The sequence below is a fragment of the Sciurus carolinensis genome, chromosome 14 (genome assembly GCF_902686445.1).
Source record: "Sciurus carolinensis chromosome 14, mSciCar1.2, whole genome shotgun sequence".
NCBI lineage: Eukaryota > Metazoa > Chordata > Mammalia > Rodentia > Sciuridae > Sciurus > Sciurus carolinensis.
In genome coordinates this window covers 22,167,111-22,427,314 of record NC_062226.1, presented here as the reverse complement: position 1 = coordinate 22,427,314, position 260,204 = coordinate 22,167,111, and the positions used below count along the sequence as shown (strand labels likewise).

General features: G+C 37.4%; 3 protein-coding genes across 6 annotated transcripts; 1 reads left to right on the top strand and 2 right to left on the bottom strand.

The window, feature by feature from the left end:
- The first annotated feature begins 8,978 nt into the window (after positions 1-8,978).
- Positions 8,979-10,004, top strand: LOC124964797 (olfactory receptor 2K2). Its single transcript, XM_047525468.1, has one exon. It carries the CDS (start codon positions 9,054-9,056, stop codon positions 10,002-10,004), a length of 951 nt encoding a protein of 316 aa, XP_047381424.1. The 5' UTR covers positions 8,979-9,053.
- Positions 10,005-106,126: 96,122 nt separating this feature from the next.
- LOC124964808 (olfactory receptor 2K2-like) lies at positions 106,127-107,082 on the bottom strand. Its single transcript, XM_047525478.1, is given in 2 exon segments — positions 106,127-106,932; positions 106,935-107,082. Coding segments are annotated over 2 exon segments (948 nt in total). The 5' UTR covers positions 107,077-107,082.
- Positions 107,083-128,177: 21,095 nt separating this feature from the next.
- Ecpas (Ecm29 proteasome adaptor and scaffold) lies at positions 128,178-237,066 on the bottom strand. Of its 4 annotated transcripts, none has more exons than XM_047523952.1 (50): positions 236,842-237,066; positions 229,070-229,173; positions 204,414-204,544; positions 197,588-197,704; positions 195,830-195,948; positions 193,858-194,007; positions 190,195-190,363; positions 187,220-187,359; positions 185,553-185,634; positions 183,454-183,573; positions 176,375-176,460; positions 175,841-175,919; positions 173,897-173,946; positions 172,802-172,868; positions 172,587-172,709; positions 170,332-170,435; positions 168,124-168,247; positions 166,838-166,918; positions 165,494-165,716; positions 164,970-165,061; positions 162,811-162,945; positions 161,846-162,008; positions 161,244-161,416; positions 160,030-160,131; positions 157,018-157,141; positions 154,397-154,542; positions 153,965-154,019; positions 152,870-152,984; positions 152,225-152,293; positions 150,629-150,746; positions 150,185-150,352; positions 148,067-148,146; positions 147,282-147,387; positions 146,115-146,162; positions 145,168-145,289; positions 143,637-143,787; positions 141,765-141,830; positions 140,422-140,511; positions 138,925-138,991; positions 138,267-138,358; positions 138,122-138,188; positions 137,481-137,672; positions 136,481-136,689; positions 135,631-135,674; positions 135,345-135,537; positions 134,340-134,478; positions 132,229-132,334; positions 131,947-132,035; positions 129,740-129,811; positions 128,178-128,463 (listed from the first exon to the last, which is right to left on the bottom strand). In XM_047523952.1, the coding sequence occupies exons 2-50, from the start codon at positions 229,089-229,091 to the stop codon at positions 128,324-128,326; spliced, it is 5,520 nt and encodes a 1,839-aa protein (XP_047379908.1). In that variant the 5' UTR covers positions 229,092-229,173; positions 236,842-237,066; the 3' UTR covers positions 128,178-128,323. The 4 variants fall into 4 exon arrangements, with proteins under 4 accessions (XP_047379908.1, XP_047379907.1, XP_047379909.1 ...); XM_047523951.1 differs by lacking the exon at positions 236,842-237,066 and adding an exon at positions 236,221-236,609; XM_047523953.1 differs by lacking the exon at positions 229,070-229,173.
- Positions 237,067-260,204: the final 23,138 nt, after the last annotated feature.

Below are 260,204 nucleotides of genomic sequence, written 5' to 3'. Positions count from 1 at the left end.
GAGAGTCGTGTGCATTGTAGTCAAGGAAGAGGACTAGACCACAATATCAGAATGCAAGCATGGGAATAATTAGGTGGCAAGAAGGACTTACATTTTGCAGAGTAGCCAGGTTGGAAAGTATGGAAAGCCTGGAAGGAAGAGAACTCTGCTATCAGTGTTTCTGGACAGGCTGATGATAAGCAGCGTGCGGAGGTCAGCATGTTTGTCTCCCACTCCTTCCTCCAGATGTCACCTGCAGCAAAAGATCATGATGAGCCTGGGACAGCATGCCCACTAGAGCCCACAGTAGCCACACAGAACTCTCTTGTTTTCATGTCCTAATCCCAAGGTTATTCCTCAGTCTCAGAATAGGGAGCCAGTTCTGGCTCAGTCTTGGCATTTTTCCTCACTCCTGCCAATCATGTTTTTCGTCTTTCAAGAGGAAGCCTTTTGAGAGGCTGTGTTGATCCCTAATCTTCTCCCATAGTGATAAAGCAAACAGCAGCTGGGATCTGGCTCAAGCTTCACCCAGCAGCCTGAGTTCTCACCAGGCCAAGAGTTCTCTGCGCCAGAGTTTTCTGCTTCATGTACGAATTAATGTTCATTCACAGAGTTCATTCAGAGTTGAGATGTCTCACACGGTCCACCTCGTTTTGCTGCAAGGATTCTCATGCCGCACTCTGTACAGACTAAAACTTCATAAGACATTCTATTGAAACAGCACAATTTCAAAGAAGACAATGTTCTGCACTGTTACATTCTGCCCTAAAGTGAAAATTCAAAGTGTCGTAAACACCGTACTCTTATCATTAAAAGAAAAATCGAGAATGTTTATCACACAGAAAAATATATTTGTCACATCACCCAAAGGTTGGCACAGATGCTGAGAAATTAGAACCCTCATATGCTACTAGTAGGCATGTCGAGCAATACAGCCAATTTGGAAGATATTTTGATCATTTCTCAATGCAATCTAAACACAGAGTTATCAAATAGCAATTCTACCCCCAGGTATAGGCTCAGGAGAAACGGGTACACGAAGGTTCACAGCAACATTATTCATAATAAACACAAAAATTAGAAACAATCCAAATGTTCATCAGCTGACAATTAGATAAATAAAATATGATATATCCATATAGTGGAATACTTATTTGACAATAAAAAGTAACGAAATACTGATACCTGCTACAACACACATGAACCTTGAAAACATTTAAGCTAAGGAAGAGACCAAACACAAAACTAACTTTTTAGTTATCTCAAAAGTCCAGACTAGAAAAATCTATAGGTAAAATTCCAGAATCATATATATTGTACACTTCAAGTGGGTAAAAGTCATGATATATTCATTATATCTCAAAAATATGTTTTCAGAGCTGAAAATATAGCTCAGTAGTAGAACACTTGCTTTGCGTGCATGAGGTCCTGGGTCGAAAACCCAGTACTGCGTAAAAAGAGGAAATGTGTGTGTGTGTGTGTGTGTGTGTGTGTGTTAAAGTATCAAAAGTGAATTCTATAAACTTTATATCATATGTCTATTATCAGGTCAGTGCCCAACAAATATTTACTGAATGAAAAAATAAAAGAATAAGTGTTGATTTTATTTCCTGCTACTTTGCTGAATTCATTTATGAGTTCTAGAAGTTTTCTGGAGGAATTTTTTGGCTCCTCTAAATACAGAATCATGTTGTTGGCAACTAGTGATAGTTTGAGTACTTCTTTTCCTATTCCCTTTCCTATTCCCTTTCCTATTCCTATTTCCTATTCCTATTCCCTATTCTATCTAATTGCTCTGGCAGAGTTTCAAGGACAATATTGAATAGAAGTGGTAAAAGAGGGCATCCCTATCTTGTTCCAGTTTTGAGAGGGAATGCTTTCAGTTTTTCTCCATTGAGAATGATGTTGGCCGTGGGCTTAGCATAGATAGCCTTCACAATGTTGAGGTATGTTCCCATTATCCCTATTTTTCCTAGTGTTTTCAACTTGAAGAGGTGCTGTATTTTATCTAATGCTTTTTCTGCATCTACGGAAATGATACGATTCTTAACTCTGAGTCTATTGATGTGGTGAATTACATTTATTGATTTCTGTATGTTGAACCAACCTTGCATCCCTGGGATGAACCCCACTTGATCATGGTGCACTATCTTTTCAACATGTTTTTGTATGCAATTTGCCAGAATCTTGTTAAGAATTTTTGCATCTATGTTCATCAGGGATATTGGTCTGAAGTTTTCTTTCCTTGATGTGTCTTTGTCTGGTTTTGGTATCATGGTGATACTAGATTCAAAGAATGAGTTTAAAAGGGTTCCCACCCTTTCTATTTCATAGACTACTTTGGGAAGTAATGGAATGAGTTCTTCTTTGAAGGTCTTGTAGAATTTGGCTGAGAATTCATCTGGTCCCGGGCTTTTCTTTGTGGTAGGCTTTTGATGGCATTATCTATTTCATTGCTTGAAATTGATCTGTTTAAATTGTGTATGTCCTCCTGATTCAGTTTGACTAGATCATATGTCTCTAGAAATTGATGAATGTCTTCAAGATTTTCTCTTTTATTAGAGTATAATTTTTCAAAATAGTTTCTAATTATCTTCTGTATTTCAATAGTGTCTGTCCTGATATTTCCTTTTTCAGCATGAATTTTAGTAATTTGGGCTTCTCTCTCCTTCTCTTTGTTAATGTGGCTAGGGCTTATCAATTTTACGTATTTTTTCAAAGAAGCAACTTTTTGTTTTGTCAGCTTTTTCAATTGTTTCTTTTGTTTCAATTTCATTGATTTTAGCTCTGATTTTAATTATTTCCTGTCTTCTACTCCTTTTGGTGTTGATCGGTTCTTCTTTTTCTAGGGCTTTAAAATGTAATGTTAAACCATTTATTTGTTGACTTTTTATTCTTTTAATGAATGGACTCAATGCAATAAACTTTCTCTTAGTACTTTCATAGTGTCCCAGATTTTTATATGTTGTAAAGTGCTCTCATTTACCTCTAAGAATTTTTTATCTCCTCCCTGATAACTTCTGCTATCCATGCATCATTCAATAGTGTATTATTTAGTCTCCAGGTGTTAGATTATCTTCTTTTTTTAAATTTTATCATTGATTTCTAATTTCATTCCATTATGAACTGATAGAATACAAGGTAGTATCTCCATTTTTTGTACTTTCTAAGAGTTTCTTTGTGGCATAACATATGGTCTATTTTAGAGAAGAATTCATGTGCTGCTGATAAGAAAGTGTATTTGCTCATTGATGGATGGAATATTCTATATATATATCTGTTAAGTCTAAGTTATCAATTATGTTATTGATTTCTACATTTTCTTTGTTCAGTTTTTGTTTGGAAGATGTAACTAGGGTGAGAGAGGTGTGTTAAAGTCACCTAGTATTATTGTGTTATGGTCCATTTGATTCCTGAAATTGAGAAGGGTTTGTTTGATGTACATAGATGCTCCATTTTGGGGGACATAAATATTTACAATTGTTATGTCTTGCTGATTTATGTTTCCCTTAAGCAGTATGAAATGTCCTTCCTCATCTCTTCTGACTAACTTTGGCTTGAAGTCCACTTTATCTGATATGAGGATGGACACCCCTGCTTTTTTACTGGGTCCATGTGCATGGTATGTTTTTTCCCATCCTTTCATCTTCAGTCTGTGAATGTCTTTTCCTATGAGATGAGTCTCTTGAGGGCAGCATATTGTTGATCTTTCTTTTAAATCCAATCTGCCTGTCTGTGTCTTTTGATTGATGAATTCAGGACATTAACAATTGGGGTTATTATTGAAATATGATTTGTATTCCTGATCATTTTGGCTTAGTTTTGGTTTTTAACTTGACTTGATTTCTCCTTTGATTGGCTTTTCCTTTAGTTCCTCCATTTGCTGACTTTCATTGTTGGTTTTCATTTCCTCCTCATGGAATATTTTGCTGAGAATTGTCTGTAGTGCAGGCTTTCTATTTATAATTTTTTTTAACTTTTGTTTATCATGGAAGGATTTTACTTTGTTATCAAATCCGAAGGTGAGTTTTGCTGGGTGTAAAATTCTTGGTTGGTATTCATGTTCTTTCAGAGCTTGAAATATGCTGTTCTGGGCCCTCCTAGCTTTTAGAGTCTGGGCTGAGAAATCTGCTGATATCCATATTGGTTTTCCACTATACATAATTTGCTTTTTTTCTCTCATGGCCTTTAAACTTCTATCCTTATTTTGTATTCTGGCCTCAGTGTGAACCTGATGTAATTTTGTACATTTGGTGTCCTCTTATATTTGATTTTCTGTTTCATTCTTCAGGTTTGGGAAATTTTCTGATATTATTTCATTGAATAGATTGTATCCATATCTATAGATTCATTCCTTTGATTTGTATCTGTGCCTTCTGCTATCTTCATTATTCTTAAATTTGGACTTTTCATGTTATCCCACAATTCTTGGAGGTCCTGTTCATGATTTCTTACCATCTTTTCAGTGTGGACAACTTTATTTTCAAGATTAAATATTTTGTCTTTATTGTCTGAGATTCTGTCGTCTAAGTGATCTTGTCTATTGGGGATGATTTCTATTTTAATTTGGTTTATCATTTCCTTCATTTCAAGGATTTCTGTTTGACTTTTTTTTTTTTAGAATCTCTCTTTATTGAAGGAATCTTTTGCTTCCTGCATATGCTCTTTTAATTTTTTATTGAAGCCATATTTAGTTACCTGCAGTTGCTCTCTTATGTCATCCTTTATTTCACAGATCATTTTAATTATGTACATTCTGAACTCCTTCTCTGACATTTCTTCTACTGTGCTCTCGATGGATTCTATTAATATAGTATCTTGGTTTGTTTGGTGTATTTTCTTCCCTTGTATTTTTAATGTTGTTCAGGTGTCTCGCCTCTAGTAGTGTGGATACGAGGTATTACAGTTTCCCCTTCATAAGTTAATAGTGTCCCTGCAGGTTTCCAATACCTAGCCTCTAAGGTGGAGATTAATATTAACAGCACCCAATGCAAATAATATGCAGCCTTTAACTGAATAGCTCCTCTTAGGACGTAAACAGTTTTATCGCAATAAACAGAGATGATGCGTTTGATTATTATCTACAACATAAACAGTAGGTCTGCAGTAAGGTCTACAGTTTCTAAAGGTGGACAAAGAAAGAATGAGGGAGGGGTGTAGGATGTGATGTTCATGAAGTAGGAGGTGAAAATATAGAGATATTAGATCACACGAAGAGAGAAAGAGAAATCAAAAGAAGTTGGTTGTTATCCAGAGTGAAGAGAGGACAATACTCTAAGGAAACATAAATCAGAGGAAAATAGAATGAGCAAAAAAAAGAAAAGAAAAATTAAAAACATGTCAAAAAAAATAAAAGAATTTAAAACAAAACTGTAACATACTATTTAAACCTCCCTGTCCTCAGTAGCCTGATGCATGAAAAGTACTCAATTACAAAAATGTTTGGGATGTGAGAGTGGGAAAGGAAAACAGGAAAAAGAAAATATAAGGGGAAAAAGAGTCTTGAAGTAAAATCAAAAAATGGTTTCTGTTGGAGTTCAATATCGTCTCTGCTTCCCTTCTCATCTGATACGTGGGGTTGTCTGAGGGTTGCTGATAACTCCACCCTCAGGATGGTGAAAGTTACTAAGGTGGGAGGATTAGACTTGGAAGCAGGCTATAGCAATTGCCAGTCCCACTGGAAGACTGCACCCCAGGACTCTCAGAAGAATATTGGGCAGACCAGGACCAGGTTTTGAGAGCTGTGGGCCAGCCACATAGCTGCAAGCACTGGGCTGAGTTGGTTGCTGGGGTGGTTGGTAGACTGGGGAATGAGGAACTGGAGGGCCCTCTTGGTTGCCAAACCAACAGGAACAAGTGATACCTGAATACCATTTTGGGACCAGAGTTGTGGACCAGGCTGATGTTGGGTTCCAGCAAGTGCTGCCTGAGTTGTCTCTGGGATCCCAGTGGGTGCCAGGCTGGTTGACTGGACCAGCTGGGATCAAGATGCCCTCACACTCTCTTCCAACTGACCAACCATTTACAAGGCTCTCTCCTGCCTCTGCAGCAAGATGGTGGCTATTAGCACACTAACAAGGATACCTCAGATGTAACCAAGCCTGCAGGGACGTTGGTGATGTTCTTTCAGGTCTTGGCTCTCATCCCTTGATGGAAGTAATCACATTCCTAGTTGGTGGTGGTGGCAGCAGCTAACCTGTAGGTACTTTGATACCGGGCTTCTAGTCTCTGTCCAGTGTCCCAAGATGCAAGCTGCCCTAACTAAAGATGGCGGTGGTGGTAGCGAAGGTAACACAAGATGGTGGTGGAAGTGTCCCAAGATGGAAGCTACCACTTTCAGAGATGTAGCAGCAAAGGTGGGCTGTGTACTGGTGTTGGCAGCTTGTTTGAAGATGCAGAGCTGTGGCAGGTGGTACTGCGGCAGGTGACTGTCTTCAGGCCCTGTCCTGTGTCCCAAGGTGGAGGCTACCACATGGAGGGGGATATGGAGGCAACTGCTGTGTCCCAAGATGGAGGCTCCATATGTTGGTGGATGCAGAGCCTGTTATCCTATTCTTCATTTTTTACTTTGAATGATGACGGTATCTACAATTTTTTACCTAATCTTTTTTTCTTACTTAGTCTATTGCTGTAAGAACCTTTAATTGTGATTATTTTCTGATTAAGATCATTCTATATCTTTTGGTATCCTGTGGTTAAGAGCTTTCCATTCTTATTCATTTTTTTATATCATAATGAACTTGTGAATTGTAATTTTATTTTATAAATTATAAGCCAATGCTATTATTTTCCTTTTGATGCTCAAAATAATCTTCCCCAGATTTGGCAGTGGAAGTCATCAAGGGGGCATCTCTGACCTTTCTATGTATTCCTATCAGTCTTTGCACACCTCTTGCATTCTGCTAGGATAAAAGGCTCTAAGTTAATCTTGTCCTGCTCCAGTTCTGGTATCAGCTAGTTTTCCAAGCATATGTAATTCCTCCTAGTTGGGAATATTATTGAGAAACTGAGATCCGCGTTCTAAGTGTACCCATGCCTCTGAGGTTTCTTTGCCTTGTGGTCCTCTTAATATCTGTATATTGAAAAAAGTTTTGATCACTTGTTAAAACATTCAGTGATTTATTTGCAGCTTAAAAGAATAAAACATTCTTAATTTCTGAAAACTAAGAAGTAATTTCATTAACTGGAAAATTTAGAATTGCAGGGACATTTTCCCCTGTATTTTTGTTAAGTATTCTATATTATAATCTTTAAAAAATCTTGATATAGCTAGGGACTGATGGAGGAAGGAGGAATGGAAAACCTCCTTTTTAGGAGGTTCTTGCATGTATTTAGGCAGAGCTGTGGTTCACTTTCTATCTGACTCTGTAAAAGTTTTACGTAATTGGATCTATGGGACATTATCCCTGAAGGATCTGAAGTTCTAAACCTCTGCATATGACAGCTGCTGTACTTTAAATTGTTCAGGGAAAACATGTATTCCCTCAAAACAACAAAAGATTTAAATTTACTTAGTATTTCAGTTGCTATCCTTTGATATTTTTAGTTATGGTGGTGGTTGATAATTTCAAAAGAAATGAATTGCATTGTTATTTTACACAGTAACATTCTTAACATGGACGTATTCATTCTTCCTTGCACACAGGTAACGTTATGAAGTATATCATAAAGCAACATTTTATCTGGAGTAGTAAAATGAGATGGTCACAACATTAGCATTTATGCCGGTTTTTAAACATGGAGAACTGGGAGAAGAATGACTGCATTGACTAAAATAGAGACATAAGGAAAGAATGGCACTGATAGTAAAGTGAAGACTGAAAGATTGTGACATGAACCATATGATTGAGGGACTCGTCTATGAAAGAGCAAAAAGAGGACGGCAGTGTGCGTGGCCAGCGTGACCATGGAGGGAGTTTGTAAGAATGTGTATTTGAAAATAGAATGGAGAGAATCAGCAGAGAAGGAAAATGTTTGAAGGTGATAAAGAGCAATATATGTGCAAAAGCAAGGTAAGTTTCTAATAAATTTTTGTCCACAATATGACATGTGAAAACACCCAAAAGTGTCTTATCTAACTAAAGCATCTTGGGCTGGGGGTATAGCTCAGTGCTAGAGTGCTTGCCTAGCACCTGTGAGCCACTGGATTTGATCCTCAGAACCACATTAAATAAGTAAATAAAGGTAATGTGTCCATCTACAACTTTAAAAATTTAAAAATGAAAAAAGATAAACTATAGGAACTTAATCATACTTTTAAAGAAACAGTAATTTTCTAAAGGAGTTTGTTTTCTTCATTTGCTGGATATTCATGGGTCTTGGTGTATAATAAGAATATTACCTGGTTATAATTTCTAGAACTCCTTACATGCTCAAGAGGGTATGGGGCTTGATAATGAATGAATTTGTATATGGATATCAGTGTTAATGAGGGGGGCTATGTTGTGTGACTTATAAACTGTCTCTTAAATACAATCACAATGCTTCAAGCAACGTCATCCTTTCTGAAACAGTATACAGATATCCTAAGCTCCTAGCTGACAGAGTTCACTCAGACCCAGAACTTCATAGGTGTTGGTCTTAAATGCATGTTTTTGTTTCTTTCCACATTCCTCCATTTCTTCCAGGCAAGTCATTGTTGGTTTTTATTGTATGCTATGAGCTTTCTTTCCCTTACTTACCTGGCTCACTTTTCTTATTTGTGCTCAATAATTTATTCAATGCCCATTTTTATTTTTCCTCATTCAGTCACTTTCAAATTGAAAACCTACTGTGCTAAGGACAGGATTATGAGCTGAAATTAAAATATGAAACAGGTTTATGCTTGTTTTCAGATTCACTGTTCTCTAAGTGTTATTGTGTAAGACTCATCTTTTATGTAGATCAAATCGGCTTCCCCTTAGATCAACAGGTACACTGTTTTGTGACTTCTTGCATACATTATGTTTGAAATAGTGAAAAAAAATTTGAGAATGATTTCCTAACTAAAAAAAATTTCATTTTATTAGTTTCTTTATGTTCTCAGATGAAAGGAAGAGAATTATTCTAGAATATCTACAGGTGAGAGAAAGGAAATGCATGGAGAAAATTTCACCCACTGGAGCTTTTTCTTCCTGGAGGGATTTTCCCGGTACCCAAGGTTAGAGATTGTTCTCTTCGTCTTCAGCCTTGTGATGTATGTGATCACCCTCCTGGGTAACAGCTCTCTTATTTCAATCACTCTCCTGGATTCACGCCTTCAAACCCCTATGTACGTGTTCCTTGGAAACCTCTCTTTCATGGACATTTGTTACACATCCGCGTCTATCCCTACGTTGCTGGTGAACCTGCTGTCATCCCGAAAAACCATTATCTTTGCAGGGTGTGCTGTGCAGATGTATCTGGCCCTCGCCATGGGCTCCACAGAGTGTGTGCTTCTGGCCGTGATGGCGTATGACCGGTATGTGGCCATCTGCAACCCGCTGAGATACTCCATCATCATGAACAGGCAGGTCTGCGTGCAGATGGCCACCGTCTCCTGGGTGACAGGCTGTCTGACCGCCCTGCTGGAAACCACCTTCGCCCTGCAGACACCCCTCTGTGGGAATCTCATTGACCACTTCACGTGCGAAATCCTGGCAGTGCTGAAGTTGGCTTGCACAAGTTCACTGCTTGTGGACGTGATCATGCTGGTGGTGAGCATCCTCCTCCTGCCCATCCCGATGCTCTTGATTTGCATCTCCTATGTCTTCATTCTCTCTACTATCCTGAGAATCAGCTCAGCAGAGGGGAGGCACAAAGCCTTTTCCACTTGTGGCGCACATTTGACTGTGGTCATCTTATACTATGGGGCTGCCCTCTCCATGTACCTGAAACCCTCTTCATCGAACTCACAAGAAATAGACAAAATCATCTCACTGCTTTATGGAGTGCTCACCCCTATGTTAAACCCCATCATTTACAGCTTAAGAAACAAGGAAGTCAAGGACGCTATGAAAAAACTGCTGGGCAGAATCCTGTTGCCTCCAACACACGAATCTCTCTGACCAGTTGCCTGTTTCACCAAGGATGCGCCCCGGCAGAACTCACCGGGGAAACTCTAGCCACATACAGCCCCTTAGAGCTTGTCCTTGAGCCTTAGCTTTATGGTTTCATGTGAGCATGTGTGCACAAAGGAATTGCTGATGGGCGAGAGGAGGTTCCTATCTACATTTCTGAATATTTCCTATCCTTGGCGTTTCATGGTTGTGAGAAGTGTGAGTTATCAATGTTTGCACTCGAAAGAAACTTGGATAAATGTAGAGCCAGTGCATGTTAGTGCCTGAGGAAACTTGCATATCTTGTTTGGTTAAATCCTTACAAAAGAATGAATATCAAATAAAAATTGGCATTGATTATGGAAATGAGAAAACAAAATCAAAGATAAATTCAAAGGCATAGCATCACACAACTGCAGAACCGACATGAGCATATCCTGGTGACTTCTTGGCCGGCGCTACATGGTAGAGGCTCCCTAACTACACTTGCCATCTGAAACTTCTGCTTAAAACTACCTTTTCCTATCCAAGGCTCAATGATGCCTGCTTGATTTGCCTGCTGCTCATGTTTCTCTTTTCTTCTTGGTAAGGGGGTTGAACCCAAGAGTACTCAACCACTTGTTTGCATTTTATTTAGTGACAGAGTCTCAGTTACTAGGGCCTCAGTACATTGCTGAGACTGATGTTGAACTCCAGATCCTCCTGCCTCAGTCTCCCAAGCCGCTGGGATTATAGGCATGCCCCACCATGCCCCGCTGATGTTTGCCTTTTTCTAAGCACATGGATACTTGTGCAAATTGTATCTGTCTCTACAACACTATTCTCATATATGAATTAGGTCTTTTTCATTCATATTTGTATTTTTTTCTTCATAGAATAATTGACTTCACAAGGACAAGGATTCCTGGTATTTTGTATCTTTTGTACTTATAGCAATCATTCAGGAAATTAATACATTCATCAGCTTTAAGAAATCACTTTATTGGAGAAGCAAGTACCACTATGAAAATTATGAGTGATATAAATCAGGGAAGTGAGGTATACTTGTTTCATAAATATTAAAATCACCAAGATAATATTTAAGCTAATTCTTTTAAAATCTTTCATTTGTATAAATATTGCTTGCTTACAATGCAGATTTGGGGCCCTACTCCCAGATTCTGATTTAGTAACTCTAGGATGATTCCCCAATAAACTGCAGTTACAATAGAGCCCCAAGAAATTCTGATATTGGTTATGAGATGACCTTCTTGGTTTCTGGCAAAAATCTCTCATTCCAAAAATAAATAATAAATAAATAAATACATAGGTGGATAGTAGGATTTGTTCTCGTTTCTTTTTGTCCCTCATTGTTCTCCTTTTCCCTTCGTTATTTCTGCCTCCATTTGTGCTTCTCAGTCGCCTGCCTCCCACTGTAGAGCAGAGAAGGGAGGAAGGTTTTAAGAGGAGAAACACAAACTCACACGACAAATTTCAAAATCTGAAAGACTTAAAAAGTTTTAGTGTTGGATGTTGGGTTTTGGATTATTTAACCCTGAGTCCATTCCCTTAGCTTTGGACTTCTGCTATGTGTTCATAGGGACACAGCCCACCTAGGAAGAGACTTGAAATAGTCACACAGGAACATTCTAGAGATGGAGGAAGGGGACACATTTCATGCCAGATGTTGCTGTCAACAAGATGTTTGAAAGCAGGGGATGGACACCAGCCCTGAATGATAGCTTTGGAATACCAGGAGAGCTGACAAGGAAACATTTATCCTGAAAGTAACCATCTTTTCCTTAGAATCCCGGATCCTCCCTATCCATCAGCCACAATCATTCCCTGGCAATTTCGGTGTCATGAAGTGGAATTTTGTAATAGGGTTTTATTAGATTGGAGTTGAATTTTATGTAGAGTAGAACTCCATTGTCTGCTCTTTGGAATTTTTTGTGTGCAGTGCCAAATATGACCAGGGATGGCCAGAGCTCTAGGAACTGCCGAGAGCTCCACCCAGAGAGTGGACTCTGTCACCTCTGTCATCACCTGTCTGCTTGCTACAGAGAACAGAGAAATCGGACATGGAACCAAGTGTCTCAGATTGGAACAGAACCAATCTCAGTCAAATGGGTTCCACCCATTAGAACCAGAATGGGACAAAAAACAAACATAAAATAGACCGAAAAGGCCTCTGACATCAGAAGAGGACCCGGGGGGAACCTGGGCCGACATGTCCCCAGCAGCTCTGGCCTAGACAGTAGTTGCAATTACGATTCATAAAGTTTCTGTGAATAACAAACAAATGTATGTCAATACAAAAGCATTGTAGACATTATGTGCAATACGACAGCTAATTACTGGCAGACTGTGCATCGCCTCATCCGGATTAGGCTGCACAGAGGCTCAAGCAAGGGGTCCTTCTCAGGCATTATTAAGAGAGGGGAATATATTCAACGGAGAAGGTGCAAGTACCTCTGAGAGTGAGCGGGTTCCTGCATGATCACATGACCAGCTTATGCTTTAGAAACTCTGATCACCTCATTTCTCTGCCTAAATCCCCTAGCAGTGTCTCAGTGCCCCAGTGCTTACAGTCCTTATGATCCCATGCAAGGACTTTCACAGTTTGCTGACTCACCATTCACATCCTCTGCGTCAGGGACACCTAAATTCTCTTGGTTTCGTGAACGCGCGTCCCCTATCCTGCTTCTTTTACTGAGAGAATTTATAGAGGTTTGTAATTCAGTAACAAATCATGGGTTCACCTGTTTGGTGGTATTTCCCTCACTACTAGAAAGGTCCATTGAGAAAAGAACCACCTCACTTTCACTTGCCACAGTATTCCCAGGATTTAGCACAATGTTGGACACAGAGAAGACATTCAGTGCACACCTTCTGTGAAGGATAAATTGCTCATCGAACATCTGATGAATAAAAATAAGCATAAAATAAGCTTTTGATAGATATTCAATTAGGGACTTGACAGTTTCTCTGTTGAAACTGATTGCTCGTGGTAGTTAGGTGGTAGTGGGGGTGAGCGTGTCTGTAGACCTAAAGAATGGAATTGTGATCATTAGTTCTTGGCATGGAATCCTTAAAGATTAAATCACCTTTACTTTCCCAATAGAAATGCCACATTGTTAAACAAAGGGAAACCCACTAGAAATTATTGTTGTAGGCCTTTGACACTATATTTGGCACAAATTTGGTAGAAAATGATCAAGATGGAGAAATGTCCTCAGAACGAAAGTATAATATAAGTGATTCAAAACTGGTTGGAACTGATGAGCTCTGGGAGAGTGTTCACAATGGAATAAATACATGGTCTGCTTACACACAGGATTCAAGTGTCTCCTGAATGGTTGAGACACAGGTTCCTTAAAGCTTGATTCCTCACCTAAAAAATTTTTACTATGACATGATAGGCTTTTAGCACTCTTATTCTTAGCAGTAGACCTTCTAGACCTATCTAAATTATCTAACTTGAGAACTTACTTCAATGCCCCATCAAAATGCCAATGACATTCTTCCCAGAACTAAGAAAAACAGTACTGAAATTCCTTTGGAAGAATGAAAGACCCAGAATAGCTAAAATAGCAAAAGCAATTCTAAACCACAAAAGCAATGCTGGAGACATCTCAATACCTGATTTCAAATTATACTGCAGAGGTATAGTGCCAAAAACTTCATGTACTGGTATAAAAACAGACACGCAGACCAGTGGTATGGAATAGAAGGCACAGACACAAACCCACTTTTCTACACTCATCGGATCCTTGATAAAGGTGCCAAAAACATACGTTGGAGATAAGACAGACTTTTTAACAAATGGATCTGGCAAAATTTGTTATCCATATGTAGAAAAATGAAACTAGACCCTTATCTCTCACCCTGCTCAAAAATCAACTCAAAACGGATCAACGACCTAGGAATTAGACCAGAAGTTATGCAACTCCTAGAAGAAAATGTACATCAAAACTCCAGCAGAGACACAATGGTCTTCTCAATAGGACCCTTAAAGCTCAGGAAATAATGCCAAGAGTTCACAAATGAAATGATATCAAATTAAAAAGCTTCTGCACAACAAAGGACACAATTAGAAATGTGAAGAGAGAACCTACAGAGTGGGAGAAAATCTTTGCTATCTACTCTTCTGACAGGATTAATATCTAGATTATATAAAGAACTCAAAAAACACCAAAAACAAAAACAAATTACCAAATTAATGTGTGCAGATGAATTCAACAGACACTTCTCAAAAGAAATACAAATGGCCATCGAATGTATGAAAAATGTTCAACATGATTAGCAATTAGAGAAATGCAAACCGAGACTACACTGAGATTTCATCTCACGTCAGTCAGAATGGCAGACATCAAGAATTCTACTGTCATGTACAACTAATTAGAACACATAACATTTCAAAAAGAATACAAACAATAATAAATGCTGGAGAAGATGTGAAGAAAAAGGAACACTTTTATACTGTTGGTGAGATTGTAAATTAGTGCGACCACTATGGAAATCAGTATAGATGTCCTCAAATGACCAGGCTTGGAGGCACCATATGACCCAACTACACCACTCCTTGGTGTTCATTCTAAAGAATTAAAGTCATCATACTACAGTGATACATGTGCACCCACATTTGTAATAGCACAATTCACAATGGCCAAACTGTAGCCCCAGCATAAGGCTCATGGACAGATGAATGGATAAAGACAATGTGGTATATATACACATACACAATGGAATTTTTTTTTTTTTTTTTTTGCCATGCTGGGGATTAAACCCAGCGCCTTGTGCTTTTGAGGCAAATACTCTACCAACTGAGCTATATTCCCAACCCACACAATGGAATTTTATTTGGCTATAAAGAAAGATGAAATTGTGTCATTTGCAGAAAAATGGATGGAACTAGAGACCACTGAGTGAAGTAAGCCAAACTTAGAAGGCTCTCATGTTTTCTCTTATATGTGGAAGCTAGAGAGAAAAAAGGAAAAGAAAGTTCAGGGATCTCATGAAAATCAAAGGGAATTCAGTAAGAGTAAAGGGAGGAAGGAGAAGAGGGAGGGGAGAAATGCTGGAGAGTGATATTGGCCAGATTGTTACATTGTGTGCATGTATGAGTATGTAACAACAAATCCCATCACTGCCTACAAGTATAATGCTCCAGTAAAGCTTATTTCAATGGATCTATGAGAAAGGAGGAGGGTTATTTATGGACAAGTGACCTCAACATGAACAGAAACTCATGGACTCACTTGGGTTAGGAAATCGCCCCTGCCCCTTTTTGATAAGGCGCCATGGAACTAGAAAGTAATCACTGGGCTGATATATGAAGAAAGGAGATGACTGGGGAGGGGTAGAATATCCTAGGGAAAGGGTCAGAGGAGTCTCCTTTTGGCATGTGGAACCAGAAGAAGGCCAGTGTGCTAGAGGCACGGGGATAGAAGGGAGGGTGGCCGGTAACCAGGCTGTTAAGGGGGACAAGACCAGGCCACATAGGCCTTTAAGACAATAAGCACATTGAAGAGCCAGAGAAACAGCTTGAGTAGCATCTTAACAAGATTTTGATAGAAAAGTCCTCTGGCTTTCCTTGATTAAAAGAATTGACTATGAAGTTAGGAGTTGATTACAGAAGGTGGGATTTGATACAGGGTGAGCAAATGAGAGGAACTCACAGTGGTCTAGGTGAGTTGGAAGTATGGACTGGTGTGGTGGCAGTGGAAACATGTAGTAGATAGATCTGAAAGTCTTTGAAAAGTAACATTTTATAAACCAATTTGAATGGAAAAGAATATAAAGCAGACCAAGTGTCTCGTCACCTCAGAGTAGTGTACAGTGGGGAATTTTGCTAACAGTTGCAGGTGTTTCACTAAATGAATTGAAACAAAGAAAACCCCACCCTCACCAAAAGAGAAACATTAACAGTTTAAGAGGTAATGTCTACAGACTGGATAGAGGTAGTGAGAGAGGTGAAGGTGTTAAGGGTGACTCCTAGGTTTCTGGTTTGTAGAAGAGAAGGCTGATGGTATCATTAACTGGCACAGGGAATCCTCAAAGAGGACCCAGTTTGGGGTGAAGGGTAAATCATGATTTGTATTTTAGACGTATGGAATTTTTCTCATGATTTTGAGATACACTGTGGAGATACCAAGGAGTCAGTTGGCTATGTTAGCCTGGAGTTAATGAGAAAGGTCAATCTGGTGATAAAAACATTGCCTGAGGTCAGAGACCATGATGGCGGACTAGAGGGTGACTGCATCTCATGTCACTCAAGAACTCAGGATTCAAGAAGAGGTGGTACTGAGAGACTCAGGACCAACTCAGAGCCTCTGGGTGAGTTTCTCCCACTGGGCGTGGATCGGCCCGGCGGCAGGCCTGGTCTGTAGGCAGCTTCTCAGAGCAGGGTCGGGCAGTGAGAGGCTTCCATGAACAGCCAGTCTCCCCCTTCCCCGCACAGCCAGCCCCCACCCCCGGACCTAGCAGGGGGCCCGGACAGCAAGCAGCTTCTCAGAGCAGGGCCAGGCAGCGAGAGGCTTCCATGAATAGGCAGTCTCCCCCTTCTACTCACGGCCAGCCTCCCTCCGGTGGCAGACCTGGTCCACAGGCAGCTTCTCGGAGCAGGTCCACCCAGTGAGAGGCTTGGGCTTTCACGCATAGCCAGCCCCAACCCCCGGACCTAGTGGTGGGCCCGGACAGCAGGCAGCTTCTCAGAGCAGGGCCGGCTGGCAAGAGGCTTCCTTGCACAACTAGCCTCCCCCAGCCTGGGCGGCAGGCCGGACAAAGGCCCAGACCAGCCATGCCCCAGCCCGCAGTTTAGTTCCCCTTTGGCAGACCATTGGTTAACAAGTGGAGGCACCTCTGCCTGCTAGCAGGGAATATACCCCACCTGAAGGCCACCACCCCTAGAGGCAGCTTTCTTGTGGAGCACTGCATTATCAAGTTCCTCCAAGAATTCCAGCTACTGAAGGCTAGGAGGTGATATACTGGAAATCTACAGGGACACTATAAACCAATAGACGAAATCTGCAATATCTCACAGTTCCACTGATACCTGACCAATATGAGAAATAATGGGAAGAAAAGGTCCCAAACAAACCTAGATACTATATCAGTAAAACCCAATAACAGCACAGTAGAAGAAATGTCAGAAAGGGAGTTTATAATGTACATAATTAAAATGATCAGGGAAGCAAACGAGAAGATGAAAGAGCAAATGCAGGCATTGAATGATCACACCAATCAACAGTTAAAAGAGCAAATATGAGAAGAAAAGATCATTTCAATAAAGAGTTAGAGATACTGAAAAAAACAACAACTGGAAATCCATGAAATGAAGGAAACAATAAACCAATTTAAAAACTCCATAGAAAGCATAACCAATAGGATGGAACACCTGGAAGACAGAACCTCAGATATAGAAGACAAAATATTTAATCTTTAAAACAAATTTGACCAAACAGAGAAGACAGTAAGAAATCATGAACAGAATCTACAAGAACTATGGGATATCAGGAAAAGGCCAAATTTAAGGATTATCGGGATTGAAGAAGGCTTAGAGAAACAAACCAAAGGAATGAACAATCTATTCAATGAAATAATAACAGAAAATTTCCCAGATCTAAAGAATGAAATGGAAAATCAAGTTCAAGAGGCTTATAGGACTCCAAATACACAAAATTACAACAGACCCACACCAAGGCACATTATAATGAAAATACCTAACATACAAAATAAAGACAGAATTTTAAAGGCTGCGAGACAAAAGAACCAAATTACATTCAGGGGGAAATCAATACGGATATCAGCAGATTTTTCAATCCAGACCCTAAAAGCTAGAAGGGCCTGGAACAACATCTTTCAAGTTCTGAAAGAAAATGGATGCCAACCAAGAATCTTATACCCAGAAAAACTTACCTTCAGATTTGACGATGAAATAAAATCCTTCCATGATAAACAAAGCTAAAAGAATATACAAAAAGAAAGCCAGCATTACAGAACATTCTCAGCAAAATATTCCATGAGGAAGAGATGAAAAATAACAATGCAAATCAGCAAAGGGAGGAACTATCCTAAAGGAATAGCCAAATAAAGGAGAAACCAAGTGATGTCCAAAAAAAAAATGAGCCAAATGACTGGGAATACAAATCATATCACAATAATAACTCTGAATGTGAATGGCCTGAACTCATCAATCAAAAGACATAGACTGGCAGTTTGGATTAAAAAGAAAAATCCAACAATATGCTGCCTGCAAGAGACTAATCTCATAGAAAGAGATACCCACAGACTAAAGGTGAAAGGATGGGAAAAAACATACCATGCACATGGACTCAGCAAAAAAGCTAGAGTTTCTATCCTTATATCAGATAATATGGACTTCAAGCCAAAACTAGTCAGAAGGGATAAAGAAGGACATTTCATACTGCTTAAGGGAAGCATAAATCAGCAAGACATAACAATCATAAATATCTATGCCCAAACATTGGCTCATCCATGTATGTCAAACAAATCCTTCTCAATGCCAAAAATCAAATAGACCACAACACAATAATACTAGGCGATGTTAACACACCTCTCTCACCACTGAACAGATCTTCCAAACAAAATTGAACAAAGAAACCATAGATCTCAATAACACAATCAATAATTTAGACTTAATGGACATATGTAGAATATACCATCCAACAAAGAGCATTCGAATACACTTTCTTCTCAGCAGCACATGGATCCTTCTCTAAAATAGACCATATTTTATGCCATAAAGCTAATGTTAGCAAATACAAGAAGATAGAGATACTACCTTGTATTCTATCAGATCATAATGGATTGAAATTAGAAATAAATGACAGAATAAAAAACAGAAACTACTCCAACACCTGGAGACTAATAATACGCTATTGTGTGATGAATGGATAACAGAAGACATCAGGAGGGAAATAAAAAATTTCTTAGAAGTAAACGAGAACAAAGACACATCATATCAAAATCTCTGGGACACTATGAAAGCAGTACTTAGAGGAAAATTTATTTCATGGAGCGCACTGAACAAAAGAAGAAAAAATCAACAAATAAAAGACTTAACACTACAGCTCAAAGCCCTAGAAAAAGAAGAGCAGACCAACACAAAAAGTAGAAGACAGGAAATAGTTAAAATCAGAGCTGAAATCAACAAAATTGAAACAAAAGAAACAAACAAAAAAATTAACAAAATAAAGAGTTGGTTCTTTGAAAAAATAAACAAAATTGATAAATCCTTAGCCACACTAACAAAGAGAAGGAGAGAGAAAACTCAAATTACTAAAATTCAGAATGAACAAGGAAATATCACAACAGACACAAGTGAAATACAAAACATAATTAGAAGCTATTTTGAAAATCTAGGGGCTGGGGAGATAGCTCAGTCGGTAGAGTGATTGCCTTGTAAGCACAAGTCCCTGGGTTCGATCCCCAGCACCCAAAAAAAAAAAAAAAAGAAAAGAAAATCTATACTCCAACAAAATAGAGAAATCTTGAAGACATCAACAGGTTTCTAGAGACATTTGAATTACCTAATCTGAACCAGGAGGACATACACAATTTAAATACATCAATTTCAAGTAATGAAATAGAAGAAATCATCAAAAACCTACCAACAAAGAAAAGTTGGGGACCAGATGGGTTCTCAGCCAAGTTCTACAAAACCTTTAAAGAAGAGCTCATTCCAATACTCCTCAAAGTATTCCATGAAATAAAAGAGGAGAGAACCCTCCCAAACTCATTCTATAAAGCCAATATCGCCCTGATACCTAAACCAGACAGAGACACATCGAGGAAAGAAAATTTCAGACCAATTATCCTTAATGAACATCGACGCAAAAATTCTCAACAAAATTTTAGCAAATCACATACGAAAACATATTAAAAAGATAGTGCACCACAAGCAAGTGGGTTTCATCCCAGGGATGCAAGGTTGGTTCAACATCAGGAAATCAATAAATGTAATTCACCATATCAACAGACTTAAAGTCAAGAATCACATGATTATTTCAATAGATGCAGAAAAAGCATTTGATAAAATGCAGCATCCCTTCATGCTCAAAACACTAGAAAAAATAGGGATAGTGGGAACATTCCTTAACATTGTAAAGGCCATCAATGCTAAGCCCATGGCCAATATCATTCTAGTGGTGAAAAACTGAAAGCATTCCCCCTAAAAACTGCAACAAGGCAGGGATACCCTCTTTCACCACTTCTATTCAACACTGTCCTTGAAACTCTAGCCAGAGCAATTAGACAGACAAAGGAAATTAAAGGGATACAAATAGGAAAAGAAGAACTCAAACTATCCCTATTTGCTGATGACATGATTATATATTTAGAGGAACCAGGAAATTACACCAGAAAACTCTTAGAACTCATAAGTGAATTCAGTAAAGTAGTAGGATATAAGATCAATGCTCATTAATCCAATGCATTTTTATACATAAGTGATGAATCTTCAGAAAGAGAAGATAGGAAACTACCCCATTCACAAAAGCTTCGAAAAAAATAAAATACTTGGGAATCAATCTCACAAAAGAGGTGAAAGACCTCTACAATGAGAACTACAGAACACTAAAGAAAGAAATTAAAGAAAGCCTTAGACGATGGAAAGATCTCCCATGTTCTTGGATAGGCAGAACTAATATTGTCAAAATGGCCATACTATCAAAAGTGCTATACAGATTCAATGCAATTCCAATTAAACACCCAATGACATTCCTTACAGAAATAGAGCAAGCAATCATGAAATTCATCTGGAAGAATAAAAAACCCAGAATAGCTAAAGCAATCCTTAGCAGGAAGAATGAAGCAGGGGGTATCACAATATCAGAACTTCAACTACACTACAAAGCAATAGTAACAAAAACAGTATGGTATTGATACAAAAACAGAAAGGTTGATCAATGGTACAGAATAGAGGACACGGACACAAACTCAAATAAATACAACTTTCTCATACTAGACAAAGGTGCCAAAAATATGCAATGGAGAAAAGATAGCCTCTTCAACAAATGGTGCTAGGAAAACTGGAAATTCATATGTAGCAGAATGAAACTAAACCCCTATCTCTCACCCTGCACAAAAATCAACTCACAATGGATCAAGGGCCTCAGAATCGGTCCAGAGACCCTGCATCTTATAGAAGAAAAAGTAGGTTCAAATCTTCACCTTGTTGGTTTAGGATCAGACTTCCTCAACAGGACTCCCATAGCACAAGAAATAAAAGCAAGAATCTACAACTGGGAAAGATTCAAACTGAAAAGCTTTCTCTCAGCAAAGGAAACTATCAGCAATGCGAAGAGAGAGCCTACAGAGTGGGAGAAAATCTTTGCCACTCAAACTTCAGATAGAGCACTAATTTCCAGAATATATAAAAAACTCAAAAAACTCTACACGCCTCCCCCCGCAAGAGCGGTAAACACGGACAGCGAAGCGGAGTGAAAAAACAGCGGAGCGAAGTTTCCAGGACTGCGCGCAGCTTCTCTAAGGAGGGGCAACCTAAGGAGACTCGTCTGCAAAGGGTGAGGCTCCCAGGCCCAGGAGGTAGGTCAACGGGGAGGGGGCTGTCCTGAGGAGGTGGAAGTGCGCAGTGAGTTGCTTGATCTCCAAGCGCCCACACAGAACACTGGGTGGCTGCCTGGAGGAAGAGACGAGCAACGGGTCACTGGGGCTTGGAGCATATGTACGAGGCTCCAAGTTACTGTTCAGAGGACGGGTCGCATAGCCAGGCGATTAGGTGCAAAGCACAGTCCGGTCTGGGGACCTAGGCACCTTTTCTTGAATGAACTACACAGAGACAAGCTGAGGGGCGGAGCGAAGATTCCAGGACTGCGGGCACCTTCTCTGAGGAGGGGCTACCTAAGGAGACTCGTCTGCGAAGGGCAGGGCTCCCAGGCCCAGGAGGTAGGTCCAGGCCCCTGGGAACGTTGCCTGGGAAGGCTGCCCTGCCCAGGCAGTAGTTGTGGACTGAGGGGAACCTCCAGGAGGGAAACTGACCAGTGAGACCTCCCCACCGGGTGAGTCTTCCCTGCTAGGTGAGGTTTTCCAACAAGGACGGTAAAACCAGAGACACAGGCACAAACAGGCCTTGCCTCAGCCCACAGTCTAGTTCCCCTATGGATGACCATTGGTCAACAAGTAGAGGCACCTCTGCCCACTAGCAGGGAATATACCCCACCTGAAAGCCACCACCCCTAGAGAGGCAGCTTCCTAGGGGAACACCGCAGTATCAACTTCCTCTAAGACTTCAGGCTACTGAAGGATAAGAGGGGATACACTAGCAATCTTCAGGGATATTATAAGTCAATAGAGGAAATCTGCAACATCTCTGCAGTCCACTGACACCTGAACGACATGAGAAAAAAAGGGAAGAAAATGCCTCAAACAAATCTGGATGTTACATCAATAAAATCCAATGACAGCATGGCAGAAGAAATGTCAGAAAGGGAGTTCAGAATGTACATAATCAACATGATAAGGGAAGCAAATAATGAAATGAAAGAGCAAATGCAGGCATTGAATGAACGCACCAATTGACAGTTAAAAGAGCAAATACAGGAAGCAAAAGACCATTTCAATAAAGAGTTAGAGATATTGAAAAAAAACCAAACAGAAATCCTTGAAATGAAGAAAACAATAAACCAAATTAAGAACTCCATAGAAAGCACAACCAATAGGATAGAACACCTGGAAGACAGAACCCCAGATATTGAAGACAAAATATTTAACCTCGAAAACAAAGTCGAACAAACAGAGAAGATGGTAAGAAATCATGAACAGAATCTCCAAGAACTATGGGATATCATGAAAAGGCCAAATTTGAGAATTATTGGGATTGAGGAAGGCTTAGAGAAACAAACCAAAGGAATGAACAACCTATTCAATGAGATAATTTCAGAAAATTTCCCAAATCTGAAGAATGAAATGGAAAATCAAGTCCAAGAGGCTTATAGGACTCCAAATACACAAAATTACAATAGACCCACACCAAGGCACATTATAATGAAAATACCTAACATACAAAATAAAGACAGAATCTTAAAGGCTGTGAGAGAAAAGAACCAAATTACATTCAGGGGGAAATCAATACGGATATCAGCAGATTTTTCAATCCAGACCTTAAAAGCTAGAAGGGCCTGGAATAACATTTTTCAAGCCCTAAAAGAAAATGGATGCCAACCAAGAATCTTATACCCAGCAAAACTTACCTTCAGATTTGACGACGAAATAAAATCCTTCCATGATAAACAAAAGCTAAAAGAATATACAAAAAGAAAGACAGCATTACAGAACATTCTCAGCAAAATATTCCATGAAGAAGAGATGAAAAACAAAGAAGCAAATCAGCAAAGGGAGGAGATATCCTAAAGGAACTCTCAAATAAAGAGGAACCAAGTCATGTCAAAAATAAACAAATAAATGAATAAAATGAGTCAAATGACCGGGAATACAAATCATATCTCAATAATAACCCTGAATATTAATGGCCTGAATTCATCAATCAAAAGACATAGACTGGCAGATTGGATAAAAAAGAAAGATCCAACAATATGCTGCCTACAAGTGACTCATCTCATAGAAAGAGATACCCATAGACTAAAGGTGAAAGGATGGGAAAAAACTTACCATGCACATGGACCCAGCAAAAAAGCTGGGGTATCCATCCTCATTTCAGATAAAGTGGACTTCAAGCCAAAGTTAATCAGAAGGGATAAAGAAGGACATTTCATAATGCTTAAGGGAACCATAAATCAGCAAGACATAACAATCATAAATATCTATGCCCCAAACAGTGGCTCACCCATGTATGTCAAACAAATCCTTCTCAATCTCAGAAACCAAATAGACCACAATACAATAATACTAGGTGATTTTAACACGCCTCTCTCACCACTGGACAGATCTTCCAAACAAAAATTGAACAAAGAAACCATAGATCTCAATAACACAATCAATAATTTAGACTTAACAGACATTTATAGAATATACCATCCAACGAAGAGTGAATACACTTACTTCTCAGCAGCACAAGAATCCTTCTCTAAAATAGACCATATATTATGCCACAAAGCTAATGTTAGCAAATACAAGAAGATAGAGACACTTCCTTGTATTTTATCAGATCATAATGGATTGAAACTAGAAATAAATGAAAGAGTAAAAAACAGAAATTACTCCAACACCTGGAGATTAAACAATATGCTATTATATGATGAATAGATAACAGAAGATATTAGGAAGGAAATTAAAAAATTCTTAGAGGTAAATGAGAACAAAGAAACATCATATCAAAATCTCTGGGACACTATGAAAGCAGTACTTAGAGGAAAATTTATTTCATGGAGCTCATTCAATAAAAGAAGCAAAACTCAACAAATAAACAACCTAACACTACAGCTCAAAGCCCTAGAAAAAGAAGAACAGACCAACACCAAAAGTAGTAGAAGACAGGAAATAGTTAAACTCAGAGCTGAAATCAATGAAATTGAAACAAAAGAAACAATACAAAAAATTGACAAAATAAATAGTTGGTTCTTCGAAAAAATAAAATTGATAAACCCTTAGCCACACTAACAAAGAGAAGACGAGACAAAACCCAAATCACCAAAATTCGGAATGAATAAGGAAATATCACAACAGACACGACTGAAATACAAAACATAATTAGAAGCTATTTTGAAAATCTATACTCCACCAAAATAGAAAATTTCGAAGATATCAACAAGTTTCTAGAGACCTATGAATTGCCTAAACTGAACGAGGAGGACATACACAATTTAAATAGACCAATTTCAAGTAATGAAATAGAAGAAGTCATCAAAAGCCTACCAACAAAGAAAAGTCCAGGACCAGATGGGTTCTCAGCCGAGTTCTACAAAACCTTTAAAGAAGAGCTCATTCCAATACTTTTCAAAGTATTCCATGAAATAGAAGAGGAGGGAACCCTCCCAAACTCATTCTATGAAGCCAATATTACCCTGATCCCTAAACCAGACAGAGACACATCGAGGAAAGAAAATTTCAGACCAATTATCCTTAATGAACATCGACGCAAAAATTCTCAACAAAATTTTAGCAAATCGCATACAAAAACATATTAAAAAGATAGTGCACCATGATCAAGTAGGTTTCATCCCAGGGATGCAAGGTTGGTTCAACATCAGGAAATCAATAAATGTAATTCACCATATCAACAGACTTAAAGTCAAGAATCACATGATTATTTCAATAGATGCAGAAAAAGCATTTGATAAAATGCAGCATCCCTTCATGCTCAAAACACTAGAAAAAATAGGGATAGTGGGAACGTTCCTTAACATTGTAAAGGCCACCTATGCTAAGCCCATGGCTAATATCATTCTCAATGGTGAAAAACTGAAAGCATTCCCCCTAAAATCTGGAACAAGGCAGGGATGCCCTCTCTCACCATTCCTATTCAATATCGTCCTTGAAACTCTAGCCAGAGCAATTAGACAGACCAAAGAAATTAAAGGGATACGAATTGGAAAAAAAGAACTCAAACTACCCCTATTTGCTGATGATATGATTATATACTTAGAGGAACCAGGAAATTCCACCAGAAAACTCTTAGAACTCATAAGTGAATTCAGTAAAGTAGCAGGATACAAGATCAATGCTCATTAATCCAATGCATTTTTATACATAAGTGATGAATCTTCAGAAAGAGAAGTTAGGAAAACTACCCCATTCACAATAGCCTCGAAAAAAATAAAATACTTGGGAATCAATCTCACAAAAGAGGTGAAAGACCTCTACAATGAGAACTACGGAACACTAAAGAAAGAAATTAAAGAAAGCCTTAGACGATGGAAAGATCTCCCATGTTCCTGGATAGGCAGAATTAATATTGTCAAAATGACCATACTACCAAAAGTGCTATACAGATTCAATGCAGTTCCAATTAAAATCCCGACGATGTACCTTACAGAAGTAGAACAAGCAATCATGAAATTCATCTGGAAGAATAAGAAACCCAGAATTGCTAAAGCAATCCTTCGCAGGAAAAATGAAGCAGGGGGTATTGCAATACCTGAACTTCAACTGTACTACAAAGCAATAGTAACAAAAACAGCATGGTATTGGTACCAAAATAGAAAGGTAGATCAATGGTACAGAATAGAGGACACGGACACAAACCCAAATAAATATAATTTCCTCATACTAGACAAAGGGGCCAAAAATATGCAATGGAGAAAAGATAGCCTCTTCAACAAATGGTGCTGGGAAAACTGGAAATCCATATGCAACAAAATGAAACTAAACCCATATCTCTCACCGTGCACAAAACTAAACTCAAAATGGATTAAGGACCTCGGAATCAGACCAGAGACCCTGCATCTTATAGAAGAAAAAGTAGGTCCAGATCTTCAACATGTCGGCTTAGGACCAGACTTTCTCAACAGGACTCCCATAGCACAAGAAATAAAAGCAAGAATCAACAACTGGGATAGATTCAAACTAAAAAGCTTTCTCTCAGCAAAGGAAACTATCAGCAATGCGAAGAAAGAGCCTACAGAGTGGGAGAAAATCTTTGCCAATCATACTTCAGATAGAGCACTAATCTCCAGAATCTATAAAGAACTCAAAAAACAACACCAAGACTACAAATAATCCAATCAACAAATGGTCTAAGGAAATGAATAGACACTTCACAGAAGAAGATATACAAGCAATCAACAAACATATGGAAAAATGTTCAACATCTCTAGTAATAAGAGAAATGCAAATCAAAACCACCCTAAGATTCCATCTCACCCCAATCAGAATGGCGATTATCAAGAATACAAGCAACAACAGGTGTTGGAGAGGATGTGGGGAAAAAGGTACACTCATACATTGTTTGTGGGGTTGCAAATTAGTGCAGCCACTCTGGAAGGCAGTGTGGAGACTCCTTAGAAAACTTGGAATGGAACTACCATTTGACCCAGCTATCCCACTCCTTGGCCTATACCCAAAGGACTTAAAATCAGCATACTACAGAGATACAGCCACATCAATGTTCATTGCTGCTCAATTCACCATAGCCAGATTGTGGAACCAACCTAGATGCCCTTCAGTTGATGAATGGATAAAGAAACTGTGGCATATATATACAATGGAATATTACTCAGCCATAAAGAATGATAAAATTATGGCATTTGCAGGCAAATGGACGAAATTGGAGAATATCATGCTAAGTGAGATAAGCCAATCTCAAAAAACCAAAGGAAGAATGATCTCGCTGATAAGTGGATGATGATACATAATGGGGCGTGGGAGGGGTTAGTTTTAGGGTTAGAGTGAGGGTTAGGGAGGGGGGCAAGAATGGGGGAAGGAAGGACTGTATAGAGGGAAAAGAGGGATGGGAGGGGTGGGGGGAAGGGGAAAAATAACAGAATGAATCAACCAACATAAAATTATGGGGGTGGGAGGGGGTAAGAATGGAGGGAGGAGGGAGTGTATACAGGGAAAAAAGGGGTGGAAGGGGTGGGGGGGAAGGGAAAAAACAGAATGAATCAAACAACATTATCCTCTGTAAATGTATGATTACACAAATGGTATGTGTTACTCCATGTACAAACAGAGAAACAACATGTATCCCATTTGTTCACAATAAAAATTTTTTTAAAAAATTTTAAAAAAACGTTGCCTGAATGTGAAAATTTCAATAATGAACATGGTTAATGTCAGAGGGCAGAGTTAGAAATTGTGTGAGATGAACCTAGAGGAATGGTAATACTTACAGCCAGCTCAGTAGGAAAAACTAGCAACAGAGCACTGAAAAGGAGCCACCCCTGAAGTAGGCAAAGGATAAAACCAGGAGGCAGCTTCCAGTTTGGTCGAGATGCAGTAGCAGGCTCTACTTCGCCTCTCCCACAGGTACCTATTAAAAATCCCAGACAGAATGACCAGAGCAGCTGAGGACTCTGGAAAATAAAGGGAAGCAGAGAGATTGGAGAAGGAAAACAGAATTATGGTGCCAACAAACTGGGGGTGAATTTCAGTACATCCCTGACCCCTGTTTGTGGTGGCCAGGGGACGCCAGTGCAACCTGAAAAGCGACTTACTCACTGGGTGCAGACAGGAGGAGTGTCGAGAGAAAATCTCTAGTTCACAGAGAAACTCCTGAGCAGAGAGGAGTGGACCCCTTGAGAAGGAGTGAAATAAATTCACAGATGCTTTTCTTTTTTCTGTTATGCCCAACCTCCCAGAAGATCCTGTGGAGACAGTGGCAGTGTCAACAATGGTGGCTGGGAAGGCACCAGAGTTCTCAGACATTTCCTTCGCCCAGACCAGTGGACTGTGATTTCAGAAAACAGGAGACTCCCTGCTGCTCCTTTCTCCCCGATACCCTCTTACCAAGCAGCTCCAGACAGATGCACTTGTGAGGTGAGCCCTCCCACACGGGGAAGGGAGCACTGGCTTTTTGGCCAGGGATCCAGGTGGGGAGCTCTGGGGAGGTGAAAAGTGGAAGAGAGACTGTGGAGAGCAGGAAGCTCAAGAAAAGGATCCCATAAGGTTGTGTCTGAACTTCTGGGATAGCCTGAAATTGTGCGTGCATGGATTCCACATGAAATCTGTGTGGTAGGTCATGGTTAAATCCCAAATATGTCACTAGCCTCTGTGCAGGGTGGATTTGAATAACACTGCAAAGTTGCTGAAACTTAGGTGACAGTGGAACAATGGCCTACGGAAGATGAGAAGAGACTTGTGGTCTGAGCCCACCAGGTCAGTGGCCTGTTCTCACACACACATCAAGGTTTTCCATTGGATGTAAACAAGACCCAGAGTCATAATATAAAATATCTCCAGAAAGCAACCCCAAATCACTCATCATATGAGGAAATAAGGAAACACTAACATCTTACAAGGGAGAAGACAACAAATACCCACCCCAACATGACGAAGATGGTGGAATGATCAGACTCTGAAGCAGTCATTATGATCATCTTCCAAATAGTGAGGACGAGCATTCTTGAAGTGACTGGAAAGATAGAGGACCAGTAACAAAACAGAAGGTAAAGAATGAACCAAAGAAAAATTTACCACTGAAAAATATAACTGAAAAGAAAAAATGTACTTGATGGGTTCAATCATGGAATGAAGGTGACAGAAGGAAAAACAGCAAACTTGAAGATAGAGCAACAGAAATCAACTAATTCGTACAATAGAGGAAACTAAAGATTGAAAGAAAACTATATGTCTGAAAAATTAAGCTTATCTGCTACTTGTTATTTCAAGAAAAAAATGGCAATTCATGAAAAAGTGATGAGTTTAGCTCACAACTCAGTTGCATTAAATGCATTTCCTCAAGGCAACTGTGACTCTTGTGGTGGGTGACTGCTTTTTTTCTTTTTTATCAAAAATATGAGCAAAAATAACCCACCTGCTTTCACTTGGTTGGATCAGTAGTACACCTTCACCATCTTACTTCAGACTTAAATTGAAGATGTGTGTGACATAAAAAGATGTGTCATTTGCAGGAAAATGGATGGAACGCAACAGCATTATGTTAAGTGGAATAAATTCAGAAAGTACCTAGTCATATGTTTTCTTTTATGAGGAAGCTAGAGAGAAAAAGGAGAAAAAGAAGTGGTGGGGGAGATCTTAGGAATAGAAGGGACACCAGTAGCATCAAGGAGGTGCCCAGAGGGAGAGAGGAGGGGAAGGAAATGAGAGGTTTGGGGAAATGAAATTGACCAAATTAAGTGCAAGAATGAATATTGAACAATGAATCCCTCTGTTATGCATAGTTATAATGCACCAAAACACAAAAACCAAAACCCAAGTCATTGTACTGCTGGCATAAGGAATGGCATATAAGGCAATGGGATAAAGCTGAGAGTCCAGAAGTAAATCCCTACATCTATTGTCAATTGATTTTTTGAGAGTTGCCAAGAGCATTCAGCGGGGGAAAGAATAGTCTCTCCAGCAAAGAACAGTGGGACAACAGAATAGCCACACGCAAACTGAACGAAGCGTGACTCTCACATCACATGTAAAAACCAACTCAAAATGGACCAAGGATATGAGTGTAAGAGCTAAAATTATAAAACAGAAGAAACAGAGGGTTAAATATGATATTGGATATCACAATGGTTTCTTAGATGTAACACCAAAGGGGCAAGCAACAATAGAGAAAAATAAGTTAAATTGAACTTAAACCAAAATGTAAAAACTTTTAACATCAAAGGACTTTATTGTGAAGTAAAAAGAGAGCCCACAGAATGGAATTCCACAACTTAATTTCACCTATAAACTTTCATCTGTGGACTTTTCCTTTTTTCTTTCTTTCTTTTTTTCATTTTTGATAGTGTCCTATATATTAGATTCTAATTAAACAAATGTATTAAAGTCTAATATGTAGAATATATAAAGAGCTCTATTAAAAAGAGTCAAACAATCCAGCTTAACAATCGGGTAAAATGATAGGCATTTTCAAAGAAGATTTACACATGGCCAATAAGTGCATGAAAATTTACATTTTTAGAGAAATGCAACTCAAAACCACAAGACACCACTTCATACTCACCAGGATGGCCATAATTAACAAGAGAAAAATAAGTGTCGATGAAGATATAGAGCAATTGGAAATTGGGAGCTATAAGAGTAGAAGTTAGTGACCTGGTTTAGGGATGGGGGCAGTGGTGGAGGAAATAGAGGAGAGCCCTGCCTATGTGGGAAGAGGGGGGAGTTTGTTCCAAAGGCGGGACAGTTCTGCTCTGAGAAAGGCTGAAATCATCACTGAGTAGAAGGACTGCAATATCCACACTATTGTTTTTTTCAAAGGATTCTAGGAGTCCAGGCACTTATTTTCTGCCTTAGTGTAGATTAACAATGGTGTGTGGAATGTGTTACAAATGGAGACTCCTGGGCCTCACTCTACTTTTGTGTTCCAGTCCATCTGGGATGGGACCTGGAAACCCAGCTTGTGTAAGTACTTGGGTGAGTCTCATGCAGGTATTTCAAGGGCCAATTATCTTTAGAGGAACATAATTCTAGAGCACAATGCACAGTGTCCAACAGAATATTGCTTTTAATCACTTCTGTCTCTTACGAAAGGTTATAGTGTGTGCAATACAAAAATATCAGGTGGATTTCCCAAACCTGTGAGCAACACCATCCCTAGAACCCTTTATTAGGTTTATTCAGAGCCACACTCTTGTCTCAATACCACTTAAGGGAGAAATCAATTTCACTTTCATTTCAAATTCCTCTTAGGAAACTTTCTGGGAAGAGAAGTTCTTTGACTACTAAGCCTCAACTGTGTTTTCCAAATCTTGCTCTGAGCCCCACTTACCCATGGGGCTGAGTCCCATGGGATCTTATTTAACCTGTGTGCATTTTCAGGGCAGCAGTGCTTCTTGGGATCTGAACTGTAATGACTTGCCAGAAACCCAGCTCCCTCCAGGTAAGTGATAATTAGTATGCGACTGGCACTTGGTGTAGTGGGAACAGTGTCCTAATGAAGAACTGAGTGCTTCAGAAAAGGAAGAGCATGACTGTTTTAATTGGGTGTCGTTAGTTAACAAGGGCCTGCTCCTGCACTGTTTGGAGGGCTCAGCCAAGTGGCTGCTTCTCCAGAATGCCAAGGGAGGTCTTTTCAGAGGGCACGGGGGCATCCGGAGTGAGAGGTGGTGAGCCAGGTGTGGGCTCCAGGCATTTTTCTGCTCCCTGAGCAAAGAAGCCCGGCCAGTGTGAGTCCAGCTCCTTCCCTCACCTGCCTTTTTTTTTTTTTTTTTTTTTTTTTTGCCACTAATAGGCATACAGATTAGCCAAGTCAGCATTTCCTTGTATCTTTATCCTGTTTCTTGCCTCACTGCAAGGGGAGAAGGGTCCTCCAACATTGTATCAATATGCCCAGGACAAGTCAGGGATGGTCTCATGTGACTCTGCATGGTTCAGAACTATGTCCACGGTATCTGATAAGCTGATGTGGAATGTACCACCTACACTGATAATCATTCTGTGCAGTCCTGGTCCACAAGAGGCTCTTCCCAGTATCAGATTGCCTGCCAGCTGTGCTTCCAAAAGAATTTAAGTATTTCATCACATATTTTCCCATTTCTTTTCTATCATTTGTTATCTTTCAACCATAGGCAAATGCTGGTACTGAAGGGAATCTACATCTGGAGACAGCACTCTGACATAAGAAGGACACTAATAAACAAGAGCTCTCACATATTTTACCCAAATGTTTTCCAGGAATACTCTTTCTGAAAATTATGATTTCACCTTTTGATTTTCTTTGAACTACACATTAGAAATATTCCTGTAGAACCTTTAGTGCAACATGCTATAGCGTAAATCTCCTTGGACAAACTTCCCACCCCATCCGGCCTCATCCCCTGAGTTAATGCGAACAGAATAACATTTGCCTAAGGCTATACACACCAGGTAACATGAAATATCTCTGCCCATTTCTATACCACATGGCAGTAGCAGAGCTGTTCAAATGTGGTCTGTGGACCAGCAGCTCCAGCACTTACTATTTGGAACTTTGTTAGCAATAAATGATCACTTTGGTGTGTAGCTCTGTGGACCTTTCTGATGTTATGCTTTTCTAATTCTCAAACTTTACTGCGTTTGAGAATCACCTGCTTTATAGGCTGAATTTTGCCCCTTGCCCCAAATGTATATATCAATGTCCTAATTCCTATGCATCTAAGAATGTGACTGAACGTATTTGAAAACAGGGACTGTAAAGTGGTGGTTCAGTGAAATTGAGGCTATTAGATGAGATTGATCCAGTCTGACTGGTGTTAGTTAAGAAAGTAATTAGAAATCACAAAGTGACTGTGAAAGCCAGAGGCCTACGTGGCCTCTTACAGAGACTCATCTCCTGCAGCTGCAAGGCAGAGAAGGCAAAGGCCAGGGCAGAGAGTCACTCTGTGATCCAACCAAGCAGGTCTGCAAGGCCAAGGCTGAGAATGAACGGGACCCTGACACTCGGGATGGGGACACTGATGTGACGCCTCCTCAAAGCCTCAAATCTCTGGGTTTCCCTAAGCCCTTTGAGCTTGCAGAAGTGTCCCTCTAATCAGGGATAACGTCCCCTCCTTGCTTGCAGATATTGCAAGGTCTTCTCCTTAATGCCACTTGCGTCCCCATCAAGGTCTGCCCCATCTCCCTTCCCTGTAGGCCACAAAGCTGCCAGTAGGGTTAAGTTACAGTGTACCTCACTGGAGACGTGTGGAGCCTGGAAGGCAGGAACAGCACACGACCCCAAAGATCTGCAGCATCTAGATGGCACGTTCCATGAGAAGCTGGGAGAGAACATGGGGTTAGACAAAAGAACTTCTAGAATTTAAGGCCAAGCAAGGGGGAGTTTATCCACTTGAGCACACTCTCCCAGGAGTAGGAACGATATGAATACCATAAAAATGTATCCAGGTACAGTGGCACACACCTCCAATCCCAGTACTTGGGAGGCTGAGACAGGAGGCTCTGGTGTTCAAAGCCAGCCTCAGCAAAAGTAAGGCACTAAGTAACTCAGTGAGACCCTGTCTCTAAATAAAATACAAAATAGGGCTGGAGATGGGGTCGAGTGCCTCTGAGTTCAATCCCCAGTACCCCCCACCATAAAACATCAAGTACTCGGTTTCTCTTCTTTTTAAAAATATTTTGGAAGTTCTTCTTTAGCATGATTTCAATGGTTAGGATAAAATACTAATTTTATCTACAAAGGTTAGAAAAGCTCATCCTGAACCAAAAGACAGTGTAACCTCTTTGTCAATAACTCCTAAAAGGTAGCTTGAGGTTGTTCAGTGAAACAAGCCTATTGTTTAATATTTTCCATGTTTTAAAGTTTTGGAAAGTTGAGATGATTCTAAGTACTAGTCATTTGATTTTTAAATGCTTCAAAGTTCAGAGAGGGAGCAAAACCAGCCTGCAACTCTGCAAGCAAAACCCAAAAAAAAAAGAAGAAAAAAACTTTTGGATCCTAAGAAAGACAAGTCCAGTAAGAAAATACAATGGTTCCCTTGTACTAAAACCTGCTGCACAGAAAGTACATTCAGGGGTCACTTCTCACACTCTCCTGCTCTGATCCACTTTCAAAGGAGACAGAAAATGGAGGGGTTACAGAAATAACATAGCATAACTTGCTGGAAGCCCTCACCCACCCGATAACAGCTTATACATTACTGACTTTGGGCAATAAAGATACTAGGCTTTCTTTTGTATTTGCTGCAGTTTTCCCCAATCTGTTTTCCTTATCTGTGTTTAGTTATAAGTTTTATAATTGTGGATGTGTGTGTGTGTGTTCCTGGCAATTGAACTTAGGGCATTGCTTGTGCTACCCACGTGCTCTACCACTGAACAACATCCCCAACCCTTTAAAATTAACTTTTAAATTTTTGTAATATTTCTCTAGCAATGGATATATTCCTTTGAGATATCTTTGATCCATATTCACTATATTTCCCTGTGTGGTTTATTCAAACTCACTATGAATATATTATCACTATTATTATATTATTATCATTACCATTATTCATCTTAATTTTGGCAGAAACAAATATAGTGGTTCATGTTACCAACTATCAATAAATTTCATATTTTAAAATATTTTAATTACAAAAGGGATATTTACAAACACTGAAACCATACAATAAACTTTTATGAAAATATTTATGAAAACTAATATCTCTCTGCTACTCTTTCATTCCCTATCTTAAGGCAAATATTATGAACCCTAAAGAATGTATTTCATACATCTCTATGAGACACAAATACATATAAATATATTCGTGTATATGTGCATATACATATGCAACTTTTTTAAATGTAAGTATTAAATATGCTTAAGTCTGGCAAAAAAAAATGACCCAAGAATCACAACAATAGAAGACACAGAGACAAACCCACATAAATATAGTTATCTCATACTAGACAATGGTGCCAAAAACATTTACTAAAGAAAAGATAGCCTATTTGATAAATGGTGTTAGGAAAATTGGAAATCCACATGTAACAAAATGAAATTAAACCCCTATCTCTCACCCTGCAAGAAACATCCTATGTATCAAAGACTCAGGCACTAGACCAGAGACCCTATGCCTAATGGAAGAAAAAGTAATCCCAAATCTTCATCATGTTGGCTTAGGATCTGACTTCCTTAACAAAACTCCTAAAGCACAAGAAGTAAAATTGAGAATTAATAAATGGGATGGATTCAAACTAAAAAGCTTCTTCTCAGCAAAGTAAACAATAATGTGAAGAGAGAACTTGCAGAATGGGAAAAAAAATCTTTACCACATGCACCTCAGATAAAGCATTAGTCTCCAGGATATATAAAGAACCCAAAAAACTTAACACCAAAAAACCAAATAACCCAATCAACAAATGGGCTAAGGAACTGAACAGACACTTCACAAAGAAAGAAATACACTCAATCAACAAACATATGAAAAAATGTTCAACATCTTTAGCAATTAGAGAAATGCAAATCAAAACTAGAACCAACCTAGGTGCCCTTCGACAGATGAATGAATTTTAAAAAGTGATTATATATAATCACTTATAATATATAAATAAGCAAATTCTAAAAATTTAAATTATATATATATATATATATGCCTTAAAGAAGAATGAAATTATGGCATTTGCCAGTAAATGAATGGAGTTGGAGAATATCAGGCTAAGTGAAACATAAGCTGAATATTTTCTCTGATATGTGGATGCTAATTCATAGTAAGGGAGTAGAGCTCTAGAGAAGAATAGAGTTACTTTCGATTAGGTAGAAGGGAGTGAAAGGAGGGGAGGGGGTACAGGGGTAGGAAGGAGAGAAGAATGAATCAGGTATCATTACCCCATGTACATATATAACTATATGACCAGTGGGATTCTACACTGTGTATAACCAGAAGAATGAGAAATTATACTCCATTATATATGATGTATCAAAGTGCACTCTACTGTCATGTATAACTAATTAAAGCAATATTTTAAAACTTAAAACTTAATACATAAATAAAAATGAAAATAAAGATTTTTGTGTGTGTGCATAGTGCTGAAGATCAAATCCAGGACCACAGGCATGCCAGACAAATACTTAACCACTGAGCCCCACATACCCAACCCCAACAACCGCAAGATCTAACCAGCTGTTTTCCCTTCTAATTCAATTCTTAACCTCACTAAGATCAGCAATGACCCCCCCCAACTGCCAAATCAAATGGCCACTGTTCACTCTTCATCCCATCCCATCTTCATATCCTCTGATACTTTATAGCTTCCCCTTCTTCTGCTAACTCCTTTACCTTTCTCACACATCACCTCTTCTCATCCTCCACTTTCTCTCTTTCTTCTTCTTCCTCCACACATCACTGTAAAATCTCATTGACATATCTGATCATTACCCATGGCCTCACCATTATACAAAGGTGAGAAGACTCCAACTTCGTATTCCCACGCTGATCTCTTTGTTACTAATGACCAACTGGTTAACTACCCTGGACATCTCAGAAGAGGTCAATTTTGCTCCACTCTGTCATCCCCTAAGTCAACTAGTCCATGCTACTACAACAGACAGAAACCTTCAGGTATCTTTATCAATTGACCTTTCCAACCCTTTGTACAAAGTAATACTGACTTGACTACTAACATTCATCCTCTCCTATTACATTCCACCACCAGAGCCCTAGTTCAAGACTATCTCACTTATTATCTGAATTACTGCAGATTATCTTGTTTTCAGTCTCTTCCACCCCCAAACCATTCTCTATGGTACTATAAAAATGAATATTCTAAAAGAGTAAAAGTCCTCATCTTATCCCTCTCATCAGGTCATGAGTCTCCTGCCTAGGGGACCTATGTGAACGCCTGTAGATAACACCATCTGGTTTCAATTAGCTCTTGACTAACCTCCCATCACTCCTCTTAATGTAAAGTGTCTTCCAACGACCTGCACTCATTCCTCAATCAAGGCATCATGTTCTCCTCCAACTGCCTTTGTCTTGTCTTCCCCGACTTCAGAATAATAGGAATAACTAACATTTATTGAGTATAAGCTACGTGACTGGCATCTGATACTCTTAAATGTCATAAAAGCTCTGTAAGGTAAACACTGTCACTGTACCCATTTTACAAATAAGGAAACTTGTTCTCAAAGATATTCTCCCATTTTGCTCACCCTGCAATGCCCTTCTTATCCCTGAAGGTGAAGTTCAAAGTTTACTCCCTTCCCTAAGTCTTCCAGTTAGAATTCAAACAGTATTAGATGCTCAAGTAATGTTTGTTAAATTGAATAAAGACCAAGGCACTATAAGGCAACTTGCCATTCATTTTTGCAAGGAATTAGTAGTGAAATATCCACTGATGTTTCAGGCTATGTGGAGTTTTTGGCCACACACATGGTTTAACTCCTTCTCATGCAGGCTCATCATTTTAGTTCACGGTACTATTCTGGAACAACTAGTTGTATCATTTACATAACTACCTCAACAACCAGAAACAATAGAATGCCTTTTATTTCTATCATCTTCTTAGAAGAAGATCAGAAATATCATATTTTACACTTTCCCCATCTTAAGCATAAAGACAAACTCCATGGAGAAGCTCTTTTCCATTGCCTTAAATGTTCCCTATGAAGATGAAGAACATGGCTGAACTGACATATATTTCCAGGATTTCAGGAGAAGGAGGCTGGCTCTACCTTTTACCATCTGTTTTAGTCAGCTTTTTCCCCTCTGTGACCAAAAGACCCAAGGAGAACAATTGGAGAAAGAAAAGTCTATTTTGTTCACAGTTTCAGAGGCCTCAGTCCATAGATGGCCCCATTGCTCTGGGTCCAAGGTGAGGCAGGGCATCCTGGTAGAAGGGTGTGGCAAAGGAAAACATGGCAACAGGAAGCAGAGAGAGCTTTGCTCGTCTAGGCCAAAAGATAAACCACAAAGGCATGCCCTGAGTGACCTGTCTCTTCTAGCCACACCCTACCTGCCTATAGTTACCACCTGATTAATCCACATCAGTGGATTAATGCATTAATTAAGACTTTAAGAACCCAATCATTTCACTTCTAAACTTTCTTGCATCATCTCACACATGAGCTTTTGGGGGACACTCAGAGCTACATTCTGAGTCTGAAACTCCAAAGTATGACATAAGGAAAGAGCCATGAAGGGAATCCTAAGGAAGAAGCCTGGCCCAGCTAGGAGTACACACTAAATAGAAAGAACTATGCAAGAAGCCAATGCCCCATCAAGAGTCAGGAAAGCTTTTATTCTAACTCTAGGAGTACCAGTCATGATACTTACCATATGAATGGTATCTTAGTATTCGCACAAAGCTGCAACCCTACAGGGAGCCTAGAAACAACATTTCCATGTTTCTACAAATAAAGTGTGACTCCTGCAAGTGACAGAAATGTCAACTTTTCCTCCTGTGCTTAGGTCTGCTGAACACTGACAGGGCCAGCATTGTAAGGCTTTAGGAGTGCAAGTCTCCAGAGCTGGTGGAAGCTGTCAACTGGGCCCAAGGGACTGGAATAATCTCATACCAACCACATATTATTGCCATGAAACTACTGTTAAATTCATTGCTAAGTACTTCACAATGGTAGGAGGGCCAACTAGGCCAAAGTTAACTTGATACTCTGTCTAGCCCATTCCATATCCCAAGAGAAATAAAGCAGGGCGACATTAGGTGTCCCCCAAAAGCTCATGTGTGAGACAATGCAAGAAAGTTGAGAGACAAAATAATTGGGTTATAAGAGGTTTAACCTAATCAGTGCATTAATCCCCTGACAGGGATTAACTTGGTGGTAGCGTAGGCAGGTAGGGTATGGCTGGAGATCCCTGGGAGGCATGCCTTTGGGGTTTACATTTTGTCGTGGTGAGGAGTGCTTGACCCATCCCCCTCTCTCCTTCTCTCTGTCTCCTTCCTGGTGCGTCCCCGACTGCTTTCCTCCACCACACTCTTCATCATGATGTCCTGCCTCACTTCAGGCCCTGAAGAATGGAGTTAGTCATCTATGAACTAAGACCTCTGAAACCGTGAACCCCCAAATAAACTTTTTCTCCTCTAAAATTGTTCTTGTCAAGTCTTCTGGTCATAGCAGCAAAAGAATTAAAAAAAAAAAAAACTGACTAAAACACAGGACTTATTCTTTCTACATCATGTTTAAAATTAAGAAACACAGATAAGTCAGAGCATGCACTGATTACAGATAGGAAACTTTCAAGCAGAATGTGTAGGGTCACCAAAATAATCCTCAGAACAATCCCTCAGGAACTCCCACATGTGGAATGTATATTGGTGAAGCTCAGTATAACTAGGGGATTCATTCTGGAATCAGGCACCTATAGGTTCCTGCATGGAAAGCAACAGATACTAACCAAGGCAAGCAAAAGTGATGTTGGTTGTGGTGGTAGTGGAGGAGGATGGGGAGAAAGAGGAAACCTAGGGGAGAAAAGCAGAATGAAAGAAAGCCTGGCCAGTCAGACTCAGAAAAGATAAAAACCATAAACACACCAGGGGAATCTCATTCCAAAAACGTCTTTAAGAAACCAGAAGGATGGATGAGTTCCAATGATTCTCAGTAAATTTTTTTTTAACTCAATACAGTTTTAGATTTCAGGAAAAGAAGCACTGAATTGACCTCATCAGGAGTAGTCATATGCCTAATCTTAAGTACAGAAAACTTCACACAGTGATAAACAGTTCTACAAAACTATATCGATTAGAGAAAGAGACAAATCTCCCCCAAAGATTACCATAAGAAGGTGGAATGGATATAAGGCAGCCAAAAATTAAAGTTATTGCAACTAATTATACATGTGCATTTAGCAAATCATTTATGCACTTAGACTTTCTGCTAAAATATGACAGGTCAGGATCTTTGTCTTCATTCACTGACGTTATTTCCTCAAATGAAATCTGACACATGGAGAAGGCTTCATGAACATTGGTTGAAAGAATGAATCTCTCTAAGACTCAGCTCCCACATTAGAAACTGAGATGCCTTGTGGACATTTGTAAAATATCTAGTATAGTACTGCAATAATAGATGCTCCAAAAGTCTGATTCTTACTATTTTTTTAATAGGGAAACGTTGCTAGAATAATTCACTATAAAGAAAATAGGAAAATTCCATTGTTAATATATCCAGGTTATTCCATGAAATACCAACACTAAAGTTCTTAAGAATTCAATGAAGTCTGTTACTGAATTCTGAGACAAAATAAATAATTTGACCACTGACTCAGTACTATGAACAGTAACGGAAAAGTTAAGTTTAAATGGCTAGCATGTCCTCAGGGAGTCTAGCAGCTGAAGAGTGGCACCAATATATCATTCCCTGCAGACCTAAAATCTAATAACCTGATTATGTCCAGGTCTTCAATAGCCCTCCATCATTCTTGCATTCTCAGTTGATTTTCCTATCCCTATCTGATTAGCAGATATCCAAACAGTGTCTGTCAGTCTCTGTAAGCCCATATGACAATCCAAACCTGCTTCTCTTGCCCTCAGGGGATGATCTTTCTGTTTCTCTCAAAGACAGAGAGAGAGAGAGAGAGAGAGAGAGAGAGAGAGAGAGAGAGAGAGAGAGAGAGAGAGAGAGAGGAGAGAGAGGAAAGGGAGAGGCTATCAACCCAGATGAAGAAGAGAAGGAAACTGAGCAAATAAATCAACAACATTTGCCCATGTGTCCCTCCTTTCTTTCTATTTCACTTGGGAAAGAAGTTTTCCTCCTCTTTTCTAAAGACTGGCTTTTCCACCCAGACTCCAAATCAGATATGCCCCTGCACCCCCTGGGGCATTACCTCAGCATCATCTCTTCTTCCTCCAGTCTTCATTCCCCATCCTAGGCCCTCCTTTACACAAAGCAGCTCATCTTTCCCTTTGCTTAAACTAACTGCCTAACCTTCACTCCCTCAATTACTCTGCCCTTAAGTCTTTCCTTTCATTAACAAACTAGGTCCTCTACACTCACTGACTCCTCTTCCCACTCACTCTCCAGCCCACTGAAGCTGTCTGCTGCCTATTGAGACAAAAGTCTGCAATGACCTGCCAGGTGCTACATTCAGATCCGCTACCTCCATGGTTCTCACCTATCTGCTCTTAAGTATTCTGCTGTCAAACGCAATTGTTTTCTCCAGTCTGTTCTCTCAGCGAACATATTGAGCACCTATTGGTTAGTGTTCTGGATATCAGAAACAGAAGAGTAAACTCTGAACATGACACAGTGTACTGAGTTGAATTCTGGAACAGTACAAGGACATTAGTAGCAAAACGGGTGAAATCTGGATAAAGTCGTTAGTTTAATTATTAGTATCATACCCATGTAATGTGGTAGTTTGGCAAATGTCCCAGAGTTATGTAAAAGTATAACCATTAAGCAAATGTGGGCAAAAGATAAATGAGAATTCTCTTGAATGTTTGCAATTTTTCCATAAACCTAGAATTATTCCACAGTGAAAAGTTTTTCCAAATATTAATACAATAGGTTTCCTACCATCAACAATCTCACAAGGATCCCCCATCTAGGGACAAATGAGGTAGGTGGTGGAATAATCTGTGAGCCACAGAATCTTCCATCATAAACAATGCAGAAGCAAATCTGTTTCTTCTCAGAACTTTTCCCCATAGTGCATAGTGCAGTTTTAGACTCACCTGTGTACTCTGCTGTAAGTGTTTCATGAGAACAGGATGGAAGTCTATCCAAGGGTAATTTTCTACACATTCCTAGATAATGAATTTTGAGGCTTAGGGAGGTCTCAGAATGATTGAAGCAAACTCTAGCTTAATCATTTCACTTTCTAAGAAGTTGAATTTCAATATATTACTCGCATACTTTGTTCTTCTCAAGGCAAATAGTTCAATGTTTGAGAGGGTTGTTGGCCAAAATGAGGTGATTATTTTTAGCTTTCTCATTGTCTGACTGCCAGGGTTCCTGGAAATGGCAGTTTTAATGAGGTTTCTTTTTTTTTTTTTTTTTCTGGAAAAGATTTTGATGTGGATGAAAATTTATTCTCTTTCAAGTGTAGGCAGGGCACCAATTAACCCACACAGAGTGCCCTTGCTGTCCTCCCAGTCTGGAGTTTACTACACTTATCATGCAATCTATAAATCCTTTATCTCAACTCTCCTTAAGCTTCCCTCTTGCAGACTTGAAGCAATTTCTTAAGCAGCTTTCTGCTCTCTCTCTCTCTCTCTCACTGTCTACTAAATATCTCCACAAATTATCTTATGATTGCAATGGAGGCTTAAAAAAAAAAAAAAAGAGGGGAAAGATGAATTAGGAGAGCTGCTACTTTGCCAGCTGATCGAGCTAGGAATCATGTTGGTTTTGGATACACCTCCACAGGCCCCACAACAGGACAGGCATATAAACGAACAGAGATTAATAATAAAGTTTGTGTCAGGACATGCAGTTTTCTGATAGAAATTAGCACATATACCGCTAAAGAACAAAGCAGAAAGAAGTCAAAGCTTGAACTTTTTCCCTAGTGTTTTTTTTTTTTTTTTTAAATGAGGGCTACATCAAAGAATTGTCTTCATACAAAATGGTGCTGTGGTTAAATGGGAATTATATAATGCTGTAACTCTAAGACCTTCTTGATCTAGTGATTGGGGAAAGAATAAAGAAAATTTTAATAAAGTGATCTAAATATAAAGTTGTAGGTATTGAGACAAACTGGGCAGGGCCCACAGTTGCCAGCATTCTCTCCTCCGCTGCTTCACATGCCGACTCAGACTTTCTCTTTCTTTTCAAAAGAAATTCATCTAATGAGTTTCATTAAAAAGTCTTTTCCTTCGTCAACACCTATCTCTAAGGAAGAAGGGTAAGCAGAGTCTGTACCTGAGCAGTCACTTCTCTCTCTACAACTCTTATTGCTAATAGAAAGATGGAGAAAATGGATACCTGGGGAGAAGTCATGTTGTCCGCCTTGGAGGAAGAATGAAGAACTTTAATGCCCTGGATAGAAATTCCTGTCCTTCAGACTTCTCACCTGGTTTCTAGTTGATAGATTTTAAATATATATAGGGCACTGACACTCAGATAGCGAACAGACACTTGAAATTCAGCATACATGGGGAAAACCCTGGTGATTGTCTTCCAGTGTCTATTCGCCCCTTACTCTTTTAAGAATGAAACACCAAGATTTTAACTGGCACACAGTCACCTGCTATAGTCTAGATCTTGAATGTCCCTCAAAGACCACGTGTTAAAGAGTTGGTCTCCAGCATGGCACTACCAGAAGGTGGTGGGACCTTTAAGAGGTGGGGCCTGGTGGGAGGTCTTTAAGCCATTGGGAGGTCTTTAAGCCACATGCCCTAAAAGGGAACTGTGGAACCCCAGACTCTTCTTCTTCCTCTTTTTTTTTTTTATTTGTTCTTTTTAGTTTTACATGACAGTAGAATGTATTTTGACATATAATACATATATGGAGTATTCTTTTTTCCTTTGCTCCCTCATGATGAGGTAAGCAGTTTTGCTCTGCCGTGTGCTCCATTTAGGTATGGCCTTGTTATTTTAATGGGTTCACACATATGAGCAGAGTGGACATAAGCAGAAATGAGTTTAGCTTCTGAATCGTACCTTTAAAGGGAAGATGAGCACATGGTATATATAGATGATAACCAGGGCTAGAACCATAATCTTGGCCCTTGGCATGGAAACCACAAGTTGAGGATGACAGGAAAATAAGAGAAGGAGCCTAGGTCCCCAAAAGTTTTGAATTTCTTAGGCCACCTGTAAGGGAAAAAAAATGCTCAGCTTGGGACCCGCGGCGATTCTAGCCACCGCTGCGCACTCCCGTTGAACTGCCACCGCTCGCTCGTCTCCGTTGCGGCTTACCAATAGCTCCCAGAAAAATGCACCACGGACACAGGCCTCACGCGAGAGACTTTATTATGCGGACAACTAACACATCGGCTCCAGGGTGAAAAGAAAGGAAAAAGAGAAGATGGCGTGTGCACTTCTCCCAGATATTGGAATCTCACGGGCTGGAAGGAACCAGTATCGGAGGAGAATACTTGCAAGCTGACTAATGAACCAATAGCTAACTAGCATGTTAGGACATAACATGCGAAGCAGGAAAATGGCGGCAGCGTAAGCCGGAAATTCCTGGAACGTAAGAGGCGGGCAGAGCGCAGATTGACAGGTGGTTGGGAGGCCAGAAATTCCTGTAACATAAGAGGCGGGCAGAGTGCAGATTGACAGGTGGTTGGGAGGCGGGGTATCGGCTTTATATTACGCCACCTATCCTGACATTGAAAGAACCAAAAGATAAACTGCATCTTTTTAAAGGAACTATATTTTGGTATCTCTATCATAGCAATATCCTGGAACTCTAATGGAAGGTCTTTATTTCTCCAGTGTGTCTCTTTAAGTATATGGCCACAAAAGTCACTGAGTTTCCCACGACCAAAGCAGGAAATCATCCCTGACTCCCTTCTCTTCTTTATTTCCAGTATCAAAATGCCCATTTCTATCCATTTTTTCCTCTATTTTTAAATCTGTCCTTGCTGTCATCCCAACTAACAATGCATGTATCCTTCTTCTCTTGCTTAGACATCTTCATAGATAACCTTCATGCCTCCGGTCTTGCCTACATCAATCCAACCTTCCAAGGTGCAAATAGGATCATACCTCCCTCTACTTGAAACTCTCAATGGTTCCCCATTCTCTAAAGAAGCAAACCCAAGCTCTTTAGCAAGCTGCTCAAAGCTCTTTATGATATGGCACCTATTCACCCAGAGATCTCTTATTATGGCCCTAACATACTACACTGTTTTGTATTTTTATCCTTTTGCATATAATACTGTTTCCTCTACATGGGATTTCTCTGTATTCCTTTATATTCTTGGTTTGAAGAGTTCATGGCCTATTTTTTCTTTAAAAGTTAGCTCAGATACCATCTTCTCTCCGAAATTTTTCCTAGAGTAAAGCACTCTCTCCAATGTGCTACCCTTTGTTTTGTATATTATTATACTTATCACATTAAACAATAAATTTCTCCTTTATCATTTGACTTTCTTCATTAGGCAAATTCATTGAAAACAGAAAAGACTCTTAACTGTGAGACTCAGTGTGAAATGAATCGATGGATGAGTGGAGGGATGAATGGATGAATGGATGGATGACTACAATAAATGAACATTTTGAAAATGGCAGGAGACCTGCCAGCAGCAGCTACTTCAGGCTCCCTTGTAAGTAGCTTACTCTGAATCTTGGTTATCTACAAGCAATTTGTAGCACCATCTAAAAGATGTTTTCAACTACTGTGTGAAATGAGAGCTCGGATTAGATTAGGAACATAACCATGATAATTTTTCAACATTCTGGAACTACTGCTTTGGTTATACCCTATGTCCTGATTACAGTAAAAGCCATAAGGACATATTTGCTTCCTTTAAGCACACACATAAAAGAAGATTTTTTTAAAAAAAAAGAGTAAAGCCAGTGATACAGAAAATCTGAGGGCTATTCAATCTCTAAAAAGAAAGTAGGTAGGAGCAGGGCAGGTAGGATTTCAGGCTGTGTGCCTGGGGACCTGCAGGAAGACAAAAGGGGCCAATCAAAGCTCCTCTTGAACTTCACCATGACACGTCCCTGAAGAAAAACTAAAAAATATTCTAGTTTGCCTGCTCTTTTCACAAATTCAGAATTCACAACTAAAGAGTTATCCAAGTTCATGCAGATATTCAATAGCTGAAAGAAGCCTGTATTGTACAAAAAAAAACATAAAAACATACCCAATGAAGCCCACTCTGACCTACCAAACTAGAGAGAAAAAATGTGTAAGGACTGTACGAAATAGCATCGACTTCAAAGCTCACAATAGGCAATACAGCCACCTACCAAAAGTCTGTGTGAGTGACTGGGAAAGGCTGGTGGTGACAGCATAAGAACATTTGCCATTTGTTGATTCTAAAATCAGATGGGTTTATGTATGACTACATGCTGGGTGGAGTGGATCATCCAGAGTTATTTACCCAAAAAGCAAGAAGCTTCTTTGTTAAATGCATCATTAAAAAAAGGAAATGTAGCCAGGCATGGTGGCACAGACCTATAATCCCAGGAACTAGGGAGGCTGAGGCAGGAGAACTGCCAGTTCAAAGTCAGCCTCAGCAAAATTGAGGCCCTAAGCAACTCAGTGAGACCCTGTCTATAAATAAAATACAAAGAAGGGGCTGAGGATGTGGCTCAGTGGTCAAGTACCCCTGGGTTAAATCCCCAGCACCAAAAAAAGACACAAAACACAAACAAACAAACAAAAAAAACAGGAACACGTGGCATGCATGCTTAAGCCACACAGAGGATCAGCACTGGAGGGAAGGAGTCATTTTCAGTATAGTATGGGTTAGCCCCTCAGATTTTTCTCCAGCACAACCCCTTTCTCCTAAAGGCCTGTGTTGGAGCCCCATGGACAGTAAATGGTAAATGTTAAAGAGGTGAGTCTAAAAATCTCCAAAGACACTGGGATATAAGACAGAGTTGCTCTTGAAAGAATTTAGACTGTGTGATAATGTGTGGTCCAAAGGGATGGAAGAAAGAACAAACAGTATTTTCTCTAAGCACTGAGTTAACTTTAGAAGTAAGGAATGAGGACTCTAGGGGGACATCACTCACTGGATCTGGAGATGTCGGTGACTTGAGAAATAAGCCAGATCAGCTTCCTCCCTGAGCAGAAAAGGGTCATTTAAAAAAAAAAAAAGCATAGGTATGATCATAACTTGTGGTTAAATCAAACTACATTTGGGTCAAGGGGGTCTCCATATATGACTCTTTACACAGCAAATGGCAACACAACAGTACATACACAAACTGAATACTTAACTTGAGAATTTGGTTTTATAACAAATAGCTGAGTCTCAACCAATCATAGCAGTTGAGTTTTAGTCAATCAATCAAATGGCAGGAACTGTTCAAACCATTTTGAAATAAGGTAAATGCCAATCTGGAACAAATTCAGCTGTCTCTGTATCTCACTTGCTTTCTGTATGTCACGTCCCTTTTCTGTTCATAACTCTTGTTCAACCTCATGGCAGCCCTGGAGTTCTTAGAACCTGCTCTGGTTCAAAGGGCTGGAAACACCAAAATGAGAAACAAAAGCCAATGCATGTAGGGAAGATGGTGAAATAAAGGTACTCAGCACTACTCTTCTCCTCTGCAGAATAGAAACAAGCAAACAGCATGTAACTGCATGAGGTGCGTAGCTGTGGGTGAACACTGGAAATAGATAGCAAAGAAATCAAAACCTGGTAAGGTCCATACACTAGGGAGAATAACAAAGGAAGGGAAGCAAAAGACGCCAGCACCTGGCACCCAGCACCTTGCTCAGGAAAGGGGACTCTCCCCTCCAAGGGGGCAAAGAGAAAAAGTCACAACATGGTGCAGAAGGCTGCACCCTGCAAACGAACAGCTTAAATAAATGACCTGGTATCTTCACAATAAACCAGCTTCAAAAAAGAAATTTCACTGTATGTCTCAGCGAATTCTCAGAGTACTATAGCCAGGAGCCATCATGAGAAGGGTCCCATTGACTAAGGCTGTACTGCTCTAGGGGCCAGAATATCCAGCATAATCACAGTTCAGGGACACCTTCTGCCTTGACTGGGTAGAGCAGCAATCATACAAGACACTCTGAGGGTGGTTTTATGCCATGGAGACATCAGATATAATGGGGAGGAAAGAGGAGGCTACCCTCTGGAGTCAGCAGCTTTGGGGAGCCTGTCCTATGAGTGGGAGTGACACTAATTATGAGTGCTTTAGTGCAAGCACCAGTTGTAAAAGTGCCAGGATGGACAGTAGCAGTTCATACAACTCCGGTGACCCCTACACCAGCACAAAACTTGGTGGTTTGATTGCTCCCCTCCCACCCCCTACCCTTGGAGGCTGTGGCATTTTCCATATCCCCTGCACCCAGGGCACAGACAAAAACCTCCAGAGAGAATATATAACTGACACAGCCACTATTGTCTTAACCCATTGGACAAGAAATGCCTGGCATGCCCTTCATTCTACCCCAACTAGTTTGGCAAGAGGTAAGAGGTGCATCCAGAGCCTGTGGAACCCCTGGCAGTGGGCCAGGAAGTGTAGAAGAATTGGGGGGAAAAAAGTCATTGAGTTTCTTGGTACATGATTTCCAACTGGGATTCATTATCTTCTCCAAGATTTTTTTTCTCTTTCTTGGTAAATCTCCAAAGAAATAAATATATTACAAGTTCTCCAGCTGATGCTCCTGGCAAGATGGCAGAATAGAGAAGATCAGTTTCCTGGCTGCTCCATGGTGTACAAACAAGTATGGAAATAGGCAGCTTCCCAGCAAGCCAGTGTCTATTGTTCTCTCTTTCACTCTTCCTGTAGTTTTTTACCTCTATTTTCCTTCCTCCTCCCTCATAATGATCACATCCTACATCACTTCTATTCTCTACCTGCCCACCATTCAAAAGTATAAACCCTTTTGCAAACTTGCATTTACTGTGGGCAAAAACTGATCATATCATTTTTGTTTATTGTGATAATTAACATTCTAGACATCATACCAGAAAATATTTGGTTTAATGCTGTATATTGTTTGCATTGGCTGTTATTATTTGTCTCTCCCTAAACAGTGAGGTATTGGAAACCTTCAGGGATACCATAAGGCCACAGGGTAGAAACTCTACTGCCTCAGATCCATAGGGTTAGAAGGATAGACACACAAACAACATGAAAAAGTAAAGGAATGAATCATCCCAAATAAACCAAGATACTTCAATAACAGAATTCATCAACACCACAGTGAAAGAAATGTCAGAGAAGAAACTTATAATATACATACTAAACTGATGTGTGAGGTAAAGGATAATGTAAGGAGTGAAATCAGAGAGAAAATACAAGAAGCCAAAGATCACTTCAATAAAGACATAGAGATTCTGAAAAAAAAAATCAAGCAGAAATTCTTGAAATGAAGAAGTCAATAAATCAAATTAAAAATTTAATAGAAAGCATCACTAAAAGACTAGATCACTTGGAAGGCAAAGTTTCAGACCAAGAAGATAAAATATATAATCTTGAAAATAACATTTAGCGCCCATGAGCAGAACTTCCAAGAAATATGGGATAATAGGAAAAGACCAAATATAAGGTTTATCAGGATAGATGAAGACTCAGAGACACAAACCAAAGGAATGCACAATCTTTTCAATGAAATAAAGTCTAATAATTTTCCAAACCTTAAGAATGAAATGGAAAATTAAATACAGGAGGCTTACAGGACTCCAAATATACAAAATTACAACAGACACACACCAAGGCAGATTATTATGAAAATGCCTAACATACAGAATAAGGATAATATTTTAAGGGCTGCCAGAGAAAATGACAGGTCACATTTAGAGGGAAACCATTACAGATCTCAGCTGATCTCTCAACCCAGATTCTTAAAGCCAGGAGGTCTTGGAATAATGTATACCAATCTCTGAAAGAACATGGATGCCAGCCAAGAATACTATACCCAGCAAAATTAACCTTCAGAATTGATGATGAAAAAAATTTCCACAATAAACAAAAGTCAAAAGAATTCACAAATAAAAAGCCTGCACTACAAAACATACTTAATATGATGTTTCATGAAGAAGATAAGAAAAAGAAAAGTTAAAAACATCAAAAGGAGGAACTACACCAGAAGAATAGTCAATCAAAGGAGAAACTCATTCAAGGTAAAAACAAGAAATAAATCAAAATGACAGGAAATAAAAATCATTTATCGATAATAACATTGAATGTAAATGTCCTAAACTCATCAGTCAAAAGATATAGACTGTTACACTGGATTTAAAAACAAGACCCTAAAATATGCTATCTCCAAGAGACTCACCTTGTAAGCAAAGACATCCACATACTGAAGGTATGAGGATGGAAAAAAAACATATTACTCATATGGATCATGTAAAGAAGCCAGGGTTTCTATGCTCATATCAGATAAGATGGACTTCAAGCCAAAGTTAATCAGAAGAGACAAAGAAGGACATTTCATACTGCTTAAGGGAATGATATATCAATGTGACATAACAATCATAAATATTTATGCTCCAAACAATGGAACATCTATGTACATCAAACAAACCCTTCTCAATTTCAAGACTCAAACAGATCACAACACATTAAAATCCTGGGTGACTTTAACATGCCTATCTCATCATTTGACAGAGCCCCAAAAGAAAAACTACATAAAGAAACTATAGAACTAAAAAATAAACAATTAATAATTTAGAATTAATAGGCATATATAGAGTATTTCATCCACCAATGATTGAATACTCTTTCTTCTCAGCAGCACATGGATCCTTCTTTAAAATACACCTTATCTTGGGCCACAAAGCAACTCTTAGCACATACAAAAAAATAGAGAGAATACCTTACATTCTATCAAATCATAATGGAATGAAATTAGAAATCAATGATAAAATTAAAAATAGAAGCTACTCTAACAACTGTAGATAAATAATATGCTATTGGATGACCAATATATGGCAGAAAATCAAGAACAAAATAACAAATACCTAGAAGTAAATGAGAACAGTGACATATCAAAAATTCTGTGACACGATGAAGGCAGTGCTAAGAGGAAAGTTCATAAATCATTAAAGAATAGAAAATCAACAAATAAATAACCTCATCACACCTCAAGGCCCTGGAAAAAGAAGAACAAATTGATACCAAAGGCAGTAGAAGAGAGGAAATAATTAAAATCAGAACCAAAATCAATGAAATTGAAACAAATAAACAAAATTCAAAAACTCAATGAAACAAAAAGTTGGTTCTTTCAAGAGAAAATAAAATTGATAAATCTTTAGCCAAGGAAAAGAAGAAAAGGAGAGAGAAAACTCAAATTACTAAAATTCATGACAAAAAAAAGTAATATTACAATGAATATGACTGAAATACAGATGATAATCAGAAACTATTTTGAAAATTTATATTCTAATAAAATAGAAAATCTCAAAGACATCAACAAATCTTTGGATCAAGGAAAGAAACCTTCTGAGCAATATTCCTCATGAACATAGATGAAATTTTTTTTAATAAAATATTGGCATATTGCATACAAAAACACATTTAAAAGGTAGTGCAGGGCTGAGGATTTAGCTCAATTGGTAGAACACATGCCTAGTTTGCATGAGTCCCTGGGTTCGATCTTCAGCACCACACACACAAAAAAAAAGATAGTGGGGTTCCTCCCAGGGATGTAAGGTTGGCTCAACATACAGAAATCAATAAACATAATTCATTTCAACAGTAGACTTAAGGATAAGAGTCACATGATTATCTCAATAGATGCAGAAAAAGAATTTGACAATATTTGGCATTTATTCATGTTCAAAACACTAGAAAAATTCAGGATAGTAGTAACAAACTTCAACATTATAAAAACTATCCATGCTAAACCCAAGGCCAACATCATTCTAAATGGAGAAAAACTGAAAGTATTCCCTTTAAAAACTGAAACAAGACAAGGATGCCCTCTTTCACCACTTCTATTCAATATCATCCCTGAAACCCAAGCCAGAGCAATTAGGCAAAAAAAGAAATTAAAGAGATATGATTAGGAAAAGAAGAACTCAAACTAACCCTATTTGCCAATGACATGATACTATATTTAGAAGACCAAAAAAACTTTGAGAACTCATCAATGGATTCAGCAAACTAAAGTAACAGGATATAAAATTAACACCCATAAATCAGTTGCATTCCTATATATCAGTCATTAATCAACTGAAAGAGAAATTAGGAAAACTATCCCATTCACAATAGCCTCAAAAAAAATAATAAAATACATGGGAATCAATCTAACAAACAATGTGAAAGACCTCTACAATTAAAACTATAGAACACAAAGAAAGAAACTGAAGAAGACTTTAGAAGATGGAAAGCTCTCCCATGCTCTTGAAGAGGCAGAATTAACATTGTCAAAATGGCCATACTACCAAAAGTGCTAAACAGATTGAATGCAATTGCTATTAAAATCCCAATGATGATCTTCATAGAAATATAAAATCCAGTCAAGAAATTTATTTGGAAAAATAAGAGATCCAGAATAGCCAAAGAAATCCTTAGCAAGAAAAATAAAGTAGGGGGCACCACAATACCAGACATTAAAATTATACTATAAAGCTATTGTAACAAAAAAGGCATGGTATTGGCACCAAAACAGACAGGTAGACCAATGATACAGAATAGAAGACACAGAGACAAACCCACATAAATACAGTTATCTCATATTAGACAAAGGTGCCAAAAATGTACATGGAGAAAAGATAGCCTTTTCAACAAATGGTGCTGGGAAAACTGGAAATTCATATGTAGCAGTATGAAATTTAACCCCTATCTCTCACCATGCACAAAACCACTCAAAGTGAATCAAGATCCTAGGCATTAAACCAAAGACCCTGAGCTTACTAGAAGAAACTGTAGGCCCAAATCTCCATCATGTCAGCTCAGGAACTCACTTCCTAAATATGACTCCTAAAGTGCAAGACATAAAATCAAGAATCAATAAATGGGATGGTCTCAAACTAAAAAGCTTCTTCACAGCAAAAGAAACAATCAAGAATGTAAAGAGAGAGCCTACAGAATGGGAGAAAATCTTTGCCACCTGCACCTCAGATACAATATTATAAGGAACTCAAAAAACTTAACACCAAACCAAAACAAAAAAAAAAAAAAAAAAAAAAAAACCCAATCAATAAATTTGCAAAGGAATTGAATAGGCCTTCACAGAAGAAATATGAATGGTCCTAAAAATATGAAAAAAATGTTCAACAACTCTAGCAATGAGAGAAATGCAAATTAAAACTACTACTGAGATTTCATCTCACTCCAGTCAGAATGGAAATTATCAAGAATACAAGTAACAATAAATGTTGTCAAGGATGTGGGGAGAAAGATACAATCATACATTGGTAGTGGGAATGCAAATTGGTGCAAACCACTATGGAAAGCAATGTGGAGATTCCTCAGGACACTTGGAATGGGATCACCATTTGACTCATTTATCCCACTCCTTGGCATATACCCAAAGAACTTAAAATCAGCATACTACAGTGACACAACCACATCAATGTTTATGACAGTTCAATTCACAATAGCTAAGCTATGGAACCAACCTAGGTGTCCTTCAACAGATGAATGGATAAAGGAATATGGTATACATACATAATGGAATAGTACTCAGTCATAAAGAAGAATGAAATTATGGCATTTGCCAGTAAACAGATGGATCTGGAGACTATCATACTAAGTGAAATAAGCCAATCCCCCAAAACCAAAGGCCAAATGTTTTTTTCTGATGTACAAATGTTGTATCACAATAAGGGGGGTGGGTAGAAGGGAATAATAGAAGTTCTTTGGATTATACAAAGGGGAATGAAGGGAATGGAGGGAGCATGGGAATACAAAAGACAGTAGAATTAATCAGACATAACTTTTCTATGTTCATATATGAATACACGATCAGTGAAACTCCACATTGAATGGTACGTTATGGTAAGTTATACTGTATGTACAATATGTCAAAATACACTCTATTTTCATGTATATCTAAAAAGAACAAATTTTTAAAAGTTTGACTCCTGAGGAGATACCCTGACAGTAGCTATAGAAAGAGAAAACACAGTGGTTGCTGACAATACATCTATGCAGGCTGTCTATGTTGATCCTCAGTCAGACCTGACCCGATCACAAAAGGCTGGTATGACTGAAGATGGATCCTACCAAGCAGTAGCTGGCATTCCTGCTCCCACCCCTCCCCATCAAGCACCTAGATCAGCACCATTCTCAGATCAGAAGACTAGAGCTTCAGACCCTTCAACACAACTGGAGCAACTAACATCAGATTTGCTTCCAAGTAACAGAACTACTATCAATAGTGTCCGTGGAAATCTCCAGCTCCTGTTAGATGCTGTCACTCTCATAGTAGAAATAACCACAGATGGCACATCCCACATACTCTGCTTCCTATACCACATTTGCCTGAAGTACCACCAGAGTATTCCCACTCATAAGACTTATAGAGACAATGGGTCTTTCCAAATCTGATATGGTATACTCTGTGCCCAAACCCATAGATTACAACCAAAAAAGCTACAGGGAGATTACAATATGGAGTTCAGTTAGAAATAAACTCAACAATACACAACAAACCAATACATCAAGTCACACTGGCAGAAGAAAGCTGCATACTGAAGATACCACATCAAAGTAGAAGTGATATCTATCCCAAAAGATGTGCCAATCTCAACAGTGAAACACAAGGAATATGAAAAACAAGGTACTATGTTACCTCCTCAAGTTCATAACTCCATAGTAACAGATTCCAAAGATACTGAAATGAATGGAATGCCAAAGAATTCAAAAGAATGATTTATAAAAAGTTCAGTGAAATCCACTAGAATACAAATAAACAGTAGAATGAACTGAGGATGAAAAATTCTCAGAATATGATTGAGCAATTCAACAGAGATATTTTGGTAAAGAACCAAATAGGAATCTTGGAAATGTAAAGCTCAATAAGTCAAATTAAAAACTCAGTTGAAAGCCTCAACAACAGACTAAATCAAGCAATATGAGGAATACCAGAACTTGAATACAGCTCTGCCATAATATTATATTCAGACAAAAATAAAGAAAAAAGAGAGAGAGAACATATAAGACCTCTCAGGCAGCCAAAGATCAAACATCTGCATAATTGGCATACTGGAGGAAGAAGACCTACATGTGGAGGACATAGAAAATCTGTTCAGTCAAGCTGGTGCACATCTGTAACCCAGCAGCTTGGAATGTTGAAGCAGGACTATTACAACTTTGAGGTCAGCTTTGTTAACAGAGTGAGACCCTGTCTCAGAATAAAAATATGATAAATAAAAAGGGCTAGGGATGTAACTGAATGGTAGAGAGCCCCTGGATTCAGTTTCCAGTGAAAGAAAGAGAACAAAACCTATTCAATAAAATAAAACCTGAAAAATCCCCAAGTCTTGGGACAAGAACATTTAGATACAGGAAGCATTTAGAACTCCTTGAAACATGACCAGAAATACTCTCCATATTACAATTAAACTGCCAAAAGTATGGTGCGAAGAAGGAATAATAAAAGCTGTAAGAAAGAAGCACCAAGTTATGTTTAAAAACAAATCTATAAAACTTCTCAGCAGAAACTCTAAAGGCCAATAGGGCATGGAATAATGAAAGAAAAACCTGCTAAATAGATTACTATACCCTAACAATTACCCTTCAGAATTGAAGGAGGAAAAGAAAGACTTCCTAGATAAGCAAAAACTAAAGGACTTCATGACTACTAAACCAGCATTATAGAAGATGCTAAAAGAACTCATACACCCAGAGAAAGAAAAATAAACACAATCATGAGAGCATGTGAAAGAATAAATCTCAAAAGAATAGATACTCACATGAGAATTAGGAAAGAATCAAATATTATCAATGCAATAAGTCATCACACTTCTAAGATGAATGAGCGAAGAAGAAATATACACAGAATATTCAATTCATAGGGAATCAACAAAATGACAGGGACAAACACATACTTTTCAATAATAACTTTGAATGTAACCGGTCTTTATTCTCCAATTAAAAGACAAAGACTAGCTGAATGGGTGTTAAAACAAGACCCAATAATGTGCTACACACAAGAAATTCTCCTCACTTGCAAAGACATACCCAGACTGAAAGTGAAAGGATGGAAAAAGAAATTCCATCAAACGAAATCCAAAAGCAAGCAGGAGTAGCTATACTAATAACTCAAAAAAATGGACTTTAAAACAAAATTAGTAGAAGAGACAAAGAAGATTATTATATATTGATCAAGGGGAAAAACACATTAAGAAGATATAAGAGTTACAAATATATGTGCACCAAAAATCAGACCACTTAGTTTTATAAAACAAACACTACTAAACATAAAGGGAGAGATAAGACCCAATACAAAACAACAGGTGACTTCAAGACCATATTCTCGCCAATAGATAGATCACCTAGAACCCCCCAAAAAATACCAACAAAGAGCATCAGAGTTAAATTACATGTAGATCAGATCAAATGGACTTAAAAGACAGAATATTTACATACAACGGCTACAGAATATACAGCATCAGTACATGGAACTTCTTCCAAAATAGACATTTTAGGCCCCAAGTAAGTCTTAACAATTTTTTTAATTGAAATAATTTCTTGCATCTTATCAGATCACAAGGGAATAAAACTACAAATCAACACCAAGAGAAACTGCAAAAACTAAACAAATACATGGAAATTGAACAACAAACTACTGAATAAACGTTGGGTAACTGAAGAAACCAGAGGGGAAATTAAAAATTTCTTGAGTCAAATGAAAATGTGCACAGAAAATATCAAAATTTTGGGGATACAACAACAGTAATACTAAAAGTTTATAGAAATAATTGTGTCCAAATAAAAGATATCTCAAATAAATAATATAATGATGCACCTCAAGGCCTTAGAAAAAATAAGAAAAAACCAAACCCAAATCAGCAGAAAGATATAAATTATAAAGATCAGAGCATAAATAAATCAAAGACTAAAAGAATAATACACAGGATCAATGAAACTAAGAGTTGGTTCTTTGAAAATATAAACAAAATTGACAAACGTTTAGCTAAACTAACCAAAAGAAAGAGAAGACCTAAATAAATAAAATAAAATTCTATTTGGAAAAAAGAGACATTACAACAGATATCACTGAAATTCAAAGGATCATTAGGGAATATTTTGGAAAACTATAAGCCAATAAATTGAAAAATCTAGAGGAAATGGAAAAATTTCTGGAAACATAAGACCTATCAAATTTGAACCCAGAGGACATAAAAAAGCTAAATACTTAAACTGAGGCAGTAATAAAAATTCTCACAACAAAGAAAAATCCAGGACCAGATGAATTCACTGCTGAAATTTACCAGACTGGTAAACAAATAACACCAATACTTCTCAAACTATTCCACAAAATAGAAAGGGAAGGAACTCTTTCAAACTCATTCTATAAAGCCAGTATTACCCTCCTACCAAAACCTGACTAGAACAAAAAAAGAAAAATATAGATCAATATTACTGATTAATATAGGTACAAAAATCCTGAACAAAATACTTGCAAATTGAATTCAACAGTACGAAAAGTTTGTATTCCATGATCAAAGTTGTTTTTTTCCCAGGAATGTAAAGATGGTTCAACACATACAAATTAATAAACATAATACAGCTTATAAACAAAGTCAAGGAAAAAAATTACATGATTATCTAAAACAGATGCAGAAAAGCCTTTGATAAAATTCAAGCCTGTGATAAAATTCCAGAATAAATTAGTTATAGATCATACCTCAAAACAATAAAGACTATATAAGATAAACCCATAGCCGATGGCATACTGAATGGGAAAAACCTGAAAGCATTTTCTCTAAGATCAGGAACAAGACAAAAGTATCAGTTCTCACCACTTTTGTTCAATATTGTAGTAGAAATTCTAACCAGAGCAATCAGACAAGAGAAAGATATAAAAGGCATAAAACTAGAAAGGAGGTAGTCACATTATCCCTGCTTGCAAATGATATGATTCTGTACACAGAAAATATTAAAGACTCCACCAAAACACTTTTGGAACTGATAAACAAATTCAGCAATGTAGCAGGGTATTAAAATAAACATACAAAAACCAGTACTTTTCTATATATCAATAATAAACTCACTGAGAAAGAAATCAAGAAAGCAGTCCCATTCATGATAACCACCTACACAATAACAACAACAAAAAAAAGATGCCTAGGAATAAACTTAACTAAGGATTTGAAAGACTGCTAAAACGAATATGTCAAAACACCAAAGAAAGAAATTGAAGAAGTAACTAGAAGGTATAGACTTCCCATGTTCATGGATTGAGAGTATTAGTATTGTTAAAATGGCCAAATTTCCCAAAGTAATTGACAGATTCAATGCATTTCCCATCAAAATACCAATTAAATTCTTCACAGAAATAGAAAAAAAAAAAAATCCAAAAATTCATGTGGAAGCACAAAGGACCTTAAATAGCCAAAGCAACTCTGAGCAAAATGAGCAATCCTGGAGGCATCACAATATCGATTTCAAAACATACTACAGAGACGTAGTAAAAACAACCAACAACTGCACAATATTGGCATAAAAACAAATCCATAGACCAATGAAACAAAATAGAGCACCCCAAAATGAATCCATGTATTTTCAGCTACCAGTTTCTTGACAAATGTACCATAAACACACACTGGAGAAAGGACAGCCCTTCATAAATGGTGCTAGAGAAACTAGATAGTCACATTTAGAAGACTGAAACTGGACCCCTATCTCTCAGCCTCTAAAAAAATCAACTCAAAAATCAACTCAAAATGGATCAAAACCTGAATATAAAACCTGAAACTCTGAAACCATTGGAAGAAAATTGCTTATTGGAATAAGCAATGATTTCCTGGAGAGGATTCCAATAGCCCAAGAAACAAAAGCAAAAATTGGCAAGTGGAATTATATCAAATTATAAAACTTCTTCTCATAGCAAAGGAAAGACTAAACAGAGTGAAGAGACAATCTACAGAATGGGAGAGAATATTTGCCAGCTACTCATCTGACAGAAGACTAGTATCAAGAATATATAAAGAACTCACCAGGAACATACCTGTAATCCCAGTGGGTCAGGAGGCTGAGGCAGGAGGATCGTGAGTTCAAAGCCAGCCTCAGCAAAAGCAAAATGATTCCTGTTTGTATAACAATAATGCATTAAGAAAAATATGTTTTAAAGTTTACTATTAACAATTTTTCATATACTTTATGGTCTTCATGATTTTTCATTGGCTTATTAATATTCCACTAAATGAATATAATGAGATTGGTTGAACTATCATTAAAATTTAAACACAAGGGTCTGGGGAGATAGTTCAGTTGGTAAAATCTTGCCTTATAAGCACAGGGCCTGGGTTCTATCCCCAGCACCAAAAAAAAAATTTAAACACAAGCCACATCATCAATAGCCTTTTCCTGACTCAAGCATTCTAATTGCCAGAAAGGCATGAAAATTGAGTCAAAGTAAATAAATAAATTTGATTCTCCATAAAGGTATATAATCAAATTAGCTTTTCCACTTTGATTTTTCCCCCCAAAAATGTACTCTCACCAAAAATGAAAATATTATTATTCTTATTACTCCTTCCTCAAATTTTAGATATTGTTACTTTAAGATTTTAAGTTCCTGTTTATTATTTTTCTTCATTTCTTTGTATTTCATTAAGTAGAGAATGATTTCTTATTGTTTCCTTTTCCTTAAATTCCAACAGAGATTTTTTCCAAATTAATTTTTATTAACTTTCTAAATTTTTATTCTCTTTACTCATTAAAATTGTTTGACTATATCCTCTCTAAAAATTTTTCAGAGGTTTTAGATAACTCTAAATACAATTTCAGACTTTGTGCATGCATAGAAAAGGAATCACAGATACAGGTCATAAAGGATCACAAAACGATATCTATATAAACAATACACAAAATAATTTACCATTTTTATAAACTTATTGTGCAAAGGGGGTTTATCATGTGTAAAATTAATTACTAACACTTACTAATATCATACCTGCTGTTTCTGAACAACATGGTAAAGTATGTAAAAACCTAAAAAATATGTAAGAACCTGAAAGTATACATAAAAAGTACAATTTGTTTATTGTAATAATGATATTAATCATTAAAGGAGCAACTACTAGGTGCCAGGAACTTTATTTAAAATATTTCTTATCCTTATAACAAAGTAAATTTTATGTCTAAGGAAATTAAGGCTCAAGGTCACTGTTAGTAAACTCTGGTGTAAGAATTCAAACACTGACTGGTATGATTTCAAGGTCATGGTCCTCCCTCGATGTTCTTCTTCACAACTGAGTTATATGACTTAATACAAGAGTTAAAAGGTCATATAACCCTTATTTCCTTCTCAAGTCATATATTCAAAATTTATGTTCTCTAATGAATAACTTTTATGGACTTCTTTTCTTCAGGAAAAAAAAAGTACGAGCAGTAAAAGGAGATTCTGATGAGATAAACATGGAAATACTAAGACCTTGGAATTGCAAATTTTATCTCTACCCACCAAAGTGTGTCCTAGATATATCTGTTTCAACCAAAACAAGGAGTAATTCACCTTTCAGATCAGGAACACTCACCAGAGATTAGTAAGGTGAACTTTTCCTCCCAAGAGGAAAAGAGATTTGCTTAAAGACTTCAGAATTCATTGATTATTGTATAACATGACCTCTGCTGCCTCAATATTGATATTTTACTCTTTTATGGGATTTTACATATTCTAGATCAAACATACAGTAAAAACATAAGCATTCTCTACAATTGGGAGATGACTTTTCTATTTTCTAGCTTTAAGAAATATCCATAGAATTACTATTGTACAATGGATGTTTCCCAGAATCAGAAACTTCTGATATAAAGTCACTTTTTTCAATCCTTCATCAGTTATAAAAGGCTTTTACTCTGCCTTCTTTAACACACCTCTACCACATCCAAGATAGTCCACCAATCCGAGTTGTCCGTGCCGTTCAAGCTCCATTCTGGCTACAAGGCCATCTGGTGGGCTCCATCCTCTTCTGCCAATGGGGCTGGAGTCACTATTGAAGCCCAGGTGGTTCAGTCACTTGGGCATGATCCAGCTTGTTTCCTGCCAAATTTGTGGCAAAACTGGCCCACCTCTTCACCAAAGTCTCGCCACCTATCCACTTTGTAATAACTGTGTACACTGCCAGGAACTGATCCCTCAGTTCCGGGTTTCCTACCAAGAGGGACCGGCTTCATCTGAGTTTATTTACCCAACTCGTAGAGAATCCAAAACTGAAAGGCAAACAACACATGTAGGTAGAGCATCAGAATCTGGACATCATGAACCAAATAACTTATCAATTACTCAGTCATGAGTTCACTAAAATGAAACTCCAGGGACAAAAAGATGGCAGAATAAATACAGCTACCTGCAGTACTATCTTGGTCCATACCACTTGGGCTCACAGGCTCTTGGACTTCTCAACCAATAGCCCAGACACAACTCTATTCTTTAGTTATTTTGACCTCATGCATACCCGCAAGCAATCCTTTTCTCCAAGATACACTCAGTACCCTGATGAATGGATCCAAGGGGATTTCATATCTCAGCACCTGCTCTCTAAGATTTATGCTCTCTCCTTCCTCCTCCAACCCCCAACAGCTGAGAACAGAATGCCTCACTTCTTCTCTTTCTCAAGTGTTCTCAAGATCTGTCCCCTTTTCCTGTCTTCTGTGCTAGTAGCAATTTTTTTTCCAGGAAATATTCAACCATATCATCATTGAAAAGATCCTTTTCAGAAACATTTTGTTTCAAACGAAATTAATTTTGGTGAGTTGGGAACCTAGCAATGAGTGGATAAATTCATATTGATTCAAGTCCATCCTTGAGAATAGGTTTAAGAGTCTAAAATATAATGAGAAAAACATTCCAGGAAATGTAACAATTTTTAAATTGTACAAGAAGACAATCGAAACTGTGTATTAAATGTGCATTAAAATTACACACTTTAACCACAGCACTATATATACGTTCTGTCCCACTGCGCATGGCAAGAGCCTGAATGAGCTTATTTACTTTCACCTATTAAGCAGAGAGAACTCTTCAATTAATTATCCCTCACATTAAAAACTGAGGTCTCCATAACAAAAAAAAAGCATTTGTGCCTCCAAAATGGGGACCTGGCACACAAACTCTAGAAAGTGCAGAAAGTGATTGTCAAATGACCTTGATTATTTTATGATTATTTTATTCCCTCACTAAATAATGCACAAAAGTTAGAAATGTTTGGTGACCTATTAATGAAAGTCAGCCTGGATAACTTTAGTTGGATACTGGAAATCATTCCTTGTATTGCCAACAAAAACAGATGGAGAGTATCATTTCAAAGAAAGAGGTAATGAAACTTCCCTTGAAGAAATTGCTTAAGAAAAAAGTTAATACTTGATAACAGAGTAAGCTTTATGAGCACACATCATGTGATATGTAAATGTGAAAAAAAAAAAAGAAAAGACCTAAGAGTAAGCAGCTAACTCCAGTCCCTACTGTATATCAGTCTGATATCCCAAGAGGGTCAGCTTCTCACCTACCCACCAACCATCTGGTCATCAAGTCTCTCATGACATCACCTGTTATAAGGAGAGAATGTTCTGGCCACATGCCTTATCTGAGGTTTATTCACCCAACTAGTACAGTCCTCAAGACTAAAAGATAAGCAATATATGTAGGCAGACTGAGAATCTGGACATCACGAACCAAATAACATCAATTGCATAATCACTGGCTTCATTAAAATAAAACTCCAGTGACAAGAAGTTTCTTCTCATGACTCATGGGTAAGGGAAATTTTCTCATTCCAGTAAATGAATTGCTGACAAATATCCACAGTTGTCATATTGCCATGATGGAGATGAAACCTGGCAGTTCAACTCGAGTGGATAACTTATCACTAATCATTCAAAATAAATAGTCTGAACAAACACATTTTCGTATAGCATTTTCAGATAGGTAGGATAACATGCTACTGAGTCTCAAAAGTTATTAAACAGCAGCTCAAAACGTGTCCACCCATAAACACAGCTTCATGTCACTTCTTCTTATTGTCCACTATCAGCAACACCTCTGACTCTGTTCTCCCACTGCACTCTTGGTCTGCCAACATCATTCCAACACTGAAAGCCATAGGAACAATTTGTATGTGCTTCATTTACCAAACAGTTGAAAATATTCTAACTCTAGCCTGTAATATGGGGGAAGCTAGCTCTAATTTGATTCTACTTCTGTTTATATGACCTTGAGTGAGTAACAGTACTTCCTGCATTTTGATTTCTCTATTGTTAAAGTGAAGGACTAGATAACTCTAAGACCCCCAGCTATCATATTTTTATTCTAAAACTCATAGCCATATCAATGGTTTTCCAGCTTTTAAAGTATTTTCACAACATGCAACATTGAATTTAGCCTTTAGGTACCCTTAGGTAGATAAAACTAGACCAACTTTAAAATAAGGAAGATGGGGCTTAGTGTTAAATATTTTCAAAGTCACACTAGCTGTTGGTAGCAGAAGTCTTCTGAGCCCTAATTCAGTATTTTTCCCATTCCATCACGCTGTTTTATAATAGACTGGAAAGATGAATGGCAAGTCCCAATGGGCATGCTTAAGGGACAAGGATAATTAGGACTATGGCTAAACACCAGATTTTCAGTTGGCTGACTGTCTTTTGCTGGCCTTTTTCTTGGTGAATGTCTGAATGACATATGCTGGTAGAATTCTAAGGAGGCACAGGAAAGGAGATGAGAAGTTTAAAGGTGGGAAAGAGAAAAAAAGAAGAGATATCACCACTGCCACATGTGGTGAAATTTTAGGGAAGAAAGATCCCTAGAGGACTTTGAGAAAGTTTTTTTTGTTCTAAGGCATTCATTGAAACCCCTTCCCCCACCTCCACAAAAAAAAAAAAAAAGCAACAGTTAAAAAAATCTGTATTAACCAGAAGAATGAGAAACTATACTCCATTATATATGATGTATCAAAGGGCATTCTACTGTCATTTGTCATAAAAACAAATTTTTAAATTTTTTTTAAAAAGAAAAGAAATTTTATTCTTTAAGAACATCCAAAGTAGTTAGGGTTGGGTCTGACAGTAGGTTGAAAGTAAAGTTTTTAATGTTAAAAAAAAAAAATCCATATATCTTTTAATGTTTTTGTGTTAGACGGCATTTGCTTTGATTTCTCAGGTGTATGAATTTCTCAGATGGGTTCCAACATTGATTTATAATGAAAAGAACACTTTTACATTGTCACCATTACCATGGGACCCAAATTAAACAAAGTAAACAGTATCTCTATCGCTCTCCCTCTCTCTCTCTCTCAGCAAAAGTATTTGTAAGTCATTATGATGAACTGAAATTTGCAATGCTGTACTTACGTTTTACTGAAGCAAACGGCAAATTGTAAGCCCATTGACTAGCCAATACACCTGGAAAAAATTATTTGACATAGAGGGTGGGAAATAAAAGAGGAGGATGTGAAAATGCCCTTCCATCTGACCCCAATGAAATGCTGAGCCTGCAGGGTACTGAAACTGGTGCCCGTTATCCAGATGTTCAGGATTCATCTGGAGTGTGAGAAAGCTTCAGTGTCCAAAAAAATAAATCAGCATAAATTCAAGGGAAGAATTTTAATTTTCTGAGGACAGCATTTGCCATTCTAAGGAACTTTAAAGGATGGAAGGCTGAAATTTTAATGTAAGATATTTGCAAATTAATAAAGCAATAATGTACTTTTTCCCCTCATACTGAGATGAGAAAAAAGACATTATAAATTTACAAAGCTTGTAAAATACTGGTTAAGAAGAAACATGGCTCAGTTCAACTTAATTTCAGATCAATTTAAAGGAATATGTTTTGATATTTCTGGTATTTCTTAACTTTAATCTATTTTCCAAACTCACTCAAATTTTTCGAGCATAAAAGACAATATTATTCAGATAACTTGTTTAGCAGGTGAATATCTTTTAAAGAGACAAAGAAAGTCACTGTGTAATGACAAAGGGATTACTTCAACAGGAGGAAACAATTGTAAATATAAATAGGTGTGTGTTCAACAACTGAGTGCCTAATTATATAAAGCAAACATTATTAGATCTAAATGGAGAGGTAGACTCTAATACAAGAGTTGGGGATTTCAACATTGTACTTTTGTCAATGGAAAGCTCAGGTTAAAAAAAAAAAATCATCAAACATCAGAGGTAAACTATACTATACACCAAATGGACCAAAGAGACATTTCCAGAACATTTTATCCAACTTCTCATCAGCACATGGGACATTCCCAATGCTAGACCATATGTCAGGCCACAAAATAAGTCTCCAAACACATTTTAAAAATTGAAATCACAGCATGTGTTTTCTCTGACCACATGGAGTAAAGCTGGAAATCAACCAGACGAACTTGAGAAATTGCACAAAACATGGAAATCAAATAACATTCTCCTAAATGACCAATGAGGAAATCAAAAGGGAAATTAAAAATTTTTTGAAACAAATTAAAATAAAAATTCAATGTGTTAAAATCTATGATATACAATAAAAGGAGTACTTAAAAGGCAGTGTATCACAATATGTGCCCACATCAAAAACAGAAGTATTTCAAATAAAGGACCTAAAGATGTGCTGAAGGAATGAGAAAAGGAAGAACAAATCAAACCCAGAATTGTAGAAGGAAAAGGGAAATAAAAAAGAAAAATCGGGGGAAAAAAAGAGATTTTTTTTTATATATCCTCTACCCCAACAAAAAAAATCCACAATGAAATGTGGGTTGGTTGATTTTTTGAAAAAATAAATAAAATTGACAAATCTCTAGTGAGACTAGCCAAGAAAAAAAGAGAAATGACACAGATAGATAAAATCAGAGATGAAAAAGGAGATACTAGGACTGATATTAGAGAAATGCAAAGGATCATTAGGGACTATTATGGACAACTATATGCTAACAAATTAGAAAACCTAGAATAAATAGATAAATGTCTAACATATCTAGCCCACCAAAATTGAACCATGAGTACATTGAAAATCTGAACAGACCAATAACAAGTAATGAGAGTGAATCAATAAGAAAATTTCCCAGCAAAGAGAAGCCCAGGACCTGATGACTTTTACCAAAACTTCAAAGAAGAATTAATATCAATGTTTCTCTAACAATTCTAGAGTATTGAAAGGGAGGGAATCTTATTTAACTTGTTCTATGAGGCTAGTGTCACTGATACCAAAACCAGAACAAGAACACAATGATAACAAAAAACAATAGATCAATATTTCTAATGAACATAGATGTAAAAATCTCTCAATAAAATACAGGCAAATCAATCCAACAACACATAAAAGGATTATATAACAGGATTAAGTGAGATTTATCCCAGGGACACAAAGATGGTTCAATATATGCAAATCAACAAATGTAATCCATCACATCAACAGAATGAATGATAAAAATCATATGATCATCTCAATAGACACAGAAAAAGCATTTGATACAATTTAACATTCCTTCCTGATTTAAAAAAAAATTAGGCACACAAGGAATATAACACAACACAATAAGAGCTATGTATCACAAATCCACATCCTGCGTCATACTGAATGGGGAAAGTCTGAAATCATTTCCTTAAAAATCAGGAACAAGAAAAGGATGTCCACTTTTGCCACTCTTATGAAATAGTGTATTAGAAGTCTTAGCCAGAGCAATAAGGTAACAGAGAAAAATAAAGGGCAATTCAAAAGGAAATAAGAGATTAGAATTATCCCTGTTGGCAGATGACATGGTTTTATATACTAAAAAAATCTAAGATTTCACCACAAACTATTAGAATCAATAAATGAATTCAGTAAGGTTGCAGAATTTAAAAAATCAACATATAAGACAAGTATCTTTTCTTATGTACAAACAAAAAATTTTTGAGAAAGAAATCGAGAAAGCCATCCCAGGTATTCAAGATGGCAGATTAGGGGAATCCTGCATTTTCCAGTTGCTCTGGAATTAGTAAAAGAGATAGTATCAAATTTTTAAAACCTTTTTTTTTACACAGCAAAGGATATAAGATTGTAAAGAGAACCCACAGAATCAGAAAAAAAAAATCTTTGCTAGCTACTCTTCTGACAGATAATTATTATCCAGAATATATTAATATCCAAAACTCAAATAATTAACACAAAAAAAAACCCCACAAATAATCCAATCAATAAATGGGAAATGAACTAAACAGATACTTCCCAAAGAAAAAAATACAAATGGCCAACAAATACATAAAAAAAATTCCACATCACTAACAATTAGAGAAATGCAAATCAAAACTACACTGAGATTTTTATCTCACTCCAGTTAGAATGGTAGCGATGAAGACTATAAACAATAATAAATGGTAAAGAGAATGTGGGGGGAAGAAAAATTTAACATTGTAGGTGGGACCATAAATTAGTAGGATGGAAAACAGGAAGAAGATTCCTCAAAAGACTAGCCATGGAGCCACATATGACCCAGCTATACCACTCCTCAGTGTTTATCCTAAAGAATTAAAGTCATCATACCACAGAAATACATGCATACTTATGTTTCTCACAGCACAATTCACAATAACCAAACTATGGAACCAGCCTAGGTTTCTATCAATGGATAAATGAATAAAGAAAATGTGGTATATATGTACAATGGATTTTTATTCAGTCATAAATAAAAGTGAAACTATGTCATTTGCAGGAAAATACATGGAACTGAGGGCATTACGTTAAGTGAAATAAGCCAAACTCAGAAAGTCAAGGATCATACGTTTTCTCTCCTATGTGAAAGCTAGAGAGGAAAAAGAAAAAAAAGTAGGAGATGAGGTCTCCTGAAAATAGAAGGGAGACAGAAAAGTAGAGAGGACAAGGGGGAGTGAGGAAGGAAGGAAAAGGGGAAATAATAAAGATATTGACCAAATTATAATTGTTATATTGTGCGCATGTATGAATATGTAACAATGAATCTCACTATTATGTGTAATTATAATGCACTAATAATATAGGGGAAAAGAAAATAGCAATTAAATTTTAAAAAGAAGAAAGCAAGCAATCTCATTCACAAAAGACAAAAAAAAGTTAAGTATCTGGAAATAAATTTAATGAAAGAAATAAATGATCTCTATAATTAAAATTATAAAAATCACTAATAAAAGAAATTCAAGATGACACACACATGCAAAATGGAAAGACATTCCATGTTCCTGAATGGGAAGAATTAATATTGTTAAAATGCGCACCTTATACAAAACAGTCTACATATTCAAATTAATTCCTATCAAAATACCAATGACGTTCTTCACAAATACAGCAAAAGCACTCCTAAAATTCACATGGGGTCACAAAGGACTTCAAATAGCCATAGTAATCCTAAGCAAAAAGAACAAAGTTGGAGCCATTACAATACCTGATTTCAAAACATACTTCAAAGTGATAGTAACCAAACAGCATGGTACTGGTGTAAAAACACACAAATCGACCAATGCAACAGAATAGAGAACTCGGACTGGGCATGGTGGTACACACCTATAATCCCAGTGACTCAGGAAGCTGTAGCATGAGGAACACAAGTTCAAGGTCAGCCTCAGCAACTTAGCAAGATCCTCAACTTAGTAAGACCCCATCTCAACATAAAAAATAAAAAGGGCTGAGGATGTAGCTCAGTGGTAGAGTGCCCTGGAGTTTAATCCACAGATCCAAAAACAAATTTCAAAAATACAGAACTAGAAATAAATCCATATCTTTACAACCAACTGGTTTTTGACAAAGGCAACAAAGAACATACACTAGAGAAGGAAAGCCTCTTCAAAAACTGGTGATGAGGAACTGGGGGTGTTGCTCAGTGGTAGAGTACTTGCCTGGCATGCGGGAGGCCCTGGGTTTGATCCACAGCACCACATAAAAATAAATAAATAAATAAAATAAAGGCATCGTGTCCATCTGCAACTAAAAAAAATTAATTTTTTTTAAAAAAAGATAAATGGTGCTGAGAAAACAGGAAATCCATATACAGAAGAATGAAACTAGATTCCTATCTGTCCAAAAAAAGTCAACTCAAAATAGGTCAAAGACTTAAATGTAAGAACCTGAACCTATAAAACTGCCAGAAGAAAATACAGGTGAAACACTTCAGCACATTGGTCTGGGGAAAGATTTTTTTTTTTTAATATATGACCCCAAAAGCACAAGTTACAAAACAAAAATAAACAAATAGATTAGGTCAAACCAAAAAAGAAATAACTGACAGAGTGAATTGACAACCACAGAATAGGTTTATTTGCAAACTATTTATCTGACAAGGGATTAATTTCCAGAATATATAAGGAACTCAAAATATAGGAAAAAAACAACAAATAATCCTACGAAAAAAAAAATGGGTGAATGATCTGAATAGATGTTTCTCAAAAGAGGATATACGAAAAGACTCAACATCATGAATCAAAATCAGGGAAATACGAATCAAAACCACCCAGTTGGAATGGCTACTATCAAAAAGGCAGAAAACAGTCAATAGAAAGGGGACCTCTCACATGCTGTCAGGGGCAATGTCAATCACAACCACTGTGGAAAACAGTCTGGAGTTCCTCAAAAAGCTAGAAACAGAACTACCATATGATCTAGCAATCCCACTACTGGGTTTATAGCCAAAAGAATTGAAATCAGTATGTTCAAGAGACACCAGCACACCCACATTTACTGTAGCACTATTCACAATAGTTAAAGTATAGAACAATCTAGGTACCTGCCAGTAAATAAATGGATAAAGAAAACATGGTAATATACATGATGGAATATTATTGTTAAAAAAATAAATTCTTTCATTTGCAGCAATATGGATGGAACTGGAGGATATCATGCTAAGTGAAATAAGTCAGGCACAGGAAGACAAATATTGCATGTTCTCACTAAAATACATGGAAGCCAAAATGTTGAGTAGAATAGCAGCTACCAGAGAAAGGAAAGTCTCTTCCTTTGATCCCAGGAAGGGGGCAATGGAGAGAGGATGGTTACTAGGTATAGGGGTACAGAGGGTTAGGAGGAACCACTTCTAATATTCTATAGCATAGGGAGATAACTATAGTTGATAACAATTGATTAAATATTTCAAAATAGCTAGTAGAGCAGATTTTGAACATTCCCAATATAAGAAATGATAAATGTCTAAGGTGATAGTCCAACTAACCTGAGATGATCAGAACAAATTCAATACAATATTGAAATGTCACACTGTACTTCATAAATAAAAGTACTACACATCAATTAAAATAAAAATTTTTTTTGTTTTGTTTTTTTTTTTTTTTTTTTTGGGTGCTGGGGATCGAACCCAGGGCCTTGTGCTTACAAGGTAAGCACTGTACCGTCTGAGCTATCTCCCCAGCCCCAAAAATATATTTTTAAAAAATGTTTTTAACTTCTTCACCTGGAAAAATTCCTTCAAAAACATTCAAGGGAGTAATTGCCATGATATGATGGCAGTGACACAGAATCCCATACTTTTTTCTGAACATGAAGAATATTATTTAGAGAACATTCTGATTGAGTACAGCGTAGTTACAGAGGAAGCTGTGAGATCTAGACAGGAGGGAGGTGGTTTCTCAGTTCCTACTACTTGGCAAGTACTTCAAATGTACTACCCAATTACTACAATCTTGAGAAGAAGGTGTCATTATCCTCATTTTAAAGAGAAATAAACTGAATCTCTGAAGGTTAAGTAAAATGTCTAAGGTCGCTTCACTCTGGAGCTACTTGTACTCTGACACTTAGTCTCCTGTGTTTTGAACACAATGCTGCCTTTTCACTCCATCATGACAACTCCTCACAAGATGAGCTAAGCGCTCAGTAAAGCACAGATACGCACAGGTTTCCTCAGACCATGCCTCATAGGCCTTTCCGTTAGAAAACGCTCAGTAGCCATGGGAAGCGAAGACGTGGACTTGGTGCTTCACTGGCATGCTGGATTCATATCTCCTTTTAAGCTATTAGGAAAAGTACAAGCATACGTCATAGAATCGGGGAAGGTTAAGGAAACAAAAGTAAATGGCCCTGCTCTTTTCCCACCTGAATTCAGAAAGCACTGAGAGAGAGAAAGAAATGAGCAGGTCGGGCCAAAATAGCTCCTTCACTTCTACCAAAAGAAAGGTGGCGGGGCATAGCTTTAGGTCTGTCTCCCAGCCAGTCAGGTTTGCCTGTATAACATGTACCCCCAAATTAGGAGTATGTACCACAGGCCAACTGGGCAATCTCAGGCCCTTTTCTTAGGGCCTGAGCCTGTTAATGTGCAGCAAAGAGGAGCTAGCCAGTGTATGGGCTTCCTTCAGGGAGTCTGTTCCTACAAAAAGAGAGAATAAAGCACTGAGATTCACAGGCCCTGTTCCCTCCCAAAATCTCAAGTCAGATTATCTACTCTACCTCTGACTGTGTGGAAAGGTTCTGAGGAAAGAATCTAAAAGGAGCATGTTTGAAAACCAGGAATAAGGAAAATGCATTACCTCCCTGTTGTGGTTTAGACATGAGTTGTCCCCCAAAAGCTCACGGGTGAGACAATGCAAGAATTTTCAGAGGTGAAATAATTAGATTATAATAGACGTAACCTAATTGGTGGATCAATCCACTGATAATGGATTAACTAGGCAGTAACTGTAGGCAGGTAGGGTGTGGTTGGAGGAAGTAGGTCACTAGGGGTGTGTCCTTGGGGTTTATCCTCAGAGAGCAGAGTTCTCTCTATTTCCTGGTTGCCATGTCCTGCGCTACTTTCTCCCACTATTTCCTTCCATCATGATGTGCTGCCTCACCTCAGGCCCAGAACTATGGAGTCAGCTGACCATGGACTGAACCTCTGAAACTGTGAACCAAAATAAACTTTTCTTCCTCTAGGTTGTTCTTGCCGAGTATTTCAGTCACGGAGATGAAAAGCTAACTAAAACACGCCCTAAGAAGTTTCATCATCTAATCTAATGCTATTTTCTGGCAAGGCCTGGGCAGAGGGGAGCCTAAGGGGACAATTCTGGAAGAGAGTGACCCTTAACCAAAACTGCAATCAAGCATCTAGACTTAGAAGGTGAACAGGGCAGTGGGCCAGGAAACCAAAGAGGAGCAGTGAGCTATTCACAAAACAGGGGACAACCGGGAAGAGGGTCTAGTGCTTGGGTGAGAAAGTCAGAGAAATGGGAACAGGAGTCAAGAGTCAAGCAATAGCAATAATAAGCAAACACCTGAAACAGGAGCCATTGCCTGTGCCTCGATTTTATAAGCTCACAACAGCATGTGACATAAAAAAAGGTGCCTAACATCAATGTTTATAGCAGCTCAATTCACAATAGCTGAATTATGGAACCAACCTAGATACTCTTCAACAGATGAATGGATAAAGAAAATGTGGTACATATACACAATGGAATATTACTTGACCTTAAAGAAGAATAAAATTATGACTTTTGCAGGTCAATGGATGAAGTTGGAAAATACCATGCAAAGTGAAATAGGTCAAGCCCAAAAAACCAAAGGTAGAATGCTCTCTCTGATAGCGGATGCTGATCCACAGTGGGAGGTGGGTAGGGAAGAATGAACGAACTTTGGATTATGCAGAGGGCAGTGAGGAGAGGGGTGGGGTGGTGGGGATGGGAAGGAAGGCAGAATGAGACGGACATTATTACCCTATATAAATGTGTGATTACACTACTGGTGTGACTCAGCACCATGTACAGCTAGAGGAATGAGAATTTACGCTCCATTTATGTACAATGTGTCAAAATACATTCTGTTATGTATAACCAATTAGGACAAATAAAAAGATGTTTAAAGGTGCCTAAAATCATAAATCCAAAAATGGTTGAATTCCATTAATCCTCTAGGCCTGTCCTTTCCACAGCTGTGACATCACAGTTGTTTCTGTACCCGGTGACTCCCAAATGACATCTTTTGAAGGAGTTGCTGGTCTGTTACACAATCAGTCAGAATGATTATTAAAAGCATAAGTTTCTAGATCCTGCCCCTAGATAGCCGACTCAGGAGGAGGTCTACGCTGGGTCCCACCAGTCTGTTCTTAACAACCTCCCCAGGCAATTCTTAAGTGCAGCCACAGTTTAAGTACCTTGTTCTACTGGTACCAAATCAGGAAAGGCCACTCAAAATCATAAAGGACTGTGGTTAAGAGTTTATCTGGGTTTTGCAGCAGGGTATAAACCACTCCAGACAAGGAGGTTCCTCTGGGCATCCTGAGCGACCTCTGGAGACAGGGGCAGTCCTCACCTGACATGGAAGGCTCCTCACCGGGAAGCAGCCTCACTTTCCTTCTAATGATGCAGCAGGAGACAGAGGGCCTGGCTGGCTTCATAGCCTTCCCAGCCTTTCTTCAACAGGGAAGTGACTCACAGAGGGAAGCTCAGGTCTCCTAGCAGTTTGATCATTTTCGTGCCTGTACTTCATCTGTTTCTGGCTGCAAGCACTGGAGTGCACCAAGACAGGGGCCAGGGTCGTCTTGCCTCAACAGCAACCTTGAGTTCCAGGAACAGCCCCCTCCTTCGATGTCCCTCAATCATTCCCTGCTACCTAACCACGATGCATCTCAGAGTTGGTAAACTATTTACAGATAAGTAGTGCCCCAACCCATACTATACATGTATATGCATATACACGTCTTCTCAAATTTTTGTTAAACTACTCATTCCTTTTTTTAAAAAGATGCAGTCCTTTGCACAGAAATGGAAGGCTTTTAAACAAAAATGTGATTATATAAGTTAATAGCATGTGGTTACCTACATCTACATAAAAGAATAAGAAGTTATTACCTATAAGATAAAATATAAGGAAAAAGAAAACAGAAAAGAAGCAAGAGAAGCATCATTTGCTTTTCAACAAAGTAAACTGATCCTAGCAGAAGTTAGTTACAAGAGTCAAACAGGAAATAAGCTTCCAAAAAGTACCCCCATCTACATTTACCGCGTTTCAAAACCCTGGGCCAACATCCATCCTAGCCCCTTACCCAAATTTTAACCTTGTGTGTTTAATCCACTCGATCCCCATCAGATAATGAGCTGCTGGTATGAAAACTTCCTCTCAGTGTAACTGAATGTTCGTCAGCTGAGTCTTCTAACGTGAGGCCTCAGTCACCCTGCTGTCTCCCACCACGGATATCCTCGAGTCTTCTGCTCTCCTCCCAGCCAGTGGGTGCCCTTGTATCCCTTCAATGAAAATGACACTGTCGCCAAACTGAATAGAAACAGAAGGAGCTAACGCTTTACCACCCTGTAAGCTGACCCTCTCCCTCTCAGAGTCCAGATGCAAGTCATTTCCTTTTCGTTAAGCACTTCTTCACAGTAGCTAGCTAATTTGGGTTCAAATTAATTCATATTCATTTCCTTTTATTAGGTAAGTTGGCCCTCCCTTAAGTTCTTTTAGGCAGTTATTAATCCATTGTTTTCTCTTGGGACCTATATCCCTCAGTTTTCATACTTTTTAGTATTCTAATATCCTGAAATAGTAAACTTGTTCCAAAAGTGGCTAAACAGCTAGCTCCTTCCTCCAAGTGAATGCTAAAGCAGAAGTCTGGTATGTAAAACAGTAAGAGGGGAGTTTTTGGAAATCCTTTGTTCTGGTAAGTGAGAGAAACAGATAGTTGGGTATATGCTCATTCTTGACCCCTGAAGACTGACCAAAAGGACCTTTTCCAAAATTTAAGAATCTGTAAATTACATTTTGAAAACACTTCTGCTAAAAGAATCAATTATTTAAATACCAGATTAAAAGATCGTCTCTACTCAGATTTGTAATGAGCCATGCCTGAATAGATCTAAATATTCAAAATTAAATGAGCAGTGAATAAATCAATAGAGAATTAGTGAAAAACTACTGCAACCAAGAAGGGAGTTAAACATGGGGCTTGGAAACAGAGAGGAAAAACGAATTCTCAAAAATAATAAAAATAATTTACAGAGGGATCAGAATAAGATTCTGGTAACTAGTTACCTTGTAGTCCCAAACATATAAGATATGACTTTTGTCAATCAGAGACAGCAAGCTTTAATGAGGTATATGGTTAAATGAAGAGATTACACAAGGAACTAACTGAAAAAAGTACAACAGAAGCCAATACACTATAACAAGATTTAAACCTTCACTGGGCTGAGGATGTAGCACAGCGGTAAAGCATAGGCTTAACACACACAGGCTGAGTTCAATCCTCAGCACCACAAATAAAAAAAAAAAAAAAATTGATAAAATTTAAAATTTTTGGTTGAAAGAATAGAAATAACATTGTATAAAACCAGAATAACAGCATTGAAAACAAATTTAAGGAATCATCACTGCATTCAGAGGAAATGAGAACAAAAATTTTGACAGAAAAAAACATTTTTCAGAACAGGGAATAAATATTCAACCTAAGGATTACAGTTTTTCTTTTTTTTCTTTTTTTCTTTTTTGTGTACCAGGGATTAAACTCAGGGGCACTCAACCACGGAGCCTCATCCTCAACCCTATTTTGTATTTTATTTAGAGATAGGGTCTCACTGAGTTGCTTAGTGCCTCACCATTGCTAAGGCTGGCTTTGAGCTCACGATCCTCCTGTTTCAGCCTCCCAAGCCACTGGGATTATAGGCGTGAGCCACCTTGTCTCGCTAGGATTATAGTTGTTCAAAGAAAGAAATCAGAATAATTAGGGCTCAAAAACAGGACAAATAAAAAAGAAAGAAAAAAAACCAGGAGAATAAACTTTTTTGGAACAAAAGAAAAAAAATTGGAGTCTTGAGACTATAAAAAACCAAGGTTCACCATGTTCCAGGAAAACTTACTGAAATAGAGACCATTCCTAGACATGAAAGAGCAAACTATTTTAATTATGTGGATAAAGAAAAAATATTCCAAGATGTAAGAAGAAGAAAAATAGACCTAGAAAGGAAAATTTTCAAGCTTGCCTGAGTCTTTATCGCATACATAAATTCCAGGAAAAAAACAAAAATGGAGTTGTATCTGCAAGAGTTTGAGGGGAAAAAAAACTTAAAGAACCAAAATTATAAACTGGATCAATTTTTGTCACAAACAAGCAATAGGAAGAACTTCTCATGAAAGGATACAGCAAGAATGCCTCAGATACACCCTTCATAGAAATGTCCTGAGCTACATTCTACAGCTCATGTAGTTGAAAGAGGATTCAAGGCAGCGGTCCAAATATAAAAGCATTAGGATCAGTAGACAATATAACGTGGAAAATTACACTCAATTGTTGCAAATATTATTTTAAATTTTTCATTTAATGTAAGCATAGATTTTCATTTATGGTTTTTAATAAATTAAAAACCATGATTAACCTTCTTCATGAAAATTAGTAAAAATGCCAGATAAAATTACTTTTTTAAAGCTTATTTTAAATACTAAAAAAAAAAAAAAAACTGGTAAGAAATAAACAATCCTCAGAAAACAAAAAATAAAGAGGAAAAACAAAAAAAAACTACAAATAGTTAAGTGGAGAACTGAACCCAGCTTTGTTTTGAGGCATTTTCTGAATCCATGTGTCCTTAGGCTTCGGTTTCTACAAGCTTACAGGTTCCAAAGGACAGAGGACAAGTCTCACCTGAGATGGGCAATCTTGTGAAAGTCTGTCCAAAGAACATAACAAAGTGCTACATTACATGAGGGTGAGATGAGCAGAACCAAACTCACCTCCCACACCCAGGGACAGCAGGAAAGTTGCCCGCATTCAACCGAAGACATCAGTTAAAGAGGCTGAAGAATCCACTCCACAAACTGACCCTCACAGGAGTCTGAAATTTTCACTAACTGGATGATTCACCAAACCTGACCTTGAGGATTTTAAGTTTTCCCAGTGGGTTCTGAAGACCCTAAGCTCCTGGGACAAGGCACATATTAAATCTTTTTAGAATGAGCCTAAGCTAAACACAGATTGCAAAGAATTCCTACCAAAATTCAGTCCAAGAACTATGACTGCTTATAGTAAAAAAGAATAAATTTAATAATAATAATAATAATTAATCACAAGGAAAAAAGTTACCCTAAGAGAAATTCTGCAATAATAACAAGACAAAACCAACAGAGTCTAGATGTTAGAAATATTAAGCACACCGTATGAAAAAGCATGTTAGTTTAAATTTTCCAAAGAAATAAAGCATTTAAATTTGATTAAAGAGCAAAAAAAAAAAAAAAAGCAACTAAAACTAAAATAAGCAGATTTGAAAAAGAGTCAAATAGAGCTCTTAGGAGCAAAATAAAATAGAATCATGGCAATGAAATCAATTCCATGAAGGAATTGATCCAGAAGATCACCCACAGATGAAGTATTAGCGAAGTGCTATATAGTTATGAAGAATTAATTTGGATCGCTTCTTGGACAGAAAGATGGAAACCATAAAAGAGAAGTTAAGGCACAGAGACAGAGTCTAACACGTGTAATTGAAATTTCAGAAGGAGGGGGAGACAGAATGGGGAAGAACTGAATTCAAATAAATAATGACAAGTAATTTCTCAGAACTGGATAGAAGGAACCAATACACAATTCCAGTGAATTCCAAGTAGGATACATAATAATAAACCCATAACTAGATTCATCATAATTAACCATCAGAACATCAAAAACAAGAGGTTTTTTCAAACAGAAGCCAGAATAGAAATTAGTGTCAAAAGAATGAAAATGTTAAATGATATTTTTAGAGCAAAAACAGAAGACAGAAACAGTAAAATAATATATTCAACATGGTGAGAGAAATAATTTATTCTAGCACAATATATGTAGTGAAAAATGGTCTCAATGTACTGAAAGTAGAACTCAGTGATAGAGTATTTATCTAGCATGTACAAGGTCCTGGGCTTGAAATCTAGCACCATAAAAACAAGAAAAATAAAATTGAGAATTTGCCTCTACTGAATCTTTCATTAAAGAAAATTCTAAAACAGATTTGTCCAATAGAAATATATATAAGCGATATATAAATTTAAATGTTCTAGTAGTCATATTTTTAAAAGCAAAAGGAACCCAGATAAAATAATGTTAATAATTTTCTATTTAATCCAATATATCCAAAATACGATCACTTCAACATGTAATCAAATAAAAATCATTAATGAAGGGCATCTAGGTTGGTTCCACAATCTAGCTATTATGAATTGAGCTGCTATAAACATTGATGTGGCTGTGTTACTATAGTGTGCTGATTTTAAGTCCTTTGGGTATAAACCAAGGAATGGGATAGCTGGGTCAAAAGGTGGGTCCATTCCAAGTTTTCTGAGGATTCTCCACACTGCTTTCCAGAGTGGCTGCACCAATTTGCTACTCCACCAGCAATGAACAAGTGTGCCTTTTCCCCCACATCCACGCTAACATCTATTGTTTGTGTTCTTGATAATAGCCATTCTAATTGGAGTAAGATGAAATCTTAGAGTTGTTTTAATTTGTATTTCTCTAATTACTAGAGATGTTGAACACTTTTTTATATATTTATTAATAGCCTATATGTCCTCTTCTGTAAAGTGTCTGTCTAGTTCCTTGGCCCATTTATTGATTGGGTTCTTTGTATTTTTGGTATAGTTTTCTAAGTTCTTTATAAATTTTGGAATAAGTGCTCTATCTGAAGTACATGTGGAAAAGATATTCTCCCACTCTGTGAGCTCTCTTTTCACACCAACCTAGATGCTTCGACAGATGAATGGATAAAGAAACTGTGGTATATATACACAATGGAACATTATTCAGTCATAAAGAAGAATAATATTATGGCATTTGCAGACAACTGGATGGAATTGGAGAATATCATGCTAAGTGAAATAAGTCAATCCCAAAAAAACCAAAGGCCAAATGTTTTCCCTGATAAGTGGAAATATATATAATGGGGGTGGGGGTGGGGTGAGAGAAGAATGGAGGAGCTTTAGATTACGTAGAGGGAAATGACGGGGGTATGAAAAATGGTGGACTGAGACAGACTTCATTACCCTATGTACATGTATGATTACACAAATGGTGTGAATGTACATGGTGCACAACCATAGAAACGAAATGATATACCCCCATTTGTGGATTATGAATCAAAAAAAAAAAAAGAATGCATTTAGGCAAAATGGGAAAAAAAATCATTAATGAGATTTTTTTTAACATGGTCTTTGAAACCCAGTATGTACTTTACCCTTGAAGAGACATCAATCCAGTGCTCCATATCCATGAGACGAGTGGCTACCACGTGGGTTCATTACTATGCTAAAGGATATGGGGGCGGCGGGGGGAATGCCAAATGGAAGGGCTGAGGTGCAGAAAGGGAGGATGAGCAAAACCAAGTAGTAAATACATGGATAAACCTAAGGTTCCAAAGGAACATTGACTTGACAAAATAATAATGTTTGTGTTAGAAACTGACAGGGCAAGTTTTGATTGGGTTTTGTTTAAATAAGATTGTGGCAAGAATACTTCAAGAGGAAATTGCATGCTTGCTACACTAAAAGGCACACAACAGCTAGTAAATGATGGCAAGACTGGATCAAGGTGAAACAAGGGATCCTTCAACAACAAAGGAAGTTTTTCCTGCTTTTTGCCAAAAAAACAATCTGTGGGGTGAGACCATGGTAGAAGAAACAAGTATGAAATCCCTAAGACTGTGTCTGAGAAATAGTAACATTGCCTACGGTACAGCTCTAATGACTATCTGATCAGAATTATTTGCATATTAATAATTCTTTTCAAAAGAAACTGAAACCAGGTACAGTGACCCATACCTCTAATCCTAGCTATTCAGGAGGCTGAGGCAGGAGGATCTATTGAAATCAGAAGATTGAGGCCAGCCTGGGCAAAAAGAGAGAGAGAGAGAAATGTATCAGTCACTAAATGAATTTTTTAATTATTGAAAATAATTCAATCAGAATTAATCAATAATCCCCATAGCAAACAACTATTGCTACTGGACCCAGATCCCCTTGAAGTCCTTCTGCCATTCTTTGCAGCCACCCCACCCCACCCCCAAGCTTTTCTGTGCTTCTGTGTCAGGGGTCCACACCTATGACTATCTTCATGAGACCACTGTCAGCCACAGATGCCTGTGCGCCCAACTGTATAGTGAGTTGGAAGTATCTAAGACTTTAAAAGTCATGGGTAGCTCCCAGCCACGATTGAGTGGAGAAAGTCCAACTCCCTTACTTCAAATTAGGACAAACTCCAAGCTATAATTTCAGTCCTACAGTTCTGTATGGTACATCTGAGGCTATAAATTTGCCTGAAATTGTACCCTGGCTTGGATTTTTCCCTCTCATTGATGTGCTTCTCTTATTCTCTGACTTCTCTCTCCCCAGAGCAGTTCCCTGGTATCATTAACATATCAGGCTTCAATCCAGTATCTGCTTCTAGAGAAACTGATACAAGAGAATCCCTGACTTTGAATGGCACTCGACTTCCAGAATGTGTATAACACACACTTCTGCGTGCTCATGCGCAAAACTAAAGATGCACAGGACTCCTGCCTATTTTCACGTGAAGTCATTTGGTTTTATTATTTAATAAACAATAAATAATTCATGGTGAGCAGTCCGAAGTGGATCCACGCATAGTGTATACCAGAGTACAATACTGTACATAGCACAGTGTTAATTCACACTATTGAAAACTCAGCTGCACATCACTTTTCTAGATGTGTAAAACTTCTCTGATTCTTGAATACAAGCAAATCCGTCACCCTTTCTGAAGACTGAATGTGGCACTTATTGTTTCAAAGACAATGGGTCTAGTGTTTGGTGCTCAGACTGCATGTTTCAAAGGGAATCTTTGTCTGCTTAATACACATACACACAAAAAAAAATTAGACTCTCTATTTATTGGAAAAAGAGCAGTCCAGCAGCCTTCTCTGAAGGAAACCAGCCCTGGCAGTCTTAAGTTACAACTGTTAAATCAATCTGTAGGTAGCTGCTTACAATTCAAGCCAGAGACTCCTGAGAAGGGCTGAGAAGAAACCAGAAAAGAGAGCCAATCCTCACCCTTCTTTAACCATTTTTAATCACTGGAAAACTCTTTTTACAATTATGTAAATACTTTTCAAGCACATTTCCACAATAACTTTTTATAAACCACTTTCTCTAGTGACACTACAAATATTTACAAATACAATATGTGATGATTTGAGGCTCTGCAAGTCATGCAGAGAAATGTCCTTGGGCTGCACTGTACTTGTTTTCAAGAAACATTTTGGAAATTGTTTACTGATGTCCCTCGTTGTCCTTTAGAGGAGATAAATACACACAGACACACATATGTCAATAATGTAAACAAAGTCATTTAAATAAAACATTTCTCTAACCTTATATAGAGTATAAATTCGTGCGGTTGGACAGGGCTAGATAGGCCTATCATGTATGATGGCTCTGTTCAGGAATGCTAAAATCTGACCAAGCAAATGCAATATTCCTAAAGTCAGTGGCAGAATACCTCACAGAGGTTCTTCCTGAAGTAAAGTTGTCTTTAAAGAATTTGGAGTATGAATAGTTGCTTTAGGTGCATCTACTTACCAACATACCATTAATGTACTAATTAAAGTCACTCATCCAGCAAGGCCCAAAGTATAAGTGAGCTGGATATTTTGTGTTCCTTTATACAATCCACTTCTAAATCAACAGCGATCTCCCCAAATCATTTTAGAAATATTTTATTATACTTTGTTAAAGTAGAAAATAATCCCAGTAAGTAAAAAATATATATATTTTAAAATTCAGTGTTCTAAGTATTAAAGGCATCAAAGCACACAGGAATTCAGTATGTGGCAAATTGTGTTTTTATGAACTTAGGGTGAGCTTACTAAAAAATTTTTAATGCTTGCATATTAAAATTCACTTTAAAAAGCCAAATGGTAAATTAAATGCTGGAAAAAATTCACAGCCAACATTATGGTCAAGGGCCTTATCTTCCCAATACACTTTAAATAAGTAAGAAAAAGACTGAGTCCAAATAAAAATGGGCAAAGTATATGAAAAGACAGTTCACAGACCAAAAAAAAAAAAAAAAAAATGAAACAGCAAGGTCATTTCAGTCAAAAGATGATTACCACCACTGATAATAAAGGAACAAATGAACATATCAAAACCACACAAAATATCATTTTTACCTATCAAATCAGGAACAACCTAGACAATAAACAGTGCTTCTAAGAAAATAGGCATTACTGAAAAGAGAATGTGTATGGAGAAAGGGAGAAGAAAAGAGAGGATATAAAGAAAGAAAGGAGACAGAGACAGAGATAGATACATACTCCTCTATAGAGTGCAATTTAGTTATCCAACTCTTGGAAATATACAATGCCTTTAACCAGAAATTCCTTCTAGCAATTTGTCCTAAAGACATATCCCACATGTGTGAAATGATTATATCTACATCTGCAATATGTCAGTTGTTGAGTGTCTCCCTCAAGGTCATATGTGAATGTTTTGTCACCGTGATGGTGGTATTGGGAGGTGCTCTGGACCTTTAACAGGAGACCCTTAAGGTTATATAACTGGAGATGTGCCATTAAAGGGGATTGAGGGACCCTGTCTTTCTCTTTCTCTTTCTCTCTTTCTCTCTTTCCCTCTCTCTCTCTTTCTCTCTCTCTCTCTTTCTCTCTCTCTCTCTTTCTCTCTCTCTCCCTCTCCCTCTCCCTCTCCCTCTCCCTCTCCCTCTCCCTCTCTCTTCCCTCCTTCCTTCCCTCCCTCCCAGCTCATAACATAACTACTTGCTCCAGGTTGACATGTGCTCCCAGCATTGCCAATACTGCATCTATCAGAGTCCCAAGCCAATGAAGTCACCCAATCTTAAATGTGAATCTCCAGGATTGTGAGTCAAAATAAACCTCTTCATAAGTAACCTATCTCTGGTATTTTGTTGTAGTAACTAAAGTTGACTAAATACAACATTGACATCTACATCTCTATCTATTGATCCATCTACTTGTCTATTCTCAATAGGAAGATACCCAAGAATGCAGCAGAGGTGGTTTTCAGGAAGAGCAATGGTTAGTGCAGCAGAAGGAAGAAAGGGAGACTATTTCCTTCATTTACATTCATTGGTATCTCTCGAATTTTGAGCCCTCCCACTTTTTCAAAATGTGTTTTTCACATAATTTTTGACTGAAGATAACCTATTTCTATTCATTTTCTTTTTTTAACTTTCCCTTCTTGATAATTAATAAAAATAGAAATTTAAATTGTTAAAATTTTCATTGTATGTATTTATTGGGTACAGTGTAATATTTCAGTACATGAATACAATGTAGAAAGTTAGGCTCACCAACATATCCATTACCTCAAATGTTTATCATTTCTTAGAGGTAAGAACAAATGAAGCCAGGCTTGGTGGGGCATGCCTGTATTACCAGATACTCTATAGACTGAGGTAGGAGGGTCGCAAGTTTGAGACCAGCCTGGGCAATTTAGGAATACCCTGTCTCGAAATAAAATAAGGGGTTGGCGTAAAGCTCATTGGCAATATTGGCAAAATGCTTGCCTAGCATGTGTGAGTTCCTGGATTTAATTCCCCAGTTCTAAAAAAAAAAAAAAATTAAAATCTTCTCTTTTCATTATTTTGAAATACATGTTACTAACTATACATTATTGTTAACTATAGTCACCATGCTAGGTGACGATAGTCACCAGAACTCATTCTCCTGTCTCACTAAAATTTTGTATCCCTAGGCCAGTATATTTCCTGTGCCTATCTACCTCCATATCCACCAGTCTCTGCAAATGACTTCCATGAGCCCAGCATTTTTAGAATCCACATATAAGTGAGATCATGCAGTACATTGTCTCTCTGCATGATCTAGCACAATGTCCTCCAGGTTCATCCATGTTGCTGCAAATGACAGAATTTCCTGCTTTTTTAAGACTAAATAGTGTTCCATTGTGTATTCTGCCATATTTGTAACTCCATCGCTCTGTTGATGGACACTGAACTTGATTCCATGCTTTGACTATTGCTTTGACTATTGTGAAGTGTTGCAATGAACGTGAGAGTGCAGATATCTCTTCAACACACTGATTTCAATACCTTTAGACTTATACCCAGAAGTGAGATTTATGGATAATGTGGGAATTCTATTTTTAGGGGTTTTTTTGTTTTTGAAGAAACTCCATATGTTTTCTAAAATGGTTTGCTTCATATAAATATAGGCCACACTTCTGTTATTTAAGTCATTCCTTTGATCCGAAGTCATTCACAAAACTTATTAAAATACTCTGGTGGGGGCTGGGAGTGTAGCTCAGTGGTAGAGCACACACTTAGCATGCATGAGGTTCTAGATTCAATCCCCAGCATTGATGCTCTGGGGATTGAATTTATGATACCTAATGCATCACATATTATAAATAACTCAAATTTATTCTAGTTTCTGGACAGTAGATATGTTTTTCCCTTGATCCAACTCTAAGAAAGGTGCTGCCCTCTTTTTACTTTTTGTGTGTTTGTGTGATGGTTTTCCAGGATGATGTGGGAACATATAACAAGGCAGCAGTTTCTATTACTGTTTCTGTGACATCATTACTGGTCCTCAGTTGGATGCAAAAGGGAGCACACCAGATTCCATTCAACACTTTGCCACTTTGTCATTGTATCTTAGTGCATCACTTAATCTGTAGAAACCCACTACAGTGAAGGCAATATTATCCCCATCAATCCAAGACTTGGAGCACCAAATACATTGCCCAAGACAACCCCAGTACCAGCAACCCATGGGCTGGGAGGCAAAAGTCAGTGTATTTGCCCCCAGTGGAGAGTGAATGTCAAGTCAATAAGAATCACAACCAGTTGTGCACAAACAGCAACTATATAAACAATGTGTGTGTGTGTGTGTGTGTGTGTGTGATATGTTTTTTGGTTTTCTGTGGGGTTTTTTTTTTTTTTTGGTTTGGTTTTTTGTTTTTATTGTTTTTTGTTTGTTTGTTTGTTTGTTTGTGGTGCTGGGGATTGAACCCAGGGCCTTGTGCATGTAAGGTAAGCACTCTACCAACTGAGCTATCTCCCCAGCCCCAACAATGTGTATTTTTAATAAATAATTTTCAATGGAAATTTGATGACACATCATTCCTAAAATATTTGTAAAATGATATAACTAGTAAGTGTAGAGGGAGATAAAAACAATATGAGGTCTGATTCTATTAACACAAAAGATAAAAAATAAATGTAAGAATCATTTGTGGTTCAGCTTAAATAAGATTGAAAGCAATTTAAGTGCTACATTAGTTTTACCAATGAAAAAACTCAAATCCTCCTAATCTGGTTATTAAACTGCAATGGTATGTCAAGATACTACTCAAATATTTGTAGTTTATTCTATCCCAAACCTGCACGTTAAAAATCTCTGCTGAACAGATTTAAATTTTTACATCTACTTTTCAGTATGTGGTTTAAGAAAGGACTCTCGGGGCTGGGGAGATAGCTCAGTTGGTAGAGTTCTTGCCTTGCAAGCACAAGGCCCTGGGTTCAATCCCCAGCACTGCAAAAAAAAAAAAAAAAAAAAAAAAAAACCACAACCCTATAAAAAAGGACTCTCCATCACAGCAGGCACCAAACTTGAGAGAAGTAACAGGAAGGACTTGGAACATGAATTCTCCCTCAGTCCCAAAAGAGTTGCTATTCCAGCAGGACTCGGGTCAGAGGGTTGGGCACTGCTGGGGTAGGTCACATGGCTGATCTGGGATGAACTTGTTTTGTGAAGAAACAGATTAATTGTAGCTATGAAGCTGTTGTTTCTGTAACTTTTTAACAGTAGTTAAATCCATTCCAAACTGACAAGCAACAGAAAAGAACATTCTGAATAAACTGCAGATGAATAGAGTTTTCCCCTGCCTCCTTGGGAATATTATGAGCATCTTACAAAAGGGGTCATATCCTGTTTCTTTCTCTTGTTGCTACAACTGTGGTTTGTATATTGGCTGTATCGCTAATGTGAATTTATAACCCAAAAATGCAAAAAGAAAAAAAAATCAGCGCTCCTTCACAAATATGCATTTTTCTTTCCCCAACTTTCAACAAGCACTGTTTTAAGTCATTGTTATTTTTTTCTGCCATGGAAGCCAATCCACACGTCTCTTTCATATCCTACTGTTAGCACAGAAGGTGAAGTACTGACATAAATGAAAGGAGTTGCAAATTCAGCATTAATACAAAACAGGAAAACACTGCAGAGGGTTTTTATGACTCAACAGTGCCCCCTAGTGTGGCTACAAAAATTAGAATGAGCCCAAGATCCAAAATAAATCAGACTGGAGAAAAGTAGAAGACATTAATGCATTTAACCTTTTAAACCTATCAAAAGATTCATCTTCTGGAGTCAACCTATTTTAGAAGATATATTTTACATATATGTGTGTGAATGTGTGTGTGCACACATATGTAACTTACCACTAATAATAGGGCATTTTAAAAGATCAGATTCAGGTAGAAAGAAATGATGTCAAGATGTGAAAGATAATACAAAATACAAATATGCATTTTGAAAGAGAGGGAGAGAGAAAGAAAAGGAGCAAGTTTAAATCTTACTGCCTCCAGAGCATACATCTAGAAAAAAATACCAATAACTTGTGTAGTATGGCATTGTTCTCTGAGTCAATACCCACTTCTGATAGTTTCCTCAGAAGAGAACTATTATCACCAAAGTTCTCCTTGATCAACAGCTAAAATTTATTAGCTCTAGCCACCAGTGCTCTTCAGTTTTCTATGCAATAAATGGTACTTTCATTCCTCTAATGCCCCTGAAGGTAGAAATTATTTTTTCTTTGCTTAACTGATCATAGCTTTTTCCAGAAGTTTCTGGTCTCTGAGAATGTACAGTATTGGGGAGATTATAAAAAGAAGTAATGCTGCTATGAACCCAGTCAAGAAGTTATTTAGACAACCCAAAGATACAGCCTAACATAGAGTATGTCCTTTAAAGAATTCCCCTTGCTGGACCCCAGGCAGAGAACATCCTCTGTCCATTTCTTTTCTCACATCTCCATTCTATTCTTGTTTCACCAAAACTTTATGTGGACTTCCTGTACCCTCTTTGTTTGAATCCTCCTAGTCTCAATATCTACTTCACTATTTTGAAGAAGAACTCTTAGGTTGGTACTCTATTGCTTTACGTTGCATCATGACTCCTATGTGAAAGATCAACAGAAGCTAAATTATGTGAGAAGAGAAATCTAGGCCTGATTGAATAAGGGAAACTCTTCTAGTTTCACACTTGTTACAAATTAATATCAAAATTATTGATAATTTTGTTTGTAATTGCTTAATTCTGCTTAAATTCACTATTTAAAAGACCATGTATATCTCTCTTTCCATTTGGATATCTTTAAAATTTTAAAGACCCCTACCATATACTGCTCTAGAAATGTATTTAGATAAACTTGACCACATTATTTTTATGCAATACTCCATTTTCAAAAGTGGGGGTGGTATCAGAACTATTCTGTCTTAAAAGAATAAATTCTTACTTGTGTGTATATATGCTGTCACAAAGCCACAAAGAACAATGCTGAAAGAACTTCTGTATTTTTCAAATCAACACAAAGGTCTTATAAAACTCTGTGTGTTCTAAGTAAAAAAGACTTATTAAAACTGTTGTTCTCACCAGGACTGTCTTTAGTAAAAGCATCATCACTAAGAATGAACACTTTGTTTTTGTTCCACAAAGGTAAATATATATGTGGCAATTCTGACTAGAAAGAACAAAGCTGAGAAAGAAGAGCAAATAACATCCAAATTTCATCCAAACAACATGGAAAGAATAATAGATCAGTAGGACAAAATTTGTTCATTGGCTATTTAGCAAAATAAAACTACTTCTAGAAAAGTAACAGTGCAGAGAAAAACAAAGCAATATTAAAACTGTGATATATTCTCACAATGGAATACCATGCAGCAATTTAAGATGACATAAATCTGTACTGATTCAACTGGGGGAAATTGTGTTACATGAAAAGGCAAAAATTATTTGTATATAAAACATTTTTATAATATTCATATCTTTCCTACTCCTGGGAGAGTGTGCTCAAGTGGATAAACTCCCCCTTGCTTGGCCTTAAATTCTAGAAGTTCTTTTGTCTAACCCCATGTTCTCTCCCAGCTTCTCATGGAATGTGCCATCTAGATGCTGCAGATCTTTGGGGTCGTGTGCTGTTCCTGCCTTCCAGGCTCCACACGTCTCCAGTGAGGTACACTGTAACTTAACCCTACTTGCAGCTTTGTGGCCTACAGGGAAGGGAGATGGGGCAGACCTTGATGGGGACGCAAGTGGCATTAAGGAGAGGACCTTGCAATATCTGCAAACAAGGAGGGGACGTTATCCCTGATTAGAGGGACACTTCTATAAGCTCAAAGGGCTTAGGGAAACCCAGAGATTTGAGGCTTTGAGGAGGCGTCACATCAGTGTCCCCATCCCAAGTGTCAGGGTCCCGTTCATTCTCAGCCTTGGCCTTGCAGACCTGCTTGGTTGGATCACAGAGTGACTCTCTGCCCTGGCCTTTGCCTTCTCTGCCTTGCAGCTGCAGGAGATGACTCTGTAAGAGGCCACATAAGCCTCTGGCATTCACAGTCACTTTGTGATTTCTAATTACTCTTTCTTAACTAATACCAGTCAGACTGGATCAATCTCATCTAATAGCCTCAATTTCACTGAACCACCTCTTTACAGTCCCTGTTTTCAAATACGTTCAGTCACATTCTTAGATGCATAGGAGTTAGGACATTGTTATATACATTTGGGGCAGGGGGCAAAATTCAGCCTATAAAGCAGGTGATTCTCAAACGCAGTAAAGTTTGAGAATTAGAAAAGCATAACATCAGAAAGGTCCACAGAGCTACACACCAAAGTGATCATTTATTGCTAACAAAGTTCCAAATAGTAAGTGCTGGAGCTGCTGGTCCACAGACCACATTTGAACAGCTCTGCTACTGCCATGTGGTATAGAAATGGGCAGAGATATTTCATGTTACCTGGTGTGTATAGCCTTAGGCAAATGTTATTCTGTTTGCATTAACTTGGGGGATGAGGCTGGATGGGGTGGGAAGTTTGTCCAGGGAGATTTATGCTATAGCATGTTGCACTAAAGGTTCTACAGGAATATTTCTAATGTGTAGTTCAAAGAAAATCAAAAGGTGAAATCATAATTTTCAGAAAGAGTATTCTTGGAAAACATTTGGGTAAAATATGTGAGAGCTCTTGTTTATTAGTGTCCTTCTTATGTCAGAGTGCTGTCTCCAGATGCAGATCCCCTTCAGTACCAGCATTTGCCTATGGTTGAAAGATAACAAATGATAGAAAAGAAATGGGAAAATATGTGATGAAATACTTAAATTCTTTTGGAAGCACAGCTGGCAGGCAATCTGATACTGGGAAGAGCCTCTTGTGGACCAGGACTGCACAGAATGATTATCAGTGTAGGTGGTACATTCCACATCAGCTTATCAGATACCGTGGACATAGTTCTGAACCATGCAGAGTCACATGAGACCATCCCTGACTTGTCCTGGGCATATTGATACAATGTTGGAGGACCCTTCTCCCCTTGCAGTGAGGCAAGAAACAGGATAAAGATACAAGGAAATGCTGACTTGGCTAATCTGTATGCCTATTAGTGGCAAAAAAAAAAAAAAAAAAAAAAAAAAGGGCAGGTGAGGGAAGGAGCTGGACTCACACTGGCGGGGCTTCTTTGCTCAGGGAGCAGAAAAATGCCTGGAGCCCACACCTGGCTCACCACCTCTCACTCCGGATGCCCCCGTGCCCTCTGAAAAGACCTCCCTTGGCATTCTGGAGAAGCAGCCACTTGGCTGAGCCCTCCAAACAGTGCAGGAGCAGGCCCTTGTTAACTAACGACACCCAATTAAAACAGTCATGCTCTTCCTTTTCTGAAGCACTCAGTTCTTCATTAGGACACTGTTCCCACTACACCAAGTGCCAGTCGCATACTAATTATCACTTACCTGGAGGGAGCTGGGTTTCTGGCAAGTCATTACAGTTCAGATCCCAAGAAGCACTGCTACCCTGAAAATGCACACAGGTTAAATAAGATCCCATGGGACTCAGCCCCATGGGTAAGTGGGGCTCAGAGCAAGATTTGGAAAACACAGTTGAGGCTTAGTAGTCAAAGAACTTCTCTTCCCAGAAAGTTTCCTAAGAGGAATTTGAAATGAAAGTGAAATTGATTTCTCCCTTAAGTGGTATTGAGACAAGAGTGTGGCTCTGAATAAACCTAATAAAGGGTTCTAGGGATGGTGTTGCTCACAGGTTTGGTAAATCCACCTGATATTTTTGTATTGCACACACTATAACCTTTCGTAAGAGACAGAAGTGATTAAAAGCAATATTCTGTTGGACACTGTGCATTGTGCTCTAGAATTATGTTCCTCTAAAGATAATTGGCCCTTGAAATACCTGCATGAGACTCACCCAAGTACTTACACAAGCTGGGTTTCCAGGTCCCATCCCAGATGGACTGGAACACAAAAGTAGAGTGAGGCCCAGGAGTCTCCATTTGTAACACATTCCACACACCATTGTTAATCTACACTAAGGCAGAAAATAAGTGCCTGGACTCCTAGAATCCTTTGAAAAAAACAATAGTGTGGATATTGCAGTCCTTCTACTCAGTGATGATTTCAGCCTTTCTCAGAGCAGAACTGTCCCGCCTTTGGAACAAACTCCCCCCTCTTCCCACATAGGCAGGGCTCTCCTCTATTTCCTCCACCACTGCCCCCATCCCTAAACCAGGTCACTAACTTCTACTCTTATAGCTCCCAATTTCCAATTGCTCTATATCTTCATTGACACTTATTTTTCACTTGTTAATTATGGCCATTATGGCGGGTATGAAGTGGTGTCTTGTGGTTTTGAGTTGCATTTCTCTAAAAATGTAAATTTTCATGCACTTATTGGCCATGTGTAAATCTTCTTTGAAAATGCCTATCATTTTACCCGATTGTTAAGCTGGATTGTTTGACTCTTTTTAATAGAGCTCTTTATATATTCTACATATTAGACTTTAATAGATTTGTTTAATTAGAATCTAATATATAGGACACTATCAAAAAAGAAAAAAAGAAAGAAAGAAAAAAGGAAAAAAGTCCACAGATGAAAGTTTATAGGATTGGTGAAATTAAGTTGTGGAATTCCATTCTGTGGGCTCTCTTTTTACTTCACAATAAAGTCCTTTGATGTTAAAAGTTTTTACATTTTGGTTTAAGTTCAATTTAACTTATTTTTCTCTATTGTTGCTTGCCCCTTTGGTGTTACATCTAAGAAACCATTGTGATATCCACTATCATATTTAACCCTCTGTTTCTTCTAGGTTTTATAATTTTAGCTCTTACACTCATGTCCTTGGTCCATTTTGAGTAGGTTTTTACATGTGATGTGAGAGTCCAACTTCGTTCAGTTTGCGTGTGGCTATTCTGTTGTCCCACTGTTCTTTGCTGGAGAGACTATTCTTTCCCCCACTGAATGCTATTGGCAATTGTCAAAAAATCAATTGACAATAGATGTATGGATTTACTTCTGGACTCTCAGCTTTATCCCATTGCCTTATATGTCATTCCTTATGCCAGCAATACAAAGACTTGGGTTTTGGTTTTTGTGTTTTGGTGCATTATAGCTATGCATAATAGAGGGATTCATTGTTCAATATTCATTCTTGCACTTAATTTGGTCAATTTCATTTCCCCAAACCTCTCATTTCCTTCCCCTCCTCTCTCCCTCTGGGCACCTCCTCGATGCTACTGGTGTCCCTTCTATTTTTATAAGATCTCCTACTGCCCTTTCTTTATCCCCTTTTTCTCTCTACCTTCCTCATAAAAGAAAACATATGACTAGGTACTTTCTGAATTTATTCCACTTAACATAATGCTGTTGCGTTCCATCCATTTTCCTGCAAATGACACATCTTTTTATGTCACACACATCTTCAATTTAAGGCTGAAGTAAGATGGTGAAGGTGTACTACTGATCCAACCAAGTGAAAGCAGGTGGTTTATTTTTACTCATATTTTTGACAAAAAAGAAAAAAAGCAGTCACCCACCACAAGAGTCACAGTTGCCTTGAGAAAATGCATTTAATGCAACTGAGTTGTGAGCTAAACTCATCACTTTTTCATGAATTGCCATTTTTTTCTTGAAATAACAAGTAGCAGATAAGCTTAATTTTTCAGACATATAGTTTTCTTTCAATCTTTTGTTTCCTCTGTTGTACAAATTAATTGATTTCTGCTGCTCTATCTTCAGGTTCACTGGTTTTCCTTCTGTCACCTACATTCCGTGATTGAACCCATCAAGTACATTTTTTCTTTTCAGTTATATTTTTCAGTGGTAAATTTTTCTTTGGTTCATTCTTTACCTTCTGTTTTGTTACTGGTCCTCTATCTTTCCAGTCACTTCAAGAATGCTCGTCCTCACTATTTGGAAGATGATTGTAATGACTGCTTCAGAGTCTGATCATTCCACCATCTTCGTCATGTTGGGGTGGGTATTTGTTGTCTTCTCCCTTGTAAGATGTTAGTGTTTCCTTATTTCCTCATATGATGAGTGATTTGGGGTTGCTTTTTGGACATTTTTAATATTATGACTCTGGGTCTTGTTTACATTCAGTGGAAAACCTTGATGTGTATGTGTGAGAACAGGCCACTGACCTGGTGGGCTCAGACCACAAGTCTCTTCTCATCTTCCATAGGCCATCGTTCCACTGTCACCTAAGTTTCAGCAACTTTGCAGTGTTATTCAAATCTGTCCTGCATAGAGGCTAGTGACATATTTGGGATTTAACCATGACTTACCACACAGATTTCATGTGGAATCCATGCACGCACAATTTCAGGCTATCCCAGAAGTTCAGACACAACCTTATGGGATCCTTTTCTTGAGCTTCCTGCTCTCCACAGTCTCTCTTCCACTTTTCACCTCCCCAGAGCTCCCCACCTGGATCCCTGGCCAAAAAGCCAGTGCTCCCTTCCCTGTGTGGGAGGGCTCACCTCACAAGTGCATCTGTCTGGAGCTGCTTGGTAAGAGGGTATCGGGGAGAAAGGAGCAGCAGGGAGTCTCCTGTTTTCTGAAATCACAGTCCACTGGTCTGGGCGAAGGAAATGTCTGAGAACTCTGGTGCCTTCCCAGCCACCATTGTTGACACTGCCACTGTCTCCACAGGATCTTCTAGGAGGTTGGGCATAACAGAAAAAAGAAAAGCATCCGTGAATTTATTTCACTCCTTCTCAAGGGGTCCACTCCTCTCTGCTCAGGAGTTTCTCTGTGAACTAGAGATTTTCTCTCAACACTCCTCCCGTCTGCACCCAGTGAGTAAGTCGCTTTTCAGGTTGCACTGGCGTCCCCTGGCCACCACAAACAAGGGTCAGGGATGTACCGAAATTCGCCCCCAGTTTGTTGGCACCACAATTCTGTTTTCCTTCTCCAATCTCTCTGCTACCCTTTATTTTCCAGAGTCCTCAGCTGCTCTGGTCATTCTGTCTGGGATTTTTAATAGGTACCTGTGGGAGAGGCGAAGTAGAGCCTGCTACTACATCTCGACCAAACTGGAAGCTGCCTCCTGGTTTTATCTTTTGCCTACTTCAGGGGTGGCTCCTTTTCAGTGCTCTGTTGCTAGTTTTTCCTACTGAGCTGGCTGTAAGTATTACCATTCCTCTAGGTTCATCTCACACAATTTCTAACTCTGCCCTCTGACATTAACCATGTTCCTTATTGAAATTTTCACATACATGGGAAGTTTTTATCACCAGATAGACCTTTCTCATTAATTCCAGGCTAGCATAGCCAATTGACTCCTTGATATCTCCACAGTGTGTCTTAAAATCATGAAAATAATTCCATATGTCTAAAGTACAAATCATGATTTACCCTTCATCCCAAACTGGGTCCTCTTTGAGGATTCCCTGTGCCAGTTAATGATACCATCAGCCTTCTCTTCTACAAACCAGAAACCTAGGAGTCACCCTTAACACCTTCACCTCTCTCACTACCTCTATCCAGTCTGTAGACATTACCTCTTAAACTGTTAATGTTTCTCTTTTGGTGAGGGTGGGGGTTTTCTTTGTTTCAATTCATTTATTGAGACACCTGCAACTGTTAGCAAAATTCCCCACTGTACACTACTCTGAGGTGATGAGACACTTGGTCTGCTTTATATTCTTTTCCATTCAAATTGGTTTATAAAATGTTACTTTTCAAAGACTTTCAGATCTATCTACTACATGTTTCCACTGCCACCACACCAGTCCATACTTCCAACTCACCTAGACCACTACGAGTTCCTCTCATTTGCTCACCCTGTATCAAATCCCACCTTCTGTAATCAACTCCTAACTTCATAGTCAATTCTTTTAATCAAGGAAAGCCAGAGGACTTTTCTATCAAAATCTTGTTAAGATGCTACTCAAGCTGTTTCTCTGGCTCTTCAATGTGCTTATTGTCTTAAAGGCCTATGTGGCCTGGTCTTGTCCACCTTAACAGCCTCGTTACTGGCCATCCTCCCTTCTATCCCCGTGCCTCTAGCACACTGGCCTTCTTCTGGTTCCACATGCCAAAAGGAGACTCCTCTGTCCCTCTCCCTGGGATATTCTACCCCTCCCCAGTCATCTCCTTTCTTCATATATCAGCCCAGTGATTACTTTCTAGTTCCGTGGCGCCTTATCAAAAAGGGGCAGGGGCGATTTCCTAACCCAAGTGAGTCCATGAGTTTCTGTTCATGTTGAGGTCACTTGTCCATAAATAACCCTCCTCCTTTCTCATAGATCCATTGAAATAAGCTTTACTGGAGCATTATACTTGTAGGCAGTGATGGGATTTGTTGTTACATACTCATACATGCACACAATGTAACAATCTGGCCAATATCACTCTCTAGCATTTCTCCCCTCCCTCTTCTCCTTCCTCCCTTTACTCTTACTGAATTCCCTTTGATTTTCATGAGATCCCTGAACTTTCTTTTCCTTTTTTCTGTCTAGCTTCCACATATAAGAGAAAACATGAGAGCCTTCTGAGTTTGGCTTACTTCACTCAGTGGTCTCTAGTTCCATCCATTTTTCTGCAAATGACACAATTTCATCTTTCTTTATAGCCAAATAAAATTCCATTGTGTGGGTTGGGGATATAGCTCAGTTGGTAGAGTATTTGCCTCAAAAGCACAAGGCGCTAGGTTTAATCCCCAGCATGGCAAAAAAAAAAAAAAATCCATTGTGTATGTGTATATATACCACATTGTCTTTATCCATTCGCCTGTCCATGAGGCCTAGGCTGGGGCTACAGTTTGGCCATTGTGAATTGTGCTATTACAAATGTGGGTGCACATGTATCACTGTAGTATGATGACTTTAATTCTTTAGAATGAACACCAAGGAGTGGTGTAGCTGGGTCATATGGTGCCTCCAAGCCTGGTCATTTGAGGACATCTATACTGATTTCCATAGTGGTTGCACTAATTTATATTCTCACCAACAGTATAAAAGTGTTCCTTTTTCTTCACATCTTCTCCAGCATTTATTATTGTTTGTATTCTTTTTGAAATGTTATGTGTTCTAATTAGTTGTACATGACAGTAGAATTCTTGATGACTGCCATTCTGACTGACGTGAGATGAAATCTCAGTGTAGTCTCGGTTTGCATTTCTCTAATTGCTAATCATGTTGAACATTTTTCATATATTCGATGGCCATTGTATTTCTTTTGAGAAGTGTCTGTTGAATTCATCTGCACACATTAATTTGGTAATTTGTTTTTGGTTTTGGTGTTTTTTGAGTTCTTTATATAATCTAGATATTAATCCTGTCAGAAGAGTAGATAGCAAAGATTTCTACCCACTCAGTAGGTTCTCTCTTCACATTTCTAATTGTGTACTTTGCTGTGCAGAAGCTTTTTAATTTGATATCATTTCATTTGTGAACTCTTGGCATTATTTCCTGAGCTTTAAGGGTCCTATTGAGAAGACCATTGTGTCTCTGCTGGAGTGTTGACGTACATTTTCTTCTAGGAGCTGCATAGCTTCTGGTCTAATTCCTAGGTCGTTGATCCATTTTGAGTTGATTTTTGAGCAGGATGAGAGATAAGGGTCTAGTTTCATTTTTCTACATATGGATAACAAATTTTGCCAGATCCATTTGTTAAAAAGTCTGTCTTATCTCCAACGTATGTTTTTGGCACCTTTATCAAGGATCCGATGAGTGTAGAAAAGTGGGTTTGTGTCTGTGCCTTCTATTCCATACACTGGTCTGCGTGTCTGTTTTTATACCAGTACATGAAGTTTTTGGCACTATACCTCTGCAGTATAATTTGAAATCAGGTATTGAGATGCCTCCAGCATTGCTTTTGTAGTTTAGAATTGCTTTTGCTATTTTAGCTATTCTGGGTCTTTCATTCTTCCAAAGGAATTTCAGTACTGTTTTTCTTAGTTCTGGGAAGAATGTCATTGGCATTTTGATGGGGCATTGAAGTAAGTTCTCAAGTTAGATAATTTAGATAGGTCTAGAAGGTCTACTGCTATAAGAGTGCTAAAAGCCTATCATGTCATAATAATTATTTTTAGGTGAGGAATCAAGCTTTAAGGAACCTGTGTCTCAACCATTCAGGAGACACTTGAATCCTGTGTATAAGCAGACCATGTATTTATTCCATTGTGAACACTCTCCCAGAGCTCATCAGTTCCAACCAGTTTTGAATCACTTATATTATACTTTCGTTCTGAGGACGTTTCTCCATCTTGATCATTTTCTATCAAATTTGTGCCAAATATAGTGTCAAAGGCCTACAACAATAATTTCTAGTGGGTTTCCCTTTGTTTAACAATGTGGCATTTCTATTGGGAAAGTAAAGGTGATTTAATCTTTAAGGATTCCATGCCAAGAACTAATGATCACAATTCCATTCTTTAGGTCTACAGGCACGCTCACCCCCACTACCACCTAACTACCACTAGCAATCAGTTTCAACAGAGAAACTGTCAAGTCCCTAATTGGATAGCCATCAAAAGCTTATTTTATGTTTATTTTTATTCATCAGATGTTCGATGAGCAATTTATCCTTCACAGAAGGTGTGCACTGAATGTCTTCTCTGTGTCCAATATTGCGCTAAATCCTGGGAATACTGTGGCAAGTGAAAGTGAGGTGGTTCTTTTCTCAATGGACCTTTCTAGTAGTGAGGGAAATACGACCACATAGGTGACCCCACGATTTGTTACTGAATTACAAACCACGATAAATTCTCTCAGTAAAAGAAGCAGGAGAGGGGACGCGTGTTCACGAAACCAAGAGAATTTGGGTGTGCCTGACGCAGAGGATGTGAATGGTGAGTCAGCGAACTGTGAAAGTCCTTGCATGGGATCATAAGGACTGTAAGCACTGGGGCACTGAGACACTGCTAGGGGATTTAGGCAGAGAAATGAGGTGATCAGAGTTTCTAAAGCATAAGCTGGTCATGTGATCATGCAGGAACCCGCTCACTCTCAGAGGTACTTGCACCTTCTCCGTTGAATATATTCCCCTCTCTTAATAATGCCTGAGAAGGACCCCTTGCTTGAGCCTCTGTGCAGCCTAATCCGGATGAGGCGATGCACAGTCTGCCAGTAATTAGCTGTCGTATTGCACATAATGTCTACAATGATTTTGTATGACATACATTTGTTTGTTATTCACAGAAACTTTATGAATCGTAATTGCAACTACTGTCTAGGCCAGAGCTGCTGGGGACATGTCAGTCCAGGTTCCCCCCTGGGTCCTCTTCTGACGTCAGAGGCCTTTTCAGTCTATTTTATGTTTGTTTTTCTCCCATGCTGGTTAAAACGGCTGGAACCCATTTGACTGAGATTGGTTCTGTTCCAATCTGAGACATTTGGTTCCATGTCCGATTTCTCTGTCCTCTGTAGCAAGCAGACAGGTGATGACAGAGGTGACAGAGTCCACTCTCTGGGTGGAACTCTCGGCAGTTCCCAGAGCTCTGGCCATCCCTGGTCATATTTGGCACTGCACACAAAAAATTCCAAAGAGCAGACAATGGAGTTCTACTCTACATAAAATTCAACTCCAATCTAATAAAACCCTATTACAAAATTCCACTTCATGACACCGAAATTGCCAGGGAACAATTGTGACTGATGGATAGGGAGGATTCGGGGATCTAAGGAAAAGATCTAAGGATAAATGCTTCCTTGTCAGCTCTCCTGTTATTCCAAAGCTATCATTCAGGGCTGGTGTCCATCCCCTGCTATCAAACATCTGTTGACCTCAACATCTGGCATGAAATGTGTCCCCTTCCTCCATCTCTAGAATGTTCCTGTGTGACTATTTCAAGTCTCTTCCTAGGTGGGCTGTGTCCCTATGAACACATAACAGAAGTCTAAAGCTAAGGGAATGGACTCAGGGTTAAATAATCCAAAACCCAACATCCAACACTAAAACTTTTTAAGTCTTTCAGATTTTGAAATTTGTCATGTGAGTTTGTGTTTCTCCTCTTAAAACCTTCCTCCCTTCTCTGCTCTACAGTGGGAGGCAGGCAACTGAGAAGCACAAATGGAGGCAGAAAGAACAAAGGGAAAAGGAAAACAATGAGGGACAAAGAGAAACGAGAACAAATCCTACTATCCACCTATTTATTTATTTATTTATTTATTTATTTTATTGTAAACAAATGGGATACATGTTGTTTCTCTATTTGTACATGGCGTAAAGACATACCATTTGTGTAATCATAAATTTACATACGGTAATGTTGTTTGATTCATTCTGTTATTTTTTCCCTTCCCTCCCACCCCTCCCACCCCTTTTCCCTCTATGCAGTCCTTCCTTCCTCCATTCTTGCCCCCCTCCCTATCCCTAACTCTAACCCTAACACTAACCCCTCCCGCCCCCATTATGTGTCATCATCCACTTATTAGCGATATCATTCTTCCTTTGGTTTTTTGAGATTGGCTTATCTCACTTAGCATGATATTCTCCAATTTCATCCATTTGCCCGCAAATGCCATAATTTTATCATTCTTTATGGCTGAGTAATATTCCATTGTATATATATACCACAGTTTCTTTATCCATTCATCAATTGAAGGACATCTAGGTTGATTCCACAATCTGGCTATTGTGAACTGAGCAGCTATGAACATTGATGTGGCTGTATCTCTGTAATATGCTGATTTTAAGTCCTTTGGGTATAGGCAAAGTGGGATAGCTGGGTCAAATGGTGGTTCCATTCCAAGTTTTCTAAGGAGTCTCCACACTGCTTTCCAGAGTGGCTGCACTAGTTTGCAGCCCCACCAGCAATGTATGAGTGTACCTTTCTCCCCACATCTTCGCCAACACCTGTTGTTGCTTGTATTCTTGATAATCGCCAATCTAATTGGGGTGAGATGGAATCTTAGGGTGGTTTTGATTTGCATTTCTCTTATTACTAGAGATGTTGAACATTTTTCCATATGTTTGTTGATTGCTTGTAGATCTTCTTCTGTGAAATGTCTATTCATTTCCTTAGCCCATTTGTCAATTGGATTATTTGCATTCTTGGTGTAGAGTTTTTTGAGTTCTTTATAGATTCTGGAGATTAGCGCTCTATCTGAAGTATGATTGGCAAAGATTTTCTCCCACTCTGTAGGCTCTTTCTTTGCATTGCTGATAGTTTCCTTTGCTGAGAGAAAGCTTTTTAGTTTGAATCTATCCCAGTTATTGATTCTTGCTTTTATTTCTTGTGCTATGGGAGTCCTGTTGAGGAACTCTGGTCCTAAGTCAACATGTTGAAGATCTGGACCTACTTTTTCTTCTATAAGATGCAAGGTCTCTGGTCTGATTCCGAGGTCCTTAATCCATTTTGAGTTTAGTTTCATGCATGGTGAGAGACATGGGTTTAGTTTCATTCTGTTGCATATGGATTTCCAATTCTCCCAGCACCATTTGTTGAAGAGGCTATCTTTTCTCCATTGCATATTTTTGGCCCCTTTGTCTAGTATGAGAAAATTGTATTTATTTGGGTTTGTGTCCGTGTCCTCTATTCGGTACCATTGATTCACCTTTCTATTTTGGTACCAATACCATGCCATTTTTGTTCCTATTGCTTTGTAGTAGAGTTGAAGATCTGGTATTACGATACCCCCTGCTTCACTCTTTCTGCCAAGGATTGCTTTAGCTATTGTGGGATTTTTATTCTTCCAGATGAATTTCATAATTGCTTGCTCTATTTCTGTAAGGTACATCGTTCGGATTTTAATGGGAATTGCATTGAATCTGTATAGCACTTTTGGTAGTATGGCCATTTTGACAATATTAATTCTTCCTATCCAAGAACATGGGAGATCTTTCCATCTTCTAAGGTTTTCTTGAATTTCTTTCTTTAGTGTTCTGTAGTTTTCATTGTAGAGGTCTTTCACCTCTTTTGTGAGATTGATTCCCAAGTATTTTATTTTTTTCAATGCTATTGTGAATGGGGTAGTTTTCCTAATTTCTCTTTCTGAAGATTCATCACTTATGTATAAAAATGCCGTAGATTTATGTGCATTGATCTTATATCCCGCTACTTTACTGAATTCACTTATGAGATCTAAAAGTTTTCTGGTGGAATTTCCTGGTTCCTCTAAGTATACAATCATATCATCAGCAAATAGGGAGAGTTTGAGTTCTTCTTTTCCTATTCATATCCCTTTAACTTCTTTGGTCTGTCTAATTGCTCTGGCTAGAGTTTCAAGGATGATATTGAAAAGAAGTGGTGAAAGAGGGCATCCCTGCCTTGTTCCAGTTTTTAGGGGGAATGCTTTCAGTTTTTCACCGTTTAGAATGATATTAGCCATGGGCTTAGCATAGATGGCCTTTACAATGTTAAGGAATGTTCCCACTATCCCTGTTTTTTCTAGTGTTTTGAGCATGAAGGGATACTGCATTTTATCAAATGCTTTTTCTTCATCTATCAAAATAATCATGTGATTCTTGACTTTAACTCTATTGATATGGTGAATTACATTTATTGATTTCCTGATGTTGAACCAACCTTGCATCCCTGGGATGAAACCCACTTGATCATGGTGCACTATCTTTTTAATATGTTTTTGTATGCGATTTGCTAAAATTTTGTTTAGAATTTTTGCGTCGATGTTCATTAAGGATATTGGTCTGAAATTTTCTTTCCTCGATGTGTCTCTGTCTGGTTTAGGTATCAGGGTAATATTGGCTTCATAGAATGAGTTTGGGAGGGTTCCCTCCTCTTCTATTTTATGGAATACTTTGAGAAGTATTGGAATGAGCTCTTCCTTAAAGGTTTTGTAGAACTCGGCTGAGAACCCATCTGGTCCTGGACTTTTATTTGTTGGTAGGCTTTTGATGACTTCTATTTCATTACTTGAAATTGGTCTATTTAAATTGTGTATGTCCTCCTCGTTCAGTTTAGGCAATTCATATGTCTCTAGAAACCTGTTGATGTCTTCAAAATTTTCTATTTTTTTGGAGTATAGGTTTTCAAAATAGCTTCTAATTATGTTTTGTATTTCAGTCGTGTCTGTTGTGATATTTCCTTGTTCATTCCGAATTTTAGTGATTTGGGTTTTCTCTCGTCTTCTCTTTGTTAGTGTGGCTAAAGGTTTATCAATTTTGTTTATTTTTTCGAAGAACCAACTATTTATTTTGTCAATTTTTTGTATTGTTTCTTTTGTTTCAATTTCGTTGATTTCAGCTCTGAGTTTAACTATTTCCTGTCTTCTACTACTTTTGGTGTTGGTCTGTTCTTCTTTTTCTAGGGCTTTGAGCTGTAGTGTTAGGTCGTTTATTTGTTGAGTTTTACTTCTTTTATTAAATGTGCTCCATGAAATAAATTTTCCTCTAAGTACTGCTTTCATAGTGTCCCAGAGATTTTGATATGATGTTTCTTTGTTCTCATTTACCTCTAAGAATTTTTTAATTTCCTTCCTAATATCTTCTGTTATCCATTCATCATATAATAGCATATTGTTTAATCTCCAGGTGTTGGAGTAGTTTCTGTTTTTTACTCTTTCATTTATTTCTAACTTCAATCCATTATGATCCGATAGAATACAAGGTAGTGTCTCTATCTTCTTGTATTTGCTAACATTAGCTTTGTGGCATAATATATGGTCTATTTTAGAGAAGGATCCATGTGCTGCTGAGAAGAAAGTATATTCGCTCTTGGTTGGATGGTATATTCTATAAATGTCTGTTAAGTCTAAATTATTGATTGTGTTATTGAGATCTATGGTTTCTTTGTTCAATTTTTGTTTGGAAGATCTGTCCAGTGGTGAGAGAGGCATGTTAAAATCACCTAGTATTATTGTGTTATGGTCTATTTGGTTTTTAAAATTGAGAAGGATTTGTTTGACATACATGGATGAGCCACTGTTTGGGGCATAGATGTTTATGATTGTTACATCTTGCTGATTTATGCTTCCCTTAAGCAGTATGAAATGTCCTTCTTTATCCCTTCTGATTAACTTTGGCTTGAAGTCCACATTATCTGAAATGAGGATGGATACTCCAGCTTTTTTGCTGAGTCCATGTGCATGGTATGTTTTTCCCCATCCTTTCCCTTTAGTCTATGGATAACTCTTTCTATGAGGTGAGTCTCTTGCAGGCAACATATTGTAGGATCTTTCTTTTTAATCCAATCTGCCAGTCCATGTCTTTTGATTGATGAATTCAGGCTGTTAACATTCAGGGTTATTATTGAGATATGATTTGTATTCCTGGTCATTTGGTTCATTTTTTAAATTTTATTTATTTATTTATTTATTTTGACACACCTTGGTTCCTCCTTTATTTGACAGTTCCTTTAGGATAATTCCTCCCTTTGCTGATTTGCTTCTTTGTTTTTTATCTCTTCCTCATGGAATATTTTGCTGAGAATGTTCTGTAATGCTGGCTTTCTTTTTGTAAATTCTGTTAGCTTTTGTTTATCATAGAATGATTTTATTTCATCATCAAATTTGAAGGTAAGTTTTGCTGGGTATAAGATTCTTGGTTGGCATCCATTTTCTTTCAGAGCTTGAAAAATGTTGTTCCAGGCCCTTCTAGCTTTTAGGGTCTTGAAAAATCTGCTGATATCCATATTGGTTTCCCCCTGAATGTAATTTGGTTCTTTTCTCTCACAGCCTTTAAAATTCTGTCTTTATTTTGTATGTTAGGTATTTTCATTATAATGTGCCTTGGTGTGGGTCTGTTGTAATTTTGTGTATTTGGAATCCTATAAGCCTCTTGGACTTGATTTTCCATTTCATTCTTCAGGTTTGGGAAATTTTCTGATATTATTTCATTGAATAGATTGTTCATTCCTTTGGTTTGTTTCTCTAAGCCTTCCTCAATCGCAATAATTCTCAAATTTGGCCTTTTCATGATATCCCATAGTTCTTGCAGATTCTGTTCATGATTTCTTACCATCTTCTCTGTTTGTTCAACTTTGTTTTCGAAGTTAAATATTTTGTCTTCAATATCTGAGGTTCTGTCTTCCAGGTGTTCTATCCTATTGGTTATGCTTTCTATGGAGTTCTTAATTTGGTTTATTGTTTCCTTCATTTCAAAGATTTCTGTTTGTTTTTTTTCAATATCTCTAACTCTTTATTGAAATGATCTTGTGCTTCCTGTATTTGCTCTTTTAACTGTTGATTGGTGCTATCATTCAATGCCTGCATTTGCTCTTTCATCTCATCATTCAATGCCTGCATTTGCTCTTTCATCTCATCATTTGCTTCCCTAATCATTTTAATTATGTACATTCTGAACTCCCTTTCTGTCATTTCTTCTGCCATGCTGTCATTGGATTTTATTGATGTAACATCTAGATTTGTTTGGGGCATTTTCTTCCCTTGTTTTCTCATATTGTTCAGGAATCAGTGGGTCATTAAGATATTGCAGATTTCCTCTATTGACTTATAATGTCCCTGAAGATTGCTAGTATATCCCCTCTTATCCTTCAGTAGCCTGCAGTCTTAGAGGAAGTTGATAATGCGGTGCTCCACAAGGAAGCTGCCTCTCTAGGGTTGGTGACCCTCAGGTGGGGTATATTCCCTCATAGTGGGCAGAGGTGCCTCCACTTGTTGACCAATGGTCATCCAAAGGGGAACTAGGCTGCGGGCTGAGGCAAGTCCTGTTTGAGCCTGTGTCTCTGGTTTTACCGTCCCCGTGGGAAAACCTCACCCGGCAGGGAAGACTCACCCAGTGGGGAGGTCTTGCTGGCCAGTTCCCCTCCTAGAGGTTCCCCTTAATCTACAACTACCGCCTGGGCTGGGCTATCTTCCTCTGGAACGTTCCCAGGGGCCCGGACCTACCTCCTGGGCCTGGGACCTCACCCTTCACAGACGAGTCTCCTTAGGCTGCCTCTTCTCAGAGAATCTGCCCGCAGTCCTGGAAACTTCGCTCCGCCCCTAGGCGTGTCTCTGTGCAGCTCTTCCACCAAGAAGCCGGTCCTGGGACCCTGCTCTGCACCTAATCCCCTGGCTATGTGGCCCCTCCTCTGAGCCGCCACCTGGAGCCCCGTACAATAGCTCCGAGACCCAGAGACCCGCCACACACCTCCTCCTCCTCCAGACAGCCGCCTGGTGTTCCGACGGAACAAGTGAGTTCCAAGCGACGGAACAAGTGAGTTCCAAGCAACTCACTTCGCGTCTCCTCCTCCCGCCAACCGACCGTAGCCCTAGGCAGTCACTCCGAGTCCAAGTGACCCGCCCTGTTCCTCCTCCTCCTCGGGGTAGCCCCCTGGGTGTTCAGGAGCGGTAGCTCGGAGACCAAGCGACCCACCGCGTGCCTCCTCCAGGCAGGCCACCGGTGTTCAGGAGTGGTCGCTTTGAGTCCAAACAACTCACCACTCGCTTCCTCCTCTGGCAACCACCTGTGGCTCTGATGCAGTCACTCCTAGACCAAGCGACCCGCCGCACTTCTCCTCTTTCTCCGGGCAACTCCCCGGTGTTCAGAAGCAGTCGTTCTGGGTCTGAACAGCTCGCCACGCTGCTCCTCCTCAGGCAGCCGCCCGGAGACCCAGCAGTTGCTCCGAGTCCAAGCGCTGTGCTGAGCCGCCTCCTCTATGATGATCCCAGTTGTCTGTGTTCACCGCTCCAGCGGGGGGAGGGGTGTCTCACCCAGCATCTCCACTTCACAAAGTTCCCTGCTTTCCGGGGCTACCGCCCCATCCAGGACGCCTCCCCAACGGGAGAGACTCACCCGGCGGCTTTGAGTTGGTCCCAAGTCTCTGACTATCTCCTCTTTTGAATCCTGCGTCCTGGAGCAGCATGAAATGCAGCCGCCCTCTAGTCCGCCATCTTGAAAACCCTTATTTATTTATTATTTATTTTTGGAATGAGAGATTTTTGTCAGAAACCAAGAAGGTCATCTTATAACCAATATCAGAATTTCTTGGGGCTCTATTATACCTGCAGTTTATTGGGGAATCATCCTAGAGCTATAAAATCAGAATATCTGGGACTAGGGTGCCAAATCTGCATTGTAAGCAAGCAATATTTCTATAGAAATGAAAGATTTTGAAACAATTAGCTTAAATATTATCTTGGTAAGTTTTTATGTTTATAAAACAAATATATCTCACTTCCCTGGTTTACATCACTCATAATTTTCACAGTGGTACTTGCTTCTTCAAGAAAGCGATTTTTTAAACTGATGAATGTATTAATTTACTGAATGATTGCTATAAATACAAAAGATATAAAATACCAGGAATCCTTGTCCTTGTGAAGTCAATTGTTCTATGAAGAAACAAATATAAATATGAATGAAAAAGACCTAATTCATATATGAGAATAGTGTTGTAGAGACAGATACAATTTGCACAAGTATCCATGTGCTTAGAAAAAGGCAAACAGCAGCCAGGCGTGGTGGGGCATGCCTATAATCCCAGCGGCTTGGGAGACTGAGGCAGGAGGATCTGGAGTTCAATGTCAGCCTCAGCAATGTACTGAGACTCTGTCACTAAATAAAATACAAACAAGTTGTTGAATGCCCTTGGGTCCAACCCCCTTACCAAGAAGAAAAGAGAAACATGAGCAGCAGGCAAATCAAGCAGGCATCATTGAGCCTTGCATAAGAAAAGGGAGTTTTAATCAGGAGTTTTAAAATGCAAGTGTAGATAGGGAGCCACTAACAATGTAGCGCAGGCCAAGAAGTCACCAGGATATGCTCATGTCGGTTCTGCAGCTGTGTGATGCTAAGCCTTTGAATTTTTCTTTGATTTTGTTTTCTTATTTCCATAATCAATGCCAATCTTTATTGATATTCATTCTTTTGTAAGGATTTAACCAAACAAGATATGCAAGTTTCCTCAGGCACTAACATGCACTGGCTCTACATTTATCCAAGTTTCTTTTGAGTGCAAACATTGATAGCTCACACTTCTCACAACCATGAAACGCCAAGGATAGGAAATATTCAGAAATGTAGATAGGAACCTCCTCTCGCCCATCAGCAATTCCTTTGTGCACACATGCTCACATGAAACCATAAAGCTAAGGCTCAAGGACGAGCTCTAAGGGGCTGTATGTGGCTAGAGTTTCCCCGGTGACTTCTGCCGGGGCGCATCCTTGGTGAAACAGGCAACTGGTCAGAGAGATTCGTGTGTTGGAGGCAACAGGATTCTGCCCAGCAGTTTTTTCATAGCGTCCTTGACTTCCTTGTTTCTTAAGCTGTAAATGATGGGGTTTAACATAGGGGTGAGCACTCCATAAAGCAGTGAGATGATTTTGTCTATTTCTTGTGAGTTCGATGAAGAGGGTTTCAGGTACATGGAGAGGGCAGCCCCATAGTATAAGATGACCACAGTCAAATGTGCACCACAAGTGGAAAAGGCTTTGTGCCTCCCCTCTGCTGAGCTGATTCTCAGGATAGTAGAGAGAATGAAGACATAGGAGATGCAAATCAAGAGCATCGGGATGGGCAGGAGGAGGATGCTCACCACCAGCATGATCACGTCCACAAGCAGTGAACTTGTACAAGCCAACTTCAGCACTGCCAGGATTTCACACGTGAAGTAGTCAATGAGATTCCCACAGAGGGGTGTCTGCAGGGCGAAGGTGGTTTCCAGCAGGGCGGTCAGACAGCCTGTCACCCAGGAGACGGTGGCCATCTGCACGCAGACCTGCCGGTTCATGATGATGGAGTATCTCAGCGGGTTGCAGATGGCCACATACCGGTCATACGCCATCACGGCCAGAAGCACACACTCTGTGGAGCCCATGGCGAGGGCCAGATACATCTGCACAGCACACCCTGCAAAGATAATGGTTTTTCGGGATGACAGCAGGTTCACCAGCAACGTAGGGATAGATGCGGATGTGTAACAAATGTCCATGAAAGAGAGGTTTCCAAGGAACACGTACATAGGGGTTTGAAGGCGTGAATCCAGGAGAGGATTGAAATAAGAGAGCTGTTACCCAGGAGGGTGATCACATACATCACAAGGCTGAAGACGAAGAGAACAATCTCTAACCTTGGGTACCGGGAAAATCCCTCCAGGAAAAAAAAGCTCCAGCGGGTGAAATTTTCTCCATGCATTTCCTTTCTCTCACCCGTAGCTATTCTAGAATAATTCTCTTCCTTTCATCTGAGGACATAAAAAAACTAATAAAATGAAATTATTTTAGTTAGAAAATCATTCTCAATCTTTTTTTCACTATTTGAAACATAATGTATGCAGGAAGTCACAAAACAGCGTACATGTTGATCTAAGGGGAAGCCGATTTGATCTACATAAAAGGTGAGTCTCAACAACACTTAGAGAACAGTGAATCTGAAAACAAGCATAAACCTGTTTCATATTTTAATTTCAGCTCATAATCCTGTCCTTAGCACAGTAGGTTTTCAATTTGAAAGTGACTGAATGAGGAAAAATAAAAATGGGCATTGAATAAATTATTGAGCACAAATTAGAAAAGTGAGCCAGGTAAGTAAGGGAAAGAAAGCTCATAGCATACAATAAAAACCAACAATGACTTTGACTGGAAGAAGCGGAGGAATGTGGAAAGAAACAAAAAAATACATTTAAGACCAGCACCTATGAAGTTCTGGGTCTGAGTGAACTCTGTCAGCTAGGAGCTTAGGACATCTGTATACTGTTTCAGAAAGGATGACGTTGCTTGAAGCATTGTGATTGTATTTAAGAGACAGTTTATAAGTCACATAACATAGCCCACCTATTAACACTGATATCCATATACAAATTCATTCATTATCAAGCCCCATACCCTCCTGAGCATGTAAGGAGTTCTAGAAATTATAACCAGGTAATATTTTTATTATACACCAAAACCCATGAATATCCAGCAAATGAAGAAAACAAACTCCTTTAGAAAATTACTGTTTCTTTAAAAGTATGATTAAGTTCCTATAGTTTATCTTTTTTCATTTTTAAATTTTTAAAGTTGTAGATGGACACAATACCTTTATTTATTTACTTATTTAATGTGGTTCTGAGGATCAAATCCAGTGGCTCACAGGTGCTAGGCAAGCACTCTAGCACTGAGCTATACCCCCAGCCCAAGATCCTTTAGTTAGATAAGACACTTCAGGGTGTTTTCACATGTCATATTGTGGACAAAAATTTATTAGAAACTTACCTTGCTTTTGCTCCTATATTGCTCTTTATCACCTTCAAACATTTTCCTTCTCTGCTGATTCTCTCCATTCTATTTTCAAATACACATTCTTACAAACTCCCTCCATGGTCACGCTGGCCACGCACACTGCCGTCCTCTTTTTGCTCTTTCATAGACGAGTCCCTCAACCATATGGTTCATGTCACAATCTTTCAGTCTTCACTTTACTATCAGTGCCATTCTTTCCTTATGTCTCTATTTTAGTCAATGCAGTCATTCTTCTCCCAGTTCTCCATGTTTAAAAACCGGCATAAATGCTAATGTTGTGACCATCTCATTTTACTACTCCAGATAAAATGTTGCTTTATGATATACTTCATAACATTACCTGTGTGCAAGGAAGAATGAATGCGTCCATGTTAAGAATGTTACTGTGTAAAATAACAATGCAATTCATTTCTTTTGAAATTATCAACCACCACCATAACTAAAAATATCAAAGGATAGCAACTGAAATACTAGGTAAATTTAAATCATTTGTTGTTTTGAGGGAATACATGTTTTCCCTGAACAATTTAAAGTCAGCAGCTGTCATATGCAGAGGTTTAGAACTTCAGATCCTTCAGGGATAATGTCCCATAGATCCAATTATGTAAAACTTTTACAGAGTCAGATAGAAAGTGAACCACAGCTATGCCTAAATACATGCAAGAACCTCCTAAAAAGGAGGTTTTCCATTCCTCCTTCCTCCATCAGTCCCTAGCTATATCAAGATTTTTTAAAGATTATAATATAGAATACTTAACAGAAATACAGGGGAAAATGTTCCTGGAATTCTAAGATATAAGATTTTCCATTTAATGAAATTACTTCTTAGTTTTCAAAAATTAAGAATGTTTACTCTTTAAGCTACAAATAAATCACTGAATGTTTTAACAAGTGATCAAAACTTTTTTCAGGGGCTGGGGAGATAGTTCAGTTGGTAGAGTGCTTGCCTTGCAAGCACAAGGCCCTGGGTTCGATCCCCAGCACCCCCCCCCCAAAAAAAAAGAAAGAAAAAAAAAAAAAAAACATTTTTCAGCATACAGATATTAAGAGGACCACAAGGCAAAGAAACCTCAGAGGCAATGGGTACATCTAGAACCCAGATCTCAGTTTCTCAATAATATTCCCAACTAGGAGGAATTACATATGCTTGGAAAACTAGCTGATACCAGAACTGGAGCAGGACAAGATTAACTTAGAGCCTTTTATCCTAGCAGAATGCAAGAGGTGTGCAAAGACTGATAGGAATACATAGAAAGGTCAGAGATGCCCCCTTGATGACTTCCACTACCAAATCTGGGGAAGATTATTTTGAGCATCAAAAGGAAAATATTAACATTGGCTTATAATTTACAAAATAAAATTACAATTCACAAGTTCATTATGATATAAAAAAAATGAATAAGAATGGAAAGCTCTTAACCACAGGATACCAAAAAATATAGAATAATCTTAATCAGAAAATAATCACAATTAAAGGTTCTTACAGCAATAGACTAAGTAAGAAAAAAAGATTAGGTGAAAAATTGTAGGTACCATCATTATTCAAAGTAAAAAATGAAGAATAGAATAACAGGCTCCACATCTACCAACATGTGGAGCCTCCATCTTGGGACACAGCAGTTGCCTCCATATCTCTCTCCACATGGTAGCCTCTACCTTGGGACACAGGACAGGGCCTGAAGATAGCCACCTGTCACAGCTCTGCATCTTCAAACAAGCTGCCAAACTCCAGTACATGACCCACCTTTGCTGCCACATCTCTGAAAGTGGTAGCCTCCATCTTGGTACACCTGCAACACCATCTTGTGTTACCATCACTACCACCACCACCATCTTTAGTTAGGGCAGCTTCCATCTTGCGACACTGGACAGAGACTAGAAGGCCAGTATCAAGGTACCTACAGGTTAGCTGCTGCCACCACCACCAACTAGGAATGTGATTACTTCCATCAAGGGATGAGAGCCAAGACCTGAAAGAACATCACCAAGGTTCCCGCAGGCTTGGTTACATCTGAGGTATCCTTGTTAGGTGTGCTAATAGCCACCATCTTGCTGCAGAGGCAGGAGAGAGCCTTGTGAATGGTTGGTCAATTGGAAGAGTGTGTGAGGGCATCTTGATCCCAGCTGGTCCAGTCAACCAGCCTGGCACCCACTGGGATCCCAGAGACAACTCAGGCAGCACTTGCTGGAACCCAACATCAGCCTGGTCCACAACTCTGGCCCCAAAATGGTATTCAGGTATCACTTGTTCCTGTTAGTTTGGCAACCAAGAGGGCCCTCCAGCTCCTCATTCCCCAGTCTACCAACCACCCCAGCAACCAACGCAGCCCGGTGCTTGCAGCTATGTGGCTGGCCCACAGCTCTCAAAGCCTGGTCCTGGTCTGCCCAATATTCTTCTGAGAGTCCTGGGGTGCAGTCTTCCAGTGGGACTGGCAATTGCTATAGCCTGCTTCCAAGTCTAATCCTCCCACCTTAGTAACTTTCACCATCCTGAGGGTGGAGTTATCAGCAACCCTCAGACAACCCCACCTATCAGATGAGAAGGGAAGCAGAGACGATATTGAACTCCAACAGAAACCATTTTTCAATTTTACTTCAAGACTCTTTTTCCCCTTATATTTTCTTTTTCCTGTTTTCCTTTCCCACTCTCACATCCCAAACATTTTTGTAATTGAGTACTTTTCATGCATCAGGCTACTGAGGACAGGGAGGTTTAAATAGTATGTTACAGTTTTGGTTTAGATGCTTTTATCTTTTTGACATGTTTTTAATTTTTTCTTTTCTTTTTTTTAACTCACTCTATTTTCCTCTGATTTATGTTTCCTCAGAGTATCGTCCTCTCTTCACTCTGGATAACAACCAACTTCTTTTGATTTTTCTTTATCTCTTCGTATGATCTAATACCTCTGTAGTCTCACCTCCTACTTCATGAACATCACATCCTACACCCCTCCCTCATTCTTTCTTTGTCCTCCTTTAGAAACTGTAGACCTTACTGCAGACCTACTGTTTATGTTGTAGATAATAATCAAACACATCATCTCTGTTTATTGCGATACAACTGTTTACATCCTAATAGGAGCTATTCAGTTAAAGGCTGCATATTATTTGCATTGGGTGCTGTTAATATTAATCTCCACCTTAGAGGCTAGGTATTGGAAACCTGCAGGGACACTATAAACTTATGAAGGGGAAACTGTAGTACCTCAGATCCACACTGCTAGAGGGAAGACACCTGAACAACATTAAAAATACAAGGGAAGAAAGCGCCCCAAAGAAACCAAGATGCTATATTAAGAGAATCCATTGACAGCACAGTAGAAAAAAATGTCAGAGAAGGAGTTCAGAATATACATTATTAAAATGATCTGCAAAGTAAAGGATGATATAAGAGAGTAACTGCAGGTAACAAAAGATCGTGTCAATAAAGAGTTAAAAGAACATATGCAGGAAGCAAAAGATTACTTAAACAGAGATTCTGAGAAAACAAACAACACAAATCCTTGAAATGGAGCACAGGCCCACGCCCAGCCACCACCAGTGTGGACCTCCAGCACCACCCAGGAGCAGTCCACATGTCTCCAGCATCGCCCAGAGCCCCACACAGTCTCAGCTCTGCACTGCAGGTCCCCACCTACCAACATGTGAGGTTGCTTCTGCCCGCTACCATGGATTATTCCCAACTGGGATGTAGCCATTTTTAGTTGGGGCAGCTCCCACCTGGGACACTGCATTATAAAGTACTTCTCATGCATCTGGCTACTGAAGACTAGTAGGTTTGAATAGCATATTATAGTTTTATTGTAGATTTTTAAATTAGTAGTAGTATTACTATTATTTCTACTTTTCAATTTTTTTATTATTTTCTTACTCTATTGTCCTCTTATCTATCTGTTTCCTTGGAGTCTCTTTCTCCCTTTTTCTCATGCTTATAAGCAATTCCTTTTGATTTCACTTTCACCCTTCCTGTGATCTAGTACCTCTATAAATTCACTTCTTATCTCACTAATACTATATCCTTCACCCCTCCCTATCATCCTTGTCCATCATTAGGAATTGTGGACCTTATTGCAAACTTATTGTTTATGCTGTAGATAATAATCAAACTCATCATCTCTGATATTAAGACAGATATTAATATCTTAATAGGGGCTATTTGGGTTAAGGTTTCATATTATTTATATTGTTTGCTGTTAATATTGATCTCCCAATTTAAGATGAGGTATTCAAAACCTCATTATAAGCCTATGAGAGGAAACCTTGGAACCACACTGCTAGAGGGAAAGATAAACAACATGAAAAAACTTTGGAAGAAAGTGTTGCAAACAAACCTATATGCTATATTGATACAATCCAATGACAGCATGGTAGAAGAAAGGTCAGAAAGGGAGTTCACAATGTACATAATTAAAATGATCTGGGAAGGAAAGGATGAGATAAGAGAGCAAATACAGGTAAAGAACAATCACTCCAACAAACAGTTAAAAGAGCAACTGCAGGAAGCAAAAGATCATTTCAATAAAGAATTCTGAAAAAAAAATCCTTGAAATGAAGAAACAATAAAGAAAATTAAAAACTCAATAGAAAGCATCGCCAACCAGTTAGATCACTTGGATGATAGAAACTCAGGCAATGAAGACAAAATATTTAATCTTGACTAAACATAAAACATGATAAGAAATCATGAATGGAATCTCCAAGAATTATGGGATAACCTGAAAAGACCAAATTTAAGAATTTTGGGATTGAGGAAGGGAAAGCACAAATATACAAACCAAAGGAATGAACAACCTATTCAATGAAATAATATCAGAAAATTTCCCAAACCTGAAGAATGAAATGTAAAATCAAATGCAAGAGGCCTATAGAACACCAAATGTACAAAATTACAACAGACCACACCAAAGCCAGCATACAAAATAAGGATAGAAATTTAAAGACCATGAGAGAAAAAAAGCAAATTACCTATAGGGAAAAACCAATATGGATATCAGATTTCTAAGCCTAAACCTTAAAAGCTAGGAGAGCCTGGAACAACATATTCCAAGCTCTGAAAGAACATGAAAGCCAACCAACAATCTTATACCCAGCAAAACTAATCTTCAGATTTGGTGACAAAATAAAAACCTTCCATGATAAACAAATAGAAAGCCTGCACTACAGAACATTCTCAGCAAAATACTCCATGAGGAGAAAATGAAAAATAACAATGAAAGTCAGCAAAGGGAGGAACTACACTAAAGGAAAAGCCAATCTAAGGAGAAACCAAGTCAAGTTAAAAACCAAAAATAAGCCAAAATGACCCAGAATACAAGTCATATCTCAATAATAACCCTGAATGTTAATGGCCTAAACTTGTCAATCAAAAGACACGGACAGGCAGTTTGGATTAAAAAGAAAGACCCAATAATATACTGCCTTCAAGAGACTCATCTCATAGAACAAGACACCCACAGACTGAAGATGAAAGGATGGGAGAAAAACACACACATGTGACTCAGTAAAAAAGTGGGGTTTCCATCTTCATATCAGATAAAGTGGACTTCAAGCCAAAGTTAGTCAGAAGGGACGAGGAAGGACAGTTCATACTGCTTAAGGGAACAATAAATCAGCAAGACATAACAATAGTAGATATTTATACCCTAACAATGCCACATCCATGTATGTTAAACAAATTCTTCCCAATTCCAGGAACCTAATAGACCACAACACAATAATACTAGGTGACTATAACTCATCTCTCTCATCATTGGACAGATCTTCCAAACAAAAATTAAAAAAAGAAACCATAGAACTCAATAATACAAACAATAATTTACTATCAGCAATGCGAAGAAAGAGCCTACAGAGTGGGAGAAAATCTTTGCCAATCATACTTCAGATAGAGCACTAATCTCCAGAATCTATAAAGAACTCAAAGAATGCAAATAATCTATAAAGAACACCAAGAATGCAAATAATCCAATCGACAAATGGGTTAAGGAAATGAATAGACACTTCACAGAAGATCTACAAGCAATCAACAAACATATGGAAAAATGTTCAACATCTCTAGTAATAAGAGAAATGCAAATCAAAACCACCCTAAGATTCCATCTCACCCCAATTAGAATGGCGATTATCAAGAATACAAGTAACAACAGGTGTTGGCGAGGATGTGGGGAGAAAGGTACATTCTTACATTGCTGGTGGGGCTGCAAATTAGTGCAGCCACTCTGGAAAGCAGTGTGGAGATTCCTTAGAAAACTTGGAATGGAACCACCATTTGACCCAGCTATCCCACTCCTTGGCCTATACCCAAAGGACTTAAAATCAGCATATTACAGAGAAACAGCCACATCAATGTTCATAGCTGCTCAATTCACAATAGTCAGATTGTGGAACCAACCTAGATGTCCTTCAATTGATGAATGGATAAAGAAACTGTGGTATATATATACAATGGAATATTACTCAGCCATAAAGAATGATAAAATTATGGCATTTGCAGGCAAACGGATGAAATTGGAGAATATCGTGATAAATGAGATAAGCCAATCTCAAAAAAACAAAGGACGAATGATCTTGCTGATAAGTGGATGATGACACATAATGGGGGGTAGGAGGGGTTAGTGTTAGGGTTAGAGTTAGGGTTAGGGAGGGGGGCAAGAATGGAGGAAGGAAGGACTGTATAGAGGGAAAAGAGGGGTGGGAGGGGTGGGAGGGAAGGGAAAAAAATAACAGAATGAATCAAACAACATTACCGTATGTAAATTTATGGTTACACAAATGGTATGCCTTTACGCCATGTACAAACAGAGAAACAACATGTATCCTATTTGTTTAAAAGAAAAAATAAATAAATAAAAGAAAAAAAATAATAATAATTTAGACTTAACAGACATATATAGAATATTCCATCCATCAACAAGTGAATACACTTTCTTCTCAGCAGCACATGGATCCTTCTCTAAAATAGGCCATAGTTTATGCCACAAACAGCCCTTAGTAAATACAAAAAAATAGAGATACTACCTTATATTCTATCAGATCATAACAGAATGGAATTAGAAATCAATGATAAAATAAAAAACAGAAACTACTCCAACATATGAAGACTAAATAATACACTGTTGAATGATGCATGAATAGCAGAAGACATCAGGGAGGAGAGAAAAAAATTAGAGTTAAACAAGAACAATGATGCAACATATCAAAATCTCTGGGACACTATGAAAGCAGTACTAAGAGGAAAATTCATTGCATGGAGCGCATTCAATAAAAGAAGAAAAAGTCAACAAATAAACGACCTACACTACAGCTCAAAGTCCTATAAAAAAGAACAGACCAACACCAAAAGTAGTAGAAGACAGGAAATAATTAAAATCAGAACTGAAGTCAATGAAATTGAAACAAAATAAACAATTCAAAAAATTGACAAAACAAAGAGTTGGTTCTTTGAAAAAATAAACAAAATTGATAAACTCTTAGTCACACTAATGAGAGAAAACTCAAATTACTAAAATTCAGGATGAAAAAGGAAATATCATGACAGACACTATTGAAATAAAAACATAATTAGAAACTATTTTGAAAACCTATACTCCAACAAAATAGAAAATCTAGAAGACATAAACAGGTTTCTAGAGATATACGATCCTCCCAAACTGAATCAGGAGGACATACACAATTTAAACAGATCAATTTCAAAGCAATGAAACAGAAGAAGCCATCAAAAACCTACCCAACCAAGAAAAGTCTGGGACCAGATGAATTCTCAACCGAATTCTACAAGACCTTCAAAGAAGAGCTCATTCCAATATTACTCAAAGTATTCCAGGAAATAGAAAAGGAGGGGACCCTTCCTAACTCATTCTATGAAACTAGTATCACTCTGATACCAAAACCAGACAAAGACAGATCAAAGAAAAAAAACTTTAGACTAATATTCCTAATGAATATATATGCAAAAATTCTAAGCAAAATTCTAGCAAATTGCATACAAAAACATATTAAAAAGACAGTGCACCATTATCAAGTGGGATTCATCCCAGGGATATAAGGTTGGTTCAACATCTGGAAATTAATAAATGTAATTCACCACATCAACAGACTTAAAGATAAGAATCATATGATTATTTCAATTGATGCCAAAAAATCATTTGATAAAATAAGAACCCCTTCATTCTTAAAACACTAGAAAAAAATAGGGATAATGGGACCATACCTCAACATTGTAAAGGGTATCTATGCTAAGTCCTGACCAACATTATTCTAAATGGAGAAAAACTGAAAGCAATCCCCCTAAAAATTGAAACAAGACAGGGATGCCCTCTTTCACCACTTCTAGTCAATATCATCCTTGAAACTCTAGCCACAGTAATTAGACAGTCCAAAGAAGTTAAAGGGATACGAATAGGAAAAGAAGAACTTAAACTATCACTATTTGCCAATGACATGATTCTATATTTAGAGGATTAAAAAAATTCCACTAGAAAATTTCTAGAACTCATAAATGAATTCAGTAAAGTAGCAGGATATAAAATCAACACACATAAATCTAATGCATTTCTATTCATAAGTGATGAAAGAGAAATTAGGAAAACTACCCCATTCACAATAGCCTCAAAAAAAAAAAAATACTTGAGAATCAATCAAACAGAAGAGGTGAAAGACCTCTACAATGAGAACTACAGAACACTAAAGAAATAAATTAAAGAAAACCTTAGAAGATGAAAAGATCTCCCAAGTTCTTGGATAGGCAAATATTGTCAAAATGGCCATACTACCAAAAGTGCTATACAGATTCAATGCAATTCCAATTAAAATCGCAATATCTTTCCTCAGAGAAATAGAGAAAGCATTTATGAAATTCATTTGGAAAAATAAGAGACTCAGAATAGTCAAGCAATCCTTAGCATGAAGAGTAAAGCAGGAGGCATCACAATACCAGACCTTCAACTATACTACAGAGCTATAGTAACAAAAATGGCATGGTATTGGCACCAAAATGGGCAGGTAGACCAATGGTACAGAATAGAGGACACAGAGACAAACCCACATAAGTACAGTTATCTCATACTAGACAAAGGTGTCAAAAACATACAATGGAGAAAAGATAGCCTGTTCAACAAATGGTGCTAGGAAAATTGGAAATTCATATACAGCAAAATGAAATTAAACCCCTCTCTCTCACCCTGCACAAAACTCAACTCAAAATGGATCAAGGACCTAAGAATTAGACCAGAGACCCTGCACCAAACAGAAGAAAAAGTAGGTCCAAATATTCATCATGTCAGCTTAGGACCAAACTTCCTTAACAAGACTCCTAAAGCACAAGACATAAAATCAAGAATCAATAGATGGAATGGATTCAAACTAAAAAGCTTTTTCTCAGCAAAGGAAACAATCAATAATGTGAAGAGAGAACTTACAGAGTGGGAGAAAATCTTTACCATGCACACATCAGATAGGGAACTCATCTCCAGGATTTATAAAGAACTCGAAAAACTTAAGACCAAAAATGCAAATAACCCAATCAATAAATGGGTTAATAATAATAAATGGGTAAGTGGGTTCACAGAAGATATATAATTGCTCAACAAATAGATGAAAAAATATTCAACATCTCTAGTAATTAGAGAAATGCAAATCAAAAGTACTCTAAGATTTCAACTCACTCCAGTCAAAATGGCAATTATCAACAATACAAGCAACTGTAAGTATTGGCAAGGAGGTGGGAAAAAAGGTAACTCATATTTTGCTGGTGGGATTCCAAATTGGTGCAACCACTCTGGAAAGCAATGTGGAGATTCCTTAGAAAACTTGAAATGGAACCACCATTTGACACACTCCTTCGTCTATACCCAAAGGACTTAAATCAGCATACTACAGTGACACAGCCATATCAATGTTTATAGCAGCTCAATTCACAATAGCCAATCTATGGAAACAGCCTAGGTGTCCTTCAAAAGATAAATGGATAAAGAAAAGGTGGTATATATGCACAATTTATTCAGCCTTAAAGAAGAATAAAATTATGGCATTTGCAGGTAAATGGATTTGAGTGGGAGAATATCATGCTAAGAAAGATAAGCCTACCCCAAAAAAACAAAGGGACGAATGGAAGAACTTTGTATCAGGCAAAGGGGAATGAGGTGAGGGGTGGGGGGAGGGAGTGGGAAAAATGGTGAAATGAGACAGACATCATTATCCTATGTACATGTATGACTACACAAATTGTGTGACTGTATATCATGTTTAACCAGAGAAAAGTTGTACTCCATTCATGTACAATGAATCAAAATGCATTCTGCTGTCATGTATAATGAAATAGATTAAATTTTAAAAATGTATAATTTTTTTAAAAAGAATAGAATATTTATACAAATTACCTAATAATTTCAAAGATAAAATCATCACTCTACAATGGGGAGACCTAGAATATAATCACTTTAACATCCCCAGTATTGAGGCAAATGGACTCCATGTGTCTTCTTGTCATGATGAACTAAAGATATAACTTCATTTCTATGGTATTCCTATCAAAAATAAATCACCTGATCTAATCATGAGGGAAAACCAGACAAACCTGAGCTTAGGGACATTCTGTAAAATAATCCACCTACACCTTTGAAAAATATCAAGATCAGGAAAAAAATTTAGAAGACCTAAAAGTTGTTCCAGACTAAAGGACATTAGAGAAACATGACAACCAACGCCAATGCATGACCCAGCATCAACCAGATTGGTTAGACCAGAGAAAACAAACTGTGGAGCAAATAGCTATTACTGGGACAATAGATAAAATTTAAACATGGTCTGGGAATCATATGCTGATATTCTATAGGTGTTACATTTTCTGATCTTGACAACTAGACCATGGTTTTGTAAAGGAATGTCCTTTTTCTTGGGAAATACTGACGTATTTAATGTTAATATTATTTCCCCCAAGTTAACCCTCAGATAATTCACTAAAAATGTTTTAAGTTCCCTCTAGTTATGGGTAGAGAATTGTACTTATTGCCTACCACATTGTTTTTGCAAGTCACTCAGTTCCCATATTTTCTGAGTCCTTTTAACAGTTCATTTACTGAATTACTGAGAGTAAATGGATGCTCCAGGTAGAGGACCATTAGGAAAACGTGGTCATAACACATGAAGAAGCACTTTCTTTCCTTCACAGGAGAAAAAGTAACAACAACCAGATTAAGTTATATAGAAATTTAAAAGTTTTAAATTAAGTAATGGAATGATATTTGGGGGATAATGGGATACACAGGATGACCTTGAAATAGACTTGTTTGATTGTAAAACACAGGAAACCTCAGTGTTAATGGCTCCGTATTTTAATAATGTTAATCTTTATTTTCCTAAAACTTTGTGGTCACATCTCATCCACCACTAAGGTTATAGGAATTTAACAAGGGAACTAACAATGAGACAATTGTCTATGCAGAAAATTTGAAAGAATCAACAAAAAGTTCTTAGAACTAATAGTTTTAGGTTCAAAGTTAATAAAGTCAATTGCTCTCCTTTATATCAGCAATTGAAGTGGAATTTGAAATAAAAAATACCATTTTCATTAACATTCCAAAAATAAAATATTTAGGCATAATTCTAACAATATATTTCATTTGTATGAGGAAAACTACAAAATCTGAAAAATGAAATCAAAGAAAATAAATAAATGGTATGATGGGAAGACAGACTGTCAAGATTTGAATTACTAATTCAATTTCTTTACTTATTGCTGGTCTACTGATATTTCCTATTTCTTCTTGAGTCAGATTTGGTTTCTGGTGTCTTCCTTGGAATTTGTTGGTATACAGTTGCTCACAGTGTTCCTTTAAGGTCTTTTTTAAAAGTAATAATGTCCTTCCTTTCATTCCTATTTTGTAATAGGAGTATTTTTTCTATTTTTCTTCTATTCTCATTTTCATCCACCTCTACTTGGGTCTTTGTTTCTTCCTTTTTGTCTCTTTGGGTTTAATTTGCTCCCTCCTCCCCCAGTGCTTAAAGACAAAGGCTAGGGCATTAATTTGAGATCTATACTCTTCTTAATGTTTAGTGTTTTTAGCTGTAAATTTCCCTTTAGGCACTACTTTAGCTGCATACCTTGAATTTTGGTATTTGGTGTCTATTTCCATTTATTTCAAAGTATTTTTAATTTCCTTGGTGAGTACTTTGGTCTTCTGGTTACTTAAAAGTGTTATTTAATCCCCGCATACTTATAAATTGCCCAAATTTAATTTGGTTATTCATTTCTCTTTTTAATTTATTGTAATTGTAAAACATACTTGGTACAATTCCAATCCTTTTACATTTATTGTGGGTTGTTTTATAGTCTATAGATTCTGAACAGTTAATCCCTCATCAAGATAGAAACTGGAAACAATCCTTGAAAGAAATATTTTAAATACTGCTTTTCATGAATTTCTTGTTCCCTTATATTTTTGATTCTTGAAGAATATTTCTCACAATATAAACCTTCATTTCAAAACTCAATTTCAAAATTTTACTGAAATAGCCAGAAGAATTCAAGTCAAATTAGAAAGATTATATTAGTATAGAAAAAAATAAGCTAGAATCCAACACCCATGTATCCAAATAATAGCAGGCAGAAGTTTCAAATGTATGTAAGTATTCTGGATTCAACACTTTAAACCACATTTGGATAAAACTTAAACTAAATTTTAAAATTCCAAAATCTCTCATTTTTTGACCAGCGGCAACATTACCCATATTCTCTTGTTCACTTAAAACAAATATAGATCAACTATATTGTATAAAGCATAAACCATCAACCTTTTCAAGTAAAGGTTTTACATAAAGTACTTAGTTCATAAAGAAAATTAAGAAGAAAGTGTTTACATGAGAACTTTGTTCTTTCCACCCAATCTTTCTATGAACTTAAAGCTGCTTACAAACAACTACAGTCTAAAGTATTTTAAAAGGAAATGGTAATGCAATTGATACATTATATCACCTCCCTCTGTTAATTCTAATTTATAACAGGGATCAAACTTTTTCATAAAAGGTCACATAGAAAATATTTTAGACTTTGTGGACCTATGGTTTCTATCACAATTATTTAACTCTTGCATGAAAACAGTCATAGACTAAACATAAACAAATAAATCAGGCTGTGTTCCAGTAATACTTTATCCATAAAAATTAGCAGCAGGCTATATCTGACCTGTGAGCCAGTTTACTATTATAAGATAACAAAAAAAGGAATCACTGCATGCACATATAAATCAACTCACCAAAACAGGAAAAACATTTTTACATTTACTAATGAAGTAATTCAGGACAAGAAGATAATTTAAGGGACTAGGAACATTTTCACAGCTAAGGCAGTAGGACTCAATTTGACATTTTACCTCCTTTATTTCTAAAACCATGGAGGAAATGGAAAAATCTGTTCTACATTCTATTTGATGTTAATTTTTAATACACTCCATATGAATGTGCAAAAAGCAGTGGCTACCATTTGATTATTGGAGTTCCACTGATGATGCATTTTTTAATTGTTTAAACAGCAAGCACCATAACATTAGAGATCAAAATCAAGACCTGAAAGCATATCAAGAACAGTTTCTCCATTTAATGGTCCCATAACTCACAAAAGAAGGGACAAATGAGTTGGTTTCAATGGCAAAATGGCTGATATTTCTAATCAATGAATTTATAACTTTTTAGCCAATGAGACTATATATATGGTTAGTCAATTTAAGATGGCATCACAAATCCACTTATGTACCAGCATATTTAAGATATAAGGAACAATAATACCTATGACTCTTTTGCTTTTTAGCTAAATAAGAAATTCCTTTCTTCTTTGTGCCACATTACACTTTAGTAGCAAAACACTTTAAGGCTCTCAAGTTCCCATCTGGTAATTCCATTTCTATGCATTATTCAAATGAAGTTAGTGAAAAAAATGTTCAAACTTGGGTGTTCATGGATGTGTATGGCAGCCTTGTTTAGAAAGCAAAATAAAAGCAGCAACATCTAGATATTAACAGAGAACTGGGGTAGCTGCAAACATTTCATAATAGATTAACAACACAAAGGTCACATCACCATGTATATCACTTTCATCTTAAAATTAATTATAGTCCATTCATTGCATTATTAATAATTATGTCATCAAGCTATTATTCCTGGGATGATATCAAAATATTGACAATTATTATCTTTGGACCATTGAAGACAGCTTTCTTCCTTTTCTTCTTTAAAATGTTATTTGTGCAACCAGTACTTATTACCTCTGTAATCCAAAATAAGCCTATAAAATCCCACATTTTTCAATAGACATTATTTTTAGAGCAGTTTTAAAAGGGTAGAGCAAGTTTGAAAGGTTAGTGTTTATTTTCACATTTGCATTACCTCACATCTTGTACTACAACAGTACACTTTTTAATACATAAATTTATAATCCAAAATCCATAGTTTACATTAGGGTTCACTCTTGGTGTATACTCTATTGGTTTGCACAAATGTATAAAGATATGTATTCACAACTAAAGTATCATACAAGTATTTTCACTACCCTAGTAATCCTCTGTGCTCTGCCTACCTATTCATTCTACCCTCTACTCTAACCTCTAGCAACCACGATCTCTTTATTGTTTCCACAGTTTTCTTTTCCAGAATGGCATACAGTTGGCTTCTGGCACTGAGTATTATGCATTTAAGTTTATTCTCTTATCTTTTCATGGCTTGGTAGCTTGTCTCTTTTTTGAACACTGAATAATGTTCCATTATGTTGCTGTAGCATTGTCTCTCATTTACCTACTGAAGGACGTCTTGGTTTCTTCTAAGTTTGGGCAATTATTAATAAAGTTGCCATGAACATCTACATACAGAATTTGTATGGACATTAATTTTCAATTCATTTGGGTAAATACCTATAAGCACACTCACTCACAAGGTAAGGACATCTTAGTTTTGCATATTTTTTTTGTAACCAAATGTAGCTTCCCAGTAGACCAACCTGTGTATACCAACTATAAACACTCAAAAGAAAAAAATTCTCATAAGGCTCTAGGGAGTGCACAAAGCCAGACAGATTTGGCGAGCCAAACCATGGAAGGGGCCTACATAGGGCGTTTCCTGTTTTTAGTGCTTTCTACTAAGAATGAGAGACATAGGCAAAGCATGGCACAGAAGCTTTGTGGAAGCTCCCATGAAGAATCACCACCCTTCCAGCCTGAGGAAGGCAGAAACAAGGAGTGTGGGGGTGCGGGGGGGGGGGCGCAATTTTGGAAAGAATAGAGACTGAGAAGAGTTTCTATGTGGAAATTGTGCAAGTCTCTGGCTGACTTCTGAACCACCTATGTGCAGGGCAGATAGCAAACAGCTAAGAAAAAAAGACCTGAATGGAGATCTGAGCTGTCATCCAAAGATGTCACAGTTTACAATCCAAGTTTAACCATATTGTCTGCTAAAAGAAAAGTCAATTGGCCAGGTACAAGGATCCACACCTAATTCCAGGGACTCTGGAGACTGAGGCAGGAGGTCACAAGTTCAAGGCCGCCTCAGCAAGTTAGTAAGGCCTCAGCTACTTAGCAAGAACTGTCTCAAAACAGGCTTGGGGATGTGGCTCAGTGGCTAAGCACCCCTGGGTTCTACCCCCAGCACCAAAAAAGAAAAAGAATAGTAACTTGGAGGAGCAGAGTCCAGAGTTCTCACAGCGTAACATTCTCAATGTCTAGGCTACAATCCCAAAATATTCGATATCCAAAGGAAACAGTGGGGCTGGGGAGAGGTGGGGTCAATCAACAAAGATCAAATCCAAGATGACCCAGATGAGTAAACATCAGACATGAACTTTAATGCAGTGATTATATTTATACTCCTTGAGTTTTTAAAATGTGAATGAAAGACTAGAAATAGCAAAATATATACATGTAAGTATATATGACTAAATGGAAATTTTAAAAATGAAAAATGAAGATATTTGAAATTTTTGTTAAATAACCTATCTGTAGAATAACAAATGATCTAACAGGCTTAATTGGAGTTCCATAAAATAGGAGGGAAGAGAATGGCCAGAAAAGAATATTTAAGCAAAAAATGGGTCAAAAAAAAGAAAAAGTCCAAAATCTGGTGAGATGCATTAAAAAAAAAAAAAAAAAAAAAAAAAAAAAAAAAAAAAAAAAACTAAGCAAAATGCAAATAGAATAAGTAAAAAGAAAAGTACAGCTCAGGGGTGGAGCTGTGGCTCAGAGCTAGTGCACTTGCCTAGCATGTTAGGCACTGGGTTCAAATCTCAACACTACATGTAAACAAATAAAATAAAGGTCCATTGACAACTAAAGAAATGTTAAAAAAAAAAAAGTACAGCTCAAGCTGTACTTTTAATCATATGATTAAAGTGCTGAAATTCAAAATGGGAAGATTACATAATGCATACAGGGAAACAATCCAAATGGTCACTGATACCACACAGGAAACCGTGAATCTAGAATTTTAAGAAAAATATTGCTTCGATTGATATTCAGAAAAGATTTTGTACTTCAAGATTGTTCTAAAATCAAAAGTAACAGAATTATATATCTAACCACAAACAAGCAAAATTGGTTTTAAATTGCCCTTTTCAGGGAAATACCCAAACAAAAATGGTGATTTTATTGTTTTTTCATGTCCTTCATATTTTTTAATGAAGGCTCTATCAATGCTACTTAAATGTAAAAGAAACATGATTTCGAAGGTAAAGAAACTTTTAAAACTTTCCATTATATCTTTGTTTGAAAGGTTTGGTAATCTCCAGCTTTGTGAAAGGACTTCCCCCTTTAAAAACTGTTATTCCAACAAATCAACCTGGAACCTGCTTAAAAGAAGTAAGAAAGAAAAGCGTGAAGGAACAGTTTTCACTACAGGATGTGCTTGTCCTCCTGACATTTTATGCCATAGCCATGTATATTAATCTTGATTAAAAGGAGAACTGCCTGTCATTTCTATATGCTCATGAAATTTTTATCAGAAAATCAAATCTTCTAATGACAAATTTCCTTCCAAGTATCCAACAGCAGTTATTTGGGGTGTCTCGTTGTTTTTGCTTTGCCTTGGAGCCCCCAGACACTTCAGTCAGCAATTTCTACTAAAGTTAGCTCAGAATGTGGCAAGCAATAAGTCCTATCTTTAAAAGTATAACTATTCAATGACTTGACAGATAAAACTATTTTCCTAGTGAAGTGGTAAAAATTAATGCAGTAATTCAAAAGAACAACCATGCAGCTTTTATTTACCATTTAATGTCTTCTTGGCACGGGATTTTTTCCTTTCAAGTAAGTCTTTTCGCATGCTTTGCTAGTCAAGTACATATTGTGGAAGATTCTGTGAAGACGTCGCATATAAAATACAAAAATCTGTCACATATATATCCATTTAACAATAGTTTATACATTACAGTGAGTGCCAATATCAAAATAATTCCCTGGACTTAACAAGCAGCATGAATATATTGTGGCAGTAGCACGAAGACATATCCCACAAAGGGCTCGTGTTCACGTAGTGTAACTGCTACCACAGCAGAAAACTGAGGTCATATCTTTATTTTTTTCTTTTTTCCATAATACATAAGTGAAAGATAGAAGGGCAAAGTAACAGGAATTTGGTGGAAGTCTTGTGCAGGGAGACTGTTAAAGGCTGACCCTCTGAAAACTGTAAATCGAACACAAACATTCAAATTGCTTTTTATCACCAAAAACACAACTGTATACCACTTTCATGGTTATCTCCAGTTGCCACAGTTCAGGTATCTCCCTCTCACATCAATAAATTTGTGAAGATATAGCTAATGCACTAACGCCAAGAATAAGGAATTCAGTAAGAGAACCTACAAACTGGTTGTTTGTATGACAAGGAGCTCTGAATTTATAGGGAGAAAATAATCAAAATCTGTTCCAGATGGCTTTAGAAAATAAAGACTGATGGAAAGAGGTATGCATGGGAACTTCAGTCATTTGTTCATCAGCATCAACATTCCACACTTACAGATTCAGTTACTGATCCACTTAAATGAAGGTGTGTATCCAAACATAAACTGCACTGTGAGAAAATAATTTATCATGAGCAGTTGTGTAAATGGTTCAGCTGGTCAAGATGAACATATTAAGTATACAAACTAGAAATGTGCTTTGAAAGCTAAAAGAAATGTAATTCAATAGCACTAAGGTTTAGCAGGTAAAGTGGAGGGTGAGGGATGATGTTAGCACCATTCTCAGCACCAAGGGAAATTCCCAATATTAAATAACAGAAAAGCTTTAAAAGCACAAAATGGAATGAGATCTCAACACCTGCTACAGACCCATCACATAGATCTTGCCTTTATATTCTCACTTTCTCAACATCCCTGACCTACACTACCCTCGACAAGGAAGCACATCTTCCATACTGTAAATGAAAGTCAGAGGGCACTTAGTGGAGGGGAAATGCTGATCTGGAAGTTACCAAGTCTTGAGAGGCCAGAGCTTTCTGAAGAACATCCACCCAAGTCATTCTCAAATGGAAGTCCACAAGCAGTTCTGTAAAATTCACAACTACATTTCAGTATCAGCAAAAAGGGATTGGTAATAAACACTGAAAATTTTTATTTGTAATTCCTTTTTCTGATCAGAAGCAATCCCAAGCATAGCACATACAGACACATGCTTCCATGGTAGTGTTTTTCAAACTGTGAGTAGTAACCCAGTTGAGTCAGGAAATGAATTTAGTGGATCTGAAGAACATGTACAACAGAAAGAGAGAAATCAAAGTATGTCACATAAGTGGCTATGTATTATTTCACAAAAGATTTATTTCAGTTAAAGATTTTATATTCAGATACATACACACACACACACACACACACACACACACACACTGTTCTGGGTCATGAAGTAAAAAGTTATTTTTATTATGAGTCACATCCAAAACAGTTTGAAATGCACAATGGTCAATGGAGACAACCAATATTAATAAACATGGAGTTTCCACCAAAAATAAACATGGAGATTCCTGGTGTTAATGCAATAAGGGAACAGTACTGCATATAAATCAAGCTTCTGCTGTGGAATCCAAGGCAAGCTAAAGAATTCTCAGCTTACCATAAACACTTAGGTTAAAATTACCCTATACTCTTAGGCAGGGTCATGAGCAGCAGAAGGAAGGAAAAAAACCCTGGCTGCAATTATCTACTTGGAGTGATATGCTAGTTTATGAAAAGGCATTAAAAGGAGTAATTTTGTGATGGTTAACAGACTCTCCTTCTACCCTACAAAGTCATACTATTAGCATAAAAGTGAGTAAAAATTTTTAAGTTGTTATTACAATTTTGAGATTATAAATGGTCTAAACCAAGGTAGTCTACGATTTTTTGTTTTGGATTTTGCAAAATATGCAACCACAGATACAGAAAATAATCTTGTCCTAATCTACTTTTATCTGCCTGTAAAAGGACTTCAATTAGAATCAGATGGAGCCCAAACTTGGGCTCTCAATCTGTAATGATGCTCAACAATCACTTTCTAAAAATTAAACACTGGACACATGAAATGTTGTTTTTGACTTTGAAGAAGTCACTCTGGCTCCAGTACAAGGACTGTTGTCTGCCAGTCTCACTGTACTTCATCTTTGGAGTTTCTGGGGTAGGCCTGGGTTAGCAATGATTTGGCATCAGGTTGTAAAAGGAAGTGTATTACGCAGGATGTTTAACACCTGATCTGGCCTTGACACAGGGCTCAGAAAGGAAGCTGTGTCACCTCCAAGCCTATTTCTTCAGGTATAAAATTAGAGGTTAAAGTGATTTATAGGGACCCATCCTGACATAATTTTAGCTTGGATAGAGTTCTAAGATTTTTATCCAGTTTGCTCTGCAACTTTCTATAATTCCTTTTATAACAGCTTTAATTCTTTTAACAACTATTTCTGCCAGTCTCATTTACAACCACCTCACAAACACCCAAGGTTCCTTATTAAGCTAGCCCACATGTTAAAAAAAAAAAAAAAGTTAAAATAAAGCTAATAAGGAACAAAATTTAAGGCTTTTTTTTTTTTTTTTTTTTTTTTTATTTCAGCCAAGGAATGATGCATGCTACAGATTAATCTTTACTCTTCCCCACTTGGATTTTTAAAGAATACCACCATTTCAACCCCCAATGAACATGGCACTTGTTTCTTCCCCTTCTCATTTATTCCAGATTTTCAAGTGTTTTCTTCAATAATAATGCTTTCTCCTGCAGCTCAGGTCTGCTGTCTCTCTCCATGGTAGCTAAAGATTCAATCAGGAGCACTCTGCATTCAGATGTCAAACTTTCCCATTGTTTAGATTCTGAATGGAAAAAGAAAAAAAGAGGGAGAAAAACCAAAGAATTCTTATAGAATAAGAAAAAAATCAAAAATACTTTTCTTCCACATATCCTATTCCCAAAACAACCACACAGCAACCCCTTGATAACAGAATATAATAACCACAGGTTCAATAGGTAACTCAAAACCCAAGTATCCACAGTAGCCTGATAGCACATCAGAGTGTCTCACCCCCTTTGCCCAGCATCACTGAGACAAAGTGAAAGGAACTACACTGTAGCAAAGTGGGAAGAAGGAAGTACTGAGGAAGGCAGGGCATCAAGATATGCTCAGTTAAAAAAAAAAAAAAATCCTGGAAGAAAATCCCTAATTGCAAAGTCAGCTTACTTTACAACTCTACTTTAAAGAAAGCATTACAGAACTATGCACATTCTGAAATTGTAGAAAGTATACCAAATCTTAAATTGTATTTATAAGGTTCTGCCACTTTCTAGCAATGCAACATCAAGCAAGTTATTAATAACCATTTAGCCTCACTTTCCCCATCTAGAATATTTTAGTACCTTTCTGGAAAACTGAGAATTCAGTAATCTAAGAGACTAGCTCTTTTATTTCAACAAGGAAAAAAGGGACTATGTGATGTTTACCATTAACTGCTAAACAAAGAGAGGAGAAAAACAGAAATAGCAAATCCACAAGGCTGTGGAGGAAACTGTTCCATCTTCTGCATTCTTAACTAGGGGGTGAAAAAAATAATAAACAGAGGAAAAACAAAACAGGCCTCCTTTTGAAATCAGGAACAAAAACACCAATGGAGAAAATGCTGGCATTTTTTCCTACCACTGATACAACAGACCATTAGAAGAAACTTGCTTCTTGATGAGGTTTATAAAAAAGAAAGAAAATGGGGAGGAGGAGAAGAAATATGACTTTAATAAAAGTGCTACTATCAAATCTAATGATTTAGTGGGTAACTGTTAAAATATTTCCAATCTTCTTTCCAGTGGTGTCATTCTGTATATTTATACATATACAGTGAAGTCTACTCTGCCATTGTCAAGATTAAATCAGATTCATGATGGAAACAGAAACTTCATTACTTTGAGATAAATACAACTTAATAATACATGAGAAGTATATAAATTAAAAGTACCAAATCCTTAAATTTAATAATTTTACCTTTGTATAGTCTATTGAAATGCATATATTAATTTGCATTTTAGAGTATAAGCGAAAACAAAACATTTCTAAATTATATGCCACAAAAGATTCTCCAACCACAACTATCAAGAACTCACCTTCAAGTTTTTTAAGCAGTAATTCTATCACAGATAAAGCTTCTGTTCTCACAGATGAGTAGGTCTTATTTTCTAAGAAGAAAATCACACAGTTCATATGTATGCCTTAAAAACAGAACTTCTAAGATTAATGTCACTGAAAGAAGTCAGATGGAAAGATACATCTTTTTGTTTATTGTTTGTTTTTGTTTTTTCTAAGTAAGATTCCCCTTGCTAATTACTATCAAATACTTGAAATACGCTACATGTTCACATTCCTTATTGGGGGGCAGAGGGGACTGTCAGCCAAATATACCAGTCACCACAACATGGTAATAAAGGACTCATTTTAGAAGTGGGAGATCAAAAGACACTATCTCAAACACAGCATCTTCACATCATAGCTAAGAAAGGTCTTGAGGTTTGCATGATCTTCCTCATTTTACCAAACATTATACAACCCAGTGGTTAGGTCAACTGAGGGACAACTGAAATCCTATGAAGACAAATTTGTTAGCTGTAAGTTCATTAACCATAAAAGCATGCTAACTCCAAGAAGTGCAACTCAAACATGTTTTGTTGGTATTTACTCTTAGATGTGGTATCTAGTTTGCAGTGAAATTATCTAACATAAAATTAATACACAACCAAGCCCAAGGTAGGGAAGGCAGGGTTACAAAAAATGATGATGACTTGCCAAAAGGTCACAGAGGTCAGCTTGATAGGGATTCCACTACACACATCTGGGACAATTTGAGTAATAAATTACTTAAGAAAAATAATTAACTATAACTCATTGGGAGGTGGAGGGATTGGAAGGAATCCATAAATCAATACCAGTCAATAACAGATGAAGAGAAGCAAAAATTTTGCTTACAAAAGAATACTGACTACCAAATAGCAAATGTGGAGAAAGTGCTGAAGTTGAAAAATCATATAAAACATTGGTTCAGGAAAGAATTATGAATTCATGCTAAATATAGAGAAGACATTTTGAAGAGGAGAAATCTGCATGGTCTTATAGTGTCTTCTTCAAAGACTACTTGTTAGATGTAGTTTTGAAGGAGATTATTTAAATGGTCTTAAAGTATGTTCCCACAGGCTACTAATTAGAGAGAAGGGAAAAAATAGAAAGTACGCAGTACAGAGAATCACTAAAACCTTAATAAGGTAATCAAAATTAACATCACACCGATATATGGACACCGTGTGCCTCTTGATGTGAGGAAAAACAATATGACCTATGTAATATCCCAATTGGAAATTCATAAACCACATCTAATCATGAGGAAATGTCAAACAACAAATTACAGTTTGTTTTTCAAAAGGGGAAGTGAAAGCCAGGCGTGGAGGCACACACCTACAATCTCAGCAGGTTGGGAGGCTGAGGCAGGAGAATCCTGAGTTCAAAGCCAGCCTCAGCAATTTAGCGAGGTCCTAAGCAACTTAGCAAGACCCTGGCACAAAATAAAAAATGAAAATGGGCTGGGGATGTGGCTCAGTGGTTAAGTGCCCCGGGTTCAACTCCTGGTAACAAAATTGGGGGGAGGGAGGGACTTTATTCTTCAAAACTGTCAAAGGCTGAAGAAGTATTCCAGATTAAAAGAGACTAAAAAGGAAAGACAACTAAGGCAATAAATAATCCTTGACTGGATTCTTTAATGAAAAGAAGGCAGAGGAAATCCTATAAATAACATTATCAATTTAACTGAAGATTAAAAAAAGAATATGAATGGTAAAAATTTGATAAGAAAATACTGCATCCATATCATATTATCAAGTTTAATAACTATACTATGGTTTATATAAAGAATGCACAGTGAAAATGTAAAAATAAAGAGGTGTGATGTAAGCAATATACAGTCAAATGGTTCAGGAAAAAATCATGTATGTAGGAATCCAAAGGATAAGGCAATGGGACAAAATGGTAAAGTGGACACAGTATTATGTAAACTGTTTATTGCAACTGTTCTGTAAGTTTAAAATTATTTCCAAGTTTAAAAAAAAATTAAATACATGACACAAAGGTCTAACCTAGGTACTAAAATTCGACTCTTAATTCCAGATTAAAATATCTCAGTTTAGGGGGCCATATGGAATATATTAAGTAGGACAGTTCAGTAGTTGTTACAGAAATTTAGTTCCCAGAATGAGGTAGGAATATTGAAAGATCAGTTCCTTAGTTTTAAAATCAGGACTTCTTATCAATTTTGGGCTACTATACTCACCTAAAGAATATGTGATAGATTTACAAGTTTCCCGGAGAATTTCAGCCAAAGCCACAGGATCTGCATGCTCTTCTTCCAAAAGCATTAACCTATACAAATCAGAAAGCAAGACACAAATGCAACTCACTAAGAAACATTCTCAAACCTTCCTGACACAACAATTTCTACCTGCATGTTATAATTTTTACCATGTCACTTCAGCTACTAGTTTAAAAATGTATAATAATTCTATTGATTATAAACAGAATGCTAGTGGGAGGGAAGAGAGATGAAGCAAATTACCCCTGAAAAAAGGCATTCATTGACTGAAGGACTCCCAGCTGCACTTTCCATGTGCTGAGTTTTAGCTGTTCACACATCAATTTGCACAGCTCCTGACGGTAACAACCTGAGAAAAATAAGAAAATGTAGCACAGAGCAGAAGGAATGAGAAAATAAATGAGGGACAGACAGAAAAAGGGGGACAGTGAAAGAAGATATGGAGAGATAAGAAGAAAAAAGCAAGGGAGGGAAATAACAAATGCCTTTAATTAAAGTTGTGAAATCCATACACACCACACCCCACCAAAGAAAACCATAAAAACAAAAAAAAAAAAAAAACCTTCAGCATGACTTTGTGTTCAATTTTCAAACAAATTTCCTTGATCAGGACCTCTCTCTTCTCCCAACAAAAGTATATCTACCTTCATAAATGTTTGCTTTCAAGTCTTATCGTCCTCCACAGAACTGAGGCAGCAGCTTAACCATCTTCTCTTTGCCTTTAAACTCCCTAAATAACACCAAAGAAAGCTGAGCTCTGGAGCCCTCCACACATTCAAAAGCCTCTGCAACGTGCAGGTTTACCAAGAATCAAGTGCTTGGTCACAAAGCTGCTGTGCCAGCTGCCACCACTGTTAAAATTACATAATTAATGTTATACCACCTGATGACTCAGGGGTATAACTCTCAGCGAAGAAGTCATTTTTTAAATGCTGTAGAATTTATTAGGTTTCAAACAAATGTAAAAATAAGTGAGGGGATACAAAGCTAGAATTCTGCACTAGGATTGCTTCACAATTATAATTTCCTTCTCTATTTTAAAGAAACAAAAGGCAGAAATTGCAAGGGACACATTATGAGCAAGATATATGTGAAAATTCAGTGCATAACAGTTAAACTCTAAAGGAATGGCCTTGACTTTCTAGTCAAACAAATGTACACTTCTATCTCTATGTTAAAATAAACTTTCGTTTTTATGTCATCTTTTTTATATAATTCCCTACTTTTTCTAGTTATCAAGCAAAAGTTAATAGTCCTAATAATGGTGAGGAATAAGTGGACTTCCACTAAATTCCACACATAACACCAAGAAATAACACCACTTACAAATCTGTATAGTATCTTTTGGGAAATTCTTATATTGTAACAAGGATATTTTATACAAAAATATACAAATGTAAGTCCACACAAAGTACGAACCTCTTAAGTCTGATTTTAGATATACAAATCATAACTAGTCCACCAATACACTTCATAATATTCAAAAATATTGAGAAGTCTAGTGGGACACAGTATGGGACCCAAAACAAGACACACTTAAAAGAGTAGCATCAGCCCACATCTAAACTAACTGCAACCTGATTCAACAATCAAGGTTTACTATTTATCTAATCCTCTGGAAATACCTGTCAAGTTCTGAAAATCTCTTAGTCATGAGTTTCTCAGTGGAATAGATTTGATCTGATTAGTGACGATGTGGCAGCAAGACCATCAGTTTTCAGATGAAGAGATACTAATAAATTTTGTGTATTCCTCAGAATAGAGATGATCAAATAATAGAATAATTTCTAGAGTCAAGCCAAGTGCATAAAATCTATTGTGGTTGTTATGGACTGAACTATGTCCACCAAAATTCCTATGTGGAAGTCTTAACCACCTCCATGCCTTAGAGTGCAACTGTATTAGAAAACAGTCTTTAAAAGGGTCATATATTGGTAGGCCCTGTTCCAATACGGCTTGTGAGGACAAGAGGAGATTAGGATACAGGAGAGAGGGAAGTCCATATGAAAACACTGGAAGAAGACATCTCCCACAAGCCAAAGAGAGGGACCTCAGAAGAAACCAACCCTGCTGACACCCTGATCTTAGATTTTTACCCTCCAGATTTGTGAGAAAATAAATTTCTATTGTTTTGGCCCTCTAGCCTGTGAAACTTTCTTACAGTAGCCCTAATAAAGTAGTACAATCATAAGTGAGGTTATTTGAGATGTAGTAGTAAAATTCATACTGTATAATTCTCACTACTAATCAATCAGGTTCTATAAGAATTATTAATCTGCCATATGGAAAATCCATGCTCCTGTTAAGTAACCTCTGGTTACAGCATTTCTTCAAATGCAGGTTCCGGTGCTTACGTTGGGTCTCCTCGTTCCGAGGCCAGGCTTTGCCCAAGCTCTCAAAGGCACCCAGCAGAGACTCCAGCTGCAGCTCCCTTTCCTTCTCATTCTCATCTTCTGTTTTGGTCGTCCGGACCCCCAAGCTTTCAAGTGAGTTCTAGGACATATCAAAGAAAAGAAAAGCAAAATTTATTATTTTATTTTTAAAGTTATAGGAACACTATTAAAGCAATTAAATTACCAAAGTAGGAAACACTGACCAAGAACTAAATACTAAATTCTCTACCAAGAGTTTTCCTGTTTGTACTAAGAATTTGTATTAGGAATTATTACAAATAATAAATTTGTACGAATAATAAATTTGAGAAGTACTTCAAACAAAAAGTGGGGGGAAAACCACATATATTATGTTTTCAGTACAATCTTAAAAAGACCTGGATTAGAATTGAAGAATTAACAATGGGAAGAACTTGGTAATGATGTAAGCCCAAATTCTTTCTTAAAAAAACAGGAAATAGACCAAAAGTAACCTATACGGCTACCTGGTGATATAATCAATTTAAAATGAAGTCTTCTAAATCCATATACTACTGTGTGTATGTAACAAATTATTTAAACAGCCTTATTACTGACAGAAAATGATTGTAAATTGACAGAACAAGAAATTAAAAAGTCATTTAAAATATTTCATGAAACCAGTCTTCTTTTATCTTATTTATTTCATCTTATTTTACTTATTTATTTTTATGGGGTACTAAGTAGTGAACCCAGTGCCTCACAAGTGCTAGGCAAGTGCTCTACCACTGAGCTACAAGCCCAGCCCAAAACCAGTCTTCTTTTATCAGTAAATTGCAGAGGCATGACACATGGGCTTATATTTCACTCCAGTGAAATAGAAAATATAAAGAACCAGAATCCCTGAAGACTCCCACCTATCATATGAAAAATCAACTTTATATAAAACATGCAATCAGAAAATTTGTAAGTACAGACCAGACCTAAGAGAATATGGATTATCATTACCTTCTTAATGAGAGGTATGACAATGTCAGAAAACTCTTGGAATCGGTCTTCTTTGGTGGCCTTCAAAACATCAGCTGCACAACTGATTGCTATGATCTTGTATTTAAGATTTTCTCTGCAACATTCCTTCAGAACAGCTTGAAGAATTTCATTTGTGCTGGGTTGATTGGGTACAGACTTTTCCAGCTCCGCACTACAGGATCCACAAAAAAGCATCCAATAGTTAACAAAGGTTACAACTTTCAGGTTCAGTTTAAGAAATGACATCTTAAAAGAACATTTTTACCTGCAAGCTGTCACCACACAGGCTATGGCTTTCAATAGTTCTTCCTAAGGAAATGCAAGATGAGGGAATACTATTAAGCCCACACATATCATACTCTATACTATGACCACAATTACCTCAGGCATATTTAATAATTATGACAACAAAAATTAACAAGATTCATCTTATCTTTAAATGTGCTTTGCTGTTATAGGCACATACACCAACTTTTACTCCAAACCATGGAAGCAGAGTTATTATCTCAATCTCCATTTCATAAAGGCCTGAGAACATATTTGTCCAAGATCACATAGCAGATGTATCAACATCAGAATCAGAATTACAATTGATTCCCAGTCCAAAACTATTTCCACAACACTGCCTTGGCCACTACTGACCTTTACAAAATAAAGTAGCCTATTACATGTTGCCACAATCTCATGTTCCCCACTGAACACTCACTGTATGTCCCTTGTGTAAAAAAACAACTCTTTTTAATCAAAGACACATGGGCAACGGCAGCCCCAAGATTAGAAGCAGTTCGCCTTGATACTCAACTTTACATATGCCCAATCCTGATTTGTTTATGGGGTCAACAGGTGACACTTGATTTAAGAGGTAACTTGGAAGATCAAGTATGCAAGATCTATTAATCTCTACATCCAAGGACATGAGGAGCACACTTTGAGATGAAATAGCATATAGTTAAAATCAGGTGAAGTTTACCCAACTCCTCCCACTGGCTAGGAAATCAGGTTCACAAAAACAACACACCTGAAGTCAGCCAAAATCAGACTCTTATTTTTATAGAAAATGAAAGATTAAGTCATAGGTTTTTTTAGGATACTTTAACTAGGAACAGTTTCTTTACCTTTCCTGCCCATGTTCTTCCGGCCAAGCCTTGCAGCAATGCACTCAGTATCATTCCCAGATGTGGAGGTACTAGAGAGCTGGTCTGTTTTGCAATTGATGCCATGGCAATGGCACCCTGGGCTTTCATCTTCCAAGACTGAGACTGCAAAGCCTTCTGGGTAATGGTAATCAATTCCTGCAGGTATAATCGAATGCCTCCAAAAGACCCTGGGTTTAAAAAGCAGTTAAAACACCTCTTAAATGACAGGAAACATTACCTTTTTCTTTTCCAAGTCTGAAGAAAGTCAATGGCTGTCAGTCTAAAACAATGATTGTCAAACTGTTGAAACACACCATTCTCTCAAAAGGAGGAACAGTGAGCGGTGTGGCTTCTTTTTACAACAGAAGGACTATATGAACTCAGATGTGTTTCCAGGAAAGTGTAGTGCAATTGGTCCATCATTCATTAATATGTGTCAGAGTGAAAAACACTTCTGAGAAACACTACTCTAAAATAATAATCTGAGGAACATAAAATCACCGTTGCACTTTTTATTTTTATTTTTTGGTATCAGGAATTGAACCCAGGGGTGCTCAACCACTGAGCCACATCCCCAGACCTTTTCTGTACTTTATTTACAGACAGGGTCTCTATGAGTTCTCTGAGTTGCTTAGTGTATCACTAAATTACTAAGGTTGGCTTTGAACTCACAAATCTCCTGCCTCAGCCTCCTGAGCTGCTGGGATTACAGGCATCAACCATTAAACTCTTGACTAAAATAAGTACTGCCCTACTTTGCTTGGGCAGTTGGTATTCTCACATGGGCAGCAACAAGTCAAAGAGAAGAGCTTCAAATGCCAACCTTGTGTACTTAGAAATTTGGATGGGCTAAAAATTAAATGAAATGCATATTGTTAAAGTCCTAGGAAAGCAACTATAGAGGTGTTTATGAATAAACAATGTCAGTAAAAAACTCCAGTTGTAGTTTATAAGTTTAATTTAAAGGCACTTTACTAACCAGGTACATTTTCCTGCCACACTTCAGTCCATAAATTACATTCTTCTTTTTCAGATTTCTCCTCATCAGCAATTTCATGCATGCCTAGAAATGCCAAGGGCAAAACTTCTTTGGCATGGTTCTTTAATACATCCGGGCTGTATCGTCCTATCGCATGAATAGTCAAAGCACAAGAGGTCTTATAGATGGGTTCTGAAGAGAAGAAGAAACCAAAAATTTTATGATACTTAATGTATCAGGATAACTAATCTAAATATACTATTGCTCAATGTGCATTACAGCAAAACAAACAAGTAAAATGAATTAGAAATGTTTCTAGCAAAACACATTAAGTCAGAAGAAAAAAATCTCTATTACTTTATGTGTATTACTTTATTATGTTACCATCTAAATTAAAATGGATCATCATCTCCCTATAGAATAAGTGTCAAAAAGATGTTATGAGAAGAGCATGTTGGTTGTGAGCATTTTTGAAAAAATAATTTGCCAAAAATGCCATTTCTCCTTGGTCCACCTATCTAGCATAATGTCCAATATGATATTGCTATTTAATAAATACTTGCTCATTGAATAAATAAATTCACTGGATGAAAACAGAAAAAGTATTTAAAAAGTGATGTGAAACAAGAAAAGAAAAGTACCTTCTTTCTCCATATACCAGCCACTGAGCTTCTGCAGTAGTTTTTCAGTGCTGCTATCCCGTGAGGTCTAAAAAGAAAAAAATTCTAGTCATTTATCTATAATTATCAAAGAGTTTTATTTAACTAAATAAGAAATTCAACTCACCCGAACTAAATGGCCCATTGCAAATGCACAGGATTTCTGAATTACACTGTTTCGATCTGTCAGGCCACTAAGCAAAGCACTCATAAGTTTACCTATCAGAAATTAAAGAAAAAAATCTGATACTTGGTTAATCAAATGGTTTACCTTATTTCCAAGACAAAAATAAATAAATAACCTTGTGATTACTTCTGTGTTTACTCCTTAATAGTTTAGATCTCCTGAATGTTATATTTGTATTATTTTGCTTCCTTTCACCTGATAGCAAATTAAAAGTTAACCAGTGTCTAGAATATTGTGTGGAAAGTTACAAAAATCAGAGTTGGAAACATAAAAATTCATGAGACCCTCATCTCACCTAGAAGCCAGTCTAAGAAGAAAAATGCTGACACAAAATTAGTTCTAAATGATGAACAAGTCCTACAGAATGACAAGATACTTTTACCTCCTTATACCACTAAGAAACAATAAACACTTGTAAGACAGTGAAAACTTGTTAAATCCTGTACCTCCTGCAGATATAGGGATTTGGTGAGGGGGTTTCAGGGGAGAAAAGCACACAGTATCATAAGCATGTCTAAATAATTTTCCATTCAAAACTTTGTCTCTTAAGATATACGACCATTCAAAAATATCCTCATACATCAAAAGACAAACTCACCTGAGTAAGGTGTTAGGTCCTGGGGACACTGAGTAGTTAAAGACACGATGACACTGGCACAGCCTCCCTTCAGGGTTACAAAAGCAAAGGTCTAAATTTGATGATCACATTGTTCAGTCTACCAAACCATATGTTTTTGGTACCAAAGATTTAAGATATGAAACATATGAAGCCTAAGAGCCCCTCCAGGATTGAATCTAGAAAAAGGAAAACCTATTTTCAACTAATAATGCAGAGATTTTTTTTTTTGGGGGAAGACCTCCAAGAGGAAGATCAGCGGTCTTAGGCACTATGAATGAGAAAGAAAAAAAAGACACAATCTTTCTTTTTTGGTGGTGGTGGTGCCGGGAATTGAACCCAGGGCCTCATGCATGCAAAGCAAGCACTCTACCAACTGAGCTATATCCCCAGCCCCCAATGACACAATCTTGTAGGAACATAACATAAGCCATCATCCATCCTTGTACTAGCATTTTCTTTTCTAGAAATTTAACCAAAGGAAATAGTTTTCAATGTATCCAAAGATATTCATCGCAGTGCTTCAGTATTTTCTTAAAAAATTAAAAACCAATCAGATGTTCCTTAATGGATTAAAATAAATAGTTTTACCTCCACATAATAGAGTATTATATGGCCATTACTGAAGATACATGCACAGAAAATATATTTGAGGGAAACAATCAGTTTAAACAACTTTCTCTACACATTAAAATTATAAACAATTTTTTAAACTTTTTCCTGCTTTATAAATGTTAAAATTTTTAAATATAAGCATCGATTCTTCTATGAGAAAAAAAAAAAACTGATTCATTTGTTTCAAAAAGAGAGTGGGGATTTTGGTGGAAATGGGGAGACACTGTAAGTTCATCATTTGTAACAAGCATGCCTACCCCACCCACCCCCAGTGCATAATATGGAGTGGGAGAGGCTATGCTTGCTTGCATGGGGCAAGGGATTTATGGGAACCCTGTACTTTCTGCTTAATTTTACTGTGAAATGAAGGAAGGAAGGGAGGGAGGGAGGGAGGGAGGGAGGGAGGGAGGGAAGAAGGAAGGAAGGAAGGAAGGAAGGAAGCCTACTAGGTAAGTGGGGGATTATCCTTGTAAGATCTTGAAAAGAAGACATTTTTCTATCTAAAAACCTGCAGACCCCTCTATGAAATATTCTAATAACCTAAAACATTAACTCCCTGACAAATAAATGTGCATCACCATTAAGTGATAATAAAGGAGAACCCAAGAGCATGTACATGGCAACCAGGGAACAGAAATGACTCCATCAAAAAGAAGACAGTAGTTCCTAAATCAGGTACACGTTGTATTTCCAAATCAGTTATAAGTTTTAAGCTACTTATGTAACCATAGAAACAAAATACTTAATGTAAAATAATATTAGATTTTATAGAGATATGAATTTCCAACATGATGGTTATTATATTTTTGTATCTAAAACTAATGAAGATGTATACTTCCTCTTATGAAAAATACACTTACTTACCTTTGTTCCAAGACCTACACCACTTCTGATCAGTTCACATAATCTAGGAACTAGCTCACCCAGCACCGACACATCAAGATATTGCAGGCACTTTTGGAAAAGAATAAATATGAAGGCAAACCTTAGCAAATAATTAAGTCAGTACTACATCTTAAATTAAAAACTGTTCAGGTCAAATATGTACCCACTGTATTTGATATGAAGTGGAAAAAAATCACTGGTTTGATTTTTGCTCTGATTTCAATATTTAAACTACCATTGTACTACAAACAGAAAAAAAAAATATCTACCAGTGGTTCAATATTAAAAACAGAACAAAAATAATGAAAAACATCAATTTACTAAAGGAGAAAATAATAATAACCTAGAACGAAAGCCCTCTCTGGACGTACTTCCTCTTTATTAATTCACATTTAATATAAAAAGTTCAAGGTTAAAACTGACCTGCTTCAGTGGGCATACCCTCCCATCCCTAGTAAGTCAGTTTCTTAGATGAATTCCCCTATACGTTAACATAGTGTATATTTTAAAATGAATCCTATTATTAATGAACATACACATATGGTGCTTGCTAACCATTTCCACTGCTTTAAGCTTTACATTCCACCAATAATCCAACCAAGACGTAATATCCTTAGACTAAATTTTGGTACTATTCCCCCTGTGGACACTAAAAAATATCTATTCACCTTGTCCAGCTCTGTGATCTGCTTAGCAAAACAATTTCCATAGTTCGCAAGCTCTTAGTTAAGCACTACAGGGAATTCTCGGTAGAGTTGACTATATCAAGACTCAAGAAGCTTTAAAACTCAGAACCACAAAGTGCCATGAAGCTCTTAGGTACAAATTCCTTCCTATGACTGAAACAACATACACTACTGCTCGGTTCCCTTCAACTACCTTCTGTGCTACCTACTTCATCAAATACCTCTCAGCTTATTATAACATCTTGGTCCCTCTCAAAGACAACAATCGGGCAAAGGCAAAAGAAAAAAAAAAAAATTCCTAAACATTTCTAAATAGGTAGACCAAAAGATACATAGATTCAGATTATTTTAATAATGTTGTTCTCCCTTATATTATAAATTCTGACCAATTAGTTCTAGTATTTAGAAAAACATTTAATTTAGTAACACAGAATAAGAAAATAAAGACATTAAGAAAAACACTCAAATATATACAATTTGTATGTATCAGTCAAAAATTTAAAAAGAAAACACTAGATTCACAATAGCTGACTGATACATTCCTTCAATTCATTTCATTTAATGTAGCCTGAATACTTTGAAGAATTATACTTGAAGAGAAGCAAATTAACTTTCTCATTGTATTTAGACACTTACCATATTGATTGTTTCCATCATGGGAGAGGATTTGGCAGCACTGAGTCGAGCACTATCCATAGCAGCCTGAAGAACAGAAATTTAAGTCAGGAATTCAATTAATTAGGAATAAGCCACACAGACACCTGTAAAAGGGTTGTACTTTTAAGCTAAAGAACTTTTATAAAATAATTGGTAATAAAGCCAAGCATAAGTCTAACTCTTTTGAGCCTCACTCAACAATTTAGCTGTAGAGGTAGCATCTCATTGAAGATGAGAAATTGAGACAATAAGAAATTAACTGCAGTTAGAAATTAACACAGGATGGCCCTGAGCAAGTCATCCATCTTTTTTGAGCCTCAGGTTCTCCATTCACTACATAAAGCAATAGACTAAATTTCTATCAAAAATTTTCAAAAGTTGTGTCTAAGTGATTAAAAAAAAGTTGTATATTTAGTTCTTTAACTTTGTAATGAGCTTCATATCTACAATAGTATTTTAGTTTAAAATTATGCTGGAAAAGAGGTTAATACCATCCAGACAAAATAAATGAGAAAAGAAAAGTAGAAGTGATCTGCCTAAGTTTGCAAAGTTTGAACCAGAATTTATATTTTCTAAATCTCAATACCTAGTAAGCATTCTATGGGAACATAGGAAGGGTTACGTCTACTGCTAAAAGAAGCAAGAATGATGACTGGAGGACAAAGAGCAGTTAAAGAGGCAAAGGGGAAAAAAAATTAAGTTGGTAGAGCAGTTTAGACAAATTAAAAGTTAAATGTGAAATGAAAGAAAACTGACATTACACAGGACAATGCCTTAATGGTCCTAATAAACAAAGATAAAAGTAAATAAACCAGCCAAGTAAGTAGCTTAACAGGCATAGAATAGAAACACAATTCACAGAAGAAATATAAATGGTTAATACAAAATGAAGATAATGGATAGCGTTTGTAAAAGCAAAGTACAAAACAGAACAGTACGATTCTTGCTTATCAGACTGATGTTGTTCAATGTTGGCAAAGGTGCAAAACCTCTCCTACGAAAATTCAAACTCACCTCACTATGCATGCATTAAAAGGAATGAAAAAAATCTATAGAGAGACATAATGTATTATTCAATTTTTTAAAACTGAATTTTAGAACAATATTCACAGTCTGAATTTTTAGAACAATATTCACAGTCTGATTCTATTTTTAAAATTAAGTGTATCTGTGTGGTTTGGTTGCCTACAATAAAATAGAATTTAAAAGAGATTGATCAAATTATATTATGTGCATGTACAAATATGGCATAATGAAAACCACTATTATAATTATAATGCAGAAATTAAAAAACAAAAAAATTTTAAAAAAAAATAATTTGAAAAAAGGCACAGGAAACTATTAATAGTGGAGACTCCTAGTGGATTACTTTCTACCCTTATGTGTTGTTCTAATTTTGCTCCATAAAATATGTTTAATCTCCAACTTTTAACAAATGACTCTGATTAAAGATAAGGCAATCCCAGTATATTTTAACAGCAGAACAACATCTAGTACAAATTCTCTTCACTTGTAGCACAGGGAATGGCCCAGAGAAAGATTCTGAAGGCAGAGATCCAACCCATAAAATAATAAACATGCATAAAAACTGTGTTAAATTTATATTAACACATTTTTTAAGATGAAGGTGCCAGTTTTTGTCAGACACAAAACGGTGTGTATGAGCCAGACTTGTCATCCCCCTCAAGAAAATAATAAAATACTGCATGTGCATATGGTCACAGGAACCAAGTGCTAACAGTAGTCATGGAGTCTGTCTAAGGAACTGGAAATATTACCCAGATCCTCAGTTCCTTAACAGATCTTTTCCTTCATAATGCTTAAACCAATATGCATGTGCTATGAACTCACCTTTTCTTGGTCTGTAGCCCGGAGGCTCAAATAATTGAGAACTTGGGGTTCCAATACACTTAAGGATTCCAGCAGAGCTGGGATGAGTTTTGGTGCATGTGGTTTCAACATTGCTCCTGCACTTTTGCTTATCTTCACAAGGGTGTTAATGCTATAGACACACAGAATACAACTCCTGAGTCCTTTTACCAAAAGTAATAAACCCTACAAATCTAATCATGAGGATGTTCTGCAGTTCACTGCATTCAGGCATATACTTACATGGTTACAAAGCCTGGTCCTGGCAATTTTTTTTTTTTTCTTTTTGACAGTGGGGAGGGTGCTAGGGATTGAACCCAGGACCTCCATCCCTTGATACTTTCTTTTTAACTTTTTATTACAGAAATTTTCAAGTACATATGAAAGGAAAGAGGATCGTAAATGAAATTCCTTGTATTCCTCCCTTGTTCAACAATTAGCAATATCTGTCCAATTTCGTTTCATGTGTAAGTTCTCCATATATTCAGGCACAATTTTTCCCTGTATTGTTTGAAAGCATATCCTATAACTAAACTTCAGCATGTATCTCTAATAAATAAGACTTTTTACCATAATCATAATGCCATTTTTACACTTTCAAAATATCAAAAACTTGGGATGAAGATGTAGCTCAGTAATAGAATGCTCACCCAGTGTATATGAGGCCCAGAGTTTGATCCCCAACACTAGAAGAAAAATGGGTGAGTAGGTGCGGGTGCGTGTGTATAAACAACTTTTTCTTATCTTTTCACGTTCAAATTTCCCTGATCATTTCACAAATATATTTAAGAGCTGATTTGTTGGAAATGGAATCCAGAATTCATCCATTATAAATCTTTTTGAAGAGTTCCCTCCTACTCCTTTTCTCTGTTAATTTGTCCTCACTAGTTATATTTCCATTTGTGTCATTTAACATGTTCCTCTGATCCTTGTACAAATCTACAGGTTAAAACAGGTTCAGGTTTAATTATTAGAAAAAAAATATATAGTAATCTTTCATAGCTAGCATTATTAAGTGGCCTACTCCATCCTATTTTGTGGGATGCACATAATGTCTTTTTTATGTGTTAACAGTGATCAGTGGATTCAGGTTTGGTTGGCCTGAACCATCATAAAATTCCCTATCAGCCTTTCACCTAGTGGATACAGAAGCCACTAATGATCGTTGCAAAGAATACTGGGGACAGACAAATGATAGTATTACTAAGTGTTATAACCAACTGGCAAGTCCCTGAGGACCTGTGGCATATTTAGAAAATATGCACTGGCAGAGGCCAGCAACAATAGAATAACATGACTTAGAATGCAAGTCTAAAACAAGGTCCCCTGAGAGTGTTACCCTGAAAATATTTTGACTCACAACTTTTCATAAATGTTTCAGTTATCTCAATAGCTTCTCCTCAACCTATTTCTCCATATTTTCAAGAATTTAACATTCACTGAAACAATTCCTACTGAGTGGCTAGGAAATAAGTAAGGAAACAATACATTCACTTAATCAATTGATCCACACCTGAGGGCTCGAACTTCTGTTACAGGGCTCATCATTCCTTTGTCCAGAAGGCAAGGCAGGAGGACAGCAATGGTTCTCTGGCCAGAGGCTCCTTTGGCAGGGTCACACATTTTCACACAAACCTCACATACAAAGAGCATGGACATTAGTGAAACTGACCTCTCAACCAATAAAGCATTCATATGACAAAATGCTTTTCATTTCACTCTTAGTAAGAAGAATAAATTAGTCTACTCTCTCACACTATACAGAGAGACAGAGGAATGAGTACTGATGTTGAGTCTTAGGTCTGCCAATAACTAAGTCAGAAAGTTTGGCAAGGCATTTTATTCTCTAAACTTGTGAAATGGGGAACAAAAGAGTTGAAAATGAAATGAGAAAATGAATTTAAGAAATACTTCAAAAAAGGCTTAAAGTATCATCGTCATCATTGTCGTCATCAATAATTTTCAGTGACAGGACAATATACCAATATGGAGCACAAATCTGAAATGTGAAACATCTGAATTTAAAATCTAGTTTTACTACTGACAAGGTTTATGCAATTTGATGTAGAAGTTCCTGAAAAATCACAAAATTAATTTCAAGTGGCAGACTATTTAGTTTCAAAAAGCTTGCCAATCACATAAATATGAAAGATGATAAAAGACAGATGCTGCTTGATCTAAGTGAGCAAAGTGTTCTTCAGGATACAAGTCACACCTAATGTAAAGGCATATGGATGCTCACCATTTAAAGAGATCCAAGGGACACTGTTTAAGATACCAATATTTCTGTGTAACAGCACCTGCTTCTCATTCATTATAAAAACAGTGAAGTAAAAAGTGAAGCCAATCACCCATCACCCAGCAACTAAACGACATCTCATGTGACAAAAAATAAAGTCTTGTCTAGATCATATAGAACCCTGCCCCACTCCATCCCCACAGCGACAGGGGAGTTCTCACCTTGCTCAGGGTCTTCAAAGCTAGTTCGGCTGCTTTTCGTACAGATTCCTACAAATGAGAAAAGTTGGCATCAGACAAGTTAGAGAGTTCATTCTTATCTACCCTACAATATACAATTAACTGCCTCAAACCCTACAGAGATTAGTAAAAAGCCCCTACTTTCAAGATCAGGTTTAAAATATATACAGACATCACACACACACAAACACACACTGTATTCTTACTTACTATTTTTAAAAATTAGGTATGACCTATTTTGACCTTACAAAAATACTAGCCATTAAGCCTAATAGTTCAGAAATTAAATGTATCATAAAAAAAATACATAAAGATCTATATGAGGATTCTAAAAGACTAAAAAATTTCTAATGAATAAGGCAAAAAAAAAAACAAGCCTGAAGTGCCTAATTTTGAAGATATCAAAATATCTAAACTTTAGATTGCCCAGTGCTATAGTCTGGATATTGAGTGATCCCCAAAGGTCTATGTGTCAAAGGCCTGGTCCCTAGAGTAGTACTACTAGGAGATGGTGGAACCTTGGTCCTTTGGTCACTGGGGGTGTGCCCCTGAAGGTGACTGTAGGACTCTGGCCTCTTCCTCCTTCTCTTTGCTTCCTAGCTATGAAGTGGACAATTTTACTCTACCACATGCTGCTGTCACTATGTGCTGCCTTGTCACAGACCCAAAACAGTAGGATTCATTAATCACAAACTGGAACCTCCAAAACTGTGAGCTAAAATATACCTCATCTATTTGTAAGTTAATTATCTTGGGCATTTGTTATAGTGATATGAATGATTAACATGTCCAAGAAAAATTCAGAGGAACTTTTCATTAATCACTTTATTTGGGAATGACTAACCCAATTTATGAAAATGACCAAAGTAGAGTTATTATGAATTATTTCAAAACAATTATTTGTCCCTAATCTAAAAGCATAAGATCTCTATTGAAAAAAGATGGTTGTAGCCATCATCTTTCTTTTTTAAAGTCAATTCAGTTTCTATCTAAACATATCAAACTTACAACTTCAGAGACAAATAAAGGCAAAAATTACAGTAATAAACTGTGGTTTTTAAAAACTGGATATGGAATTTCAAAATAAATATTTTTATAATTCCAGTTTAAACTATTCTATAAATAAACGCAAATTTATTTCTATAATACCTTGATATCATCTTGTACTCTAAAAAGTGTTTCCCAAATTTCTGGAAGTTTATCAATGATGTCATCTAGTGGTCTTCCTCTCAATAAATCATTCAAAGCTAAACAGCTGAAAAAAAAAATTGATTTCAAATTTGATCAAGAAAGTTCATTTGTAACAAACAATAATATAGATCCCATCTATATTTCTAGTCCTAATTCCCTAACCCCAGGATAGTCATGACTACCCTTTCTTGGCACCTCAAGTGCATCACACACATATGGCCCTTAGAATCATCAAACGCTTGTTTCCCACAACTATAAGACAATCCCTTTGATATGATTTGCCATGTTCTACTCACCATGGTGCCCCTCAAGGCCTAGCACAGTGCCAAACACACAGAAAGCACTGAATGAATATAAACTGCACAGAAAAATACATGCTACCATACAAAGCCATAAGAGTAGAGCAGATTATCTAGCTATCAATTAACAAATTCATCTTCAGCTTTAATTTCTTTTTCTTTATTCCCCCAGGGCTGAGGACCAAACTCAAGGTCTTGTGTGTGCTAGGCAAACATGCTGCCACTGAGCTTAATCCCGAACCCCTTCTTTAATTTCAAAACTAACATATGAAAACCACTGATCAAAGTTTAAATAGTTAAAGAAAAATAACTACCTAACTAAACCAGAAATATGCTTTCAAACAGTTTTAATTTATTCTTTTTACACAAAGTGAAAAACTTGGAAATTCCAAGGGAAAAAAATTTCAATCGTATTTGATTGCTCTTTTATTTCTAAAATGATACCTGGATTCTCGAACTCGCCACATGTTGCTAGTAAGATTCTTAACCAAATCTTGAAGAATTTCCTTCAAATACTTATCCACCTAACGAAAGCAAAAGGATAAAGTTAAAATAATCAAATTATTCACCTCTCAACCATACTGGTCCATTTTCTGTATTAAACAGCCTACACATCTTTCCCCACTTTGGTTGCTGTAAACTGTCAGGGTAATCACTCTAAAATGCAAAGCTGAAAGTCCAATCATGTGGGCACATATACAAAGCTTCTATGACTCAGGTCCAAAAGTATCTTGTTCTCTCTTACGTCCATTCCTTAGTACATACTACCTCTACCTATAATTCTCTTCCACATCCTTCTTGCGTCCCTCAAATTCAAATTAGTCATCACTCTAAAAAGAGTGTCCTAAGACCTCTTCCCTGTGAACGCTTGGCACCTTCTTAAAATGCATCACAACAGACCATCCAGTAACTGCACTGCTCTACTACACTGGGGACCTCAAGGGCAGGGATGATGTCTCTTTCATCCCTGTGTCTCCAATACCTTGCACAGCATTTGTTTCATAAAGTATTGTGATTGTTCATGATGAAAGAGAAATTTCATGTTTTAAGCCTCTGTTCTGATATATATTTACCACCTTTGTAATAATGACAAATTCAGAGTAGACTTGCTTTTCATGCCAATAAATACAAAGACGACTATAACTTGTAGCTTTTCCACTTTTAATCTTATAGCTAGAAGAATTTTGTTAAGCTCATTTATATATCAGAAAACCAAGAGAGGTAAATAACTCACCTAAAATTGAACAAACGATAACAATAGCTTCTTGTGTCCCCTCCTCCATGCTCCATGGGTGATCTGATCACAATTGTGGCTTCGCCTTTCACTCACTCAGAGATGATGATCACATCTCAAGACCCTAGGCCTGTGGCCTGAATTCAGACTACAAGGCCCCTGGCCTGTTAGGTTTTGGCTGACTCAGAGGTACCACTACTCTCCTAGAGCAAACAGAACTCACTAAGCCTTCAAAGCTGAACCCTCAAGTACCTTCCACCACAAACAAGAATACATTCAACCTAGTATCAGACAGAAGGAAGAGGAAAGGACCCACATCATATGCAGGCACTTGCAAAACAGGTAGGGATCGTGGTATTTATTTAAAGTGAATTGCAAGGACATTGAAGAATTATATCCAAAATAGCACAATCCAATTTGCATTTTTAAAAAAAATCACTTACTACTATGCAGATAAATAAGGGAAGGTAAAGAAAATGAGAAGGATGATAATGACCTAGTCATCCGGAAAGAATTAGGGAAAGAACAGAGTAGAGTCAAGGAAGACTCTGAAAGCATGATCAACAGAAATCGCTATTGGATTCAACTGGGAGGTAGGGATAAGATGCAGGCAAAAATCAAGAATGATACCAAGGCTCCTGATTTGGGTAAACATGTAAACAGTGAGGAGAATATAGAAAGGAGGTTATATTTTTTCAGTCCCGTTCTGGACAAGTTAAGTTTATGATACTTGAAACAAGAGTCAAGTGAAGGTCTCAAGCAACACAAATCTAGAGCACATGCCACATCTTGTCCAGTATAGGACTGGGAACTGTCATAATAAATGTGACTGTAAGCCCTAGAACTGGTATAGAGAAGGCTGAGAGAGTAAGAGGTGTTACTCAGAGGCAAATCCTAAGAAATCCTAATATCTAAAAGTAGATGCAATACAACAAACAGTCAGCTGATAGAAAATCATGAGAGAAAAACAATATATGGTAATTGCTTGCTTCCCTGCCTATCTCCCCAGCTAAGGTAACTCCTTAAAGGTCAAACTATGACTCACAGCATCAATAATACCTATCAACATATAGTATTCCATGTGTTTAAATATACTATCATTTCCTTAACGATCATCCAGCAGACATTTAGGTTTCTTCCATTCTTGAGATTTCAGTAATTGCTGTCATAAGCATCTTTGGATATTTTGAAAGAAGGAATAAAGCAATGATTGAAAGAAAGCTTATTTATTAAAACAAATAAGTTGTTAGGTAGAAAGTAGAAAGATGGGCACTTTGTGACTTTAGACAAGCTACAGCATTTTCCTAACAGAGTTCACAAATACTTGCCATTGTTTTGTCAGTGACCAATGCATTCCAAATACTTGTCATGGCCTGTCGAATGCCAAGGTTGGGATCAAACTGATAACGATAAAGACGAGGAACTAGTTGAGGCAGAAAAGGAGCCAGTTGTTCTCCAGCTCTTGTAGCAATTACATTAAAACCAAAAGCAGCACCCTAAAAATAATAAGATGAAGTAGTTCAGACATACCTGTTACAGTTAGAATATTAGCATTAAATATATGAAAATCACAAAATCTCTCTCCCAAACTTAATCCTACATAAAGTTTGATTTATTGGGTGTTCCTTACCAATCAGTAATAGTAGTAGCCATACAGTGGTATGGCTCTCACACACAGATTTTACAAAATCAATAAACTGGTACTGCCTGCCAACATAGCATGCTTGGTTTTAGAAGTAAAAAAGAAAAACTGCCCAGTGATAGAGACTTACCTTCCTTGAGTTCCACATTGCATGATGGTTGGCCAGATTCATAAATTTATACACCAGATCTGGCTGACTAAGATCACTTGCCAGAGAACAAAGCTCCTTGTAAGTAGAAAGGCCCTGGCTTAGAAACAAACAAACCAAAGGAAGTATGCAGTAACACATTTCTCTACCTCTGGCCTAGTACAAATTGCATCAATATTACTAGGCTACTTTAAAATTACATTTTCACTCAATTTCTCACACTGAATTATCTCATCATCATGGTCAGTTGGTTGAGAATACAAAAAGTCACCTACTTCAATTCTCAACAATTCCTAAGCCCCTCTATATTGCTGCTGGTAAATAACCTAGATGCACCCACAACTCCCAGGTGGAGCCCTCACTGCCTTAGAAGGCAACTCAATAATTCCTTGTTATACTGAACTCAAATCTCTCTCATAATCATATATCATTTAAAGACATTTGTTTTCCGTAAGTCTTTCTGAAGTTAGACTACTCTAATCCTGATTTTTTGAATCTGTTAACTTTCCTCTGAACCAAAAATATTTGTTCAAATGTCTGATCATTCTGTGTTATCTTGTCAAAAGTGAGCACTTTTTAAAAAAACTAAGAGGTCTATATGGAGAGCAAGTGGAATAAAACAACTTTGGGAGCCAGGACACAGCCAGTGGTAGAGCACTTGCCTAGCAATTGCAAGGTCCTGCAAACTTTAGCACTATAAAAATCACAATTTTTGATGCAAAAACTACAGGAGAACGTAAGGACAGAATAAATACCCTGCAGCTTTAGCATGTCAAAGAGACCATGGCAAGACAAACTGACAAGCTACATAGATTTATTAGATGATTCTTACAGCAAAAGTAAAAATATAACCACAGTGGAATAGTGATAAAATAAAGGAGGTAAAGTTCAAGGAATTAACTTGAAATGCTAAAATGATGAATTCTAAAATATCAGGCCACCCTACTAAAAAACAAGGTTCACCAGAAGTCAAGCTATGCTGCTGTGTCCCCTCTTAGGACTGAGCTGCCCGAGAGCTGACAGTGCTTGGCTTAGTCAGTCTCCCAAAACTGCCCTCAAAGCCTCAGGTCAAAGTTTCCCACAGGGTAAACCACGACCAATAGATAGTCACTGAAGGGGTATAAAGGCCTCGAGAGGAAACATAAGGGCTCAGGCTTTGTGTCTCAAAGCAGAACAACTAAAGGGCCATCCCATTCCAGCAGAGAGTTTTTGCAAGTTCAGTATCCACTGCAGTAATGGAAGCAGTTCAGATCTTCCCTCCACTGTTGGCCTTATCCTGCTTGCTTGCTACCCCAAGGAACTCCCCAATGAACCTCCAGCACACAAATTTCCATCTCAGAGTCTACTGCCAGGAAATCCAATATAAAACAGCAGGCTTTTTCCCATACAAATTTTCTTTTTCCACCAACAAACACCATTTCTGTAAGAGGATAGAAACTTCCTGACTGCTATGTTTACCAGGAAAGAAAGGAAGGAAGGGAAGTAAGGAAGAAGGGAGGGAAGGAAGAAAGGAAGGAAGGTAGGTAGGAAGGAAAAATAAATTCTACACTAAATAATCAATGGATTTGACATACTTACCCATCTGGTGTTTTGCCAAGTGTTCCTCCTTGAAACACAACTGTCTCTCCAGAAACTTCATGTTTAGCTCTACACCAAAACAACAAAAGAATTTAAATTAGCCTCAAACTTTCCATACCAGCATTCAACTAAAGACACATTTCATCTGCAAACTGATAAAACTGAACTCCCTATCAAGTGCCCGCTATACACAAGATATAAAGTCAACTACTCTTTTCCATTAAGCTGAGGATCTTGTAAAATCAAATCTAAACTGAACAAATTATCATATGTAAATGACATCCCATACAAAGTTACAATGAGTTAAACATGGTCACACATTTAAAAGCAGCCTTCCCACAAGGAAGGCAACATAAAGGAGCAACCAATAATAAGACTGGCTCTCTCCTCTAAATTCCTCACAGATCAGACTACAAATGATGTGCTCACTTCTTCACATCTTAATTTTCATTTAGCCATCAGTAATTACAGTATTTTTCTAATCCAATGCTTTAATTGTCCTGGGACCACTCAACCTTCAAAATCTGGCATGTTTCTAAAGTAAATAGTATATACTGGGATAATTAAATTTTTCTTTCATAGCATGTTCTCTGTATATACACACACTGGCTGTGTTCAAATCTGAAATTTTCAAGTTCGTCATACCTTTTACCAGTCATAAGTGTTTCAACAAGCAAAGACACCAATTCCTGTTGATCCTGTTCACTGCCTAGTTCATAAACCAATCCAAGGCCTTTGGAGGCAACATCTTGGCTAAGTTCTACCAAAAAAAAAAAAAAACAGACAAAATTATATTATTTAAGTTACATTAACTTTAATTCAAAATGATATCAAGGCCACATCAGTAATCCCAGATATTCGGGAGGCTGAGGCAGGAGGATAGCAAGTTTGAGACCAGCATAGGCAATTTAGCAAGACCCCATCTGAAAATAAAAAACAAAAAAGAGCTGGAGATGTAGTTCAGTGGCAAAATGCCCGTGTTCAATTTCCCAGAAAAAAAATTTAAAAATCAAAAAATAAAGATAAGATTGAAAGGGCCTTGGGATGTAGTTTAGTGGTAGAGCACCACAATAAAAGGGGGGGAGAATATGTCAAGTTGTTTAAAAAAAAAAAAAAAAATCAATCAGTCTATTTTTCTAAAAACATACTAAGTTATCTCAGTGAACATGGCACCATGAGTCACTGAAATGAGAACTACATCAACATAGAAAATTCGACTAACAAACCAAGAGGGTACCAATAGACCTATACCATGTTACCACAGGATACAGTTAGAGATTAGGTACACAGTTATAGATTATCATTGTAAGTTGTATACAGTAGAGATAAAACAGCCTCACAGAATTTCAATATACCTACATGCATTTTTTTTTAACTGAAAGATCATACAAGACTGTATGATCAAAACAAGTTATAAAACAAATCTACTATTTAAGTGTATAATGCATTTACCTCCCCTAGCTATAATCAGAGAGGAAAAGTAGAATACTTGGTAGAGGTACTAATGTTATAGAAGTCCACAGCTTCACTTTTAAGTACAAAGCTGAAGAACGTGTCCTAATTTGTTAAAAATACAATAAGGATTCTAATTTCCTGTACCCTAATCAGAAATTCAGTTTTTTCTTAGTCATTAACATAATTATTACCTTAAAACTAAAAGTTTATGTTCATTAATCCTTTCTGAAATGTAAAATACAAGTTTAATGAAGCTTAAAAATAAAATATTTACTGACAACCTACCATCATTTTCTGACAGAACTGAAACAAATGCACTCTGAATTTCTTTAAGATGAGACTGAAAGAAGAAAAAAGTCATTAGAACACTGAAACTCTACCTCTTTGGGAGATTAAAAATCTTGCTCTTAAGAATACAAGAGACCTGGCGATCTTGGCAGTTGCAAACCCTGTTGTGCCATCCTCTTTATAGATGTCCAAATTACCTGAAGTTGTGCCATCTACAGGTAGTCTAACACTAAGCCTCTCCACCCTTAGCATTTCTGACCTTATACTTTCAAGTTTAGACAATCTTTTATCAGTATCTGTGACCACCACCCTTCCTTCATGCACTCTTATTTCAAAAGCCCTGCCATTGCCCTCACCTTCATACACTTTCCTTCCAACCTTTCATTCTTAAATACTGGGGTTTTCAACAGTGCTGGGAGCAAGGCTTACCTTCACTTCCTTATGGGTACTAAGCTTTCTCACAAGAGAAAGGAGCCAGATGCAGGCTGCTTGCCTCACATGTGGATTGGGACTAATGATGTGTTTATTTAAAATCACATCCAACACCCATGGGACCACATCATTCACTTTGGCTCCTAAGGAAAAGCAAAGGAAATTAGTGATTTAAAAAACTAAATATAGCAGGCTGGAGGTATAGCTCAGTTGATAGAGTGCTTGTCTCGAAAGAACAAGGCCCTGGGTTCAATCCCCAGTACCACAAAACAATAAATAAATTAATTAATTAATTAAAAATAATTGCCTGAGAAATTACTCAATATAATAATTACATAATCAATTAAAAGTCAAATGACAAAGTATAATTGCTGAAGAAGTCAATAACTTTTCACTTCAAAGCCTAAGATAAGGTAAATAACCTTTCAAAGATATTCAGGTAACTTTAATTCCCTAAAATGAAAAATTACCCCACTCTCTCCAGTCTCAGAAATTTTACTTTTTCTACTAGATTATTCTTAACTTTCATCTAAAAACAAATAAGCAAACCTCTTTTGACTTCACTTTCCTTCTCCAGCTACCATGCATTTTTCTCTTTTCCTTCACTACTTCTGGATTTCTCAACCTCAACATTGCTGACATTTCTGGCTGGGTAATTTTTTGTTGTAGAGAGCAGTCCTGTGCACTCTGAGATCCCTTGCCTCCACCCATTAGAGACTAGTAGCACCCATCCCCCCCAGGGTCCAGACATTACCGAACGTCTCACTCCTCTTGTTAAGAAATCATTGCTTTACATCAAACCATTCAAAATAGTTGTCTACGCTCATGATCAAACTTTTCCTTTCTCTTATTTTTTCTTAAACCTACTCCAAACCAGCCATTTACCTTTCTTTGCCACAAAAATTACTCATAAAAGTCACCAATCATCTTTCTGTTGCTTGCTAAGTCCAATGATCACTTTTCAATTCTCCTCTTTTTTTTCCCCAGTACTCATCTTAATTGATCTATCAGCAGTATATGACACAGCTGATTCCCCTGCTAACCTGCAACTTCTCACCCCGTATCACCATGCCTCACTGACCAAATTAACCTAGAGTCATATGAAATCCCTTCTTTTACTTTCCCATAACCACAATGTAGCCAGCTGCAGTTCTACTACCTGGGCACAATCACCAAGTAAACAGTCAGTAACAGAGTCCCACAGCATGACCAGTATTACATGCTAGAGATACTAAGATGGGAAGGCCTAGGCCCTAACTGGCTTCTCAAATGCTTTCCTTTCCATTCACAGCAAGGTTACTAACTGTAATAAACTATATCTAAAAGGGTAATTAGCACTCAGCTGACAATGACAGAACATGCAGGACCAAATTTCAGGGTCACAGATTCATAGGCACCACTTCTCCACAATATGTTTTATTCTCCTTTCCCTGAACACATAAAAGATGAAAGAACTCCAACATTCAGTGGACAATTTGAGATTCTTTTGCATGAATAAAAGCCAAGTGGGATCCAATCTTCCAAAAAGAGTTTGAAACAACATAGAAGAAGTTCAGAAGTGTAAAAATCAGCATAGATACCTCTCTATTTCCTTTTCCTTAAATCACTATGTGAAAATTCATGGACTTAAAAAATATGCCTCTTACAGCAAATCCACTGCTCAGTATGAACCTTCACTTCTGTCAGGCCTCTGATGTCACTCACATGCAACCTGGGAACTTCCACTTCATATATGATTGCCTCCTTGTTAACAATGTTTACTTCCCTGAGTATCTTCTTTCTCTTGTACAAATTTCTCATTGCTTTACTCATGTGCATTCAAAGAGAAGCCTCAGAGAAGTGACTTTAATTCAGCTTCTATCAATCCACAGTCCTCCTCACTACAGTGCAAACCAAAAATGTTTTTCTATTTCCTTTATATGTCTTTATGGTGGCTAATACAATAACAGGTAACACAGCAATGCAGTGTTAAAAGTTAACCCTAAGTGCAATAATTAAATTAATGTCTCATGATGGAATATAATTCACAAACAGAATAATTACCACAAGAACACTATCTTTTAATTTCTAACTGAGAAAATAAAATCTAAACACCTGATGAATTTTCCTTTTGTTTTATAGGATTTAAAGAAAAATTCTGGTTCGAATATTGAAATACATTTTCAATTTCAAATTCAAGTCAAACCATGAGATATTTTAAATCTTAAATCTATAACATATAGTCAGAAACCATAGGACCCCTGAAAGTGCAATCACTAAGAGCCAGTGCACCTTCAGAGCTAGCCAGACATTGAAGCTTTATTATGTAACAAAATATTTAGGGGACATATTATTTGGAAACTGCTACATCTCAAACTCTGAATACACTAACTGGCTACATACACCAATCCTCATGAAAAGAGCAGAAGGTTGAAGGAAATTCACTGATAACTCCTTGTCCTATTTGCCAAAAGTCTTTTAGAAGTTCTCCATGATTTCATGTTTACTTTCCTTCAATCAACTCTTTTCCAAAATTGAGCCAAATTAGTACAGCATATGTAAATACTTGAAACTGAGTTAATTTTTTTGCCTCAAGTGTGATATAGAAAACATAAATCAATTAGTTGAATATTTGGTACCAGCAGGAGGAATATATTCTTCTTCAGTCACTAGCCAGGCATCTCGAGCAGCCACGGAACTAGTTCCTATTGCAGCACTGGTAATGGCTTCACCAATAGTGAACTGAAGTTCTATCTGCTTGGCCTGCAAAGAGGGGAGCAAAAGCCATGAATGAGGGAGAATATGTTCCCAAAATATCCATTGCTATAAAAAAGCTGCTTAATCCCTTGTTTCTCGACATGCTTTGTTTTCACTCTTTTGTCAGGCTTAACTCAGTGATTCAAAAGCAAGGTAGAATGAGGGGTAGAGAATGTAAGAATGACATGAAGACCTTTTTCCAGATCCATGCTACACTCCTCACCTTCAGCAGAGAACGATAAAGCAGTGATTTTTTAATCTCTGGAAGCATAATATAGTTCACCTAAGAGGAGAGGGTGTCCATTGGCTTTGAAGTCATACTGATCTCAGTACAAATTCTAGCTGTCTCACCAGGTACATACCCTTTATCTAAACTTCCCTGAGCCTCAACACAATATTATCACTCACTTCATCAGGCCATAAGGATTAGATGAGATTACTGTACATAAAGCTTCTAACATACAGTATGCCTGACTATAATAAATGTACAATAAATAGTAGCTATTATAATTAACTAATGTTTATTTACACTTACTTCATCTACAAGCTACTGTCAAATGATTCCCCCAAAAAAGAATGATAAACCAAATGTAAAATGTTCAAATTTAGCAAATCTAGATAAAGGATATACAGAAGTTCTTCACACTATTCTTATAACTTCACTGTAAATTTGAAATTGCTTCAAATGTAAAACATTAAAAATTCCTGTAGTGTATATTCAATTGTTTAAAAATTTAATTTTAAATTTTTTTTTTTTTTTTTGCGGTGCTGGGGATTTGAACCCAAGGCCTTGTGCTTGCAAGGCAAGCACTCTACCAACTGAGCTATCTCCCTAGTCCCAAATTTTGTTTTTTAATTGTTTAAAAATCTGATTTAGAAATTTTGACATTCTTCACAAGTATGAGTCACTGATTCAACATGGAATTGGACCTGCCTTAGTTCCCTCTGGCATTTTTCTCTTTACTGGGAATTGGATAAAATCTAACAACAGGAGAAATAAGAAGGGAAAGAAGAACAGACAGTACATAAGAGACATGAGCAGTGACTCCTCGAAACACACAAACAACATTCCTACGCTAGCCATTCTTATGCTCCATCAGCTGTGGTCACAATGAGGCATCAAGAGTTAGACACCACAAGCTTCCTAGTGGAAGGGAAATGGATTTAAAGGCTTTTGCCCTGCAGTTTCCCTGACCAATAGCTTCTCTTGGCAACTTCAAGCTATGAAAAGGTATTTCAACACAGGATCTTTGTTAGGGATTCATTTTATGTGCCTACTGTTATATGTTTCCTACTGTGAATGGTATAGTTGGCATTGAAAACAGAAAGTCCTACACTACATTGATGGATGATACGAGATTCTGCCTTTAGTTTAAACATTCCAGAAATAAAAAGAGGGTTGATAGATTAAATAATGCAAACACGTGGGAATTCACTATATAATGACTCTACTTCTGTTTAAAATTTTCCATAAAGTTTAAAATACACAAAAAAATTTCAAACTTTATCCTAGTTGATTATGAAGATATTCTGCTTCTCTGATTCATGCTTTTTCATTCATTCTTTCATCTCTCCATGTTTCTAATTTTCCATATATTTCTATATTCCTAAACTCTTAAAATAATGGCATCAAATGCAAGTTGGGAATCCAGAGAAGCCTTCATTTATTTAAACAAAACTAGAACAGATTTTGCAGGGAAAAAGATGGAAAATCAGACATCATCAACTTATCTCCAGTGGTTACAATGTTGCTGACATTCAGAGAGAATCTAATGCAGATAAAATTGACTTTAAAAATACTGAATGGGGTCAAGCACAATGGTGCATATCTACAATCCTGGCTACTCAGGAGGACGAAGCAGGAGGACCCCAAATTCAAGGCCAGAGTGGACAAATTACAGAGACCCTGTCTCAAAATAAAAACTATTAAAAAGGCTGGGGGTGAGTCTCAGTGGTAGAGTACCCTAGGTTCAATCCTTAGTATAGGAAACAAAACAACCCAGAGGCCTGAATTCTAATACTGGCTTTCTCATTCAGCTGCCTTGGTCCTTAGCCTCAAGTCTCCTCTCTCTTCCATCAAAATCTCCAAGGGCCAGGAGCAACCTCTCCTCCAAAAAGCCTGCCCAACTCTCCTGACAGAATTATACTCTCCTTTGTGATTCCATTGCCTTCCAGGCAAACATCTCTTCTCCATTCACTTACTTGTTTTACCACTATTTATGAGTTCTACAATATTATCACACTGCTAGGTCCTTGCTTTATAATGAAGTACAAAACATACTGCCTTCACTCTAGTGGGCAATCAGAAGTTGTGATAAATGCTATGAAGAAAACAAATGAGAGTCGTGATCACACAAATAATTGAAGAATCTACTCTAGTTTGAAGGGTCAGGGAAGGCTTTTCAAGAAGCATAGCAATAACCTGAGAAGGAAAATAATAAGTACAGCACTTTTAAAAGTTAGAGTAAAGAGGGCCAAAGAGGTCAGTATACAAAAATGTGAATGAATGCCAAGAACCAATGCTAGAATAGACAAAGGCCAGATCAGGCCATGTTAAGATACTTACCACAATGTAACTTAAAGGTCATCTCCACTACCCTGGGCATCTAATGGACCAGAAGTTAAATCACCAGACTTGAAAGCAACTGGAATTACCAGCACCCACTTCCCTCTGCTAGCTGGCTGAATGAGTAGGTTTCCCCTTCTACCTATACTGCACTCTTCTTCATTCAAAAAGTATAAGGAAAGGTCTTCCCATGTAAGTGATTTAGTTAGAACTATGCTTGCACAGTGACAAGCCTAAAGCTAGCAGCCAAAAGTCAGCTTGTGGTAAATAAATAAATAAAGATTTAATTAAAAATCTTACACTAACAATTGGAGAGTAATGTAAATACCTCCACAGAATCCATCAGACCTTGCAAGAGGAGTTTCTGGTGAGGAAAATCCCCATCCCCAACTGGAAAATAGCCTAATGTTTGGATTGCTCGTTCTTTCATCTGGAAGAAAACAGAATTTCTCTTTTAGACAAAGTATATAACAGCTTTATCCCAGAACAGTGTTTCCAAGATGAGATGACAGGAAGGACAGTCAGTCTGTCAAACTAACACATCCATGTCTACATTTTTATAAAAGCATCCAATTTTACAGTATATCTGTAAGATAATAAAGGCAGAAAGATATAAAAGTGAGTCCATTAATGGATCCACAGCTGTGTCAGAAGAAAAAAGCCTTCAGTCTAAAATATCCTTTAAACCATCAGGATTAGAACTGTGAGTTCTGAAACACAGGCGAAATCACGTCTCAAACATTTTAGTAGCCTTTATAGGTAGGTACATGATCTCTCTGTGGCTCTTGTTCATGTTATCTCATGAACAACTATGCCTACTTCACTAAACATTTTGGAGAATTCAGTTTTAATGCATTGTAAGTGCTTAGCATACTCCCTGGCACATTACAGGGATCAACAATAGTTGGTAATGACTAGTTTATAAAGCTAATAAAAACTATCCTATGTGATCTCAGAAAGTTTTAAACAGAAGCTAGACCACAAGTAAGATTATCTTTGTTAAAACTGCAGTAAACTAATTTTTCTCCTCATTAAATCATTTTTAAAACTGAGGTACTTTGATAACAAATAAAGTTTTAAAGTCTATGTAAATTGTTACCCAAACCTAAAAAAACTACAAATGTCCTTTCCTTCAGATTATTCACACTACTTACTAATGACCAGGCATCTTAAAACCAAATTCATTATAGAAGGTAAAGACTTAAATCTGCTATAAAAGTACTAAATCGTTAAACTACTTAACACTTTATTATAATCTACCTCGTGCATAACTAAAGATCTCCATATGAATTTAATATTTTCTTCAAATCTTAATAGTGAAGGGCCTAAAACGGATTAAGTGGGTCAAAAAATGCACATACTACAGTTGTACACAAATCACCCATAACTTAAAAGCAAACAGGAGTCTTTCTTCTTTATCATTCTTTTAGCAAATCCTTCCTTCAGCTACAATGCCATCTCTCATTATAATTTAATTTTATTCACTTACGTATCTTTGAATGACAGAATTCCAGAAGGGAAGGAAAACAGAAAGAGACTTGCCTTATTTGTTTCTTTACTGGAAGGAATTCTATTTAGTAAACTTTCTACAAGATGTAGTTTGGTAAAGCCAGATCCCTCATTGTGGATTGGGAGTGGACCATTTCTGCCAATTTCACCCAAAGCTGTACAGGCAGCAATTGCCAAGAGAGGTGATGTACTGTCCAAAAACGAGCCTGTAAGCACATTTAACAAAACAGAAAATAGTCTACTACTTATCTTTGTGATCTAAAGCATTCAGCAATGTATTAAAGATTTTTTTTTAAAGACAGCAAAATAAAATCAAAATCTACAATATCTTTTAATTGACCATTCGTGTACCTTTACTCAGCAATGGTAAGTGGGTAGAGCATCCTTTTTGAATGTTTAAATTTTTTCCCCACAATAGAATCACCTTTGTCATATGGAAATATGTAGGGAAGAAAAGTACGAAAGATACTTTCATTGTTACTAAAACTAGAACTTTCTTGAGTTCTTGTTTAAAAAAAAAAAAAAGAAGCTTGTGCATTTAAAGTATAACACTATACAAAAAAAAAAAAAAGGCTGTATTAAAATTTAACTTAATTCAAAAATGCAACAGTCAAGTCAGCATAGACATTAATGACCTATTGTTTCTGTGGCACTCTGAATGAGCTCCTCTTGCTCAGGCAGCAAATCTGTATTTGTCTCCAGGTCTTGCTGCTCGGTCATTCTCATCTTCTTTTTAGCCAAGTATCTTCCCACTGTGAATCCCAAGGCAAGCAAGGATCCATGCTGTATCTCAGGGCTCTATATTTAACAACACAATAGCATATGTCTGTCTCTTTCTCACACATAAAAGAATATACTAAAGTAACTGTTTATTAGAATCATGTCTCTGATAAAACTACTGTTTATGACCAAAAAGGAAAATGATCACTTCAATCCACTAAGATGTCAATGAATGAAACTAAGGAACAAGAGAAATCTTGAGTTTCTAACAGAGAATGCTGAGAAGTCAAACTGAGTCTTGATTCACTTCAAGTTTTAGATACCCTAATTTCGCACACACTCCAACTCTGGGTACAGTGACAGTCTTAACACGCTTCTATATTACTCATGCTTTCTTCTGACTTCTGCCACTTGTTTTGCTGCAATATCATAATTTTCAAGAATAACTTTTCCCTATTACCAACAAAACACAATAAGCAGATCTTATTTCTAATTGTTAAGACCTCTAAGCATGAAGGTAGTAAAGAAACATTTTGAAAGGAATTTGTCTTTTCATAAGCACAGTGGTTAACTGGCAGAAGTGGAAGAAAAAAGGAGCCAACGTTTCTAAGTACCAAGTAGCACTAGGGATTCTCATTAATTTAGTCACCCTGTCTACATGACACCTGAAACCACACTTTACAAAAACAGCTCTCAAATCTGTTAAATGAACCAACAGGATCAATATATTATATATCTCACTTAATCTTTATAATAATAAAAGCTAGGAATCTTAAGTTCATTTTACAGATGGGAACACAGAAACTAAAAGTAGTTAGATACTTTAGTAAAACCCTACTATCTCCCATAAAAAAGAATGAAGACAAAACTGAAAACATACATGATTGTCTTTCGTAGTCTTTATAAGTTGTTCTATCATTGATTTCAACTCATTTCCCGATACTGTTGACACAACTACAGAATAAAACAATGCAGCCAATTCACGCATTTCTTCTTTACTGCTATTCATCAGACTCTGAGCAGTATAGAAAAATAAATATGTACATGATATATTATCATCTTTCTACTGACGACAAACATTTAAAATTAACATGACACATTTTAATGTTCCACCTCTTTAATGTTTGATCTCTTCATATTCATGAGAAAAAAAAAAAACACACAATTTGCTATTATTTTAAAGTAAAATGAAAGTTAAACATATACCAAAATCTCAGGCACATTTTCATCAAAAATACTGAAGTTCAAAATGGGTAAATAAACACATTTTTGCTGAAAAATTTTGCTGAAACAGAGGTCAGCAAACGTTTTCTGTAAAGGACCAAATGGGCTTTGTGGGTCACACAGTCACTGTTAAAAATACTTCATTCTCATTCCAGTGCAAAAGCTGATAGAAAACAAATGAACAGGAATGGCTCCATTCCAATAAAACATTAGGGACAATATAGTTCACACATGTCATGAAATGTTATTTGTCCTTTGACTTTTTTTTTTTTCCCCAACCATTTAAAATATAAAAACCATTCTTAGCTTGCAGATCATTAAAAAACACAGGAGTCAGACCATATTCAGCCCATGGACCATAGTATAAAGATACTTTATCTAAAAGTCGAACCTCAAACACTACAGGGTCATTTTTAAAGTAGGAATTCTTCACAAAGAATAAAAAATCTTTTCAAATTAGAATCATTTCATGAGACCAGATTTTCTAGAAAAGTGCAAAATTCACATTTCTTGGTAAATTACACTCATATTTTCACAATTAAAGATATAATCTATATATTTTTACCAAACTCAAGTTATATTTTTCAAAAATGAACTGCATTTCACAGCACAAGAGGTATACAAAACTGGATGAGCCATACTTGTACTTTTTTAAAAACTAATCATTATTTGCCTGAAATTCAAATTTAACTGAGCATTCTTACATTTTTATTTGTTAAACCTGGTAACCCTTTTGATATGCTCATGGGATAAGAATACTCTGATACATGGCTGGAAGAAGCTAAACTGGTATCACCCACATAAAAGGTGTGTGGCATTAGCTATCAAAATTACAAAGCATGTGTCCTCTGACCCAGCAATTCTACCTCTGGAGAATCCATCTGAGACATATACTTCCTTATATGCAAAATGGTACAATGGCAGTAGACTAAAGGACTGTAAATCATTATCAGTAAGGATACAGAATAAATCATACAATGAAAAATGATGAGGCTGTTAAAGAGAAGCTCTCTCCAGTTATAGAGGAATAGCTCCAAGTTTTGGTGCTAAGTGAAAGAAGACACAAAAACATGAGTAATATGCCACCTTTTGTCTAAAAGAAAGGAAAAAAATTAGAAATTTTTTTTTGTGTAAATGTGTATATAAATTCTGGACACAAAATAACTAACGTCTGATATCCTATGTATGACTATCAGAGGCAAGAGAGGAAGCGGGGTCAGGGGGTGTTTAGGTGGGAGAGTTACAGAAAGACATTTTACATATTTTAAACTTAAACTACACAAAGCCATTCCTCTTTTTAAAAAAATATTTTTTGTCGGCTGGATATAATACCTTTATTTTATTTATTCATTTTATGTGGTACTGAGGATCAAACCCAGTTCCTCACACGTGTGAGGCCAGGGCTCTACTACTGAGCCACAACCCCAAGCCTTAATATTATATATATATTTTTTAATGTGGTCTGCAGATCAAACCAGTGCTTCACGCATGGCAAGCACTCCACCCTGGGCTATAAATCGCAGCCCTTCATTCCTTATTAAAAAAAAAAAAAAAAAAGACCTTTTGAAACAGAAATAGAATCTTTTTTTTTTAACTGATATAACTCTCAAATTCATTTCCCACTCTCACCCAGATTGGTCAATGAGATATACTGACCTACTCCATGTTTTCTATTAATTGTTTGATGAAGGATAATTTTCAAAATGAACTAAAAGCTGAAAAGGTCAGAGTAACACTAGTAGAAAGAAGAAGAAATCATGAGATTAAAGTCTAGATATCCAAATTCAAAGAAGAGTATACATGCACAGGACATACCTTTATCCATTCTGTTTTGTCTACAAACTTGGTAGCCAATTTTTCTGGATACACTGACACAGCTTCCAATAGACAGTACATTACCGGCAAACCTAAAGAATTCAGAACTTTTAAATTTTGAGAAAAGGAATGAACACACGGGGATCACCAAATGCCTTTGAAACGTGAGGTTGTCATTCAAACACAAATTCCCTCAGTTCTACAAAAACAAAAAAAATGTACAACCTAAATGTAGTATGTGATCCAATATAGCATATCTACAGATTAGCTATCTACCAAAAAGGGATGTCCTTCTCTTCACATCAACTTCCAAAGTAAAATTGTATATCTACTGTTAGCATTTCTTTCTGAAAAGACAACTATATCAAGTATAAATCAGATAAGTTTAGAATAGAAACAAAGACTAATGTCTAGTTACGTAAGTGAAGAGGGAGAATAATTTTGCTATAAATTCTTAACTGAGTTTTAAATTGGATTTTTGCTTAAGTGCTTTAACATCTTTCTTTGGCATAACCACTTCCTACCTCCAACACCTGCTAATAGCTGCTGAAGCAGGCCAATGTAGATCTGAACAGGGTTGGTTTCTCCACTCTTATTAGATGATGATGAGGCTGTCTGGCTGCTTGACATTAAAGTCCGTATGTAGCGTCCAATGGCTGGAGCGTGATCTTGCATATCAGCCAAACTCTGAGAGGTAGGCACTACCCCTGCACTGTGAGCCAGGCACATGCGCAAGTACAGGACTATCTAAATCCAAGAGAATATCAGAAAAATTTCTCAAAAAGTCAACATGGCAGGGTATTCTTCAGAGTGACAATTTCCAGTTTTGAATCCCCCACCCTGCTTCATAAAACTTTCTCAACCCCCATGGAAGCTGAAAACATGACTCAATGTTTACTAAATTACCATAATGGAGTAAAATTTATATAGCAAGCTTTTATAAATTCAAGAAGTATTTCTTTAATGGAATTAAAATATAAACCAGGTGTGGTGGCACCTGTCTACAATCCCAACACCTTGGGAGGCTGAGGCAGGAGAATGTCGAGTTCAAAGCCAGCCTCAGTAAAAGCAAGGTGCTCAGCAACTCAGTGAGACCCTATCTCTCAATAAAATACAAAAATAGGGCTGGGATGTGATTCAGTGGTGAGTGCTCCTGAGTTCAATTCCCAGAAACCCTTCCCCGCCAAAACAGTAATGTAAACTTAACTTTTTTTTTTTGGTGTTGGGGACTGAACCCAGGGCTCTGGACAAGCTAAAATTCATGCTCTACTGTGAGCCACACCTTAAGCCCTCTTCTCACTAGACTCTAAATAAAATTACTACTTGTAATTTAAGATTACTACTTGTAATTTAATTAGTGCAAATCAATAATCTGAAACACAGAATTTCCCTTAATAAATATTATAAATCAATCCTCTTCACCCTTCAAATCTATAAAACCCTGACAATCTCGACATTTCAGCTTTAAAACTCAAATTTAACTTGCCACAACAGCCCCAAAGTAATCAATACAGAGCATCCAGTTCTTTCACAGAAAAGGACCTCATGTGGGCCAGAGACATGGTTTAGTAGTAGAGCACTTGTGTAACATGTGCAAGGCCCAGGCTTCAATCTACATCACCAAAGGAAAAAAAAAGTAAATAAAATAAACCCGAGATAACCATGAATTAAAATAATACCAATTACCAAATAATGTTTTTTCAGGATTTTTTGTTTTGTTTTGTTTTAAATAAATACCCTGATAAAGAACAATGATACTACAATATGGGCTTAGCTATAATGAAAAAGAGCACAGATACCTCTTTGGGAGTGAAGCCATCTTTTACAATCTATACAGGAAGCTGAATAGAGATATATGAAAGTCCTACCTCTCCAAATGCTGCTGGATTAAATGGAAGGACAGTAGTCCCGGTCATGTATTTGACTGGAGTTTTCATTCGATGGGAAGCCTAATAAAAGTAAACCCAAAACAATTACTGAAAAATGGAGCACATGTGCCCTTCCTCAACTCAAAACAACTATTTCTAGTTACATTACTGTCCAAAATTTGCATCTTTTTCTAATCAAAACATTTTCCTATTAATCTTGTTGTGTATGTCCCTCACATCCTCAATGGCAGGTGCCTTTTCTCCATATTTTTTACTGGCATATTTAAAAAGAATAAAACTCCTTCAGACATCTACTGAGATCGTCATCTCAGGTCACCAAATGCCAGTTACTTTCATTAATAATGGATGTAGGAGAAAAACACAAACATAGGGCATCTTCAGGATACAAATATGACAGTTAAGGAAAACAGAATCATGACTGCTGCATACTGATCTGCAATTTCCTTAAGGTGACTACCTAGCAAAAAGTGAGGATCACTAGTAGACATAAAAGACAGTTAGGTATCCTCCAACATATTCAAAGAAACACTGTTGTAAGAAGTGGGATAGTCTGGGGTATGGATTCTTACTGACAATACTCTCATATCCACCGTGCAAAAGCAAATTTGCAAAATCAGATGGATAATCATGGTGAGAAAAACCTAAACTGCTCACTGAGCCTTCCTTCAATTTATGGTATCCTAAATAGTGTTATTAAAAATAAAAAGTAGTAACCAGGAGGTTGAGACAGAACAAATACAAGTTCAAGGCCAGTCTGGGTAACGTAGTAAGCTCCTGTCTCAAAATAAAAGGTTGGGGATGTAGCTTAGTGGGTTCAATCCCCAGCATCACTATTAATCAATCAATCAATTAATAAATAAATTTAAAAGGAGGGGCTAGGGATGTAGTTCAGCGATAGAGCACTTGTCTACCATGCACAAGCCTTGGGACTTGATCCCTTGCATTGCAAAAAATGAAAAAAAAAAAAAAAAAAAAAAAGGAAATATATTTTTAAGCATATCAAATCAAGGGAAAAAATTTAAAACACGGCCAAAAATGTTTACAATCATGAAAAAAATTAAGTCATTCAGTTTAGGTAAAACAGATCAATTAAATTTTAAAATTATATTTCTTCTCCTCACTTTGTACCCCTTACTGTAAATATTAATACTGCTAGAAACTACTATATTTGACCCTAGTGGTTATATTTTTCACTTAAAAACTTTTTTTAATTTTCATCATTCATTATATGTTTCAAGCTAATTATCTGAAGCCAAATGCCATACCTTTTCTTGGATATAATATACCATTTCTGGGAAAGAAGGCATCTGCTTAGAAGCACCTTCTTTTTTGTTTCTACCAGGAAGACACCTTAATACTCGTTGTGCTTCTCCATGAACTTCTTCACGTCTTTCAAAAAGACAAATAAGAATAAAAGATAAATTTCACCAACTGGAAAGTGATCATTTAAAGAATGAAAACAGGAATTTTATCTGGCAGCTAGAATTCTGAGAAAATGCATTAAACATATTCTTGGCTATCTAAACAAAGAATCAATAAAATGTTTTATAAGAAGTCAATTTTTTTTTTTTTTTTTTTTTTTTTTTTTTGTGGTGCTGGGGATCGAACCCAGGGCCTTGTGAACCCAGGGCCTTGTGCTTGCAAGGCAAGCACTCTACCGACTGAGCTATCTCCCCAGCCCAAATCATCTGCTTTGTATCTCTGATTTTTAACTCAGAGAAATAAACAAGGCAGATTATTGCAATTCATTATGTAAGCATCTATGTGTGTGCTTTTCCCTTACTAGAAGCAAATCATAAACAATAACACGTTAAAATTCAATGACTGTCCAATGTTTTCTACACTCCCCAAAGTTTCACACTTCTGTATAGTCCAGCTATAATTCTGGACAAATGGTAATTGATAGGTGACATCAATATTCAAACAATTTCAGACCATCCTACTAGACTATGACCTCAGCAATAGTGTTATTCATATAACACAGAAAGGTCATTTTACGTCTATAACTGACTTTGAATTGAGCAGTTTTCCTAACAATACCTTACAAAAAAAATAAAAGAATTAATAAATAAAGCCTCAAGTTGTCAGAAGATTTTCATTTTATAATTTTAACTAAAGAAAGAAAACTGTTGAATTAGTTATGCTTTGGTTTTGAAAAAAAAAAAAAGTGATTTTCAGTCCTTATAGATAAGGAGAGTGGTTAACATTGGACATAATTCTGGCTTTAACATGATCTACTACCTCAGCTCCTATGCCCTGGAACCCTCTGGCCTCTGGCTAGGAAACTACAATAGAAAAGTGAGAGACAGTAGACCACTAGAACCAAGATTAACAATCCAAAGCTACTTTAGTCAAATTAAATGCAAATGAGTAAGAAGCAGTCACCAAGATCAGAAATCGAAGTTGGGACCTGGCAATACCTACTATAGGTAAGATATCATACGAAAAAATCACAGCAATTTATAAGGAAATGGCATCATGGACATTACAGATATTCGGTTGAGCTAACCAGAAAAATGAAACAATGAAAATGGTGATTAGCCATGTTTTTAAAAACATGTTTTTTAATAAAATGTTTATTGCAAAGGGTATTCAAATAATCAAAGGATGCAAAATTTTACTTAAATCATTTATCAACATAAATGAGACTTTTCATTATAAGAACCTCATTTAAAAGATACAAAAATTTTAAGTATTGCATGTAATAATGGTCTAGTATTATGAAATATATGGAGTATTTCATGGATTTCAAAATGTCCCTGACAATAAAAACATAATAGATTTGATAAGAGTTGTTTTAATATACACACGTACTCCCTATTTTATATGCATATGGTTTTTAAAAGCATGTCCCAATTTCAGAAACATTTAAACAAGTGAATAAATACATCAAAATCTATGATGTATATATAATCATATAATTCCTTAATATAAAATCTAGTATATATATATATATATATATCTCATTTAAAAACTATTCGATACAAAATACTTCATCAATATATCAAAATATGTATATCAAACTATCAATGGCATTAATCCTTTTTCCCCTTAAATAGGGCCTTGTTTTTAGAGAAATAATTAAATTATACATACAATTTAATTTGTTTTATTTGCATCTGACAATTCTATAAGCTATTTCTACATTATCTATCTTATACTGCAGATAAATATGGAATTTATAGACACTATACAGATATACATGTAACCTACACATGTAATTCTACTGAATTACAGAATTCAATACCGTAAGTATACAGGTATATGACTATAGGTCATATCAATTACAGAATTCAATACTATAAATACAGAAGTATATGACTATATATCATGTCAAGGACCATACTTTTATAATTGTTTAATAAACTGTTTCTAAATTTCATAGGCCAAAATATGAAATAACACAAATTTTGGTAATTTTCAAATAAACTTAAAATGAACACAAATTCAAATTAACACCTTTTGAAACTTACGGATCTCCTGCAGCTAGTAGGAGCAAGTATCTGGAAGGTATATGATCTGAGGGAAACACTGTGCTGGCAAATTTCACGGCCACTTGTCGAACTTGAACTTCAGGCTATTGGACACATAAAAACACAAAGACACCCACCCACGGACCAAAAAACAAAAAAATTAAATTATCAGCAACTCATTCTAGTCATAATAAGTCACCCTAATTGTAAACAATTCAAAATTTAAATAGACATTTCAATAATTATGTGTCTAAATCAATAAAATCAAAACAAATTATTTGTTCAAGCTCTCTTTTTGGAGGGTGGGGAGGTCAGACGTTGCCCAGAATGAACCCAGAGTCTCACCCTTACTAAGAATACACTTTACCACTGAGCTACATACCCTGTCAGCCCTGTTCAGTATCTTTGTTGTTTAAAAGTCTTTGGAACAATAGCATTATCTAAAGAGTACTTTTAGGAGATAATAGGATCTGCTAAGTAATGTAGAAAAGACCCACAAAGACTATAATGAGAGACTCTCTGTACATGCACATATTCAACCCAAACCAGGGTCATTGTGACAGTTTCTGGCCAATATCTCTGCCTCCCTAACTCTCATACTAGTAAAATTCAGATGTTTTGCAAAGAATACAAACAGAAATTACTTGGAACCCCTACAAATTTGAATTGAATACCACAAACACTCCCAGATTAGCTCTAAAGTTAACACTGACTTCAAAGACTCAATTACATAAATATTAAATTAACTTAAATTAATAATTTATGAATATAAAGTTCAACCAGAAAAGCAGTTTTAGCACCTGCTGATCCTAAAGTTTTACCCTCATATATTTTCCTCTAAGATCTTTCTGCAGTCACTGAAGGTGAGATAAGGTAGATACTAATAAATACATACTGTCCCATCCATTCTAGTATTCTTGCTAGTTAGTGTTTCTTGAGCTACATGGAAGAGCAATGATATTAAAGACTAGTTTAAATTATACGATTTAGCCTAGAGTTTGGATGCTTTAAGTGTAGCCTAAGAAAAGGAAAGAAATTAGCTTTGGCTTGGTAACACTACTACATGATTTGATTACATGAACTGAACCAATATCTATAAGCATGATACAAGTATACCTGTATACTTGTTTTAAGTATTCTACACCAGTAAGTTTCCAGATAAGCCTAAAAATCTTTGTCCATGGTATATGACCATGAACCATGTGAACTCAACACCAGGAGTATTTGACAATGGGACTCTATATGGTAAGATTTCTGAACGTACATAAGGGCAAAACTCAATCCTATCATATTTTAATACAAACCAGCTACCTTTGGAACTTTAAGAATTCCCTTATCAAGAATGTATTAAATTGAGCTGGGGTTGTAGGCCAGTGGTAGAGTGCTTGCCCCTCATGTGTGAGGCACTGGGTTCAATCCTCAGTGCCACATAAAAATAAATAAAGATGTTGTGTCCATCTACAATTAAAAAAAATTTTTTTTAAGAATGCATTAAATTATATCAACCTCATTTCAGTGGGAAGCATTTTATATTAATCTTACCAATATTTTTTGGCATTATTCCCTTTGTCAATGTTTCCTTTCTACTGATAGAAACGAAGGACAAAGACTAAAGCAAAAATACAATACTTAATTTTATATTGTGTATTATATACTTATGTGTGTTTTATCCATAAATACTCCAAATTCTCCTATGAACTCCCACTTTTGCCAGAAAAAAAAAAGAGGACTAGAAGGAAGAACATAGATGGCTTACTTCTTGATTAACTACTTTTGACATATGCAATTTGTTTTTCTTTCCTTCTGCTTTTCTCTCAAATACAACATGATATCGCTAATATGTGAAATCTAAAAAAGTTGATCTCATAGAAGTTGAGAGTAGACTAGCAGTTACCAGACTGGGCAAAGTAGAAGACAGAGAGGGATGAGGAAAGGCTGGTCTACAGCTGCTAAGTTACAGTTAGATGAAATAAGCTCTGGAGTTCTATTGCATAGTAGGGTGATTATAGATCATGATAACTTACTGTACATTTCAGAAAAGCTAAAAGAAAGGATTTTTAATTTTTACCACAAAGAAATGATAAATGTTTGAAGAGACAGAAAAGTTTACCCTGATTTATCACATAACATACACATATTTTAAAATGTAACATATCCCATAAAAAGGTATAACTTTTGTGTTCACTTAAAAACAAGTTTTTTAATGTAAAATGTGTATGCTACCAGCCACTGTCATTCCACCTAGTAGGACCTACCTTTATTAAGTAAGAAGCCACAAGTGCCTCCATCAGAGTTCGTTGTGCTCCTTCCAAAGAACTGTATGCTCCAACCATCATAGATAATGCTTCTTGAATAGCAAGTCTTGTCTCAGGCTCTTCCTGAAAGGATGATAAAAACAGTGTTTCCCTCCCTATTGACCTCCAAGTGTGCATCTAAGCAGAAAGCATAAACTTACCATCTGTTTCCCTACCTTACACAGGGCTTCAAAAAGCTGCTGAACAAGAGCTATATCCTTAGTGAATAAATGGGGCATTCGACTGTAAGAAAATATAAAGATATCATTATGAACATAAATTCCCATGAGATGAAAGAGAAAATGAAACTACATACAAATTTCCCTAAACTCATATTTTCATCTCTGAACTGTCAGCATAATTAGATTACCTCCCCCAAGAACTCGATATTTTTACAAGTAAATATTTAATTCAACTATCTAATCCAAATAACCCTTGATTAATATGTAATTTTTCTAGATATTCCTTCTATAATAGTCCATGCATTCAGTTAACATTTCTGATTTTAACATGAAGTAAAGAGGTAAGACCAAACTGTAATTTAAACTAAAGGTTATGGTAAGGGACATTGCTATTTCATGCCAACAGACAAGGTATAAGGTTTGTCAACAACCCTGTGCTGCACAAGTGGACCTGGGGTTGCTTTCTTCTGAACCCCAAAGCCCCTTTCCCTGCACAGTAAAGAAGAGCAACATCTACTCTACAGAGGCAGATACAGAACTTTTGCATGGAGCCAAAGCAGCACATGGTGACACCGAGGACACTTGATTTCTATGTCCCTACTTGGAAATACAGTAAATGAAGATGAAACCAGGAGGAATTAGAATGAAAAAAATCACACCGAAAATAAAATAAATCCATCTTTGAAAACAGGGTCACTTAGAATCATAATATAAACACTATCAAGGGAAAAAGAATCACTAGACAAAAATGACCATAGGGATTATAGAGTTTAGTGTTTAGTAGCAACAAGTACATTTAAGGTCAATCAAACATCTGTAGGGGACAAAAATTCTAAGCCATTATCATGCAATTCATTTCAAAATCCCATTTCAAGACTACCTTTAATATGGTAATATATCTTCAAATGTAAATTAAAATGTCTTACATCTTCTTTCTTCTACAAAGAAGAGTTTTCTAAACAACTAATGGCCATTAGATACATTTCCTTTCAGAATCACAACAAATTTATTCTCCATTCATTATTAAATGCCACAGCTTTTCCTCAGTTTACCAACAGGATATCTCCCACTGAAAAAGAGTTTACTCACCTGGAGAGTTTTCCAACAGCTGAATATGCCATTGACAGTAGTTTAGGGTCCTTAAAATTAAAAGAAAAAGAAAAAGAAAAGAAGAAAAGGAAAGGAAAAGAAAAAAGAAAAAAAGAAAAGAAAAAACAGACAAAACAAAAAATAGTAAACAGCAAAACCTTTTCGCTGCAATTACATGCATTATTTTACTTCTTGCTAAATCTATATCTCGCACTAACTACATGATAATAGCATCTGAACGACAACAAAGTGTTCAAACCCAGCATCCATCACATTCAAAATGAAAAAACAAAAAAACAACAAAAACAAAAAACAATAAAAATAAAAACAAAAATAAAAACAAACAAAAAAAAAACCTTGCATTCCCAACCTATTCCAAAAGGAAAACGCAGTGATCATCTACAGAAGGTTTCTCTTAGCTGGTGCTAAGTTCAGGATATTTTCAACACCATGTATCCTGCAAACACCAAAATCCAACTTCAACACACTAGGAAAACAGCTTAACTTATTAAAACATTCATCACTGGTATAGTAAGATCCTCCCTCTCTCACCAAGATTGCAGTAAGCTGTGGTGTGATTTTCTAAAAATCTGCACTACAGTGAAGAGTTTCCTCTCATTTCTTCTACCATAGCAAATAAGGGGATCAGAGTCATCAAGTAAATTAGTGAGGTTCGCTCCTAAAGAGTCAAGATAGAATTTTACATGATTTTATGAAAACCAACAGTCTGATTGATGACTCAAAATAGTAACAAATTTCGGCCAAGTGAAGTTTATACATTTAACCTAGGATTCACCCTTCCACACCTGAACAGCCGCTTACATGCTCCAGATGGATACATCTGTCACGAAACCATGCAGATGTCACCTGGAGATAGGAGAATTAGACTCCTGTGGTTTATCTGGACTCTCTAAACCTATTTTGAAATCTATAGCTCTCTTCAAAAGCCCCAAAACATTTTTATTTCTACTAACCACTCCAAAGCGTCTCATTACCTACCCATAAATTAATGTAAAGATTCCTTAGACCTTAAAAACCAGGCAGGCATTTTTTCAGTAGGAGAAAAAGCTAGGATTCAGGTCAACCACTCACCCCCAAGCACAGCTGCACAACAACTGAATAGTTTTCCATTAATATTTGCTAATGTGCCTTCACTGTGCTGAACAATTTATGTATTGACTTACTTTATCTTTACAGTAATCCAGTGGGGTGGTAGTATTATTTTCATTATTGTGATAAAGAACAGTGGTTAAAAGAATTTAAGTAATTCACCAAAGAACAAAACTAAAATTCGATTCTAAGATCTTGATCTGACTCTACTACTGCAAACATGCATTCATGTTAGGCTAAGACTGAAGAAATAAAGGCTAACTAGAATTCTTGAAACCTTACCTTTTTTTGGCAAATTCGCCTGCAATATTGAAGATGATGAGAGAAATATAGTAGGAAAAACAAGATTCAAAAATCTATAATCCAAGGAATCCTCATCCCACTTGGCTTAAGGAATCAAAAATTTACTGAATGCATGTTTTGACAGAATTTTGAATCAATAACTCTCAGTCCCTAAAAATTAACACTTTCCCAGTATAAGCCAAATCCAAATAGTCCCATATGGAAACAAATCATAAAGTTAACTTAAACCAACCCCTTTCACTTTTGCATAGAACACAGAAGTAGCATAAAATGAACTTGCTTTAAAAACATCTTATTTAAAGAAAGGGGTATGAACCTTCAAGATTTGTATCAGTTTTAACACATTTCTTTAAAAAAAGAAAAAAGGAAAAAATGTCAATAGTTTCTGAAATTTCACTACTTCAATTAAAAAATGTTAAGGAACAATAAATAATAAATAGCAAATCTTAACTCTATTAACAGACTAAAAAGATTTATTATAGAAAATCTTTCAAAATATAAAATCTAAAATTTCAAAGTTAAGTCACTTACTTCTTTATATTCATTGATTAGCTTAGTGAGGCCATTCAAAAGCATTGGACCTAATGGCTTAATCTTGATTTCTGGACAGCTTTTAAAAAAACACACATACACAAAGTAAGATAAGAATTGTATATCTTTTCAGATGATTACTTAAAATAATCAGAGACAAGTGAAATAATAAGCTAAATTATCTTCTAAAATGTGAAAATTTTTAAGATGAACAAATTATTTCTTTCTAGGTAAGATGGACCAAAAAAATACACTTGAGTCATTTGATCATTCCAGCAGTTAAAAACTTTAATAGTTCAAGCCAGGCATGGTGGTGCACACCTATAATCCCAGCGGCTTAGGAGATTGAGGCAGAAGGATCAGAAGTTCAAAGCCAGTCTCGGCAACGTAGCCAGTCCCTAAGCAACTCAGTGAGAACCTGTCTCTAAACAAAATATAAAACAGGGCTAGGGATGTGGCTCCATGGTTAAGTGCCCCTGAGTTCAACCCCTGATCCCAAATAAATAAATAAATAAAACAGTTAAAAAAACTTACGTTATACAAATGTGATGTACAAATTGCAGGGATAACGTTCTTAACTTTGAATTTGTATTTGTACCAAAAAGTCCATCATATACCACCTATGTAAAAGGAACAAAGTCAAGGACATCAATTAACAAACATAAAAATTTATTATTTACAAATAGGATGAACTATTAGAACTTATATATGACTTGTTCTTCAATATTAATGCAGTTCTTAATACAAACATTATTAGCTGACCAACTTAGCCAAGTAGTAGCTCCTATAATAGCCTGTAATATAACAAACATAGACTTGAGGTTGATCTCAGAAGCCTGCAAAATGTGTGGGTCTACTATTAAGAATCAACTGCAAGTTCACACTGCAGAGGTCACCACTCCACCATTCCATACAACATAGGAAACACTAGCAGACAAGATCATTTGGGGAAAATTAGATTTCTTAATTCTATCTTGTCATTCAGAACACATTATATACAAATTACAATAAAAACTTCATAGAACACATCAAAATTAAAACATTCCACAAGTGTGTGGTCAAGGAAGAGGTGTCTAAAATGCAAAAAGAAGTAGATGAGTCCTGAGTGGCATCCAGCAAGTTCCAATACTAAACATCAACATCAAAGATGTGAGGTGTCCCCCAAAAGCTCACACATGCGACAATGCAAGAAGGTTCAGGAGAAATTATTGGGTTATGAGAGTCTTAACCCAATCAGTGAATCATCCCCTGATGGGGATTAACCGGGTGGTAACTGAAGGCAGGTAGGGTGTGGCTGGAGGAGGTGGGCATTGGGGATGTGCCTCTGGTGTATGTATTATATATCTGGCGAGTGGAGTCTCTGCTTCCTGATCATCATGTGAGCTGCTTCCCTATGCCACTCTCTTCCACCATGATGCTCAGCCTCACCTCAAGCCCCAAGGAATGGAGGTGCTGTCTATATATTGAGATCTCTGAAACCCTGAGCCCCAAAATAAACTTTTCCTCCTCTACAATTGTTCTGGTCAGATCTTCTAGTCACAGCAGCAAAAAAGTTTACTAAAACGTATTCATAGTTTTTAAGGAAAGATAATCCTTACACATAAAATACCCTTGTTCCTAAAACCATGACTTGTTCCGTCTTTTTTAACAATGTGGGCTACAGACTCGCACTGAGTATCTAGCTTTATAATTACTACCATGCTAGGTACCTTCAGTTTTTTGTGGGTTTTTTTTTTTCTAAAGTAAGCACTGCTACAAAGGCACTCAGTCTTACTGTGGAGATGATACAGGAGTCAGGCACAGTGGTGCATACCTGTAACCCCAGCAGCTCAGAAGGTTGAGGCAGGAGGATGGAGAGTTCAAAGCCAGTCTCAGCAAAAGTGAGGCACTAAGCAACTCAGTGAGACCCTGTCTCTAAATAAAATACAAAATAGGGCTAGGGATGTGGCTCAGTGGTCGAGTGCCCCTGAGTTCAATTCTTGGTACCAAAAAAAAAAAAAAAAGATAAAGGACAAAATATAACCCAGGGCTACAGAACTTTTTAAGAACAATCTGATAATATCATATAATATAGAATATGGTAAGATAATAAAAGCAAAGGGATTAACTGCAACATTAACATTCTGAGGGAAAAAATAAAATTTATATTGCACATAAGTGAAGAATTGTGGTGGGTGCTTTCATGTGTTCAAAATCAATGTGAGGTAACACACACCTACTTAAAAATGTATCAGGAAAGATAAGATTCCTATGAATGTCACCTTGAAGAACTCTGTGACTAGAAATAGAAATATAAGAAAAAGGAGAATATTTATGAACAGTAGACAATGAGTTTTGTCTTTGAAATCCTTGATGTTAGCTGGACTTACTTTTAAAACATATAAATAAGTAGAAATAAAGTGTAAACTAGAAGAAGATGAATATTTTGTCCAAAAATTCTAGCAGCTTATAGTGTAATATATTGTTACTGCAACCATATTTTCTGAACCAAAATTATTAAGGTGCTGCCTGGGAAACTGCTTGGAACTGAAATCTAAGAAGTTCTGTAGCAATTGTATGTTTATGGAGACACAGAGGAGACTGTCTGAAATTATCAAATATTAAAGTACCTTCTACCAGGCAGAAGTCTGTGCCCATCATGCAAAGAAAACACAAAAGGAGAGGGTTCAGCCTGGAACTGAATGGGCAGAGAGGAACAAAGCAGGTGGCACATTTGAGTAAACACTGAAACATGAGTAGATGTTTACCAGGCTAAACAGGCAAGGGCAGTCTCTATGCCAGGCAGAGGAAGCATTCTGAGAGGAGACACAGTCACGAAAACAGCATGTTTTAAGATGCTACAATCTTTTACTGGAGCACAAGGTGAAAGGCAAAGGATAACAAGATGCGAGACCAGAAAAGAAATAACTTCTAACCTTTCACCATTTATTGAGAACTTAATAACTGAATGAGTACTAGCCTCTGTGGTCTAAACTTAGTCCATTAGTCTTCACAACACTGCTATGAGGTAAGTATTATGACAAATTAAAAAAAAAAAAACTCAGGTTTGAGATCAAAAGCAGGTAAAACTGATATTTTAAGAAAAACTACAAACTAATATCCTGTATAAACATTAATGCAAAAAACATAAACATTGTATCTTCAACAAAATACAAAACTGAATTCACAGTATATTAGAAGACTAATATATCATGACCAAATGGAATTTATTTCTGGAAGGCAAGGAGTTTCAAACTACAAAAATTAATTGATATAATACTCTACATTAATGGAATGAATAACAGAATGAAGCTGGAGCAAGTCACATAATTATCTCAATTGGTGCAGAAAAGCTAACAGAATTCAACATCTTTTCATGATAAAAAAAAAAGATTCAAACAACAGAAATTAAGGAAACTTCATCAATGTAATAAAAGCTATCTATGGGGAGGGCAGAACAAGGATGATGACTGAATAAGATCCTCCCAGTGATGGTCTCCCCCTAGATATGCCAAATTGAACAGCTATTCATAAGCATATTGCCTTCACAAGAATTAAAGAAATAAAGCAAGAGACCGTTGTGCCTGCTTTCATTATAACAAAAAGAAAAGACATAGTGAAGGTAGGAAGGAAGGAAGTACCAGCATCACCCATGCCCTAATGCCAAGCAGCAAAGTATGGAAAGAAATCTGTCCTGCTTGGGGGAACACATAGGAATTAAATCCAGATTTTAGAACTGAAACCCAGTACCAGGCAACACCACAGAACCCCTACTACCAAGCCAATTTCTGCAAACTGAGCTGCTGGAACTGCATCAGCCAGGTAGAAAGAGACTACCTTCACCACCACTCCAACCTTGAGAGGTAGAGCAAGAAGCAGACTCCATCCATTAGGGAACAGACTCAAAAACCAGCATAAGACTTATATCTTGGAGCTCAGTGTCAGGCATACAATGGTAGAAACCAGAAGGCCCAAAATCTGGCTAGGGCTCACAAACAGAACTTCTAGACCTACCCCAGCATCAGGTGGAAAATAAGTGCTGGGGGACAAATTCAAATTTTGACCTGCATCATTGCCAGCCTTGGAGTAGGTCTGGATACATATCCAGTTCTCCAAGACTGAGCTCGTACCTAATACGCTATGAAACTCAGGTACAACACAGTTCACATCAGGTTAGGTGAACAAGGGACTGTCTTTCCCAATACTATCCCCACACTCAAGCAGTATAGTATGGAACAAGACATCATTCACTGGGGACAGGACTAGGTAGTAAGTATTGGATTTTGCCTGGAACTTTGCCTGCAGGTAGAGTCTCTGGAACAGGTGTCAGGAGAAGACATATGGCCCTAGTCTACCATACTTCTCCAGCCAGCATCAATTGTGCCTGTTATAGCAGTTGTGGGCCATGACTCCACCTCTATAAAAACTTTACAGGGCGAGAGAGTAGCACAAAATTTTCAAAGTATTAAAGGAAAAAAAAAGAAAAAAATACTGCCAACTGAAAATATTTACCCAGAAAAGTTATGCTATAGAAATGTGGAAGGGATAAAGACATTCCCAGACAAACGAAAGTCAAAGAGATGTATCTCCCAGAACTGTTCAGTGGTAGAGGATATGCTTAGGTTGGATCCTCAGTGGTGTGTTACATGCTTGCCTAGCATGCACAAGATCCTGGGTTCAAGTCTCAGTACCAAAAAAAAAAAAATAAAGAAAGAAAGTAATGCTAGGGGCTGGGGCTGTAGTTCAGTGGCAGAGCACTTGCCTAGCATGTGCAAGACACTCGGTTTGATCCTTAAGCACCACATAAAAACAAAATAAAGGCATTCTGTCCATCTACAACTATAAAAATTTAAAAAAAAAAAAGTTATTCAAACTGAAAAGAGACACACCAAACAGTAAAAACGCAAAAGGGAACACATAAAACTCACTGCTAAGAGTAATTATACAGAAAAATCCAGAAAGCCCTGATATTATAAACACAGTATACAAAGCATTAATATCTCTAGCCAAAGACTAAAAATAAAAGCCGTATGGGTTGAAGAGGTAGGAAAAACTCAATGGTAAGAATACTTGCCTAGCCATGCGAGAGGGCCCTGGCTTTAACCCCAAGCAAATATCCCCCCAAAATACATGAAAATACACAGTGAACATCACACTCAGTGATAGAAAACCAAAGAGTCTTCCTCCAAGATCAAAGGAAAGACACCTGCTTTTGCCTTTTTTTTTTTTTTTTTGAGAGGAGTGTATAGGGGATTGAATTCAGAAGTCAACCACTGAACCACATTCCCAGCCCTATTTTTGTATTTTATTTAGAGAGGGTCTCACTGAATTGCTTAGTGCCTCATTTTTGCTGAGGCTGGCTTTAACCTTGCCATCCTCCTGCCTCAGACTCCTGAAGGATTACAGGCATGCACCACTGTACCCAGTTGCTTTTGTCATTTCTAACAGAGTATCAGACATTCTAGCCAGACCAATTAGGCAAGAGAAAAAGGGGAAAGGAAAAAAAAATAAAATAAAAAAATACATTTAAATGTATATATAGATGTGTGTGTTTGTATAATGTATACACATATCAAAAAAAGGAAAAGTAAAATTACCCTGTTCACAGATGACATGATCTTGAAAGAATAAATGTCTAAGGATTCCACCAAAAAAAAAAAACTCTTAATATAATCAGCTGCATTTCTACACAATAACAATAAATAATCTAAAAGGTCAATTACAAAATAGTTCCATTCATAATAGCATCAAAAAGAATAAACACAAGCAACAAACTTAACCAAAGAAGTGATTGAAATTCATACAATGAAAGCTACAAAATATAACTAAAGAAAAAAGTTTAAGAGTATAAAGAGCTGAGCTTGGTGGCACAAGTCTATAATTCCAGTTACTCAGGAGGCCAAGGCTGAAGGATGGCAAATTTGGAAACTTAATGAGACCTTGTCTCAAAATAAAAAATAAAGGACTGGGGATGTAGTTCAGTGGCAGAACACTTGTAGCATCCTTGAGGCCCTAGGGTCAATCTCCAGTATCAGATATCAATACTACTCAGAGCAATTTACAGACTTAATGCAATCCCTACCAAAATCCCAATGACATTTTTTACAGAAATGGAAAAACCCATCTTAAAATTCATATGGAATCTCAAATGGCCAAAATAATCTTGAAAAAGAACAAATCCAAAGAAACTCATACTTCCTGGTTTTGAAACTTACTTCAAAGCTGCAGTAATCAAAATAATGTGGTACTGCTAAAAAAAAGTACATCTTTAATGTTCTCAGCAAAAATAAATAAATAAGGTGAAGTTATGATGGATATGTTAATTTACTTCAATCTTTTTTTCCCCCAGTGCTAGATTGGAATTCAGGGATCTCACACATGCTAAGCAAGTACTTTATCACTGAGGCACACCCCAGGCTTTGGCTGAGTCCTTCTACAATATGTACGCAGAACAAAACATCACACTATACCCCATAAATATACATAATTACCATTTATCAATTAAAAATAAACAATGTAAAACTGGCACAGGACATAGATTAAAGAGCCCAGAAATAAAGCTTGACATATGTCAAATACTTTTTGACAAGGCTATCAATATCATTCAATGGGAAAAGATGGCCTTTTCAACAAGTGTGCTGGGAAAAGTCAATAACCACATGCAAAAGAATGAAGTCAGACCCTTTCTTAACATCACATCCAAAACCAACTCAAATGCATCAAAGACCTAAATGTAAGACCTAAAACTACAAACTCTTAGAAGAAAATATGGGACAAAACTTCAGAGCATTAGATTTAACACCAAAGGCAGGCAACAATAAAAATAAACAATCTGAACTTCACAAAAATTTAAAACTTATATGCATCAAAAGAAAATATTAAAAAATAAAAATAGGTAACTCACAGAACAAATGAAAATAATTCTAATAATATATTAGATATGGGATTAATATCCAGAGTTATAGAAAGAACCCTAAAACTGACCAACAACAACAAAAACTCTTCAGAAATAGACTTGAGGAGCTAGGGTTGTGGCTCAGTGGGAGAGCACTCGCCTAGCATGTGTGAGTCACTGGGTTCAATTCTCAGTACCACATATAAATACAGGTCCATCGACAACTAAAAACACATTAAAAAAAAAAAAAAAAAAGACTTGGAGGCTGAGGTAGAAAGATCACTTGAGCCAACAGATGAGGACAGTCTCCGCAACGTAGCAAGACCCTGTCTCAAAATTAAAAGCAAAGAAAAAATGATAAGGGAAAAAGAGATAGAGACACAGAAAGAGAAAGAGAAAGAGAGAGAACCAAAGAGATACCATCTCATACACATATGAAGGCGACTATCAAAAAACTAGAAAGTAAGTGTTGATGAGAATATGGAGGAACTGACATCCTTGTGCACTGTAGGTGGAAATGTAAAATGGTACAGCCAATATGGAAAGCAGAATGGCAGTTCCTCAAAAAATGAACACTGCCATATAATCCAGCAATTCCATTTCTGGATATATATGGAAAACAATTTAAAACAAGGTTACAAAGAGATTTTTGTACATTCATGTTCATGACAGCACTATTTATAAAGCTAAGATATGGAAGCAACCCAAGGGTCCATTGACAGATAAAAAAACAAATTACCTGAATGTTAGCTGGGAAAGTTTCAGCAGCTTGTCTAGAGCGAAGGAGATGGGGGACAATCTTTAATTTGACTCTGGTACTAACTGGGTCCCTTTTCAGCTCTGGCTTCAGAACTGCTCCCTGTAAGAAATGTTTGATTATAAGTCAGCATTTCAAAATCATTTATCATTTCATACTTTTAAAAATTACTGAAGGATCAGTATAATCTGTCAGCATTAGATGTTAAAACAAATTATAAAATGTTTATTTACGCAAACATTAATGAACTCATTATATATTTTCTTAAATAACTTCTTTATGGCAATAGCTATCCTGTAAAAAAATGCTACACCAAAGAAGTGGCAATGTTTACACTTTTTGCAAACATCTTCAATATCCACCTTACTAGAAGAAAACTGGATTCTTACATATTCTGCATTTAATCTGCTGCTGTGTTTTAGCTGAAGTATGTGATTAAGATCCAGCTTGCATAAATATATAGTTAGAAATATGGGGATTATTTAACCTCTTCAGGTAATGGTGGATCTTTTTTCATACTACACCAAAACTTCATAAATAATATTTTCGTAAAAGTTAGCTGTAATTTGGAACTTAAGCCAAATCAGTGAGCTTTTACATGTAATAAATTATATGGTCTATCTTGCCCTTTGAAAGGTTCCCTTACTGCCAGGTGCTTTTCTTACAGCATTGGTAATCTGGAAAATATTAGCTCCGTGAATTAAGTTAATGTTTCATCATACACCATACACAGTCCCAAAAATATCAAGGGTTCATGTTACCACCAATCTTATCAGAAAAAGTCCTAAGTATTGATAAACTGTCAAGTCATTGTGGTGAGTTCAAATTTCCCATAATTCTAATTTTTCTTTGAAAGTTCAACTTTTATCATTCCCCAAAATTATTATTTTCCTTGAAGTGACTTCATTTTTTTTTTCTTTAAGAGAAAATATCTGGCAAATACCTATCTCAATAACTATGCAGCAAAATAATTTCTACTGCTTTATCAGATATTCTTAAGTAAAACTGAGTTTTATTCTCCCTCTCCTTTGTATTTTTTTAACCTCAGTGTATACCAGTGAAGATCAGAATGGCTGCTAGTGTTGTTTATCCCTTTGATTTGTGGGAGGATCCCAGCATATACATCCAAATATCAACACAGAAAAAAATATAGCAATCAATCTTTTGTCTTTGAAAACCCCTAAAAATCCCTGTGACCCCAAAAAGGTTCAGGCACAATCTGAGAACAACAAATCTAATCTTTCTACATAAGGAACATGATGACCAGAGAAGTTCTATGATGAGCCACTCTTACCCAACACATTCACATGCCGTCATTCAGGGCCAGAACTCTGGAGTCTCAACTCATAGTCCTTTCTGCTACTCCACATTCAATTTAATCTAACTAGAGCTAACATGATTTTTTAAAACAATTAGTTATGGTTTAAAAAACAAGAAAGCAAACAAACCATCCTTATATATCTGGGTTTGGAACTGCAATACTTTTAACATGGTATAAACTTATACCATTAAACTAAAATCTTACCTTAATGCTGCAGAATAACCCATCTTTTATTCTAGATTCTAGACCACGGCTGAGCAAACTATAGCACATAAGCCAAATATGGCCTACCATTTATTTTGATAAGGCCTATGACTCAAGAATCACTTTTATGTTTTAAATGGTTTAAAAAAAAAAAAAAAACCAAAAAGAATAATGTTTTATAAGACATGAGGATTATATGATATTCAAATGTCAGATCACTTGTCAGTATCATCACAATACTTTACTGATACACAGCCATGCTCATTAAATTATGTATATCAGATTGCTTCTTTCATGTTAGAAGAGTAGACTCAGAGGCCATAAGGTCTGCAAAGCAACAGAAAAAGTTTGCTGATCCCTACACTACACAATGCATCATCATTATTTATGTGCCTGCATTAAAAACACCAGATCTAGCAAACTAGTTACCAGGAGACATTACCTAGACCAGATGCAGCTTAAATCAAAGTAACTAGAAGAAAGCATACAAATATATACAGTTCATGTCAACAAGGTGTTTTTTATGTTGATGGGAGAATAAATCAAACCAACCTACCTCTTTTGTCTTCAGTGGTATATCTCCAAGGTATACCTTGTACATCTTATTAATGATGGCAGGATTATTCCAGTCAATTAAGCTATGGAAGTTTTGATATAGGGTGTTAAAATTATTTTTCCTCCACTTTAGTAATTTTCAAAAAATTATAACCCCAACACTTTTTAGCAAAGGAAAATATTAGAAACATACAAATGAAATGGGCAAGTGACATTGTAGAAGGGAGGAAATGAAGGGGATCACTTATCAAAGTTAGCTTAGAAGAAAATATGAATCACTTATCCCACCGTCATTCAACAGATTATTGCATTCAATGGGCCAATCTGGTACCACACAAGAAAAGTAGACTATGTTCCTATAAATCACCTCTCAAAGTCAATGTCAGAGAGCAGCTTCACAGAGCAGGCTATATACTACACTTGTTCAAAAAGCCCTGGGACAGGGAATAATTTCTCTTCTGTTTAATCAAGTAGAAATTAAAAAGTAATAAGTGGGGGAAAAAAAAACACAAAAAAACATTTTTTTCCCTGTTAAAGTCACACCCTGTAAGGCTTATAACCTACCATATTTCTCTAATTTTGCATCATTTGATTCCCAGCTCTCCCTTCCTCCTTTCCTATCACCCACTTCCAGCTTCAGCACCTAACTCTACAGAGCAATCATGCTGCCATTTGTCACAAAGACTTATTCTTGTCTGTGCCCCACAAAAACATGAACTATGATGTATGCAGACTACCACCACCACCCCCTATTCCACAATAGACTTCACTCAGTCAGTAATAAACCTAGTAATAATGCAATTCTTTCTCTCACTCTCCTGGGTCAAGTTTTACCATACCATCTTCTCTTGCCTTCTCACACTGGTTCTGCTTTTAAGTATGCCTTATTTGTGCAAACGCAATGTATCATGCTGCTTCAACTGCTTTTCTGATTCACCTCTTCTTTCACAGTTTATCAATCTGCTGCTTCTTTAGTTATCCACAATCCACTATTCTAAGAGAAGTTCTGTAATTCTAGCTTATGCAGAATTCACCTACATCTTTTCTCAGCTAATTGCTACTAATTAATCCTCAAGCTCTGCCACTATTTCCCTTCTGTAATACTTCAGATTTAGACATTTTTTACAAAACACAGAAACACTTTAAACAAAATAAATGCTTGGTATTAGTTAACCAATGATGGTCATTTTCACAGTTCCTTTTAATGTGTCTTGATTTTATTTCTTATACCAAAAATTTCCTACAAGCCTAGATACTATTTGTATCCCCTTCCTGTATAAATTAGGATCTATTCACAACTCTTTCCATGAACATGATTTTCAATGTATAGCCATAATATACACATTCTTTATTAAAAATAATCTCAACTGGTTTGAAACAGAAGATCAAAAATAACCTCTTGCATCTGACATGTCTTAAAATTCTTTTTGATCATTAACCTAGCTAAAAGTCCCATTTCATGATGACATTCCTAACCTACTCCAGCTTAAATTTCATCTCTAAACAGCTTTTCTTCTTTTTCCTACTCAGAATTCTGCTCTTCAATAAACTTTACTTATTACAAACTAAGTATATTTCATAATGTCCTAAATTGAATGCTGCATTAAAGAACAAATACGTGTAAAACTTTTAGAAATCTGATCCTTTCAATTTTGAAAGTTTAGTTACCTTTGCTTGCTTTTCAATTCCAGGTCTGCTGCTGTTGCCACACTGTGACGTGTGTCACTAGAAGCAACCACCAGGTGGAGAACAGCTTCAAGTTCGGGCACTTGTTCAGCTTCTATGAATTTCACAATGCCCAATTTGCACTGTAGATAAATGAAGGGAAGAAGAAAGCATGGTCAAAGAAACAAAGAATACCTACTAAAAACATTATTAACTATCAGAGTGGGCACAAACCAAGGATTAATAGTAACAATAGTAGCAGCTCCTATTTTGGTTTATAATGTGCCAGGGACTGTACTAAATCATATAAATTCATGATTTTCATTTAACCCTCACAATCTATGAAACAGATACCACTCTATAAACTTTTCGGGCATAAGAGATCAAGACACACAGTAATGAAAGCTAGATTCAAACCCAAGTCTCTGACTCCAAAACTATTACGATGCACACCTTCCCTAAGGTGATCAAGCCTTAAAGTCCAAATCTGAGGTCTCCAGCTAAGAGGGTAGTATATTAAGAATAAAGTGCTCCATGAATTTTTATAATAGTTCAAAAAGAACTAAACACAGAATTCCACTCTACTGTTAACATACAAATTCTCATCCTCCTATTTTTAGATACTAAAAACATAGACAGTATTCAATGGAATTGACTGACTGAAATGAAACAGACTAAAGAAAGGATCTGCTCAGAACTCCAAGCAATGTGAAGCTATGAATTTCACTACAAAATAATTCCAGGATTAAAATGCCTCAAAAGTAAAACTTTTGTTTTCAAAAAATCAATTACATAACAGTTCTTATACATATGAATTGGAATTGATAAATTTACAATTATTAAACAATAAAAGATTCAATTTAAAAAGGTATAACAGATCATAAAATGGCCTGCCTTCCCTCCCCTGCTCAAAACAACTTACTTATAACAAGAGCTATAAAAAAAGACTCATTTTACAAAAGCCATAAAAAAACAGCTGTGGAAGTCAAGTATGCAAAAATATAAAAAAAAGTTATGAAAACTGAAAATGACACAGATGTACATCAATGGTGGACTAGTTAAAAAATGTTACATGTAATTATACTGTATATAAATATTCAAAAGAGTGACATTTTTTAACCTGAACACTATTAAATGAAAAAAGTAAACTATAAATATTATATGAATGGTAGGTAAAAATGTATTGTGTGAAACTTTATATTTATGTACAAATACACAGAGAACAAGCTATAGATGAATGACAAACTAAGGTGGGCAAGATTCCAGGTAATTTTTAAATTTCCCTTTATACTATTCCTCCCCTCCCCTTTTTGTTGTGGAAAAAGCAAACCCAGGAAATATAAAAGGAAAAAGGACCCAGGGGCCCATGCATGCTAGGTATTCCACCACTGAGCAACATCCCAAATCCTGTATTTTTTTAACTCCTTAGATCTTTAACTTTAGAATTATAAAAAATAAAAGCTGGGGTTTGGAGTGGGGGGGGGTTGTTTTGTTATGGTACTAGGGATTGAACCCAGGGGCACTCTACCACTGAGCTACTTCTACAGCCCTTTTCATTTTTCATTTTTAGACAATGTCTTGCGCTAATTGGCTGAAGCTGTCCTCGAACTTGAAATCCTCCTGTCTCAACCTCCCGGGTCTCTGGGATTACAGGCCCATGCCACTGCACCCAGCTTAAAAGCTGTTTTATTTGGAAAAAACAAAAGGTATTTAAAAATTAGATGAAAATATTAAAAACAAACTATTTCAGCACTAGAATGTGAAATTGACAAAATGCATTTACAAAAGCCCTTTTAATTCAGCAAATAATGACCAGCATTAAGATCATAAGTGAACATTATCAATTACTCTCCAGCATTTGTAGTTGTAACCCCCAGACAGACGTAAGTTCAAAGCCTGGTAACAGAAGTGAGACCTTGGTGAATCTCAAAACCTCATTGCCTTTTAGAAATGGAACTAATAATTTCTATACCTCATTGGGTTACTGTGAGGATTAAATGAGGTAATGTATTCAAAGTAGTATAGTGCCTGTCACAGATCATACTAGTAAAGTATAGCTTCTGTTACTATTTACCTTACTTACATCAGGCTTTAAGGATATAAAGAAAGAAAAGAAAAACGAAAAAAAGATGTGTAAAACATGAAGTAAATCTAATCAATTATAACCCTCACTGAATGAAACAGCCTATAAATTTGCTAATTGTACGAATGCCCCACCTGCCTCTTTTTCCCTCTCCTGGGAACAGTTTTGATCAACACTTACATTCCCAAAAAGAAAAGGATCAAATCATTGAGACTGCCATGGAGAAATAAAGGAAGGATTAGAAGACTAACCCATGTTGCTCGAATTCCAAAATAATTACATACTGATCTCATCTGTTCTTCCCTGAGGTGCCTGATGACACAGACACAGTGAGGCACCTTCTCTGTAGAGCACCAGTCATTTTTAAAAGCTGCTCAGAGAACATCTGTGTCCTGTTTAAATCCAGAATAAAATTCTTAATGCCAATTTTAAATTCCCAGGAAGAAATATAAAAGGGAGTCATGCTTTTCCCCCACATTGTCACTTGTGAAGCACAGGGGTTCCTCACTTTACACAAAATGTACATCCCTAAAAAGCTGAATCAAGAAAGATAAACTGCATTTTAACTACACCAAAGGAGCTAGTAATTATTAAGCCTGTAATTATAAACTAAAGTGACAGAAATTAAGTATACTCAATTTATAAATGGGCTGTGCTTGATTCTTGAAATATGTGAACAATGTAAAAAAAATTTAAAAGCATTTCCCACTCCTCCCTTTCCCTAGGGCTTTAACAAATAACTGACATGATGAAGAGAACACATTACATCAATGCTCCTTTCAAACATATTTCATTAGAGAGCCTGAATATACTAGAATTATGTCACACATGCTTCCGTGAACTTCATAGGGGCAAATGTACAGGGTCAAGTCCCATGATGAGCAGTGTGTGATACCTGCTCCAACTGTTCGGGTGTCCATGGGTTATCACCAATAACTCGTTTAGCTGCATAAAAGCTCATTCCTGGGGGAGGCTGTGGAATTCCAGAACCTCCCCCACTGTTTGAAGAAGAACCCTGTGCTGAAGATGAATTTTGGCGACTCTGGGATTCATTTAACACATATCTGGAAAGAAAATAAAACTTTAATGCTCTATAAAAACACATGCATTTGTGTATATATATATATATATATATATATATATATATATATAGACACACACACACACACATATATGACATTCAATCATATACTGTCCTCCCATGTTTCTAGAAGAATAAACACCTGAAATAAAAAATTTATCATAAAGAATTTTAAAGGTATCGAAGAAAAGGTATCTGCATTTTCAGCAAATTAACCAGAAGAATATTTCACTCAACCTGGTTATAAATTAATTACAGCAGTTATCAACAATAAAAATATTTTGTTCACTCAATCTATTATTGTTCTAAGGACTCAAACATTTTGAGATTTTAGTTAACAAATATACACACAGGTTTGTTGACTGGCAGCGGGTGGGATTGGGGGGTGGTCACTATACCAAAACTGGAAAGCAATTTTATACACTTTTCTCATTTCTGCTAAGTTGTAAAATCACCTTTCAATTCTCCCTGAATGATTTATATCACTATATTAGAAAACCCACTAAAACCTCCAAACCACCTAAGACCCCAAAAGCAAAAAAACAAAAAACAAAAAAAAAAAGGTGGGGGGGTCAAGAAGGAAAATAATAAAAGAATTATATTTTCCCATTTTATGTTCAAAGCCTTTTGCATCTCCTTGTTATTAATTTATCACCCTATTTCCTTTTAGCTTGTAAAGAGTAGAAATAAATTTTCGAATAAATTCATTTTGATCCAATACAACTAGTATTCCTCTTGTGCAACATAAAAATTTGGTATATTAATTCAAATCCTTCAACTCTAAATTTTTTTCATACTTTCATTGGTGCACTATGGTTGTATAAAACAATGGGATTCTATTACATATTTATATATGCACCCAGTATAATGATATAATTTGGCCACTATTAGCCAGTATTTCCCCTTTTTCTCCCCTCCTCTCTCTTCCTGTCCCTTTCCTCTACTCTATTGATCTCCAATTTTCATCAGATTCCTCACCTTTCTTTTTCAACTCTAAAATTCTGTGCTGATAAATTCTACTACCATCAGACATTAAAATAAAATACCCATTAGAATAAAAGTTAAAAGGAAACAGTTGTAATCTGATAGCACAGTAAATTATTTCACATTACTTACAGATAGATTCATTCAATTCCTTAATTCATCTGTTTTTTTTAGATCTATTAAGGAATCATTTTAATATTTTTATATATATGAGGTAAGTTCTCATTGGTAAGAAAAATGTGAGGAATCCCTAGCTTGAGTACATCATGTTCCTAACTTAAATTTGGATTTCAAGGTTTATATACCAAAGACATCATCGCCTATCAATTCTGGCTGCCTCCTTATTGAACAAATACAAAAGGAGGCTTTTGTTCATTACTAGGTCCTGGCAAGACTCAAGGCATTAAGTAAATCAATCAGCAAATATTAAACACATAGCATCGTGTAAACCATCATTCTAAGTACAAGCCAGAGGAACAGAAAAAGGCACAAGACTGAGTCCCTGCCACCTAGAACAAGATAAGACAATAACAAAACAACACAGAGAAGAGCATTCGTCATGTTATCAGACACAAAGAAACCACAGAGAAATGATATGACAGAGATTGAGAGAATAAACATGGGAGTGTTTGAAAATCCAGAAAAATCAAGCTAAAAAAGTAAAGGTACAAGAGAAGACAAAACTGAAAAGGAAAGGAATCAGACAGCCTGAACTCTCCTCTCTGGACTGAGGGACACAAGGTATGCAGTCATGCCAAGCTCACCTTGTATAATACTGGTGATGAGGTAAGAAACATGATAGCAATTAAGAAAATGCAAATCAATACTACACTGAAATTTCATATAACTTCAGTCAAGGTGACAATTATCAAAACTACAAATAATAAAAAATGTTGGCAAGAAGGTATAGAAAAAGGTACACTCATGCACTGTTGGTGGGACTACAAATTAGTGCAATCACTGAGGAAAGCAGTATGGAGACTCCTCAAAACACTAGGAATGGAACCACCATATGACCCAGCTCAGTACATAGTCAAAGGATTTTAAATCAGCATACTACAGTGACACAGACACATCAATGTTCACAACAGCACAATTCACAATAGCCAAGCTACTGGAACCAACCTAGGCACCCTTCCACAGATGAATGGTAAAGAAAGTGTGATTTATGTACACAATGTAGAATTACTCAATCATAAAGAATGAAATTATGGCATTTGACAGGAAATGGATAGAACTGAAAACTAGCATGCTAAGTGAAATAAGCTGTCCCAAAAAGTCAAAGGTTGAATGTTTTCTCTGGTATGCAGAAGCTATCAGAGAATAAAGGGGTAGGAGGAGGGGGGAGTGAGAATCTCATCAATAGAGGAAAGATCAGTAAATGAAGGGAATTAAGGAGGAAGAAGGAACAGGAAAAGGGAAGAACAGTGGAATGAACCTGACCAAACTTTCCTAAGACACATGAATACAGCACAGTGAAATCCAACATCAAGTATATCCATAAGAAACTAATAAAAAAAAAAAAAAAAAAAAAAAAGAAAACCTATAAATTTCAGAAAGATCAGTAGAATAGAGGGAGAGAAGCAGTGGGGAAGGTGGGTGAAGTGCTGGGAACTGAATTAGAGCAAATTATATTCCATGCTTTTGTGATTATGTCAAAATGTATCCTAATGACATATATAACTAAAAAGAATTAATTTTAAAAATTAATTTAAAAAATAATTCACAATTTCTATAAGGCAGGGAGCGGGAAGCAAGGAGCAATACTTAAAAACTGTCTCTTGCAGCAGAACAAAATAGGCTAGCAACAGATCACAACCTGGCACCAGGCCAGGATCAAAAGTCAGATAAAAAACATCTTAAATACAAGGAGCTACAATACAGTCTACTAAGGCAGATGGAAACATCAAAAATACAATAAAAAAACAAAGTGGTCATACAGATAGACAGTGTTATGAATACCAAAAAATAATGCACTTCTATCTGCTTCTATATTTTAACTTCTATCAGTGAAGAGAGGTTTAAGAAGAGTGGCTGACAAGAAAGAAATTGTGACAAGAAATGAAAATAAATAAATAAATAAATAAATTGTAGCCATGAGAATGGTTTGGAGTATTAAGGAGGAACGAGGTATTATGGAACTGATACTGTAGCAAGAAGGAAAAGAAAAGATGGAGATGATTTATAATTCTACAGTAAGATGGCTAGAAGAATCATTATAGCACCAACAGTAACACAAAAGTAGAAATATTTTTATGGGGAAAAACAATTTTAGCTTGAACAGGTTGAATCTGAAATCACAACAGCATCTCAGCATCTATAAGGCCAATAAGTAGTGGAGCTAGAGTTTATAGAAGATTGGGACTAAAGCAAAAAGATCTGAAGTGTATCCTTACAAGTGAGAGCTGAATCACTTAAAACAGCACTTAATTTCCACATATTAAATGCAATCAAGAATAGGCTGCTTAGTTTCATTTTTATTTTTTAACTCACCCATAAGGCATCAGAAGGACATCTAGCATGAAGTCCAAAAGCAGCTGCACAGTCTTTGGTTTCTCAGCAAGATTAAACGGAGTAGCTGATTTTGATGATTCAACAGGGTATTTCATGTGAAAAAGGGTTGGTATTAAAAGATGCATTAAGCTGAAAAACAATTATATTTATTGCAACTACTTTAAAAATAAGGTTTTAATACATGCAAATAACAGATGAAACAAAAATCACATGACAGAAACTGGTAGTTACAGCTAGAGTCACTCATTTTCTACATGCTAATGTACAAAGTCCTAACCTAAAAAAAAAAAATGTCCTAACCTAGGAATTGGCCTTGATTTCTTTCTTACTGAAAACTCAGTACATTGAGTGATAATTGGCATTTGGCCAATTTGGCTCATCACTAAACCATGTGGAAAGAATGTACATAATGTAAGTGTAATGTCAGTACCTGAAATTATCAGAACAGAATTTACATTAAATCTTAGATAAAGCTTAACTTACAACACATTCCTTCAATAAAGTTTTTATTTCCCATAATTATTTAGAATGAGTAAGCCAGGTACAGTGGTGCACACCTGCAATCCCAGCGGCTCAGGAGGCTAAGGTAGGAGGATCGAGAGTACAAAAACTGTCTCAGCAATGGCAAGGCACTAAGCACTCTAAATAAAATAAAAAATAAGGCTGGAGATATGGTTTAGTGGTTTAGAGCCCCTGAGCTCAATCCCCAGTACCCAACCAATAACAAAAACAAACAAAAAAAAGAATTAGGATGAATTTACTCTAAATCTAATGTATTTTAAAAAATCATATCAATATTTTTAATACAATATTAAAATTTCTACTATGTGAATTTAAAGTAGCTTTAGCAATTCCTTTTTCACCATCTTTTGATTTTTTTTTAGTTGTAAATGGACACAATACCTTTATTTTATTTATTTTTATGTGGTGCTAAAGATTGAACCCAGTGCCTCACACATGCTAGGCAAGTGCTCTACCACTGAATCACAATCCCAGTCCTTTTTTATATTATTTAAATGCATAAAAACAATTTCAAATGCTACTTGTGGTGTTTATTAGTCTTACTTGTAAATAAGTATGTTAGTCTTTCTTTTAAAAATGAATATGCTCATGAAGTGTTCCTGAGTTCAGTTCCCAACACTAAAAAATGTAACAACAAATAAATAAATGTGAATTGAAAATTACTGTTCTTGTTGCAGTGCTGGGGACTGAATTCAGGACTTTGTGCATGCTAGGCAAGTGAACTGAAAATACTTAACTCCTCAACTTTTGCACTTTTTGTCATGATTCTCATTATGACAGGTCTAAAACACAGATCTTTTGGCTAAGTCTACAAACAAATGATGTATCTAAACCTTTCTTCCTCTTCAATGCCCCTATTAATACAAACAAGTGCTCTGTTCCTTACAAAAACAGTTCTGAAACTTTTTATTCTCTAATACGGAAGGTTATTTTTCTTTTTCTGGTACCAAGAATTGAACCCGGGGGGATGAACCACTGAGCCACATCCCTAATCCCTTTTATTTTTTATTTGAAGACAGGATATCACTAAGTTGCTTAGGGTCTCAATAAGTTGCTGAGGCTGGCCTCAAACTTCAATTCTCCTGCCTCAGCCTCCCAGGTCGCCAGGATTACAGGTATGCACCACTGTGCCCAGCAAGATAAAAGTGTTTTGAAGAGAAGGATTTTTAACTCTAATTTGTACCATCACATAAAATTAACTGCTTAAAAACAACTGACAAAAAATATTGGTCCTGCACATTTTTCAATGTTCACATCAAGAAAATTTATGATAGTATTAATAAAACAATAATTTTGAGGTACCACAGAAAATGCAACTATCAGCTGAAAGAGTCTGCCATTTGCCAAGTGATATCAAATGTGAACCTATATTTGAAAAGCTGTTGTTAATTCTTAGAGGTGGGAAATACAGTAACTGAGGAAATCATACCTATCCTGCTGTGGCTGAGGCTTCCCTTCCATGGCAGTAAGAAGCGTAGGGGCCAGTTCACATTGCTTTTCCACTGGTAGGCGAGGATAGCCCATCTTAACATAAATTATAGTAAAATTCTAATGCAAGAGAGGAAAGGAAGTGAGTGTGAAGATAATACTCTATTTCAACAAAAACATGATAGGGAGTTATGGTTTTAACAAAAAAAAAAAATCAAAACATTCATCATCTTTTCTCCACATTTATTAGAGCTTGACCAACTACTGTATCTCTGGGGAGAAATTTCAGTCCAATTTATTCAAACTGCTCGCCTTAAGGTGGGCTTTGTGTCAGGAAGATGGCCTAACCTAAGTCACTCATGTATGTAATTACTTATTACTAAGAAGAAAAGCAATGATTATTTAACCCAACTAAACCTACATACACATATTAGCATCAGATCTACCAGTTCGTTGCACTCAATCTTACAAGCTAGGAGAACAAGATGTGTTAACAAATTCCAAGTTATATTTCTCAAATGGTCAATTTCTACAACATTAGGATACTGCAGTACTCTATGGTTTCTCTCCAATAACTCCACAATGGAAGATCGACCAGGGGAAGGAAGATAAGGGCAGTGGGCATGTTTTTATCTCTATAATCCATGCAAAAGCTACAGTTGAAGCAAATCCCCAAATATGTATCTCTATTTACACATAAGATAAAGATTTGCTTTTATGAAGGATTCATCACTAAAATGAACATGCTTCATAAGATTATTACTTTAAATACCTTCTTATTTGCAGGTTTATTGACCCAGAGTTTCCATTCGCTTAAGAAAGGGACATATGTAATGGAGTAATATGTCTAGAACAGACATAGGCAAGATGTCTAGACATTAAGTGGCTCCAAAAGTTTTGTGACTCCTGATGTCAGATTTAGATTCAATAGATTCTACCTCACAGCTAGGAACTACAAGAACTGGGAAGAGAATACCACCTGTCTTCATGTAGCATCAACATTTTTTGTATTTCATTTTCATGAAGACAACAATTAAATAGGAGCCTCAGATTTATTCTAATTCTGAAAAGGATTAGAATATACACATCAGGAACACTGATTTTTTTTTTTTTGGTGGTGGCGGTGCTGGGGATCGAACTCAGGGCTTTATGCTTGCAAGACAAGTACTCTACCAACTGTGCTATTTCCCCAGCCCCTGATTTTTTTTTTTTTATTCAAATCTTTATGTGTCTTCTTGCCATTTAATTCTTTTCTTCTATTATCATGCCTACACTACATAATCCTTTTCTCTACTCAGACTTGTCTCATATGATCTCTTAAGAATCAAATCATGGGCAGGGGATATAGCTCAGTTGGTAGAGTGCTTTGCTTGCCTTGCAAGCACAAGGCCCTGGGGGGGTTCTAATCCCCAGCACCACAACAACAAAAAAACGAATCAAATTATTCATTTTTAATTAACTATTTTTAACTGATATAAAACAAAAATTGCAGCTATTAATGGAGTGATGTTTATATATCAATATACCTGACAAGTCACTTCACCAACATTCCTTTGCCCCAAGTAAATGGCCATTCATTATCCTGGTCCTTCCATTTCCTTTAAAGCAGTATTTCCTCTGGATCAGCACTCGGTGTGTCATTTAAAGAAAAACATCTCATATTTCACTTAAAAGTGGTCTAAGATAAAATTCTAAGCTTGCCAATACATTGATGACATCTGAAAAACATTATGAAAGAAAACTCCAAAATAGCACTCACTGTGACAAAGGAAACTGCAGCAGGGTCCTGGTACTGAACCAGTAGTGTCTCTACTGGGAGTTGTATTTTGGGGCGGCTTTTTATACGCTTATTCAGATGGACCAGCAGTTCCATTACCTAAAATAGAGACAGAAGAACTGAAGTTATTTGTCATTGTCTTAAAAACAAATTCACTTCTCAGATATTATTTATTTTAGTGAATAGTAGCTACTTTGTTCTTTTAAGGGATATAAACTTAACATCCCAGAAAGGGAGTTCACATCACCAATTTTGCAACATGCCTTGATACTACAAAAAGAAATTTAAGATCCAGATCCTACTGGTCTGCCTGATCAAGGAGTACTTCAGGGAGGAAGTGACAAAAGCACTGAGTCCTAAAGATCAGAAGAGTCCCAAGCAGAAAATTAGTTATAAGATGGTAGAGCTGGTGAAAAGAACATGGCACATCACATCTGACTGAAGCCCAGAGTGGTAAGATTCATGAAAGCAGAATCTGGATTACAGAAGGTATCTGACAAAACACTGAAGCATTTTTACTATATTTTAATGATCAACTGACACAACCAAACATTTTAAGTAAGAAATAACAAGTTTTGAGCTGGGGTTGTGGCTCAGTGGTACAGCGCTTGCCTAGCATGTGTGAGGCACTGGGTTTGAATCTCAGCACAACATACAAATAAAGGACCATCAACCACTAAAAAAAAAAATTAAAAAAAAAAAAAAAAGAAACAACAGGTGTCCCCTCTTTTACATGAAGAAGAGTAGAAACAGGAATTGACACTTAACAGTTCCTGTGGGTAAAAAGGAAGGTATAGAGGCTGATGACAAATAGCCTTGATTTTACTCCAATGAAGGGATTACGTGCTAGAGAGGAACACTGGGGACTGAGAAATAATATTTTTTTAAAAACCTCACCTAAGTAAGACTTAAATTTAGGATAACTATTCTGGAGGGCCAGGTCTACACTATTCTCTGTCATTTCTGAAATCTGTGCCCTACCCTCAAAGCAAGCATTAATGAAAGCTATTAGGATGTTTGAAAGTGACAACGAAAGTTCAAAGAAATCTAGAATAATAATAAAACAGGTAAATATGTTTAAAAATAAAAACAAACCTGTGTTCTTGATAACAACCATTCTAATTGGAGTTAGATGAAATCTTAGGGTGGTTTTAATTTGCATTTCTCTAATTTTGAGGGATGATGAACACTTTTTCATGTGAAAAACTTCTGTGAAGTGTCTGCCCATTTCCTTAGCCCATTTATTGATTGGGCTCTTTGTATTTTGGGTGTAAAGTTTTTTAAATTCTTTATAAACTTTGGAGATGGGTGCTCTGTCTGAAGTGCGTGTGCAAAAGATTTTTGCCCACTCTGTAGGCTCTCTTTTCACATTACTGATTGTTTCCTGTGCTGAGAAAAAACTTTTTAGTTTGAATCCATCCCATTTATTGATTCTTGCTTTTATTTCTTGCGCTATGGGGGTCTTGTTAAGGAAGTCTGGTTCTAAGCCAACATGATGGAGATTCGGGCCTACTTTTTCTTCTATTATCTCTGGTATAATTCCCAAATCCTTGATCCATTTTGAGTTGAGTTTTGTACAAGGTGAGAGATAGGGGTTTAGTTTCATTTTACTGCATATGGATTTCCAGTTTTTCCAGCACCATTTGTTGAAGAGGCTATCTTTTCTCCATTGTTAAGTTTTTGGCACCCTTGTCTAGTATAAGGTTACTGTACTTATATGGGTATATCTCTGTGTCTTCTATCCTGCACCACTGTCTATTTTGGTGCCAGTACCATGCCGTTTTTATTAAAGGCACACACGCATACATTGCTAGTGGAGTTGCAAATTGGTACAGTCACCCTGGAAAGCAGTATGGAGATTCCTCAGAAAGCTTGGAATGGACCCACCATTTGACCCAGCTATCCCATTCCTCGGTTTATACCCAAAGGACTTAAAATCAGCATACTACAGTGATGCAGCCACATCAATGTTCATAACAGCTCAATTCACAATAGCTAGATTGTAGAACCAACCTAGATACCCTTCAATTGAATGGATAAAGAAACTGTGGTATATACACACAATGGAATATTACTCAGCCATAAAAAAGAATAAAATTATGGCATTTGCTGGTAAATGGATGAAGCTGGAAAATTCATATAAACTTACCTCCTGATGACAAAAGAAATCAGGAGGGATGAGGCTAAAGGAAATCTCACTCTTCTGACATTTTAATCTAGGCTGATTCCTAGAAGGACACTTATGGAAAATTGTCACTGATGATGACAATCATGCCCATAATTACATACTTTTTTATGATACACTTTGAATGTTAAATGGATTACCTACTTAATTTTCTTCTAGCAATATTATCACTTTAAAGATTGATGAATTTCCTAAATTTTCTTATATGTTATCTGGAATTATCTATAAACTCAGAAAAATTGAGAAATCAGCTGAACTAATTTTTTACCTGTCCAGAGAGGTTAACCTCTGTCAGTAAACTTACATAACTGCTAGTCTAAGGTATAATGTTTTGACTTTATTTATAGATAATCATTTTTCCTTATTATTCATTCAGTTTGATGATTAATATAAACGTTTAATTGGAATTATATAACTAAAATGCAAAATCTTCACAAAATTAAAACACCTATGAAAACAACAGCCCTGCATCCCTTCACCCCTCCAAGTTACTAAGCTTTCCTCATTAAAGGTAACCACTTTCCTGAATTCTACTTTTAATTTTGCATAAATGGAATCCATTATGGTTTGGATATGAGATGTCTCCTCGAAAGTCCCTATTTATGCAAGAATATCTAGAAGTGAAATGATTGGATTATGAGAGCTGTTATCTCATCAGTACATGCTAGTTTCAGTGGACTAACTAACTGGGTGGTAACTCTAGGCAGGTGGGGTGTGGCTAGAGGAGCAAGCCCTGGAAAGGTTCATCTTCCCTGTGACCCCATCCCTACTCCCCTCTCTCTGCTTCCTAACGCCCTCATAAGCTGAGCAGCTTTCCTCCGCTGGGGTTTTCCAACATAATGAGCTGCTTCACCTTGGACCCAGAGCAATGGAAACAACTATCTATGGACTGAGAACTCTGAAATTGTAAGCTCCAAGTAAACTTTCCCTCTTTAAGTTGTTCCTGTCAAGTATTTGTCACGGCAAAAGCCGACTAAAACAAAATCACGTAAGATGATTTTTTTCTTTCTACATTATACTTGAGACTCATCATCCATGTTGTTGCTCATAGTTCACTTTCACTGCTCTAATATGAAAATATCACTATTTATAATTTCCCCTATCTTAAAAATCCAATTATTTCCAGGTTTAGGCTACTGTGAATAATGCTGATAAGAACATTCTTAGACACACACTGTGGTGTATATATGTATATATGCATGCTGTGTATAAACATAGGACTAGAAACATCTGGTCGTGGAGTATGAATATGCTCAACTCCAGTAGACATTTCCAAAAAGTTTCCTAAAGAAATTATACTATTTTACATTCCTACCAACAGTATGAGAGTTCCAGTTGTTCCACCTTGCCAACAAATGGGTATGGTCAGGCTTTAATTTTTAGCTATTCTGATAAGTCTAAATATACAAAGCTAACTGTAAAGTGGAATTCTAAACAAAAACAAAAATGCTTATTTTCCTTAAAATAGGAAATGTACACTAATACTATATTAATAGAAATATAAAACTTTTATTTCTATTTTACCCAATTTATCCACAAATTACTAGTTACCTTGCATAATATCCTGGTTAAGTCTAACGTGCAATATGAAATTGATAGTACAGACCTCAAAAATTCCACAACTGAAAGTCAACAGATAAAATACCGTAAAATTAACTCGTTTCATCAATTAAAAAATGTTATGTTCAAGGGCTGGGGCAGTGGCTCAGTGGTAGACTGCTTGCCTAGCATGTGTGAGGCACTGGGTTCAATTCTTAGCAACACATAAATAGAGGTATTGTGTCCATCTACAACTAAAATAAATATAATAGACTATAATTACTAATAAAGATTAAACTTTTGCATCAAAATTCATCAAGCCAAAATTATCAAAACTAAGGGAAAAATCAGAAAAACAGTTTAACAGCAGTACAATAGAAGTTGTAATTCAGTAACTACCAATTTACAATTAGTTTCTCAACATAAAAGCACAATGCTACTGATAAGAGGCCTTAGGACATCCTGAGCTCCATATTCCACAAAGAAGAATATTCTTTTTATCTTATGAAGGATGTTTCTTATGAACATTAGAATACACTTAAAGCTGGGAGCATAGCTCTTTGATACAGCCCATGCTCAGCATGTATGAGGCCTCGAGTTTCATCCCCGGTGCCAGGGGAAAAACAAAAATTTAAAAGACCATAACTCTTTGCACACTAGATTCCAGGCCATACACTAAAATCAAATTTTACATCCACTATTTAAAAATTTAAAACAATGTTCTTGAGGGAAAGGAGAGGCATGGACTAGGCAATAAAATCAACCAAATTATGTTATATGCATGTAAAAATGAATCTATTATGTATAACTTCAGTGCAAAAATTTTTTTAATAAAAAAAACTCATAAATTAATCATTAAGTCAAAAATAAAATAACCAAATACTGCATTATCTATATAATTTTAGGGTATACCCAAAATAGCAATCAAGGATAAATTCACAAGCTGAGGTACTTGTTGGTTCTGAGTTTTTTAAAAAATATTTTTATAATTCGTGAAAAAAAATTTGATCAGCCTTACATTTTTAATTTAGAGCCCTATGTTCATATCCTGTTCGATCACTTATCTGACCTTAAACAGTTTATTAACATTCCACGTCTCAGCTTCAACTGTAACATAAATGAAATGCCAATCTCACATAATCTTGGAAAAATAAGTCCTTAGCACTTTTCTTGACACACAATAACCATTAGGATATTATTATATAATCTCAAGTGAGAAAAGAAATAATTTGAATAAAAATAGAAAAAAATAGGACTGGGGAGATAGCTCAGTCAGTAGAGTGCTTGCCTTGCAAGCACTAAGGCCCTGGGTTCAATCCCCAGCACCGCAAAAAAAAAAATAAAGATAAAGAAAAAATACAATTAAAAGGGGAGAAAAATCAATCTAAATGACTTTATTTTCTTTTTAAAAATAGCCATAAGATTAAAACTTGACAATATTAATCAGTAAAATTAGAAACAAGAATGGAATTTCTCCACTTAGAATAAATACGATAAACAGTACTATAAAAATGAATGATACACAATATCAAACTTAAAATTGATGAATTAGAGATGGATGATTTTTCTATAAAAAGATAAAATATAATGAAACAAAATATCCTAAGTGAGTGAGTAAAAAAACTACTGAAAATACTAGGCATGGACCAAAGCAAAAGTTCCCTGCTTAGTACTCTTCTGAACATAACTCTTGGCCTCCACTCCAAGTCTTCCTCCAGCATCCAGGGTGACTGTATCACTACCTCCTAGAATCCTGGTTCCCTCTATTGCTCTTCCTGTCATCCACCAGGGGCACCACTGTGGCCTTCCTCAGTTCCCAAAAGGTGTCACACTCTGTCCTATTTCTGAACCCCTGCATGAGGCATCTCTGTCTCAGCCTGGCTAATCACTACACACCAAGAGGCCTCCCCTCCACCCTACACTCAGTCTAAATCATGTCCCCAAATATATTCTTTTATTTAATCCTTTCTTTTTCCATCTTAGCATGTATTACTAACTGATTTTTTAGCTACTAATCTCTCCAACTAGGGATTTCTTTCATTCACTAAGACACCCCTCACACCTGACATAAAGAAGACAGTAAATAAGGAGACTGAAAAACAGACATCGACTTTTAGACCTTGCTATCCTGAGGGTAGGAAAGTCATAGAATAGTTTTAAACAGGAAAGTGATATGATCAACTAAATACACTTCTATCTCAGCAAAGAATGATTAATATCGGGCATGTCAAATATGTAACAAGAATATCCATTCCTTCCTACAAATATAACAGACATTCTTTCCCCATAGAACATAAATCATGCCTCAGAATACTCAGGACAGAACTCCAAGAAGTCATTGTCAACCAATTAAAACATCCTAAGGGATGAAACCTGATGATAACTCAAAGACCAGAAGACCTATTATAAATACAGCAGACGAATCCTAATGAAATATTATATAAATCAAAAGGGGAAAATGTTCATTATAAAAGTTGGTTTAAAAATACTGATGTCGGGTTGAGGTTGTGGCTCAGTGGTAGAGCACTTGCCTTGCATGTGTGAGGCACGGGGTTCAATTCTCAGCACCACATATAAAGAAATGAATAAAATAAAGGTCCATCAACAACTAAAAGAAATATTAAAAAAATAAAAATACTGATGCCAGTTATCTAGCTTTTTGAAACAGTACTTTGCATAATCTTAAATTGGAGCTATACAAGAATTTTTGCTTTTAAAATTTTTTAATTTGTTTACCTGTAATTAAGGTTATATTCTCTTGTCGTTCCAATGATTAAAGAATACTTTTGCCCCTTTCACATTAGAATCAAGGGTGTGAATATCAGACCATGCCTCCATACAGACCAGAAAAATTATCAAATTATCTGCCACAATTGTTCAGTTAGTGCTAACTGCACCTGTACTAAACGCACACAAATTACTTTGAAATCACGAAAGCTGATTTTAAACTTACTTTCCATTTTGAAAAGCCATTTGGATCACAAACCTAGATTTATTTCAACAATAGGAATGGAAAGCTCACTTCAAAACACATGTTCACTTATTCACTATTTAATTCCCCCAAAAGTGTCCCAACATACTTACCTTTTTCCGTACTCCTTCTTGGGTACTGGACAATTTGAGCAAAACAGGAGGAAGGAATTTAGATATAATATTCTGTAATTGTTCATCTGTTTCAGCATGGCCAAGTCGTAAAAAGACCCGTTCGAGCTGATCTATAATATAAAAAGAAAAAAAAAAAGAGAACTTGGCAAATCAAATAAACCAAGACTAATTTTATATCTTAATCCTTTTTTCTATACTATGGACCCTTTGGTCAGAAATTTAATCAGAGTTAGTCTTGTACACAGATGATTGTGACACAGCTACAAACAACACTAGAAGGATGTATTGGCTAACTATGCTCTTAGGACTGTCCTATTCACTGAATCTCCAGAAAGAAGGAAAACAAAGCCAAGAATAACAGAATTGTCTTCTACACACAGATGTTCAAGTCTTTCTAAAGGACCTGGATACTAGATAGGATACAGGATTGTTGAAGGAATCTTCTAGACCTGGCTAGCCAAGAAAGGAAGGGAAACTTAAATCAGAAGCCAGGGACAACAGATCTTTGGTAAAACCATCTTACTGATTAAATTTCTCCAAAGATAGAATCAGTGCCCATTCCTATGTTGGGGTTACTTAACTAGAAAGTGAGAAAAAAAGTTTTCCTCAAGAAAGCCACTATGAGAAACTTGTCAAGTGAGACCATGGGGATGTGCTTAGTAAAACCCAGACTGTGATAAACTTCAGAGCAAATAACCCTGTTTCTTCAACCAGTGCACTACAGGGGTAGAGGGGGATATGAGGGTGAGGAGAACCTATACGAATGACTAGATATTTGACTGCAAGGAATTACAGTAAAATTTTTAGGTATTCCTAGCATGTGTGAGGGCCTGGGTTCATTCCCCAGCACTGAAAGCACTGAAGGGGGGGTAAAAAATAGATGCTATAACAGTATTGTAGTTATGTTTGTTTTTTTGAAGGTTCTTACAAAAATCATCAATGGTAACTGGGGTGCCTTCTAGGGGGCTGGAAATGTTTCATATCTTAATCTGATATATACACATATACACATTTATAAAAATTTGTCAAGTTCTATACATTCATATACTTTCTACTATTACTTTGTACTGTACTGTACAGTGGTGCACATCTGTAGTTCCAGCTACTCAGGAGGCTGAGGCCAGAGGATCACTTGAGTCAGAGTTCAAGACCAACCTGGACAATATACAGAGGTCCCCATCTCAAATTTTAAAAAATAAAAGAGAGAAAGAGAGAGAGAATAAATCCTACTTATTAGAGACAAAAATTAATGGGAACTATTTACAGATGAACTAATATAGTAACCAGGATTTACTTCAAATAATTGTGGGGGTAGTCAATGGAGAGAGGTGTCACATAAATGAAGGCAAAACTGACCACTCAATGATAATTGTTCAAGTTTCATGATAGATTGCCCATAATAATTTTCTAAAGGAAGTGAGAGAGAAGAAGAAGAAGGGGGCGGGGGGGAAGAAGAAGAAGGAATTGGGTCCTAAGAGGACAAGCACCAATAACATTCCAGTAACAACAGTCAACTCCAGCATCCACCTTGTTTTTAAACACCATCTTGCAATAAAAAGAACCAGACTTCTTAGGGGAAATGGATGATTCTAAGACTTGGGACAAGGGAAAAAAAAAAAAAAAAAAAAAAAAAGCAAGATGAGCCTCAATTATCTGGTAATGCCAGAAGCAACGTGAAACCTGTGAAGAGATACAGGAACCAACTTAAAAGAACTCCGAATAGCCAAAGTTGAATCAACAGAAGGAATAAAATAAGTAAAACAGTATTGGATTAAAAGCCAAAGTAGAAATCTAATCTACATGGTTCCCTACTGATATAAACAAGTGATTAAATATTAAATAAATTAGGGGAAAGAAGCAAGTCTTTCTTATAAAAGAATTCAAAATGATTCATGTGTATACTTCCCCCATAGGAGGTAAAGCTTAACTCCACCTCTTTTTCCCCTACAGAGGATAAATTAGATTTAAGCTCTATTTCTATAGAACAGTAATGGGAAAATGTTAACTTTACAGTGGAAAAACCTGAAAAATACTATCTTAACTGAGTGAAGAAGTTTAACACCATCAGTGACATCATATGGATACCATATATACCTAATATGATGTATGACAAGAAAGGCATTTCATCTCTATTCATTCTAAAAACCCATAATCCCAGTCTAATCATGAATAAAACAGACAATCCCAAATTAGGAGACATTCTATAGGATACCCGACCAGTATACCTCAAGACTTTCAAGATCATGCAGAACAAGAAAAGACTAAGAAAATGTTCCAAGTCATAGGAGATGGAGACGTGATAACTATATGGTACCTTGAATAGGATCCTGGAAAAAAAGCAGGACATTAATGGGAAAACCACTGAAACCCAAAAAAGTCTCAAGTTTAATTTAAGAAATTAATAATAAAGGAAGAAAAGAACAAGAAAGGAAAGAAGGAAGACTCTGAGATTACCAAACCAAATAATTCTATTTGATAAATGCTGAATTCTAGGAATAGTGAATTTATCCCATAGTATTATGAAAATTGCAGGTTAACAGTATCTGCCTTAGGGCCATTACAGCTCTTAGGCAGTGAACACTGCCAACAGATCTGAGCTACAGGAATTACAGAATTGTTCTTTGAGCAAAGACAGAATGTTAAATTCTTTATAACAAACTGACTTAAAAGAATCTATGCCAAAGTTTTAAAAAAAAAAAAAAAAAGAAAGATCTTAGTTCTCTTCATTTTTCATACAATCATTTGGGTACTTCCAATGTATCCCCAGTATAGCACCTAACACTTTCTACTCTCCCCCACAAGAAAGTTAAATATAACATTGTAACTGCAATAAAATTATTTGTGATGGGGATGTGACAAAGGGAAGGAAGGAACAACAAACATCATGTGGAGGTCCTTCTGAAGCAGGCTGAGTACACCTGAGGAAGAGTTAAAGCCTTCCACAATTAATGAGGAGGATCAAAATAACACGGTTAGGTCATCATTAGAGATACACTTACAGTTTACATTTTAAAAGGTAATCAAAGGCTGAGGACACAGCTCAGTGGTATAGTGCTTGGCCTAGCATGCTCAAGATGCTGGGTTCAATCCCCAATACTGGAGGTGATAGGAGAAAACATAATCATGTCCAAACATGAAAAGGAAGAAATTTTAAAAAGGCAGATATACCCAACTATTATATTTCCAACCTATCAAAGTAAGCAAAATGAAGAGCAAAGGGTTAGTGCTAGTATGGTCCCAGAATCCTGTTTCAGAGGCATAAAAGGAATATGAATCATGCCTCCTTTAGCCTCAGTTCTGAAAATAGCCTCATGGGGGTGTGAGGGAGGCCTAGAACTCTACTGTGATTTGAATACATCCCCCAAGTTTACAAATTGAAAACTTGACACCAATGCAACAGTGTTGGGAGGTGAGGTCTAATAAGAGGTGATTCAATCATGAGGGCTCATGAGGACTCTGCCCTCAAGAAGAGATTAATGTTGTTATCTCACTAGAAGGTAAGTTATCCCAAGAACAAGCCTGTTATGAAAGCAGCCCCTCTTGCAATCTTGCTCTCATGTGCCCTTCCCCTTTCATCCTCCCACTGTGGGAAGATGCAGCACAAAGATCCTCACCAGTGGCAGGCCCCTCAATCTTGGACTTCCCAGCTTTCAGAACTATAAGAAATATATTTTCATTATAAATTATGCAGTCTCAGGCATTGTTACAGCAACAAAACAACAAAGACAGACCTCAAAAGAAATCTATTCAGAAACAAGAAAGGGATAGAAACAAAATTCTGAAGATTCAAAGGTAAAGTAAAACTCACATCCATCTTTTTAAGAGCTGTTTTTAGTTGTAGGGAACAGATATTATCCAGTTCATTACAGAAGGAACTGAGATATGACTACACTGCAGTCAGGAGAAAGAAAATCTTATCCACAGTTCTGCTGTTATTCATATATCTACTTAAACTCACATTAATTTCATTTAAGAAATTTCATTTAGAGACATTACTATGTCCTCAGATAATCATTGTTAAATGTGGGGAATATATTTGAACTATTATTTTTTCCTATTCACATACTAAGATCATATAACCCCAAAACTGCTGGGGATATAGTTCAATTGGTAGAGTGCTTGCCTCACATGCACAAGACCTTGGCTGGATTCAATCCCCAGTACCAGGAAAAAAATAAAATAAATCCTTTATGAGTCCTTCGGAACAATATGTTATAACATTTCAGATTTTAGAAAGATATTTAGTATATATGATATATATATAATAGATATTATAGTTTATATAATGTAGTTCAAATCACCTTCAGTCCAAGGAAGCAAAAAAACTCAACTAACTAGCCCTCTACTTGTGTTATTACCAACTTTCAGTACTACACACAATACTTCAAAGAGCATCTTTGTCCATATGTATCTATCTGTTTATATGGGCTTCTAAAAGCTAAAGTCCCCTAGAAATGTAACTGCTGAATCAAAGAATAGGAGTGTCACAAAGTTAACAGGTTACAGGAAAATGTTCTTCACACAGGTTGTGCTAATTTAGGCCACCAGCAGTATATAGTACCGCTTCCCTATACATACCTCTCCACTACTGAGTTGTTACTATTACAAAGATTGTAATTCATCAATCTTAGCTGAATATGACAGATTAAAAAAGATCACACTGGTTTTATTTTTTTACCGAGGTAAAGTATCGTTTCAAGTATTCAGAGGTCATGTGAACTATCTTCTTTTTTTTGTTGTTTTTTGTTTTTTGTTTTGCAGTGCTGGGGATCAAATCCAGAGCCTCAAGCACTCTACCTCTGAGTTACAGCTCCAGTCCTTTAGTTGTTAATTTATATGAGCCTTTATATATTAGTAAAAATCTCCCCCCTTTCTCCAATATGTTACAAATACTTTTCCTAGTTTGCCTTCTGACTCTAAAGCACTTTTTTTTTCTTTTCCATATCTAAGTTTTTTTAAATACAGTTAAACGTACCATTCCTTCGCTCTATGGCTTCTGAGTGCCTCATGCTTACAATGCCTTTTCTACCCCCAAGTGGGTGGAATTATTATTTATAAAAAATTACACAATAAAGAAAAGAATTAACATAGCAGGCTTGAGTTGCTACCTACAGAAAGGCCTGCTTGCCAAGACTGGCCCTTGACTGGCAACTGGAAAGTTGGATTTCAGGAGGGTTCTTACCATTCTCAGAACTGGTAAAAGTGGCTCACTGTGCCAAAACCGTTTGTACAAATAATATACTTTATGCTGAACAACAGTTTTTCTTCTAGAAGGAATTATGGTACAGTTTAGACTGAAGGCTCCAACATGACCCACTCCAAACACAAAGCTTAGGTGTATTATATGTATGTAATATATATAATGTAGTTCAAATAAAACTTCTTTAATGAGTATCACTGGTAGACAAATGGAGTCTTCTACCCTTCAATCAAAAAATCTTTGCCTACACTGAGCAAATGACTACCGAGATCCTACTTTCCACAGGGCGCTTAAACTATGCACAATACACCTTGCACAGGGAGTTCTGTTTGTCTCATTCAGGCAACACTTATGACAAAATAGAAAAATATACAAATTCAAAGGTCAAAAAACAATATCAGAGAAAGCTCAATACAATGAATAAAGAGTCAACATGATAAATGACAAAGTGCAATTCAAGCTTCCTCTTCTCCCTGCTCATCTAAATTTTCTGTTCCTTCAAGGCCCAGCACTCTCCTTTCACTGTGAAGTGCTAACTCCCCTATCTAGGTCACACTTCCATTCAATGAAGTATATACTGAAACCTTACTGTATGTAGAGCTTGGTGGTCAAGGGTATAAAGAGTGAAGAAGAAAGAAGAAATGTTGTTGTTCAGGTTACCTCGCATGTACAAAGAAAGTGACAGAAAGCCTGGGACAGATTGTTCCAGAACATTAACAGCATTTAAGAACAGAGGAGAGTATGAACAAGGGAATGATGGATACCACTCATTGGTATTTATACAAAAGAACTACATACAGCATATTTTAAAGGTATTTATCCAAAAGAATTACAGTCAGCATATTTTAAAGATAACATGCATACCCACACTTAATTGCAACACAATTCACAATAGCCTCACGACAGCAAAATTATAGAATCAGCCTAGGTATCTGAAAACAATGAAGTGATACCAAAACGTGGCATACATACACAATGGAGGATTATTCAGCTATAAAGAACAACAAAATTATGGCATTTGCAAGAAAATGGATGGAACTTGAAACCCTCATGTTAAGTGAAATAAGTCAGATACAGAAAGACAAGTACAATTATTTTCTCTCATATGTGGAAGCTAGAAAAGAAAAATGATAAATTTTTTTAAATTAAAAAATAAAAAAAAGAGAACATCTTAAATGTAGAAGAGATACCACTGTTAGAGAGGAAGGAATCAAGGGAAGAGTAAGGGGCAGTACTAGGGAGTGAAATTAATCATATTGTGTGTTATGGTTTGGATAAGAGGTATCCCCCAAAAGCTGTTGAGGCAGGAATACTGAAAGGTAAAATGATTAATTTATGAACACTGTAACCTAATCAGTCCATCCTAGTTTGAATGGGCTAGGTGTAACCACAGAGAGGTGGCGTGTGACTAAAGGAGGTAGGTCCCTGGGGGTGTACCCTGGAAAGATGCATCTTCCCTATGGCCCCTGTCATGCCTCTTTCTCTCTGCTTCCGGAACCCTGCCAAAAGTTAGCAGCTTTCCTCAGCTGGGCCCTTCCCCACTGATGTACTGCCTCACCTTGGACCCAGAGCAAGGGACTAAGCCATCTACGGACTGAGACCTCTGAAACCATGGCAGTGCCAGGGAAGAGGCAGGAGCAAAAGTAGACTGTACAATGTGGAGGAATGGGTGGAAAACAGGATGTGGGGGACACAGTGGCAAAACTTAACCTACGAAAAAATGAGGGAAGTGTAATATAATATAAAGCTGCTCTCCCGCCCTTTATGCTGCAGTCATTTCCCTGCCTCCCAACTACTTGTCAGTCTGTGAACATCCTAACTAGCTTGCAAGTATCCTTCTCCGTTATTGGTCCCGTTAACCTGCAGAATTTGACTGCTTAAGGATAGCTCGCCGCCATTGTTCTCCTCTTTTTCTCCTCACATTCATGCTTTCTCTCTCCTCTCCTCACTTTCTCTCTCTTCTCCTCGCTTTCATGTTGTCTCCTCCACTTCACTCTCCTGCACCGCACCCTTTCTCTTTTCCTCTCATTTTCTCTCTTACCCTGCAGGGAGACACTCTCTGTGTGCTTAATTCCCTTATGTGAATTCCCATGTACAGAGTGGTTTCTGGGTTCTTACAGGAAGGAACAGTTATTTTTTATTGTATCAAAGATCTGAGCAAGTTTAAATAGCAACAGGGAGACAATCCCTAGACTGGAACCGAAAATAAGGAAAGGGTCAGTATCAAATAGAAGAAGGGAGACAATCCCTAGACTGGAACCGAAAATAAGGAAAGGGTCAGTATCAAGCACAATGTCTGAAGAATTACCTTAGATAGGAGAAAGACTATCTCTGCCATCATAATGGGAGGGAATAAGGAGAACTGTTATTATTTAATAAACTCAAGTGTTTAATGATCTTGTATTATTTAATAAACTTATAAATTTTATGGAAGTGCCTGGAAGAATTTCCTTCTGTTGGCTTCTACTGCTGCTGTAAAATAGAAGGCAATATCTTCTGTTGAGATTTGTAGGGCAGAGGGCAAGTCAGAGGGTGACAAGAGTAGAAGGTTTGCAATAGGGTGAAGAAGAAAAGAAAAAACCAGGCATGGTGGCACACACTTGTATTCCCGATAGCTCAGGAGGCTTAGGCAGGACAATCAGGAATTCAAAGCCAGTCTCAGCAACTCAGCAAAGCCCTAAGTAATTCAGTAAGACCCTGTTTCTAAATAAAATAAAAAGGGCTGGAGATGTGGCTCAGTGGTTAAGCACCCCTTGGTTCAATCCCCAGTACAAAAATAAAAAGAGAGAGAGAGAAAACCTGCTTGCAAAATAAACTACCACGTGGAGATAGTGTGAAGGACGCAATTGAGGTTAACAAATATTAATTTATTGCAGCACTAGTTAACACAAATAAATCAGGAAACGGCTACGCTTTCTTCCCCCTACCCACGCAGCATTTAACACAAGTGTCTACTGAATGAGAAAAATCAAATAAATAAAGGCAAAGTTTTCCAAATAGTCAGTTACAAATGTGACTTAGGAAAGTAACCTTTATTTCATATCAACCACTTAAAAAAAACTTGTCAAAAAAAATCTAGATTTTATGCAAATACATACATAATAAAAAACACATTAAATTTTTTTAAATGTCTCCTTTCCATATATTATAAGAACAGTTTTAAATGGATAGTTATTTATAAATTGCATAATTATTACTAATAGAACCTTATAAAAGCCCATCTAATGACTCTGTTGGAGGGTCCATGAAATATAATGGAGCCAATGAACCTATACTTTCAGGTCAGTTTATTAAAACTAGTAAGTAATTGCATCTAAACCTGATTATTTTCCTCATCTACAAAGACTAACATAAGACTGCTTCACAAGGAGATTGTGAGGATGAAAATGTACGTGTGAAACATATGTTAATGCTACATATAATTATCATACTGTATGTGTAATTTTATATTATCATGTAATAAATAATCTGGCTGACTCTGTCCCTGACCCTCAAAGGTAACACTAAACTAAAACTATGCAATTTCCCCAGAGACTGAAATGCCTCTGTTGTTTGACGATGGGACCCTCTACCCATACCCGATGACTAATGCTAAGGAGATAACTTATGGGGCGGGGAGGTGTCTAGCTAATTTATGCTAAGAAATAACTTGGAATGGGGTTTGATCTCCCTGATTATCCCAGAAAAACCAGTCATATGATTGGAGGGTTCCAGCTTTATTTAAGTCAGGTGATGGGTGATGGGGTGGGGGGCTGAAAACTGCATGGCCAATGACTCAATCAATAATGTCTGATCAATTAAAACCTCTGGACATCAAAGCTCAATAACCTCCCCTGAGTAGCAATATTCTTGTTCAGAAACAGGATAAAGATGTTCATTACTGTCATACATCAATGTGCTGGGAAAGTAACGTGGAACAGAAGCTTCTATCTGGAATCCTTCCAGACCTTGCTCTGCCTGTCTCTCCTTTAGGCTGGCTCTAACTCATATTCTTTTGCTAGAAAGGTATACTCATAGGCATAAGGCTTTCCTGAATTGAGTCATTCTAGCAAATTAAGAACCTGAGGGAATCCATGATAACCCCTAAGTCTATAGCAAGCTGGTCAGAAGTGAAAGAGGCTCTGGGACCACCTGAAATTGTAGGATATTTTTGAAGTATCTTGTGGAGGACTGTGCCCTTAACCTGCTAGGTATGACTACTTCTGAGTAATTATATATCAAACAAAATATTTTATATAATATATATGTGGTTATTTTATATATTATATGTGGTTATTATACACTATTCCTTGAATTTTACTTCTTTTTAAAAAGTAAAGCTAACTACCACTACAAAAGTTCAAAAAATTAGGAGTCTACCAAATATTTCAGAACACATTCTATCAGCTGGAAACAGAACATTATTTATTAGTAAAATCTCACCAACAGTAGGAATACTATGCTAGGTATGTTAATATCCCCATTTGCTGCTCACAAAGGAAAAGTGAGCCAGGTCAGACAGCTAAATTCTCATATGACATAAGAGCTCATCAGATAGAAACATTACTTTGTACAAAGTCAAAATCACAAGACTTATTACTTCCAAAGACAACAATGATACAACTTGCAACTATAAACCCTGCCTTAAAAATCAGATGAATCATTTTAAATTTTACCACAAATATTAAATGCATTATCTAAAAACTTCCCCAGAAAGAAAAACATCCAGACCTTATGAATTCATTGGAGAATACTCCTTTATAACCTCTTCCCAGAAAACAGAAAGGTGTGGGGGAATCATCTCCCTCTGTTGTTTAAAGAGGTCAGAATAACCCTGACACCAAACAAGAGTAGTCCAAGGAAGTAATAAGAAGTAAATAAAGTATATATCGCATGAGCATAGAGGCAAATAAAATAGTATGAAAGTCATAATAAATAATGTAGCTGATCAAATCCAGTGATAAATAAAAAAAGATAGTACCTCATGCCAAAAATGGGAATTACCCCAAGAATGCAAAGTTGCATGTGTAAAACCACTGCAATTAACAATATTAACAAAATGAAGATAAACTGCCATGTGATTACCTCAACAATATAAAGTAAGGGTATTCATGTTGAATATATGGGAACAGACTATTCATGTTGAATAGGCTAGGATGAAAAGAGAACTTCCTTAATCTGATAAAGAATTTTTACAAAAACTTATAGCAAACATACTTAGTGGCAAAATACCAAACACATTTCCCCTGAGTTTAAAAACTAGAATGAAACCATGGCAGTGCCACTGAAGAGGTAGGGGCAAAACTACACTGTACAATGTGGAAGAAAGGGTGGAAAATCAAAAAGGATGTGGGAGATGAAACCATTAACAATTCTATTAACTATTAACAATTCTATTCAGATTTGTACTGCAAATTTTATTCAGAGTACTAACAAGAAAAATAAAATGCATTAAGATAAAAAAGGAAGAAATGTTTTCATTACTTGTAGATGATATAATACATTAAAAAATACATATAAGTTACTAGGCTAAAAATACACAAATCAATTGCTTTTTCTCAGCAACAAACCATTAGAAATAAAATTTGAAAACACCTATTTCAATGACATCAAAACACATCAAATACCTAGAAATTAATCTAGGGAAAGATGTTTGAGATCTCTACACAGGAAACTAGAATACACAGTTGTGAGAAATTTTTTAAAACTTAAAAGTATACACCATATTCATGGATCAGAAGCTCAATACTAGTTAGGAACTTTAAAGATTTTCTACAAAAAATATGAAATCTGAAATGCTACATAATCTAAAACTTTTTGAGCACTGACCTGATGCTACAAGTAGAAAACTCCACACCTGACCTAATATGATAGATCACAGCAAAACACAGGTGCACAAAACATATTGTGTAAAATTACCCTCAGGCTATGTGTATGTTATGGTTTGAATATGAGGTGTCCCCCAAAACTCCTATGTTAATGCAGGAATGTTCAGAGATAAAATGATCAGATGATGAGAGCTGTAACCTAGTTATCCATTCTAGTTTGAACGGACTGACTGGTGGTAACTGTAGGCTTGTGGGGCATGGCTGGAGGAGGCAGGTATCTAGGGACTGGGTTCATCTACCCTAGGGTGCCCCCTCCCTCCCCCACCCTCTCCTTACTGATTGCCATAAAGTGAGCAGCTTTCCTCACCTGGACCCTTTGGCCACGATGCTCTACCTCACCTTGGGCCCACAGCAATGGACTCAATCACCTATGGACTGAGACCTCTAAAACTGTGAGTCCTAAATAAACTTTTCCTCCTCTAAATTGTTCTGATAGTATTTTGGTTACAGTGACAAAAAGCTAACATAAAATCTGGTACTAAGAGTGAGGTCACTGCTGTGACTAGCCTGATCCTCTAGTTCACAAGCCTTTAGAGCTGGTTTGTGTGAGGAATTTGAAAAAGTCTGGAGAATGCAAGCTAGAAAAGCCTTAGAAGTTTGTAAACAGAGCAATTCTGGTGGGAGATCAGAAGACAGACTGCCACAGGAGCAGACTGTGCTCAGGAGGTTTCAAAGTAAAATGAGGACTCTATTGGGAATTGGACTACTTGTGTTATATTCTGGAAAAGAACCTGTCTACATTTTGCCCATGTCCTGAATTTGTGTGAGGCTACATTTAAAGGTGAAAGACTAATTAATCTGGCAAAGGAAATTTCAAGGTAGCACAGCAATCAGTCAGTGGTAGGATAGTGCTGTCAGCTTTTTGCCAGGTGTACTCTATCAGGAACAAAAGCAGAGGTGAAGGATTTTAAAAACCTGCAGTCTGACCAGAAAAAGTGCATGTAAACCTGTGGCCAAAGAAGATATGACTGTTAAAGAGATTATAGTCACTGAAAAGATGATAAGTACTTTGCACAGAGACAACAGGAAAGATAGCTTGAAGACATCTCAGGAATTTGCAAGACCACACCCACTGCAAGCTCAAGGATATAAAAGGGAAATTTCTTTGAGGAGAGATCATGGGGGTGTTCTGCTTGCACAAGGGGGCCTAAGAAATTGTTTCACCAGGCTCAGTCGCCCACACACTCAGAGATCTCTGCAGCCATGATTCCAGGGAGCCCAACCACTGCACAAGATGACAGAAAACCTTGGCATCATCCACATGGCACTGGCTCTGCAGAAATGCACGATTCAAGTTAAGGGCTCATGGTGGTTTCAAAGAAAGGTCTGGAAAGTCAGATGAAGTATAGCAGGGTCAAAAATCCCTGTAGGCTGCCCCTGAATGGGTGATGTATGAAGCTGTGAAGGTACAGCCAAAGTTGAAATGGAGACCCCATGAATTTAAAAAGATGTCAGTAACATGGACTGTCTGCCAAGAAAAATTTATTGCTATGGAGAAAGGCAGGCTAAAAGACATCCATTTGAACTGTAACCAGCAAGGTTAACAAGGTAAGATTATTCAAGCCCCTGGGAGAACACATCACAACCCTGTGTTCAACAAGCTGTACCAGGAGTTAAAAGTGAAGTTGCTGAACCTGTTTGCCAGGCTAGGTTTTGGTCTTGTTTTGGTCCCATCCTTTCTTTCCTCTCCTTCAGCTTCCTGGCAGCTTTCCTCCTATGCACCCACCCTTTGGCAGTCATGTTCTGCCTTACTGTGGCCGAGAGCAACAGACTCATGCATCTGTGCATGGAAACCTCTGAAATCGTGAGCCTCAAATAAATTTTTCCTCCTTCAAGTTGTTCTGGTCAGGAGTTTGGACACAGTAATGAAAAGCTGACGTACAAAGTGTATAAGGTACATATAAGACATAAATGAATTTTGTGTTAAGACTTGGATTCTATCCCCAATTTACCTCATTATACATATGTAAATATTATAAAATACAAAACCCAAAACAATTCTGGTACCAACAATTTAGGATAAAGGTTACTCAACTTGTGCTGGTAAGATGTCAGTTCCCCACAAACTGATCTACAGTCAATACAGTAACAATCCAGGAGACACTCTGAGGAACACTGCAATTCTGGCTCTACAATTTATGCAAATGGCCAAAATTTGCCAAGATGATCTTAAAGGAAAAAAAAAAAAAAAAAAAAAAAAAAAAGGTAGATGAATATGTGCCTATATTTGCCAAGATGATCCTAAAAAGGAAAAACAGCTTAGATGGCCAGATTTCAAGACTTACTAAAAGTTACAATAATTATAAGTATGGCATAGTGAATAGTAAACAGACAAGTTAAACAATAAAAAATTCTTAAAAGACAATCAAAGGTTGTGTGATTTACAACAGAACTGCCACTGAAATGTAGTAATTAAGTGATGGGTCTTTTTGATAAATGGTTTTAGATCAGCTACTATAAAATGGGGAAATAAAACTTAATCCCTATCTCTCATCATACATAAAAGAAAATCAAATCCTGATAGATCATAAATCTAAATGTGAGTGGCTAGGGGTGTAGGTCACTGGTAGAGCATGTACTTAGCATGCACAGGCATTGGGTCCAATCCCCAGCACCAAAAAATAAATAAATACCTAATGTAAAGAATAAAACAATAAATTTCTAGCGGGGGGCTGGGGGGGAGGAGAAAAAAGAGAATACTCTTATCCTTGAGATAGGAACAGATCTAAAACCAGAAAGCTAGCTGGTAAAGGAATCTGGGAAATATAATTGCCAAATCCCAATCTCACACAGTACAGTTTATAAATGCGTATTTGGAAATAACAGCCCTGAAGGAAACTACCATACTCTGATGAAGCATATCTGTGTAAAACCTACATTTAAATATACTGCATGCAAAACTGGAACAAGACAAAAATGTATTTATCAGCACTTCTAAGTAAACTGAACTAGAGGGTTCAAGAAAATAAAACATTAAAAAATTAGGATACATTAAAAACAATTTCATAGGTTATAGGAGATGGGGAAAAAAGAATAAGAAAGTTAACCATGTTCTATATAAGATACACATAAGTTAATCATGTTCCATATAAAATACATAAATCAACTAAGATACATTAGAACAAAGGATCAGAAAGTAGTTTTTAAAATGAGTGAGTTAACTATGTTCATATATGAATACAAGACCAGTGTAACTCCACATCATGTACAATTACAAAAATGGGAAGTTATACCCCATGTATGATATATCAAAATACATTCTATTGTCATGTATAACCAAAAAGAACAAATAAAAAATATTTTTTAAAAATGAGTGATTTAAGCCAGGCATTGTGGTGCATGCCTGTAATCATAGTGACTGAGGAGTTGAGGTAGAAGTACTATAAGTTGGAGACCAGTCTCAGCAATTTAGCAAGACCCTGTATCAAAATAAAAATAAAAAGGGCTGAGGATATAGCTCAGTGGTAAAGCACCCCGGGGTTCAATCCCTAGCACCAAAAAAATAAATAAGTTAAAATTTTAAAAATAAAATAAAAATCAGTAATTTAGCCAGATATAATCCCAAACTGTAATCCCAGCTACTTGGAAGGTTGAGGCAGGAGTACAGCAAGTTCAAGACCAAACTGAGCAACTTAGCAAGACCCTATTTCAATTTTTTTTTTTTTTTTTTTTTTAATTTTAAAGGGATAGGGAATGTAACTCAGTGATTGCGTGCTTGCCTAGCATGTGCAAGGCCCTGGGTCCCACCACCAGTAGTGCAAATTAAAAGAAGAAGAAGAAAGAAATGTGAAAATTTACAACAGCAATAAAAACTGTAAGGTATTTAGAAATAAATTAATAAAATGTATCAAAGTCCTTTACAGAAAAAATTATAATCTAAACTCATAAGACCAAAATAAATGGAGAATAATATCCATGAATTTCTATATCCAACAGGATAAGTTGAATCATTTTGTGATAATAAAGCCAAAATCCACATGGCTTAAAGAAACAATATTAGTTGCTGACACCATTCATCAACCATAGGTAGGACAAGGGTTCTGCTCAGTAGCTGGCTGACAGAACCAATCCCATGTCCAATACTGCTGGCTGGTGCCATATTCCAATCTCTCTGCCCAGATTTACTGGTTAAACTAATCACATGCTCCCCTCCATCCCCAACCAAAAGGCCTCCAGGCACTATGTTTTATTTTGTGCCAGAAAAGAGAACACCAAAAATATTAATGCCAACAAATAAAATCAATATTGCAAAGTCAACAAGCTCCCCACAATCAAACACACTCTATAGACAACAGAGTTCACAAAACCTAAAGAAGTGATCATAAAATTCATGTGGAATATGAATTGAACATGGGGCTATCAAAGAGCCAAGAATAACTGATAATTTTTAACAAAAGTGAATGGCCCAATTAGATTTCAAGACTTTTTTATAAAACTATACTAATTAAGACTGTACAGCGAGGTTCAGTGGTGGCAAACCTGTGATCTTGGTGACTTCCTTGCTACTCAGGAGGCTAAAGCAGGAAGATCACAAGATTGAGGCCAATCCAGGCAATAGTACGACTGTACCTCAAAATAAAAATAAAAAGGGATAGGGATGTAGCACACTTGCCTAGCTTGAGCATGGCCCTTAAATTTGTACTGGGGCCAGGCCCAGTGGTACACACCTGTAATCCCAGCAGCTCAGAAGGCTGAGGCAGAAGGATCTCAAGTTCAAAGCCAGCCTCAACAAAAGCGAACTACTAAGCAACTCAGTAAGATCCTGCCTCTAAATAAAAATACAAAATAGGGCTGGGAATGTGGTTCATTGGTCAAGTGGCCCTGAGTTTAAACCCTAGTAACAACAACAAAAACAAATTTGTACTAGGAGTACAAATTTAAGGACTGTGGTGACGAAAGTACAAAAATGGACAAATCCATATGCTAAAATAGAGAACATGGAAAAAGAACTAGAAATGTATGAAACTTGAGTTGGCAAAAAATGACATGAAGAACCTGAGGATATGGCTCAGTGGTAGAATGTCTGCCTAGCATGTGTGAGGCCCTGGGTTCAATCCACAGTACCACAACCTAAATAAATAGATATATAAACGAATCTTTTTTTTAAAAAATGACATGAAGAATCAGCAGAGCAAAGGGGTGAGGAGGTTTAGCTCAGTGGTAGAGCACATGCTTATTAGCATGCGGGAGAACCTAGGTTCAAACCCCAGCAGCATCCAAAAAATTAGAGACAAATTCAATGATGTGGGAAAAAATACCAAATACCAAAAAAAATCACTTGCAGGTAAGTTAAGGACATGGGTATAAAAGCAAGACTTTAAGGCTTTTCCAAGAAAAGTGAAAAGGGGAAATTAAAACTCAACACACAAACACACAAACTCAAGCATAAAGCATAAAACAGGAATACATTAAGATTAAAAACATAAAAGACTATAAAGGCATAAACAGCTACAAAGTCTTTTAACTAGAAAACTGAATATAAATAGAGAACTACAACTCAAGGAAAATCAATGCAATTTTCTAAGTGGACAAAGAATACAAACAGGCAATTCAGAGAAGAGACCCAAATACCAAATAATACAGAACAAGCATGCTCAATCACATTTGTCAGATATATGCAATTTTTTTTTTTTTTTGGTACCCAGGATCAAACTCAGTGGCACTTAACCACTGAGCCACATCCCCAGTCCATTTTATTTTGTATGTGGAGATAGGGTCTCAGTAAGTTACTTAGGGCCTCATTAAGCTGTTGAAGCTGGCTTCAAAATGCCATCTTCCTGCCTCAGCCTCTCCAGTCACTGGGATTACAGGTGTGCACCACAGTACCCAGCTTATGCAAAATTAACACAACAGTGACTGACAACAGAAAATAAAGTCTTCAAATCTAACAGTACCAAATGTTCATAAAGAGTTAAAATAAACCAAGAACTCCTCTGGTTTTCTTAGAGGTTGGGGGAAAACACACTGACACAATCAATTCTCTAATAAAGTCATCTCCAGTAAAGTTGGAGAGGCACATACACTTCAACTTTGTAATTCTACTAATCAATAGCCCATCTACAAACTAACACTAGTGAGCAAAGAGATAAGGAAAACTTCTTCCTTCAGAAAGTGTTACTAGGATAAAAAAAATGCTAAATTTACAGTAATACTTATATTCTGATGAAAGTTCCTTAATCCCAAGAAATAATTCCCCAATTCTTCAGACCATACTTTATGTAGCATTGTCCTAGAAAATAATTTTTCCCAAGAAGAGATAAACCTAGTACACAGTATGAAACTGTCCATAGCCTCAGGGTTAGTAAAAGCAAAAATACAAAAACAATCTAAACATCAGACAACTGAAGAACAAACAAAGAATTTGTGGCAGGGTCATACAGTGGAAATAAATGGGAGTTACATGTCATATGGGCCAATGGGACTATTTCTGAAAAACGTAAGATCAAACAAAACAAGTTGCAGAAAGATGTGTACAATGGTTTTTTGGCCTTCTGGCTAAGATCAAGTGAAGAAAGATGTACAATATGGATCCACTTATGGAAAGTTCCTAAATTTTACATATATACATATATGGCACATGATATAAACTTCACAGGAATGACAACCTCTAAGTGAGAAGGGAGAAAAGGAAAGGAAAATGGGATGGCAAGGAGTAACACAGGGAGTCTGAATTGTCTTTAATGTTTTTTTTTTATTTTTTATTTTTTATTTTTTATTTTTTTTGGGGGGGTGCTGGGGATCGAACCCAGGGCCTTGTACTTACAAGGCAAGCACTCTACTGACTGAGCTATCTCCCCAGCCCGTTATTTTTTTTTAATGAAAGAAAGAAAAGTACTTTCATTGCAAGAAAAAATTAAGATGTGAAGTTAATAACAAAAAATGTAAAGGCTTGACAATGATGGGTCAAGTCTTACATATGTCAATACAAAGTCATCAGAAAAGACTGAAATACGACTAAGTAGCAGACCCCTTGCCTAACATGCTTAGTGTATGGGCTCAAACCCCCAGCACTGCAAAAAAAAGGAAGTCTTCATACGATTGCTCCCTATATTTCTCTTTTTTTTTTTTTGGGGGGGGGGTGCTGGGGATCGAACCCAGGGCCTTGTGCTTACAAGAAAGCACTCTACTGACTGAGCTATCTCCCCAGTCCCTATATTTCTCTTTTACTTGAAATATTTCAGTATTTTTTTTTTATATTTCAGTATTTTTAAAAGAATACATATGCACCTATCATGGTTTGGTTATGAAGTGTATGCAAAAAGTTCTGGTGTTAATGCAGGAATATCTACAGAAAAAATGATTGAATTGTGAGAATTGTAACTTATTTAGTTCATCCTAGTTTGAATGAACTGGGTGGTAACAATAAGCAGGTAGGGAATGGCTAGAGGAGGTGGGTCTCCAGGGGCGTGCCCTCAAGGGTCCATTTTCCCTGTGGCCCCTTCCCTCTCTCTCTGCTTCCTGGCTTCCATGAATGGAGCAGCACTCCTCTACTACACTCTTCCACCATGATGTTCTGCCTCACCTGGGGCGCAGAACAATTAGCTCAGCCAACCATGGATTAAACCTGTGGACTCATGATCCAAAATAACCTTTTCCTCCTCTAACTTGCTCTTGTCAGGTATTTTTCTGCTTTATATTTTCATGCACTCTTCAAATAGTCTTCAGTAAAAACAACATTTCTTTTTTTATTTGAAAAAAGTAGAGAGAGCAAATTTTTTTAAAAGAATTCATGTTTCAAGGATAAGGAGGGGCTGGGGTTGTGGCTCAGTGGAAGGGGGTTCACCCTGGGTTCAACCCTCAGTACCACATAAAAATAAAATAAAGGTACTATGTCCACCTACAACTAAAGCAAAATATTTCAAAAATAAAAAAAAATTTTTAATTTTTTAATTACAAAACTTCTCTCCTAAAATTGTTCTGGTCAGATCATTTAGTCATAGCAGTGAAACAGCTAACTAAAACAACTGTCAAAAAGAAACAGGGAAAGGACTATCCCTGATCATCCTTGTGTAGTAGAATTTCAGGGAATTCTCTTCCATTTGTTTAATTCTAGGTCATTACTAACTTACTCCATAAGCATGTGTTACTTTGTGTAAACTAGAAAAAGAAAATGGTTATTTTTGTAGTGAGAGGTCTCAGACTTTGTAAGACCATTTAAATTTTCTATAAATAGTTATCATTTTTTTCTGAATATAAAAGTAAATTTTAAAATATATGTGAGGATATAGGGATGTTGCTCACTTGCCTAGCACGTGTGAGGCCCAGTTTCAATCCCTTGCAAAAAAATAAAAAATAAAATAAATAAGGTTAGAGTCCTAAGTGCAAGCTGAGATTGACAGGAAAGCTGAAAATACCTAGACCACTGCCCATTACATTAAGTTAATTAATAACTTAAAACTACAGAATATTTTTTAAATGATCTGTCAAGTTACCAAAGAACTGTACTAGATATAACAGAATATTTCACAAAGAAATATCTTCCTAATACTATTTACCCTCTTCTGATTCATACACATGGAAATATATCAGTCAGATGGCCTTTTATGCAAAAAAAAAAAAAAAAAAATTCTTTTAGGTGCTGGGGATCAAACCCAAACCTTGTGTATACCAGATCATAAGGCCTTTTGAGTCTCAGAAAAAACATGGTGTAGTACAGATACTGTTTCCATTTATAAATGAAAAATTGGGTCTCATGACCTGACTGACTTGTCAAAGGTCACCAAACTAATGAAACACAGAACCAGAAGGTGAACCCAAAGAAATCTAGTGTACTCCAAGTGTACACTAGAACTCAATAACTTCCTTTAAAATATTATCTACTGAAGCAGTTAATATTAGCTCTAATTTCTATATGGGAAAATAGAACCTAGAAAAAAAATATTCAAGATTTCAAAGCTAGTAAGTGGCAGTCCACCTCCAAAAGCAACTCTCCTTCTAGTATGTTAAATTACAGCATGGCCTAAGCAGAACAGGTGGAGAAGATACTACATCTAAGGAGACTTAAAACCCTGACCACAGCCAATGTGTGAGCGCTGGATCACTGAAAAAATTCATCTTTTCTTCAAGCATTCAGAATTGAGACCAGAAATGTCAAGCCTCCTCTGAGTGGACCTGTAAAGTAAGCTAGAATATCTGACATGGGCATCTTCAGCCTACTCCATGAAGCAAAAAAGCTGGCCTGAAGAAAGAATGACAGGGAGGCACAGAGAAGCTGGAAGAAAATCTGAATAGCTTCTAGTCCCTAGTTCCAAAGCCCTCTGGAAGGACCCTCTCAGTTTCACAAGCCTTCCTAATTCCTTATCAGTTCCCACTTTTTGTTTAAGCCAGTTTACAACTGCATTCAAATATAAAAGGAAGGTCTTTACCAAGAAAAGAAAGATATATTTCCATGAGAAGTCATTAAAAAAATAATAATAATAAGCAGTACCCTCATGCCTAGGGTCAAATCAGATCAGAGAGGGAGTCCTTACTAACAGTAGGCTGATCAAGTCCCAAGGAACCTTACCTAGTTGATATGTCTCCAAACACTCTCAAAAAACAATCCAAATCCCAATAGTTTCATAAGTAAGCCATAAATTCTCCTAGCCCAATTCTTTTGACCAAGCAAGTCCATAAACAGGAAATATTCTCCCAACTGCTCCAGATCACTCCTCCATCTCCACTCATCCAGATCTGTCCCACTTGAGATCCCACTCAAATATCATATGCTACACACACACATACACACACACACACACACACACACAGCTATCTCCTATCCTGGACCCACAGACTTCCACAACCCTTTTCTATACCTCTTCTAGAAATTACCTTTTGCTGTATATTATGTAACTGCCTAATCTTCCCCCTTCTCTATTTGAGGGGTGATTTGAATCTGATTCCACCTGATTGCCTACTCCTTTGTTTCCACCTTCTTCCAGTTCAAGTTGAGAAACTGTGACTTAGCATTTTTTATCCCAGCACTTAACTCAGTTTCTTGCATAGAATAGTTGCTGATCCCTGCTGAATGTCTGAAGTATTAACTCCTCGTGCACTAGAAAGGCTATTTAGAAGTCTACACATCTGATGTCTGCAGTACAAGAAAGGAAGGGATTAATGGTAATTTATGAATTAGAATCACTTGGAAAGGGGACTGTATGTTTTTAATACCATGACAAATGCTTAGAAGTTGTAAAAATAAAAAAGTAGAGCCGGGTGTGGTGGTGAACACCTGTAATTCCAGCAGCTCAGGAAGGCTGAGACAGGAGGATCTCAAGTTCAAAGTCAGTCTCTGCAAAAATGAGGTGGCTAAACAATTCAGTGAGACCCTGTCCCTAAATAAAATACAAAAAATAGGGTTGGGGATGTGGCTCAGTGGTTGAGAGCCCCTGAGTTCAATCCCCGACACACACCACAACACACCCAAAAATTAAATTAAAAAGTGAGATTCCTGAAGTTCTGTTTGGCAGAACTGTTCTGTTCCAAATCACCAGAAGTACAGCAGTAACTATAGAGAGGAGAGAGAGAGAGAAAAGAAAAAGAGGGCCAGGGATGTAGCTCAGTGGTAGAGCACTTGCCTACTATGAGAGCAGCTCTGGGTTTGATGTGAAGGAAAGAAGAAAGGAGAGAGAGGGGAACAGGAAAGGAAAAGGAAGAAAGGGAGAAGAGAGGACAGGTAAGGAGGAAGAGGGGGAGGGGACTAATGAAAAGGTAAAAGATCAAGTGCTTCTAAGACAAGACCTCTCCCTATGACTTCACCACATCTTCAAGAGTGTAATCTTGGGCTGGGGAGATAGCTCAGTCGGTAGAGTGCCTGCCTTGCATGCACAAGGCCCTGGGTTCGATCCCCAGCATCACCAAAAAAAAAAAAAAGTATACTCTTGGAATACTTGGGTTAGCAGCATTTCCAGAAATGGGAGTCCAAAAGCTAAATATAGGAACTAAATTATATAAAAACTGGAAGTGACAGGTCAGGGATCAAGGAAGAGAATGAGCAACTCTGAACTTTGATGATAACTGTAATTAGGAGTTTGAGACTAAAACAATGAAGAATAAGAAAGCCCTGCCTGGCATCTAGACTTTGTAGATAATTCTCAATGTTTTCTAGTAGATAACAGGTACTAGCCCTTAAAGTCCACTTCATCTTTTGCTTTCTAAATGTCATTTCAAATCACTAAATATCACTCTAATACTTGACAAAATCTAAATGAAGCCAGCAAGATGCTTCTTTAGAAATTAAAAACTAGTCAGGCACTGTAATGCCAGTGACTCAGAAGGCTGAGGCAGAAAGATCCTAAGTTTGAGGTCAGCCTCAGCAACTTAGTGAGGCCCTAAGCAACTTAGCAAGACCCTATCTTGAAATAAAAAATTAAAAATGGCAGGGGATATAGCTCTGTGATAGAGCACCCCTGGGTTCAATCCCCAATTACACACACACACAGAGAGAGAGAGAGAGAGAGAGAGAAAGAAGAGAGAAAGAGAGCGAGAGAGAGAGAGAGAGAGAGAGAGAGAGAGAGAGAAAGAGAAAGAGCTAGAAATCTGAAATCAGATCTGATCTCCTACTCCTATGATTTTATGTACAGGTTTGCCTCCACCTCCATCCTATTCTTTAAGGAACTCAATTAAATGCAAATGTCCTTAAAAGGAGAATGTCAGGTTATCTAGCACTAACCACCAATATAATACGCTGGAAGTGGGAAGAAGACTCATTCCCAGAAAAAGATAATCCATCCCAGTTCCTATGGGAGTCACCTCCCCACAGCCAGGGCAGTCGTATGAGTAGCAAGAAAACCTTCACAGAAAATAAGTCCTCAGCAGGAGATCTCCATTAATGCAGTCCCTGCTAGTAACCCTGAAACCCCTCTCCCCAAAACTCAGGCAATCAGACTGATTATCCTCCTGTCCCCTAGTCTGCCCCATCCCAAGGCAAAGTCAGATGTCCCTATCAGGAAACCCCTTCATCCAGATGCACTAGTGTCTAGGCCCTTTAAACAGAGAATGGATAAGAGAAGTCTTGTTTTCCCTAATAGTTATAAAGTCCTAGCCTTCGAATGACACAGGGTACTTTCCAACAAGGCTACCCCTCCCTGCTCACACCAGCCCTCCATCCTGTTTCTAGACCTCACCCATGCTACTCCCCTCATAGACACACCACATACTGAGGAATGGAGGGAAGTTCTAGGAGTAGCTTGGCAAGGTTGGGCCCAGTGATAAGACAATGGTCTGCACCCTAAATGTAATGAATAAGTGCCAGACTTCTTCTGGTTCTGGGAATTGAACCCAGGGCCTTGTGCATGCAAGGCAATACTCTACCAACTACTATACACCAAGTCCCCAAATGCCAGACTTCTAACACACTTTAAGGATCACACCCCCAGAGCCAGCAGGTGGCAGAGAGATACAAAGGTTAGAAATCAGATGCAATAGGGATGAGAGAAGATTACTCTGGCTTACAAAAGCCAGTTTACAGGAAATAATGTATACTTCATAGGAGCAGGATAGTAAAAATCTACCCAAAGCAGTTAATTACTTAGAAGAACAATGATCATTTGGATGTGTAAACTCTAGAATTTTCCTTATTTCAGTCACTACTTAAATCCCAGCATTTGTGGTTTGACTTGCTTGTCTTCAGTATATCATAAAGGCCTTAAAACAACTCTCACAGGTTCAAAAGTTCTAAGAGTTCAAGGATCTAGGAGACAATAAACAACACCCTCATTACTCTTCTGAAAAATTCTTCCAATCCTCCAATTTTCCATTTTTCAAATAGCACATAAGCCAAATTTTATTCTAAAGTTGAACTCTCTGGCTTATAAAATATATCATCCCTCAAAATGCTATATAAATGAATTAAAACATCATAAACCATAATTAACATTATACCTACCAAAAAGTAATAGAATATACTAGGGGAAAGAGTAGTTAAATTACTCCAAGAATTAAATCAGAAGACAGCAACAAAAAGAACTTTTGATTTGAAGTTACAAAATCCCAAGTAGTCACTGGATATTGAATCCCTAATATCAGAGAATTACAATCTGAGTTTTCAGGGTTTCAAAGGACCATCCTATATTATCCAAGAGTAAAACTGACACCATATTCTTGAACTACCTCAGAATGAATTAGAATTAAGTGGCTTTTTTTTAAATCACAGTGCACTTCAAAAATAGCAGAATGAGAAATATCCAATTACAATGATAATGCTTCCTTCAATACCTCTTTTCATAAATAAAACAATTAACTCCATGAGAACATTCCTAGGGCATGTGAAATCTTTTCTGTGGCAGACAATGTTTTTTGTAAACTATCACCCATTATCTTTCCCCTGTGCACATTGCCAAGCACCATCTTCAAATTTTAAGTTTCTCTTCTTTCTTGCTCTTTTTTTTTTAAGTTTATCATCAGAAAGAATAGAGGCTTCAGGCATATACAAACTGGTATGAACTTCACTGATTCTCTCAGGATAGCCAGAAAATAGGGCAAGGAAAAAACCCTAAGATCTTGGGGGTAAATTGCTACCTGATAATCTATGCATTTTTAAATGCTGCTACAAAAAAATGCACACATCCTCAGGAACTAAGTCTACTAACCTCTACAATCAATGTGATACATGGTTTATCCAATCTTGACAAAAATCCTCTGGATCACCAATGGTATGTTCATCCACTCGTACATACGCAATTGTATAAAGAATCTATTATTCAGAACACCAAAAAAAAATACAATTAAAAGATTTATACGCATAGCTATCATTTTTTTTAAAGTAAGCACTTTTCATTTTTTGCTAAAATCTTTAATGCCCTGTTTTGCAAACTCAGAATGAAAGGTAAAAAATATAGTGATTACCAGGTTTGGGGAAGAATAAAGAATATGTCCATAAACAGAATTTACTGAGAAAACACTAAGGCTTGAAAAAATACACTGATAATTATTCAATGAAGGCTAAAAAAATCTCCAATACCAATACAACATATATTTTATCATATGTGTATATATATCACAAACACATTAAAACCTTACATTAAAATTTTGAAAGTATTAGTATGTGCACATTAATAGGACATTACAACTGAGAACATAAAAGAGTAATCTTCATAACCTTAGTAACTTATAACTCCCAGCACTCCCTCCTCATCTCCTTCCCTGGATCTTCTCATCCCTACGTGTCTGGCCCCCAAACAGCTGTCCTCTGACCAATCCATTCACTCCTATGGTTCCATCATCATTTCCACACTCTCCCCAGCCTCAGAACCAAGTTCCCACACATCTGCAATCCATGGATCAAACACTATGCCAAGTTCTTATCATGAATTCTCTCTTCCCATTCTTACAATAATACTGTGTGACTGGTTTGGTGGTTGTCCTATTTTACAGATGAGAAAGCCAAGGCCCAGAAATTAGGTACATTCCCTTATTCTTCCATCATACAGTCTCTTAATTTAGACTCCTGGATTCATCTCTGACTCATCCCTCACTTTAATAATCCTCATCTACTCTGGCCCTTTGGCCACTGCCATGCTCTCCTAATCAGTCCTATGGCTCTTGGTCTCTCAATCCTTTCAATCAACATTACCCCACTGCCTCCTGCTACCCTTATAAAGCAAATCTACTCCCATTACACCCCTACTTAGGAGCCTTTGACAGATCTCTACTGTATACAGAACAAAGTCCAAACTAGTTGTGCTGGAATTTGTACAACACAATAGTGCCAACCTATCTTCTCCAGCATCATCTGCTTTTGCCCCCACACCAAAAATATTAATAGTAATTTATAGAAAGCTTTATTGTTTATATTAATCCTAGTAACACTATGAGTGTTTCTTGGTATCCCAATTTTATGAGAAAGAAACTGAGACCCAGGAAGGTAAGGTAACTTGCTCAAAATTCCAGATCAAAAAAGTAGCATGGGCCTCATCTCAGACTCTGAAGTTTACTTCCTTTCCTACTTCTTCACATAGTGGTAATATTCCCATTCCCTTCCTATCAGACTTACTTAGCTTTTTCTCAAAATGCACAATACTTTCCCACCTCTATGTCCCAGTTCAAGGTACTGTTACTTTACCCTGGAATGTTATAATCATTCTTTAAGGTTTCCAAGGATCTATGTTGGGCATTTTTCCTATCATGATTTGTATTAGTTATTTATGTTGATACATAAATCTGTCTCTAATTATAATCCCTCTGAGGACAGGATCATAAATTATTTAAACAATTTTAAAAGTATGCTTACTCAACTGGAAAATGTGCAGGTAAAACATGCCACATAAGATGGCAAGCATGAGGGCAGAGACTTGGCCAAGTCTGAAAGGAAAGATCAGCAACTGGATCAAACCATCTGAGTAAACTGGCAGTGCCTACAATTTTAACATCTATCTTCTGAACAAAGCCAGTGTCCCAGTGCCAACTATTCTCATTGACATTGGTATTTTTTAAATACGACAGTTTACTGAAAGCGTAATTCAAAACAGAATAGGGTAGAAGTGAAAAATTGGAAAGGAAGTTGACTAAAAAATAAAAATACCATTGTCATTTTCCATCTTAACCTTACTGTTTGGTTAAGTAAACAAAATGTAAACGATACAGGCTTGGTTGATTAGCCTTTCCACATAGATCAGCTCAGTGGCATGTATGTCTATCTTTAAAGGGATCATCTCTTTGGGGCTTTTTGAGTAGGCCCCTAGGAGCACATTCAGTACACACACAGTTCCTAAATCTCATCCTCTAAAAAGAGTCACTGGGATTCCTGGCACTGGTAGAGGCTCTCTCAGAAGGTATCTTACATGGTGATTATCTGACCAACTTGTGCAACTCAAGTTTCCCCTGGCTATGTCAAATGGTCAAATTTAATAGTATATGCTTTAAGATTACAGGCGTTGCTCTTTCATGAGTTGTCTTTATCCCAACGAAGAACAGATTCTAAGGACACCTTATAATTATAAAGCCCAGAATATGAAACCACTAAGCAGCTACCAGGTGAAAAGTCTCAAATACTTCCTTCCTTCTGTCAGAAACCTCTGCCCTAGTGCTGAAATATAACTAAAATGTCAACTTTTCCAAGAACTAACAGAGGACTACCCTAGAAGAAAAACTAGCCACCTGCCCTGCCTAAATTTTATTTCATTTGCAAATACGACTCTAAAAATAAACAAAACTACAGAAAGATCTTACATAACAAACTAGATCTCAGAACTACCTTTAACCATCTGAATGAATTATTCTCTTTTTTGGCATATTTTATCAAAAAATTTATTATGTTCTGTTAAGCAAACATCAAAACATTGCCATATTTCATACATTATAGATTTTTTTCTAGATACCAGCAAGTCATTAAAAAAAAATCTACCCATATCTTGTTATAGACTATCTATTCTCCCTTGCAGGAAGATTAATATAACGGTAGAGCACAATTTTTTTTTTTTTTTTTTTTTTTTTAGCGGTGCTGGGGATCGAACCCAGGGCCTTGTGCTTGCAAGGCAAGCACTCTACCAACTAAGCTATCTCCCCAGCCCGGTAGAGAGAGCACAATTAACATTAACTTTGGAATGACAGAATTTGAGTTCAAGCTCTGACTATAATGAGGGTAGCTCTACCATCAAGTCAATAACAGAATTAGGGTTGTTCTGAGGGTTCAATCAGTGGATAGGTGCAAAGCAATTAGAATACATGGTAAACCCTCAATAAACATTAGTTTTACCACTGTTCTATTGTAATCATCTGATTTATAGTGAAAATCATGTCAGATCTGTGACAGAATCAGAAATTCTAACAAGTCTCAACCCAAGATTATCCTGTCTACCTACCTTTTGGCAACTTTCATGTTTAATGATACTACCAGAAATGTTTAATAAAACTAAAATAACTAATTAAATAAAGTAAATAAGAGAAACCAAATAGTGAATTCTACTTCTCAGGAGCTCCTGCAAAGCATGGCGGCAGATATAACTGAAAGGAGCTATGAACTGAAAAAAGGGACTACTTATTGCCACTGAACTGTATACCTAGAATGATTAAGATGGTAAATTTTATATTAGATGTATTTTTCTGGAATTAAAAAAAAAAGCAGAAAGAATTTTTTAATAAAAAATTGGAAAGAAAAATGGACAGATATGATAGTGCTAGTCAACTGTCAACAGTAGAATCTATGAATATTCACTTTCAGTTTTTCTGTTTGAAGAGTTTCACAATAAAATATTACAAGAAGAAAACAATGCTGGCACCCAGAGGTTTGCTTCTATTATCATCTACTAGTCAGAAATAATAGCAACCTAGGTGCAGTGGCATACACCTGTAATCTCAGCACTTAGGAGGTTGAGGTGGGAAGACCAGTTGAGCTCAGGTTTGGGAGACAAACCTGGGAACATATCAAGATCCCACCTCAAAAAATAATAATAATAATAGCACATATTCAGATAATTACCTCCTTGTCTATAAAATTTCAAGAAACACAATTTATTAGTCATTTCCCCTTTTATTACAGCCATCCTGAAACTAAAAACACTTTATTTGTAATTTCTTTTTTTTGCAGTACTGGGGATCAAACTCAGGGCCTTGTGCTTGCGTGACAAGCACTCTACCAGCTGAGCTATCTCCCCAGCCCTATTTGGAATTTCTTAACCAATGTGTGTGTGTGTTTGTGTGTGTGTATATCTACATACATATATACATATTTACATACACACACATGGATATTATGGTTTCAAGTTAGGTTATTCTAAGGTACCAACTGCCAAGTATTTAATCTCTCCTGAAGAAATGCAGAAACCAAGTCAAGAGATTTCTGTGCCCAATTAAAACAGTGGAAAGGCTAGAATTTCAGTACTGGAGAATCAACCCAGGGCTTCCCACAGGCTGAGCCAAGCACTCTACCACAGAGATACATCCCTTCTCTTTTTTTTTTTTTTTTTTTTTTTTTCTTTTTTTCTTTTTTCTTTGAGACGAGGTCTTACAAAATTGCCCTAGTTGGCCTTGAACTTCTATCCTACTGTCCCATCTCACAAGTAGCTGGGATTACGGGCAAACTGAGACTACAGGCGAGAGACACCACATCAGGCCAAAGGCTAGAATTGGATTATCTATTCCTAACTTCTCCATTAGCTGCTAAAGCCAGTAAATCCCTTAACAAGAAGTACTACCAGCATCTTGACACACACCCAATATACAGGAGCAAACTGAGTATATACTAAATATATGCTGAATAAATACCTCAGCAACTCTAAAATAACATCCAACTCTAAAATAATATCCAATTCTTCCTCTCATTCTGTGTCCCATGCCTACTGGTAATTAAGAGTTTCAACATATTTAATGCTCACAACAGGAACTCGGACACTATGTAGTACACCAATTTTTTTTTTAGTTGTATGTGGACACAATATCTTTATTTGTAATTTTATGTGGTGCTGAGGATCAAACCCAATGCCTCACACCTGCAAGGCAAGTGCTCTACCACTGAGTTACAGTCCCAGCCCACCAATTTTTTTTTTTTTTTTTTTTTAAATCAAACCACTCACATCCATTAGGAAGGTTCTACTCAGAATACAGAGAATAACAAATATTGGCCTGGCTATGGAGAAATTGGAGCCCTTATGCAATATTGATGGGATTGTAAAATGGTATAGCCATTGTAAAAAACTGTATGGTAGGGCTTGGAGATGTAGCTCAGAGTCAAGAGCTTGCCTAGCATGGACAATGCCCTGGATTCGATCCCCAGCACCTCAAAAAGGAAAGGGGGGGGGGGAAACACCAATAGAGTGCACCTCAAAAATTATAAAAAGAATTAACGCATGACCCAGCAATTCCACTGAGGTATATACCAAAAAGAATTGAAAGTTGGGTCTCAAAGATACTTGTACATCCATGTTCACAGCAGTATTATTCATAATAGTTAAAATTTGGAAACAACCCAAGTGTCCCTAGAGATGAGTGGATAAGAAAATGTGATATATGCATACAAGGGAATATTATTCAACCTTCAAAAGGAAATTCGGACACATGCCACAACATGGATGAACCTAAATGAAATATACCAATCACAAAAAGACAAATACTGAATGATACCATTTAATGTGGTAACTGCAGTAGTCAAAAATAAGAAAGACAGAAAGTAGGATGGTGATTGCCAGAGGTTAGGGAAAGGAAGGAATGGGGGGATGTGCTAATTAATGAGTACAGAATTTCAGTTTTGCAAATGCAAAGAGTCCTGAGATGAATGGTGGTGATGGTTGCACAACATGAATGCACTTATACCACAGAATTGTACACTAAAAAAAAATGGTTAAGATGTTAAATTTTATGTCTTGGGTATTTTACCACAATAAAAATAACAAAAAATAAAATCAGAGAACTGATCTCCTCAGGAAGCCTGCTGGGGCTCCCTAAGGACTGATTAACATGCCATCAACTTGTGGCTATTAACCCATGTCAACCTCTAACCACTCCATGAGACCTTGTCTCCTCACACTCCATCCTGTCCAGGACTACACCAAGTATTTACTTCGGCTTCAAAAAGAGCAAACAGTACTCCTGTTCCACCAGTTCTGTGTCAAAGCAGCAAGGAACTTAATCTCTGTAAACCTGCCTCCTCTTTAAAACAAGGATAATTCCCACCTACCTGCCTCACAAGGTTGTTATGAGGGCAAAAGTGAGATCATGTATATAAAAGTAGCTTTAAGCTGCCAAGCACCAAAGAAACACAAATTAAGTTTATAACTACCTTCATATGGAAATCCAGAAGGAGCTTCTAACAACATAAGCTTCACAAATATAAGCTTGCAACACCTCGCCCATGCTTCCATTTAAAACCCACATCATTTCCAAATGACACCTTTCTTGTTTTTGTCATAAACTGAAGGGCAGGCAGCATGGGAAGGGGGACAAATAACCTAAAGCATTTTAACTAACCAAACACCAAAAACGCAATCAAAAATTACCCTGCAAGTCCTATGAAAGTTGAATATTCATGACCACCGTGGGCCTTCGACACCCAGGGACTACACTTCCCACAAAGCACTGAAGCGAACCGGGGCGGCGGGCGGGGCGGCCTGGGATTCAGGGTGACCACCGCTCTCCATGAGCGTGGATCGCGGTCCCTCGGAAAGCTGCAACGCTCAGGGCCGAGGGTGCTCGGGTTCTCCTTTCTGACAGCGCTGTCACCGTGGTTTCTCTGGGGCTAGCAGGAAGGCCCTCTCGGCCCTCCGGCCCTCTCGGCCTCTCCTAAGGGTCACCGCCTCTCCGTGACCTTTTGGCTGATTTCTAGGGTGTCACAGAAAGGCACCTTCTCCCCGGCCTGAAAGCTCCATTTCCAGAACTCGCACAACAGTCGGGACCGGGGGAGGGGGAGAGGCATGGCAGGGTCAGATGGACGGTCGGGCGCTGCCCCACACCCCGGGCTCGGGCCTCCTGCCAGCCCCGGAACGGCGGGCAGGGGGCCGGTCTCCCCCGACGCCCGAGCCGGGGCGGATCTCGGGCAGAGGTGGCTCCGCCCGGGGCTCTGGTTTCAATTTCGCAACGTGACGGTGCAAACCTGAGGCCTACAAACGCCGGCGGCGGCGTCCCGCGCCCCGCCCGCCCGCCCGCCAGGCCCGAGCGCCCCAGCCCCCCGCACGACGCGGCCGCCGTCCGCCGGCCCGGCCCGGCGCCCCGCGAGCGCGCCCCAGCCCTCCGGCCTGGTCCTGGCCGCCGCCCCCCGGCCTGCGCGGCGCCGGTTCGGGCTCGCAGCCGCAGGCTCGGCCGTGGCACTTACTCAGCTCGTCCTGGGAGGCGGAGGCGGCGGCCGCAGCCATGTTGCGCCGGGGAGGGATTGAGGGAGGGGCGGGAGGGGGAGGGCGCGGACAGCGGGCGCGGGGGGCTCGCGGCTCCCGGTGCGGCAGGGGCCCGGAGCCGCCTGCGGTCACTCGCGCCGGCCGCGCTGCGCCCACGAGGCCCGCCCGCCGCCGCCGTCTGCGTCCTCGGCGCTGCGAGCGTCGCTCTCACCGCCCCCCGCGAGCTCGCGACTCGGGCGCTCCCGCAGCTTCGCGCTTCTGCGGAGCCGCGGCCGCCACCTCCGCCTGTGCGGCCGACTGCCCGCGCGCCCGGCCCGCGCGGCGGCTCTGCGGCTCCGCTCCGCGCCGCGCTCGCCCGACTCACGCCGGTTTTATATTTAGAAAGAGCTGAGCCATCCTCCCAGCGGCCCCCCCGCCGGGCCCCTCGCGCGCCCGCCCGCCCTCGCTCGCTCGCTCGCGGCTCGTCCTGCCCACCTGCCGCCGCCCGCCCCGCCGGCGCTCCCCACGCGGAGCCGGCACGCGGCGGCCCGGCCTAGCCGCCCCGCCACTCGCGGAGCAGCCTTCCGCGGCCCGGGCTCTGGCCGGACGCGCGGGCCTCTGACCTGAGTCCGAGCCGGTCTCCATGCCCGGGATACTGCGCAGGGCGCCGCGATGAGGTGGGCGCCAAAGAGCGAGGTGTCCCGCTGGCCGGGCCTGAGGAGCCGCGCGCTGCAGTCGGTGAGGAGCTGGGCCGGGCCGCCGGGCCAGGGGAGACTCTCGAGGCGGGGCCGAACCTCGGGTTTTAAAGGTCTGTTGCTGTCACGTTGGCTGGGCCCGACCTGAAGAAACACGCCTGTCCAGAGGAAGAGACGTGGACTCGGGAAAGTAGAGCCGGGTTCGGAGTCGGCGGGAGGAAGCCCCGCCCTGCGCCTCCCGCCGAACTTCTCGGCCCCGGCGCTGACTCAGTCCCGGGCGAGCCGGGCGCCGCCGACGGCCCGCGCAGGCCGCGGGAGGCGTGCGGTGCTGATGCCGGTGGGAACCCGGGCTGCGGAGAGAGGGAAATTCGCCGAGCCCTGCGAAAAGTTAAGAGTTCCAGGTGAACTATATACGCTTATATGAGCCATTAAATTTTTGATGATATGTTCTTCTTGGCAACCTGAGTGATTTATTTTCGATATCGATTAACTTTTTTCCTTCAGTTTGTCCATGAGGTCATGCACACTTGCAAAATTGAATTCAAATTCAGGGATTGCATAATTGCTGTACTTAAGTGATGGGCACTGTCATAACAAATTAGGTCCAAGATCAGATACTGTTCTTTTTTATAAGAGGAAGAAATCAAGATCCTAAGTGAATTGGAATAGCATTCATTCCTAAAAGCGGAAATCTCTAAATCCCTAATTGATGTCTTGAAAATGGAATATGTCATTCCAGATGTAACATAAAATACAAGATACTTACATAACACTGAAGATACTCTGATTTCCTTGTTTTTATGGCAAAAAAATTTACATTATCTTTGTAGAGAATGCAAAGATTAGGAATATCATAAGATTACAAATGAAAGAGCCCTTCAGTCCCAGCCCCACCATCTCCCAAAACATATTTATGGAAAATAGAGTTACATGAGCATCCTACAAGAACTTTATGCATACATTATATGACAGCCCCATTTACAGCTTAGATGGAGTCTGGGTTCTGTATCAGTTTTCCCCATATCTCCATAAACATTTTCCCTGTTAATTTTTAAAACTACAATACTGAGCCCTGTGTGTTGGCCCAAGCCTATAATCCCAATGACTCAGGAGACTGAGGCAGGAGGAAGGCAAGTTCCAGGCCCGCCTTAGCAATTTAGCCAGACACTAAGCAACTTAATGAGACCCTGTCTCAAAATTTTTAAAAAAGGCTGGGAATGTGGCTCAGTGGAAAGCTCCTCTTTTAATGCTTCTGATTACTACTATTTAAAGCTCTAAACTTTCTTAGTTACTTCTCCCTTCAAACTTATAGCATATTTTTCCTATTAAATAGCTTCATAGTCATAGAAAGTGTTTTAGGTTTGAGTAACAGCTTTGATACCTTCTATCTAGAATTCAGCTTTCAAAAACAGACAAGGGCTAGGGGTAGCTCAATGGTACAGCTCCGGCCTAACATGCGTGAGACACTAGCTTTGATCCCAAACACCAAGAAAAAAAAGTAAAAACATAGATGAGAAATTGGGGTGAGGGGCAAATGGGGACCAGAAAAGAGGCCACTGAGAAATAAGATATCACAAAATTCAAGAACTAAAAATTTAGGTCTTACCAGGCACAGTGGTGCACACCTGTAATCCTAGTGACTTCGAGGGCTGAGGCAGAGGATGGCAAGTTCCAGGCCAGCCTCAGCAACTTAGTGAGCCCCTTTTAATAATTAAAAAGGGCTGGAGATGTAACTCAGTGGTTGAGGGCACCAGTAGTAAAAAAGAAATAGTAAAATTAACTGGACATGATGGTGCACTCCTCTAATGGGAATACTGAAGCAAAAAAATCACAAGTTCAAGATCAACATGGACTCTTTCTCAAAATTTTTAGAAAATGTTAAAGGACTGGGAGTATAGTTCAGGGCACAGCACTCACCTAGTATATTCAAGACCCTGGGTTCAAACTAGCAAGAAAGAAGGAAGGAAGGAAAGAAGTAAATTATGTCTTACTGTATTAGCATCAAAAAACCAAGCAAGCCAGCCACAAGGCTGATGCTTATAGTCGAAGGTACTCGGAAGGTGGAGGTAGAAGGATTGTTTGAGCTCAGGAATTCCAGGTCAACATGGGTGATATACAGGACCCTGTCTCTTAAAAAGTATTAGAATACTGTGTTAAATCCCCAGCACCACAAAAAAAAAAAGAAAAAGAAAGAAAGGAAAGAAGAAAGCATGGAGTATATTTTAAGAAGCTTTTCACCTGCGGTGGTTAAAATAAACAATTTTTGGTGACTAAAAGGATCAATCTTCAACTATCTAGAAAATTAAATTATCCCAATTGATTCAATTATCCATTCCCAAAGAGTTCCAGACCAGCCAAAATTCCATATAAATAAGTCTCATATGTTACTTGTTTTGGTTGCTAAAAAAGTCAGGGACTGAGTCCAACTTGCCCACATAATTCACACTTAGTATCATTATCATTATCATTCTTTTTAGTCATTTGTTCATTCAAGACATATTTCACTACACATAAAACCCCAACACACCTCAAGACACTCCTCTTTATAAAATCACACTCAGAAACATCAGTGTCTAACCATGGTAGAAAATCCTTGCATTGTTTGACTCTAATCCATGCGAATTTTGACTATATTTTAGATCCTCATGTCCAGTGTTTCAACTGTTTTCTGGTCCTTGTGTCCTCTCCTAAGTATCACTTGTTCCACTCTTCATCTAAATCCCAGAGATGGCAATTAATTCTTTTCAAAGCACTTTTAAGTTCTTTCCAATGTGTTTGTCTTTCAGACATTGCCAATAGATTCCCAATCTTGGGCAAAATCCACTTTATTTTTCCTCTCAAATATCATTGGAAAAAAAAGGCAAAAAGCTGACCGGGTCCAATATGAAATGAAACCATGCCTGTTAGAGTGTAAGGCAGTCTTTCCTCTTTTGCAATTTTATCCCTGTACCTGAACATCCTTTGTCTTCTGACTTCCTTTAGACAGTGATTTCAAAAGTTTCTTATTCATGTGACCCTAAGCACTTTGATTAACAGTGCAACCTATTCAGGCGTTCATAGGTTGGCATTTAAAATTTTCCTCATAACTTGAATAATTGAAAACTTTTGACAAATTCTATTCTAAATATTATCATTTTAAAATCAAATCTCTTTTAGCTGTGAGATGGCACATGTCTGTAATCCCAGTGACTCTGGAGGCTAAGGCAGGAAGATTGCAAGTTTGAGGTCATCCTTGACAAATTAGCAAAACTTTATCTCAAAAACCTGGGAATACAGCTTAGCAGTAAAATGTCCCTGGGTTTAATACCAGCACTGCAAAAAAAATTTTTTAAATAAAGACCCTCTTATCACTTTTTTTTAATACATTTTTTTTGGTTGTTGATGGACTTTTATTTTCTTTATTTATATGCAGTGCTGAGAATCGAACCCAATGCCTCACACATGCTAGGCAAGTACTCTACCACTGAGCCACAACCCTAACAACCCTCATATACACTTTTAAAATGTATCTTACATATAGTTATTTTCCAAAATAAGATACTGTTTTGGACTGGGAATGTAGCACAGTGGTAGAGCACTTGACTAGTATGGTCTAAGCCCTGGATTTGATCTCTGGCGCTCAAAAAAAGATAAGAAAAAGATTGACTTGACAGTCACCATCATCTTTTAAAAAAAAAAAATACATGAACAAGTACTTAATGGTCAGAAATTTTACATAATTGAATTTTCTCCTTGAACTTATATTTCAATCTAACTTCTACAATAATTTGTACTAATGCAATGTAGTTGTTATTGTTATTGTTTGGATTGGGTTGGGTTTGGTATTTTTGTGCTAAGGATCAATCCCAGGGACTCACACATGCTAAACATATGATCTACCACTGAACTATACCCACAGCCTAAAACAAAACAGAGTTAACCTTAAAAGTTTTATTGTTCACTTTCTCATCATTTTCTCCATGAAAAGCATATATATGAATTAAAATATTTAAAATTATTTCTATGACCATTTAAAAAACTATTTTAGATTGAGCAGTCATAATTAGTAGTATATAATTTGTCAAAACAATATATGTACATTTTTTAGACTTCAGTCTATTAAGGACTAACATTTTTATATTACAAGTTTTGGGAATTATTAAACATAAAATTTTATTGGCCCTAAGCATGGTCATGCACCTGTAATCCTAGCTACTCAGAAGATCGAGGCAGGCAGATCACAAATTCAAGACCAGCCTGAGCAATTTAGCGAGATCCTGATTCAAAATAAAAAAAATAAGAAGGACTAGAAATGTGGCTCAGTGGTAGAGTGCCTCTGGGTTCAACCCCTAGTTCTGCAAACAAACAAAACAAAAATGTGTTGGCAATGCATCTCTTACTGAAAAGGATAGGGCTTTCCACACACAAGAAAGATGGCCAGTCATAGTCATTCCTTATTACCTAAATTGATATTTTAAATCATAGCAAATCGTCCCTTTGATGGTAGTCTTGGAGTTTTCACCGTAGGAGCAATGAAACAGACGCGAAATGGCTGGGAGGTATGACTTAATTTGGAAAGCTGAAGAAAAACCATTGTGAAATAGGACACATTATTGTTAAAGGTGACCTTAGGCAAATTAATTTGAAGAAAGACTATGCATAAACTAGAGATGATTTGTCCTAATATTATCCAGGCCTACATAGCCTAAGAAAATCTTCATATACTCCCAGAGAATTCTGTATACTCCAGAATAATGTACCTTCCATACTTGCTCTTCTCATCCTGTTCTGTCCCATTCTCTCCTCTAAAAAATTAACCTACCTGATTCTTTTGCATTGTTCTCATAGTCAACATGAACCTACTGGACCCCCCCTGAAACTAATCACTTGAGGATCCACATGTTGCAAACTCTGGTGGACACTTACTAATTACCGCTATACTTTAGATTTGAAATGTTCTTCAAAGGTCCATGCGTTGAGGGCTCCCCACTTGCCTGCAGTATTAGGAGGTGGCAGAATCTTTAAGACATGGGAAGTAGTCGGGGGTCCTCAGGTCACTGGGAGCATAACCTGAAGAGACCAGTGGGAATCCATCCCCTTTCTCTCTCTCTCTCTCTCTCTCTCTCTCTCTCTCTCTCTCTCTCTTCTTTCTCTTTCTCTCTCTCTCTCTCTCCTCTCTCTCCCCATGAAGTGAGCAGATAACTGTACCACATGATCCCCACTATGATGTCTTGCCTCACCTCAGAACCAACCAGTCATGGACTGAAATCTCAGAAATCATGAACCAAAAATAAACCTTTCCTCTTTTCAAGTTTATGCATTCTCAGGTATCTGTTACAGTAATAGACAACTTACTAACTTAATTATCTATACTGCTTTCTCTTTCTCTACCACTTTTTAAAAATCAGTATTTCCTGGAGCTAGGGGTATAGCTCAGTGGTAGAAAGTGTGAGGTATGAGACCCCAGGTTCAACCCCCAGCACCAAAGAAAAGAAAAATCTTTATGACTTTGGATTTCAAGCACAACCCATTCTACTTATTCTTTCTTTCCAATCTCTGATCCCTCCTCTTTGATTACTAAATGACTTGAATTTCTTTCTCCAGTTAAATCTCTTGGACATCTTTACTAAGATGTCCCATTTATACTTCATACTCAATTTGTTCCCAACAGAATTGAACTTTTTTTTCAAATCTGTTTTCTGTATCCCTCAGATTGTGTAGAACCAGCATCAAGTGGATCAAGCCAGGGATCTGGGAGTAGCATACAACTCCCTCCTCTCCTTCACCTTTACTCCCTGCCCAAGAGAGTCACTGAATACTATCGGGATTTGCATTCTGATAACTATAGAAGCACAATGAAGAAGAGATTAACTCTCAGGGCAAAGATAGTATTTAAGTTTCAAATGTATACATACTATAGCTTCTTTAATGCTTAATAAGAAGCAAAAGAGAACAGTTTTAAGTAGTTGGCCTTTCTCATTCATGCTATGATGAATTCAACAGCCTTCACGGGTATATATTATGTGAGCTCTTTGTCAGAAGAGTGTTTAACTGATCATTCTCATCCTGTGAATACTAGGTCACCTGATACAATTGATTTCTTCAAAAGAGTCAGGATTGAAGATAGAGTTGGTGGATTTAGCTTGGATCTCATGTCCATCCTGTGAAGTGGAGTTTGAACTATTAACACAAGAAGAGGGATGAGAAAGCTGAGCAATTAGGCAAACCATAACAAACCACATCTCACTAGTCTGAACAGCAAATATTCATTCTGCTTAACATAGTTCTGAATTGTCACTTCGTCTCTGTGTCTCGCCATAGTTCACCTCCTTTAAGACTTTTTTTTTTTTGGTGGTGCTGGGGATTGAACCCAGGACCTTGTGCATGCTAGGCAAGCACTCTACCAACTGAGTTATATCCCTAGCCCCTGCTTTAAGACATCTTTTGGAAAAATGTTCTCAGTCTAATCCCTTGCATTCTGGCTTCTGCCTTTTTTAACTTCACCCTAATGAAGATCACCACTGTGCCTCTCAAAGTTTGCCAGTGATCGCTCATATTAAATTTAGCGGTTTTTAAAGATAGCTTAGTCTTGCTGACATCTATCAAACATGAAATATTCTATTTTTAATATTTTTATTAGTGTGTTATAATTATCTATAATAGTGGAATTCATTGTTACATATTTGAACCATGCACACAATATAACAATGTGATTCCGTCAATTTCATTTCCCAGGACCTCCCTTATTTCTTATAATTCTATTCTCTCATCATCCTTGACTTATTTTCCTCCTGTTTTGGTAAAATCTCCTGGAATTGTACAATTCCTCTAGGATACCAATTGTCTTAGTTTGTTTGGGCGTCTGTAACAGAATGCCTTAGACTGGATGGCTTATGAACAATGGAAATTTATTTCTCACAGTTCTGGAACACAGGAAGTCTAAAATCAAGACATGGCAGATTTAGGGTCTAGCAGGAGCCTGCTTCCTGATTCATCAAGAGCAAACTTCTCACCATGTCCTCACATAGTGGGAGGGCTGAGGGGGTTCTTCAGAGTGTCTTTTATAAGGCCTTTTGCTATGTTATGAATGTATCCCCCAAAGTTCATGTCTTAGAACTTAACGTCATCAGGGTAGAACCCCCATGTTTGAAAACTGGTAGCTATGTAAGAAGAAAGAGAAAGAGAGATCAGAGGATACACACACACACTCCTTGTCTCTTGCCAAGTGATGCCCTACGCTACTTTGGGACTCTGCCAGCAAAAAGGTTGTCACCAGATACAACTCTTTGACCTTGAACCAAAATAAATCTCTCTGGTATTTGTTTTAGTAACAGAAAATGGACTAAGACAGGAGACAATTAGAACTAGATGAGATCATGAGGTTGGAGTCTCCATAATGACATTAGCGCCTACATAAGAGGAGGAAGAGAGCCCTGAGCTGGCACACTTGCTCTGTCTTTTCATGTGACACCCTCTGCCATGTTATGATGCAACAAGAAGACCTTCTCTAGATGTGGGACAGATGTTAGCACCATGCCCTTGGACTTCCCAATATCTGGAGGAATAAGTCAAATAAACCTCTATTATTATTATTATTATTTTTTTTGTGGTGCTGGGGATTTGAACCCAGGGCCTTATGCTTGCGAGGCAAGCACTCTACCAACTGAACTATATCCCCGGCCCACTCTATTCTCATTACCCAGTCTTAGGTATTTTGTTAGAATAACAGAAAGCAAAGTACAACAAGCATGAATCAGTCATGATGGCAGAACTCTTGTGACATAATCACTTACCAAAGGCCCTACCACCACATACCACCACATAGGGGGAAAGGATTTAAACATATTAATTGTGGGGAAACACAAACATTCAGTCCATAGCAAATATGTGCAAGCAATATTTCTTTTCAGAAGAACAAGTAGCTTAAAAAAAAAATAGTTCCCGGGGCTGGGGTTGTGGCTCAGTGATAGAGTGCTTGCCTAGCATGCGTGAGGCACTGGGTTTGATTCTCAACACTACATATAAATAAATAAAATAAAGGTCTATCAACACCTAAAAGAGCATGAGAGCCCTTTCTAATACATAAGGACAGAGTAAAGATCCCCATCTATGGAAAGTGGGCCTTCATCGATCCCAAATCTGCCATTACCTCGAACTTGTATTTCCCCACCTCCATAACTGTGAGGAAAAGATTTCTTTTGTTTAGAAACTGCCCAATCCATGACATTTTGTTATAGCAGCCCAAATAGACCAAGAGGATGCATGAATTAAAGTCCGGACACTGCTGCCATAAGGAAGAAGAATGGATGCAACATAGGAAATACAGTAGGCGTCCACCAAAACACCATCTTCACCTTCATCATTATCCATGTTTGTAAGCCCTGGCTGTGTTACAGCCACCACTGCTTGTCGCTATGGATGTGATTCTAAAATATGAATGAATATGGGAGCCCATTTTATAATGTGAGTATACATTGGCCTTTTTTTTTTTCTTGGGGGAGTGCTGGGGATCGAACCCAAGGCCTTGTGCTTGCAAGGCAAGCACTCTACCGCCTGAGCTATCTCCCCAGTCCCTATATTGGCCTTTATGAGACAGTATGGGTAGTGACTTAGAGATTCAGGCTTTGGCACTAATCCTCTTTGCCTGGATTTCAATAGTGGCCCAACTACTTGTAAACTGGGTGACCTTGGGAAAGTTACTCAGCTCCTCTGTGTTTTGGTTTCCTCATCTATAAAGCATAGGTAGTGGGACTGGTCTAGAGCAGTTGCCTACCACGTGCAAGACCTTGGGTCCAATGCCTATCACTGCAAAAACCACAACAACAAAAATACATATCATCATGCCTACTTCATAGAATTATAGGAGTTTCAGCATTCATCTCCCTGTTTTCTTTTTTTATATTTTATTTTATTTCATTTCATTGTGTGTGTGTTTGGTTCTAGAGATTGAACCCAGGGCCTCTGAAATACTAGGTAAGCATTTGACCACTGAGCTACATCTCCATCCAGCCCTGGCTGCTTTTCAAAGAGAATTACACATTATTGGGTCACTCACCTTCAACTTTGCTTCCCAGAGAACCTAGAAACACCAAGTCCTATGTTTCAGGGGTTTTCTTTCTTGCTTCTGCTGATATAAAAATCAGTTTTCTGGGACCTGGTAAGTCTTTTATCTCTCATCTATCATCCTTATTACCCACAAAATCCCATTGCTATAATCTCCTCTTCAGTTCTCATGTCTTTGTGAGTCTATGCTTTTAAAATTCCTTCACAAACCCCAGACATGGTGGTGCACATTGTAATTCCCACAACTTGGCAGGTTGAGGCAATAGAATCATAAGTTCAAGGCTAGCCTTGGCAATTTAAAAAGAACCTGTCTCAATATAAAACAAATAAAATAACAAGGACTGGGGATGTAGCTCAGTGGTAGAGTGGCAGTGTGATTACCTGTCACAGTGCACAGTAGTACTACCAGTAACCCCAGGTTCTCTGAATGCTGAAGTGAGAGAATGGTGAGTTCAAGGATAGCCTGAGCAGCATAACAAGACTCTGCCTCACAAGAAGTGAAGGAAAAACAACAACAACAAAAAACTTCACTGTCATAGTGAATTTTAAAGAAAAGGAAAAAGTATACGGTTGTCTTAGCTTTCTGTTACTGTAACAAAATACCTGAGAGAATCAACTTATAAAGAAGAAATGTTTATTTTAGCTCACTGTTTTGGAGACATTAGTCCCTGGCCACTGGACCCATTGTTTAGGGGTCTGTGACAAGGCAATACATCATGGTGGGAATGTGTAGCAGAGGAAGATTTTCACCTGATGGTAGATGGGAAGCAAAGAGAGAGGAACAGGCTAGAGTCCCGATATCCCCTTCAAAGACATGCCCTCAGTGGATCTGACTTCCTCCCACTAGGCACTACCTCCTAAATAGTGCCATGTGCTGAGAACCAAGCCCTTGACAAATGGGCCTTTGGGGGGCATTCGAGAGCTGAACTATAGCAATGTTATCTTCAATCCATCTTTCCTCCTCATGTCGTTATTTATAATTTCCATCTTTATGCCCAAGTTTTCAATGATGAATGCTAAACAAGAGCTCACCTGACCTGGCTACCATTTACTTTTGCCACTTCTTGTTTGCTGTTTGTTCTCTGTTCCAGGAGCTCCTGAAAAAGGGAGGCTAGGAGGTAAATGTTGGTGGCTTACGTATATCTGAAAACATCACCAAAACATGCCCAGGATGGTTAGGAAAGAATTCTTGGTTGGAAATAAGTTCCCCTCCTAATTTTGAAGATACTGTTCAGTTTTTTTCTACCTTCCAGTCCACTGACATGTCATTTTATGATATTTTCTTTGTATCTCACCTCCCCTTTCTCCCTTTCTCTCCCCAGCAACCTGCGCTCGCTCTCTCTCTCTCTCTCTCTCTCTCTCTCTCTCTCTCTCTCTCACACACACACAAACACACACACACACACACACCCTTAGGATATCCTCTACTCCATTATGCTTAGTTTCATTTATATGACTGGGCACTCAATGCACCTATCAATTTCTGGAAAGTGTTCTCAATTTTTTACAAATAATTTCCTTTACTATTTTTGAAACTGCTATTAATCAGTTGATAGACCTCCTAGATTAACCATTTAACATTTTTATCTTCTCACTTTGATTCCTCATGTATTCATCTGCTAGTCTCTTTCAAAAAGATTAATCAACTTAATTGTTTGTTCAACCCTGTCAATGTGTTTAAATTCCTGCAGTTGGTCAGGCACAGTAGAGTACACCTATAATACAAAATATTTAGAAGACTGGAACAAGAGAATTTCAAGTTTGAGGCAAGCCTAGGCAATCTAACATGACCCTGTCTCAAAATAAAATTTAAAAGCGCTGGTGTTGGTGGGGTGCAATGGCATGTATCTGTAATTTCAGCAACTCAGGAGCTAAATCAGGAGGATCCCAAGTTGAGGCCAGCCCTGGATAATTAGAAAGGTTCTAAGCAACTCAGCAAAATAAAACATGAAAAGGGTTGGGAAGGTGGCTCAGTGGTAAAGCACCTCTGAATTCCATTCCCAGTATCAAAAAAAAGTTGGGGGGAGGCTGGTTTTGGACAGGGTGGTGGTGCATGCCTGTAATCTCAGCTACTCAGGAGAACGAGGCAGGAGAATCACCAGTTAGAGGCCAGCCTGGGGAACTTAGGGAGACCCTGTCTCCAATTAAAATTAAAAGGGCTTAGAGGGTGTGGTGGCACATGCTTGCAATCCAGCTTCTCAGGAGACTGAGGCAGGAAGATGGAAAGTTCGAGTTCAACCTGAACAACTTAGCAAGACGCTGTTTCAAATAAAAAATAAAAGAGTTAAGGATGTATGTAACTCAGCATGGCTAGGTTTAATCCCCAGTATATCTTCCTCTCCTCCCCCCAACCTCTCTCTCTCTCTCTCTCTCTCTCTCTCTCTCTCTCTGTGTCTCTCTCTGTCTCTGTCTCTGTCTCTCTCTCTCACACACACACACACACACACACAGCCCACACACACACACACACACACACACAGCCCGCGCACACACACAAGGCCTGAGGTGTAACTCAGGAGTCCGGGGCTTATCTGACTTTGATTCACAGCACCATCAAAAAAAAAAAAAAAAAAAATTCTTACAATTTCATTTTAATTTCTCTAATTGTTTCATTTTTAATAGTGCCTTGCAGCTGGAGGTATGGCTCAGTGGCAGAGCACTTGCCTAGCACACTCAGGGCCCTGGGTTTCATCCCCAGTACTATAGAAAATAGAAAAGAAAAGAAAAGAGTGTCCTGCAATTTCCCTGTGGATACCATATCTTTTATTATTGTTTTATTCATTACTATTATAATTTTATTTATATTATTATTATTATTATTATTATTTAGTTGTAGATGGACACAATACCCTTAATTTATTTTATGTGGTGCTGAGGATGGAACCCAGTGCCTCACACGAGCATCCCCAACCCTATTTAATTATTATTCTGAAGCTATCAATAACATGTTAGAAATTTTCTTCTCCTGCTCAGTTTCTGTTTTGTTCAAGGAATCTTTGCTGTCTTTCTTTCTTTGTCTGGGTCTGCACCGCCATGTCAGATGCTTGCCTCGGATGTTGGGTGATCCATAAATGTCCACTCGGATGGAAGAGGGAGGCATTGCAAAACAGGCATAGGGAGCCAGAGTCTGGGGAGGAAAACTCTTAGTCTGCTTTTTCTACTTATTTCACTGGGAGACTTACAGTTTGAGCACTTCTAAGTACTTTTTCTTGGATCAGTCCTTTCCCCAGAGAAAATCTTGCTTGAGGACTCCAGACGTAGAGGGAACCTGGGTGTGTCATTATTATTTATTAATTCCCTCTTTCCAGTGAATTTCTTTATTCTAGTCTTTAGTTATGCTAGGATATCCAGAGACTTTGTACCATTTTGAGGAAAAGATTTGAAATCTAATTAGGAATTATTTGTAATTCACCTATGCTACATCTGCCTTCAGATGTTAAATGGATAACACATTGAATTTCTTTAAAAGAATTCAGGAGTTCATAATGACATAGGATGAGAAAGGGGATTCAAGTCAAGGAAAGTTTTTTTTTTTTCTCTCAACACAAGACTGACAGACAATATGTACAGAATGATAGAAATTGAAAAATTACTATTTCACAATTCCCAAAGTAGTAATTGGTTCAAAGTAAGAAACCAAAGACTACCACAACTAAAGGGTGAAAGATAATTGAGAAACAGGATATTTAAATAACCTCAAAACATCACCTCCAGATTATTTATTATTTACAAAGGGGAAAGACATTACCTTAGCCAAATGACTAATTACTATCTGTCATAATGGAACAAGCTGATATTACATGTCTCCTGATGTGATGCCATGGGAAGTATATGACACCACCTGGGTAGCATTCTTTCCAAAATATCTAACTCAAATCTATTCATAAGGAAACAACAGACAAATCAATTTTATTATAAGACATTCCACAAGACAATTAGATTGACTATTTAAAATGTCATTGTCAGCTGGGCCCAGTGGTACATGCCTGTCATCCCAGGTATTTGGGAGGCTGGGGCAGGAGAGGATCACAAGTTTGAGGCCAGCCTTCTTAATTTAGAGAGACTCTGTCTCAAAATAAAAAAATAAAAAGAGCTGGAGATGTAGATCAATGATAGAACACTCCTGAATTCAGACCCCACTACTGCTAAATGAACAAATTAATGAGTAAACAAATAAAATGTCTTTAATGTGTCATTAAAGATTGGGGAATGCTAGGTATGACAACCAAATCCTTGACTGATTGTTGGCTCAGCAGAGGAGGGGAAGAAGCATCTGGAAAGACCTTTCTGGGAAAACTGAAGAAATTTAAATGAGACTACACTGTATGGTAATATTATATCCATTTTAAGTGCTATAGTTGTGATAATGACAATTTTATTAGGTAGGAAAATGTACTTCTCAGACAATACAAGCTGAAACGTTTAGGAGGTAAATATAATTGTGTCAATAACTTACTTGTAAATGATTCAACCAAAAAAAAAAAAAAAAAAAAAGAATGTATGGATGCATGTGTAAATGAGAGAACAAATGTCAAAAAATGTTCTAAATTGGCAAAACCAAGTATAGGATATTTGGATATTCCTTGTACTGTTCCTTCCACTTTTCTGCAGGATTGGAATTTTCAAAATTATGAAAATTTTATTTCAAAAATAAAATAAAAAGTTTGTTTACTACCATACTCAACACTTGTAATTATAAGATTCACTCCCAAGGAATTTATCACAAAATAATTTAATTACTAATGGGTCAGCTTTCCGTCACTGTGACAAAACAGAGCAAGTCCATTTAAATGAGGAAAGATTTATTTAGGTTCATGGTTTCGGAGGTTTCAGTCCATGACCCCGTGGACCCCTTGCCCTTGGGCCTGAGGTAAGGCAGCACAACAGTGGGTAGCATATGCCAGAGCAGGCTGCTCGCCTCCTGGCAGCTGGGGAACAAAGGAAAGAGGGTGCGACTGCCGCCCCAATACCTCCCTCAGGGGCCCGGCCCAACCACCTAACTTCCTCCTACTAGTTCCCACTTCCTAAAGTTTCTGCCACCTCCAAATACTGCCACAAGCTGGTGATCAAGTTTTTAGTAGGTGACCTTTGGGATATTTAAGATCCAAACCATAACAAGTAGGATACATTTGTTTCCTTCTTTATCCATTGATTAGATCAAGTGACAACTACATATTGATAAGTAGCCATTGAAAATAACAAATGAGGCTGGGCGCCTTAGCACATGCCTATAATCCCAGCTGCTCAGAAGGCTGAAGCAGGAGGATCCTGTGTTCAAAGCCAGTCTCAGCAAAGCCAAGGTGCTAAGCAACTCAGTGAAACCCTGTCTCTAAATAATAAAATATAAAATAGAGCTGGGGATGTGGCTCAGTGGTCAAGTGCCTCTGAGTTCAATCCCTGGTACACTCCCCGCGCAAAAAAAAAGAAAGAAAGAAAATAGCCAGTGAGGCAGAGTCCTAGACGTAATTAAGTCACAAAAAGGTAAACTTATAGGGAAATTTATATGGCATTTGTTGACCCTATTACCTTAATTTAACACATAAGTAGACTTCAGTAGCACAACAATGCATCTACATTATTGTAATGAGACAGGAAATAATAGGAATTGCTATAGTTGTGTGTTATGTAGTAATAATAAGCTGTATTTGGTATTTGCCTGGACTTGTAAAACTAAAATAAAGGCACCTGGTGACAAACTTGCTGTGTGGCAGGATGACACTCCTGAACGATGCCGATATGAACCTTTATCTATGATCTGCGTGGGGGCTCCTAGTCTAGTCGTGTGCTGGTCTTTATGAAGCATGACTGGGCTGAAAATCACTACTGAAACCCCTGGACTTTTGGAGCAAACTGTCAGCAGCACCGTGACCAGAGGACTCCATGTTGCTCTGTCTCTTGGCTGCCCCGGCTGCTGTCCATTCTACTGCTGATTGCTGATCGACTGTTGTCACTGAGGCCAGATGATTGACCACCTATCCCGAGGCAACGACTGCCACCCAGCCTCCGGTTTATCAGATACCCGAGGACATCTGAAGACATTGGAGGAGCTGAGAGAGGCTACGGCTGAGAAGAATCCCCTCGGTCTTAATGACTGACTTCTTGGCTAAGAGACGTTGCATTGAGTAAGTCCATGGGGATCGGACTCTAGGTGAACAAGGGAGTGAATCTTCAATGTATTTGTGACTTGCTATTATTAGGAATGTTAGGTTGAGTGTGCACTGCATGAATAAAATCCACTTGTTGGAACCAAACTTGATTCCTCTCTTACTCACTGCTCGGACAGTTATAGAGACAAAAATATCTTTTGTAGATGCTTTACTCTGAGGAATCTGAAAAATCTAGGGCTTCTGATATGAAGAGAAGGAATAATAAGTAATAAGTAAAAATTATTATTATAATAAATGATTGTAAAGTATTATGATAAACTCAAAATATTTCGTATTTATTATCATAATAAGTAATGATCATTTATTTTTATTTCCCCCCTTCCACCCACTTACTTCCAAAAAGTGGTGGAGGTGCCTTAGAATCAGAAGAGGGATTAAAACAACAAAGATTATCAGTAAAGACAAAAGCCAAATTGTAAGTAAAGTACATGGGAAAACACTCAGCTGAGGTCAAGCAAAGGCAGACGTTTCTAAGCCAGCAAGGACGTCGACTGTGTCTAGGTAAGGTCAACCCATGTAGAAAATCACGTGGCTTCATTGAACCCTGCCCTTGTTTCTTGTCCCCATAAGATTAGGGCTCAGCCAGAGGCCTTTTTGGGAGGACTTGCATCTAACTGGAGCATGGGAACTGATTCCAAGGTGTTGGGGTAGCTAAGGATGGTCACAGAAAATAGGGGCAGCATGAGCTCCCAGCAGTGTTTCCTGGGGAGTCCAGGGCCTCCAAGGGTTGTTTAATTCCAAAGCCAACCCAGAGAGATGCGCTGAGCCTTTGCCCAGATCAGCTTTGGAATCCGATAGGGCTAATATCTATGCAAACAATACTACTTTTCTTCTCTTTCTCCTTCATCTTCTCTTTTTCTGTGGTTCTGGGGATGGAATCCAGGGCCTCCCACAAGCCGGTGCTAGACAAGTGCTCTCCCGCTGAGCTACACACGAGTCCCCAACAACACTATTGATATTACCAGACAGAGGAATATAACTGGGAAGCCAGCTTGAATTTATTTACCCCAGAGAGGCAGGCTAAACACTGCCTTTCTTTATCTTACAATCCTCAGGACTCTGACCCTCCAAAAGGAGCTGTGATATTTTTATTCCGGTACTACAAACTCCACACTTGTGTGCATTTCTCCCAGGCTGTGACAATCTCTTACAACTGCCCTTAAAAACAAGGAAACTGTTTAGTAGTTACAAACTCCCCTACGTCCTCAATAGTGTCACAGAACCTGCTGTTAAACTAAATTCTGCCTGAGGTTATTCCCCATACCTAGAGTCACTACCTAAGTAACCACAACCCAGCTTGGTCCATAAAGAAACCAAAAGCCTAAGTGAGAAGTATACTTGTAACATGCTGCTGAGTCTCAGCCAATCACAGCAGTCAAGTGCCAGCCAATCACAGGTTGCCAAATGATCAGATCTCGCTCAAGGAAGGCAAATGCAGAGCTATCCCCATCAAGCTGTTTCTATTACTCACTTCAATTTTTGGACCATGAATACTGCTCCCACTTGTGGAGTTCTGTGAACATCTTGTTCTGAGGGCTGCCCTATTCACGAATTGTTCTTTGCTCAAATAAACTCTGTTCATTTGCCTACAGTTTTTCTTTTAACACTGCCCTTACTTCCTTCCTTAGCTGCAAATGTTTTTCTCTCCCCAATATAAACTGCTGAACCACATCCCTGCTTCTCACAGACCGAGGTTCCACTTAACGAAATCTTCCTCTCCATCCTAAGTCCTGAGCATCTTTTTTTTTTTTTAAGTTTTTAGTTGTGTATTATTTTATTTATTCATATGTGGTGCTGAGGATTCAACCCAGTGACCCACACATGCTAGGCAAGTGCTCTACCACTGAGCCACAACCCCAGCTGTCCTGAGCATCTTGAATATCCACATCCATCATGGAGCCACCCCATACTTCAGACTCATTTCCTTGAAAGTTTCTTCTACACTCCCTTTAAATTTCACTCCACTGCAGTGACTTGCTCCTAAAGGTACACCCTAGACCTGGCCACTGCCTTCCGGTCTTTGAGCCCACCCATCAACCAGTCATTCAAACTTCCACTCATTATTCCCACGCATTCATCATCTTCCCAAAGTCAAGTTCATTGAGGTAAGAAAAAATTTAAGTTCCATCTAGGTTGAATCGATCAACAATAAACTGCATGCTTAAAAAGTACAGTTTGATGAGTTTCAACATGTGTGGACACCCAGGACACCTTCACACAAAAATGTAATGAACTGATCTGTCATCACCAAAAGTTTCCTCATGCCCCCTTGTAATTTTCCCTCTTTCCCCTCATGCCTCCTCTCTTCACAGGTAACCAATGATCTGCTTTTTGTCACTATAGATTAGTTTGTATTTTCTCAAAAAAAAAAAAAAGTTTGTTCCTTTTTGTTGTTGTTGCTGGGGATTAACTCAGGGCTTCTTGCACATTAAGCATGCACTCTACCACTGATCGACACCCCAGCCTATATTTTCTAAAATTTTTAATAAATGGAATAACACCCTTTATATTTTGTTTTGTTTGGGTTTGGTTTTGGTGCCAGGGATTGAGCCCAGGAGCACATAACCACAGAGCAACATTCCCACCCTTTTAATATTTTATTTTGAGACAGGGTCTCACTAAATTGCTTAGGTCCTAAGTTGCTGAGGCTGGCTTTGAACTCTTGAACCTTTTACCTCAGCCTTCCAAGTCACTGGGATTACAGGTGTGCACCACCACACCTGGCCACACTGAATACTTTTAAGTCTAAAAACTGTTTTGAGATGGCGTCTCACTGTGTTCCCCAACCTTGCCTTGAACACCTGGTTTCTAGAGGTCTTCCTGCCTCAGCCTCCCTAGTAGCTGGGAATACAGGTACCTGCTCCAATGCCTATCATTTTTTACGTCTGTTACTGGAATCTAAGGTTCTGCTACTTGTGGTTCAACCAAAGCTTGGGGGACAGAGGTTGGTGGTGGGGAAACAGGTTTATTTAAAGCCTGAGACAAATAGAGGAGACTTTTTCTGTCTTAAATCCCCATCTTTGGGGGGGACTCAGGGCATGAACAGGGGCCTCTTTTATAAGAGAGGTAGGACAAAAGGCAAGAAATATGCATATGTAGATTTAGCAAGGCTATCCTAGCCAAAAAATATGTTATGATTCCAGTTTTTCAACACTTGCTGGCACCTGCCCAGACTTGGGGCCAATTCCTCAGTTTCTACTCTCAGCAGGAGGAAACTCAGTTGTAGAAATACAATTTTTAAGGACACTTAAAAATGGAGAGTGAGGCTTTTAATTTCATAGGGGCTCTGTCACACTGAGATTTTATTCATGTTGTGACATGTATTAACGGGGCATTCCTTTTCTTTGCCAAGTAGTGTTCTGTTGTGTGGATGTACCACTATTGTTTAGCCATTCCCTAGTTTCTGAACTTCAGAGATAATTCCAAGTTTTAACCATTACAAATAATGTTGTGAATAGTTACATGCAAGTCTATGTGTGAAAATACGTGTGTTCATTTTCTATTGCTCTAAGAAAATATCTGGGTAGTTAAAAGAGGTTTGTTTAACTCACAGTTCTGGAGGCTGAAACTCTAAGATCAAGCGAGGTCATCTGTTCGGCCTCTAATGAACTTCCCCTTGGCTGTCACAACATGGTGGAGAATCGGAAAGGGAAACGACCACTTTCAGACAGGGGCACGTGTGCGAGAAGGCTTCACTTTCTCAGACCCACTCTCTTGAGAAGTAACCTACTCCACAAGACCAGCATTCATTCTCTCTGACGGCAGTGCCTGCAGTGACCTAAACTCCCACCCCGCCACTAACCACTGCCCCTGGCTCAATCCAACCATCCTTCTTCTCTGAGCCCATTCTGGAATTGCTTTGTATATCTTGAAAAAAAATCAATGTATAAATAGATGTGACATAAATTAAATTGGTGGTGTTTAACCTCAAATGGGCCCTTAACACGGTGAGAAAATCTTTGTCTTTTTTTCTGGCCAGCTCATACTCTCCCCAGCAGCTATCTCAAAACTAATTTACTCTCATCAGGCTTCAGCACCCACCCCTACTTCCTTTCTGCTGAGATCTCAGCGGCTGATCTTTCAGACAATATCAGTTTCATATTTTTTTGCATCTAGACCCTTCCTTGACTCTTTCCTTCTGACACAGGAACAGAGGACCTTGCCTCTGACAGTGAGACCAGTCCCTCTACTGGTGCTTTTGCCTAGTTTCTCAGAGTCTACAAAATGTTCCTTTGTTTTGTATTCTCAGCTCTATTCTCTCTAGTGGATACTTACAATCCTTTCTTAGCTGCCTTGCTATTTCTCTCCTTTCTTTCTGGTTGTGTAACACCCCCTGTGGCTCTCTGCACAGTCACACAGGAGGACTTTTTATTTTTTCTTTTCCAAAGATGGTCAACTCTCCCAGAGAGGAACTCATGGCCTCCAACTGACTCTAAGAAACTTGCAGTTCCAGCTAAGTTAGGAAAGTGAGGAAGGACTTGGTGTCCTTGAAGCAGCTTGAAACACTGTTCCTCAGAAGCCTCCAGACTCAGAAGACTTCAGAAGCCCAAGAGCCCAAGGAGGTACCTCAAAAGTTCCCTGGGATGAGAGAAGCCAGGATTTCAATTCCTATTAGCCAGAATTTAGCATTTAAACAACAATGGCAACACCGACATTTACAATTCCTACCCTGGACTCTTGATTGGAGTCCTAGCCTGCTCTCTTCCCTGTAGCGATGGAGAAGATGTGCTCTCCTCCTAAAAGCAGAAGCTCAGAGCTTATCAGAGCTTGTCAATTTGCCACCTGAGTGACTTTGGCAAATCTATTCCCTGTAGTGGCTCTTACTTTTTTGATAAAATAAGAGGTGAGTATGCTGGGGATATAGCTCAGTTGGTAGAGTGCTTGCCTTGCAAGCACAAGGCCCTGGGTTCGATCCCCAGCACAGCAAAAATAATGATAATGATAATAATAACAATAATGAGGTGGGAGTGTGGGAAGGACCTGACTCTTCAGTTTCTTTAATGTACAGTGATTCTAGAGTGAAGGCAAGAAATCCAGATTCTCCTTCACCCACACAAATGTACATATGTACTTTCTCCCCACCTCCATATAAAGGATTAGATGCTGGGCTAAGGGCTGTGAAAACAGGAAATTAATGTAAATAATAGGGGAATACTATGCGGCAACAAAAATGACTGATTTACAATCACATTTAACAATATTGAAAAATCTCATAGACATAATGTCAAACATAAGAAACTGTACACAGAGTACAGACTATCTGACTCTAGTTAGTTGTAATTAGTTTGAAGGGTACTAAAATTATTCCACTGCCACAAGTCAGAATAGTTGCACCCTATTTTAGGTGACTTAAAGGGAAGATAAGAAGGAATTCTGGGATTCTGTTCATGCTCTATTTCTTGATCTGGGTATGGTTACACGGATGTATCCAGTTTTAGCCATCAGGCTGAACCACCTCCACTGCTTTCTCCCTCCCTTTTTCTCTCTTTGAAGTGCCAGGGATCAAACCCAGGGCCTCATAACACTTGACAAGTACACTGCCACTTAACCATGTCCCAACCCACTCCCACTGCATTCTACTGACTCAGGTAGTTATAAAGGTCAACCTAGTTTCAAGGGGAAGGAAATAGATACCGCCTCTCAAAAAAGCATATCAGTATTACATTGTTAGAAGACTCAATGGGGTAGGAGATATAAATTGGCATGGTCATTTCTTTTTTTCTTTTGGTATCAGGGATTGAACCCAGGGACACTTAACCACTGTGCCACATCCCCGGCCCTTTTTATTTATTTTATTTTATTTTTAAATGTTATCTTTTTAAAGAAAATATTTTTAGATGAGCACAATACCTTTATTTTACTTAATTATTTTTATATGGTGCTTAGGATCCAACCCAGTGTCTCACACATGCTAGGCAAGCAGCTCTACCATTGAGCCACAACCGCAGCCCTTTTTATTTTGAGACAGGGCTTCCCTAGGTTGCTTAGGGCCTCCCTAAGTTGCTGAGGCTGGTTTTGAACTTTCGATTCTCCTGCCTCAGCCTCCTGAGTCACTGGGCTTACAGGGGTGTGCCACTGCACCTGTCTGGGTGTGGCCATCTTTACGAAATGTAATCTACCACACAGTGTATTATTATTTTTTCTTTTCCTTACTTCTATTCTTCAATAGTTACAATAAATCTCCAAATTCTAATACTACTATTTTTGGGAGCGGGGTACCAGGCATTGAACCCAGGTGTGCTTACCCATGGGACCACATCTCCGACCCTTTTTGTGTGTGTGTGTGTGGTGCTGGGGATTGAACCCATGGCCTTGTGCTTGCAAGGCCAGCACTCTACCAACTGAGCTACATCCCCAGTCCTCCAACCTTTTTTTTCTTTTTTTTTTTTTTTTTTTGTGGTGCTGGGGATCAAACCCAGGGCCTTGTGCTTGCGAGAGCGAACACTTTACCAACTGAGCCATCTCCCCAGCCCCCTCCAACCTTTTTAAAAATATTTTATTTAGAAACAGGGTCTTGCTAAGTTGGTTAGTGCCTTGATAAGTTGCTGAGGCTGGCTTTGAACTCAGGATCCTCCTGCCTCAGTCTCCTGAGCCACAAGGATTACAGGCATACATGGCTCTCATACTACTATCTCTTGATACTCCTATGCCAAGACCTGTCTTCCATTATCATTTAAACTATCTTTATATCATGTCACTGTTGCCCAACTTGATTTATTGCAATAATCTCCTAACAATTTTTTTTTACCTCCAGTCTTATATCTTTCCAATCATTCTTCATACTAAGGCCAGAACAGTTTAAAATAATAAAGAAACACACAGTCCACACAATTATCCCTAAGTATGTTTAGCCTGGATTGAAGATGCCGCCAGACTGCTTATAAGGGAAGCAATTTATTTGCAGTTTTTCTCTTTCCTTACTGATATACAACCCACCCTTCTGTATCATGACAGTTGCTTTTAAGCAGAAGTTAATAGTTTGGCTACCTGTTCCCCGAAGATGTAATTCCAGGTAATTTGTTCATGTGTGGAATGTCATTTAGGTATGGAATGTTTCCACAAGGTACACTGTTTCTCAAAGTGTGGCCAGAAGATCACCTGCAACAGGTTGAGGGTAGAAGGGCTGAAGAGTTCCAAAAATATGTTTTCAAGTAAAGAACACCATGTGATTCTAAGATACACTAACATTTGAGAACCATTAGTTCAAATGTCTCTAACTTTCTCAGTTAAAATAATGAACAGTTGACATTTCATCTGGTCATCTCTAACTTCTTCCTGAATCCTTCCATCTTCATCCAGCCAAGAGGAAGATAATAACCATTCACACTTTCAATAGCCTCTTCTTGACTGCACCTTGCTCACCTTGTTGTCTGTGAGATAAACACAGTAGCGCATTTAGTTTAGTCTGCTCCAATGGTTTAAAGTCTCAGGGCCTTGAAGATTCACCCTACTCCCTCAATCTAGAATACTTTCTTTCCTCACTCTTTCCTCCAACAGTCATCTAGTTATCAGAACCCTCCAAGCAATCCTTCTGCAATTTATCCATGCACATGTCCAGTCATCTAGTCAACAAATGATTTATTGAGTGCCTACTATGTACCAGGTACTGTTCCAGGCCTGGAAATAAAACATAGTACAAACCAGATAAAAATCTTTATCCTTTTGGAATACATATTCTGATGGAGAAATGGCAATAAGTAATTAACATGAAAATCATATGGTATATTTGAAGAGGAAACAGGAGTAGGGTAGAAATCCAGTTTAACTGCAGTGGTGGCAGAGCTCATTGAGATCAGTAGGTAGAAGTTGGAGGCTGGGTCCTATGGCTATGTGTGCCAAGCGGACTGGAGAGATAGGGAGGAGGTCATCATGACTGGAGCAGGAAAGTGGGTGAAGTGGTCAAGGAGGTTATGGGTGGCCAGATTTCATCGGGCCTGTAGGCCATTGTAAAGACTTGGGTTTTGGGGCTGGGGTTGTGGCTCAGTGGGAGAGTGCTTGCCTAGCACACGTGAGGCACTGGGTTCCATCCTCAGGACCACCCGAAAATAAAGCTATATATCCATCTACAACTAAAAAAAAAAA

Coding starts and splice junctions, on each gene's coding strand:
- LOC124964797 (XM_047525468.1), top strand. CDS start 9,054: ATGCATGGAGAAAATTTCACCCACTGGAGCTTTTTCTTCCTGGAGGGA.
- Ecpas (XM_047523950.1), bottom strand. CDS start 236,260: ATGGCTGCGGCCGCCGCCTCCGCCTCCCAGGACGAGCTGA. Junction 176,461..183,453: donor CTTTCCCAGCTAACATTCAG/GTAATTTGTTTT, acceptor CCTTTTACATAG/GTGGTATATGATGGACTTTT. Junction 162,946..164,969: donor ACAAAACAGAATGGATAAAG/GTATGTCCTGTG, acceptor TATACTGCTCAG/AGTCTGATGAATAGCAGTAA.